Source organism: Hoplias malabaricus, chromosome Y (assembly GCF_029633855.1).
Source record: "Hoplias malabaricus isolate fHopMal1 chromosome Y, fHopMal1.hap1, whole genome shotgun sequence".
In the NCBI taxonomy this organism is placed as follows: Eukaryota; Metazoa; Chordata; class Actinopteri; order Characiformes; family Erythrinidae; genus Hoplias; species Hoplias malabaricus.
Genome location: NC_089820.1, coordinates 23,647,086 through 23,894,244, shown reverse-complemented (window position 1 = coordinate 23,894,244; position 247,159 = coordinate 23,647,086). Strand labels below are relative to the sequence as shown.

The window sequence follows — 247,159 nt, the reverse complement described above, 5'->3', positions numbered from 1 at the left end:
AGCAATGCTGGAAGGTGTCCGTGAGGATTTGATGGCATTAAGAGGGATAATATTGCAAATATTTTACATTTCATTCGACACACACTCAAACATTCACTTAAACCTATGAACACTTTTAAGTCGCCAATCCACCTACCGACATGTGTTTTTGGAGCGTGGGAGGAAACCGTCACCCGGAGGAAACCCACGCAGACACGGGGAGAACACACCACACTCCTCACAGACAGTCACCCGGAGGAAACCCACGCAGACACGGGGAGAACACACCACACTCCTCACAGACAGTCACCCGGAGGAAACCCACGCAGACACTGGGAGAACACACCACACTCCTCACAGACAGTCACCCGGAGGAAACCCACGCAGACACAGGGAGAACACACCACACTCCTCACTGGAATCGAACCCACAACCTCCAGGACCCTGGAGCTATGTGACTGCAACACTAACCTGCTGTGCCACTGTGTAAATATCGCCCTGCAAATATTAAAAAAAAATACAGTGGTCTCTTGATTGTAATATAAATAAATCCACTATAACCTGAAGAAAGTAGGAGCTATATATTTTGTCTGTCAAGTAACACATGCTAATCATAGCTGAAAAAACCCCTCGCCTGGTAAAGGAACCTTACACGTTTATTATAAAGGCCTCATGACTGGTTCTTACTTTAGTGGTTTCTGTAAGGGGTCAGTGACACTTACTGAATATGTGACTATTCTCAAGTCACTGAAATTCCATTCAGATGGGTTCTTGCTAATAATACTACTTTCAGTCATGAGAAAATCATTGTCAGATGGTCATGGAGCGTGCCTCGAGTCAGTAGGTTCCGCTAAAATTCACACTGCTTTGTTACTCATTGCTTCATATGAGTCACTCCTTCATTAGAACTAGAAGATGCTGATGTCTCCTTCTTTTATTTTAAACTGGTTGATGGTTCTGTTTTGCTACAGGAACTGCTTCTACTCTTCTGTGATGAGGATGTGATTGCATCCAGCCACATAACAGCTGTGTAGTGAGGTCACGTAGAATGGTATTCTCTTGCTCGCAAACACCACGGCAGCTCAGAGAACACAGTTCGGCTTCATCACGTCCCCATCCTGGGAGGCGTTATACGCTTTCTCTATCTAAGCTTTGGGTTTGGACCTGGAGACCATAGGCCTACATGCAGCTATGTGCTGACAATGATTTTCTACAGACTGTTGGACATCTGTATCCGCAATGGATGCACCTTAAAGGGACGTATTCTCCCCCTTTTCTATAAAAAGGTTTTTAATTAAACTTGTGACATGCTTTGATCAAAATACCACAAGGAGAATCACAGCAGCAGCTTCCTATGTGTCTAAACAGCCCTGTTCAGAACGGCCAGTTTCAGCGCCTGTTCCTTTAAATGATAATGAGCCGCCCGCTGTTCCCCCTGACTCCGAGTGCACAGCAGTGAGGAGCGAGAAGCAGAAGGCTGTTTTGCTGTGTTTAAACTTGTCTTTGCGCTCTCACAAAAAACCCAGTGTTCAGTTGTGACTGGAGAGAATCAGAACAACTCATTTTATCCAATGTTAAATGACTTAGATCACAAAACTAAACAGGGAGCCCTTGTTTCTGTTTGTGGGTGCGTTCCAGATCCATATATTAATGTGCATATGCATTTACACAGCGAGTTTTTCATAAAATGTCCCCTTTAAAGTCACTCAGTTCACAAACCGTAAGGGGACATGTGCTGTTTATCCATCCACAGCTGATAGCATTAGCATGATTTGGCTAAAACATCTCTTTAGCTTTGTGGAATGGGCACGAGGTTTAAAAGGGTATGTTAAATATTAAAAATACAGTACAGCTATGTATATATTTTTATGTTTATTAATTTTCCTTCTTTTCTAGCTGGAATGGAAGGAGTAAAGGTTCATGGAGCAGTGTTTTTGCTTTTTTGTTTTTTACTGCACAAATGAAAATAGAACCCTTTAATGTTGAAAGCTAACCTTAGGGCAGTTGCTAAGCTTCTAAAACTTACCCAGTTGTCACTGAGCAAACGAAATGTCACCTGAGGTTGAGAGAGAGAGAGACCGTGAGAGAGAGAGAGAGAGAAAGAGAGAGAGTGCTGGTGCACTGTTTTTGTTCAGTCTGTTAGCTCTCAGATGTTAGCACCACGTTCCCCACCACACATGCAAAACTGAAAACACCACACAGTCCCAAATTTGGTAAACGTTCAACTGGGTTGGCATTCAGGGCATTTCACGACAACATGAGATCATCTGGAATGCCTTTCCATTTATGCATTTATCCTTGTCAACATTAGCCTCTAGTTAGCACGAACACAATGTTTCTCTAGTGTGAGTTTGAGATAAAAAAACTAGATGCTAACAGTGAACCAGGCTTTCTCACAGAATATAAACACAGGTGGTTAGCAATTAATTACATTAACTCAAGTACATGAATCAAAATGACCTCATTTCAAAATTCATTGTGTATTTTTAGAGCTCCACTGACCACACAGGAGCATGTTGTAGTTCTACAACTTCAATATGTAGTCCATCTGTTGCTCTGCATACTTTGTTTGCCCCCTATTACCCTGTTCTTCAATAGTCAGGACCCACCCAACCCCCAGCCCCCTCTCCCCCCACACACCCACACAACACAGGAACACAACAGAGCAGGGATGACTGCAATTTTTAAAAACCTATTTCATAAATATAGTTGGTTATATTTTGTTTGGTAAAAATGATTTATAGCTTCTTCAAGGTTTATTTTTCTACTTTTTCCATGTTGTTTTTTTGAATAAAACCTATTTATATTATTGTATTATTAATTATTAGCCCAGATAAAAATACTTTATTTTACGCAGATTTAGGCCACTCTACCCACCTCCAGTGATGAGTCAACACAGACGCATCTCTGTGGAAAACCTTGCCCTTAACACATTATTATTTTGACTTGTGAGTTTAGAGATGTGGTTATGATGATAATGTGGTGAGTTAGCAACAGCTGAGAACACATGCTCCCGCCTGCTACTGGAGGACTGGGTCTGTTTAACACATTATGAGTCAGTCCCAGAATATCTGTTGTTTTCCTTCAGAATATTCCGGCACATGGTATGACACTGGAATCTAATTAAGCATCCGTTGCCCAGGAGAGTGATTCCCCTGTCGCACAGCTCCAGCTCGGAATCAGATCATATCTAAGCTGATTACGGAGCCATGAGCCCCGCATGTGATTCTCTTCAGTGAATCATAATCTCCAGAGGATCCACTCAGCCACCTGAGCCAGGAGTGCTAACATGTTGAGCTGAAATCCACAAACAACCTTCTCTCTCTAAGGATGAAGAGCTGTGTTCATCAACTAGGGCAGTGGTAAAAGTCATGTCTCATGACTTTTTCATTTTCTGTAACCAACCCATACTGATCAGAATCGCGGTCAGTCTTGGGTCTATACAGAATCATTTAGCACAAGGTACTAATACACCCTGGACGACACAATGGTGCAGCAGGTAGTGTCGCAGTCACACAGCTCCAGGGACCTGGAGGTTGTGAGTTCGAGCCCAGCTACGGGTGACTGTCTGTGAGGAGTGTGGTGTGTTCTCCCTGTGTCTGCGTGGGTTTCCTCCGGGTGACTGTCTGTGAGGCGTGTGGTGTGTTCTCCCTCTGTCTGTAGGGGTATCCTCCGGGTGACTGTCTATGAGGAGTGTGTTGTGTTCTCCCTGTGTCTGCATGGGTTTCCTCCCACAGTCCAAAAACACACATTGGTAGGTGGATTGGCGACTCAAAAGTGTCTGTAGGTGTGAGTGAATGTGTGAATGTGTGTCACCCTGTGAAGGTCTGGCGTCCCCTCCAGGGTGTGTTCCTGCCTTAGGCCCAGTGATTCCGGGTAGGCTCATACCTGTGGACAATTGCACTGTCACTCACACACCTAAATATTTTTGTAAGATACATAAGGTGAGGTTCAATCCAGGACCCTGAGACTCCGGAGCCGTGTGGCAGCCAAATTACCTGCAGTGCCACTGTGCTAAAAAATATTCTACAAAGTATTTAAGACCATTCAAAGTAATTGCATTTGCCTTTTGGTCTTGGCTCATTTTTTCACATGAGAGTGTACGACCAGATCGCGCAAACCACGGCACATTAAACCAGCTATGAAGTTAGAAGCTGTCCACTATTAGCAAGCTCATTCTCATTGCAACACAATTTCCTGCTCTCTTCAAAAACCAGCACCAACATTTACGTGCAGCACGCACTCAGATCCAAGTCCCTTGAAAGCTATGATTAATTCCCCAAATTCAATCGAGATGTGTTCAAATAGCACACGTAGCACCTTGTAGCTTCTCCAATGACAGTAATTAAGCACAAGAGGGGACTTATCATAGCAATTACACCCTGAAAGGATATTCATTTCCTTTAGTCTTCGTGTTCCCTGCAGTACGAGTTCAACCAAATGAAGAGAGGAACATCCAGATGGTTAAACAATACAGATTTCATGGGGTAAGCTGTCTACTTCCTTAAGAGGAAGCAGTGTGCATGCAGTGCAGTCTTTAAAATCAACCTGAAATTAGCTCATATTCTGATCATATTAATTGCATCATATCTAGCCTGGAATACCAAGGCTCACCAATGGAAATGCTGTTAGGTCGCGGTTTAGGCTTAATCTAGGTCTGGAAGAAGGCCCATAATATTTAAAAGACCCTGTATCGATATTTATATGTGATTCTATGCACATATTAACATCATACACACATTTTATATTTGTGAGAGTCATAGCTGTCCAATAAGAGTTCAGGTACACTGGAAAAACACCGGTAAAAATGTTGAATTAACATGGGTTAATGTCGATATACAAAGATTACAGAAAAACAACTGTGGTAATTGGATTCAGTGCAGTACATGCGTTATTTATTGAGAAATATGATATATTCAAATATATGGAATATTACATGCGGCAAACCGACCTGTGACCGAACATGTTTTCTTTTTATTCATAATTAGAGAGCGTAGCATCAGTAATTTGGCAATGCCTGATTATTACAGTGACTCCAGAGACAGTGACACAAAATATCAGTAGCTCAACATATTTCAGTCATGTACCTTTCAAGTAATAGTTAGTGATTTCTTTCCAAAACGCAGTGCCTGTGACAAAGACATATTATTCAAACACACAAACATTATTAAAAGTAACATCATTTTCAGTGTGTACTGTACCATCTACCAGTGAAAAACAATGACATACAAATCATTACCATTAACACAGACACACCATTATTCACCTTAAATAAATGTTCTTTTTGTGCCATAAGAAAGTAATAGTGACTTTAGATGTATAACGCTATAAATAAATATCTTGAGGTTAAATATGTGCACAGAAGAGTACCGTAACGAGGTCTGTGTTTTCAGTGTATCACCCAATAGTATGCTGTGTTCGTTAGGAAACGTCCAGAAGTGAGTGCACTCAAGAGGGATGGGGAGATACCTGAGGTAGAGACACAAGCAGGGAAAGGGATATACGAGAGTGCAGCTACACTGAAAGGCAACACATCCATTTTAATTAGGGGCTTTCACAGAAACCCCCTTTAGAGTCACAGACTAAAGCCAAGCTGTTAAAATAGACCTAAGAACAACTATGTACACACTGCATTAACTTGTTTCACGTCCTCTCTGTTTACATTTTTCACTGAAATACATGGTGAATCTGATTAGAATTTGGCTCGACTTGGATGCTCCATCAGCCCAGAGCCCAAGAAGGCACTTAGTTTCTGCGTAACTCTTGCCTTGTGTATCCTATATTTCTTTATTCTCTTTATTCTCTCAGCAGAGCTGTCTGTTGCTGTATTTTCAATGATCAGACTGTAATCCGATCACGGTGTAACCTTGGGGTTGCTGACACCTGGCTTTTCATGTGGTGGAGTGAAATCATGATCTGATCACCAAAACACAAGTTAATGCTACGTGTAAAGTGGTTCTAAAGGTACCAGCAAGCTCAAGTCTGCACGTTCGTCTGTACGAGACATTTTCCAAAGCAACTGTCTTAGTTACACGAAGGGTCAACACTTAATAAAACAAACAAACAAACAAACAAAAAAATAGAATTGGAGTGAAATATCACAAACCTGAAACCAACGAAACACTGTACAAGGACATTTCAAATACTGAAAAGTGATAAAGGGTCCCCACATTGACTGTCTCATTCTAAATGAGGAATAACCTCAACCAAGTGTCTGACCCAGGCAGAACATGACCCTGCTTGCTTTCTGTAACGACTTCCTCTTTAAAATACAGTAGCCCCAGTACTTTATAGTAAATGGAGTTTAAAATCATTGCAACCGCTTCTAACAGTGAGCACAGTCATGAATCTGAGACTTGAGCCTCTTTTGCCCTGCAGTGCTGGAAGCCTCTGAGACAGCAGCTGTGTAATGGCATTTCCACCTGGACATGGTTGGATGTATTATAACCACAGTCAGCACAGTAGATCAGTTTGAGTTTTTGGATAATGATGTACATAAGCCCTGATGTTTTTGCAAATACTTCACAAATGATAATGCAGGTTTAAATCAGGCTTATGCAGGTGTCATGTAGCCTTAGGAATAATGATTTATTGTAGCATTAGCGTTTTGTTTCATTTGTGCCTCTTTTGCATTGCCCCACCTGGTGTCCATCCAAATCTGTCCCAATCTAGTCATTGATTAAACTCGTTAAAACTTCTCTTAGGTGTTATTTCCAAGAAACAAATCCGCTAATGTCTTAGAAGTGATTTAGATACAACTCCACACCTTCACCATCATTCAGTATGTACGAATCTGTGATTATGCATTTAGGCCCTGCCTCTATCTCCACCCACCCCTTCTACCATTGCCCTACAGCTTAAGCGGCACACCCTGCATACTGACAGGAGTTGTTCTTTAAGTTTGTGACATCAGAAACTTTGGCTATCTGAATCCCGTTGTGTGAGGCTGTCACTGGAGAGCTGCAGTTTCAAAGTGGAAATGTTCAACCATGGATTTCATTGAAGGGGGTCTTTAAGGATGAGAAAATAATCATGTTTATATGAGAAAATGGGACACTGTGGCTGCAATTTTCATCAGATTTTAGTTTGTTTTTAAAGGTAGCTTCTAGTTCTCCATTAGCGGCATAGATGACAGAAGAAACTGTGACTTATCTCAAGACTTTGGTGCGCAAGTTCACCAATTATTAACAGTTTTCCTCAGCTTTACTGTGGAAAAGGAAAGAGGCTCTGAAAAAGACACTGGACCTTGTCACACCCAATACTGATTGTGCTGTAAGGTTGGGTTAGTGGTCCTGCAGAACTGAGAGGCTTCAGGCTCCAGGTCCCCAAAGGAGCAGAGAGCCACCGATTGCCCATAGGCAGAGTTTCCACTGTTTGTCTGGTTTCTCATTAGTGCAGGACTGCCAGGGTTGCTTGGGCTGAGAGGGGTGACGGTCACTAAAGGAACTGTTGTGTTCCGATCCGAGTGCCACTGATAGGAACTGCTGTCAGGACAAGTTTGGGGAACAGAGGCACTTTTCAAAGGTTTCTGCTTCTTCTGCCGATTTCGCCTCAAGAGAAGCACCAGCACCACCACAATGATGAGAAGTACAAGAGCAAGCAGGGGAAGAATAATGAGCATGGGGTTGGAGGAGCTGTTCTGGGGTGCAGACTCAACCTTCAAAGGTGTGTTCCTCACCGGAGTGATCTCTTGTCCTTGAGCTGGTTTAGAGAGAGTAGTGCCAGGTTCGTCATTACGGTCCGAGTTGCCCCAGCGATTTCTGCTTTTGAACTTTGTCACTGTCTTGGTCACCCTTAGTGTCGACTGAACTGAGGGAGACATGGAAAGCAGGGCAGAACTCATTACTGTCGTGTGGCTGTGTGAAGCTGTACCAGTTGTGTACGCTGGGGTAACTGTTGTTGTCATGAGAGCAGGATCATATTCAACAATGCTGAAGGCGAACTCGCCATAAGCAGGTTGGAGTCTGCCAGCTTTTAAGATAAACCTGAATGAGTCGTTCAACTCCTGAACTCCAGTTAGGTTTGCCTTGACCTCTATGGCCAGTTTTCCTTGTTGTAGTTCACTAAAGGTAAATGTTCGTACAGGTTCTTCTTTTCCCCACTTGCTTGACCCTACATGGAAAATCTTGCCGTACTTCGGAGCTGACAGGATTTCAAACAGTGGGTCACTGCCGCTTATCAAAGTGAGTTCAGAAGCATTTAAAAAACTGGCCTTGAGCTTAACATGCATTCCATTTGGGATCCCTACATTTTCTGCACATCTTACTAAAGGCTTGACTGTGATATTAACTACTTGATCAGTCAGGTTCGTCTCAGATGTGAAGATAGTAAACTCAAAGCTGTCATGAGACGACGCAAGGTCGATCATATGGTAACTCAGTCTGTGTGCTTGTAGATCCTCCTGAATAAAAGCTAAAACCTCTTCATTGTCCAACAGAAGAAGTCTACCATACCTCGGAGGTACAGTTACCTTATAGTGAATTGTCGTATTTCTTCCATTGGTCACTGCAGCCAAGTGTGCTGGGGTAAGGTCCACTGACGTTCTCCCTTGTTCCAGCTCCACCACAGTATGATTGATGAGAGAAATGGCATTTTGCATCACTTCCAAGTTAAAAAGTTTGTAAACTGGTCTGTGATGACCATCTGTGACACTGAAGTAGAAGACCCCAGACACAGGGCTGCCATCTTGGATGAAGAATACCTCACCATTGTTGATCTGGGCCTGAGAAAAGGCATCCACTGACATGTTCAAGCTTTCTGCAAGAGCCAGGAAGCCATTGGTAGGTTTACTGATCACAGAGTAGAGGATTTCCTCTGGAGGGTTGTCTAAGTCTGTCACATTCAAGTTGCTGGGTTCAAGAGCTACAGAATCCCCTTGAACCACTCTGAGACTTGGAGCCTTGGTTTTCAGAACAGGCGGCTGATCATTTACTGGAGTGACAGTGATATTGAATGCCTCCTCTACCACTTCACTGTCATCTGCAGGACGCTGTGCAGGCTTGCTCTTCAGGTTTAGGAACACGTCAAACGAGAAGTGGTCATGGGTCGTCTCAGAGTCGTCATGTTGATAGGTGATTCCGTATTTGTTCAGGATGAATTGAGAGAAGTAGGGCTTCTCCTTTGTGAGATTCCGCTCACCAACAATAATGATGCCGTATTGAGGTAAGGATTTGACCTGGTACCAGACTTCATAAGAATTGCGACGGGACTCTGGCTCCTTGGTGAGAAGATTTGATCCATCCAGCATCATCTTGTCAATGACAACTTTGTCTCCTTCCACAACCACAGCACCTGATGAAACAGGAAACAACACAACACTAAAGCGAAACTGCAAATTAGACAACAGTGTTCTGAATACCTACATTATGCCAATATAGAGCTGGACTATAATTCAATATCAGAATAGACCACAATAGAAAATTTTTCAATAATGGTGGTATGATTTTTTATTTTCCACATTTTTGATATACATTATTTATACTTTCACGAATGGACTTCACTACATGAAGCTGCTGTCAGTTCAGTGTTTCCTCTATGACTTTTTTAAGCAGCAGCAGCAGGCTCACACTCTCTCCCTCCCTATTTATTGAGAAGGTGGTGGCTGTATATCTAAAATGTACAGTATTATAGGGGGACGTTTTATAGTATCGGCAAAAAATCAATTTGTGGGGGTTCTTGTCAGTTATTCTGTATCTTTTATATTTGATTTTACTGATTTGGGAATAGGCGGCACTGTGGCACAGCAGGTTAGTGTCGCAGTTGCACAGCTCCAGGGACCTAGAGGTTGTGGGTTCGATTCCCGCTCCGGGTGACTGTCTGTGAGGAGTGTGGTGTGTTCTCCCTGTGTCTGCATGGGTTGCCTCCGGGTGACTGTCTGTGTGGTGTGTATAAGAATAAAGAAAAATCTTGTGATATAAATTTTGTCCGTATTGTCCAGCTCTGTCTTCAGGAAGAACCACAAGACTGTATATCATCAGTTGATTTAATTAATGTTCACAAACAGAAGGTTATTTACCTGTGTTTTTAAGAAGAAGAGAGCTTCGTTCAGGTCCAGCGTTTTCGTAGGAGATGTCAATATCTAATACCTGAGACTCAAGGCTGGCAGGAGGTGAAGACACCTTGAATGTGAACTTGTCCAACACTGCCCATGACACTGAATCCATGTGCTGCTCATATGCCACTTCACCGCCATTTACCTGGAATCAAAGCATTGGTTGCACACTATCATTTAGCATAATCGTCATTTATATTGTATATTTACCAAACGTGGTCCTTATTTTGGAGAAAGGGACGCAATATCAACTATAAAGTTTCTTTCGCTGATTGTATTACAGCCGTCTGATGAACTACCACGAGGATAGCAAACACAACATTGCAAGCAATTTGTAAAAGGATCATCCGCCCATCCCCCCACAAGCTAATCCCAGAATGTACAGCACAGCCTTTCAGCAAAAGAGGCACCCACAGAATGGAGGCTAATTCATAATTTATTGCATTGCACTCTTCCATGCAAATAGAGCATGTGGTTTTACAGCACTCACCATGTCTTGTGTGAAGGAGGAAATCTCTGTTATGGACTTGTCTGCCTGCACATTCCCCAGTTTTCCAAATTTCGGAGGATTAACAACAGTATAATGAATGGTGCGGTTAGCGTCTCCTTTATCATCATTTGTCACTGCTTTGAGGACCTCATTTGAAATGAAGGATAAAGAGCCTGGATTGGAAACAAGAGTAAACATCACCCTGGATGAACTACAGCAGTTAAATATGCAGTCAAAACAACAGCAAGCGTCTGGCACGGGCTATAAACACAACCGCCTTATTGTGTGCTCTGTCACTTTGATGTCTGAATGCTTCGGCTCTCTGTGGCAGCACCTTATATACTCTTATGTTCATCTGAGGCTGGAAAAGTCAAAGGTTTGTGTTAACTGAGGCTTTACTCCATACTTGGCATTCGATGCTTGTGAAATACAAATTGTTTTAGAAAAAAAGAACCAACCAAACTGGAGTAGAGCACAAGATCCTGTGCCAGGGGTCTGTTTAACACACCCAGGCACAGTCTAGAACCTGGAGAAGTACTCTGCCTTCGAGGTCACCATTTATCATTTCAGTAAATCAATAAACACATTAATACAAACAAACATTAATGTGGTAAATGCACCAAGATTTTTATTTTCCAAAAATGCAGTTAATATCTCGTGGGCTTATTTGAGGAAGGAAGTCTAGGTCATGATTTCTCTTCAGTTCCTTGAACCAATGACGTATTGCTTATCCACACATGCTACTGGATGGTAACTATAAATAACAGTAAGCTTCCTCAAGAAGAGGTTTTCAAATGCATTAAAAACATAGTTATACTGAAGATTACAAGATTTTTTGTTAAAGGACTGTCACTAAAACAAGGACAACTCATTTGTGAATGAAAGGGAAAGCTAACATTTGGTAGGCACCGAGAATTAGTTCAGTACTTCCTGGGCCATTACTGTAATCACTCTTTCACACTGTCATTCATTCAGGTATTCATCTGGTGTAACTGCTGATCCTCATCACTGTCCCTGTGGGTCTGGTGCCCACTCTGAACCACTAGGTGTAAAGCAGACACACACCCTGGACAGCACATTATCATAATCCTGATATATTTTATTCTGTTCCATCAAGGCCACAGAGTTCACATCTGTTATTACAGAAATACTTTAATATAGTGTTCAGTCTAGTAGTCTGGTTCCTTAAGATCACTAGACTAAACACAAAGGAAAAGTGTAATTCTAAAGACATTTATATAGCAAATAAAAAAAATAAAAAACCGGCAATGCGCCAGGCTTTTATTCGGCTGCTTGTTTGATTTGTCCGTATAGGCACTGACCCATATAACAAAGGTGATTGTGGGTAAAGAGATTGCCCATGAGAGTGCTTTCTGTCCAAGGGCACAGTGTAGGAGAGGGGCACGTGTGTCTGAGCAAACTGCCGTTCAAGCAAGGAGTCGTTAAATGACGCTAGACGTGCTATAAAACTGGTTTCATCTGTTGAAGCAGCCTAACAGAACCTAACACTACACGTTGCCTGAAAACCCTAGTTGATTACACCAGCAAGGCTGATGTTAACGTATCCAAACAACACTTAAAAGCAGGCATAACAGCTGTTCTGAATATTGCCCCAGACAAAGGAGTGTGTGGGTGGCTGTTTTTAGCACAGGGTATTAAATCTGGCATATGACTAAGAATTTCTAAATAAAGAAATCACTAGTCTTTTTAGCACAGTTTGTTTGCAAACATGTTACACTCAGAGACAGCCTTTAAATGGGCCTCGGTACATGGACTACAGGCTTTAAAATGACTAAACAGTGTGTTAAATCACCCAGACACCATGAATCAACCACTGCAGGGTGTCAAGGGTGCATAAAATACAGCACAAAGCTGTTTATTATTGTTGGATGCAGTGTGATAGTTTTTGAGTACACATGTACACACAGAATACAATAAGCTTCGCTAAGGAAACGCTTATTATTTGTCTGTTTCTTCTGCATTCAAATAAAGCACTACTCTACTATAAAAAGAGTTCAGAACTGTAGGAATAAATCAGTTCAGCCGTCAACTTTGATACCGAATGTAAGATGACCAAACAAACCACTGCTCTTGTGTAAGCTCATGCCTTACTCCCGACAAATTAGAGTAGATTATACGCTAATTACACAGGATCACAAGAAGTTTTCCAGACGGTTACCTGGAAACACCCTGAGAGGGCCACTCCTTTCCAGACGGAGAACCAGGGCTCGTGCTGTGACACTGAAAATCTGCCGTGGAGCAAAGTTCACGCCATCATTCACCTGGAAATTAAAGCCTCCAGCCATGGCACCTGGGCAACACAACAAAGAATGCAGAGCACACTGTAGCATGGGAAACAGCTTGCCTTGCACTAAGAAATCTGACATTTGTATTCACAAAGCTAGAGGCATTATATTTACTCTTTCAGTTATGTGTCTTTCAGAAAGAAATATGATCAGGGCTTAAAGGAGCAATCAGACGTTTTTATTCACACATAATAAATTAGCCATTATACTGACGCCAAGTGTTCTGGATGTATCAGAGATTGTGTGGTCAATGTTGTGTACTCTATTGAGCATTAACTGCACTCAGGGACTACAAAACAAGATGATTCTTTATGCCATGTGTGGTGACAAAATATACAATAAATCATAAAATGTAATAAATCTTTACCTTCATAAATAGAGTCAGATGCTTGTTGGTGGTAACATTTATTGCTTGTTGAGTTACTGTAGTGTAAGTGTTGCATAAACTGTTCTAACTTTGTTTGCTGTCGACTCCTGGAAAAGCCAAGGGACTGTTTGTTTTTAAGGGAGTGTTTCTAAAGAGCTAACTGCAGCTGGAGATTTCTATCTCAACAGTGAACCTTTATCAGGTTTCAAATCATTTGACATCATCATGCAGTGAATGTACAACATGTGTAACATATTTTACCTGTGATTCCTTCTGTAGCAACACACGTGTCACGTTACATTTTTTAGCTGAAGATCTTGAGATACAGTTAAAAAAAGTGAAACCAATTAACAACTTTTTTGCTCATAGAGGCATAAGTTGCTTCACAGTGGCACAGAAATCAGTCGATTTCTTACTGAAGAAAAAGGTCTTGATATTGTATTGATGATCGGACTGACAGAATAAGCCCAAAAAAGGCTTAAAATATATGCTTTATCTTTCCATCAACTTTTATTTAAAGATGTTTTTACCTTCTCTTATAAAGTACATTTTTAGATATTTATTCATTAATTCATTCATTCTTTGTAACCTTCATCCACTTCAGGATCAGGGTGGGTCAGGAGCCTACCTGGAATCATTGGGCGCAAGGCAGGAATACACCCTGGAGGGGGCGCCAGTCCTTCACAGGGCAACACACACAAACACATTCACTCACACACTTTTGAGTCGCCAATCCACCTACCAGCATGTGTTTTTGGACCATGGGAAGAAACACAGGGAGAACACACCACGCTCCTCACAGACAGTCACCCGGAGGAAACCCACGCAGACACAGGGAGAACACACCACACTCTGAACACACAGTCACCCGGAGGAAACCCACGCAGACACAGGGAGAACACACCACACACCTCACAGACAGTCACCCAGAGGAAACCCACACAGACACAGGGAGAACACACCACACTCCTCACAGACAGTCACCCAGAGGAAACCCACACAGACACAGGGAGAACACACCACACTCCTCACAGACAGTCACCCAGAGGAAACCCACGCAGACACAGAGAGAACACACCACACTCCTCACAGACAGTCACCAGGAGGAAACCCACGCAGACACAGGGAGAACACACCACACTCCGAACACACAGTCACCCGGAGGAAACTCACGCAGACACAGGGATAACACACCACACTCCGAACACACAGTCACCCGGAGGAAACCCACGCAGACACAGGGAGAACACACCACACTCCTCACAGACAGTCACCCGGAGGAAACCCACACAGACACAGAGAGAACACACCACACTCCTCACAGACAGTCACCCGGAGGAAACCCACGCGGACACAGGGAGAACACACCACACTCCTCACAGACAGTCACCCGGAGGAAACCCACGCAGACACAGGGAGAACCCACCACACTCCGAACACACAGTCACCCGGAGGAAACCCACGCAGACACAGGGAGAACACACCACACTCCTCACAGACAGTCACCCAGAGGAAACCCACACAGACACAGAGAGAACACACCACACTCCTCACAGACAGTCACCCGGAGGAAACCCACGCAGACACAGGGAGAACACACCACACTCCTCACAGACAGTCACCCGGAGCGGGAATCGAACCCACAACCTCCGGGTCCCTGGAGCTGTGTGATTGCGACACTAATTTAGATTAGATTATATCAAACCTAGGATGAAATGTGAACTCCCATCACATAACTTCTTTACCCTTTGTGTTTATGTTCTTAGTCATATATTATTTATGTTGTAAATACCCAGCTAGAGACTGGAGAGAGGAATGTTTGAATCACAGATGAGGACAGATCATCCCGTTTCTCAGTGTGAGAAGGTAAAATAAATGCTGCTTCTCCTTACCACTGTGTACGAATATGAGCTGACCCTGGTCGATGTGAGCCTGAGTGAAGTTCATGATGGGTCGAGTGGGGGCAGTTTTCAGAGCCAGGTGACCGTTACTGGGCTGCGTGATGATGTAGTTGAGCTGATCTGGGGCAGTGTCATCATCCTCAGCATTCATGTCTTCAGGAGTAATTTCAGTGATGGAGGCAACCCAAACCTACACAAACAAACAGAGGAGCAGCGGTTATACAGAGCTATGGATCCTGAGCTGTTCTACAGAGCTATGGATCCTGAGCAGTTATACAGAGCTATGGATCCTGAGCAGTTATACAGAGCTATGGATCCCGAGCTGTTCTACAGAGCCATGGATTCAGAGCGGTTATACAGAGCCATGGATCCTGAGCTGTTATACAGAGCTATGGATCCTGAGCTGTTATACAGAGCTATGGATCCCGAGCTGTTCTACAGAGCGATGGATCCAGAGCGGTTATACAGAGCCATGGATCCTGAGCGGTTATACAGAGCTATGGATGCTGAGCAGTTCTACAGAGCTATGGATCCCGAGCTGTTCTACAGAGCCATGGATCCAGAGCTGTTATACAGAGCCATGGATCCAGAGCGATTATACAGAGTCATGGATCCAGAGCGGTTATACAGAGCTATGGATCCTGAGCTGTTCTACAGAGCTATGGATCCTGAGCTGTTCTACAGAGTCATGGAACCCGAGCTGTTCTTCAGAGCCATGGATCCAGAGCGGTTATACAGAGCCATGGATCCAGAGCGGTTATGCAGAGCCCTGGATCCTGAGCGGTTATACAGAGCCATGGATCCTGAGCTGTTATACAGAGCTATGGATCCTGAGCTGTTCTACAGAGTCATGGATCCCAAGCTGTTCTACAGAGCCATGGATCCAGAGCGGTTATACAGAGCCATGGATCCTGAGCAGTTATACAGAGCCATGGGTCCAGAGCGGTTATACAGAGCCATGGATCCAGAGCGGTTATACAGAGCCATGGACCCTGACCGGTTATACAGAGCCATGGGTCCAGAGCAGTTATACAGAGCCAAGGGTCCAGAGCAGTTATACACAGCCATGGATCCTGAGCGGTTATACAGAGCCATGGACCCTGACCGGTTATACAGAGCCATGGATGTGGAGCGGTTAAACAGAGCCATGGATCCGGAGCTGTTATACAGAGCTATGGATCCTGAGCTGTTATACAGAGCTATGGATCCTGAGCTGTTATACAGAGCCATGGATCCTGAGCTGTTCTACAGAGCTATGGATCCTGAGCTGTTATACAGAGCCATGGATCCAGAGCGGATATACAGAACCATGGATCCTGAGCTGTTATACAGAGCTATGGATCCTGAGCTGTTATACAGAGCCATGGATCCTGAGCTGTTCTACAGAGCCATGGATCCTGAGCAGTTATACAGAGCCATGGATCCAGAGCTGTTATACAGAACCATGGATCCTGAGCGGTTATACAGAGCCATGGATCCAGAGCTGTTATACAGAACCATGGATCCTGAGCGGTTATACAGAGCTATGGATCCTGAGCAGATATACAGAGCCATGGATCCAGAGCAGATATACAGAACCATGGATCCTGAGCGGTTATACAGAGCTATGGATCCTGAGCTGTTATACAGAGCTATGGATCCTGAGCTGTTCTACAGAGCTATGGATCCTGAGCTGTTCTACAGAGCTATGGATCCTGAGCTGTTATACAGAACCACGGATCCTGAGCAGTTATACAGAGCCATGGATCCAGAGCTGTTATACAGAACCATGGATCCTGAGCGGTTATACAGAGCTATGGATCCTGAGCAGTTTCAGTTTCATTGTCTAACCCCTGTATGTGAATAAGTTACTAAGTGTGTATGTGATTGAGTGTGTGAATATGGAGCGCTACTTCCAACACCTTTTATATCTTCCACTGTCTTTTAATAGGTCTTAAAAGTTCATTGTGAGAGGAGGGCAAAACCTCACTGAAGTGTGAACAAAAAGCACGAATGATGACACCATGTTCCAGTCTGACTCATTCTCTGTAGTTTCATGTCTCTTTTTCAGGACTAAAATTAACATGCACTGTATTATGGACATTCCTGGAAACATTAGCTAATTTCATTGGAGAACTGTTCACCCTGGAAAATGGTGCTTTATGAAGTATCATAAAGTTGGTAATGAAAACCCTCAGAAACACACCCCGAGATGTCAGCTGTGGTTAAGGGGTAGTGAACAAAAAAAAGCAATGCTTCGTTGTTGCAAGACCACACTGCATAACAAGGGGCTTGACACATTGTGCTTGTAGACTGCAGGATTCTCATTAATGAGGACTTGAGTAATGTGAGGTACTGATGTTGGACGATTCGTTCTGAATCAATAACCCCACTCCAACTCTTCCTAAATGTACCGGGATGAACTCCATCACTCCAGAGAAGGTTGATGGGCTTTCTATCCCTCTTAGCCCTGGACACAGTGACCTTAAATTAACATACTGCAGCTCCAGAACTTCCCCAAATGATTTCACGTTATGCTTTTCTGTGGGGATCCGACAAGCTGTGTGAGCACAACAGACAAGCTTTGGAAAAAACACACAGAGAATACAGTCCCACTCCCACACTGCACTTTAGACTGTTGTACTGACTTGATACACACTGTTCTGATTTAAAATATTCTGTTATTAAAAATACAAAGTGCATTCTGGACTTTTCTAAAGGTGCTGTACACCAGGAATAAAGTGGAGAGCAATGGTCAGAAATGCTCTTGATCTGTGGCTAAAATCGAATAAGATAATGACCTGATCTCCATGTTTAATGACACGATTATTTAATGTTGCACTCTGAAAACAGTGGTCATGATGCATCCACTACCCATCAGTGCAGATGACTACAGTCCTTTGCTTTCAGGAAGCCACAACATCCTGTTCATTTGCGGTTCACAAAACAAACCCCTCTCGCATCAGTTTTCTGTTCTGTGTCATGGTCGACTTGAGTATGAAGATGAGTGAAACCGCTGTGACTCATAAAGCAGCTTCAGTCCACCCCTCCATCTCAACTTCAGTACATAGTTTGGCTGGTGTCATTTAACCACAGACTCATTGATACACTTTTTCCAAAAGTTTATGGACACCTGTTATGACTAGTGTAAAGGGCTGAATGATTTTTTTGGGCCAACACCAACACTGCTATTATGATTAAGTTCATTATTTTAAATTAATGCCCAGGCACCCAAAATGACAATGAAGATCTGGTTTTAATTTTGAGCGCTGAATGTAGAGCGCCTGAGGCTGTGGTTGTCATGGACACGTCAGTGTTTGTCTTTGGTTGGTCTCACGCTGTTACACATAAACCAATTTTTTTTTTTTATTAAAATAGCAAACTTTGACTTTATAACTACAGGCGCTGAAACAGGTCATTCTGAACAGGGCTTTAGAGAGGGAGAAAACTCTGCTGAGGTGTTTGATTCTTGTGGTGTTTTCACCAAAGCAGGTCACAGATGTGTCTTTACGTGTCGTGTGTATTAGCTGCTGAGTTACTGGAGGTTCTCCATTGAGTTTTAAACATTAAAAACGATTAAAAACACTCTCCAGTGAAAATTCAATGTTTAAAGTAATGTCTGTGTGGTACTGATGTATGTGTCCTTAAGGAGAAATATATTAATCAATATAAATATATTAAATAATATTAAACAATTCAAATTCAGATTCGGAATATTTCATTTTTTAACGGACAAAAGTTTCTTTGATCCGATTGCTGTACAATGGTCAAATAATGGAGAATCAATGAAGGCACAATATATATATATATATCCCATCACGATTTCAACTTATTGTGTGTCAGTATAATAAATGAAATGTGATATTTTTGGGGGGAGGTTTTTGGAAGCTGCAGACAACAGTGAAAAGTTAAAAAACTCATAAATACATAAAATATACGTATAACATTGTATAATATCAACATATTTTGTCATTTAATGCCATTAATATATATGTAAATTAAAATAAAATTTAATTAAAGTGTGCAAAAGAAGGCAAAAACCAGTATATGACACAAAAAGGCTAGAACTGTAGCAATATCTATTAGCAATTCAAAAATGCATGAAATATTACGTACTGTTATATATAATATTACCTGTTCAGTGCATATTTCACATATTTTCCAAATTGTGGGGGGGCATACCGCTCTTTGCTCTCTTGTGATCTGTAAACCCTGCTTTAATCATGCCCTGAAAAGTCGTGTTATTTAAAAGTAGATGCACTGAGCCCCCTTGTGGATACTGCATAAAGCTGCAGCTGATTTCACTCACTCAATTTTACATGAGAATTTTTCAACAGTTCAGTCTGTGGTCTCTGCAGAATAAAACTCAGCCACTGAGTAATCCGCTGAGGTCAACATAACTCTTATTAACACAACTACACTAAACTCTTCCATCAGATCGTCCTATCGAAGGACTTGCCAGTGGAACCCCTTGAGGAATCCCAAGTATTTGGTACATGGAGCCGCATTACCCTTCTGTGTGCTCCTCAAATTAGGGCCATTTTCTGTAACTAGAAAGAGTTTTAAAGGCTACTGGAGTTAGTGACATGTTCCCACACAAAAACACTGACCTCCAGCAAGACAACAAAATACTTGTAATGTATCATGTGTAAAATAATAACATGTCCAGAAGATTGTAGACACCCCTTATAATTAGTGAATTCAGCTACTCATTTTGGACAAGGACATTCAACCTTGCACATGAAAACCATAATTAACTGGGATGTGCCAAGGGTCAAAATGCCTAATGCCTGATGACTAGAGACGTACGGTGCCTTACGAAAGTATTCGGGCCCTTGAACTTTTTAACCTTTTGCCACATTTAATGCTTCAAACAAAGATATACAACTAAAATTTGTGAAGAATCAAGAAGTGGGACACAATCATGAAGTGGAATGAAATTTATTGGATGTGTCAATTTTTAACAAATAAAAAAACTGAAAAGCGTGGAGTGCGATATTATTCGGCCCCTTGCGTTAATTTTTTGTAGCGCCACCTTTTGCTGCAATTACAGCTGCAAGTCGCTTGGGGAATGTCTCTATCAGTTTTGCACATCGAGAGACTGAAATTCTTGCTCATTCTTCCTTGCAAAACAGCTGGAGCTCAGTGAGGTTGGATGGAGAGCGTTTGTGAACAGCAGTCTTCAGATCTTTCCACAGATTCTTGATTGGATTCAGGTCTGGACTTTGACTTGGCCATTCCAACACCTGGATACATTTATTTGTGAACCATTCCATTGTAGATTTGGCTTTATGTTTTGGATCATTGTCTTGTTGGAAGATAAATCTCCGTCCCAGTCTCAGGTTTTCTTCCAGAATGGTCCTGTATTTGGCCCCATCCATCTTCCCATCAATTTTGACCATCTTCCCTGTCCCTGCTGACGAAAAGCAGGCCCAAACCATGATGCTGCCACCACCATGTTAGACAGTGGGGATGGTCTGTCCAGGGTGATGAGCCAAACACATCGTTTTGCGTTGTGGCCAAACAGTTCGATTTTGGTTTTATCTGACCAGAGCACCTTCTTCCACATGTTTGGTGTGTCTCCCCTGTGGCTTGTGGCAAACTTTAAACAAGACTTTTTATGGATATATTTGAGAAATGGCTTTCTTCTTGCCACTCTTCCATAAAGTCCAGATTTGTGCAGTGTACGACTGATTGTTGTCCTATGGACAGACTCTCCCACCTCAGCTGTAGATCTCTGCAGTTCATCCAGAGTGATCATGGGCCTCTTGGCTGCATCTCTGATCAGTCTTCTCCTTGTTCGAGGTGAAGGTTTAGAAGGACGGCCGGGTCTTGGTAGAGTTGCAGTGGTCTGATACTCCTTCCATTTCAGTATGATTGCTCGCACAGTGCTCCTTAGACTGTTTAAAGCTTGGGAAATCTTGTTGTACCCAAATCCGGCTTTAAACTTCTCCACACCAGTATCTCGGACCTGCCTGGTGTGTTCCTCGGTCTTCATGATGCTCTCTGCGCTTTGAACAGAACCCTAAGACTATCACAGAGCAGGTGCATTTATACGGAGACTTGATTACACACAGGTGGATTCTATTTATCATCATCAGTCATTTGGGACAACACTGGATCATTCAGAGATCTTCACTGAACTTCTGGAGTGAGTTTGCTGCACTGAAAGTAAAGGGGCTGAATAATATTGCACGCCCCATTTTTCAGTTTTTAATTTTTTAAAAAAGTTTGACACATCCAATAAATTTCATTTCACTTCACGATTGTGTCCCACTTGTTGTTGATTCTTCACAAAAAATTTAAATGTTATATCTTTATGTTTGAAGCCTGAAATGTGGCAAAAGTTTGAAAAGTTCAAGGGGCCGAAAACTTTCGCAAGGCACTGTAACAATCCCCCAGCACTGGGCTGTGGAGCAGTGAAACTGGAGCTCAAACCAATACCTTTGGGAAGAGTTGGAGTTCCATTTCCAGATCTTATCACCAAACATAAACACCTAACAAGAAATGTAAAAGCAGATGCCAACATATAGACCTATATGGCCAGTATAAAGAAATGAATAGATTTCACCCACCCTGAGGACCTTGTTTGCTGTAATGACGGGAGGTTCATCGTTGACTGGAGTGATTTGGATGTACACAGTCCTGGGTGTGCTGTGTTTTCTCAGGTCTGTGTCATTAGCTATAACAGTGAAGTGGTCCTCTAATGTCTCAGAGTTATCATGGACATAGTAGATAAACTCCTGTTCCACCTGCGGCAAAGAAATGAAATAAGTCATGAGTAAATTAGATACTGTGGTTAAACTGGTTGTTCACTTATTTATTTCATTCCTCTCTGGCTTCCAGCATCCATTTTTCTCCACTTCTTAAGATCAGAATGCTTAACCCGTTTGACAATACTTAACTTACAGTGACTTAACAGTGTAATGTACAACTACTGAGATGGTTACTCATTAAGAGCTCTGTATTCCTTGATGTTGAAACAGCTACACAGATTCCTGCACAGACGTTAGATGCAGCTAACATCCAGCACTTATATGATTTGGAAGGGGAAACCTTAAGAAAAGAATCACATGTTCGGTGCATGTTCACATTCATTTGAGAATTGGGAGCCTACCAACCCACGCACTGTGAAATAAGAACACCCAGTCAGGTTTCTGTGGGCGGGAAACGTGGGATAAATCGAGCTGTTATAAATCCAATTCTGTGGTTTCTTACGTGAAGGGAATACAATTTATAATGATCCCGCCCTCTTGCCAGAGTCTCTCCAATCACAGCCCTGGACACACGCTTATGTGAGAGCGCAAAGACGACGTTAAACTGAGCAAAACAGACACAGCCAGCGCCAAGAAATAAGAAGACTGAGTAAAAACAAGGATGGAGAAGGATAATGAAGCAAAAACAACTAAAAACGAGACCTCTGGGTCAGGGTGAACAGCGAGTGGCTTGTTTTTATTTAAAGGAACAGGCGACAAAACCGGCCTATCAGAACAGGGCTGTTTTCCAGAACCGTGTTCCCTTAAATTCTTCAGCTATTTTCAATTAACTAATGACAGATTAAAACTAAACCCTTCTCTTTTCTTGCCTTTACAAATCCATCACCTGTTTCCTGGTGAAGTAGGTGGTGGGTATCCCTGGGAAACGGGAATTCTCAATGCGGCCGTGCAGGGGTCCCTCGGAGACGTAGTACACGAAGTGAAGCCCTGAGAAATGCCGATTACTGACTCGGACGGTCTTCTCAGTGAGAGCCTTGGATGCTCCTTCTTTCAGAGTGATGTTAGTGACCTCCACGGGAATGAAGCGAGGGATGATATCCACAGATAAAGTGATACTGCTGACTTCTGCAACTCCATTGCTGGCCTCCAAAATAAAAGTGTCATTGACCTGGTCAGGGGTCACCTGCACATACTGGATGTGACCATCATTGATGTCTTGCTGTGTAAAGTTCATCAAAGGTCTCTCCTGAGTTCCCTGGTACCGATCATCCAAAACTCTACGCAGATATCCATTTGATGGAGCAGCTCTGAGACCGAGGATGATTTCTGACGGCAAATTATCATCATGAGTGACCTGGAAAATAAAGGCCACAAAACAAGGGACATTTGTATTTTAAAATCAGTCTCAGAGGCTAAAATTTGTAACATAATCATAAACCTAAACTATAATTTAGTTTAAGGAAAAATTCCACCAGTATTTCAAAATATCACCGTAAGTGAGTGTAAATCAAATTTTCAAAGAGTTTAAAATTAAATGGTTCACTGTAGAGAAACCTATTTCAAACAGTGTCTTCTAAGTTTAATGTTGATCATTATCAGGTAGTGTTTAATGCAACACAATCCAAAACAAGGATTCAAAGTGTCATTGACATGAAGCACTATAGCACCTCCTTGTGGAGCAAGCCTTATATGTGAGTGAGTATGTAAAGAATAGCAGTATTCCCACTATAGTATACCCGGAGGAAACCCACGCAGACACAGGGAGAACACACCACACTCCTCACAGACAGTCACCCGGAGGAAACCCATGCAGACGCAGGGAGAACACACCACACTCCTCACAGACAGTCACCTGGAGGAAACCCACACAGACACAGGGAGAACACACCACACTCCTCACAGACAGTCACCCAGCAGAAACCCACGCAGACACAGGGAGAACACACCACACTCCTCACAGACAGTCACCCGGAGGAAACCCACGCAGACACAGGGAGAACACACCACACTCCTCACAGACAGTCACCCGGAGGAAACCCACGCAGACACAGGGAGAACACACCACACTCCTCACAGATAGTCACCCGGAGCGGGACTTGAACCCACAACCTCCAGGTCCCTGGAGCTGTGTGACTGTGACACTAACCTGCTGCGCCACTGTGTCGCCTCCGCCATGTTATTATCGTTAGTAATTAGTATTAATATCATTAGTGAGTAAATAAAAATGAATGTGAATGAATGTATGTGAGTGACTGAGTGAGTAAGTGAGTATAAATGTAAGTGACAGTGCCTGTCTGAATGAGTAGTAAATTACAAGCCTAATTCCATCAAAATGCTTTGCATCTAAAAATGTTTTTTTATTCTAGACTTGTTTTTCCTTCCAATACCCTTCACAAATACACTCTCCTTTGAAAATGTCAGACAATATCTCATGCCTCAAGCGGTGCATTCATAACTATGTTTTTAATGACTGCTATTTAATTCTTCAGAGCTCTGGGAGCTACAACCGTGAGCAATTCTGACCCAATCATTTACTCTTTCCACATCAAAAAACTCTGGATGACTGTTTACCTCCTCACAATATAATTATGCAGGAATGTTGGGAAGAACTACAGTGCACTTCCCCTCTGGCTCACTGAAGGGTAGAATGATAAAACATTGATGCAAAATTATTGTTATGCAATAATCTTTCACCTCAAATTTACTGCGCTCAATCTTCACAGGTCTGCCCTCCTCTACCAGCAGTGGTTTGTTGTGAAGAACGACAGGTGGCCTTTGATGGCTTTCCAAGTACACTTTCACGTTAATTCTGGCCTCTAGACGCAGGCCTTTCGCTTTCACCTCCACAGAGAAAAAGTCAGCCAAATTCCTGCTGTTGTCATGTCGATAACAGAGCAAAGAATTCCTCAGCTCGTGTAGCGTGAACGACTCCACTTTCTTGTCTTTTAAAAACAATCCGCCGTGTTTTGGCACCTCTTGTATTTTGAATGTTATTTCTCTGTCTTCTCTGATGTCCAGGTTTGTGACCACGCTGAAGTTGGTGCTGCTGAACGTCTTGGATTGCCCTTTCTGGACCAAAAGACCTGTGTTGTTCGCAACCCTCAGGTATGGGTCATGAGCAACGATTTCCAACAGAGACGAGACGTAGTGCTTCCCGTCTGAAACAAACAGCACAAAGCGCCCTGAGCTCACGCCGCGGTGGATGAACAACACTCGTTTCTGCTCCAGATCCTCCTGGCTGAACTGGTACAGCTTGTGAGAAGTGTGGTTCACCAGCACCAGATCTCCCAAAGGGATGCCACGGCGAGTGTACACAAGCTGCCCATCGCTGAAGTCGGAGTCGGCATCGTGATAGCACAGGTCATCCAGGGTCAGCAGCCTCTGTCCGTCTCTGACCACATGGAAAACCTGGTCCACGATACGAACAGGCTTTTCGTCATTCACTAACTGTATGGAGATGTCGAACATGCCTTCTTTGAATCCAACCTCATCTTCACTCACCGAGATCTTTGCCACGGGACTTGACGAAGCTATGAATGTGAACTGATCATGAGTCGTTTCACTGTCATCATGAACGTACATGAGGCGCTCTTCTAAAATATCCTGATTGGTGAAAGAGACTAGCCGGTCGTAGCTCTTGGTGGAGTTCGAGAGGTTGATGCGGGTCAGTTTGCCATGTTTCGGGCCCTTGGTGATGGTGTAGTACATTTCCTTTGTGCTCAGAGTCTCAGCAAACAAATCCTTTTTGGTGATGAGTTTGCTCTCTCCTTCCAGGATTGAGAGACCATTGTTTCTTACATAAATGCTGTTGATGTCTGCCTTGATGTTTATGTGAAATACATGAGTGCCTGAGTGAGCATGCTTGCTGAACACTTGAAAATTAAATATGTCTTTTGTGTCCTCGTATGGTCTGTCCACCAACTGATACTCCACCTTCATGTCTGTGATATCCCTCTGACTAAAAGTGGAATTGACCTCTAACATCTCATTATTCAGCAACAACATCCCCTTCTGGGTGGTAGAGAGAAGCCTGAAAAAAAGCTCATCCTCATGTAGCATCACCCCTTGTGCAGTTGCAAACAGATGCTGGGAATCAACTGCCACTCTCCTGATTTTGTCCATCTCAATGATTTCATTCCTCTCCACTGTGTAATTTACCCACTTGACACTTATGGCAAAAACCAGCTCCTCTGTGGCTTTAGCAGCAACCGTGACTTTACATTTGAAGTGGTCTGAAACGCTGGCAGACTGAACATCTCTAAAGGTGCTGAGATACCTCAGGCGGTCCTTCTCTAAAACTCTCTGAGAGAACGAGTTAGTGAACTTCCACTCTCCACTTGAATGAAGTCTCTGAAGTTCACCGAATTTTGGTGGCTCGGTGACATCGTAACGAATGTCCACCACCTGTCTCACCGCATTGGTCCGTACCGCTAAATGAGCGCTGCTTATCAGAGCCATTTCTCCTTGAGTGACCTCTAGCCCAGTGTTGTTCATGACACTGTATACCAATCCCACAGCCATAATTCTCAGAACCACTGTGTTGCTGACCTTCTCTCCATCGCTCACTCTCAACACGATCCTTGAGTTCCTCACTCCAGTGTGGACATAGTTTATCTTTCCATCTTCTAAAGCTGAGTGAGGGAAGGTAGTGATAGCCTGACCTGGGTTATCTTCAGTTTCCAAAAAACCAGCGTCTGCATTGAGATTCCCCAGCACTGAGTAGACCAGGTCTGTAAAGTTGCTGTCTATGTCTACAGCCTTCAGTACATCCGTGGTTAGCTTTTTCTTAGAGTTCTCAAGCAGGACAAAGAGATTTCCTTCAGGTAGGCTTAACTCGGGGGCATCGTTGGTTGGTGTCACTGTCACATTGAATCTGTAGAGCCTATGTCCTTTCAGGTAGCTTGGTGTCTCCTTTCTGCTGCTGGAGAAGACAGAGAACATAAAGTAGTCCCGTGGGTCTTCAGAACCTCCATGGATATAGATCACTCGGCCATGCCAGAGATCCAGCATACTAAAAGTATTCTCTTCTTGCTCCTGGTCCACATCGAACCTAAGCTGACCATGCACTGGCTGCTCTTCGATTCTAAACATGATTTGAGACTGGCGAATGCCAAGTTTCTTAAAGTCCAAGTTCACTTTAATGTGTTTTGAATCCAGGGATGCACGTCCACCCTCGGGCACCACAAGGTTTCTGAGCTGAAGGAAGTTCTGTCCATATTTTTTGACGAGACCCTTTGCGAGAGTGGACATATCTAAAGGTGGTAATTGAGTGACAGAGACAGCAAGGGTCTGAGGTACAGTGGCTGGACTCAGAGTGGTCATAATCTCAGGTTCTTTCTCAGGCTCACAGCCAACCGAGATGTCTTTGGTGACTACAGCACTGGGGAGCCCTGCTGAAGCACCACTGACCTTGATGTCTCTGAAGCAGCCCTTGAAGGACCCACCTTTAATGCGCTTTCCGGCAACAGAAGAGAGACCCACTTTTCTCGCTTCAGAGCGAGTGCTATCATCGACTCCCCCGAGGAACAGAAAGCCTTTCAGGTGCAGGGCCTTTGATCTTGAGCTGATACTAGATTTCACAGTCTCTCCATCTACAGTGAGCTGTAAGCTTTTGGAAGTGAAGTAAAGTCTGACACTGTGCCACTTCTGGTCATTGACGAAAGTTAGAGAGCGTAGTTCTGTTTTCATTCCATCTCTCCCTACCATTGCAACTAGCAACCCTTCACGAATCTCCATGGCAGCAAAGTCGCCCTGTCGAGCTGAATTGTACATAATGATACCCTCTTGAGCTGAGGTATGTAGGGAGCACTCAAGAGACCACTCCTGCTGTGCAGCCCATGGAGGAAGTGAGATGTATGCCCTGGAGCTGAAAAAACTGACTGCATCTTGTTCAGTAGCAAAGAACTGAGGACTGCATCCGAGGGAGACCTCATAAACATTCTTCAAACCAGAGTAGGGCCTAAGTGATGAGAGGAGGTTGTGTTCATTAAACAGCACTTCATCGAGGCAGCCGCGGAAGCCAGTGAGATCACTAGGGAGATAGACCTTATCCAAGCCCCCTGTCCCACCAACATATAGGCCGTCTGTGATACTGAGCTCCTGATGTGAGTGTGGTAGAGTCTGGCTGGTCTGGAAACTCTTGTCCACAGTTAAGCTGACATTATTGCGGTCATGGACAAGGTCTACTGTGTGCCAAGCCAAATCATTCAGTTGGTTTCCTCTGTCTGAGTGCAGAACCCGCTCTCCAGAGCCAAGTTCCAGTCTGGCCTACGGATGAAAAAGAAGAAATCAGTGTTTGAAAAAACACATGTAGAAACAATAGAAAGATTATATTATGCTTCTTTCAAATGTGCTTTAAAACCAAGAGCACAAAGTCAGTTACATGTAAAATACTGTGCAGAATTCACATAAATTAATGACATATCACTATTTATATTCATAATAAGTGTGTGTTTGTGTTAGTGCTGTCAAAATGAATGCGTTAACACATGTGGAAATTTAATACAGGGTTTTGTAACGCTAATTAATCGTTTTACCAAATTTGGACACAAAGTCACTCTCTTTTATGGAGCCTAGTGACATATTAGTTGTTTTAACTAGTGATGTAAGCACAGCGTCACAGCTGTTGAGTTCAGAAAGGAAGGTTATGTTCTATTTATGCTGAAACAAATATTAATTATCATAACTCTCTCTCTCTCTCTCTCTCTCTCTCTCTCTCTCTCTCTCTCTCCTCTCTTTGTATGATGTAGCATCAATTGGCTCCATGAAAGCTTCTGTGTCTGAGGCTAAAGTTCTCCCTGACACTTTTACTCAGCAAATCACCAAAAATCACCAAAACCACACTGAGATATTAAAATAAATTAAAAAAAGAAGGGTTTCCTCTGGCCAGTATGTCATGGATATCACACTACACATTTATCTCCCTCCCAATAATACATGTACAGTGGAACCTCTGCTTACGAACTTGATCCGTTCCGTGACCCGGTTCGTAAGTAGAAAAGTTTGTTTTTCTCGAGTCAATTTTCCTCATTTAAAATAATGGAAAAGCAATTAATGCGTTCCAGCCCCCGCCCCGAAAGTCACCCTTTTTGCACTGATATATGTTTACAACACTCTCAAATTAGTAAAAAAAATACATGTAGCGTAACTAAAAATAAAAGAGAAATAAGAGAAATACAGTGGTAACAGTAATAAATGACTGGCTGGAGGAGTAACACAGGCACTGGCTGTATGACGGGAGGTGGGGGGTGGGTGGAATAACGGAGAGTAGGTGGTGAATGTGGGGAGACGAATCGTAGATACGGCTTAACTTAGCACGAATTTCGATGTCTGCTATTTACACTAATGCTACATTGCTAAAGCTACAATTTGCTAATCTTAAACGTTCACTCAAGTCTGGGCATGCTGGGAGACTCGCCGATTGGGGTCAGTGGCCATTTCCAGCCGCCGGCTCCACGGAGGCTCAGGTTCGTTGGTGGAGGCAAAAAATATTCAAATGCCCGGTTCGTATCTTGGAAAATTTGTTAGTAGAGGTTCCACTGTACTAGCTTTTTTAACTTTTTTTTGTGATTAATTTTTTTAAATCAAAGACAATTGATTTAATAAAAACACTAATAATATAAATACAATAACATTGTGTTTATCTTACATTGATTATTTTATTTTACATTTAAATATCCATTATTAAAAGCTTCAGTCTCAAGAATGAATAAGGTATTTAATCGCTATTAGCCTCAGAAAATTGTGCAATTTGTTTTTATTTAATGATCGACAGCCTCGTTTTTACATCTAGAAGTGATAGATGATTAGATATCTGATGATAGGTGTACTGTACTCCAGAAGAGCAGAAAAGGGATATATCACAGTTCTGGGATCATAGTCAAAAGGAATGAGATATGCTTTTGTTCAATATACCACATGGATCAAGCCCCACGGCACTATTCTTACACTTACACTTACACTTTCTAAAGAGCCCTGTTCACCGCCTGCTCCTTTAAATGATAAGGAATGATTTTACCGGTTTAGCTCTGTTCTCTTCCCTATAGATCACATTTTTGCTGGTTTTGCCCTGTTCTCTTATTTTTCTTGTCTCGCCCTGTTTAACCTCGTCTTCGCTCCCTCAGATAAACGCAGGTCCAGTGCTCTGAGGTGAATATGTACATGACACATAATGCTTATTGGTATCGACCCAAAATCTAATGAACCGTTTCTCTATATGTGGTGCAGAGAAATGAACGACGAGTGCAAATACAAGTTAAGATGTTCCATTAATGCATTAGGCATTCTGACATAGCAAAGAACACCATTTCCCGGTAGATTTTAATAAGTGTGTCAGGCTGAGACAGACTTGTCAAGGCTTGTTGAATAGCTGTGAGCTTTTGTAAAGAGGAAGCAAAGCCAAACTGAGATGCCTTCAGAGACAAGGGCATCCGAGCCGAGCAGTGGTTAGCCGTAAATTCTGTGCATCCTGAGATGATCCGACAAAAGTGCTTAGCTTCTGAATCTGCCAAATACATACAAAGCTAAGACCAGTGGCCTTTTTGTCCATTCTGCCCTTGGACAATGTCCAGAGAAGAGCTTTTCACTTGACTGACACTTAAATAAACACAAGTAAAATCCTTTCTGTGGTACAAAAGCTCCTCTGCATCTGTAGTTCTCCTGCTGATTTCTTCTGACACTGCTACAGTAGGCAGCCTTTATTAGGGCCTCAGAAGCAAGTCTTCCAGCACTAAATGTATCTCCTTCTCTAGCGATGCCATCATAGCTCACATTCTTCAGCGTCTGAAATAGTGTGAGCACAGGGCTTCTAATATAAACCGTATAATGTAGCATAAGACTCAAGAGCAGAGATTTGGGCTAAAGATATGAAGCAGAAAACCCACATAAAAAAGGTTGTGTTGCTCAGCTGTTATTTTTATTACTCAGCCACTGTGTTAATTTCCCCAAGCTAATATCATCTAGGGGTGTAAGTATTGGACCCCACAGTACTGGAATATAAAGCAGTGGAACTGTGTTCTCAGGAGTGGTACGGCACCATCCAATATCAGTACCTGACCTCAGATCTCTATATTTACATTTAGGGCATATTCTCAGACCCAGGCATCCCACAATAACTTTGCAGGTGAATATTTTTCACCTGGAATTCATGTATGGAAATTAGGCCATTTGCTCAAGGGCATCTCAGTTGTGGGTTGAGGGAGGAGGACAGCAATGTTCCTTCACTCCCACAGTTCGTCGTGAGAATCAAGCCAGCAACCTTCCAGTCCCAATCCCAGTTCTCTAAACGTTAAGCAACAGCTGTGTACACTGTAAAAAATGTCTGCAAATTTTACGGTGAAAAACTGTAAAACTACGACAGTAAATGACTGTAAACGGCCAAAACACTAATTTTTACATCTCTTTACTGTAAAAAAAATACATTATTTCACTGTTAAATGTACAAATCATTAGGGGCGGTACAAGTGTTCAAGGACTGGCAGGGGCTGAGAATAGTTAGCAAGCTCCCAGCATGCCTTGCTGCTTCATATTTTCTGTGATTTTCAGAGTTTCTTTGTTTTTCTCTGTCTTTTTAATTTTTTGTTGCATTGGGATGATTATCATGTGTATTTGTGTGTGTGTGTTTGTGTGTGTGTGTGTTGTGAAGAGATGTGTGTTGGTCAGGAAAGTCCACCATAAGCCTGTGTTCCGAGTGCTGTAGTGTGGCGCCCAGATACGACACATTTCTTTCCTCCTTATATATAGGATGCTGTTTGGCTATATTTAAATATGGCTATACCTCCGTCTCCATTTTCTTGTTTGTCACACTATTTACATGTTAATTTTATGGCAAACCGATGTTTCTTTGTTTTTTATGTAAATACTATGGGGTATTTTACGATTTATATCTGTTTTTTAACAGAAAAGTACTGTAAACAAAACAGTTATTGAACGTAAAATGTATGATTGCCAAAAATAATGCTATAATGTCATATACATTTTGATCATATATTTTACAGTGAAAATTTGGCAACCACAGTTGTTGTTTTACCGTAAATTTTATTGTTTTTCTTTTACAGTGAGCAACTTGTCCCTTGGGGTGACGCAGCGGGTTAGTGTCACAGTCACACAGCTTCAGGGACCTGGAGTTTGTGGGATTGATTCCCGCTCCGGGTGACTGTCTGTGAGGAGTGTGGTGTGTTCTCCCTGTGTCTGCGTGGGTTTCCTCCGGGTGACTGTCTGTGAGGAGTGTGGTGTGTTCTCTTTGTGTTTGCGTGGGTTTCCTCCGGGTGCTCCGGTTTCCTCCCACAGTCCAAAAACACACGTTGGTAGGTGGATTGGCGACTCAGAAGTGTCCGTAGGTGTGAGTGTGTGAGTGAATGTGTGTGTCTGTGTGTTGCCCTGTGAAGGACTGGCGCTCCCTCCAGGGTGTATTCCCGCCTTGCGGCCAATGATTCCAGGTAGGCTCTGGACCCACCGCGACCCTGAACTGGATAAGGGTTACAGATAATGAATGAAAGAATGAACTTGTCCCTTAGAGTGATTCTGAAGGTCTGCACTAAATCTACCACCAATGCCTGATCCATCTATTTCTTCAGATTCTCTGAGTTGTACATCCACCTGACTTGACTGTAATGAGCTGCATGAAGTGACTCACATCCCCCAGCAGCTGGAGAGTTGTAATGCGTGTCTGGAACAGCATCAGTGGTGCAGTGTGTGAGTTCCGAGGTGTTCTTGACTTGCCTGCAGTCGTCCGGAGGTCAGCTCCAGCAGCATGTAAGCATTCTGTCCCGCGGCCAGGAAGAGTACGCCGTTCTGGCTGGAGGAGCGGAAACGAACATGCAGCGTGTTATAACTCAGCGACTCCACTGCCTTTAACTGCACGAACCCATCACCGTAGAAGGAGGCTGAAGCAGAGGAGAATATTAAGGGCTTGTTAATAGGGTCATGTTGATGATTCAAAGATAAAAAATAACATTAAACCTTTATACAAATTTTCAGCTTAGGAATTAGCTATTAGCCTTAAAATTAAATAAATAAACTGAAGCTAAATGCTACAGGCCTGATGGCACCATGGAGGAACACAGTATACACTGGGGCATGCGCTGGCATGCTTCCCTCTGACAAAACCCCGTTCCCAGCATGTAACACTGACCTGGACACATGCTCTCGACCCTGTTTTTCATAAAGAGAGACCCTGGTGACAGCTGTTTCTTCTCTGACCCTATGCCAGGCCCTGTAATCACCCCATAATGTGTCTGCACTCTCATTTACCCTTCTGCAAATGTTCCTCAACACTGCTTAAACACTCCAGGGCCTTCTTAATTATTGACTTGTTCACTTGGACCATTTCATTTAGCATGGATGGATGGATGGATGGATAGTCATCCAGAATTTAAAGGCGTTCTACAGTAGTGTACGTCCACCAACCCAGCCCATTTGTGTGATTTCACAAAAACCTATACATTTACTTATATTTACGTGGTCCAACGTACAGCAGTTAAGCGCTACTCGTTCAAGCTGAAGGTTTATGATGCATAACACAGAGGGGATTTGTGACTCTTTGTTGTTCATAAACCCACCCATATGTAATAAAGGAGATCTTAAGAAAAATAAAAGAAAGAATTACAAGAAAAAAATAGCATATAAGTCTTTATGAGCTAGGTCAATGCATAACATTGTTTATAAAATGGTAATACCATGTTTTTATAATGGTATAATTGGCCCACAAAGCTGAATATGTCGGCACTCTTCAAAGAAATACATGTATCTCCATATTTTTGGAATTTAATTCTACAACTTTATTTGACACCGCAGCTGTCCTCCGTATTATGTGTAAATTTCATGATGAATGGACCAATAGATATGCTCCAAAATTGCTTGAAATTAAATGTTTTTGCATTGACTTCCACTGAAAGTTAAGTAAATGGTTTTTTTCTTCTGTAAAGTTACTGTTTTGAGATACATTTTGTCTTTAAACGCTGAAATCCAATAAGTTGTAACTTAAAAATAACCGAACTCTGTAACCAATCACTTTGATTTTATCTTCTTTAACTGTTTAAACCAGTTTAGGTTCATTATGGTTTCGGAACCTAGACAAAATCTTTGGGTGCAAGGCAGGAACACACCCTGGACATAGCACCAGTCCGTCATGGGGTCCCCCACACACTCACACATTTACACCTGCCGAGTCACTCACACCTGTGAACAATTTCACACACTCACTCAGTCACACACACACTCACCCAGTCACTCACACACACATCTGTGAACAATTTCACACACTCACCCAGTCACTCACACACACATCTGTGAACAATTTCACACACTCACCCAGTCACTCACACACTCACCCAGTCACTCACACACTCACATCTGTGAACAATTTCACACACTCACCCAGTCACTCACACACTCATCTGTGAACAATTTCACACACTCACCCAGTCACTCACACACTCATCTGTGAACAATTTCACACACTCACCCAGTCACTCACACTCACATTTGTGAACAATTTCACACACTCACCCAGTCACTCACACACTCACATCTGTGAACAATTTCACACACTCACCCAGTCACTCTCACACTCACCCAGTCACTCACACACTCACATCTGTGAACAATTTCACACACTCACCCAGTCACTCACACATTCACCCTGTCACTCACACACTCACCCAGTCACTCACAAACTCACACCTCTGAACAATTTCACACACTCACCCAGTCACTCACACCTGTGAAAAATTTCACACACTCACCCAGTCACTTACACTATCACACACTCACCCAGTCACTCGCACACTCACCTGGCCACTCACTCTGTCACACACTCACTCACATCTGGGGAACATGTTTCTGTGAGAGGAAACTGTAGCATCTGGAGGAAACTCAAACAGACACAGAGAGAACACTCAAACAGAACACGCCTTTGTTTATTAAGGACTGTGTGCGCATCTTCACTTATCACAGATTTTGATGATGAAGTTCATTTCACCAGGGCACTTCTATCTGAACTTATTAGAGGAGCTTATTTTAAACAATGAACTGTTATGAAAGGACATCAGCTCCCAACATTCACAGCACACTATAATAACAAACATCATCATCATCATCATCATGATCTTTGCCCCTTAATCCATTTCAGTGTCGCGGTGGCAACAAGGCGAGCAAAGAAGCCCATGCGTCTCTGTCACCCCGCAACATCCACCAGCTCCTCCTGGGTGTTCCCCGGGCGTTCCCAGGCCGGCCAGGAGATATAACCCCTCCAGCGTGTCCTGGCTCTACCCCGGGGCCTCCTTCCAGTTGGACGTGCCTGGTATACCTCCAGTGGGAGGCATCCTCTTCAGATGCCCGAACCACCTCAACTGACTTCTCTCAAAGCGAAGGAGCAGCGACTCTACTCTGAGCTCCTCGCCTGATCACAGAGAGTACGCCCAGCAACACGTCGGAGAGAGCTTATTTTGGCCGCTTGTATCCGCGATCTCGTTCTTTCCGTCATTACCCAGAGCTTATGACCGTAGGTGAGAGTGGGGACGTCAGCTCTCTTTTCACCACAACGTTCCGGTACAGTGACTGCATCACTGCAGACGCTGCACCTGACTTACGGTCAATCTCACCATCCCTCTTCCCATCACTCATGAGTAAGAACACGATATACTTGAACTCCTTCACTTGGGGTAGGTTCTCACCCCGTACCTGATGGGAGCATGCCATCTGTTTCCAGGAGATAACCATGGCCTCAGACTTGGAGGTGCTGATTCGCATACCGACTGCCTCACACTCGGCTGTAAACTGCTCAAGTGAACGCTGGAGGCCTCCGTGCGAAGAAGCCATAAGAACAACATCGTCTGCAAACAGAAGAGATGCCACCTCCTGAGCCCCTCAACGGAAGCCTTCCTGTCTCAGGCTATGCCTCGCCACCCTGTCCATGAACATCAGGAACAGGAGTGGAGATAAAGTGGAGAATATCAGGAACAGGAGTGGAGATAAGGCACAGCCCTGACGGAGTCCAATGCCGGAGTCCGGAGCGACCCTGGCACCCCATACTCCCGCAGCACCTCCCACAGAATCTCTCGAGGAACACTGTCATTTGCCTTCTCCAAATCCACAAAGCATGGAGTGGAGTTGCAAATTCACACACTCCCTCAATCATCTGTGAAAAAGTAAAGAGTTGGTCCATGGTTCCACGGCCAGGACGAAATCCGCATTGTTCCTCCAAAACCCTAGGTTCAACTATCGGACGGATTCTCCTTTCCAGCACTTTGGTATAGACTTTCACCAGGAGGCTGAGAAGATGCCACAATAATCAGTACACTTTCTCCGGTCCCCTTTTTTAAAAATAGGAACCACCACCCCTGTGTGCCAATCCAAAGGCACCGTTGCACTTGTTTACAGTGTTGACTTTCCAGTGCATTACTGCTTAAATATGCACTGTAAAGTAATACTTTGTCTGTGTCATGTAGCTGTAGTGGAGAGCACTGAGCCAAAGAAGTTATTTCTATGAAAAACAAGAGGCTGAGAGACAGGAGGACGAACACAGGGCTCGTCATGTCATCGAGATTAGAGACCCTGTCTGACTCTGTGGTGACTGTGTGAGCGCATAGCTCTGTCCAGCTGTAGGAAAAATATCTGAAATATGTGAATAAGGCATGTGCCAATTTGCAAAGATTAATAACGTGATAACTACCATAAATAACAGATCACAATACTTTCACAATGTTTATTAACAGAAATCATTATATATTTAATGTTATCATTTAACAACAATTTTGTTTTATTTGTCTCATTGTGGGTATAAAATAGTTATTGACAGTTAATAAACCATACGAATCCATAAGAATCTTGTTATATTCACTTACATTTAAAGTTTAAACATTGTGTTCCTTCTCCTATAAATATTATATAAACATATTTGGAGCTACAAGGCATTTTGGCAGCAGTAATATAATTTGAAATGATATAAATCTTCTTTTTTTGTGAGTTCAGTGATGACACATTGCTGTTATCAGACAGTTTGGCTATAAATATAATATATGATTTATTTTATACAGATAACCTTTTAACATTTACTTATTGGTGTAAACATTTCCAGGCAAAATTCCTGACACATAATATACAGTAATATATCCTTTATTAAATCTATATATAGAAAAAGGTGGACATATATAATATGAAGATATTATATCCATTATAGCGTTTTGTTGCTATTGGTTATTTTATATTTTAAGTAATCAGCCTTAGCCTTATTTAAAAAAAAATGAATAGCATTTAGGACTAAAGCATTCAGATATTCATTAAAATAACAAAGAGTTTTAGGGCACAGTAATAATGCTATATTTATCTGATATAAAAACAGGCATAACATAATAAAAGTATTTCCACATAGACATCATACAATATCTCATAATACATATCAATATATTATGTCTGTTGTTGTTGCTCATTTTATTTTTACGACAGGTGTCTTTTAACAGTTAATTACAGCTGATTTACATTGTTTTTCTTCTTTTTTTTATTTTCTAACCCACTGTGGAGCAGCACTGTATAAAAGGTGCTGTACAAAGAGCTCCACTTACTACATAAAATGATAAAGCTATATTATATTTGTGTAATATATTATTCATTATAGGTTTTATCAGTAGAGTATTATTTATTTAACTCCTGAAACATGTATTAAAAGCAGTGAAGGTTATATTTGTTGCTGTACAGTATTCCTGTGGACTGAGGTACACAAACTGAAATTCCCATGCAGTTAGGTAATGTGTGTCATATATTCTCAGTATTAATGCTAATCCTAAATAGCAGGGTAGCCACTCAAATACACACTTTCAGGACAATTCTGATAGCTAAAACAAACGAAGAGAGCAGAGATGTGAGCAGAGCACACCTTTGCAGCAGCTCTTCTCTTTGTGTGAGGTTGTTGGAGGTTAGAGGAAAGTTTGAAGAAGCTGTAACTCACCCCCGTGTGTCAGTGCGAATAAAAGCGCACTCAGCCCGAGGAGAAAAGCAAGCTTCATATTTAAACGCCGTTAGACGTTGTTTTCCGAGCGGTATTCCTCGCGGCTGAGGGCCATTTTTAGCTGTGAGCTGTTTTTACCACAACCCCGACCTCTCCACTTTAAACTCCATTAAAACAAACGGAGTCTCGCTCCCCTTCACTGTAGCTCTCCGCTATAGCCCCGCCCACCCGGGCTCGGTCAGCCCAGAGCACAACGGCGCATGCGCACTCTAGCTGCAGCTAGATAGATAGATAGATAGATAGGGAGAACACACCACACTCCTCACAGACAGTCACCCGGAGGAAACCCCTGCAGACACAGGGAGAACACACCACACTCCTCACAGACAGTCACCCGGAGGAAACCCACGCAGACACAGGGAGAACACACCACACTCCTCACAGACAGTCACCCGGAGGAAACCCACGCAGACACAAGGAGAACATACCACACTCCTCACAGACAGTCACCCGGAGGAAACCCACGCAGACACAGGGAGAACACACCACACTCCTCACAGACAGTCACCCGGAGGAAACCCACGCAGACACAGGGAGAACACACCACACTCCTCACAGACAGTCACCCGGAGGAAACCCACGCAGACACAAGGAGAACATACCACACTCCTCACAGACAGTCACCCGGAGGAAACCCACGCAGACACAGGGAGAACACACCACACTCCTCACAGACAGTCACCCGGAGGAAACCCACGCAGACACAAGGAGAACATACCACACTCCTCACAGACAGTCACCCGGAGGAAACCCACGCAGACACAGGGAGAACACACCACACTCCTCACAGACAGTCACCCGGAGGAAACCCCTGCAGACACAGGGAGAACACACCACACTCCTCACAGACAGTCACCCGGAGGAAACCCACGCAGACACAGGGAGAACACACCACACTCCTCACAGACAGTCACCCGGAGGAAACCCCTGCAGACACAGGGAGAACACACCACACTCCTCACAGACAGTCACCCGGAGGAAACCCACGCGGACACAGGGAGAACACACCACACTCCTCACAGACAGTCACCCGGAGGAAACCCACGCGGACACAGGGAGAACACACCACACTCCTCACAGACAGTCACCCGGAGGAAACCCACGCGGACACAGGCAGAACACACCACACTCCTCACAGACAGTCACCCGGAGGAAACCCACGCGGACACAGGGAGAACACACCACACTCCTCACAGACAGTCACCCGGAGGAAACCCACGCGGACACAGGCAGAACACACCACACTCCTCACAGACAGTCACCCGGAGGAAACCCACGCGGACACAGAGAGAACACACCACACTCCTCACAGACAGTCACCTGGAGCGGGACTCGGACCCACAACCTCCAGGTCCCTGGAGCTGTGTTGGTCCAAAACAAGAAGGTAAAAATCAATAAACACAGCACATCTCTCCAAATCATGTTCCCAACACAATGTAAAATAAATAAAAAAAACTAAGTACGTTTACAAGTGAAGTCAACCTGTTCATTTTAGCACATCTATTTAAAAGTAATAAGATTTTCTTCTGAGAATATTTTGCAAAATATAAATGTGTGTATAATTACTTTGGTACACTGATGTGGTGGTGCTGTGTTAGTGTGCGTTGTATGCAGGGTCACCATATAGGGGACACTTAGAGTGATTCTAAGGGCCTGTGACCGACAGCTGGTCAAATGTCTTATCTTTTTATTTGGGCATAAAATCCTTATTGGTTCCTATGTTTGGATCAGTCACAACAGTGCTGCTGTCATTATAAACGTCTTAGAGTCACTGCTGGACTGAGAATAATCCAAAAACCAAATATATCCACTGCCCAATATCTGTTCTGTGGTGGTCCTGTGTAGGTCCTGACCATTAAAGAACAGAGGGCGGAGCAACAGAGGAACTACAGTCAGAAACAGTACAACTACAAAAAAACTAAAAAAAAAGTGGACAGTGAATGTAACGAGGGCGTGGTCATTATCTTATGGCTGATCAGTGCAAACAGGTAAACGTCTAAGAAATTTCAATTTTCGCCTGTTGAAGTTTGACTGACGACCACCGGGCCAATGTAAACGCTCAATGTAGATCTTGTCCCGCCTACGTGCTGACTTAAACCAATTAGCTTAAAGAAACGGAGTCTACGTCACCAACGACAATACACTGCCATTGCGGATATGTTCTCTCTGAGTACGGTGAAGCCTTCATTCCCACAGAGAAAATAGGTTTAAACAGAAATACAACTGCCTTTAATTTGCTGCTAATGTTCCATTTTCTTTTTTATAAACGTTAGTCGCTGAAATGTTAAAGTTATACACTTTGACGTGGGCTTTCTGTAGTGGTTTCTGACCTTTTTCGTACGTGTGGTGGTAAGTTGTAAAAATAACGTAATTCAAATTAAACGGTAAGCCTCTGACCGTAATTAAATATTCTTCGTATGTTTATGATAGATATTCACTATTCTATAAGCAGTTATCATCAGATTTATTTAAGTATATGGACTTAAGTGCTGGACTGGAGAGATATGGGAAACAATCTTTAATTCCTCTATAAAATAGCTCATTTAAATGTCTAAGAATAGTTTCTTCTCGATGATTCAGAAACACGAGATAGCTAAACACTAGCAGAAATTATAATTGTAATCCAGAACTCATTATTTAACATCTGGACTTGACCCCATGCTCTTGCAGCTGAATGCCATCAAATATACAAAGAAATATTTCAGTATCTAGTGTAAAGTCTTCCCAGAAGAGCAGAAGCTGTTATTGGCCTTGTTGCAGAAACAAAGACAAACTATCTATGTATCTGTATACACTTGACTTTAGGAGGAATGTCGGACAAGCAGGTGTCCACAAATACTCAGACACTAAAGAAACATTTCTGAATTTTACCCACTTTACTCCAAGTAATTATAACCTTTCTCTGTGATGTTAATTCAGGTGGATGTCATTCCTATTTATTTTAATATTAAAAAAAACTTTTAAAAAATGTATTTTATGTTTCTGTGTATGTATCAGCATTGGCAGACGTGTGTAGGAACATTGTGAATATCGGTGAATCCGTTCACCTTTTACCCTGCTTACGTAGAATCATACACTTACATCCATCCATCCATTATCTGTAACCCTTATCCAGTTCAGGGTCACTGTGGGAGGAAACCGGAGAACACACCACACTCCTCACAGACAGTCACTCGGAGGAAACCCACGCAGACACAGGGAGAACACACCACACTCCTCATAGACAGTCACCTGGAGGAAACCCATGCAGACACGGGGAGAACACACCCCACTCCTCACAGACAGTCACCCGGAGGAAACCCACGCAGACACAGGGATAACACACCACACTTCTCACAGACATTCATCTGGAGGAAACCTATGCAGACACAGGGAGAACACACCACACTCCTCACAGACAATCACCCGGAGGAAACCCACACAGACACAGGGAGAACACACCACACTCCTCTCAGACAGTCACCCGGAGCGGGACTCGAACCCACTCGCCCCATACACTTACAATGTTTCATTATAAGCTAAAGAGATTAAACCATCAGAAGTGATATTCACATGTTTATTATTCTGCCATAGTTATGTCTGCCCTGATGTCTTGTATTTGCTCTTTTCTGCCATCTCATGTAGGTAAACCTTCGACGACCACAAGAAGCACTTTACATATAAAAATGTAAGTTAATAACTTATGTTATGGACAGATGTAGGGGTCCTAGTGCCTTTGAGCATAAGGTTTTTAAGGTGGCTACTGCATGAAAAGAAGGATGGGTATACAGAAAGTAAATTCCATGTCCAGAGCCTAATTTTTCTGGACACAGACATTGAAGTGTGTGTATACAGCTTGTAATATCTCTTTTATAAAACATTAGAGCTATGTCCTTGACCTAACACCATCATCAGATCTCACTGAAATGTACACACATCAGTGGAGTATTGATACATATTTTTGTTTTCAGGATTGGGGTCAAGTACCGTGTGGCCCTTCCAGTGGCTGCTGGTGTGCTGTTTGTGGGCCTTCCATACAGCATCTCCTTGGTCGTCCAGTGTTTGTATGGCTTGCCCAATAAGCCAGGCTACAAAAAGTATTTAGAGGCCATCAAACCCAGGTAAACGGTTCAACAATATGAACAAGCTTCTCTTCATTGTTGGGATTATATTGTTACTTACTACAGTTACTTATAACATACCCTGCATTAGACCTGCAGTAGATTTGACTAGATTCTTCGTGTGAGTCTTTGTTTCCCTACACATCACATTTCTGTAATATCAACATTGGAATAATTATTAGCATACCATCCCTTTATGGACAGATCTCCTAAATGGTCAATTTGAATGGGTGGTAATGGGACAAGATTTTTTGCCAAGTACATTTTGGCCCATTTCTATTGGTCAGTTTATTATGAAATTTTAATACAGTGCAAATGGCAGCTTGTGTTTTCAATTTTGATCAAGAAATACAAAACAAATTAAAACAGAGAAAGATTAGTCTTGTAATAATGGGGGTGTGTAGGAGTGGTCAATGAGTAAGGGATGGAGGTATATGCACGAGGCTTTATTACAATAACTTAAAGGAAACTAGACAGAGGGACACTAAACACAAGGGCTAAACTATAAGCAGGGCTAAACACTAAACATTAAACAAAGCTAAACACTAAACACAACTAAACATTAAACAAAGGTAAACACTAAACACAGCTAAACACTAAACAAAGCTAAACACTAAACACTAACCATTAAACAAAGCTAAACACTAAACATTAAAAAAGCTAAACAGTAAACAAATCTAAACACTAAACATTAAACAAAGCTAAACTCTAAACATTAAACAAAGCTAAACACTAAACATTAAACAAAGCTAAACACTAAACAAAGCTAACACTAAACATTAAAAAAGCTAAGCACTAAACATTAAAAAAGCTAAACACTAAACATTAAACAAAGCTAAACACTAAACAAAGCTAAACACTAAACATTAAACAAAGCTAAACACTAAACAAAGCTAAACACTTAACATTAAACAAAGCTAAACACTAAGCACAGCTAAACACTAAACATTAAACAAAGCTAAACACTGAACAAAGCTAAACACTAAACATTAAACAAAGCTAAACACTAAACACTAACCATTAAACAAAGCTTAACACTAAACAAAGCTAAACACTAACCATTAAACAAAGCTAAACACTAACCATTAAACAAAGCTAAACACTAAACAAAGCTAAACACTAACCATTGAACAAAGCTAAACATTAAACAAAGCTAAACACTAACCATTAAAAAAAGCTAAACACTAAACAAAGCTAAACACTAACCATTAAACAAAACTAAACACTAAACAAAACTAAACACTAACCATTAAACAAAGCTAAACAGTAAACAAATCTAAACACTAAACATTAAACAAAGCTAAACTCTAAACATTAAACAAAGTTAAACACTAAACATTAAATAAAGCTAAACACTAAACAATGCTAACACTAAACATTAAACAAAGCTAAACACTAAACATTAAACAAAGCTAAACACTAAACAAAGCTAACACTAAACATTAAACAAAGCTAAACACTAAACAAAGCTAAACACTAAACATTAAACAAAGCTAAACACTAAACAAAGCTAAACACTTAACATTAAACAAAGCTAAACACTAAGCACAGCTAAACACTAAACATTAAACAAAGCTAAACACTGAACAAAGCTAAACACTAAACATTAAACAAAGCTAAACACTAAACAAAGCTAAACACTAACCATTAAACAAAGCTTAACACTAAACAAAGCTAAACACTAACCATTAAACAAAGCCAAACACTAAACAAAGCTAAACACTAACCATTAAAAAAAGCTAAACACTAAACTAAGCTAAACACTAACCATTAAACAAAGCTAAACATTAAACAAAGCTAAACACTAAATATTAAAAAAGCTAAACAGTAAACAAATCTAAACACTAAACATTAAACAAAGCTAAACACTAAACATTAAACAAAGCTAAACACTAAACATTAAACAAAGCTAAACACTAAACAAAGCTAAGACTAAACATTAAACAAAGCTAAACACTAAACAAAGCTAAACACTAAACATTAAACAAAGCTAAACACTAAACAAAGCTAAACACTAAACAAAGCTAAACACTAAACATTAAACAAAGCTAAACACAAACAAATCTGTTCCTTAGGAGAATATATAGTTTGACAAGAGCTCTGCTGGAAAAGCTGAAGTATCTGCAGTACAGCAAGCTGTATTTCCAGTGGAAGTCATGGTACAAGAATGCTGACAATAATAAGCATTGCGTGAAGGTGAGTCTTTTTCTTCCCGGTAAGCCCCTGTATGAGAGGCTTTCGTCTTCTGTCATCATCAGTAATGAATGTGTTATAGACATATAACCTGAGACATGAGAGCACTGATATGGACGGCTTGTTTTATTAAAGCTGACAGGACCTCATACGGTATGATTTAATCTTTCAGTGTCAGCAGAAAATACATCCTGTATCCTGACGTTTGATTATTTCGAGTTTAATTTGTAATGCTCACATGATGTTTTTACACAGATTAAATGAGACGCTGTCTCTTTCAGTATTTTTGTTTCTGACCGTTTTCTTGCATACAGGGCATCACCTTTGGTCGCAGAGGCAACAAACTTGACTTGTACCATTCACCAAGCATGGACCCATCAGATACTGAGCTAATTCCAGTGGTAGTGTTTGTATATGGGGGAGCGTGGGGCTCAGGAGAGAGGTCCACATACTGTCTCCTTGCTCTGCAAATGGCCAAAGAGCTTGGTGCATCTGTAATTTGCCCTGATTATTCAATATATCCAAAGGTAAGCTGCGTGTTTTCAATCCTCATTGATTTGTCATTGCTTGTACTTTCTGAAATTACAGCCATAGACTGATGTGACTCATACCGAAGCATTTACTATAAACTGTGCTTCTACGTAGGGTAATGTTTTAAATATGGTTCAAGACATAAGTGACAGTCTGATATGGGTGAGAGAGAATGGACATTCCTTCAATCTTGACAAAGTGAGTAGCTGATTTCTGTCAAGTTATTACTGTTACTTCTTATATACAAAATGATTCTTATTAGTTTCAATTACGAGAGCGATTAATGTCTGCTATGAATGTTAAAACATTTATACACGCTTATGAGTATTTGGGTTTCCTTTATTTTTAGCCTTTTATGTGTGTAATGAAGACACGGGATTATGCAGTCGCCATAAAATATTGAAGTTATCTCATATATTAATTTCTTAAAGGGGGCGGCACGGTCACAGTCACACAGCTCCAGGGGCCTGGAGGTTGCGGGTTCGATTCCCGCTCCGGGTGAATGTCTGTGAGGAGTGTGGTGTGTTCTTTCTGTGTCTGCATGGGTTTCCTCCGGGTGACTGTCTGTGAGGAGTGTGGTGTGTTCTCCCTGTGTCTGTGTGGGTTTCCTCCGGTTGACTGTCTGTGAGGAGTGTGGTGTGTTCTCCCTGTGTCTGCGTGGGTTTCCTCCGGGTGACTGTCTGTGAGGAGTTTGGTGTGTTCTCCTTGTGTCTGTGTGGGTTTCCTCCGGGTGCTCCGGTTTCCTCCCGCAATCCAAAAACACACGTTGGTAGGTGGATTGGCGACTCAAAAGTGTCCATAGGTGTGAGTGTGTGAGTGAATATGTGTCTGTGTTGCCCTGTGAAGGACTGGCGCCCCTTCCAGGGTGTATTCCTGCCTTGCGCCCAATGATTCCATGTAGGCTCTGGACCCACCGCAACCCTGAACTGGATAAGGGTTACAGATAATGAATGAATGAAGGAATTTCTTAAAGGGGAAATGTGAAGAAACGACTTGATCAGTTGATGTGTATATTAATTAGGGGCTCTGTAAACTGTGAATTAAAATCACATGGTCCATTTCTGTGGCATGCCTGAGTGAGAAGACATCGGATAAACTGCGGTGTTCAATTTTTTTATTGCCCTGTGAAGGACTGGCGCCCCCTCCAGTGTGTGCTCCCGCCTTGTGCCTAATGATTCCAGGTAGGCTCTGGACCCACCGCGACCCTGAACTGGATAAGGGTTACAGATAATGAATGAATGAATGTTGAATTTTTTGCTGTGTATAACGTGGAGTGCTTGCACTTTAAAATTGTCCTGTCCCCTCAATTCCAGTCTCAGCACTGGACCAGCATTTATGTGAGAGCACAAAAATGAGGTTAAATACGAGCACTGAGTAAAAACTGACACATGAGAACAGAGAAGAAAAAGAGCCAAGTGAAAAACCAGAGCTTCTGCTCCTGATGACTCACTGCTGTGCACTGGGGGCGGGGTAAATGGACGCTCATTATCATTTAAAGGAACAGTTGCTGGAAGAAGTCATTTTGAACAGGGCTGATTAGATGGGGAGAACGCTGCCATGTGGTTTGGTCCTTGTGGTATTTTCACCAAAGCAGGTCATAGATGTTTTATTAAGACACAGACCTGTGGTAACTTGTGAGCAAGAGGTATAATATGTATCTTCTAAAAGTAGCTTATTTAGCTTTGTCTATATTTTTCTTTATGTTTCTGTGTGTAGGACAACATTGTGTTAATAGGCCATTCAGCAGGAGCTCATCTGTGTGCCCTGACCATGTTGTTTCTGGTGGAATGCGCATGGGAGTTGTCCATTGATCAATTCCAGCAGAGAGAAATTACAAACTCAATTAAAGGGATGATAGGTAACTCCATTTTTATTTTACCGTTCTTGCTAGAGAGCTGAGAGTGACTCTTATTTCAGTGTTGCTTTTGTTGCCTGTGAATAAGGAAGCCATTTTATTATTGTCTTTCTCCACTGCAGGTTTGAGTGGCGTGTACGATGTCATGGACCATTATCAACATGAGCAAATGCGAGGGGTGGAATACGTCTCTGCGATGCACAAAGCCATGGAAGGCGAGGAGAACTTTGAGTATTACTCCCCTACACTTCTACTTCAGAAACTGAACAAGAACCAGTTAAAAAGGTATGAGCTTTGAGCTAGAAGTGAGAATGTCTTGTGGTTCTCATGATTAAGAATTAAGTGATGAAGAATATTTTTGTGGACATATGGATATTGTCCATACTTCAAAAACGTTAATACTTTAGTCTAGGTCACATTTCCTTAGGCTACATGAGCCCTACATAAGCCTCTTTATAGGGTTATTCCAGCAAATGGCAATTTTTATAAGGCTTTCTAGGGTGAAACTACTAAAGCAGATTTTATGAGAACTGATACTTAGTAGAATAAGCCTTTATAGATGTTTATATAGATTTATTTAATTTGCCTTAAAAGATGTATGTAGATTTGTTGTTTTTGCTCCTCGGCTCCCCCTGTAGTTGCAGAGTGCAATTTACTTTTACAGCACTGACTTGAAACCAGTGGGGGAGGGGAGGGGAGGGTGGGTTCCTATCTTCCTCCAAAACTTACAGAATTGCAATGACATAGGCTCTATTCTCCCTACTACAGGTCAGTGAAGCATCACAATGATTGTGAAGCTGTAACTTTAAAGGCTAAGCACCAGCTCTATGAAAGTGTCAAACAAATAAATACAGTGGAGTTTGAGTTCCTAACTTGTGTTTATTGATAGTCAGAAAACATGTTATTTCTTACTAATTCAAGGAATAAGGTTTAAAAGAGCGTTGGTCCCCCCCCCCAACGGTGTTGGGAAACTCTAATAGGCATCTTGCCTGTGACGTAGATGGTGGACAACAACTCTAGAAGTTGCACTTAATTTAATGCAAAATGAGGAAAAGGTGTGTTGTTTTTGGCTGCAATCATTCAATGTACAGTGGGACATCTGTGCACAAATGGCCCAAAGATCCCAAAATATCCAGAAAATGGACTAAATTTGTCCACTTTAAACGGGCACTTTGGAAAGGACCATCCGCTCACTCCGTTATCTGTAGCTGATTTCACTGGCGCTTTTCCAACAATATGGGCATGTAAGGACACCAACGAAAGGTGTTCAAGAGCCTCTGTAACATGGAGGTAAACAGGGTAAGGACACTCACTTCGCCTGTTTTAGTTGGTGTTATTTAACGTTAGCTTGACTTGCTAAACTCGGTGGCTCAGATTATACTCGGCTACGTAGCTGCATTATGGAGGTTTATAGTGTCGGATGAATTCGAGTTCGACTTCGATCACATTTACAAGAATAACGGTACCTCTAAATTTGAGTTTAGCTTATTGCTAGGCTATTGTCATGAATAATGTTGGTTATTTAGCTAGCTAGATACTGTCATAACAGTCAGTCATAACGGTGTTTTACCGCGGCGTTGTTCAGCTGTTGTCCACCAGTGACGTCACGGTCGCGTTCAAGAATTTCCGTAGCGAGCTCGGGTTTTTCCGTCAATTTAATAAAATTGTCAGTTTTAAAGCAAATTAAGCTGCTATTTTCATTTTAATTCATACTTATATCTGTCAGTAACTAAAATAATGTGAAATATTCATGGAGGTCCATTAAGTGGTGCTTAGCCTTTAAGGTAAAAATACCACCTAGTTTAGTTTAAACAGATCAAACAGAGCATCACACGTGAGGAGACAGAACAGACGTGTCACTTTATTATTCCCCTTAGAGCAATTGCTTCTCTACATTTAACCTATTAGTGGTAGTGAATACAAAAACATATACTACTGAGTAATTCTTCACATACACTAGGGGCAGCAAACACACACACACAACTAGAGCAGTGGGCTGTCAACAACCTAGGCACCTGAGAAGTGGTTTTGTGGGTTTGGTCGTGGATTAACTTGTTTCCTGTCGGTCCTGGGAATTAAACAGTCAACTTTTCGACCTCAAGCTCACTTCTCTAACCTTATGGCCACAGCTGCCACAAACCAAGCAAACAACAAATTAGAAGATAAGTATTAAAACAAAAGGAAATTAGATTAGAGAGTCAGAAGGTGCAGGACTTTTGTAATGAATGCAGTATTTATTATGGAGCCAGTGAAGATTTAGAGAGCAGGTGTAATGTGTTTGTGTGAGCAAGCTGTGAGTGAGGAGATGAGCCGCTGACCTTTGAACCATTTGAGGTTTGTGCAGTAAAGAGGAACTGATGCCTGCTAGGAGAGAGTTGTATTAGTCAAGATGGCGTTTCAGAGAGCAACGGTCAAACTGAAAGAAAGATGGTTATAAAAAAGGGACTTGAGAATTACATTTTAATGTAAACTATGGCACACAATGGTGATGCCCAAAATTACCTTTTCTTTACAGGAGAACTCCTTCTTTACTTGTAATGAAGTAAGACAGTTTCTGTCTTTATTATATTCATGTCTCTCGTCCAGAGGGACTTCAAGTCCTTTCATGTTACAGAGCTAGAGTAATGCAGTGTTAGGTGTCTTGCCCAAAGACAGTTATTGGTGTAGAGTGGGGTGGTTACCCACTACACTACACTACACCAACACTTGAGGTTTTCTTTTGGTTCATTCTTCAAGGAAGTTTCTCCAAGTTTCTTCAAGAGTTCAGTTGATTCAGTGACTGTCTGTGAAGAGTGTGGTGTGTTCTCCCTGTGTCTGCGTGGGTTTCCTCCTGGTGACTGTCTGTGAGGAGTGTGGTGCGTTCTCCCTGTGTCTGTGTGGGTTTCCTCCGGGTGACTGTCTGTGAGGAGTGTGGTATGTTCTCCCTGTGTCTGCGTGGGTTTCCTCCGGGTGACTGTCTGTGAGGAGTGTGGTATGTTCTCCCTGTGTCGGCGTGGGTTTCCTCCGGGTGACTGTCTGTGAGAAGTATGGTGTGTTCTCCCTGTGTCTGTGTGGGTTTCATTCTTCAAGGAAGTTTCTCCAAGTTTCTTCAAGAGTTCAGTTGATAGAGAAAAATCTTGAAGTACATTTAATTGAAAACAAAACGGAGTTGCATTATAAATATATTATTAAATATGTACACTTTTACAAATTAATAATTTGTAATGTCTAAGGACTTCTGATTAGATTTTGGAGTTTCAGAATGAATGATTCATGACTAAGAATGTGGGTAGCACTTTAATGATTGGTTGGTTTTTTAAAAAAAAGGTTTTGCTGAAAAAAATATGTGCTGAAAATAAAAGCTTCCCTTTTTTTCAGATTCACACAAGTACCTTGGTGTCTGCTGGAACGCATTGACTCATTGTTTATAATTAAACATGTCTCTGACTCTACAGCGGTGCTAGCCTGGGGTTTAAAGTACTAACCACAATGCCACCACCTGCCGCCAATGTGAATTATAGTAATAACTGCAATGACTTCATCCCCTGGTATTATCAGTGAGGTGGTTTGAGCAGAAGTGTGACGATGGCACCAAATACGTCAACATGAATGATACAACTTTTGCTTAAAGACATTTCCAGAGCACATAATAACTCAATTTAATGTATTTTCCCACAGATGCAATGCTCTAAAGGTGCCATATTTAAAGTAGCACTAGGTAAGATTTTATCTAAAGTAACAGCTTCAAAATCATAGCGATGCTTCGCTGAGCTGTAATAGGGAAAATAGAGCCTCTGTCATTGCTACTCCAGACTCAACACTGCAGAAACTGCAGTGTAATTTTTGGCAGTTGACAGTATTCCACCCATCCACCACCACTAGTTTTGATTTCAAGACAGTTCTTTTAAAGCAAATTTATCAAATCTTATGTAGTGCTGCTTTAGTGTTTTCTGTAAACATCTTTGGTTCTTGAAAAGTGCTGTACAAATGCCATGTATTCTTCTTCTTAGTATTATTATTATTTTTGATTATTTTAGAGGGCGACACTGTGGTGCAGCAGGTAGTGTCGCAGTCACACAGCTCCAGGGTCCCTGGGTTGTGGGTTTTAGCCCCTATCCAGGTGTGAGGAGTGTGGTGTGTTCTCCCTGTGTCTGCGTGGGTTTCCTCCCGGTGAATGTCTGTGAGGAGTGTGGTGTGTTCTGCCTGTGTCCGCGTGGGTTTCCTCCGGGTGACTGTCTGTGAGGAGTGTGGTGTGTTCTCCCTGTGTCTGCGTGGGTTTCCTCCGGGTGACTGTCTGTGAGGAGTGTCGTGTGTTCTCTCTGTGTCTGCGTGGGTTTCCTCCGAGTGACTGTGTGTGAGGAGTGTGGTGTGTTCTCCTTGTGTCTGTGTGGGTTTCCTCCGGGTGACTGTCTGTGAGGGGTGTGGTGTGTTCTCCCTGTGTCTGCGTGGGTTTCCTCCGGGTGACTTTCTGTGAGGAGTGTGGTGTGTTTTCCCTGTGTCCGCGTGGGTTTCCTCTGGGTGCTCCGGTTTCCTCCCACGCTCTAAAAACACATATTGGTAGGTGGATTGGTGACTCAAAAGTGTCCGTAGGTGTGTGTGTGAGTGTGTGTGTTGCCCTGTGAAGGACTGGCGCCCCCTCCAGATTGTGTTCCTTCCCTGCAACCAATGATTCCAGGTAGACTCTGGACCCACCGCGACCCTGAACTGGATAAGGGTTACCGACAATGAAAGAATGAATAAATTATATTTTAGACAGTTTTGAGACAACTGCATCCATATGGACCCTCTTGTCCCATGGCTGTAGCCCTCATTGACATCTTTGCCTTGTGTCAATTCCTGCAGAGTCCCTCCAGTTGGATTACTCCACGGCACCAGTGACATCATCGTTCCAGTGGAGTCATCACTGAAATTCTCAGAGGCTCTCACGTCTCACTCTATCACAGTTTCCCTGTATCTCCTGCCCAAAGTGAACCACACAGAGATAGTGACTGACCTAATGGCACCTGGGAGGCACTTCTTTCACACAGTGTCTGGCTGCATCAAACAAGAGTACAATAAATTCATTAGACCATGTTAATGTTAGTCTTGGAATCTCACAGCTGTTATTACCTGCAATACGTGTATTTTTCTGTTGGGACCTTCATCACAGTTGTTCAGAATTCTTTTTTCAAATAAATAAAATAAAATGCACAAATTTGTTTCAAGGTTTTGATGTCTGATTTTTAATAACAATATTTATGTATTCATTTATTAGTTTATTTTATGTATTTATTGAATATCAGTGAAAATGGACTCAATTACATAGATTTGGGGTCATATTAGGGTATAGCCATTTTTGTGGTCCCAAAATAACGTCTCTTATTATTATAACTAATTTGTGAGGGGTTTACTCAGTGGGCGTGACGCTATGTAAATTGTTAAACTAAGGGAACTGTTAAATTGACGGGACACCTTATCATAAGGGAATTAACAGGTTATTTTAAGTTCCAGAGGCTTTATTATCATTCCAGCTATACACACATGCACAGTGAACAGAGAATGTTGCCCCAGGAACATGGTGCAACACAGAACACGGGTGCAGACACAACAATGAGGACAGACAGTGCAATACTTTCAAGGACAAACAATAAATACAGGGCTGACACACATAGAAACGACATTGCAGTGACAGCACTGAGTAATGTTAAATTATGTAAACACATAACCTGCTTTGACATAGAAATCACATGAAAAAATGTAGTCAAAGTTAGTAGCCAGCGCAGTGATTGTATGTTATTGCTTAATACAGTAGCAGCAGGTAACGTTAGGAGAAAAGAAGTGAAACAAATACAGTGTCTCTAAATAAAGGGAGGGATCAGATGTGTTGACCTAAGCCTGAAGACTGGTTTGGATTAAGGGAACACTAGGTAAAATTAGCTCATTTTGTTTTGGCCTTCTGCGTTCGCAGTGTGGAAGGAAGGGAGGCAGGGTGGTAGTGGTCGCCTACCCTCCTCTAAAAGATACATAGTGTAGTTTCTGCAAGTGCTGAGACCGGTGTGGCAACAACAGAGTCCCTATTCTCCCTATTACAAGCTAAAAATACTAGCTAGTGTTTCTTTCACAGTATGGTGAGGGGTGTACAGGCAGAGCTGTAGTGCTGTAGCCGTCCAGCAGGCGTCGCTGTTTCCCGTGTGTTTTCCTGAGCTGAGCAGCAGGGCTCGGTGGGCGCCCAAGAGCCTGAGCGGCGCTGGAAGAGAGAGAGGGGATCTCTGTGTTTGTTGTGTTCGGGATGGCAGGGATTAAACATGGCTTCTAGCTCCCTTCTGCGGAGACGTGAAACACTGCGGCTAGTCCTGAGTCGGTCATGGACGGAAAGGGGACAAGGAAAGCGCCGTTAACGCCGCGTATTTAGAGCCAGTGTTTACGCCCGGGATTTAACCGACATTTATCCTATCGCTGCTGTGGTGAGTTAACGTTAACGTTGTCCATTGATATTGAGAGGGACCAAGTAGGAGGCAGCTCGGTTGGCTTTTTCGCATTTTTCCGAGACTGTAAACGTCTCAGTGCGTGCTTTATAGATTTGGTGCGGTCTACAGAGCATTGGCTTTGGCTTTTGTCAAGGGAGTGCTTCAGGAAAGGGGAGGAAAAGGCTGGTGGAGGTGGAAAAAACTCGGCGTTGTGGTTTGGTTTAGGTTAGCTTCGATAGCATCTCTGTCCCTGCGCAAATGGACGAAAAACAGCTCCACAGAAGCAGGCATTTTGCTGGTTTTTGATCTATAACAACACACTTGGGATTCAGGTAAATCTACCTTGAACTAGGAGTGCTTGTTGTATTTATTTACCAACTGTCTGTAGCAGAAACACAGCCATTTACACGGCAGCTAGCCTCAGTAGCCTGCTAATAGAATTGTGATAGTAGTAGTAGTAGTAGCCACTGTCTAATGTAATTGTACGTTGGAAATTGTCATCTGCTAGTAGTTACTCTGCCTACCTAAAATTAAGATATATATATATATATATATATATATATATATATAAATTAAATTAGAAGCCTTGCCTGTTAAATGCCTACCTTTCTTTACAGTTAACCTGCTCAGTTTGAAGGAATAACCTTATAGACCCTGTGTGTCCAGCTCCAGTCTGGGCCCAGTGTTGGTTTATACAGCTTCATATTTTCCTGTTATTATAGAAAGAAAATAACAGAGTCAGAATCTGAGTATTTCACAGACATAGGAAGTTTGTCACACCAAAAAGAGTGAAATCAACTGAGTAGATCACAATGTGTAGGAACCAGGAGTGTGTTTTTATGAGCATAATCTGAGGTAACTTACTATTACTATCTGTTATTTACAGTTGTGTAAAAGAGCACTATTGGACGTAAGAGTTGGCCTGCAGTATGAGAACTCAGAGAGGTATTATACATTTATTAGATGGTATTAGACTAGTAGAAGTCTCATCTCCTGGCCCTGGCTGGAGGTTTTTATACACCTCTATGTCCCCTTCTTATTAAAGAATGTAAATATTAAACTTACACTACATTGCAAGTGTTCTAAACCATCAGCATCGATTTCAGGACTGAAGGATATGACTCAGTATCTTGGAAAGGTGCATTTTCATCTCAGCTCGTCTCACATCCACTGGACGCCCAAAACGTTCGTAGGCATCCGTTAAAACCAGCGGATTAAGCTCTATTTTAACAGGCACCCATTTAAAATATGAAACACAATGGGATACTCTGGATCATCCAGCTGCGTGCGTACGACCCTGAGTTCACCTTGTTCAGTGTCAAGTGTTGACTAGAGGGGTATGGATCCCTCCAGAAAGAGCTGGGAGCTATGGAGGCTTGGAACTGCATTTTCTGGAGAGTTATGGGGGATGAACGTCCCGTCTAACTCTTAATATTTGAAGAAATATTCACAAACCTCTGGCCCTGTAGTTTGTTATGGCTCCTAAGTGCTACATTTTTTTAATGTGATTTAAAATGGAGAGCAGTAGGCTTAACAAGTAAGTTTATTTGGTAAATGTCTTCTTCAGCCAGGCCACAGGCCGATAGCTGCGTCTAAACAAAATATAGTCTAGCTACAGTCTGTAAAATTAGCCATCTAGCACAGCCAGACACTGACCACCTTAGTGTCTTATGTGCTAAGTCACTGCAGCAATATCCCTTCATTCCACAGTCATAACATTGGATGTGTTCCAGGACAAGGATACCATGCTGCTCAAGAACAGGCTGTGGCCCAAAATACTTACCACCACCCTGGAGATGTACTCTTGGGCTTCACTGTTTCAGACTAGCATTGGTTACGACTTTATATTGGGCTTATTGCCACCCCTGCACCCCCTTTTTAGGGGGTTGGGGTTATCCTCAAGTTTCAGTTTCTACTCTACACATCAGTACTGATTTGCTGTGACCCCTTATAGAGCAGTGAACCTCAGACCTTGTCATTTCACAGAAATAGAGGCATACAAATGCATTCGGCACTAGCCCTGTGGTAGAAGGGACTAGATTAGTGAGTTTTAAATGCAGATCTAGCTTTGTCACGGTGTTTGGTCTTGGTCCTGTCATCTCTTGGACAAGTTTGAAAGCAGCCAGTACTTTTGAGGTCTTTCCATGGAACATAAACAACACCAACTTAATAAGTGTTTAATATTTGATGCCTACTTGGGAATCTACAAGTCTGTTATTTAAGAACCAGGCCTGTCATTTTATCACTGTATGATGCTCTTAACAGATTATATTATGGTCTGTTCCTCTGTTTATTTTCAGTAGAGGCATTAAAGAATGCAAAAAAAACGTCCGTAGGTTGTATATATTTGTGTTGACTGCCAGGCTTGATCTTGTGAATGGATTTCTGAAAGTGCTGCAGTCCTCCGAGATTTACTCTTGTTTTTTTATGATGTGCATCTTACACTGACATGTTATACATTAAAAAACATGATTTCATTATTCCAAAGTCTTTGCTGTTGCAGCAAAAAAAGTCTGGCCTTTGAGCACCAATGATTTGCCATTGGAGCTTAAAATGACTGTGTGCTAACAATGAAACTAAGCTGAAGAGAGACAGTTCCCTTTCTGTTTTTCAGTGGTTTTCAGTGGCTGCTCTTTCAGATGTTTCCCAGTTCATATGTTTAGACAATCTTTAGGGGATCATCTACTTTTCTTCTGACACAGAGCGACTGGGTAGAGTAGATTGTACTTTTAACTCTCTGGGTTCTTTACGTGATCATGCCGATTACATATCTGGTGATCTGGGTTAACCTGGTTGTGGAGTAACGTTTGTGGTGTATCTGTCCTTCCAGTTCTGGAAAGGAAATTCACTTCTCATTTCTGTATCCTGCTGGCTGGTTTCCATACCATGTCATGAAACAGAATGGCCTTCAGTAAATAGCAGGTCCTGGTGGTTTTCTGAGAGTTTGTTTTGTTTATAGTGGTTTTCCTAGGAATGGCGGTTATATATTGTGCCTCTAATGTACTTCTCCGATTCACGTGGGCTCAGGGTAGAACAAATCCAGGTCATGACAACAACTGACTGACTTCACAAACATAGTTACAGGTTGTCAGACTTTGGCCTCTTTCCTACTGCAAGCCCAAACGATTACCATGTCCATGTTGCGCTGTTCTGCGCTGGTCAGAGCTTGTGAGCCCAGTTACAGTTTCTGTTTCCAGGTACCTTAGACAACTGTAGTGGAACCAGTCAGAGAAACCTTACGCTAACATAAGACAACCCACCAGGATGGTTCACGGGCTCAGAAACTCAGCTAAGCATGGTAAGTGTTCCACAGGGAACCGTGTCCATGTGTAAACACTACTGGAGCAGTTACTCTTTGCTCAAAATGTTTGGCCCTGCAGTGGAGAAGAAGCTGTAGCTGTCCAGATGTCTCATCCCAGTTTGATTAATAAACATTATTGTTTATGAAGACAGGCTTGGGCGCCTCTTGTGAAAAGAAGTTAGTACAACATCCGCATAGATTTAATTTATTGTGGCCTGTTCATGTTCTCAACTTACTTGAACCGTTAGGCCTTAATCCAAGGCAGGTGTAGTCAATTCCAGAGCACAGTAAATGATGTGAGCCCTCAAACATCTCTGTGCCTTTTGCTTGCACTAAGCCGGAGGTTTATCTAAGCAGCTGATTGAGGATCTGAAACTAAACAGAATTGACTTTGAAAAACACTAAACAACTCCTGCTCATAGGTTTTGCAGTTTAAAGTGTTGTAAAGCAATGACATATCTGAAACTAAAAACAACTGGCTCATAAATAGACAATGATCGTTATCAAAACACATCATGTTTGTAATTTTTGCCATTTAAAGACTAAGCACCACTTAATGGACCTCCATGAGTATTTCACATTATTGTAGTTACTGACAGATATAAGTATGAATTAAAATGAAAATAACTGCTTAATTTGCTTTAAAACTGACAATTTTATTAAATTGACGGAAAAACCCAAGCTCGCTACGGAAATTCTTGAACGCGACCGTGACGTCACTGGTGGACAACAGCTAAACAACGCCGCGGTAAAACACCGTTATGACTGACTGTTATGACAGTCTCTAGCTAAATAACCAACATTATTCATGACAATAGCCTAGCAATAAGCTAAACTCAAATTTAGAGGTACCGTTATTCTTGTAAATGTGATCGAAGTCGAACTCGAATTCATCCGACACTATAAACCTCCGTAATGCAGCTACGTAGCCGAGTATAATCTGAGCCACTGAGTTTAGCAAGTCAAGCTAACATTAACTAACACCAACTAAAACAGGCGAAGTACACGTCCTTACCCTGTTTACCTCCATGTTACAGAGGCTCTTGAACACCTTTCGTTGGTGTCCTTACATGCCCATGTTGTTGGAAAAGCGCCAGTGAAATGAGCTACAGATAACGGAGTGAGCGGATGGTCCTTTCCAAAGTGCCCGTTTAAAGTGGACAAATTTAGTCCATTTTCTGGATATTTTGGGATCTTTGGGCCATTTGTGCACAGATGTCCCACTGTACATTGAATGATTGCAGCCACAAACAACACACCTTTTCGTCATTTTGCATTAAATTAAGTGCAAAAATTAAGTGTGGGGGGGGGGGGGGGGGGACGGTCTTTTAAACCTTATTCCTTGAATTAGTAAGAAATAACATGTTTTCTGACGATCAATAAACAAGTTCCACTGTATTTATTTGTTTGACACTTTCATAGAGCTGCTGCTTAACCTTTAAAGAGTTGTAAAACAATCAAAGCTCTCAAAACCCCTAATCTGTGGGACCCACTCTATGGAGAATAAACGGTATGTTTCAGGGACAACCAGGAATGACATTTATCTTCAATTATTCTTCATATAATGTGAATTGAAATTTAAAGAATGAAGTACATATAATAAATAGTGATTTTTATGAATCTTATTTAATAATTTGTTTGTAAAATAAATTCTTCTTTATAGACCGACCTTATTTAATATAACCAGATAATCTCTTGTCTTGAATCAGACTGTGGTTGTTTAGAGGGCTCATTTGCACCCTGGATCCTTCTGTAATGGCAGTATTGCAATGGAGTACACTGATAGTGGATTAACAAGTAAGGATCAAAATGTAATCACCTTTTAAATGTCGCCAGCTGATTTTCCTGGAGGCTCTCGCCCCCCTCTCACACATTCTCTCTCCCCCATGGTTGAACTCGGATGGTACGTCCTGGCGTGACACAAGCCACCCCTCCCATGATCGGTCCTCATGGTACAGCTGGTGTCAGGGGGGGATCAGCTGTGCCAGTCCCAGCAGGCTGCTCCTCTCATTGGCACTCAGCTCTTATTGGCTGTGCCAGTAAAAGCCTCGGCTCTCCACTCATTCGCATCATGACTCGTAAGTGCTGAGCTCCTTCCCTTCCCCGGAGTTGTATCCCACAGACTAAGGGACCGTTATTTTCCTCTTTGCCTCTGGATTGCCGTTGCGTCGACAACACAGAGGGATGCTCGCTGAGCACCGGGAGAGCAGTAGGTATGGAAAACACATTTGAGCGGCTTGTCTCCATGGCGACATGGCGATTTGTTTACACCTCCGTAGCTTTTTCTTGGCTTGATTCTTGAAATAGCTTTTGTGGCAGACATCACTTAGATGAGCGCTGTGTTGGAGCACAAAGAAGGTTCAGATTTTAGCCCGATTTAACGTTTTTAAGAAAGTGGATGCGTGTTTGAAGTGGGGCCGGACGAATGACGATGAATCACTTCATAATGATAGAGATGTTCCTTAATTGCAGCTAGAAATACTACTTGAAAAAGATGTAGAACGATGCTGTGATCTTTGTTTACATAGCTTTAATAGACTCCCCATTTAAACTGGCTTGCTCTTTATCCTATTACAAGAGCAGTTTCTTGTTCAAGCTCTTTATGCATCTTTGATTATGGTCTGGAAATGATTTATTCCCTTCTTTAACATTGTGTAACTATTCGGTTTATGGCTTGCATCTGTGTCAGAGTCAGATTAGAGTGGCTTCAGTGGTGAGAGGGTTTTTATTTTTAGTTATTATTTTATTTCTGAGGTAGAAGGGAAATTGTGTAAGCCTCTAGATGGAGATAGTAGGTGCCTCCATCACGGCATGCATGATGTTTCATAGCTGCCATGTTGTAATCCTTCAGACCTTATGTGTTATGAACATTGGGATATTATTTATATGTGTGCGTGGGTTTTTCTGTGGGCAATAAGGCAATATTTATCTTCATCGTCATATTTTGTACATTAAATGCTAAGCATTTTGCGGAGGTTGTGTGTACTTTTACCTTTGAACAAAAGCATTAAAAGCTGTGTTTATTTGGATTGAATGAAATGGAGGGTGTGAAATGTTGAATAAAAGTAATTCAGCATTCAGTATTTTCTAAATGTGGCACTGCTGCCTCTTTTACATCAGTTTGAACTCATTAAAAATCATCAGAAATCCCAAATCATGTTCTGATTTCTGGATCATGGAAATGCCGTGATGTATTTATGCTATATAGCCCACCTATATTTTGGAACCATTTTGCTTGAATATTAGCAGTGATGCTATTTCAGGTAACCAGATCCTCAGTTTAAGTTATAGGCGTTCACACGCTTCCTCCTCTTTGACTCTCTTTGGGTAGCATTTGGCCTCCAGCCATTTTGGGAACGATGAGCCTTCGTTCTCTAGAGCTGTCAAACATTACCATTACAGAGAGGTGATGTTTCTACGATTACATCACACAGGACTCATGAGGCCTTTCTGCGTCTCAAAGGAGGACGTTCCTTTCCTTTCTCTTTTTTCCCCCCCCCTCCTTCATAAAGCACTTACAGCCCACTCTGCGTTCTCAGACAGTCATTGGAGCTGGCAGTGCTCTAAGAGAATACCAAGGAAGACTGAAGGGTGAAAAGCTTAGCTACAATTTACTGGAGTTAACATTCAGCAGCCTCGCGCTTTTCCAAGGGCTCACACTGAATGTGACCAATTGAAACCTCAGCATTGAGAAATCATAAACGAGTTCCTCTCTTTATGGCCTCTCTTTTTAATCACAACCACACCGCTGCGTTGGAAATGAAGTGGTTGTCTTATGAGTTCTCTGGTGAAGAATGCTTTTGAGAAAATGCGTCATCCTTTTCTGTTACAGACAGATATTCTTTTCTTGTTTTTCAGACGGTCTATCAGTAAGGTCATTGTGTGTATTGTGTACTTTGTTCATTACTTTAAGAAAAGTAAAAATCTTTAACATAGGGTTCCATAGGAATATTTGCAATGGAAAATGTCAGTTGTTCAGTACTTGTATACATTAATGTGTAGATCAGGAGCCCACCAACTTAAACACTGTGAAAACAGACCACTCAGTCAGGGCATTGTATGCTTCTGCATTGAACCTACACAATAAGAAAAGCATTGATCCCATGTAGCCATGAACCCTACGCTGTAGCCTGACTCCTCAGATAAGACTCAGGCTGCAACGACCGTGATTGGTCCGCCATTAGATGAACAAGGATCAGGTTGAACTGAGGAACATCAGAAATGTGAACTCTTCTTTTCTTTTCCAAACTACAGAGACTGCAGACAGCAGGAAATTCATATTGATAGAATTCCTCAGACATTAGTTTGGACGTCACAGAACGGGGGAACAGGGACCCATGCGGAAAACGGTGTCAGCGTTGTATTTGTTTCTTTCCAGGCACTGCATATAAACGCTCTGTTGCAAATAGCACCCTAGTCCTTAAATAGTGCACTTCACAGATTATAAAACTAATACTAAAACACCACTATATATTTTTTTTTACTTCATAACGTTGAGGAACTTATTGGTGATTTGTCCCTAATGTGTAACTGCAGAGTGACGCAGACACCAGTGCACAAGTATAAACGATTGTAAACGCACAGGCTACAGCATAGGTTTGAGGACACACAGCAACAAATATCGGCCTTAAATCAGAAAAAAGGATTGAATGCCTCCTTGTGTGAGTCTCTCCAATCACACCCCTGGACCCACACTTATATGAGAGCACAAAGACAGGGTTAAACACAGTAGAACAAACTAGAAGATGTCCTTTTTAAACTTTTCATAGCTCTCAATCAATCAATCAAATTTTATTTATATAGCGCTTTTCACAACAAAAAGTCGTCACAAAGCAGCTTTACAGAGATCCGGGTCCAAGCCTCCTATGAGCAAGCCAGGGGCAACAGTGGCAAGGAAAAACTCCCTCAGCACACGAGGAAGAAACCTTGGAAGGAACCAAGACTCATACGGGGAACCCATCCTCCTCGGGTCGACACCGGAGACACAATAGAGAACAGAAGTAAAAGTGAAGGGGTTATAGTAATATAAATGTAGTATATTAGTGATGATGGAGAAGTAGAAATGAAAATGGTGAGGATGATGATATTAGTGATGTATGAGTCTTAGCAAGGCCAGGATCTTGTACAGGACACGGGCTGGATCAGGGCAAAACCTGGAGAGCAGCAGGACATCTCAAAGCATGAGAGAGAGACAGGAGAAAGAAAGCCAGACAAAGGGAACAAATAAAGATACAAAAGGTTAGTAGGGTCATGGTAAAGAACGGGGAAATTTGTCCTGCGAAAAAAGCTTCCACTGGTCAGGCAAGAGAACCCAGCGACAGACAGCGTTGTTGGCAGGTACTACAAAGCTAACTAAGAATGCTGTAGCTATGGTGATATGACAGGATTAATACAGAACAGTGATAATATGAAAACCAGCCCGAACACCAATATAGAAGGAGTAACCTGAAGGTGAGTGATTAACCAAAAGCTTGTTTGAAAAGGTAGGTTTTTAATCTAGATTTAAAGATTGAGAGTGTGTCTGAGCCCCGAACAGTAACCGGAAGGCTATTCCAGAGTTGAGGAGCTTTGTGAGAAAAGGCTCTTCCTCCTGCTGTGTTTTTCTTAATGCGAGGAACAAAGAGTAGATGGGCATCCTGTGAACGAAGTGTACGTGACGGGCGATAAGGTATGAGAAGTTCAGTAAGATACTGCGGGCCTAAACTGTTTAGAGATTTATAAGCTAAGAGGAGTATTTTATAGTCAATGCGAAATTTTACAGGTAGCCAGTGTAGGGACGAGAGAACTGGGGTGATATGTTCAAATTTTCTAGCTCTAGTGAGCACCCTGGCTGCTGCATTTTGAACTAACTGAAGCTTGTGTAACGCTTTGCACGAGCTCCCTGCCAGGAGCGCATTGCAGTAGTCTAGACGTGAAGTTATAAAAGCATGCACTAGTTTCTCTGCATCTTTTAATGATAAAATATGCCGAATTTTGGCAATATTGCGTAGGTGGAAGAAGGCGGTTTTGACTGTATTGGATATGTGGGTATCAAATGTGAGAGTCGAATCAAAGGCTACACCTAAGTTTTTAATGATGGCATTGTGTTTTACTGTTGAATTATCAAGATTAATAGCAGCATTTCTGAGTGAATGTATCTGAGTATCTGTACCTAGTAACAAGACCTCAGTTTTATCAGAATTTAACATGAGAAAGTTTTGCATCATCCAGTCTTTAATTTCAGTTAGACATTCTGTTATTTTACGTAGACAAGCAACATCATTGGGTTTGGCTGATATATACAGTTGTGTGTCATCAGCATAACAGTGGAATTGAATCCCATGCTTACGGATTAGTCTACCCAGTGGCAGCATGTAGAGTGTGAACAATACAGGGCCAAGCACTGATCCTTGTGGGACACCATATTTAACTAAAGTATGATTAGAGGATTTATTATTCAGATAAACAAATTGGTAACGATCGGATAAATAAGATCTGAACCAAGAGAGGGCAGATCCTTTTATTCCTACCAGATTTTCCAGCCTATCAAGAAGCATCACATGATCTATGGTATCAAATGCTGCACTAAGGTCAAGCAGCACCAGAATAGAGATATAGCCCTTATCATGTGAAAGGAGTAAGTCATTAGTTACTCTTGTTAGAGCCGTTTCTGTGCTGTGATTTGGTCTAAATCCAGATTGAAAAATGTTATGAATGTCATTGTTTTGTAGGTAAGAGCACAACTGCTGTGACACGACTTTTTCTAGAATCTAAGCAATAAAAGGGAGGTTTGATATTGGCCTGTAGTTTGCGAGTACAAGAGGGTCAAGATTGGGTTTTTTAATAATTGGTTTGATTACCGCTAGTTTCAGAGGTTTTGGTACATATCCAATGTTGAGGGATGAGTTTATTATTGTGAGCAATGGTCTAATGACTTTAGGTAAAATTTGTTTAAATAATTGTGTTGGTACAGGATCCAGTAAGCATGTAGTTGATTTAGATGAGCTAATTAAACTAAGCAAGTCATTTTCATCGACAGAATTCAAGTAGTCTAAGTGCACCTCAGAGCTGGCAGGGGGTTCATCTACGAGAGCCGATGTGACTTTGGACTGATTTTGGATTTTGAGGCGAATGCAAGCAATTTTATCATTAAAAAACCTCATAAAGTCATTGCTACAGAAATCAGAGGGAACAATGGGGTTGATTTCCTTTTTGTTTCCAATTAGATTTGATACAGTGCTAAAAAGGAATCTAGGGTTGTCTTTGTTGTTTTCTATAAGGGAAGAGATGTACTGTGATTTGGCTTTAGATAAGGCATGTTTGTAGTCGGTGAGGCTGTGCTGCCATGCAATTCGGAAACATTCTAGTTTTGTGTGTCTCCATTTACGTTCATGGTTACGAGCAGCCAGTTTTAATGCACGCGTGCTGTCACTGTACCATGGAGCAAGCCTTTTCTCTCTAAATTGTTTGGTCTTGACTGGTGCAACACTATCTAGGTTTGTACACAATAAGTGGTGTAGGTTGTTTGTAATGAGCTCCAGGTCATTTGGGTGAGTTGGAAAAGAAATGGTGGTAAGGTCTGGAAGGTTGTTGATAAAATCACTAACTGTTGAGGATGTTATAGTGCGCTTTCTAATATAGCGTGGTTGTGGACAAATATCAAAGTTTAACGCAATTTCATATGTGATTAGATGGTGATCAGAGATGGTCTCATGTAGCGAGAGATTGGATAGATTCTTTATCTCAATGCCCCGTGTTAACACTAGGTCCAATGTGTGTTTGCATTGATGAGTGGGCCCAGTAACATTCTAAGTGAACCCTAGCGCATCCAAAATTGATTCAAATGCAATTTTAAGTGGATCATGGTCCTTCTCAAAGTGAATATTGAAATCACCAACAATTAAGGCCTTTTCTGATACGATAACTACACTTGAGAGGAAATCAGCAAATTCACAAAGAAATTCTGTATAAGGGCCAGGAGGACGATAGAATGTGATGAGCATAAACGAGTGCTGCCTTTTTGATGCAGTGACTTTAAGAGTAAGTACTTCAAAGGATTTAGTATCATAACTAGATTTTTGTGTTGTGTCAATGGTAGGGTCATAAATTGTGGCTACACCACCACCACGACCAGATGTTCGTGGGCAACTGTAATAGCTGAAGCCAGGGGGAGTGGACTCATTTAGGGCAATGTATTCATTGGCTTTAGCCCATGTTTCGCAGAGACATAATGCATAGAGTTTGTTATCAGTAATAATATCACAGACAGTGAGTGCTTTGGATGTTAGAGATCGTATATTTAAAAGCCCTAATTTAATGCTGGAAGTGCTGAAATATTGCGTTCGCTGCAGTGCCTTGGTGTTAATTCTAATTAGGTTGTTAAAACTGATTTTTGGGCGTTTGTGATAACAAGCTTTGCGGGGAACCGACACAGTCTCAATGCTGAAAAATTTATTAGCGTTAATCAGAGTGGGTGACATGGACATGCTACTCATCATACTAGCAGTAGAGAGATGGTCAGGAGGAACATTAGGAATTTTAATATTACTTACCTGCTCGCTATCCATTCCACCTACCTGACTGATGTGACTGGGAATGACCAGTCAGTTCCGGCGCAGAACCACCTCAATGTTCTCAGAGAGAACTGCGGATCCTAGACGGCTCGGATGAAGCCCATCCCAACGATACAGGGCCGGACGCTCACGAAAGCACTCCCAGTTGTCGACGTAGTCCACGCCGACAGTGCCGCACCAATCCAGGAGCCAGGAGTGGAGCCCGAAGAGCCTGCTAAATGCCTCGCATCCTCGACGGTAGGTGGGCAGGGGGCCAGAGACGATGATCCTAGCATCCGTCTTCTTCCGAGCGGTATCCAGAAGCGAACGGTAGTGCTCCTTCAGGACCTCGCTGCGGCGGGCGGAGATGTCGTTCGTTCCCACGTGGAGAACGACGGTGCCGAAGTCCTCGCGCTGCCGAAGCGCCGACGGAAGACGCCTGGCAACGTCCAGGACACGTGCGCCTGGGAGACAAGACACGGTTGCATTACTCTTTATCCCCGGCACTTTTAAATGTCTAACTATTGAATCACCCATAATAAGAACACCGTCCTGTTTAGTCTTCGGCGCTGGAGCAGGTGAAGGCCAGGAGCTGAGCACCTCAAACCGGTTGGCAGAAGTGAAGACTGGCTGCGGTGGAGGGGGGGACGGCCTCGGCTTCCCACGCCCACGCTGGCGCTCCCATCCCGGTGCAGGCGTGTAGATGGGTACCCCCGCAAACCGCCGCGGCAGAGGAGCCGGAGAGGCGACGGCCACGTAGGAGGCGTCGCGGGCTGCCTCGAGTCTCGTCTTCTCCCGCTGGAGCTCCGTCTGCTTCTCCAAGAGACGCTGAATCCGGCGACCGAGCTGCTCGAGCTCCGCGCCGAGCTCAGAAAGGGCTCGTTCCTCGGCAGGCGCCATGAAGAGAGAAAAATAAACAATGAGAAATAATATGTACGAAAAAAATGAAGTTAAGAAGCACGGTGGGTTAGGAATGATGAAGACAGCACACTAGGATAAGCAATGCCAAAGAATATGCAATAGAGATTGTAAATAAACGTCTAGAGGACTAAAACAGCGACAAACAGCAAACAATTTCAAATCAAGCACGCGAGTAGTCAGCCGGAAGTGACGTACCTGTGACCAAGCTCTGGTTCCTATCAATATCACTGTGAACGGTTCTGGCTTAGTCAGGTTTTTTTTTTATTTCAAACCACCCTGAGTACATTTGTTTACTTCTTAAACTGTTAATTGTATACAAATTTAGTAACATCTGTGAAATTACCATTTATGACTTCAGCACAGAGCTATGTCACTTCAGTTGAAGAATATTTCTGTTTGATATTTAGCAGAAATGGGCTAAAGTTTGGGTCAGTATGTATTTGTTTCTTTGGAACAGCAGTCTGTAGGAGATCTAAAAGCTTTCCAGTTATCTTGGCTGACACGTAATAACAGTTGGAACAAAACCCCAAGCCTTAAGAGCCTGGATAAGAGAAGGGTATTTTAAGGCAGCTGGATCTAGCCATTGTTGGTTTTGCTGATGTCATGTCTTCAGCCGTTAAGTGTTGCTTACTCTCGCAGTGTCTCCGACTGCTATGGTTTGGAAATCACTTTCAGCCTCCAGATGTTCGAACTGAGGGCATGGCTTGCAGCACTTTTTCTTTTACAGCTCTGGTCCACCAGGCGCAGCCAATGTATGTCAGATGTGTGCCCTACTTTAGCCATGTATGCTAGCTGCCTTTCCAGATGATGTAAAAACCCAGTGTCGTAAGTGCTTTATTGTTCCTCCCAAAAGAGAGTTGTGTTGCTCTTGCTGTGGTTTAGGTTTGATTGATGACCTCATTGTTTGGAACAGAGTAGCTCGCTTGTCTCACTCGCACAGAGGAGGAAAGTGATATTTGTGTACAGGGATCAGCTGATGTGGCCGGAGAAGCTTGGTGGACACGGCACAATATCAATAAGTAACTGTTTTCTCCACCTTGTTAATCTTTGCACAGAAGCGTAGCTTCAAGTTTGGCCCAGACTAAACAAGAAGTTCTGAAATGTTTCTCTTAGGCTTTCAGCGTAATAATGAGTCGGCCAGGAAATAGCATACAATCTATTGGCTTTCTACTTCTTCTTGATTCTTTCTACCAAAGAACAGCTTGCTTAAAGCCATGGTCCAGGCATTTTCTTGCTTGTTTCATTATAAATGTGCCCTGAAGTGGTGCAGAGGGAATGAAACAGGGTTTTGTCTTTTGAAAGGTTTTTAAAATGATATTTCCTGCACTTCTCTTCTGTTGGATTGTAGTTACATGGGACTAAGTTTGGCTTCAGTGATGTCATATCTGCCAAAGTCAGAATTAGACATATTTAACGTGACCTCAGTGATAAAAGTCATGCTCATGGACTGAATTAAAATCACGACAGAAAGAGTGAGATTCTCTAAACGCCCTGCAGCCCCGCAAACTTACTACTAGCGTTCTCATCCCCAGAAACAGTATGCAAGCTCTCCCTCTTCCCACGGCCAAATGGTTTCTTTTGCTAGCAGCTGAACTTGTTCTTCAGGTCTTTGGTATAATATCACAGTGTACAGTGTGTGTGTTCTACATGTCATAGACTACAGTTTTAGGGCATCTAAATCCAGCCGGTCTTTAGCCACAGGGGTGTTTTCGTCTGCTACTGACACCACATTGTTTACACAGCCACGGTGATGTACTTGTCAATCATTCTGTGATTTGACATGATTTGTTCTGAGTAGCAGCAGTTAAATAATATGAAACTGCATTACAATCCATGAGTTGCAGTTTTTTTTTATGTTGTGAACTCCATGTTAGGGACGCATTTTCTGGGTTCATGGTTTCAGAGCGTAGCACTAACTATTTTAAACAGATGGTAAAGATATATATTTATCTCATACCTAACTACTCTCTCTGAGCTGAGTCTTACAACACTCAGAAACACAGACACCTGTCGCCTCTTTGCGTCTAGGGGTATAAAGTATCCTAGTGTAGCATGATAAAGAGATTCAAAGCCACATTAGATTTTTTTAAATCATAGGATTGAATGGAATACACAATATTACAACAACATGCAACTGACTCTTGTATTCCACCGAAACGACAGTTTCTGTCCACGTCAGCATATGCAAAAATGAATGTTAATCTTCAAGATATGCTACAGAATAAGCATTTATCCCAGTTATGCTATATAAACATGGAACAATCACTGGATTAGAAACACCTACCATGTCCCTTATTGTCAATTTTATCAGCTCCACTGACCGTCCCAGACCACTTTGTAGTTCTAATATTGCACTCAGCCCTTTCTCTTCAATGCTCAGAACCACCACAGAGCAGGAATGATTTGGTGGATCATTTTCAGCTCTGACATGGCACTGACGTATGGCAGAGGTCTTAGCCTGTGTTGCACTGGTATGAGTGGAGCAGACACAGCAGTGCTGCTCGAGTGTATAAACACTGTCCACTGTCCATTCTGTTAGACACTGTGTGTGTGTGTGTGTGTGTGTGTGTGGGGAGGGGGGGGGTGGTGGTGTCCTGACTTTTGAAGAGCAGGGTGTAATGAGGATAAGAATGTGTGCAGGGCAACAAGTGGACTACAGGCTGTAATCGTAGGAGTATGGTCAGTGGAGCTGATAAAATGTCTGTAGATTCAAAGTAGGTGTTCCCAATCCAGTGATGATTTCGTGTATAAAAAGTAACTGGGGTAAATGCTTATTCTGTGGCAGATCTTTAAGATGAACATTCATTCATTCATTGTCTGTAACCCTTATCCAGTTCAGGGTCGCGGTGGGTCCAGAGCCTACCTGGAATCATTGGGCGCAAGGCGGGAATACAACCTGGAGGGGGCGCCAGTCCTTCACAGGGCAACACAGACACACACACACACACACACACATTCACTCACACACTACGGACACTTTTGAATCGCCAATCCACCTGCAACGTGTGTTTTTGGACTGTGGGAGGAAACCGGAACACCCGGAGGAAACCCAAGCAAGACACAGGGAGAACACACCACACTCTTCACAGACAGTCACCCGGAGGAAACCCACGCAGACACAGGGAGAACACACCACACTCCTCACATACAGTCACCCGTAGGAAACCCACGCAGACGTAGGGAGAACACACCACACTCCTCACAGACATTCACCCGGAGGAAACCTACGCAGACACTGGGAGAACACACCACACTCCTCACAGACAGTCACCCGGAGGAAACCCACGCAGACACAGGGAGAACACACCACACTCCTCACAGACAGTTACCCGGAGGAAACCCACGCAGACACAGGGAGAACACACCAAACTCCTCACAGACAGTCACCAGGAGGAAACCCACGCAGACACAGGGAGAACACACCACACTCCTCACAGACAGTCACCCGGAGGAAACCCACGCAGACACAGGGAGAACACACCACACTCCTCACAGACAGTCACCCGGAGGAAACCCACGCAGACACAGGGAGAACACACCACACTCCTCACAGACAGTCACCCGGAGGAAACCCACGCAGACACAGGGAGAACACACCACACTCCTCACAGACAGTCACCCGGAGCGGGAATCCAACCCACAACCTCCAGGCCCTAAGATGAACATATTTTTACATTCTGAAGTGGACAGAAACTTTCAGTTGCATGTTGTTGTAATATTACTGGCCATGTTTTTTTCAGGCACTCGTGTCATTTTTTGTTTTGTATAAATAAGACCTTGATGCAGCTCACAGTGAAGGAACGTGTTATAGATGTGTTCATGTTTTTTTGCTGTGCTCTTTGTCCTCAGTCATATTTTCAGGGTTGTGTCCTCTCCTTGACATTGTTGTTTAAGACTACTGTTTATCATTTTATTGGCTTACAATAAAAATGTAAAATGTCACTTTTAAAGCAGATTGTGGAAGTCTGACAAAGTCAAGTCATGGTGTGGGTATATCTTCATTCCCTCACTTCCGCAAAGGCCCAGTCTGGCAGGAAGGTCTTTTCAACAAGGTCGGCTCCAGAAGTTTACGACAGCAGGAAAAAAGACTCCCTTCGTTATACGTGCATCAGTCTTCAGTGGATGTTTTGCGGTAGTGAATGCCTTAGATCTCTTGTTGTTTTTTTGCCAGTCTCATTACTCATTCATGTCATGTCCGTGTGGCGAACAGTTCACACTTTTCCCAAGTCTCAAGGAAACCTCAAGCGCTGAAGTCACAGGGAAACCAGTTCAGGAGGCCCATGGGAAGGGATCTGGCCATCAGTTGTTTAACAGCATACTTTTTCCAGCACATTTTGTACACATGCTGTTAAGTAATTATGGACACATTCAATACCCATAATCCCTTAAATTATGAAGTCATCTATTAGAATAATTTTAACATTCTTACAGTGATTACAGCTCAAAACTTGAGAAAAGAGTAGTGGAGTGATAGCATTACTGGGTGTGGTACTGCCATGTGTGATACATCATGGATTAATCTTTAATAGACTTAATTTTTGCATAGCTTTTGGCTTTTGAAGTTTAAGGGGGCAGCCGAGGCCTTAAGGTTCGAGAAGTGAGCTTAAGGCCGGAGGGTCGCTGCTTCAGTTCCTGGGGAAAGAAATAAATCTATGGCTGAGGTACCCTTGAGAAAGGCACCTTACACCCAAACTGCTCCCCAGCCGCCGAGGTGGATGGCAGCCCACTGCTCCAGTTGTGTGCGTGTGTGTGTTTTCACTACCATGGATGGGTAAAATGCAGAGAAGAATTTCCCTGAGGGAATAAATAAATAAAGACATTTCTTCTTCTACCAGCATGTAGACGAGTAAAAGGACATGTTACTATACCAATGGAAATCACTATTATGTGAAGAAAACCACCAGGGCGTACAGGCCCAGCTGACTGTTTGTTTTCTGCTGATATGAAGAAGAAGCATGTGCTCTGAGGAGGACTTCCTTTAGGGAAGAACACATTCTGAGCTGAGTGTCAGGTTCTCTAACCCTTTTGAGAATGGGCTTGAGAAATCAGACCTGACAATAATATCCCTCATTATAGCTCTCAGCCCCAGCCAAATTCATATCAGTTAGCTTTATATTTAATGAGAAAAATTAAAAATTTAGAGATGTAGGGACTTTGTTCTTTACAGTGTATGTGATTTATCCAGCAGAAACATTCTGGAATTTATTATGCATTAGAAATCAGGTGATTTAGATTCAGTGGTATCGAGACGGACGATCATTGGGTAGATGAGTCCGAAAACTAGTGCACACTTTGGAGTTTGCTCCAGTTCAGTTATTAGTTATAAATCTAATGCTTGGATTGGTGAAGGATAGTCAATGATTTTGTGATTTTTAGAAACAGAATCTTGAACAACTCCAGTGATAAGTGAAGGTGGCCATGTCACAAGGTTGGCAGAGAGCGAGAGAGAGAGTCACCAGGGAGACGTTTTGTAGACCACATTTTATAAATATTTCAATGATTCTAAATTGTACTAGGAGCATGGAAAATTGTTTTCTAGCAAACGTTTTCTTTCTAGTCACTTTAATGTCTTTCTTCTATAAACTTTCCCTGGTTTGGGTCTCTGTGAGGTGGTGTGTTTTCCGTGTCTGCGTGCGTTTCCTCCGGGTGACTGTCTGTGAGGAGTGTGGTGTGTTCTCCCTGTGTCTGCGTGGGTTTCCTCCGGGTGACTGTCTGTGAGGAGTGTGGTGTGTTCTCCCTGTGTTGGGTTTTTGAAAGTGTTCTGGGATTTGGTACAATGTTTTGTGAGTCTGAAGAAAGTGTGCTACAGATTGAATACTCTACAATTCAGTAATTGTTCTTTTCTCTAGAAGACAATAAGTGCCTTGAGCCCTGTTCGGAGAGGATTAGTGACACGTGTGGAGCTGGGGTAATGTCATTGTACCACAAGATGTCGGTAACGTTTATGATTGATTCGCAGTGGAAACTTGGTGAAAATAACAGAGATAGAAGTGGATCATATACAGTAGTGCTATTGGTGTTTTTAGACTGTCATTAGGGTTTAAAGAACACACATCCCACCAAAAATATGCAGCCCTCAACGACCTAATTTCTAGTTGTTCATAACAGATGATGGCAATAAACTTATGTGACTTATAATCTATCAGACTTCCTTTAACTACAATTATAAACTGTTTAATTGTAGTAGGTTAATGAGTTGGATACACATTCATAACCTGCATATTTGCTGTTATTGCACAAAAATTTCACTCCTCTGACATATGCACATGTGTAATGCTTTAGGCCGTCTTGTGGACTTGAGTGTGGTGTGTCATTCAGCACCTGAGGTTAGCTACGTATTTGAGTGACTAATCTGATTTATGCCATATTACATCACTAAATCCATCCTCCACAGGTAAAACTAATCCCAGCTGAATAGGGCTTTGGATTTGAACATACACAGGTGTCAGTTTCTCCATATGGAACATTCCATGAACCCACTCTAGCTCGACTTTGAATATTGTTTTATTTTACCTCAGCAAAATGGTGCTTGTCGCAGTCCCACAGCTCCAGGGGCCTGGAGGTTGTGGGTTGGATTCCCGCTCCGGGTGACTGTCTGTGAGGAGTGTGGTGTGTTCTCCCTGTGTCTGCGTGGGTTTCCTCCGGGTGACTGTCTGTGAGAAGTGTGGTGTGTTCTCTCTGTGTCTGCGTGGGTTTCCTCCGGGTGACTGTCTGTGAGGAGTGTGGTGTGTTCTCTCTGTGTCTGCGTGGGTTTCCACCGGGTGACTGTCTGTGAGGAGTGTGGTGTGTTCTCTCTGTGTCTGCGTGGGTTTCCACCGGGTGACTGTCTGTGAGGAGTGTGGTGTGTGGTGTGTGTCTGCGTGGGTTTCCTCTGGGTGACTGTCTGTGAGGAGTGTGGTGTGTTCTCCCTGTGTCCGCGTGGGTTTCCTCCGGGTGACTGTTTGTGAGGAGTGTGGTGTGTTCTCCCTGTTTCTGCGTGGGTTTATTTTTTTTCTCCTGGGTGTATTCCTGCCTTATGCCCAATCATTCCAGGTAGGCTCTGGACCCACTGCGACCCTGAACCCTTGATAAGGGTTACAGATAATGAATGAATGAATGAATGAAAATTGTGCTTTTGGGTTGAATTGTAATTTGACATAAATAAATATGAATACTATAAGGTGTAAAAGAACTATATCTAAAGTCAAGCTATGTTGGGTTTGCTGATTTTACCATACAGTACTCCCTATTAAGGGAAAGTTGCTGTGTTACTCCACCTTTGCTACAGCCTCTTTCAGATGACCCTAAACGATGCCTTGGATTAAGTTCTGGATGTTTTTGTGTCTCTGTGTCTGCAAAGAAGTGTTCTTGGCCAAAGGTTGACCAGGGCAAAAATAAACGGGCAGAATTTTATCGTGGACCGGCCGGCTGTAACTAGATGCTGGCATATCACTGCTCATCACAAAGCAGACTTTCATATTCGACAATCAATTTTCTAGAGCATCGGATAGGTTTTTTTTGTCCTCCGAGCTCCTCCTAAAAAGATTGAATTAATTCTGATCATATGACAGCGTCATCACAGTAGATTAAACTGATTGAATGGTTTTTGCATCCTTCAGTATAACTTGTATACATTGGTACAAAGGGTCATTCTTCAGGTTCACCACAAAACAGCCACAGGATGTAGATAATGTGCAGATACAAGTGCATAACACACAATAACGTCCCCAGACAGTCAATACACAGGAGGAAAATATGCAGATGAACAATATAGAAATAGAAATTAATACAACATGAGCGGCACGGTGGCGCAGCAGGTAGTGTCACAGTCACACAGCTCCAGCGACCTGGAGGTTGTGGGTTTGGTTCCCGCTTCGGGTGACTGTCTGTGAGGAGTGTGGTGTGTTCTCCCTGTGTCTGTGTGGGTTTCCTCTGGGTGACTGTCTGTGAGGAGTGTTGTGTGTTCTCTCTGTGTCTGCGTGGGTTTCCTCCGGGTGACTGTCTGTGAGGGGTGTGGTGTGTTCTCCCTGTGTCTGCGTGGGTTTCCTCCGGGTGACTGTCTGTGAGGAGTTGATGTGTTCTCTCTGTGTCTGCGTGGGTTTCCTCCGGATGACTGTCTGTGAGGAGTGTGGTGTGTTCTCTCTGTGTCTGCGTGGGTTTCCTCCGGGTGACTGTTTGTGAGGAGTGTGGTGTGTTCTCCCTGTGTCTGCGTGGGTTTCCTCTGGGTGACTGTCTGTGAGGAGTGTGGTGTGTTCTCCCTGTGTCTGCGTGGGTTTCCTCTGGGTGACTGTGAGGAGTGTGGTGTGTTCTCCCTGTGTCTGCGTGGGTTTCCTCCGGGTGACTGTCTGTGAGGAGTGTGGTGTGTTCTCCCTGTGTCTGCGTGGGTTTCCTCCGGGTGACTGTCTGTGAGGAGTGTGGTGTGTTCTTCATGTGTCTGTGTGGGTTTCCTCCCACAGTCCAAAAACACACGTTGGTAGGTGAATTGGTGACTCAAAAGTGTCCGTAGGTCACTCCCTCCAGGGTGTATTCCTCCCTTGCGCCCAATGATTCCAGGTAGGCTCTGGACCCTCCGTGACCCTGAACTGGATAAGGGTTACAGATAATGAATGAATGTGTGGTGATATGCGATACTTTGTATATTTTCTACATCCTACTAAAAACAGAGGTCAAGATGATATATCCTCAGCCACTGTGATACTTATTGTGGATGAGTTTTCAAGCGTTGATGTGCTGTTTGTCATATTGTCCACCACTACTTCTTCCTCTTCCTCCGTTCACCTCTGCCTGTTTTCCCCTCCTCTCTCAGGGCTGGCTTCGGCCTGAAGAAGCCGCTGAAGATGAATATGGTGAAGCGAATCATGGGGCGCCCTCGGCAGGAGGAGTGCAGTCCACAGGACAACGCCCTTGGACTCATGCACCTGCGCCGACTCTTCTCTGAGCTCTGCCACCCACCGCGCCACATGACGCAGAAAGAGCAGGAGGAGAAGCTGTACATGATGCTGCCTGTCTTCAACCGGGTGAGCACAAAGCCCTTTGTTCCCACTTTCACGCTGCTGAGTCAGTTTGGACGAGGGTGCTTTGTGGTGGTGATTGTAAGGGTTGTCAAATGGAGCAAGCATTGTGTCAGTGAGTGTAAATAAATACTTAGTCTGCTGGTGAACATTAACTACAGTGCCACATACAGTGCCACACATGCACAGTGCAGCTGTCTGCCTCATTAACATTGTGGTTGGCTGCTCCTGTTTTCTGTACCCCCTTGTAATACTGTGCCAGCTTGTGTCTCTGTATTAGTGATTGTAAGTGTCTTGAGGATATAGAAAAAATACTTATTAAATATAATTTATTATTATTATTTTAATAGCGATGAGTATATTATCTAATACGCATCAGTCAAATTAATTTTAACATTAGATTAAGGACACGCCAATGTATTTATTAACCGTATATAATTAAATTGGACATTAACTCTTTCACTGCACTCAAAATTCCACTTGGTGTAAGTTCATTCGTAATAACAGTCATGAAAAATGGTGCTGTGATTTGGTTGACCGGAGATGTTATAGACAAATGAAGTCTGTGTTGAGATTATCTGACCTCCTTTTGGTGTTTGACTTGTGATATGTGGAAACTCGTAACAGAACATTGGGTATTTTCATGTCAAATGACAAAAACAAGGAAGTTAAAGTGATTAGTCAGACAACAGAAGTGACTGGGATTGGTCAGAGCTTACAAAGCCTTTATAGGGACCATGTGAGACTGGTTAACATTCTGACACAGCGGAAATATCTGGAATTTATTTGAAGGTGTATGACCTCATGCTGTATCACAGAGGCCAGTAGGCTGTGACAACTGCCAACAACTTGTGCATTACTAAATGAAGAATATCGCTTAAAGTAGACATATTCTACCACTTTTCACAAGTGATCACAATTCTGGGGTCTAAAGAAACAAAAAAACCCACGAGGATCAAACCCCACAGGCGTCTAAACAGAACAGCCCATTTCAGCGCCTGTTCCTTTAAATGATAATGAGCCGTTCACTGTTCACCCCGACCCTGAGTGCACAGCAGTGAAGAGCAGAAGCTCTGGTTTTTAACTGTTTTCACTCTGTTTTATTTCTTCTCTGTTCTCGTTTTCTCCTTGTTTTTTTCCCCATCCAAATAGTGTTTTTTACCTCTGTTTGGACTCATAAACACGGGTCCAGTGCTGTGGGAGATTCAGACGAGGGGGCCGGAAAATTCTTAGTTCATTATAAATCAGTTAATCAGTCGTTACGAAATCAAGAGTCTCTTAGCATGGTCAAGTATGCTCTGATATTAATCAGCGAGCGTGGAGTATGGCAGCAAGGCTGTTAATGTCTTTTATAACTTGTGATAAATGCATGAGAGAGAACCAGCCTCTTTTGCAGTATGAGGTTTTGAAGAGTACTTGTAATCAGTAATCACAGAAGCAGTTTTAATAGCTGTGTTTTAAAAATGCTGTATTTCAGCTGATATTATTGGCGTTCTCTCATTTTTACATGTGCTCTACCTACAAAATAATTCCAAATGGTAGTTTAAGTGACAAACATAAACACTTTAATCCTCTTGTGTGTGTGTTGTGTTTTTTTTGTGGCTTTAATAGAGGCAAATTCATGGTAGTTGTCGCTAAGCAGCTCTGAAGGACTCATCTGTGCTCTTGCTGTGACTAACACGCGGCCCAACTGTGAGCTTACAAACAAGACAATTTAATGGCTGATTGAATTTTTTAAAGACTTTTCGGGAGCATGCATAATGTTTGTTTTGGATAGACAAGCAGATCAACTGAGTTAGGCTGCGTGTGTGTCTGTGTGTATTAGGGCTCCTCAATATACCATTATATGTTATATTGATTTTTGACAGACTGAAAATCTCAGAGGGCTAAATTGTGAAATGAGATCTCTAACCAGTCCCAATGTTAATTGTGTTATGAGAATCTTGATCACAGCCCTGGACGAGTGTTTCTGTGGGTGTTTTCCTAAGAGTTCAAGGCATTTACAGGGGGTCCTTGACTTACGACGTTGATCCGTTCCTACGTCGCGTCGTAAACCGATTTTTGGTGTAAGTCGGAACATACGTACACACTGTACGTAAATAACATACTGTAAGCACTTATCCTGTCCTAACACCTATCCTCCTCGGTCCCGAGCCGCGTAACCGTGTATTCTTCCGCCGCGCCACGCACACCAAACACGAAGTTCACGTTACGACGTTTACGACGCAAAACCACTTAAGTCGAAACAAGGCTTTATACAGTAAATGGGAGATGTGTCGTAACCACGAAACATTGTAACTCGGGACTGACGTAACCCGAGGACCTCCTGTATATAATTACACAGAAGTAAATTATTTTGAACCTTACTTCAACAAATTGCATGTTGTTTATTTAAATTGACTGTCTGTGTTTTTTTACTACTTTTAAGTCACAACCTTTCAGTCCTGAAAGCATTTGTTTTACTTTATTGAATAGTCGTCCGTTTTTAGTTTTTTGTTTGCCAGTGTGTAGCCAAACGCTTTTGTGACTGAGTTGATAACCCTTGGTCCAGAAAGCTGGCACTTCGTTTCTGCTAGTGGTAGCTGTGAATCTTATTGTTTTTGTTGTATTTTTTTTCGATCAGTTTTACAGTGAAATGATACCTAAAATTTGCAAGTTGAGGTTTGCTCAATTTTTTGGGGATATCTCCCAACATTTTGGCCGTCACCTCCCATTGTCGGTGACATTGTTTACATTTCTGTTTGTGTAACAAATGATTCCTTAGGCTTAAATGAAATGATAAACCAAATTAAAAACAGCAATTTTTGATAAATGAAGCAGGTATGTCAGCTATTCTGTCAAATGCCAGGTCTGATGCTGTGACTGTAATATGTAGCAATATATTCATAAGGACTATACAAATGTCTTTTTTTAACAGGTCTTTGGCAACGCTCCCCCGAGCACAATGAATGAGAAGTTCTCAGATCTACTGCAGTTCACCACTCAAGTGTCCAGACTGATGGTGACAGAAATCAGAAGGAGAGCATCCAATAAATCTACAGGTAACATCTAATGCTTCTTTGTTATGCTGCATATTGTCATTTCTTACTGTAGACTGAGACACTTTTTAAATTTCCAATGTTGTCACATTACACAAGTTCAATATGAGCACATGTATGCACTATTATGTCTATGTCTGTACACTATTGTGTATGTGTCTATGAATTATTGACAAACGTTTGATACGAGCGACGCCCAGGTGCTTGGAGAATAGATTCATTGCAAGTGTGTATAGACCACAGAATCAGAAATACAGTGGAACCTCTACCTACGAACTTGATCCGTTCCGTGACCCGGTTCGTAAGTAGAAAAGTTCATTTCTCGAGTCAATTTTCCCCATTTAAAATAATGGAAAAGCAATTAATGCATTCCAGCCCCCGCCCCGAATGTCACCCTTTTTGCACTGATATATGTTTACAACACTCTCAAATTAGAAATTTAGAGAAATTTAGAATTAATAAATACAGTGGTAACAGTGATAAAAAAGAAATAATAAAGTTGTAAGTGGTTACACATTGCTACCTTGAAGACGTAACGACTGGCTGGAGGAGTAACACAGGCACTGGCTGTATGACGGGAGGTGGGGGGTGGGTGGAATAACGGAGAGTAGGTGGTGAATGTGGGGAGACGAAGCGTAGATACGGCTTAACTTAGCACGAATTTCGATGTCTGCTATTTACACTAATGCTAAATTGCTAAAGCTACAATTTGCTAATCTTAAAAGCTCACTCAAGTCTGGGCGCTGGGAGACTCACCGATTGGGGTCAGTGGCCATTTCCAGCCGCCGGCTCGACGGAGGCTTGGGTTCGTTTCTAGAGTCATGGTTTGTTGGTGGAGGCAAAAAATATTCAAATACCTGGTTCGTATCTTGGAAAGTTCGTTAGTAGAGGTTCCACTGTATTCTATCACCCCCTTAATGTCTACAATCTGGCACACGTTTTAAAGCATCTAATTAACATGTGAGAGCTATCAGGATCATTTTAGGACAAACTCTTCCACACAATTAATTACAGACACTAGAAATCTCTCCAATGTTTAGCTGATGGGTTGATATCTTTTTTTCGTTTCACTTTACATTTTTCAATGCCATGCTCTTGCCTCAGTGATCTGACTGGATCTAATCCGGATTACCTTTTTCACTCTGTTTCTGCTTTGCACCCTCAAAGGAACTTCTGAGACTCAGACACACACACACACACACACTCGATTGGCTCAATGTTTTCATCTCTAAAGTGTTTCCATATTCCAAAGTTTTCTGATCATATTTTGGCGTAAGAAAGTCGATGTAGTGATCAAATCACCCACACAACGTATGCTGCCCAGTTCCTCAAAGACTGGCCTCGATCTTCAGGCAGCTGGTGACAGTTTAGTGAAGATTCCCATCTGTTTAAGGTCCTAAACACCTTTGTATTTAATGTTTCAATAACTGAAGTCATTTTTATTTACTGTACCCTCTTCAATGGCAATGTAGGGGACCAAGCATGTAATAAGCAGGCTTTTGTTTTTAAGTGTTTTTTCTTCAAGCTACAAATAAATGACAGATATTTTTACGTGGTACTTGGCCGGATAATGTTCCTCGGCTAGAGTCATTGACGGATGGAAGAGTGAAGGCTTTTGCATGTCATTGTCTCTAATTGACTCACTATCCTCCCACAGATGAGTCCAGTCACACACAGAGCACTGTGTGAAAATGAATTCGATACACATGACCAAACTGCTCCACACACTGATAACTGGTGTGTGTTGTGTGTTTCTCTCTACAGAGGCAGCCAGCAGAGCCATTGTGCAGTTTTTGGAGGTGAATCAGAGCGAGGAGGCGAGTCGAGGCTGGATGCTTCTGACAACCATCAACCTGCTGGCCTCTTCCGGACAGGTCGGTGCCCCTCTAGTCTGAGAAATCTGGTTAAAATATGTCACAGTAATTAATATTTCAGCATAGTAAATGCAGTATGAACGTATGAACATCCTGGTTTTATTCAGGGAGATCTGTCTCAAGATAATTATTCCATGGTTATGGCCAGTGTCTTCTCCACTCTCTGTTGCTCTGTTACATTGAGACGTACAGAGCAATGCTGTAGCAATGTAATATGAACTTAGTTTGTTGGTAGTGCTTTCTTAGCATTTCATATCGGCACGTTTGCTCTCTTTGATGTGCCAAAATGTGCTGAAATGAGAAAACAACACAGTATTCTTCCTCTCTAGAGTCCTTGTGGTAACAGTGATGAGGCGTCCACTGTTTATTGCTTGCTTCTGTATGTCGTTATTTTATGCAAGAGCCAGAGTTTATTTCTTTTTATCATTTATTCATTCACCCTTTATCCATTTCATCCTGTTAAGGGATGTGGCGGGTCCAGGGCCTACCCTGAATCATTGGGTGCAAGCTGGAACACTCCCTGGACAGGGCCCCGGTTCACCACAGGACATCACACAATCACTCAGTCACTTACACTCATGTAGTCACTTTTTATTATTTTTGTCCTGTGCGCTATGGGTAGTAGGTTATTAGGCTCGTTCAGTAAGTACTTCCTCTCCCCATTTCCAAGTCTGTAAGAGCAGGATGGCTTTTATTTTCTGCAGAGAGATGCTCTTCATATTTTCCTATCGCACTCTCTTCCATTCTGCTTTACACACACTGTTGCTTCCACTTTCTTTTCATTTCCTTCATGACACCTTGTATTAGAAGATAACAAGGTGACCCTCACCTCTCTGTCTGCTGACCACTGGTCAGGTGCAGTTTCCCTCATGCCTGACGATGTCATGTGGAAGCGAGAAGCACCATTTACGTAACCTTGACCTCAGAGCTCTGTAGCATTAGCATTCAGATGGACTTCACACAGAGAGCTATTCCCAGCCTTGACCGTCTGCCACCACAAAGCTTTCCCCCGCTGAAGGAAACCCAACTGAGATTTCTACTTTCTCACAGAGATCTGTATTTTCCTTGCTTCTCAGATAGAAAGAGGCAAAGGCATATAATAATATTGATACACAGAAAGATATGTTATATTTTAATGTGTTTTAATGTGTATTTTTTTTAGAATGTGGATTACATTTCCCCATTGAAAAAAAGATAATTTTTCAAAACACAGTGGAACCTCTACCTACGAACTTGATCCGTTCCGTGACCCGGTTCGTAAGTGGAAAAGTTCGTTTCTCGAGTCAATTTTCCACATTTTAAATAATGGAAAAGTAATTAATGCTTAACTTAGCACGAATTTTGATGTCTGCTATTTACATTAATTGCTAAAGCTACAATGTGCTAATCTTAAAAGCTCACTCAAGTCTGGGGCGCGCTGGGAGACTCGCCTATTGGGGTCAGTGGCCATTTCCAGCCGCCGGCTCGGGTTCGTTTCTAGAGTCATGGTTCGTTGGTGGAGGCAAAAAATATTCAATTGCCTGGTTCGTATCTTGGAAAGTTCGTTAGTATAGGCGTTTGTTAGTAGAGGTTCCACTGTATTTTTATTGTGTAATATTGCAGGTCACAAATTAATGTTACACTTATATAGCGCATTTCTAGAAACCCAAGGACACTGTACAATCAACACTCAATATTCAATACACACACACACATATATGCGAGAGGCGACAACCAATCACACATAGCGTACTCTCGACCAGGAACGACCATCCACCTGGAGGACTGCTTCGGGCACTAGGGTTTCACCCAGGATAGAGCGACAATCCATATCTGGGCACACACACATACACTCACACACCAGGACATAGATAGATAGATAGATAGAGAGATGGATACTTTATTGATCCCCAGGGGAAATTAAAGGTCTCAGTCGCTTACAGACATCACATACAACAAGCACTAACAGCGATGGACTAATATATATATTTAAAAAATTCCACTGTACATAAGAGACAGTAGAAGATAGAACATGATACTAAAATACTTTTTAACCTAAAACAAATATCAAAATCGACAGAGTACTTCAATATACTGTGTAGGCTGAGTCATATATCAAAATATAAAAAAATCTAATACCAAATAGGACAGTTATTAGAGAAGTCAGTTCACCTTCCAATAATGGAAATAGGATAAAGGAATGTTTTACCACCTATAGTTGCAGTTGTCATTGTGTGTCTGTCTTTGTTGGGTTTAATTGTCACTTTGTCTCCAGAGGCACCGCTAATACACCATGTTCTATGTGGCAGACCTACTCACTCACAGCCCGTCCATCATCCAGCCTGTGTGTGTGTGTGTGTGTGTGTGTGTGTGTGTGTGTGTGTGTGAGAGAGAGAGAGAGAGAGAGAGTGTGAATATGAATGCCTGAGTGAATCATCCACCCAAATGAGTGGGATACAATCTGTGTCTCAGATTCTTCAAAAACTGTAAACATTTTTTTTTGGTTCTCTCATTTTTTTACCTTTTAAATCTCTTGCTGTTGTTAGCTCACTCACAGGAGGCCTGATCTACCTGCAATTAGTGTCAGAGCTGTGAGTAATGCAGATGTTAATACACGCTCCTCGCCTGCTGCTGCTTTTTTTGTTTCATATTACACCCACCTGAGTCCAGGGATGATGTCATCGCATTTGTCCAAATAAGGCAGCGCTAGTCCACGACATATTTCCCAGTGAAGACACTCTGCTGCACAGTAGTACAGCGCTTCATGATCATATCTATTAAAAATGTTTTGATAATATATGACAACTTCCTCTTGTTTGATTTGTGATGGCTTTATTTATTTCTCACAGCAGTGCTAACAGTGTCCAAAAGTTTGTAGACATTGCTTATAATTACAGAAAGCAGGTACTTTAAGGACAAAGGTTCATCTAAAATTATGTAATTAACCTGAAAATGCTGGAGCAGCTGCAAATGATTTTACGGTCACCATGTGTGGCCTTGAGAGCTTTAAGCTGTGATGCAGTGGAACTGCTTTCCCTGGTGTGTTTTTATCCAGTACTACACATTCAACATCAGCACCTCACTAAGGATTTCATAGCTGAATGCAGGCAGATCCTCACAGCAATGTTCCAACATTAAGTCTAAAGCGTTCCCAGAAGAGAAAAAGCTGTTATTGCAGCAGCAGTGGACAGAGCACTCTTAATCCCTTATAAAATATAACATGCGCAGAAGTTATTCATAGTCGTGTCCGCTCAGGTCCAGACAAATATTTCCGGCTCCAGTATGAGCAGACTAAGCCTGGGTGGAAGTCGGACTACTCCAGAACAGCGTGTCACGGTCAGAGGCCTTATAGACTCCACTGAACTGAAAAGATCAAAATAGGAACCCAGATTTTGTTCTTTACTTTTAAGCCCTCTTCCATGTCTTTGCTGTCGACTGATGTAAAGCATGGGAGATAAGGTGCACTGGCAACGAGGCTTTGAATGCAAAATCCAGAACTTTCCTCAAGGCAACGATTAATTAACATTGTCTCCAAGATTTTGTGTTGATTATAAATGATTATAAATGCCGTACAGTTCAACAAGAAATGCTAGTAATGCTTTCATTGGACCGTTTTTCATTAAAACATAACCTTTTTGTGTATAGATCTTTTAGATTCAGTTTTGCAGGGTGTTTGAGAAAAAAACTCTCTAATATCTCTCTCTATCCATCCCTACCAATCCTGCAGAAAACAGTGGACTGCATGACAACCATGTCCGTGCCCTCCACGCTGGTGAAATGCCTCTACTTGTTCTTTGACCTTCCTCACATGCCCGAGGTTCCCGCAGCCACACAGACTGAAGTGCCCTTGGCAGACCGTCGTGCCCTGCTACAGAAGGTCTTCGTTCAAGTGAGTTTGTTCTCATGTTTTAGAGCCTCGTAAGATGGAGGCTAATTGATGGGTCGTTGAAGGAACAAGTTCGTTTAGCCATGTCAGAGGAGTTATGATAAATTGGTTAATGCTAATGATTGTGATTGGCTAGATAAGTGCACAGACATTTACCTTCTGAAATAATTAGCTTTTTGCTTCTGATATACAGGACAAATGTACATCTTAAAAATAAGCCAGGGGCAGGACAGGACATGAACCACATTCACCACATTACTCTCCACATTAATTTTTTAAAGCAAATGAGTAATTTTACCAATTTTGACCAACTTCCTCCCTCTAATTCACCTGTTTTGCATTGTTCACAGAGCCTAGGAATGTATTATCATTTTTCTTAGGCGATGTAAATTCAGCCATGATACTGCTGAAGTCAGAATTTAGGCTATGAATTAAATCTCAGAACGGTCAGTTTCTCTCTCTCTCTCTCTCTCCCCTTGTTATTATCCATCCATCCATTATCTGTAAGCGCTTATCCAATTCAGAGTCGCGGTGGATCCATAGCCTACCAGGAATCATTGGGCGCAAGGCGGGAACACACCCTGGAGGGGGCACCAGTCCTTCACAGGGCAACACACACACTCTCACATTCACACCTACGGTCACTTTTAAGTCGCCAATCAATCTACCAACGTGTGTTTTTGGACTGTGGGAGGAAACCAGAGCACCCGGAGGAAACCCACTCAGACACAGGGAGAACACACCACACTCCTCACAGACAGTCACCCGGAGGAAACCCACGCGGACACAGAGAGAACACACCACACTCCTCACAGACAGTCACCCGGAGGAAACCCACGCGGACACAGAGAGAACACACCACACTCCTCACAGACAGTCACCCGGAGGAAACCCACGCGGACACAGGGAGAACACACCACACTCCTCACAGACAGTCACCCGGAGGAAACCCACGCAGACACAGGGAGAACACACCACACTCCTCACAGACAGTCACCCGGAGGAAACCCACGCAGACACAGGGAGAACACACCACACTCCTCACAGACAGTCACCCGGAGGAAACCCACGCAGACACAGGGAGAACACACCACACTCCTCACAGACAGTCACCCCGGAGGAAACCCGCGCAGACACAGAGAGAACACACCACACTCCTCACAGACAGTCACCCGGAGTGTCGGAATCGAACCCACAACCTCCAGGTCCCTGGAGCTGTGTGACTGTGATACTTACCTGCTGCACCACCTGCCCTCCTTGTAATTAATTCAACTATATTTTTTAATCAATTGACACCACTACGACAAATGGGAGGTCTGTCACGCTACGATTAAAATGACTATAGAGATAATTCACTTGAATAATTGTAGCCAATGATCATATCTAATTCAGTTGTTGACTGATTTCGATGAATACTGTGTATTAAAAGGGGCATATTATGAAAAAAGTATTTGTTCAGTGCATGTGCACATTACTTTGGGGTCCTGGAACAATTACCAACCCACATACTGTGAAACAGGACCACTCTGTCAGATTTTTGTGATCTGCCAAATTCAGACAAACATGGGATTAAAACGGGTGTCTAGTGTGGAGCTCAAGTTTATTGGCTACCTAGGTTAACCTGTTAGATCGGCGGTCCCCAACCTTTTCTGCGCCACGGACCGGTTTAATCTAAGACAATATTTTCACGGACCAGCCTTCATATGCTCAGGCCTATATTTGCTCGATAATCGTTAATGACGTAATCTAATAATAAATCATCCGCAGTGGTCTTACGTCAAATGCAAACATCAACAGACAATAAACCACCCCTTTTTCATAAATTAATAATCAACAACATCTCTGTAAATGAAAATCCTTTCTAATAAGAACTAATTATAATAAAAAACTAAACTCGGTTCAAGTGACAATACTGGGTCATTTCTATATAAAAGGGTGAACACGTCAATCAAATAATAATAATTTTGATTAGTGAGAGCTCTGAGCTTGTTTTTCTGCAACGAGCCGGTCCCATCTCGGGGTAACAGGAGACAGTGACACCCGAGGTGTGTTTCGTACGTCCAGTCTGTTCCGTAGTTTTGTTTTGGTTGCGTTCACTGCAGAAAATTCTGATTCACAAAGATAGGTGGTTGGAAATGGAGGCAGGGCTTTCAATGCTTTTTGGTTAACAGTTAGATTATATTACCTAGGCAACAGGTTTAATAAAACCTAGTCCTCAGTCGTGTTCTGTTTGAACTCTCTCTAAAGATGGCAGTGATTGTACTGCTGACACCCATCGTCCCTTTTCTTCTCAGATCCTGGTGAAGTTGTGCAGTTTTGTATCTCCAGCTGAAGAGTTGGCGCAGAAGGATGACCTGCAGCTGCTCTTCAGTGCCATCACATCCTGGTGTCCTCCGCACAATCTCCCCTGGAGGAAGAGTGCCGGCGAAGTCCTGATGACCATCTCCAGACACGGCCTCAGTGTCAACGTCGTCAAATACATTCACGGTAATCTTATGCTGGAAACGGATATTGCACTGGGGTTAGGAGGCAAAAGTAGCTAACAAGCAGTGGAATTTCATAATCCATAAATTAGCACTAGGGAAAACGTATTCTTAAATCATCACAAGGCTGCTTCAAACCATAGGAAGTTCTGAACTAATCTCAAATACAGTCATCCACAGCCGTTCTAGGTCTCCTCTGTGTATGCAGAACGGATGGTATTAGCTTTAATCCGTCAGTCATGTAGTGTCGTGTCTGACTGTCTGACAGTAGAATGTGCTTATTAGATTTTATTTAATGTATTCTGGATGCAGTCATATCACTCATACTACCGATGTCATGAATTTTACATGTGTGGAAGGGTGCAATTATTTAAAGGGGAAAAAAAAGACAAACACAACTGAAGACGAACAAAATAACAATGAAGGACTTGGACTTGTTTTTGAAATCCCTAATTTCTGTGCATATTCACTTAAGAACAGCCCAAAAACAACCTGAAAAGCATTAGAAAGCATTTTGTCTTTGGAAGCACTGCTGAATTTTCATGGCTGGCCGAGCTGTATTTATTTATCCCCTCTAATTACTTCCTTTGCTGTGTAGTTTCCAGTGAAGCTTACGCATGGATGCACAATGCTGACGCTGTTCCTTTTCTTGTGTCTTCTGAACCTTAGTAGCGTTTTCACCACAGAATTTCTCTATTTTTTTATGTTTTTATTTTTATTTTCTCTTTTCTTTCATTTTTGATGACAACTCTGGGTCATTAATTAATTCCTGCTGTTGTCAGTGTGTGCAGTCAGGTGTCATCTTGTTAAACATTTTTTCCTTTTTTACCATTTCTTACAGAGAAAGAATGTCTGGCAACGTGTATCCAGAACATGCAGCAGTCAGATGATCTGTCTCCTCTGGAGATTGTGGAAATGTTCGCTGGGCTTTCCTGCTTTCTTAAAGATTCCAGCGACGTGTCTCAGACGTTGTTGGATGATTTCCGCATGTGCCAGGGCTACACTTTCCTGACAGATCTCATGCTCAGGTACATCATTCAGTGTATGCTTCTAGGTATATCTTATAAACCGTGGACAAGCATATATTTGGTAAGTGCGGTATGATAAACCATTAAAGCCTTAATTGAAACTTTGGTTTTGGTGTGAACTTGAATTTAGCCGGGCAAACATGTCATAACACACCAGACCAATACACTGGCTTGATTTTGTCAGTGATACTGGCCTTAAGTCAATATATGTAGGTCCCATCAGATTTGCAAAAACAGTTTAGGCTCTAATACATCTCCTTAGTGTTGAGTTCTTCTCTTGTGTGCTTCCAGATTGGAGCAGGCCAAAGAGGATGAATCCAAAGATGCTCTAAAGGACCTTGTAAACCTGGTCACCTCCTTGACTACATACGGTGTGAGCGAGCTGAAACCAGCTGGTCTTACAACTGGGGCACCTTTCCTGCTGCCTGGCTTTGTGGTCCCACAACCTTCTGGAAAAGGTCAGTTCCCCAGGAAGTGGAATATATTAAACTGTTGGCCTCCATCGAGTCAAGTCTCACCACAGCAGGGATGACGGAAGCTTTGGGCCAGTGTTGAAGAAAAGGGCAATAGATTTAGAGACTTTTTGAGGCACTTGTCTTGTTTGGCTTGAAGCATTTGAAGTTAATATTAGTGGCACATTTAAAATATTCTTGCATTTTAGTATCATTCTGTTCTCTTTTGTGAGCGGACATCTCATAGATTCTTAAGTTACAAAGTCAGGGCACTAGCATCACCACATTTGACAAGTATTTCCTCTTAAGCATTGTGTACAACTGGCTCCAAGTTAATAAGCAAGTCCTAATTCAGTTGTTTATTATAACTATGGTAGCCCCCAGTGGCAGAGAAACACCCATCGTCCATTTAAATGATATATTTCATGCTGTAGGGAGGAATGAATCACATTATCCCTATGTTTGGGGTAACAGCGATCATTGCCTGGTGCGGGGGTCTCATAATCAAATGTTCAGCCGGTTGTAACTATAAGAAGATTCTTCAAAAAACCCAAAACACATGCTTTTTTCAAAACAACCACACCTTAGTTCATTTGTTCTCAAAGTGGCCACTTTGCACTTCTGCTTTTTTGTTTAAAAAGACAGGGATAAGGGACAAAAAACAGAAGCTAGGTGCTGAACATCACAGCGCAGGGATGAGCCACTCATTAAAAGCAGAACCTCGATATTCCACCAGGAATGCCACCAAAAGAAACTGCTCTTTAAGAGCTTGGGCAGAGAAATGAACCTTGTTCTGATCAATAGCTGTCCGTCCATACAACCACGTAAGATTAGCAGTATTTTCTGCTAATTCACTCTGCTTATTTCTCTCATTAATCCGTTCATCGGGTGTTCAGGATCCCGCCCTCACAGTGTAGATAAAACTTTTAATCACACTTGAGGAAATGGAAGGTTTACAGGTTGCGAGAGGGAATTTAAACATTAAGGCTCACCGGCTGCAAATGGCATTAATTGGGAGTGAATGAGGCGAGCATCAGACACCTACTGTGTAATTTGGTTAAGCTGTTTGTTTGGCCTGTCGTATGCCTCGCCGTGATGGGTTAAGTAGTGTAATTAGGACACAATAGCCTAGATAGCATTGTTTATGCACATCAAGACGTGTGGGGTTTTTTTTATATTGGAACAAGATGTCTAATTTGTTTCAGCAGTGTTATTTTCACTTGGAATATCTTAGTCTCAGTGCATGTGCACATTCATTTGGGGGTCTGGAGCCCAGCAACCCAGTTTTGAATTGTGCTGAGGTTGTGCTTGCAATTGCATAAAGTGCACAACCCTGTAAAACCAGCAAAAATAAGCGGGGAGGAGGAAAACAACCAATCATGTCGCAGTGCTCTTTACTGCTTTAATATCGTGATTATTACCAATGATTTGGCACTTCTTATTACCGGTTATTTCTGTTCTTAACTATTCGCATAAGCAGCCGTTTCTAGTAAAAATATATAGAAGCGATACACTTTGTTTGAGTGCTTAGGTTGAGCAGGTATCAACAAAATAACTGATTCAGAGGTTTGTTCGTAGCTTTATTTTGGTGTTTTATAAAAACCTTTTCATTTGTCCCCCAGGTCATACTGTTAGAAACATCCAAGCATTTGCTGTGCTCCAAAATGCCTTTCTGAAGGCAAAGAGTGGCCGGCTTGCTCGCATGGTGCTGGAAGCCATCTCTAACATCTATGCCGCCGACTACGCCAACTATTTTATTTTGGAGGCACAGCACACACTCTCGCAGTTCGCTGAGCGAGTTCCACGGCTGCCAGAGGTCCAGGCCAAGTACTTTGAACTGCTGGAGTTTGTGGTCTTTGGTCTTAATTACGTACCCTGCAAGGAGCTCTTCAGCGTTAGCGTGTTGCTAAAGTCGAGTACCTCCTACAGCTGCAGCATCACGGCCACGCGAACCCTGCTGAAGCTCAGCCGCCACCACCTGGTGTTCAGCGACGTTTTCCGAGAAGTCGGGCTACTGGAGGTGCTCGTTAACCTGCTCCACAAATATGCCTCGCTGTTGAAAGACCCCACCCAAGCCCATGGAGAACAGGGTGAGGATTAAATTTGATGCGCACCGTATCTGGTAACCGAAATAAATATCAAAATAATGCTTATATGAACAGCAACGATTAAAATTCAGTTAGTGTTGTCTCTTACGCATGATGCTGCTTTCATATGTTAATAGTTGTTATTAATGTTAAGAGTGAATACACATCATACACAGATCAGCTATATCCATTATTGTCTGTAGGGGATTTGGCCTTTGAAGAGCAGGGTGAAATGGGGATCAAAATAATGCAGAGAACCAGGTGGACTATAGACTGTGATTGTAGAACTACACAGTGCTCCTGTGTGGTCAGTGGAGCTCAGAGAATGCACAGTGGCCTTAAGGTTACGGCTGATCCGTGTATGAGCAAGGTGTCCATGTTCTTTTGTGTTCTTGGAATGCTAGCTTTGAATTTTTTATTTATTTATTTATTATTTTTTTAAATTCTATCAGGTGATTCCAAAAACAATGTGGCAGAAGAGCAGAAGCAGTTGGCTTGGCTTGTCATGGAGACTCTCACGGTTCTTCTTCAGGGCTCCAACACCAATGCAGGTCTGTGGGTCTGTCTGCGTCTGTGTGTGGGTCTCTGTGTGGCTCTGTGTGTGATGTAACTATAACTTGTAACTCACTCACTTTGTGATGTATTGTACTGTTGCCATACACAATCCTTACTACATGAGAGCAGGGGTATTCCATGCAGAGAAGTAAACAACCCCATTATCTGAGACAAACTGTGATACCACATCTGTTATACAGAATCTGGAGACTGCTAAGGTCTGCTGAGGTCACCATGCTAACTCAGATTGGCCTCATAAAATAAATATTCTGCTGCTGACAAGCTGCACAAAAATGCCACTGCCTGGTTGCATTGGGGTTACGTAAATAGCTATGCTCCACTGCTGCTGACAAGCTGTCCAAACCCAACATGTCTCCCCCTCCCATTCCCTCTCTCTCTGTTGTTCCTTGGTGGTGAGTGAAAAAGGAAGTGGAGTGTTGAGTTGGGAATTCAGGAGACACTCAGTCTTGCTGTCACTTCCACTGAGCTGAGTGTGTGTCTGAATATGGAATCACAGGGGATATGTTTTGATGTCTCTGCATCTTTTTTTTTTTTCCTTCTCAACTTATTTATTCCTTATTTCATCTACCACGGTTTCCTTCATACCATCACTTTCTCTCTCTCTCTCACTTCCTCACTTCCCTTCATTCCTTACTTCCTCCCCACTTTTCCTTTCTTTGTTATTACCTTCATCCCCCCCCCCCCCCCCCTTCTGATTTTATTGGTCTCTTGGTATCTCTTTCCGCCCTTGAAACATCTCTTGTAAACCGTACTGTCCTGGAGCTTCTGAGTTGGGTCTCTATTAAAAATCAGCCGTTTATACATGGCCAAAAGGAAAATACATTTTTGCCCCACAGAAATGTTAAATTAGGGCTGGGCAATAATTTGATACCAATATATATCACATATATTGATTTTTATAAACATTTTAAATATTTCTATACATTATTTACAGCATCTGTCATTACAGGGCACTGCCTTTAGTTCATTGCACTCACTTTTAAAGTTTTTTATATTATATTATATTTTTTATATATTTATATATATAAATATTTATATTTATATATAAATATTTATATTTATATATATATATTTATATATATATATATAAAATATATTATATTTTTAATATATTTATATTTAAAGCACTCACTTTTTAAAGTTTAATATATTAATATTGACAATGTCTAGAAGTTGTTGTTTGATGGTGATGTCATGTTACTTTCTGTTGTTTTCTGTGGCTTTGTTATTGTTCATATTGATATCGGAATTATATTGTATTAACTGAAAATAAGAAATATATTGTGATAGTATCATTTTTGCCCGTATCGTCCAGCTCTATGTTAAATGTAGGGAAGAGATAGAAACTGAGCACTCTTTAAGGGAATGCAGTCTGACCAGGGGTATTAAACATGTCTTTTGCTGACAGACCCTAAGCTGAACTCTCCTGTCCCACACTCTCAGGTTTGTTTCGGGAGTTCGGCGGTGCTCGCTGTGTGCACAACATTGTCAAGTACCGACAGTGTCGAGAGCACGCCCTGATGATCATCCAGCAGCTGGTGCTGTCTCCCTCTGGAGACGACGACATGGGAACACTGCTGGGACTCATGCACTCAGCTCCTTCCACAGAGCTGCAGCTCAAAACTGATATACTGCGGGTGAGGGATGAAAACACACACACACACACGCCCGCACACATATACTTAAATCATTAACTGAGCATGAAAGCAAATTAATTGTATGCTTTACATTGTCATTCATGTCAAATTAAATATTAGAATTTTTATGGCAATAAAATATTTAATAATTTGCTTCTCACCCTTGTTGCGTTTAAAGAAGACATTTTGTGCTTTAGCTTTATTCAAATTTGTTTGTGGATCTAGGGCCTACCAGCCCACAACTTGTGAGGCAAGACTACTTTGAGATTTTAACCTTGCCTAAATCTGAAAACATGAGATACAACCAGCCGCTATGATTTAGTGCTGCGTCCTCGTTGGAGCACTTTAGAAATGTCCCGCCCGCTGTCTGAGTCTCTCTAATCACAGCTCTGGACTCACATTCACATAATCGAGCAAAACGAGTACAGAGAAATAAAAGCACTGATTTTAAAATGAAGAAGAAAGAGAACCAAGCAAAAATGGCTAAAAACCAGAACTTTTGCCCTAGGAATGCAGCCTTGGTGGTTGATCATTGTGGTATTTTGACCAAAGCATGTCTCATGATTTGTTTTGACCCCAAAAGGTAAAATATGTCCTCTTTTTAAGTCAAAATGATTATTTTATGAAGTTTGTTGACCAAATGTAATGAACCCACTAAAGAATTTTGAGTGTTTTCGTATAAATTCTGTGGGAGTGTGAAAATTGTTTATCATAAGTTTGATCACCAGAGCTTAAATAAATGACAAACACAGAAAACAACATATACAGTGAAATCTTGACTTACGAGTGAATCAACTTGCGAATTTTCCAAGATACGAGCCGTCGCTTGGTTGATCTCTTGCTTTATAATGCGAGCCGAGAAATGAGTTACAAGCGAGCTTACGCCACCCGCCATTACGCGTCCCAGCGAGTGTTCAGTTCACTTACCTATCTGGCCCCATGGGCGTCTTTAGACCTGTTTTACGGAGGCTGTAGCCCCTCCTAAATGTTATGTAACTCCCCCCCCCCCAATTCTTTCATTTTCAACAACAGTTCTCTGTCTAAAGTTAGCCGTTGTCTATCTGTCTTTTATTGCTTTCTTGACAGAAAACACGCACGTAGTGTTGCCAACCGTCCTGTAAACTCAGTCATTGTCCCATATTTGGACACTAAAAGATTTTGAACTGATACGGGACGCGTTATGTTATGTTTTCTTGAGGTCACAGTTATGTTTGAGACAGAAACACGCAACTCGCTCTCAGCTAAAGCGAGGGGCAGATTCTGCACAGCTCCTGAACGTCATCTTTATTTAGCCAATCAGCAGCCATAGAGATATCTGTCCATTATTTAGTGCAGCAGCCAATGAAGTCACAGTCCCTCCTACAGCGGTTTGTTTTGCTGCGGTGCTGAGAGCAGCAGGTCAGAAACAGAGAACTACAGCTCTGCTTTAGATAAAACTAATGTTATCATAGCTCCTTGTGGCTTTGCTTAATCTGCACCTCGTCAAAGAAATTTGCTGCCCAGACCCCCCCAGTTTAAAGCTTAGCCTCCCTTATCGTTAATCTCTAATGACGGCCATGTCTTGCTGTGCAAGCATCTTAGTCGTATCACTGTTTTTTGTAGCATTGTAGCATTAAATGTGTAGCGAGTAAATTAAGCGATAGAGCATGAAAATAACTCCCGCAACCTCCTCCGCCAATCTCCTCCACCTTCGCCAGCATCTTCGTCTGATCTTCAAGGTAAATACACTTAATAGAACCAGTTTATTTCTTTACATTCTCTTTTATTATGTATTATCCTTTTTCTTGTATACATTTTTTGTTGTTTACAAATTATGTTTTCTTATTTGAAAACACGTAACAAAAGAATTGGAACAGATTAATAGCATTTCAATTCATTTTAATTGGATATACGAGCAAATTGAGTTCGGTCACAGAACGAATTAAACTCGTAAGTCAAGGTGTACTGTGTATTCATCTTCACTTACTCATTCACGGTTAGGAAATGCACCACAAGAGGGTGCTACTTATCACATTCTCACGCACACATGGTTACTCCACAATGGTGTTCTGTTCACATTAATGACATTGTGTGTCTTTGTTTTTAACTTTCGTGAGTACAGGAGGGCCTCGGGTTACGTCAGTCCCGAGTTACGATGTTTCGTGGTTACGACACGTCTCCCATTTACTGTATAAAGCCTTGTTTTGACTTAAGTGGTTTTGCATCGTAAACGTCGTAACGTGAACTTTGTGTGCGTGGCGCGGCGGAAGAATACACGGTTACGCGGCTCGGGACAGAGGAGGATAGGTATTAGGATAGGATCAGTGCTTACAGTATGTTATTTACATACAGTATGTATGTATGTTCCGACTTACACCGAAAATCAGTTTACGACGCGACGTAGGAACGGATCAACTTCGTAAGTCAAGGACCCCCTGTAGTCATATGTTTGGAACATTTGGAACATATGGAACATTTTCTCTTTGTTAACCCTCACTAAGGACAGAGTTTATTTATTTACTTATTTCTATGTTAAAGTTGTATTTTGTCTTTTAAACACCCACACTCGCACAGAGGGTTTGAATCATTATCTGCCTTCAGTGGAAACCCTTGTAATGAGGAACAGGTCTTTTGATCCAGAGCTCAGCTCTGCTGAGTTTAATCAGGCCTTTTTCAATTAGGACATGAAGAAAGGATCCAGTTCCAGTAAACTCATTATATCTAGTGGGTTAAAGCTGCTCAGCAGATTATTTGAAGCTCAGATCTAAAGAGGGCCTGGACCTGTGCTGGTTTTCACATTGTTTTCTTTTAACAAATATCATGCAGGTTTCATTCCTGATGTTTACACTCAATTATATTGAAAAGGAATATATCCTCTTTCCCATATCTAGCTGTTTACACTATAGTATAGTAAAAGAAGTAATATTTTTATTGTGAAATATACAATTTTGCAAGAATATTATGACCGCCTTATAACGTCAGCTCCTCTGACCATACAGGAGCCCTTTGTAGTTCTACAATTACAGACTGAAGTCCACCTACTGCTCTGCATACAATTCTGTTCTCTTTCACACTGCTCACAGAACAGGAATGATTTGGCTGGTGAATCATTCTCAGTGCTGCAATGACACTGTAAAATGGTGGTGGTGTCAGTGTGTGTTGAACTATGAATGGATCAGACACAGTAGTGCTGCCTGGAATTTTAGGGAATAATTGAGAATAATTCACCAACCAAAAACATCCAGCCAACAGCCTCCTTTGGGCAGTGTCTAGTATCCGACTAAAGAAAAATCAACAAAAAATGTGCAGCAACAGTTGAGCTACTATCGCTGAAATTATATCTACAAGGTGGACACTGAGTGGACACAGTGTTTAAAAGCCCCAGCAACACTGCCATGACGGCTCTAAAGCCCAGTGGATGGGTGCTTATAGGTGATACTTCAGATTGGGCATGGTGACTTTGGGCTCATGTGCAGCCTAGAATGTTGCTCACTGATATTTTTATTTATTGATTTTTTTTTTTAAATAGGCACTTCTTGCTGTCCTTCGTGAGAGCCATCGCACTCGTACGGTCTTCCGTAAAGTGGGCGGCTTTGTGTATGTGACATCGCTGCTGGTGGCTATGGAGCGCTCTCTAGGCTCTCATCCAGCTGGCGGCTGGGAGAAGGTCAATCAGAACCAGGTCTTCGAGCTCCTGCACACTGTCTTCTGCACGTTGACAGCCGCCATGCGCTACGAACCGGCTAATTCGCACTTCTTCCGCAATGAGATCCAGTATGAGAAGCTGGCGGATGCCGTCCGGCTGCTGGGCTGCTTCAGCGATGCCAAGAAACTGGTGCTGGCCACAGCTTTCCCGTCAAATGCCCAGCCCTTCCAGAGGCTGCTGGAGGATGAGGTGGTTCCGGCAGAAAATGTCAGCCCTGCTCTAAAACACTGCAGCAAACTCTTCATCTACCTGTACAAGATGGCCACTGACTCCTTTGACAGGTCAGGAATTGCCTGGATTTTTATTTATTTATTTATTTATTTTTTCTTTTTTTTTTTTTTTTTTCACTTTAACATTTATGCCGTGAAAACAATTTAATAAAAATTCTCCTCCATGAATTTTAACCTTACAGTTAAAGTAGGTCCAACTTTGCATCCAAATTTGGCTAAGAATTATGTAAACTGGTAGCGTCGCAGTCACACAGCTCCAGGGACCTATGTGTGTTCTCCCTGTGTCTGTGTGGGTTTCCTCCGGGTGACTGTCTGTGAGGAGTGTGGTGTGTTCTCCCTGTGTCTGCGTGGGTTTCCTCCGGGTGACTGTGAGGAGTGTGGTGTGTTCTCTCTGTGTCTGTGTGGGTTTCCTCCGGGTGACTGTCTGTGAGGAGTGTAGTGTGTTCTCCCTGTGTCTGCGTGGGTTTCCTCCGGGTGACTGTCTGTGAGGAGTGTGGTGTGTTCTCCCTGTGTCTGCGTGGGTTTCCTCCGGGTGACTGTGAGGAGTGTGGTGTGTTCTCTCTGTGTCTGTGTGGGTTTCCTCCGGGTGACTGTCTGTGAGGAGTGTAGTGTGTTCTCCCTGTGTCTGCGTGGGTTTCCTCCGGGTGACTGTCTGTGAGGAGTGTGGTGTGTTCTGCCTGTGTCTGCGTGGGTTTCCTCCTGGTGACTGTCTGTGAGGAGTGTGGTGTGTTCTCTCTGTGTCTGCGTGGGTTTCCTCCGGGTGACTGTCTGTGAGGAGTGTGGTGTGTTCTCCCTGTGTTTGCGTGGGTTTCCTCCTGGTGACTGTCTGTGAGGAGTGTGGTGTGTTCTCCCTGTGTTTGCGTGGGTTTCCTCCTGGTGACTGTCTGTGAGGAGTGTGGTGTGTTCTCCCTGTGTCTGTGTGGGTTTCCTACCACGGTCCAAAAACACAGGTTGGTAGGTGGATTGACAATGAGTGAAATAATGAAATATATAAACTGCATTCCTCAATCTTCACGTACATTCATCCTGAGTTTTTAAAGAAATTTTAAATTGACTCGTGGTTTTACGATAATAAATTAAAATAAGCAATAATTTTACGCATGTAGTATTTAACCCATAATACAGCTACATGAACTCAGGTGCAGAATTAATAAAATTTTTTCACCTACTATGAATAGTTTTGTATTTCAGCCACATTTTTATGTTGATATTGCTTTGTGAATGTTGTTTATTATTTTAATCTATTCATGGAATGATTGTTATGGATTTAAATCACTTTCTCCCTTAGTAGGCACCATTCAGTACTCAGATTGTAAAATAATGTGAGGACTCCGGTTCTGTGTTAGTGCTCTGGGTTCTGGCCACGTCCTGAACACGTGTTTGTATTTGCGTGTATCTGTTTCAGACTTGCATGTGCTGTAGCTGCTCTTCTCTCATTATTAATAAGCCAAAATAAGCTGTGCTGTGAGCTCTCTTTTCAGCTTGGACTAACTGCCTCCCTCTTTTATTCCTCTTTCTCTGTCTCTCCTCTACCTCTTCCTCTGCCTCCCCTGAAATCCATGGCATCACCTGGCTGCACATGCGGGGTGTGTGTGTGTGTGTGTGTGTGTGGATCTTCACCCGGCTGTGGGTGGGATTTTGGCTTTGTGTGCTGTCTTTGAATGTGTGTGTGTGTAGTCGTGCGGAGCAGGTGCCCCCCTGCCTGACTCACGAGACCTCGCTCCCCTCTCCTTGGGGCACGCCAGCACTCGCCAGGAAGAGGTACTGCGCTCTGCAGTTTTCTGTTCTCTCTTGCTTTGCCCCTTCCACCAAATCTACGCCTGTCTTTTTCTCCCTCTTTGTCTCCCTTTATCACTGGCTCCATCTCATTTAGGGTTGTGCCTGATGAAAGGTTTTTTTTTTTCTTTTCCCCCATCAAACAGATGGCTTTATTTCAGGCTCAAAGGCAACTAATTATCATCCAACCCTTAGAAAATATTGGGTTAATCAACATCTGAAAATGAAGTGTGATTAGATTTAAATCTCGGTTTAAAAAGAGAGCCATTTTTCAAATGGCGAGACAACTTTTGTTGAAACGTACATGTGTTTAAACCTTTTAAATTGGAACCTTTAACTTAATAAAGCAGAGCTCCTAAACCGACAGTGTGGCACTGCGCTCAATGTTAGTCTCAAACCTGAAGCTTATTTTCTAAAATCACTCAATCAAAACTGCAATCCTGAGGGAAAACTGTGATTAGACGTTCTCCCCAGATCATTTAATCTGTTTGGTCTTCTGCAGTTTGCAACAGTTTTCATTTTTATCAGGATTGAAGGTGCTTGATGCCCTCATCAACACAGTTGTACTTCCACTGAGTCTTACTTGACCAAGAGTGCTACGCTTGATTCGTCAGTTTACAGATTTGGAGGGGATAGTGCATCTCATTCCTGCATTTTGACGCCTCTTAACCTCTCCGTTTAGTGCTTGTTCCCTTGAACAGAAGAATGCAATGCTGTGTTCATGACCAAGTGGGAACTGGGACATTTCTGACCTCCCAGTGGAGAACAATCCCTTTGAACATGTCCCTCCTACTCAGAAAGTCAGATTCCCAAGACTTCTTCAAGTGGCTAATGTGCAGTGTCGGTTCAACAGGGAGGTCCCTACACAAGAGATAATAGCATGTTAATTATTTTTAAACAGACATTTGAGTGTTTGTGTTTTAGGTTTAGTTTTATTTTTGATTTTTTATAAGGGTTACGATTTATTTTTATAAAATTACGAATTTTGCCATTTCCTTAAACAAAATAAATTTTAAATTACAATAAACTACATCCACTTTGAACATATAAAACGCAAATCAAACAGATCGTAAAGTGCTTTTATTTGCTCTCTGCAGCCAAACAAGTGCAGCTCAGCTAACTGAGAGCAGCCCCTTTCCCCAACATTAAACATCTGAATTTGCATAGGTGGTGTGTAGGAGGTTCGGATTTGGGAAATTCAAAGCTCCCAGTTGCCATGAACGCAGCATGAGTTATCTGCTTCTTTCCTTGATCATCTTCTCTCGCTCTATCCTCCTCTCATTCTCTGCACCCACCTCAGCTGCCTTGTCAAGCTGTTCTGCTGGCCCCGTAAGCTTGCATTTGCAAAAAACATCCTTTCAAGCAGTTCTGCTGACAGCATTTTAAGCCCCTGCTTTCTCCCCCTCTTATCTCCTTGGGGAGTTTTGATCAGTAATTAATGGTTCCTCAAGGCCAGCCTTTAATTGACCTGAGGCAAATCTCTAGTAGGGTGAGAATGTAGGCATAGAATGAGTGTAGAGCACCCCTGCTTACTGCTGTTTCCAATAATCACCTATTTTTAAAAATTCATTTCATGGAACTGACCTGTAACTCATTCACATTTTCACTTACTCAACCACGTTTATCAGAATGCTCCAAAAGGGGTGCTTTCCAGTGCTTCTCAGTGTTCCTGTTTCATGTGAAAGAAGGGTGCTGTGCCTCTGTGTAATGACGAGATAAATTCATATTCCTACAAAGTTAGATTGATGTCCAGAAATATGAAATTCACTGAATGAATTAGACAGGACAGGAGTAGTGATGACTTTGTAAGCTGACCTTCATTCTCTTGCACAACAGACACGGCTACCACAGTTCCTCCAACTCGGCCCCAGTCAAAGCCATCGCAGACTTAAAGCTGTACCTGGGAAACCCGTCTCAGCACTCCTCCGACCCTGTCGTCATTCACCCAGGGGCTGTCCTGGCCATGCTGGACCTGCTGGCCTCGGTCTGCTCTGACACGCAACCTGAGGTATGAACTTCTCAATGGTCTGCAGTTAACATCATGAATCAGTATTTTGAAGCACTTGACTTAAACCTGGTTGGCTTCTAATTTGATGAAGTTTGGAGATCCTCTTCTAGTTCTATTGAGTACTTAAAAACTTTAACAACGTAGTACATTTAAAGGCGACATATTTTACCCCTTTTCTAGAATTTACACCATCCATTTCCTGACAGATTCCGCACTTAAACAAGTTCAGGAAACCTTCCAATTGCGTTCCCTTCAAGCACTGCATAAGTTCCTTGCGAGACCCACCCACCTCCCCCAAAATGTTGGTCTCTGTTTAAAAGCTTTGTGGGGAACAAAGCTGCATGATTTCACACGTCAGGTTTACTGCCAAAATGAATCACACTGTAAATTCCAGGCTAAATTTATCACTGAGCTGTACTGGCAGGTTCACACCTACAGCTTGAGCCACATTTATCACTGAAGGGCATCGCTGAAGCTGTGACTGTGATAGAAGACCCATAAGGAAAATGTTAAGTGAAAAGCTTTAAAGGTGATGCTCGGGATTTTAATCAATAAACACTTTTTTTAAATATATATAAAATCCTGAGGATTTTTCGTCATCAGTTGCTAGTTCCCCAGTCTGTTTGCGTGTTGGAAACCGCTCTAATTCTCCTCAAAATGGCATTTATTCATTTTTCAGTGGATACATGTTGTCAGGAGAAATTCATTACATATGATTTCAAGTTTTTAATATACCCATCCTTACACGGAGCCAGAAGACGTGGGTATGAATATATCCGTTAATGTTTGAGAACTCATATGTGAAAAATATGTATCTCCAAAAAAGCTACTTTACAAGAGAGAGTAAAACCCTTCTTAACTTTCAATGGAAGTCAATGTAAAGGATTATATTCAAAGTGTGCTCCAGTTTTGGAGTGTTTGTATTAGTCCATTCATTGTGAAGGACGGCTGCTGTGTTTAAATTATGTTGTAAACTAAAAAACTGACAAAAATAAAGATTTAAAGTTTTTCATTGGATATCAGCAATGTGTATGTGTACATTTTACCCATTCTCTCTTTCTACCTCAATCTAGGGCTGTCCCGAAAATACCATTTTTAGGGCTTCGGTCGCATAATTCGCTAAATATTTGAATATTCTGTGTGCGAGTGTGTGTGTGTGTTGCGCTAACTCGCTCCCTGATTCTGTGTGGCTAAGGGCACAGAGTACATGAGTTAAAGGCTAAGCACCGCTTAATGGACCTCCATGACTATTTCACATTATTGTAGTTACTGACAGATAGAAGTATGAATTAAAATGAAAATAGCAGCTTAATTTGCTTTAAAACTGACAATTTTATTAAATTGACGGAAAAACCCGAGCTCGCTATGGAAATTCTTGAACGCGACCGTGACGTCACTGGTGGACAACAGCTGAACAACGCCGCGGTAAAACACCGTTATGACTGACTGTTATGACAGTATCTAGCTAAATAACCAACACTATTCATGACAATAGCCTAGCAATAAGCTAAACTCAAATGTAGAGGTACCGTTATTCTTGTAAATGTGATCGAAGTCGAACTCGAATTCATCCGACACTATAAACCTCCGTAATGCAGCTACGTAGCCGAGTATAATCTGAGCCACCGAGTTTAGCAAGTCAAGCTAACGTTAACTAACACCAACTAAAACAGGCGAAGTGAGTGTCCTTACCCTGTTTACCTCCATGTTACAGAGGCTCTTGAACACCTTTCGTTGGTGTCCTTACATGCCCATGTTGTTGGAAAAGCGCCAGTGAAATGAGCTACAGATAACGGAGTGAGCGGATGGTCCTTTCCAAAATGCCCGTTTAAAGTTGACAAATTTAGTCCATTTTCTGGATATTTTGGGATCTTTGGGCCATTTGTGCACAGATACACTGATACACTGTGCACAGATCCCACTGTACATTGAATGATTGCAGCCAAAAACAACACACCTTTTCGTCATTTTGCATTAAATTATGTGCAGCTTCTAGAGTTGTTGTCCACCATCTACGTCACAGGCAAGACGCCTATTAGAGTTTCCCAACACCGTGGGTGGAGGGGGGGTGGGGGACCAACGGTCTTTTAAACCTTATTCCTTGAATTAGTAAGAAATAACATGTTTTCTGACTATCAATAAACACAAGTTAGGAACTCAAATTCCACTGTATTTATTTGTTTGACACTTTCATAGAGCGGTGTTTAGCCTTTAACCAGAGCTTTGTGGAGGTGATCTGGTCTAATTTGAGGTATAAGACTAACAAAATTAACTGTAGCTTCAAAACACATCGTTGTAAATCGGTTGTTGTAGTGTGTTTTAGGCTTCATTTGGGACTTTAAGGCTGAAGACAGGTTGAGTGACACTTTTCGAGACATACCCTGGGATTTATTATTATTATTATTATATATATAATATATATATTATTATATATATAATATAAAAAAATATATATATATATATATATATATATATATATATATATATATATATATATATATATATATATATATATATATATATATATATATATATAGGTTTTACATTTCACCAAATGGAGGGCACTATTTGTTTAGTACCTGTCACTGCACCCAGGCGTTGGAATCCACACAGACCACAGGAACACTGTCCCCTCTTGACCCTATCAACACCACTTTCAGCAACCATCCAAGATTTACTTGGAGGTCTTCCATCCGAGTACTGGCCCATACCTGCTTAGCTTCAGTGGATTTGCATGTTCAGGTGCCTTGGAGTATTCAGGACTAAAATCTTAAATAAACAATGAAGCTCTCATTTCTGTCCACAGCATGCTCTGGACCTGCAGCTGGCGGTGGGAAACATCCTTCAGGTTCTGGTGCACTCTGAGAGGAACCAGCAGATCCTGTGTGAGGCAGGACTTCACGCTCGCCTCCTGCAGCGCTGCAGCTGTGCCATGGCAGACGAGGACCACCCACTTCACCCGCCGCTGCAGAGGATGTTCGAGAGGCTTGCCTCACAGGCTCTGCAGCCCATGGTGCTCCGGTCAGTCTCAACTCTTTTGCAGCATCTCACAGCAATGGCATGTTTCTACATTTCAAAGATCTTAGTTCAACCAACATGATGCAGTTCAGTTTTGCGGAGCCCAACAAAATTCAGGGTAAATATATGGTTGCTTTATCACAATGTTGCCGTACTTGGCCCCCATACTCCTGTCAACTTGAAGGTGGGGGTTTTGGAGCTGTAATAGAGCGGTGGGATGCAGTGGCTATTTTCATATTCATAAACCTGTGAGTGATGAATGAAGACAACGGGAAAACACTTTTGTTTTATTGTGTTTCTTCAAAATTACTTCTGAATAAGTCATATGTCATTTTGATGAATAGAGGTGGGATGTTAGGGTTTTAATTAATGACCAGAAGTGGGTTTTAAAGGAATGGTTTAGTGAACAATAATCAAATCTATCAATTAAGAAGCTGCTGGTCACTATTGATTTTTTTTTTACTTTACAAGGGAGGAAAATTCACCTCTAATGTAGCTTAATTAATTTTTAATTAATTTACAAATGATTTAAGCTGATGTGCACCGTGCAACACTCACTGTGTCCTAGTGAAAATGTGGTTTCTGTTAATTGTGTTTTGATGTGAGTGCTTTAGCCCATTGTTGTTGACCAACTGGAATTTTTGTGGGTTATTGTGCAGTTTTTTCATCTTCATGCTCTCTTTGAGCTTTTTTTGTTTTCTTTTTCCAGCTGAGACCAGATGAAATTGATCTTTTCAACACTGTTTCTGCCGTGGCTCCCAGAGGATTAGATTTTGTACCTCATTCGATTTTGCTTGTAAATAAAATACTCCCACCATGTGCTAGATTGCCTGATTAACCAAACGAACCCCCAGTAATAAAATCTGAGTGCTCTTCTACTTCTTTGCAGAGAAAATGATCATATTTGACAGGTCTTGATATTATTCAAAGTTCTCTGTGGGTATTCTGTAAGAACTACGCTGGCAGATTAGCGTTTTCAATTTTCCACGTGGCTGGTCAGTTGTGATGGAGGATGCAGATTCACGCCAGTAGCGAATGACAGTAACTCTACATATCCGTGGTGTCACACTTGCTGGAGATCACACATTATTAGTGCTATATTTTGGCTTTTAGTGTTCCCTCGTTGTAAAAGTAATTGGTCCAAAACTAGGTTTATTCCCTGACAACAAAAACAACACATGATACAGTGAAGTTATATTCTTTACAGTGTCAGATTGACACAGTTAAACTGATATTATTTAAAAGATTTAGCTTAAAGTGCACACTGAGTATAAAAAAAAAGTAAACAAAAATAAAATAATAATAATTGATTAAAAATTTAGTTTGATGTGTTCTCCCTGTGTCTGTGTGGGTTTCCTCCTGTGAAGAGTGTCTCAAAAGTGACCGTAGGTGTGAGTGTGCGAGTGAGTGTGTGACTGTGTGTTGCCCTGTGAAGGCGCCAGTCCATCTTGGGCAATGGATAATCTTTATTGTCTATCACCAGGCCATGAACTAATCCACATTTCGTTTAAAGTATGTTAAATTAAATTTTTCTTTTTTTTTTCTTTCAATTTATGATATTTCTGCTATTTTGCTGGAAGCTTGTATTGTTCACACAACTGCAGTTTTCATTTGGCACAAGACTGCGATATGATGCTGATAGATGACCCAAGCACAATGTGGTCATTAAGAAGCCGCAAGAACCTGAAAGATTAAACAGATTACCACAGTTGCCATTTTATCAGCAGCAATAAGATAAGGAGGTGGAGATTTAGTTTCTTTCCTCCTTTAGTATCTTCTCTCCCTCAGCAACCTTAATATTATAATCAGATTACATTTGTTTAGTGTAAAAGGAGTTTAAGGAGCTATATATTCCAAAAGTGGATTAATAATTACTATAGCTTTGTCTGCAGGGTGCCTACAGCATGTTTGACATATTCCAGCAAAGCAACAAATCACAGGCAAATGATGGATTTGTGGAGTTATTCTCCTTGAGCCGTAAAATTCACTCGTGTTGAAGAGTAAAACAGTTTAATGGTAATGCTATCTGTTGTCTTATTTTGACCTGACGATAAACTGTGTTTTATTCCACAGGGAGTTTCTGCGATTGGGGAATCCTCTGAACTGCGGTGCTTGGGATAAGAAGCTCCTGAAACAGTATCGGGTTCACAAGCCTAGCTCCCTCAGTTATGAGGCTGAAGCCAGAAGTAAGTAGAAGCAATGATTTCTTTCTTTTGTACCTTTTTAACTGGTCGTAAACTGATCATAACTTACGTCAGTGAGGTTCCCTGCATTTGAGAAGAGAACAGCGCTTGCTGTGGTTTCATGGGGTCAGTCTTTAAAAAGTCAGTGCTCACGTATATCATCAAACAAAGCATATTTTCTTTCTCTTTCTCCTGCCTTACTGGCAGTAACTATAGCTGGTGGTTAAATTGCTTTTCTGAAGATGAGCTCTCTGCCACCACTGTTGCTGAGGGAATAACCTTTAGGATCTCAACTCTCTGAAGGAACCCTTTAGCAACTTTCAATGGCAAAGGTTTTACCATTGCACACTAGGGTGGCTCGACTTAATTGGAGCAATCCGGCCAGCTTTAAACACACGACCTCATCGCAAGAAGTCAAACTCATCTTCCCTCAGCACATTACCTGATGGGAAAACGTCAGCTGATCTTGATTAAACAGAAAGACGCTTTCTTATGAGAAACTTCAGAAGTCGATCATGACAGTGGCGAACCAAAACAGGATATGCAAACGAGTTTCATTCGAGAGGAGTCTTTGTTCTGCTTTCTGAGCATTTGATTTTCAGGCTTTAACACATGGCTGGGGTGGTGATTTGTATGTTCCACTTTTTTTCCACTGACTTTTTAACCTAGGTTATTTTTTTTTTTGCCAAAACACATAGAGGTTTTGTACAATGTGGCTGTTCTGATACAGTCATACAGGCCTGTATGCCCTATTGGCATTCCTTTCTTTTTCTTGATATTGGGAGCTTCATCTTTCATTATCCAACACTGCTATATATATATGCAGCCTATTTTCCGAGTTGTATTGCTTTAACAAAACCAGAGACCTGTATATATTGTTGCACATTCTTTTTGCACATTTTTCCCTATATATCTCTCTATTACACGCTAATGTTTACTGTACTATACGGTTTTCTATTACTTATTTTTATACTTATAATACACCATATACAGGAGTTGGAGAATGAAAGTGAAACACCTGGTTTTAGACCACAATAGTTTATTAGTACGGTGTAGGGCCTCCTTTTGCGGCCAATACAGTGTCAGTTCGTCTTGGGAATGACATATACAAGTCCTGCACAGTGGTCAGAGGGATTTGAAGCCATTCTTCTTGCAGGATAGTGGCCAGGTCTCTACGTGATGCTGGTGGAGGAAAACGTTTCCTGACTCGCTCCTCCAAAACACCCCACAGTGTCTCAATAATATTTAGATCTGGTGACTGTGCAGGCCATGGGAGATGTTCAACTTCACTTTCATGTTCATCAAACCAATTTTTCACCAGTCTTGCTGTGTGTATTGGTGCATTGTCGTCCTGATACACGGCACCGCCTTCAGGACACAATGTTTGAACCATTGGATGCACATGGTCTTACTGGTGCAATGTGTAATTAACGAAGATTGGTCACCAGGCTGCTCCAGTTTAGCCATGAAATCTCCCACACTACAATGACAGGTGTTTCAGTTTCATTGTCTAACCCCTGTATATAATAAACTTATATATTACACTTGGTTTTCTAGAAACGCGCGATGTTAAATAAACACATTTATTAGATATTTGTCTCTATATTCCTACACGGTTCTACACACTTTCTCCCAAACTAACAGTCTGTTTTTGTCATTGCAGACAGCATGACCACGTCGATGGAGGGCTTTGGGCCGGACAGTGTATTTGCAGTGAATGAAGACAACAGTCAGTACAGGATCAGCCGCAGCCTGGTGCGCTCACCTGAGGGCAGCACCGTGCCCCTCACACGGGTCAAGTGCTTGGTCTCAATGACCACGCCACATGATATCCGCCTTCATGGGTCTGCAGTCACGCCTGCGTTTGTGGAGTTCGACACTTCACTTGAGGGTTTTGGGTACGTAAGTGGTGGGGTTTTTGGGAATATTTTGATAAAAATCAAATTGTTAATTAAGTTCTTGTTGTATAGCTGTTAGTTGTGTTATGTAGCAACCCACCTGAGGCCAGAGTTTGTTTTATAGACAGTGGTATGCCATTCAAACTTGTTTATATTTGAGGAAATTCCTACCCTCCAAAAGTTACATAGTGCAGTTTCTGCAGTGCTGAGCTGAGAGTAGCAACAAAAGTAGCACTATTTAATGTCAGAGAAACATTACGGTGATTTTGAAAGCTTTATATTAAAGGTGGGGCGGCACGGTGGCGCAGCAGGTTAGTGTCACAGTCACACAGCTCCAGGGACCTGGAGGTTGTGGGTTCGATTCCCGCTCCGGGTGACTGTCTGTGAGGAGTTGGTGTGTTCTCTCTGTGTCTGCGTGGGTTTCCTCCGGGTGACTGTCTGTGAGGAGTGTGGTGTGTTCTCCCTGTGTCTGCGTGGGTTTCCTCCGGGTGACTGTCTGTGAGGAGTGTGGTGTGTTCTCCCCGTGTCTGCGTGGGTTTCCTCTGGGTGACTGTCTGTGAGGAGTGTGGTGTGTTCTATCTGTGTCTGCGTGGGTTTCCTCTGGGTGACTGTCTGTGAGGAGTGTTGTGTGTTCTATCTGTGTCTGCGTGGGTTTCCTCCGGGTGAATGTCTGTGAGGAGTGTGGTGTGTTCTTCCTGTGTCTGTGTGGGTTTCCTCCGGGTGACTGTCTGTGAGGAGTGTGGTGTGTTCTCCCTGTGTCTGCGTGGGTTTCCTCCGGGTGACTGTCTGTGAGGAGTTGGTGTGTTCTCTCTGTGTCCGCGTGGGTTTCCTCCGGGTGACTGTCTGTGAGGAGTTGGTGTGTTCTCTCTCTGTCTGCGTGGGTTTCCTCCGGGTGACTGTCTGTGAGGAGTTGGTGTGTTCTCTCTCTGTCCGCGTGGGTTTCCTCCGGGTGACTGTCTGTGAGGAGTTGGTGTGTTCTCTCTCTGTCCGCGTGGGTTTCCTCCCACAGTCCAAAAACACATGTTGGTAGGTTGATTGGTGACTCAAAAGTATCCGTAGGTGTGAGTGTGTGTGTCTGCGTTGCCCCCTCCAGGGTGTATTCCCGCCTTGCGCCCAATGATTCCAGGTAGGCTCTGGACCCACCGCGACCCTGAACTGGATAAGGGTTACAGATAATGAATGAATGAATGAATGAATATATTAAAGTTAAAATTATAGTCTGTATCCTACCAACACACCCACTATGAAACAAGATGACCCAGTTAGTTTTCTGAGGGCTGCCTAGGTCACAAAACATGGTATAATACAAGTCATTCTGATTTTGCTCTACTTCTGCCCTCGAGTAGAGATTTAGGATTGTCTCGCCCCCTCATCTGAGTCCCTCCTGGACCTGCTTTTATGTGAGAGCACAAAGATGAGGTTAAATGGACCAAAAGTAAGACAAGCACAGATAAATGAGAGTTCTGAGCAAAATAAAACAGCAGAAACCGAGAAGAAAGAGTGCAGTGCTGTTCCGTTTGCTGCTGTAGAAGAGAATATATGTCAGTGTTGTCTCTGCACTGAGCTTTGTATAAATTCAGTGACAGGTAATATTCAAACTTATCTTTCAACTTGATAAAGCTGAAGACCATGCTGTGAACAGTGCCTTCAAAATTTCAAGCTTGTTTTGCTGTTCGTTCTGAATGAGAAAGATTACGAGGAAGGCACCATTTCTCTGAAGGGTCTTGCCCCAGATTTAGGTTAACAAAAGTCAGACAGATATTTGAAATGCCTCTTAAATCTCTCAACCTGTCAGAGTTGAAAGCAGAGCACATTCCCGCCTGGTTTTATTTAAGATAATTCAGTCAGAATGCTGTGAACAGGCTCAAGATAACTCCTGTCTTTTATATTTGATAGTTTTCATGAATTATGTAGAGGCAAGGAATACAGCAGGACTCATTATTGTTCTGTGGTGTTAATGCTGATTTTGAAGGTTAGCTTCAACGACCCACATATTTCCAGAGCTGCAAGGCTTCTGATTTTTAGCATCGAACATCAAAAGCAGTTTGGTCAGTGAGACCTTGGTTCAGTTCGCTCTTGGCTGCAGCCCCACCATTTGTCGGATCTGGGTTAAATGTTGCTAAGCCATTTGTGTTTGTTGCAGAGCAACAATGAGTAATATATACTTCATCCTGAAGTAAAGCTAGCCTCGTTTAACCAGGACTTTAGATTAGCACTACAGTTGCACTCGTTTTGAAAATGATTTACCAGTTCAGTTGCACTAAAAATACAGATGACATCAAAACAAACACAACGCTATGCAATAAATGCAGTTTTTATATCAATGGGAAATTTGATTATCACACAGCTGTTAACACACAAAGACAGAACGGCATTCTCTCTCCATCTTTTGTCTCAACACAAGCTCTGAGTTGCTGTTGTTTAGCTGAAAATTAAAGGTGCAGCATTGACTGCACTGTCCCACATTTACTCTAACACACACACAGCCCCCATCTGGATGTATGAAATATTCATATTAACTCTTTCCATGTTGAGCCGGGCGGAGCGGATTAATGGAGTCGCAGCTGGGCTGAAGCTTCTGAGGGCTGGTGGACAGCTCTTTGGGAGAGGGTGGGGGTGGCTGGATTGGGGTCCATTAACACATTTGTACCCCAGACATACCCTGACCTGACACACATACTCTCACTCCCCCCCCCCCCCAACCAACACACACACACACAGGCTGGTGGTAGAGCAGTGTCTGGTTGTTTTTGTTAGAGGATATGAGGAAACATCTGGTGATTTAACTCGACAGAATCTTCTGTTTCGCTTTGTAGACAATGCTGGCGTCAGTAAATGGAAATCAAAGCAACAGATTTTACATCAGTACTGGAAAACAAATGGCTTTGTACACTGACACAGTTATGAATAATACAAATGTAAATACAGGGGGTCCTCAACTTACGCCTATCCTCCTCGGTCCCGAGCCGCGTCACTGTGTATTCTTCCGCCGCGCAGCGCACACCAAACACGAAGTTCACGTTTCGATGTTTACAACGCACAACCAATTAAGTTGAAACAAGACTTTATTCAGTAAATGGGAGATGTCGTAACCACGAAACATCGTAACCCGAGGACCTCCTGTATCACATATATATTGGGTTTTAAACTACTGATCACCTTGGGGAAGGAGATCTAAGTAGTAGCTCGCATGTTATTTGGCTACAATGCTCTTCAAATAAGTTACATATAAGACATACAGAGGTAAAATAGTAGTAGCAGAAAAGTAATGAAACCAGCTTGGTTTTGCATTATTTTTCCACTTTTTAAATTAAACTTGTAGACATTAATGGGGTGTTGTTACATGTATTTTTCACAATATCTCAGTCTGCCCCATTAGTAGAGGGCATAGGTGCTTACGCGTTGTTTTGAATCAATGGGTGTTCTGTTCTTTTCTAATTACAGGGGGATTAATGGTGGGAATCAGCCCTGTACAGTTGATGGACAGAAAGATTAGGTCGAAAAAGGCTTGAGGGTTATTTCAATGTATTTTTTACACGGTGCATATTTGTGTTGATGTATAAGGTATAAAGTGGAGCACAAAGTCACTAGAGCTGTTAATCTGTTATTTATCTTCTATATCTATATTATGCTATATCTATATTACTCTTTTTTCCTTCGATTACCCCCCCTCCCCCCCCCCCCCCCCCCCTGGTCTGCGTCCTTTTTTATATTTATTTTTTTCTTTCTTTGTGTTGATGTATAAGGTATAAAGTGGAGCACAAAGTCACTAGAGCTGTTTGAAATATGTGAAGAATTTACAGGAACAAAATGCACAAAATGGATATAAAGAGTGTGCCAAGTGAGCTCACTGATCTCTCTCTCCCTTTCTCTCTCTCTCTCTCTCTCTCTCTCTCTCTCTCTCTCTCACTCTCTCTCTCTCTCACACACACCATCCAGCTGCTTGTTTTTGCCAAGTCTGGCCCCTCACAATGCACCGTCTAACAATGCCAACACATCTGGAGTGAGTGACGGAGCTGTTGTCAGTGGAATGGGAAATGGTCAGTATTTCAGTGTTCTCTCGTTCTCCCTCTCTTTCTCTCTCTCTCTCTCTCTCTCTCTCTCTGGCTCTCACACAATCCTTGACTCAGCAAAAAGTAGCCCACTTTCCCATCTCTTTTCTGTCCATAGGCAGGTGCTGATAAAGGCAAAGTTCATTGCTGAGACCTGGGCTGAGCAAGTTGTGGGGAAAAAAAAATGTTAATAATCTGTATTTTGACAATGATTTAAATTGCAATTTTTATCTATAAAGTGAGGTCTAAGACAAGAAGACGGCTAAATAAAAATGCCTTGAATTAAATAAATAAAGCAATGTTGAGAGCAAAAAAGTATGCATCTTCAGGTCTTAAGCAGCTTCTGCTACAGCAGCCCTGAGAGGCAGTGCTATGTAGTATTAATGAGATGATGCAGGCCTGCCTTCTCTCTCGCGCTCTCTCTCTCGCGCTCTCTCTCTCTCTCTCTCTCCATTTCACTCTCTTTCTCTCTCCATTTCACTCTCTCTTTCTCTCTCCATTTCACTCTTTCTCTCTCCATTTCACTCTCTTTAGCGCTCTCTCTTTCTCTCTCTCCCTCCCTTTTGCTCTCTCTCTCTCCTTCACTCATTCTTCTTCACTCTCTCTTTAGCGCTCTTTCTCTCTCTCCTTCACTCATTCTCTCTGTCTCTCCCTCCCTTTTGCTCTCTTTCTTTTTCTCTCTCTCTCTCTCTCTCTATTTCTCTCTCTTTCGCTCTCTCTCTCTCTCTCTCACACACACACGCAATACATTGTTTTATATTCTGTGTTTCTCCTTTGTTGTCAGTGTCTTCTTTCACTTAGTTTTTTGGTTTTCCTCCCACTTTTGTTGTGTCTATTTCTTTGTTTATCTTCCCTTGCTCTGCCCCCCCCCCACACCACATTCCACCTCCCCCTCCCTGCTTTCCTCCTCTGCTGAATGTAAATGTAAGTGGAGTTTTCAGTATTTATAGATAGACTCCTGCAACACGTCCTCTGACCCATTTTTGTTGAGGATGACATCATGCTTTCCTCTGACAGAGAGATTTTCATTCAGATCTCTGCTGTGCTTCTGCAGGAGACATGGACAATATGTTAATATCATTCTGACGTCAACAGCTGTGACCAGCGAACCTTATTCTGGCTTTGAGAGACTGACGGGCAGCTTCACCAGTTAGAAACTCTAATTTGTGCAGTGGTGAAATGTATCCATTTTGTCTCCCATGTTAATGTCTGTTGGATTAATCTTGAATAATTAATGCAACCACTGACTAGACCCTAACGGTGTAATTATGTCAAAGTAGCCAGATTTTGACTACTGTGACAGATGAGCCTTGTGTAAATCCTTTGCCTGTACTGTTTTAATAGTTTGGTCTGCTGTTACTCCCCCTGCAGGTGAGCGTTTGTTTCCTCCTCCCTCTGGTCTAAGTTACTCCTCCTGGTTCTGTGTGGAGCGCTTCAGTTCCCCTCCCCATAACCACCCGGTCCGGCTGCTGACCGTGGTCCGGAGAGCCACAGCGTCCGAGCAGCACTACGTCTGCCTGGCCATCGTCCTCTCCGCCAAAGATCGCTCCCTCGTGGTGTCCACTAAAGAGGAGCTGCTGCAGAGCTATGGTAAAGACCCTCGCACAGCACTTTCACTTCCTTTCCAGCCTCTGCTGTTTCACAACTACTGAGGGCAGGTTCTGGCTATAATAACTGTTTATGACACAGATGGGGCAGGATTTATTTATCTTGGTAACATGCAGTTATTATTCTTTTTGTATTTTGTAAACTTTTCTGATGTTGTGTGGTGTTGACAAAGTTAAAGGTTTTGGACCAGGTTTGGGTTAATTTTCTAGCAAGTGAATAAATGATTTTACATATTCTCTCTCTCTGTCTCTCTCTCTCTGTCTCTCTGTCTCTCTGTCTCTCTGTCTCTCTCTCTCTCTCTCTGTCTCTCTGTCTCTCTCTCTCTCTCTCTCTCTGTCTCTCTCTCTCTGTCTCTCTCTCACTCTATCTCTGTCTCACTCACACTCTATCTCTGTCTCACTCACACTCTCGCTCTGTCTCTCTCTCTATCTATCTCTCTCTCTTTTTCTCTGTCTCTCTCTCTCTCTATCTCACTCTATCTCTCTCTCTCTCTCTCTCTGTCTCTGTCTCTCTTTCTCTCTCTGTTTCTCTCTCTCACTCTATCTCTGTCTCACTCACACTCTCTCTCTCTCTCTCTCTCTCTCTCTCTCTGTCTCTTTTTCTCTCTGTCTCTCTGTTTCTCTCTCTCACTCTATCTCTGTCTCACTCACACTCTCTCTCTCTCTCTGTCTCTTTTTCTCTCTGTCTCTCTCTATCTCCCTATCTCTCTCTCTCTTTCTCACTCCCTCTCTCTCTTTTTCACTCTCCCTCACTCTCTATCTTTCTCTAACTCTCTCTCACTCTCTATCTCTGTCTCACTCACACTCTCTCTCTTTATCTCACTCTCTCTCTCCCTCTGTCTCTCTTTTTCTCTCTGTCTCTCTCTCTCTATCTCACTCTATCTCACTATCTCTCTCTCTCTCTCTCTGTTTCTCTCTCTCACTCTATCTCTGTCTCACTCACTCTCTCTCTCTCTCTCTCTGTCTCTTTTTCTCTCTGTCTCTCTCTGTTTCTCTCTCTCACTCTATCTCTGTCTCTCTCTCACTCTATCTCTGTCTCACTCACACTCTCTCTCTCTCTCTCTCTCTTTATCTCACTCTCTCTCTCTTTTTCTCTGTGTCTCTCTCTCTATCTCACTCTATGTCACTATCTCTCTCTCTTTCTCACTCCCTCTCTCTCTCTTTCTCCCTCACTCTCTATCTCTCTCTAACTCTCTCTCACTCTCTATCTCTGTCTCACTCACACTCTCTCTCTCTCTGTCTCTCTTTTTCTCTCTGTCTCTCTCTCTCTCTGTCTCACTCTATCTCACTATCTCTCTCTCTGTCTCTCTTTCTCTCTCTGTCTCTCTCTCTCTCACTCTATCTCTGTCTCACTCACTGTCTCTCTCTCTATCTCACTCTATCTCACTATCTCTTTCTCTCTCTGTCTCTCTCTCTCACTCACACTCTCTCTCTCTCTTTATCTCACTCTCTCTCTGTCTCACTTTTTCTCTCTGTCTCTCTCTCTCTCTATCTCACTCCCTCTCTCTCTTTCTCACTCTCCCTCACTCTCTATCTCTCTCTAACTCTCTCTCACTCTTTATTTCACTCTCTCTCTCTCTCTCTCTCTGTCTCTTTTTCTCTGTGTCTCTCTGTCTCTCTTTCTCTGTCTCTCTCACTCTATCTCTGTCTCACTCACTCTCTCTCTGTCTTTATCTCACTCTCTCTCCCTGTCTCTCTTTTTCTCACTCCCTCTCTCTCTCTTTCTCACTGTCTCCCTCACTCTCTCTTTTTCTCTCTCCCTCACTCTCTATCTCTCTCTAACTCTTTCTCACTCTCTATCTCTATCTCACTCTCTCTCACACACACACACTCACTCTCACTCTCTTTCTCTCTCTCTCTTTATCTCTCTCTCACACACACACACTCTCACTCTCTCTCTCTTTCTCTCTCTCACACACAGACTCACTCTCTCTCTCTTTCTCACTCTCTCACTCTCTCTTTCTCACTCTCCCTCACTCTATCTCTATCTCACTCTCTCACTCTCTCTTTCTCTCACTCTCTTGCTCTCTCTCTCTCACACACACACACTCACTCTCACTCTCTTTCTCTCTTTGTCAAATGACATTGGTTTAGGTTACAAATTTGTTAGGATCTCAGGTTTCTCCACCAACTTAATAAATAATTAGATCTCAGATTTTTAGCCACTTTTCTCACTTTACAAAGTACCTTTTGTGTCTGTAGTTGGTGTGTGATGTCATTTCCTGTCTGACTCCCCCCACAGCGGATGACTTCAGTGAGGAATCCTCCTTCTACGAGATCCTTCCCTGCTGCGCCCGTTTCCGCTGCGCTGACCTTATCACCGAGGGACAGTGGCACCACCTGGTGTTGGTCATGAGCAAAGGAATGTTGAAGAACAGCATGGCCACGCTGTACATCGACGGCCAGCTGGTCAGCACTGTCAAGGTGAGGCAGGGCCTCGATCTGGAAATCTGTCCCTGAGGAAATTACTGAAAGAAGGAAGCACAGTATTTTAAAGGGAAATGCCCATCTGAGTGCGCTGTGTAAGCTGTGTCTCTATACTTAACTATCCATGACAGTGAAAACACACACACACACACACACACAGAGCGTCTCAGCCACCCAGGAAGCCGTTGGATTTAGGTGCCTTGTTCAGGGGCAACTCAGGCGTGGATGTTGAGGGAGGAGACAGTGCTGTTTTTCACTCCCCGCCCCCCAGATATTTAAATTAGTTAATAATATAACACCAATGTAATAACCCTTCTCTGGTAGGAATGGTGTAAACATAGTTGTGTAAGAGAAGATTTTGGGGTCGTGTTAAGGCTCTAGCCCTGCTTCTTTATCAGAGAGTTTTTCCTTTTAAAAAAAGACATAAAACTGAACTTGAAATTGACTGGGCTGGGATCAGAAATTCAATCTGTTCTATTGGACTGAGCTTTGTAAAGAGGTCACCTGGCAGCACCAAGGCTGGGAAGCACAGGGCTGATGTCACCCTCTCTAGAAACATCAGACAGATCTGTCAGACAATCCAGCCATCAAACAACACACCATCTGGACCCACACACCTACACAAACACTCACACACAGCTTTCATCAGGGACTTTTTTGTGGTCTACCTTTGATTCCACCACAGCTTCCGTCTGATGCGCGATAAAGTGATAACTGAGGCCACAACTAACAAAAATAACAAAACCACACGCACAATGCAAGCTCCTTCCTTCCTCCTCACCCACATACAGTGTCCCTCACGTCCTCTCTACATTGTCTTCTCTCTCTCTTTTCCTCTTCAGCTCCATTATGTGCACAGTGCTCCTGGTGGTTCAGGAGCTGCTAATCCTCCTGTCGTCAGTACGGTGTACAGTTATATCGGGACTCCTCCAGCCCAAAGGCAGCTCTCCTCATTGGTTTGGCGTCTAGGACCCACACACTTCCTGGAGGAAGTGCTACCTGCCGCCAGCGTCGCTGCCATCTTCGAACTGGGGCCCAACTATGTGGGCAGCTTCCAGGCCGTCTACCTGCCATGTGAGTCAGAGTGACCGTGGTGCAGTGAAAGGCTTTTCATGGGAAAATACACGGCCTGTTGAAGGTTCTGGGACACGTTGCCTTGCTCTGACAATGTCCCTTTCCTATTAATAATCACATGAGATAGCAAAATAAATAAGTTAAAATACAATGACTGTGTAGATGCATTTGATATCCAGTTAATTTGTAAAGACCCCTCATAATTGAAGCATACAGCTACTTTAAGGTGCACTTGATGCTGACACCGATTTTGGATTGAGCACACACGGCTTGTGAAATCTGAAATCAAGAAATAGTGCAGTAAAGTGGATTTCCAAGGTCACGATTGGACAGTAGTGAAATTGACTGACCATCCACAAGTTTAGAACTTGCAGAGAGTCCTTTCTGAATACCTTGCTTTTCACACTTCACAGTTGCAGCCAGCCACTGAAATTTAGCCCGAGAGAGTGTTGTCATAGCAACATTAGGCAAACCTTTCAACCTCCAAAGTGCCGTTAATTATGTTCCCAGCAGTTCCTTGTGTGGAATAATACAGTTCCCAGGCCTACGGTTTGATCCTGTGGATAATGTGCTATATCTGTTATATACACAGATCCATGGCTATTTTCTCGCCTTAAAAGGTAACACTTTATTGATCCAACGTTGTAGTAGCATACATGTTCTATATTAACAATTTTATTAGGTAAAAATAAGGTTTATGCTCACAACCATGGCCTTACAGCCTCCTGTGTGTACAAATGATAATAATAACTGACATTTTTTGAAAATAGCTGTTGTAGCTATATACTAAGTGTGTACCAGTACATAGTCGCATCATGGTTCAGTGCGCACATTCCCACAGAGAATACACAGTACGCTGCAAGTTTTAAGTATGTACGAATACTGATGAAGGTAATGTGTAATTAAAGGCTAAGCACCACTTAATGGACCTCCATAAATATTCCACATTATTGTAGTTACTGACATATATAAGTATGAATTAAAATGAAAATAGCAGCTTAATTTGCTTTAAAACTGACAATTTTATTAAACTGACGGAAAAACCCAAGCTCGCTACGAAAATTCTTGAACGCAACCGTGACGTCACTGGTGGACAACAGCTGAACATCGCCGCGGTAAAACACCGTTATGACTGACTGTTATGACAGTATCTCGCTAGCTAAATAACCAACATTATTCATGACAATAGCCTAGCAATAAGCTAAACTCAAATTTAGAGGTACCGTTATTCTTGTAAATGTGATCGAAGTCGAACTCGAATTCATCCGACACTATAAACCTCCGTAATGCAGCTACGTAGCCGAGTATAATCTGAGCCACCGAGTTTAGCAAGTCAAGTTAACGTTAACTGACACCAACTAAAACAGGCGAAGTGAGTGTCCTTACCCTGTTTACCTCCATGTTACAGAGGCTCTTGAACACCTTTCGTTGGTGTCCTTACATGCCCATATTGTTGGAAAAGCGCCAGTGAAAGATAACGGAGTGAGCGGATGGTCCTTTCCAAAGTGCCCGTTTAAAGTTGACAAATTTAGTCCATTTTCTGGATATTTTGGGATCTTTGGGCCATTTGTGCACAGATGTCCCACTGTACATTGAATGATTGCAGCCAAAAACAACACACCTTTTCCTCATTTTGCATTAAATTAGGTGCATCTTCTAGAGTTGTTGTCCACCATCTACGTCACAGGCAAGACGCCTATTAGTCTTTTAAACCTTATTCCTTGAATTAGTAAGAAATAACATGTTTTCTGACTATCAATAAACACAAGTTAGGAACTCAAATTCCACTGTATTTATTTGTTTGACACTTTCATAGAGCTGGTGCTTAGCCTTTAAAGATTACAACCGTGAGGCCAACACATAAACCTGTTCGCTGCCATTTCAATGTGATCCTGTTAGCAATGCGCGCTACAGTCATAACAATCACACACATGAGAAGTTGCGCTAGTGCAGAGTAGTTGCTGGTGCTGGAAATCTTGATCGTGCAGCTGTGTTTTGAAGTGTAAAGTCTGTGTAAAACTCAGCACAAGCTCAGACTTTCTCTGTCTGATTGATTATTACTCAGTAACGACAGTGATGAATGCTGAAAGTAATCCAACCAGCTGGTAATCTGAATACCCCAGTTTCTCTCAACCATTTAACAACAATATTTAATGGGAGTGGAGAGGGAAACCCAGTCATGTAGCTGAACAGAAAGTAGACCCTAGTAATATCAGTTTTCAGCAGGCTTGTACACACATACGACAGTAGCTTAAGTAGAATACAAGAAACAAGGAACTGGAATTGAATCAGGATTAGGATTGCTGATAGATAATCCATTGAGCCATGGAAGTCTTTTGGTTCTGACCTGGACATCAGTACTTGATGTGCTTGTACTGCTTATGCTTTGTGTTTATCGAATATCTGCTTGTGCTTCTCAGGTAAAGACTCAAAGACTGAGGCTGTGCCTCCTTGTCCTGTAGCATTGGTTCCAGAGGAAAAAGTTTCCTTCAGCCTCTACGCCCTCTCTGTTTCTGCACTCACAGTAGCCAAGATCAGGAAAGTCTACAACAAACTGGACAGCAAGGCCATCGCCAAACAGGTGAAAAAGGTTTCCTGTTTGCAGGGATTATTAATAATTATTTATTTTTGGGTGATTAAACGATTTGAGGATTAAAACACCTCTCTGGTGTTGCACAAAGCCTGCAGAATATTACATTTTAAGACTTGCGTTGAGGTGTATTCTTCTTTTAGAGCAGCTAAATCTGATTAGCAGTGGGAGTGGGACTGACTGAGAGCTCAGTCAAAACGGGGTGAATGAGATTTTCTTTAGAGAATGTAAAATAATTATATAGTGGTCATTCTTAAGCAAGCCAGTGTTAATTCTGGACTCTGACACACTCGTTTCATTTGAAAGTGCTTATTGTTTGTCAATGGATAAATGAGCAAATGAAGACAAAATGAGCAAAATGAGTCTGTCATTCTGATATCTCCAGGTTTGCTAGTGTATTCAGCACCTTTAGCAGTACTACAGTTGCCAGGTAACCAGCAAGAGGTGGTGCGATCCTACGATTGTTGTGATTTTGTACATTTCAACGTCAAATGATTCAACGTTGAAATAACGTAATGACTGCCGTCTAATCAACGTTCTCTTAAGGTTGAAAATGAAAGTTGAAAAGACATCCAAACACAGACATTGAAAAGACGACTATTAGACGTATTTTGGACGTCCATTGACATTATTAATTGGTCCCGAAATAAATTACTTGTATGAAACGCGTTTTGGACGTCCACTGACGTTATCGATTGGTCACCACTTAACTAACTTATTAAGATGGATTTTGGACGTCATTGACGTTTAAAATATGTTCTTGACGGACAGACTACTTTTATAGACCTATTTTGAACGTCCAGGGACGTTTCTTGTTTACTGGGTTTGCAGGGATGGTGGCACCAGCACATTGATACCATTTATTACGTTTCATAATTATTCAATAGTACTACTTCTTTCAGTTATTTTTTAAATTGATTTTTAAGGGAAGGTCAGCAAAGTTTGTTTAATTATTTAATTATTACATTTTAGCAGAACGTGTACAATTTTTCCAAGTGTACATCTTTGTAACATCTGTATTTTACTTTTATTTAGTGCGTTAACATTTAGTTGTGAATTGGATCTTTTAAAAAGACTGCGTGAGGTTTTTTGTTTCCAATAAGTTGTATATTCAGTGCATTTTAAGTCTTGTTTACTATGTGTGTAAAGTCTTTGAGTAAACCAACAACAACAAAAAAAAATGCAGTGATGTGTAATTGTGTAATTTAAAGTGAGACTGTCCATGTGTTCATTTGTGGATTAACTAGAACTGAGTTTTGAAACCCTGTGTGTAGTTGGCGGTTTCGTCACACGAGAATGCCACTCCAGTCAAACTCGTCCACAATGCTGCCGGACATCTCAACGGTCCGGCCAGGACCATCGGAGCTGCTGTAATCGGCTATCTGGGTAAGAGTTCAGCTGCACATATGTTTACACATATGTAAATAAAAAGTTAGAGGGAAAAATCACAATTAAATTGGCAAATGGTTTTCACAGAATTGGGCCACGAAAATTACCTGAAAACAACATTTTAAAGATTATTGTTCAAATTTTAGCCTGTCATATATTTAAATAATACAGGGGGTCCTCGACTTACGACGTTGATCCATTCCTACGTCGCGTCGTAAACCGATTTTCGGTGTAAGTCGGAACATACGTACATACTGTACGTAAATAACATACTGTAAGCACTTATCCTATCCTAACACCTATCCTCCTCGGTCCCGAGCCGCGTAACCGTGTATTCTTCCGCCGCGCACACCAAACATGAAGTTCACGTTACGACGTTTACGACGCTAAACCACTTAAGTCGAATCAAGGCTTTATACAGTAAATGGGAGATGTGTCGTAACCACGAAACATCGTAACTCGGGACTGACGTATCCCGAGGCCCTCCTGTATAAATATACGAATATCATTTCATGTTTATTTATATTTGGAACTACACAGGTAATGAACCATATTTTAGAAAAGCATTTCTCAGTGCTGATGTTCAGAATGTTTTGCAATCAACATTTGAACCGTGATTGCTTTTACAACTGCACAATGACACATGCGTTGTTTGGATATTATTCCATCTGGATGTTTGAAGATACAAAGACTGAGTGAAGCATTCATATTTATGTATATGTTTATAATGTTGGGTGCCACAATTATATATTTTTTCTCTCTTTTACATATAAAGTGCTCATTGCAGCTGCTTAAATGAAGTTTGAAATGCCGTGGGCGTTCTGTTATATTTGTTGATGTAAATGTCATTCTTTCTGTCATTTTGTGCATGTTTCATCATGCTGTATCACTGTTAACAGGTTCAGGTTAACGCTACACAATGGTATCTCTGAGTATTCATAAAATTCATATATTCATAGCCTCCATCTCTGTCTCCACCCAGGCGTGAGAGCCTTCGTGCCCAAGCCAGTGGCCACTAACCTGCAGTACATTGGAGGAGCAGCTGCAATTCTGGGCCTGGTGGCCATGGCCTCGGATGTGGAGGGACTTTATGCTGCCGTGAAGGCACTGGTGTGTGTGGTCAAAAGCAACCCACTGGCCAGCAAAGAGATGGAGCGCATCAAAGGCTATCAGGTGAACTGCAGGGATGTAGCTATGTATAAAACTGTTTTAACAGTTGGTGGGTTTCAAATGTGGCCTGAATGCAGCTATGTGGTGTTTGAAATAGAAAATAGAACCGTACTGTATCATTTTTCAGTTTTTACCATGAACTTTAGATGGTTTAAGAACAAACTGGGATAATATCAAATTATGAAACATTAAAACCTTAAACGTATTGGTGAAAAACTTTACTTCTATATTGCTTACAGCTGTTAGCCATGCTGCTGAAGAAGAAACGCTCGCTACTGAACAGCCACATCCTGCACCTTACCTTCTCCCTGGTCGGCACTGTGGATAGTGGCCACGAAACCTCCATCATCCCTAACTCCACTGCCTTCCAGGACCTGCTCTGTGACTTTGAGGTGCCACTGTATTTCTTTTCTGGAGACTGAATGGATCACTTTGTAAATTAGACTTTTGAAGTGGTAGCTGTTTGTCTTAACATTTTTACACATATTTTATTGCACTGTTGCTTTTAAGACTTTGATCAGAGAAATTCTCTGATGTTTGATGACAGGTTTGGCTGCACGCACCTTATGAACTGCACCTGTCTCTCTTCGAGCATTTCATTGAGCTTTTGACTGAATCCAGGTGAGATTTTCTGTCCTGCTTTGTCTTTGTATTGAATTCTCGTGTTATTTAAAAAAAAAAAAAAAAGGCGTGTGACAGTTGTAGAAAGTCATATTCACAGAGATAAATGTTCTCTTATGATTCCAGCGAAGCTGCTAAGAATGCTAAGCTGTTACGGGAGTTCCAGCTGATTCCCAAACTGCTGCTGACCCTTAGGGACCAGTCTCTGTCTCAGCCAACCATCGCTGCCATCAGTAACGTACTCAGCTTGCTACTGCAGGGCTTCCCCAACACCTACGACCTGCTCAGGTACACCATTTCGGTCCAGTCAACTAGCAAGCATCATATGTTTGTTTATTTGGTTATGAGAAGCCTTAGTATGTGTTATGAACAGTATTCAATCTTATTAAGTGTATTAATAACAGTATTTATCATAGCTTGTATTTATCTAGAAGTGTTTTGTTCCTTTCCTTTTAGGTTCGGCCAGTTTCTTTCATCCACTTTACCCACATTTGCTGTCTGTGAGAAGTTTGTGATTATGGAGGTTAACAATGAGGAGAAGATTGATGGAGGTGAGGCTGTTGTAGTTTCATAATGTAAATCAGAGATGACATGCAGTTATGTCAGTGTCGTTCCACTTCCCACGTGGGTTTGTGTAGCTTCCAATGTTTGACTGGATTGCTTTCTTTTCAGGAAATGATGACGATTTTGGGGGGTTGCTCTCCTCCAACGTTATCCTTTTGCGCAATCGGCTGCTGGACATTTTGCTCAAGCTGCTCTTCAGCTCCAAAGAGAAATGCACCGTTAATGCTCAGTAAGTGACTACTTTTACCTGAAAAACTTCATGTACCATTTGGCACATTTCCAAGGTCAACACCTAGAGTTTTAGGGCATGAAATATATGATATACCAACTGTATTTACTGTAATATTAACTCTATGGAACGTATTGAATACCTTGTGCTGTATGATTCTCTTTATTTCTCTCTCTCTTTCATTCTTTTTTCTTCTTTTAAGTGTTCAGTGTTATTTTGACTGTGTAACCTTTCCCCATCTCGGCTGCCCTCTGTAGGGCATGTGAGGAGCTGGTGCGAACGCTTGGCTTTGATTGGCTGCTGATGTTTATGGAAGAGCATATTCATTCCAGCACAGTAACAGCAGCTCTCTGGATCTTGGTGGTGCTGCTGAGTAACCAGTCCATCCTGAGTCGCTTTAAAGAGGGTCTCTCTGGTGGGGGCTGGCTTGACCACACAGACTCTGTGCTCACCAACAAGATTGGCACAGTGCTGGGTGAGTGAGGGAGGAGGGAGGTGCCATGGGGATACTGTAGTGACAAAAATGTGTCGTGTGAGTTTGTGTGCAGAGTTATCCCTCATCCATTTCCTCAGAAGGTGTATAAAAGCAGTTCTTGCCAAGGTGACAGGACTAAATGTGAACATGCTTTTATCGTCATTGTAACGCCACCACAACAAACATGTTCCTCTGTGTTCAAGCCATCGATGGCAGTGAACACACAAACACGTACATTAATACTGTATATTAAGAGCAGTGAGCACACGCAGCGGGCAGCTATCCCAGCACCCGAGGAGCAGTGGAGGGTTAGGTGTCTTTCTCAAGGGAATTTCAGCTCTCAGTGTTGAGGGAGGAGACAATGCTGTTTTTCCATTACCCCTTCAGTCCCCAGTTTTCCTGCAGGTTGAAGGAATTGAACCAATAAACCTTTGATCCTAATTCTCTTCATTTTTAGTCTATTGTAAAATCTGCAAATGGAATGGGAATGTGCCATTTGCCTGGTGCCAATTTACACCATAGGTTTGCACTTTTTAGTTAACATGTGTGTGCAGAGATCTTTTTTTAACTATGTCTTTTGCTGTATCAGGGTTCAACGTGGGTCGAAGTGCGGGTGGCAGGTCCACCTTGCGTGAGATAAACAGGGATGCCTGCCATTTCCCAGGATTCCCTGTTCTGCAGACTCTGCTGCCCAAACACACAAATGTTCCCGAGCTGTACTTCCTTCTGATGGCTTTGTTCCTGCAACAACCAGTCACTGAGCTGCCTGAGAGCCTGCAGGTACATGTCAGTATGCATCCCTTTTTCCCTACTAATCGTACTAACTGTGCGTCCCTGTCACCGTGTCTATCGTGTCACCTTTCTCTCTGTACAGCTCTCACTAACCACTTTCCTCCGATTAATTTCTCTGATGCTGATACATAGCAGTATATTGCTGCATTGCAGTATGTTGTATAAATATAGAGATGAATCTGAACATTACGGGAGATTTCAAAGCCCACACACTGTGTACCTCCTGTTCTTATTACTCAAACTATTCATAATCCGAAACTTTTATATACACTTCATTTCATTTACTTGTGTGTTTGTGAAATGGATGCTTATATAAATTAACAATGTAGATCACAATTTATCAAACACACAAACACACACTTATTTCTATTTTTGTCTTTGTTTGTTTGAGTATTATATGTGTATCATATCAGTTTTAAAGTTTTTCCAAAGATGCTGCATGCCTCATTAATAAGTACTTAAGATTAACTGTTAAATTACAGGTAAATCTTGAAATCACTTGCTTTTCTTGTAGGTACAGTACTTCTTTTAATGCCTGTGGATGTGGTGTTGAATATGTTTGCCTCTAACCTTAACCTAAGCCCTAACACTTTACTGTAAAGCTTCACAAAGCGACATGTCTTCTCTTTCCGCACAGTTTGACCTGGATTCCATCTGGTCGTTTATATTTGGGGTTCCTGCTTCCAGTGCCACTGTAGTGGGCTCCATCCACAATGTGTGCACCGAGGCAGCTTTCCTCTTGCTGGCCATGCTCCGCAGCATGCTCAACCTGGTGAGACCCTCAGTCACCGCGTGGGCGAGGACAGACCTATATCAACAGTCATACAACTCTAATGTTTTTCCCTTGTGTGTTTAACTTACATTTAGAGTATAATATAAAAATATAAATGTATTTGATGGAAATTATACTTTTTTTCATGTAAACAATCAAAATTGTAAGATGTATTTTTTCTTTAATACAAAACAGAAATATGGATTGTATCAAAAGCTAAAGACATGCACTTTTAACAGAACTTATATTCTTCTTTCACCAAGCTGTGCTTCTATGTTGCCTTAATTCCCGTGCCTCTTCCCCGTAGCCCTGGCAGTCAGAGGAGGAAGGCTCCTGGCTAAGGGAGTACCCTGTGACTCTGATGCAGTTTTTCCGTTACCTCTACCATAATGTCCCTGACCTTGGTCCCATGTGGCACAGCCCTGATTTTCTGTGTGCCCTTGCTGCCGCTGTCTTTCCTTTCAACATAAGACCTTATTCTGAAATGGTAAGTATTGTGTTTTGTTTGTGGAATTCGTGTTACAGTATCACATTAGTCTCTGAATTTTACAATTTAACAGTATAATGGAAAAGTATGTAGAGTAGAGGTGAAATAGCCCCTGAGTTGGAAACTTTTAGAAGGTGTTAAAAAATTTTGAACGTAGATTGTTTCTCAGCTACAAACAAAACCAATTATTAGCTCCAGATTTCTCAGAGGTGGGGTTCATTGTTACAGTGGAACTCGTTGTTTCAGACCCTTTCCAAACTAAATATTTGTTAATTGGCATAAATGTTATTAAATGTGTAGCAAATTAGTAGTAGAGGAAATACAGTAAAATGCACGTTTCAATTACGTAACATATTTTTAAAAATGTAAAAATAATGTGGGAATAAAACCTTGCAAAGCTGCTGACTCTTTTGAATTCACATTATATGCAGTGATTAAAACATTTGCTAGAGCTCAGTGTAAATATCTGAAATAACTATTAAAAACTGCAGTGGGAAATAGAGAAGGTGATTAAAAGCTTATTTTACTACTGTTTATCAACGTAGAACTTCCATAGTATATTTTAGCCCAAATGAATATGTCCCACTCTTCTCAGATAGATTAAATATAATGTATTGTAAAGGTTTAATCTTGAGCCAGTACAATATTCCTTTAGCCACAACACCCTAACGGTAGATTAGTCCATTAGTGCGCCAGACACTTATTATGTTGCTGAACTTGGTTCTAGTCCCAGGATATGGTAAGTTTTAAATCTGTCCAGAGGTGTATTACACAACATGCTTGATATAAACGTTCTAAACCGTTTCCTCAGGTCAGCGATTTGGATGACGAAGCTGGTTCCCCCACTGAAGAATTTAAAGCTTTCGTGGCGGACACAGGCATGAACCGCAGCCAGTCGGAGTACTGCAACGTGGGCTCCAAAACCTACCTGACCAATCACCCCGCCAAGAAATATGTCTTTGATTTCATGAGAGTGCTGATCATGGACAATCTGTGCCTGACTCCAGCAAGCAAACAGACCCCAGTCATAGATCTATTGCTGGAGGTAAGATGGCTCTCATGGAAATACACCAATCAGCCATAAGATCGTGACCACCTCCTTGTTTCTACACCCACTGTCCGTTCTCTCAGCTCCACTGACCACACAGGAGCACTTTGTATGTTCTACAGTTACACACTGTAGTCTATCTGTTGCTCAGCATACTTTGTAGGATTCCTTTCATCCTGTTCTTTAAAGGTCAGGACCACCACAGAGCAGGTATGGTATTGGTGATCTATCTATCTATCGTTACACTTATGCCTTTCTAGATACCCAAGGACGCTTTACAATCCACACCGCTCAGAACACTCAATCCACACACACTGGTGAGAAGCGGCAGCGTCCACCTGGAGGACTGCATCGGGCACTAGGACTTCACCCAGGACAGAGTGCCAATTTATATCTGGGTGCACACACATTCACTCACTCACACATACACACTCATTCACTCACACAGCAGGACAGTTATTAGACAGAAGCCAATTCACCTACCCTCTATATTTTTGGACTGTGGGAGGAAACCGGAGACCCCGGAGGAAACATGGGGAGAACATGGAAACTCCACCCAGATGGGACTTGAACCCAAGATCCCAGCGCTGGGAGGCGAACATGCTAACCACTAAGCCACTCACTCAAGTATCCACTCACTGTTCACTCTGTGAGACAGATCTACTTTGTTGGACCACCTTGAAGATATAATGAGACAGTAGCTCATTTTTGGTCGGTCGACTATTCTCAGTTCAGCAGTGACACTGTCTGATCCTCTCATACCACCCATTAACACCACCACCACCACCTCAACGTCACTGCAACACTGAGAATAATACACCACCCAAATCATACCTACTCTGTGGGGGTCCTGACCATTGAAAAAAACAAAACATGCAGAGCAACTTACAAATTGCAGTCTGTAATTGTATTAAAACAAACTGCTTCTGTATGGGAGCTGAGAGAACAGATAATGAGTGTAGAAACAATGAGGTGGCCATAATGTTATGGCTGATCGGTGCATAGTCATTTTGTTCCTAATGAATTTCATGTAATGTAAATCTCATGTCATGGATTTGGGGGGTTGCTGTATTTTCATAAAAATGGATTATGACACAAAAAATATGAGAAGAATAGAATGGAAGAGTGGCATGGCCTTATAAAATTATAGTTACACAGTGAAATTTAAGCTCTTTAAATAGATGAAGCATCATAAAGCATGGTTAGTGGCAATCAGAATGTGTATTTTATATTTACGAAGCCTATGTAGTGACCGCCTGTGTAGCGAAAGTGCTGAAATTGTGTTTTTCGCAGGCCTCCCCTGAGCGTTCCACCAGAACTCAGCAGAAGGAGTTTCAGTCCTATATCCTGGACAGTGTGATGGAACATCTCCTCGCCGCAGATGTTCTGCTCGGTCAGTTCTTCACAAAGACTTTCAGAATGTGCTTAGCTACCTAGGGCCATCGCAGTAAAATTTGATGTTGTTGGATTTGTTTGTTCAAAGCTACCTCTGATGCAGCACCTATAGCCTTCTGTGCTTCTGTGGTGAGAGTTCATGGTTAAAACTTTGTGTGATGATATGCATGACAGTCTGACGTTTCCTGAGAATATGAATCCAGCTTATTGTCTTTAAACCTTGCCTGGTTTAATGCTTATTGTATGTTTATTGATATCTTCCTCTGCTAATACACTGACACCCAACGTCCAACAGGAGAAGATGGATCCATGCCCATCACAGCTGGGGGGAACTACCAGGTCCTGGTCAACAACGTGTTTTATTTCACACAGCGAGTTGTAGACAAGCTGTGGCAGGGTATGTTCAACAAGGAGTCCAAACTCGTGGTGGAGTTTATAGTGCAGCTGATCAGCCAGGTGAGAAAAACTTGATTTCAGAAGATCCACTGCAGAGTTACTGTGTGAAAATTGCAGCTAAAATCCAGTCTGTGCTATTTCAGCGCTTTAGTGTTGCCCTAGTAGACATCCTCAGTTCACAGTAGTGCATTAGTAATAAATTGATGAGCTGCTCCTGTGAATTCAGGGGATATCTTTTGAAGTCGCTAGAGTAGACCATCGCACGAATATCCTCTTTTTAGTATCTGAAGAAATGCGCGAGTTTCCTCTCCTTTTGAAGCCGATATCCGCAGATGCTAATGAAAGCAGTTTTACAGTGTGATGTCGAGAGACACAGAAGGCATCTGTTATCCGAAGGAGTAGGAGTGAACCTCCCGTAACCAAGTGTACTTTGCACTAATGAGCAGATGAGCACGGCCTTTGAGAACACTGATTGAATTAGTCACCTTCACATGAAACGCCTGCCAAAAGCAACTCGTTTGATTTGTTCCTTGCAGTTTAATTGACTAAGGCATGCACTAAAAATACAAAAGAAATCTTTGTTAACGTGGCTTGGTTGAGGGAGATTTATTTGTGTGGTGAATGAACAAAACAAACTTACAAGGATCCTTAAAGGCTAAGCACCAGCTCTATGAAAGTGTCAAATACAGTGTTTGAGTTCCTAACTTGTGTTTATTGATAGTCAGAAAACATGTTATTTCTTACTAATTGAAGGAATAAGATTTAAAAGACCGTTGGTCCCCCCACCCACGGTGTTGGGAAACTCTAATAGGCGTCTTGCCTGTGACGTAGACGGTGGACAACAACTCTAGAAGTTGCACTTAATTTAATACAAAATGAGGAAAAGGTGTGTTGTTTTTGGCTGCAATCATTCAATGTACAGTGGGACATCTGTGCAGAAATGGCCCAAAGATCCCAAAATATCCAGAAAATGGACTAAATTTGTCAACTTTAAACGGGCACTTTGGAAAGGACCATCCGCTCACTCCGTTATCTGTAGCTCACTTCACTGGCGCTTTTCCAACAATATGGGCATGTAAGGACACCAACGAAAGGTGTTCAAGAGCCTCTGTAACATGGAGGTAAACAGGGTAAGGACACTCACTTCGCCTGTTTTAGTTGGTGTTAGTTAACGTTAGCTTGACTTGCTAAACTCGGTGGCTCAGATCATACTCGGCTACGTAGCTGCATTACGGAGGTTTATAGTGTCGGATGAATTCGAGTTCGACTTCGATCACATTTACAAGAATAACGGTACCTCTAAATTTGAGTTTAGCTTATTGCTAGGCTAATGTCATGAATAATGTTGGTTATTTAGCTAGCTAGATACTGTCATAACAGTCAGTCATAACGGTGTTTTACCGCGCCGTTGTTCAGCTGTTGTCCACCAGTGACGTCACGGTCGCGTTCAAGAATTTCCGCAGCGAGCTCGGGTTTTTCCGTCAATTTAATAAAATTGTCAGTTTTAAAGCAAATTAAGCTGCTATTTTCATTTTAATTCATACTTCTATCTGTCAGTAACTACAATAATGTGAAATAGTCATGGAGGTCCATTAAGTGGTGCTTAGCCTTTAAAGTGTAATATGAGTTCAGTTCATATGTGTTTTCAGTGCTTTACAACTATAAAAGACAGAAGCTAAATGAGGTAAAACCAGGACTAGAGTTTGCCACACTTTATACAAGATGGAAGAACAATTACAATGAAACTAAACGATCAAGTTTTTTTTTTTTTTTCATAAATGCAATTCTGATTAAATTAACTCTTGCACAGTAAGTTTTGTGTGAAAGTTTCAGTTCTCTACGATTATTATTATTTACATCCTCAGTAAGTGTGGCGTTTATATAAAATGATATATAATTAGAATAAATGCAAAAACATAAACACTGTAAAAGTATCTCTTTCTAAACAGTAGCAGTGGTTGTGAGCTTGTGATGAACAAAGTTTCTTTCCAGGTGTTTTCCTCCATTTTATGGATTTGTTTAATCAGCAGCACACTTTATTTAACACAATGTATTTAGAAATCAGAACAAGGTATTGGATGATAACCTCAAATAATACTGGACTGTCAGGAGGAGAGATTTGAAAAGGGTTTTTGTTTGTTTGTGTTTGGGAGGGTTTGTTTTTTAAAGCAAATAAACCCTTTTTGCTCAGGTAATTAGCTTTATTCTCAGGTCCCTATACCATTTGCACAGTAGTGTGGCAATTAAAATGACAAAAACATATATTGAGCAAAAGGTTTCATAGCAGTGCATCACTAGAAAATAATGGTGCCATTATTTAGCAGCCAAACCATTTCATGAGATTTGCGTTAGTCTCTAACGCTCTGCCCTCTTTTTCTTGCACAACTATATCCCAGCAGTAGCGTTCTCAAAGGGCTTACCACCAGCAGTGAGTAAATCTCCATCTCCTTGTTTTTCATTTGTGTGTTTTTTCAGTCAAAGCGCCGCTCTCAGGGTTTTTCTCTGGACTCTATCTACCACTGTCTGAACCGCACCATCCTCTACCAGCTCTCACGACCTCACAAGACCGTCGCTCAGCAGGTGGCTCTGCTGGACTCTCTCCGGGTTTTGACAGTAAACCGTAACCTGGTGCTGGGCCCTGGAAATCACGACCAAGACTTTGTGGCCTGTCTTGCCCACTGCTTCATCAACCTGCACTCAGGGAGGTGAGATAGCTGTCTCTTGATTGGTTGCAGAATAAACAGCAGGGCTGAGGAGGGAAGGTGATATTGTGTATGTCTTTTTGAGCCTAGAGACAGCTGAGGGAGACTTAAGATGTAGTAAGAAAAAATAGTGCCTTTGGTTTCTGAGCATGTTATGTAATATTTATTGTATGATAAATGAAGTATTCATGACATTCACATCATAGTAAATTTGATTATTGTACAGGGCTTTAAAATAATAAAATAATGATAATTAATAGTTAAATAATTAGTGGGTTTGATTCTCGCTCCCGGTGACTGACTGTGAGGAGTTGGTGTGTTCTCCCTGTGTCCGCGTGGGTTTCCTCTGGGTGACTGTCTGTGAGGAGTTGGTGTGTTCTCCCTGTGTCTGCGTGGGTCTCCTCCGGGTGACTGTCTGTGAGGAGTGTGGTGTGTTCTCCCTGTGTCTGCGTGGGTTTCCTCCGGGTGACTGGTTGTGAGGAGTGTGGTGTGTTCTCCCTGTGTCTGCGTGGGTTTCCTCCGGGTGACTGTCTGTGAGGAGTGTGGTGTGTTCTCCCTGTGTCTGCGTGGGTTTCCTCCAGGTGCTCTTGTTTCCTCCTACAGTCCAAAATCACACGTTTGTAGGTGGATTGGAGACTAAAGTGTCCGTAGGTGTGAGTATGTGAGTGAATGTGCGAGTGTGTTGCCCTGTAATGGACTGGCGCCCCCTCCAGGGTGTATTCCCGCCTTCTGCCCAATGATTCCAGGTAGGCTCTGCACCCACTGCGACCCTGAACTGGATAAGTGTTACAGATAATGAATGAATGAGTTAAATAATTAATCATTTAAAATAATGTTAGTTAATATTAGTTATATTATAATATCAGTTATGCATTACAATATTAAAAATGTGTCCAGCAGATTTTGTTTCTTACTGAAATCAAAGCCAATTCAGATGACCATTGGTAGAGTTTAAAATGTATGTAATCAGGGTATCACAGTTAAATATACTCTAGACAATTTCACCAGCATTCCTGTCTTTGTAATTGTAGCCCACCTATTTAGCCCACAGAAGGTGTGCGTCCCGATTTCCAGCCAAAGCACAAGTGCGTTAGTCAAAGCGACCTCCAGTGGCCAAGCCGGCAAGTCACAACAACGACAGTCCCTCCGAGAGAGTCCCTCCAGGCTGCAGTGCAGTTTTTCACACAGGTTTTCTCAAGCTCTGAATGCACCGATATTGATGCAGTTGCTTAAATAACAATGTGTGCAGTCGATTTGTGCAAGTTAGAAAATAAAAATAAAATCTCATAGTGCACTTTTAACAACTAACACTCTTATCACACCAGCGATCAAATCTTATCAGAGCTTTTGAATAACATTTATATTTCTTATACATCTTTCATATTGGTGAAGCCTGACATGCTACTATGGTGACGAGCTATGATTGATTGATTGTTGCTTTGTTTGACATCGAGTTTGAGTTGGTAAAAATAAAGATGGGCTGAAAGAGCTTATATTTAAACATTATTAATGAGCTTTCTTGTGTTCGTTTACGCCTGCACTGTGGTGGCCGTATTCTCTAAGTTCAGAATGTGCTTATCTTTGCTGGTGTGTGCGTTTTGCCTCATCTCATTTCTCTCCTCGCTCTCTTTCTCTCTCTCGCTCTCTCTCTCTCTCGCTCTCTTTCTCTCTCTCGCTCTCCTTCTTTCTCTCTCTCTCTCTCTCTCTCTCTTTCTCTCTCTCTCTGTCTCTCTATTTCTCTCTCCTTCTTTCTTTCTCTCTCTCTCTATTTCTCTCTCTCTCTCTCTCTCTCTCACTTTCTCTCTTTTTTTTCTCTATTTCTCTCTCTATTTCTGTCTCTGTCTCTCTGTCTTTATTTTTCTCTCTATTTCTCTCTCTCTCTCTCTCTCTCTCTCTCTCTCTCTCTCTCTCTCTCTGTGTGTGTGTGTGTGACTCATGTTGGCACAGAAGAGCCTGACGCGGAGGCTTGCATTGTCAGGACTCTGTAACCAGGCTGACTCAGAGCCCTGCCTTCAGATAGACTGGGAAATGAGCTCTTAGTGGAACCATAACTCTCCCTCTAATACAATCCTGATCACACTGAAAAATCACATTAGTGTGTCTTAGAGCCTGGTTGGGCTTTGATTAGTGACACACAGAAAAATCCATGAATGTGATTAGATTCATAGTGACCTCTTATTGATTATTTGTTAACTCTTATCCTGCTGTACCAAATGCTTATTACATTCAAGCTTCATTGTTACGGATGAATGTGTAGGTGTAGCTACGATTATTTTTATGTAATAAAGGCTGTTAGGTGGCATGAACCTGAAAGTAGACTTTCAGAGACCCTCTTTGTCCAGGATTGTTTATGCGCTGTGTTGTGTTACATCTTTAAAGAATTTCTTGGTGAAAAAACAAATGATGTAATACTACCCTTACATAAAACAGCCTGTCAGCCAAACCTGTCATGTCTGAAGTTCGCCACCTTGGTTTAGAAGGGATTTGTGGCTGAAATACATTTCTGTTCCAAAGTGAAAGGCCAGTCTTAATTTACTTCAGTAATTACATAATCCACTTATAATCCATAATGGTAACAAAATGCCAGATTTTCACAATGGAAATTATTAGAAGATATGGGGGCTTTCTAGTTCCTTGTAAAACATGCTAGAGCCACAAAGCTTTCACCTTCAGATTAACAGTACAAGCTGTCACCTGTGGTAGACAAGAGACAATCTAGTTGCTTCAGAAACGAAAAAACTCAAGTGTAGTCATTCGGGACTTCTGATAATTTGGCCATCAGGTTATATTTTATTCAAATTGGACCAAAAGGTGACTAATTTCTAGTTAATTTGTCGTAATTCTCCAGTGGTAACGACTGGTAGTCTGATTTAACTAAAGCTTTGGGAAAGGAACATCCATCTTTGACTAGGGATGCGCCGATCCTATATTCAGTATCTGTATCAGTCCGATTCTGGATTAAATTGCTGGATCGGATATCGGAAAGGAACAAAACATGCAATTGGGTCCATTAAATATATATAAAAAAAATGTTTTTTGGGTGAAATTTGCAACATGCCATAAGCCAATGCAGCACTTTCTCATAGGACCGGCAGGCGTCATGTGATAGAGCGATTGTTGTGAGAGGCCTGTAAACACGTCAGCAGTGTGGAGTTACTTCACAGTCAATGAAGAAAACAGCAAGACCGCCGAGTGTAATTTGTGTAGTGCTACTGTCTCACGAGGTGGTAGCAGTGTTGGGAACTTTAACACCATGAACATGATGAAACACTTACAGAAACACCACGGAAAGGAGTACACAGAATTTATCAAGGCCTCGAATGTTAAGAAGAAAACTGTTTCGCATCAACAAACGCTGCTGGAAAACATTTTTTTCAAAAAATCGGATTAGTATCGGTATCGGCAAATATCGGTATCTGTATCGGACCTAAAAAGTGGTATTGTGCCATCCCTATCCTTGACCATAATAATATATATATATATATATTTTTTAGCAATATATAAAAGACAAATTGTATTATTAGCCCAAGAAATATTTACAGCATTTAAAAGACACACTGGAGACATTAGGAACTGTCTGTTAGTTAAATCCCTTCCCTGTAATTGTCACAAGACCAGACAGCATGTATAACCATGCCTACTTTTACAGATCACTTATGAATTCTTTATTTTTTGATGCTGAAATATGGATTATGTAATCGCTGTTTGACTAGAAATGTATATAAATGAATGGTGGTCTCTCACTTGCACAACACAGTAACTGCAAATAGTTATACCCCTATAATATACATTATAAACAACAACATAGCACTGTTCAGTCTAAATGCCAAAATCAAACACTTCAGATTGTGGTAAACTGTGCGTATTCAGGTTTTTCCTTTGTCTGTTATATTAGTATTTTGGCAGATACGTGTTTTTAATTGGACAGTGACGATATGCTATCTATCTATATATGCTTTATATAAAACTGGACAAACCTATAGAACATTCTTCAGAGTTTTTGCACTTGAACTGTAGTTCATAAAGTGTCAGAAATTCCCCAAGGGCTGCATCACATTCATGTGCAGGTGTATGACAGGGCTCTTTCCCTGTTTCAGCAGCGTGGAGGGGTTTGGGCTGGAGGCTGAAGCCCGGATGACCACCTGGCACGTGATGATTCCATCAGAGAACGAGTCCGACGCTCCCCACAGCCAGGACGTCAGCGAGGGTCCGTCTCTATTCCTCTTATCACTCCTAGACTTAAAGTATTAAGGCTTTTGGTTATGGGAAAGTGTACTGTGTTGAAGACTACTCCATTTGACTGATCTTGTATGAAACCGGTTCAGGTCGTCAGTTGCTGCTGAAGGCGGTAAACCGTGTGTGGACGGAGCTGATGCACAGTAAGAGGCAAATGCTGGAGGACATTTTCAAAGTCTCTTTGCCCGTCAATGACCGAGGGCACGTGGACATCAGCACTGCGAAACCTGCACTGGAGGAGCCGGCTGCCAAGAGCTGGCAGAACCATCTAGGTGAGCTAACAAGCTAACAGCAGGAGAAGTTGTCAACGAAGCATAATGACTATTTGTGTCCAGATATTTGCTCACAGCTGAATCTAAAAATCTGTGTTTTATTGTCTCTCCGGTGTAGCTCATGAGAAGAAGTGTATCAGCAGGGGTGAGACCGTGGCTCCAGTGACTCAGTCCAAACTCTCTCGTGTAAGCAGTGGCTTTGGCCTTTCCAAACTCACCGGTGCTCGCCGCAACAAGAAAGAGAGCGGCATGAACAAAAACAACCTCTCTGCACAGGTGCAGAAAATTACACTCCTCTCTTATTCTTTCAGTGACTGGACATCTTGCCTTCTCATTTTTCACGCATACCTCTTATTTAATAAGCTACATCATCATTCTCAGAAGGATGATGTTATTATGCTAGCCTTAGTTCTGTGGGAGCAGTTTTAAGTTAATGGGAGTTATTCCTATTTGTTTTGTAGTGTAAAATTCAGTCTAATATGGGGTTACTACCTTCTCTAGGAAACCTTCCAGTGGATGTTTACTCATATTGCCGTGGTTCGGGACCTGGTGGCCATGCAGTACAAAGAATATCAAGAGGTTAGTAGCATGGGACGACGGCACTAAAGCTCACACACTCTCAAATCCACATACACACCTCAGTTCTGTGTGTTTCACTTTAAAAATCGAGTTGTCGTTGATAGCAATGACTTGGGCTGACCCCTGAAATTAGAGTGAAACTGTATCGATTTGGTGGACACAGATTCAGGTCCAATTTCCTCTTCCAAAGCAGATGGAGTAAAAATGACAGGCTTTAGCTGCAGTTTATATTCCATCAAAGCTATATCCTTGAAAAACCTTATAAACATTCAGTTGACATCAGGCTTTCAAACTTCAAACAGTGGTCAGTTCAGTGGTGCCCTTTTTTGCACAACACTATTTCACCATTCTGTGGTTTGTAATTTTAGTGAATACCCTGATTTCACCATTTTTAAGAGCCTAGTCAGCAGCACATTACAATATCAACTATAGGCATGTGATAAACTATAACTATAATTTGTTACAATTTCAGCTCCTAATATTGTATTTACAGCAGATGTATTTTAATAAGAGATCTACAATCATTGCCTCTAAACGTGTGGAACGTATACACCACAAGCAGCTGGGTTTAAACCTGACGTGAATATATTGGTGGCATTATGGATAATGTTTACATACAAATATTGTTGTTTTTAGGGCTGAATTGTTAGTTATTATGAGCCCAATTTAATAAGTTGTGGGTGTCTTTGAATATAATATGATGGATAATAGTTATTTCCAACCGTTCTGACATGATATTCTTCTTCATTCTAGAGGCAGCAGAATGCACTGAAGTATGTTACTGATGAATGGGCTGGGATTGAGTACGAGTTACTGCGAGAGAGGGGTCTTTGGGGTCCTCCTATTGGCTCCCACCTGGATAAGTTCCAGTTGGACATGACCGAGGGACCCTGTCGAATGAGGAAGAAGATGGTCCGCAATGATATGTTTTATATCCACTATCCTTATGTGCCTGACTTCGAGCCCAACAACAGCTCTCAGGTGGTGAGTCATTTTTATATTCATTCGTTCGTTCATTTCAGCTTTCAGCGTTTTTAAATGTCTTCCCAAGGATCGCTACTACATCACTGTTGAGACCACAGTCCCAGCCCTTTAGTCCCATGTCAAGTGTTAGCTAAACCATCATTCATGCTTGAAGACTTGACCTAAAGTCTGTGACAGATTTCAGTGCGAACAGGCTGTTAATCTGCAGTGAATGGCCTCATTTGCTCAAATTATTAAGGCTTTCTACATGTCAGTGAAGCAGAAACTCCAGTGGGGAAGAGTTTTAAAATACCTTCTTTTTATTCCTCATTTACCTTACACCCTCTCCCTCCTGTCAGTATCTTCCACCAGTGCCCCTTCTTGGGGCAACAAGCCACGTCCCAATCCAGGTATAAGATGGCTTTGCTTTACTTACACAAGCACTTGCCTGATGCTGAAGAATGGCTATGGACTTGTGCTAACTCACAGCCAAAAAAAGTTACTCAAGTTTATCCGGGTGCTGTTCCACTGCCTGTTGTTACTACATGGTCTGTAATCCAGTGTTCTCTCTCAGTGGTCTGATAAGTTGCACGGCATATTAAACAGTTGCCATGGAGTGTTTACTTGCAACATTTCATTCCGAAGCCTGATACACTGTTCTGAACAACTCTCTTACTGCTTATTAACTGCTCAACTGCAAGCTCTTCTGAGTGTTTCTGTTGTTATTCTAATTGTTTCCAAACAGTGGTCAGTGTTGAGCATTTTAATACTGAGTGATTTAATAAAACAAATAGCGATAACTGTCATTTTTAACTTGTAGGCACCACCCTACTGCCTTCCTCCTAGATTATATATTTACCTGACTTGTGAGGTTTTTTCTGTCTTACTCTTCTACTTAGAAGCCTTTGCGTTATCGGCGAGCCATCAGTTACGACAGTAAGGAGTACTACATGCGTCTACTGTCTGGAAATCCGGGTATGTACCAACACTCCATTCAGCAAAGTACAGAGGGAGAGACCACCCAACAGGAGCCTGAGCACGGGGAGGACACAATCGCAAGGGTCAAAGGTGAGGATCAGTGTCTTTTAAAATGTTTTGCAGATATTCTTTACTGAAAGTGAATAATGTGTCATTGAAACCCAGTTATGTTCTTCAATGTGCCGTAAATATTCATTCAAACAACTATTTTAACGCACTTCAAATGTTGTGATTGGCACCCCCCTTTGGGCTAAAGATATTTTTGAGGAGATTAGCTGTACGATTATCCACTTGCATGAGAAATGGATAAGTAAAAGAAAGGAAGTGTGAAGGAGGGAAAATACTTTTTATAACTGTACTTACACATTTTTAAAGATGAAGAAAAAACGAGACTCAACCACGCAAGGAATGATAGAGTGGCAAATTGGTTGCCATTAAATAAACATAGTACTATAAGCTTTCATCTTTGAGAGGTTTGAGCTCAACTCACTCTTCAGATCTGAAAAATCCAAAGGTGTTTTTTCCCCATTCTTTCACTGTGAGAAGACTCTGGGTTTGAAAGGTCTGGATTAACTGTGTATTTGCTTGTGCAGGTCTTGTGAAAGCGCCTCTGAAGCGCTCACGTTCCACAGCTGACGGAGGCGATGAGGACAATCAGGAGCAGTTACAGGAGCTGCTTGAATCTGGAGCCATGGATGAGGAGCAGAAAACCGACAACACGACCCTTCTCCGCCTGCTGGAGGAGGGAGAGAAGGTCTGTCCTGCGTCTGAACATAAGCCCTAAACTGTCAGCCTCAGTCACAAGCCTGTAATCGCCTGAAAAACACACCACCTTAATAGTTTGTTTGGATCCACAGATATGAAATCCACGTCTGTCTGTAATAGTGTGACACAGCAGTTTTGTGACACACTCATTTTGGTTTTTAATTGGTTGCAAGCATCAAATTCAAAATGTGTGTGTGTGTGTGTATATATATATTAAACCACTTCTTGCATTGTGTGCATCTAGATTCAGCACATGTACCGGTGTGCCCGTGTGCAAGGGCTGGACACCAGTGAGGGGCTGCTTCTTTTTGGAAAAGAACACTTTTACGTGATCGACGGCTTCACCATGACAGTCACCAGAGAAATCAGGGACATCGAGACACTTCCCGCCAAGTGAGAATTTAACCTTATACTGCTTTGTTTATTATTAGCATAGCCTCACATTAATAATAACTTTAGTGTCGTTCTGAACTAGAGCTACAAGGGTAAGTCCCAAAGGAACCGAATCATAAGTCGAACTGTAGCATATCTGCTAAAAATCGTCGTCGAATGTAGTGCTGACTAATATTTCTGACTGCCCTAGCATGCATGAGCCAATTATCCCCAGAGGAGCTCGACAAAGCCAGAGTCAGCTGAAGAGGACTTGCAGTATCTTCGCGTATGAGGACATCAAAGAGGTGCACAAGCGCCGCTACCTGCTGCAGGTGAGGAGTTTTAGCTGCGGTTTTTAGTCCCATTCACGCTACTAAGCTAACAGTTAGCTGATGCCTAATTGAATTCTTTAATAGAAATCTCCAGGCAGTTTCAGTGTTTAATCATGGCGTTAAACATTTTCTCTTTCCTCTTGATTTCCATGTTGTAGCCAATGGCAGTGGAGGTGTTTTCAGGCGATGGGCGGAACTATCTCTTGGCTTTCCAGAAGGGAGTTAGGAACAAAGTCTATCAGAGGTAAAAATGTGTGAAGGAACTGTTGCTGTTGACTTCCTACGACTGGCCTGTTCGATCTGGCAGATCTTGATGTACCTTGACTGTTCTATTTGAAGGTTCCTGGCAGTTGTTCCCTCGCTCGCAGATAGCTCAGAATCAGTCTCAGGACAGCGGCCTAACACCAGCGTAGAGCAAGGGTACATCCCCCACATTCCACACCGATAAATAATTCAACGCCATGACTTTGCATGACTCACTGAATTGCTTCAATTATTCTCTTCTTCTCTAGGTCTGGCCTTCTCAGCACTTTGGTTGGAGAGAAGTCTGTAACACAACGATGGGAGGTAAAAGGGATATAAATCAATATATAGTTTAGCAGCGATGTGTCTGAATTTTCAAATACTTCCATTGATGGGAAAAGTGAGAAACATGTTTTCTGTGATTTCAAATGCTGTTTGTTTTGGAGCATCATTATTAGTAGGACACTAACTGGAAACTCACAAAACTAAAGACATAATTCTACGTCTAAATTATACATCTGACATATCTTGGTTCATGAACTGCGTTTAGAGTAAGGGTATTTTTTTCTGAATTTGATTTCACTTTTACTTGTTTGAACTACAGTAAACTAAGCATTGTTTGAAGCTGTTTTCTCAACTGAACATTCCTGTGTATTCAGAGAGGGGAGATTAGCAACTTCCAGTATTTAATGCACCTGAACACGCTGGCCGGCAGGTCTTACAACGACTTAATGCAGTACCCCGTCTTCCCCTGGATCCTTGCAGACTACGACTCTGAGGTATTGTTCGGTCCACAGAGGTGTCTACTGAGACAAAGCAATAACAAACATATGAAAGTTAGTCTGCACATGTTGATTACGTGTTAAGTAGAAAATACCTGTGGGTAGAATGTAATCGTCTTTGATGAATCCTCAGGAGCTGGATCTAAACAATCCAAAGACATTCCGTAACCTGTCCAAGCCCATGGGCGCTCAGACCGATGACCGACTGATCCAATACAAAAAGAGATTTAAAGACTGGGAGGATCCCAATGGTAGGTGCATATCTGACGTACGCGGTTATGTGGAATGTACACCAAACGTAAATGAAGCTATCGTCTGTTGTGTTTCTGGCAGGACTTTATCTTACTGTCCCTCACTGTCCCTCACTGTCTCTTACTGTGCCTCACTGTCCCTCACTGTCTCTTAGTGGCCCTCACTGTCCCTCACTGTCTCTTACTGTGCCTCACTGTCCCTCACTGTCTCTTTGTGTCCCTCACTGTCCCTCACTGTCTCTTACTGTGCCTCACTGTCCCTCACTGTCCCTCACTGTCTCTTAGTGGCCCTCACTGTCCCTCACTGTCTCTTACTGTCTATTAGTGTCCCTCACTGTCTCTTACTGTCCCTCACTGTCTTAGTGTCTCTCCTTGTCCCTCACTGTCTCTTAGTGGCCCTCACTGTCCCTCACTGTCTCTTACTGTCTATTAGTGTCCCTCCATGTCCCTCACTGTCTCTTACTGTCCCTCACTGTCTCTTGGTGTCTCTCCATGTCCCTCACTGTCTCTTTGTGTCCCTCACTGTCCCTCACTGTCTCTTAGTGGCCCTCCATGTCCCTCACTTTATCTTCTGTTTCAGCTTTACCAATTTTTCTTGATTAATTACAGCTTCACGACAGTTTGTTGTGGTTTTAACAGTTCTGCGACTACTAAATAGGTCAATAATACGTTTTTCACAGTACTGTGAATAGTGCACTGATTAAAATGGAGACATGACTGTGTTGAAAGAGGGGGAAAAAAATCAGAAATACTTTTGGTGCAAATGGCTGTCTCTCAGTAATTCTTTTGTACGCTGTATAATTTTTTAAGGTGAAACCCCAGCATATCACTATGGAACACACTACTCCTCCGCTATGATTGTGGCCTCCTACTTAGTGAGAATGGAGCCCTTTACTCAGATCTTCCTCAGGCTACAGGTGAGTGGTGCTGTGCATTAAGCCCAGAGAGCATTAGTGACATCAGTTGCTCATTTTGGATGATTAATACAAAACACACTCCCAAGTCGTCTCAGAGACTTCTAATGGAGCTCCTTCACTGTAGAGAACGCAGTTATACTGCTCCACAACTGGAGGACTTTAGGAGCCAATGCTTGGCTTTGGTCTTGGGGACCTTGTGGTCATGCAACTGCTTCACAAAATCCTTTTTTTTGGCAGTGCTTTTATGTGCACATTCAGAAAGGTGCCTGCATATGTTTGGACACTATTTCCCTCTTATAATAAGTGAATATTAATTGTGTGTTGGATTTAGTCAGAGGACAGATGGGAAGGGACATCAGAGGACGTCAGAGTTTAGGCAGTAGTGCATAGTTTAGCCGTTTATATATTTAAACTGACTATTGCAGTTCTATTACTATTCATCATTACCCAGTGTAGTCTGTAAAAACTTTCCATAAACTGCCCTCGTTATCCAAACTCAAGTTCTTCTCCACAGTGCTTCATGAACAAGTTCGAGACCACCTGCCTGTGCCATAATGGTGCGTTCCTTTCGCTCAGGAAATATTTGCATTTGCACTGGGAGAAAAACAGCGTTTCTATTTCCTAATGTAAACAACCATAAGTCAGGATGCCTTCAGGCTCTCTGACAGATTTTTGCAGAGAGGGAAGCCTGCATGTGGGCCTTATCAACAGCGACTTGTCTCTGGTAGAGGATGAAGCATTGAGTTTGTTTGTGAAGGCTGTCATCTGCCTGACCGCAGGGGGGCCACTTTGATCTAGCCGACCGGATGTTCCACAGCGTGCGAGAAGCCTGGCTCTCGGCCTCCAAGCACAACATGGCCGATGTCAAGGAGCTCATCCCAGAGTTCTTCTACCTCCCGGAGTTCCTGCTCAACTCCAACAACTTCGACTTAGGTGAGGAAAGCCTTAGTCATTTATCAAAGTTCCTCCTCCGACAAGAGTTTGTATAAACCAGGAATTTAGGATTTCTTCCTGTGGCAGTGCTTCTTAAATGGCCTCAAAAAGAATGAATGGCAGGAAGAAGGAGGTCTTACTGTCAAAGTTCCTCTTTCAACACAAAAGTTAATGTAAACCTGTTGATAATTGCAGGAAGTAAACAGAACGGTACTAAGCTCGGAGACGTGATCCTGCCTCCCTGGGCCAAAGGAGATCCAAGAGAGTTCATCAGGGTCCACAGACAGGTGAGAACCTTCGCAGTGCTTACACACAGTGACTTTAAACATATGCACCATTTGCACCATGCTCAAAGTTTGCATTTTAAATCAAAACTGATAAAACTGACGCTCCACTGACGGAATAGAGCCTCTGTCATTGATACCCCTGGCTCAGCACTGCAGAAACTGCACTATGTAACATTTGGTGGAGTGCAGGAAAACACCTCCCCCTTCCCATGGATTTCAGGACAGTGCTGTAAAAGTATTTTAAACGATAGTTCAACTAAAATGAGCCGATACTGATTTAAATGCCATGTTTTATTTTCCTATAGAGGAAGTGTTAATTCCACAGATTGCTTTACAACACATATCTCCCAGATCTCCCCTTCCCCCCTCTAACAGACTCTGAGCAGCAGATAAAGGCAAAGCTGTGTTTGAAAATGTCTTTCCACTGTGTATTGTCAGGCGCTGGAATGTGACTATGTCAGTGCCCACCTACACGAATGGATCGACCTCATCTTCGGCTTCAAACAGCAAGGCCCTCCGGCCGTAGAGGCTGTCAATGTGTTCCACCACCTTTTCTACGAGGGTCAGGTGGACATTTACAACATCAACGATCCTTTGAAAGAAACGGCCACCATTGGCTTCATCAACAACTTTGGCCAGATCCCCAAACAGGTGCTCGATTATATGGATTTGCTCACAGTAGAAGTCCTGCTTGATCGTGTGTTTTATGAATGTACAGTAAATTGGTTGGTAATCATTTCTGAGATAATAACACAGACGTCTGCAATATGCAGCTTGGCTTTCTGACAAATTACAGGGTGCTTTGAGCATCCTGAACAACCACAGTTGTATATTATCTTTACATTATTTGTCAACACTTTATCGACAGATGTTTTATGGAAATAGTGTTGTCTTGCATTGTTATGCCTTCATTAATTTCTGCATGTGTTTATTACATTGCAGCTGTTTAAGAAGCCCCACCCTCCAAAGCGGGTGCGCAGTAAGTTGAATGGAGAGATCCCCAGCATGCCAGCCTCCATTAGCTCCAATACGGATAAAATCTTCTTCCACCATTTGGACAACCTGCGCCCATCTCTCGCTCCTGTTAAAGGTATTTTGGGATGGACTTGGACAGAGATAAAACTTCTTAAACGTCTTCTAAATGTCAGTACTTTTGACAGGGTATTTGTTCAGCGTGTTTTAATGTTACGTCAAACCCCACACAGCTGCCTAAGCTTTTCTAAACTGTCTTTTCCCCCAACTTGTCTGTCCATTGAGTAGGGTTCAGTTGGTGTTATTTCTTTACGCCGTTTTATTCAAGGCTTTGAAATGTGACTGAATTGCTCTGACTGAGAGCAATAGAATTCGATCCTGGTAGAAGCAGCAGCATTTCAATGAGCTGTCATTGTGTGTGTGTGTGTGTCTGTGTGTCTTTGCAGAGCTGAAGGAGCCAGTGGGTCAGATAGTGTGCACTGATAAGGGCATTTTAGCCGTGGAGCAGAACAAAGTGCTAGTGCCTCCTGCCTGGAATAAGACCTTTGCCTGGGGCTATGCAGACCTCAGCTGCAGACTGGCTAACTACGAATCTGACAAGGTCAGGATACAGACTGCTGTGTGTGGAGAACTATCAAATAAAAGTGATTTTACCACAGTTAAAGGGGTGTTATTGACACCTAGCTGAAAACCCCTTAAAGCAGAATTTCATCTCATTTTTCATCTCATATTTTGCCTAATAACATATAGTTCAGATGCAAACAAGTTATTCAAAATGGTGTGGTATGAAACATATCCTAGGTTCAGTCTCAGACATGTTCATAGTGTTGGTGCTGGAGACCAAATGTCTGATGTGTTAAACACCTATTAAATCAACACTAGGGTGACCAGACGTCCTCTTTTACCCGGACGTCCTCTTTTTTAGACTTAAAAAAATGTCCGGGCGGAATTTCACAAACGTCCAGGATGTTGTTTTTCTAGAGCTTACGTAGAACTTCGAGAAGCGTTGCGTTCACAAACTAGTCCCGCCCTCCCCTACTCCGATTGGTTCGCTTGAGTGAGAAGGGGGCGTGGTGAAGTAGCCTAATATCTTCTGATTGGACGGTCTGAGTGTAGAGCTACCGTTATTGGTCGATAACCTTCTCTGTAAACATTTAATTGGTCAGTCTGCACGTCAGTAGTCCTTGTTTACGTCAGGCAAAGCTCATGTACCTACCCTCATCTTGAGCAGCTACACCGAAACGTAAATGTAAGTTCTCGAATGAATTAAAAAAGAAATTCCCATGTTTTTCTGTAGGAAATAAAGGTGTAAAGGACCTAAAAGCACATATAGGTTCAGCTAAGAATACAACGGCAGCGAGGGGCGAGAGCTCATTCCCCCCCACACCCCCGGAGACGTGTCCTGTTTGTCACCATCTCAGATCTGGTCACCCTACCATCAACACACAAGGATGATATTGTTACATGTTTACGCACAAATTGTACCCTAAGAAAATACATTTTTTAAACTTCGCTTGCAATAGTAAGTGTTTAACCTGTTTATTTTAATACACTTTGCTTTATATAATAACGTATGGCCCTGATATGATCAAATGTAGATATGTAAATGTTAGCAGCACTTTCCTTCCCCAAACAACAGGCCTTGGTTTGAGTAGTGTCCACGTTCTAGAGACTATTATACACCAGAGCTAACAGCCCTCTGGTGGCCATATGTAGTTCAGCATTTTATTTTTATTTTTGGAGTCATGTTATGAATAGTTCATGCAGTTGTTGATTTAGTAGTGTTTGTGTTCTTTGTTGTATAACAGGAACTTTCTCTTTCTGCAGGCTGTTATCGTGTATGAATGTTTGTCCGAATGGGGTCAGATCCTGTGTGCTATCTGTCCTAACCCCAAACTGGTCATTACTGGAGGCACCAGCACAGCTATCTGTGTGTGGGAAACAAGTACTTCTAAAGAGAAGGCCAAGACCCTCACACTTAAACAGGTAAAAAATAATAAGCAGTCACTGATTATATTCAAATTACGTGAAGCACCATTGGAATTTATGATAATTATTTAGTTATAGCTTCCAAATTAATGTTGGTCTTTCATATATCGACCCAGGAGCCAATACATACACTATGTGGCCAAAGTTAGTGGCTCATCCAACCATTCAAGAGTCTGTCGCTCCTAAGCTAAAGTTACATTGTGGTGATATTTGGCGTGTAGCTGACAGCATCAGAACAAAGCGGCGCTTGCACTGTTGAACGTGTCCACAGTGCGTGCAGTTTTCAGAGGGGGGAACATAAATAAATAGAGTATACACTCTGTTTTAAATAATTTCTCAGTCAATATTTTACTCCTTCCCTGTGAAATGTTTTTTCTCTGACCTGCTTATAGGCTTTACTCGGCCACACTGACGCAGTGACATGTTTGACGGCGTCCTCCGCTTACCACATCGTTGTCAGTGGCTCTCGGGACCGTACGTGCATCATCTGGGACCTGAACAAACTATCATTTGTCACACAGCTGAGAGGCCACCGAGCTCCCGTCTCAGCGCTCTGCATCAATGAGCTTACTGTAAGTCTGACGCTCCCTTCACTCTGTAGACACTGATTACTGTTGCAGTGGAATAAGAAGAAATGGGAATCAAATTCATTTAAGCAAGTGAAACTAATGTGAGTGATTTTCTAGGAAAAAGCAAAGGTTTTGTATGTTCTGTATTCATTGCTTTGATAAATTGAGATGTTTCAGGTGAGTTTTCAAAGTTTCCACTGAAAAAAGATGGTTTACAGAAACACAAAGTTTTAAAAGGCTAAGCACCACTTAATGGACCTCCATGACTATTTCACATTATTGTAGTTACTGACATATATAAGTATGAATTAAAATGAAAATAGCAGCTTAATTTGCTTTAAAACTGACATTATTAAATTGACGGAAAAACCCGAGCTCGCTACGGAAATTCTTGAACGCGACCGTGACGTCACTGGTGGACAACAGCTGAACAACGCCGAAGTAAAACAACGTTATGACTGACTGTTATGACAGTATCTCGCTAGCTAAATAACCAACACTATTCATGACAATAGCCTAGCAATAAGCTAAACTCAAATTTAGAGGTACCGTTATTCTTGTAAATGTGATCGAAGTCGAACTCGAATTCATCCGACACTATAAACCTCCGTAATGCAGCTACGTAGCCGAGTATAATCTGAGCCACCGAGTTTAGCAAGTCAAGCTAACGTTAAATAACACCAACTAAAACAGGCGAAGTGAGTGTCCTTACCCTCTTCACCTCCATGTTACAGAGGCTCTTGAACACCTTTCGTTGGTGTCCTTACATGCCCATATTGTTGGAAAAGCGCTAGTGAAATGAGCTACAGATAACGGAGTGAGCGGATGGTCCTTTCCAAAGTGCCCGTTTGAAGTGGACAAATTTAGTCCATTTTCTGGATATTTTGGGATCTTTGGGACATTTGTGCACAGATGTCCCACTGTACATTGAATGATTGCAGCCAAAAACAACACACCTTTTCCTCATTTTGCATTAAATTAAGTGCAACTTCTAGAGTTGTTGTCCACCATCTACGTCACAGGCAAGACGCCTATTAGAGTTTCCCAACACTGTTGGGAGGCGGGGGGAAGAACCAACGGTCTTTTAAACCTTATTCCTTGAATTAGTAAGAAATAACATGTTTTCTGACTATCAATAAACACAAGTTAGGAACTCAAACTCCACTGTATTTATTTGTTTCACACTTTCATATCGCTGGTGCTTAGCCAGCGTGCTTAGCCAACATTTTATTTTAATTAATTCACCTCTGAAGATGGATTTAAAAATGCGTTGAAAGATGCCTTGCTTTCTTTATTACACAGGGAGACATAGTGTCCAGTGCTGGCACACACATACATGTTTGGAGCATTAACGGGAACCCCATCGCCAGTGCCAACACGTTCACTGGCCGCAGTCAGCAGATCTTGTGCTGTTGCGTGTCTGAGATGAACGAGTGGGACACGCAGAATGTTATTGTGACGGGACACTCGGACGGCGTTGTCAGGGTAACCAGCCATCCCTTATTTCGGTTTATTTAATGTTCTGCTTTTAACTTTTATTAATTGTGAAGCAGCTGGTAAATCAATCACACAGTCACTTTCCTCCATTCACTTGCTCAAATGCACATTCTCACACTAACTCACTCACTCACTCACTTGTGTTCAGCAACATGTTCCATAATAAACACTGCGAGACTGATATTGCATGTCATTGTTAAAATGGGATGTTTGGGTTGTTTGTAAGGGTGTAGAATAGACATAAAGCCAACTTGGCAGCTTCATTGAAAGAGTTTTTCTTGTAGTTTTGGAGAATGGAGTTCCTACAAGTTCCCGAAACCCCAGCACCAGAACCACTGGAGCCTCCAGATATACCAGACTGCTGCGGAGAGGAAAAAATGGGTAAAACACCCCCAATATGTCAATAATTACCAAGTGATTGCTGTGATTATAAAATGGCTCACGATTCCTTCTTTGATTACAATCCCTTCCCCTTTTTTATTGAATAAATCTTGCAGATGGCCGTGAAGCTCCAGATGAGGACAGCAGTGAATCAGAGGGTGAGGAGACGAGTCTGAGTCAAGAGCCCAAACCCCGTAGTTCCGGTAGCCAGCCCGGCAGCGCCATCCACAGGCCAAAACCCCGCCCCGGAGCCTCGTGGTCAGTGGACAGCAGCTCGGACGACTCTCGCCGCTGGTCAGACACGCTCAGCATCGACGAGAAGGACGGCTTTGTGTTTGTGAATTACTCAGAAGGACAGGGAAGACCAGGAACAGCCCCGCATGGCAACCCACACCCACCACACTCGGCACCTCCTCACGGAGCCGTCCCTCAGCCTCTGCAGCCCAGCTCCATGGAGGCTCGACCTTACAGCCGGCTCCGAGCAGGTACTACAGGGTTTTTAAGTATGTTACGTTGCTCTTTGGCTCTGTCATATTTGGTTTTAAGATCAGTCCAAGCACAGGGCAGAGGTGAATTTTAATCAATAATTCATCATGTAAAATTCTTTAATTTACACTCTTCCTTGATAAAATTTCTGTATGATTAGCGTTTTTCATTCTAGGCTTGTTCATTCAGGGACTGCTACACAAGGGGGTGCTGTTGTGCTTCACATGACCAAGGCTTTGCATTCCTTGCATGTTTTGCCTCTTCCCTCAGTGACTTATATATATATATATATATATATATATATATAATACGGCAACAAGCTAACTAAGTTTAATTTAGTACCTTTTCCCCCATGGAGGTTAGAACGTTGCCAGAGGCTCACCTCTGAGCTGTGTGTGAGTGGCTGGCAGTTCTGGGAGTGTGTGTGTGAGAGCGGTTGGCAGTTCTGAGCACTGAGTTGGTGTTGCTCTCTGTCCCTGAGCAGGTTACAGATGGGAGAGACAGCTGGTGTTCCGGAGCAAACTCACCATGCACACCGCCTTCGACCGCAAAGACAACGCTCAGCCAGCAGAAATCACAGCACTCGCCATCTCAAAGTAAGTGTGTGTGTGTGTGTGTTCTCGCTTATGTATTGGAATGGAGACCTGAGGGAGTGGGAGATATTCCAATTATCATTAGGAATATCTCAGTCCATTTTTTTTGCCTTAAATCCCATGTGAATTGTTTTGAGTCGGCTGTATATAATACAATTATGACTTTAACCTGGTGTGGCTGCTGTGACCACACACACAGAGATAAACTATTTGTTAATGATTTTTAATTGGTTTATCATTTCTTTAGGATTATTAACAGCTGTGTTTGGACACATTTATGTATCTTCTTCCCTTGTCTTTAAATATACGTTATATACGTCTTTTAACAAATAAACCCCAGAATTTCTGTGTGTTGTTGTATAGAGTGAGAAGTTCTCCACTATAACCAGATTTTTTTAAATTTTACAGTAAAATACTGGCAGCAGAGTTCCCAGGCATTTACTGTATTTTTACAGGAACACTACTGTATTTCAAATTTACAGCATATTACTGTAATTGAATAATACAATCATTTACTGTAAATACTGTGATTTAGAGTAAAATATTGGCAGCAGAGTTCCCAGGCATTTACCGTATTTTTACAGGAACACTACTGTATTTCAAATTTACAGCATATTACTGTAATTGAATAATACAATAATTTACTGTAAATACTGCGATTTACAGTAAAATACTGGCAGCAGAGTTCCCAGCCATTTACCGTATTTTTACAGGAACTCTACTGTATTTCAAATTTACAGCATATTACTGTAATTGAGTAATACAATAATTTACTATAAATGCACTGGACTGTGGCTCTTGCAGAGAGAACTGAGCACCCGTGGTAGATCTTTTTACCCTGTAAATCTATGCAGTGATAGAGTTTGGATTAGAATCATAATCAGTGGAGCTCAGATCTGTCTGGATTTTTTTGTCTTTATGCATTAACACCACACACAAAGCTCAATAAGAAGTTCAGCTATGAATTATGACCGTTTGAGATGGCCATCTGTGGTGAAGGAAGCAGTGTTACCCACTCACTTCAACCACACAACCTCTTCTCTTCTGCCATCTCTTCTCTGTTTAGGGACCACAGTAAGATTCTGGTGGGTGACGGACGTGGCCGTGTGTTCAGCTGGTCGGTCAGTGAGCAGCCCGGGCGCTCCGCTGCTGACCACTGGGTGAAGGATGAGCAGGTGGACAGCTGTTCCGGGTGCGCCGTGAGATTCTCGCTCACAGAGAGGCGCCATCACTGCAGGAACTGTGGACAGCTCTTCTGCCAGAAGTAAGAACTTGGGAGACGCTGCTAATTCTCTCTCTCTCTCTCTCTCTCTCTCTCTCTCTCTCTCTCTCTCTTCTTCTCTTGAGGCTGATCTAGTTAAAATGTTACAGACAATTGTTTGAATTGGAAAACATTGGAAACTCCTGCATTGCGTCAGCGCTGTGATGTAACCCCTCCCTCTGGTCTCGTAGGTGCAGTCGCTTCCAGTCAGAGATCAAGCGCCTGAAGATCTCCTCTCCCGTCCGAGTGTGTCAGAACTGTTACTACAACCTGCAGCACGAGCGGGCCTCAGAGGAAGGTTCCAGAAACTAGACCTCGGTTCACTCCCTCACTCTCTCTCTCACCCTCACCACATTCCCCCACCTTTCACTACCACCCCATGCAAGAGACCCCTGTTCATAAAGCACTGACGTAAAACTAAAATGTCCGTTGTTTCGTGGATGGAGGTGGAGCGTATACCGGCGAGTAACGGGAGATGAGTTACGTCTGTTTGACTTTTCACTTTAGCTTTCTTTCATGTTCCACGCGGTCATGTCGACGTGAGCATTTTCCATGAACTTTTAGATTTTAGGAACGCGGAAACCCTCCTTCATGAAATGTGTTTATAGTGTAAATAATTACAATGGCCTTTTTAACTAGCGCAGGAAGAAGAGAAGTCATAATTAAGAGATAAAGAAAACAAGACATTGCCTGTAACATAGCATTATAACGTACCACTCCTGACTTAACGAAAGAAAGAAAGAAAGAAAGAAAGAAAGAAACAAACAAACAAACAAACAAACAAACAAACAAACAAAAAAAGTGGTTGTGTGTAGTCAATGTCACTAGTCACAGCATCCCAGCGGGTATAATATCGGGGACTATGAATGTTAATAATAAATGTTTGTGGGTCAAAATTATTACAGTGTCTAGTTATGCAAATATTTAACTATTTTGTTTACAGTGTATTAATATTGACGTGTTGCCCACAGTATCAGATCCCCTCTATTTGCCAGTAGCTGATATATCTTTTGGTTTTAAGTTTTGTTGCCAAACTGCCTTGGTGTAAAATTTATAATTGTATTTATAAACAATAGAAATCTTTATTATGCATTTACCGTATTTAACATTCGCCACTTATATTTCGACCTAATCTCATTTCACATCATATCAGGGTTTTTAAAGGAACCAGAGGTTAGATTTTGTTGAGCGTTTCAGACGTTGAGAACGGTCCTGAAATATTGTTACGTGTCCAATGAGCTGACAGCTTTCTGACTGAGTGAATAATGCGTGTAGTAGCTGTGGTGATCTGTAAATTCAGGCTAACAAGGGACTTAATTTGTCTGTTCACTACTAGCTTTAAAAATTTCTCACTAACACTAACCACTGTTTTTCTTTTAGAAACTTTCTGAGAGGCCGTTGTGTGGTCTTCTGTTTAAACTCGAGTAGAGAATAATCAGACGTGTGTAGAATGTGTGAATTGTACACTTCCTGATGCAGTCATGTTTCTGGGGGTCTTTCCTGTCTATTTAAAGTTAACAGTCTGCCACTTGTGTTCCAGGTAGTCACCACCTTCAGAGTTCTATGACCGGCCAGATGTATTTTTGTTAGTGGAGGGAAGGGGAACCGCGTTTGAACTAATGCTGCCTTCCAGTCCTTTTGGAAATATCATATTTATGAGATGAGTGTACGTAAAAGCCACCACATCGTAATTATTAGTCGGATAGCTATAACGTCCATGTTTGGGACGTGTCAAACAAGGAATGTTGTTTTTTTTAATTACACAATAGCCACAAATGAATACTGCAGCCTAAAAAGGTTTTTAAGGGCATATACACTCTCATACATGTTAAGGAAAATTATATAAGCTTATGCAATATTATGATTCTAACTGGATAAAAACACTCATCTGATTTTATCGCATTACCTTACAATACTCTTACCTTCTCCTTATTTACAGAAGACAAGTGAGCAACACTGCGTCCTACTTGTTTCTGCCAAAAATCACTTCAACACAACCTCAAACCTTGAGAGTAGCAGATTCAGAGAACTTGATAACAGCATAAACACCGCAGGAAGAGTTAGATTTCCAGGTGGTGAGTTTGTGGCCAGTGCTGTATAGAAATGCACAACCAAGTCTATAACGCAGGATCCGGTGTTTGATTCGGCGAGAAAGGGATTTTATGTTTTAAGAATGTAGTTGAACAACTGGAATCACTGAAAGGAGAAGTATGACCTTTTATTTTATTCTTTTATCCCTGTTGTCTTCTGTCAGTGGTACTGTGGGCAACACTGCATTGAAAGTGCTGCTTTGATCATTAGGAAGAACCATTCTTTCCTTTTTTATTTTTTAAACTAACATTAAACACATAAATCACTTTAATGGATGAAATGCTACACACGCAGTAGTCTATTATTCACCGTCTTCATACATTTCACCATGGATTGCCATACAGCCTGATATGCACCCGTTCTGATTATGGTTGTTATTATTATTATAGACTTATGTACTGTAAATTAGCGTGCAATCATAACATCAAAGCTGTCGGGGTTCACAAAGGCCAGGGGGTCAGCCCCACATTCTTTTCGCACCTTCACGTGTACAAACAGGAAAAAAGATCATGGTTTTATCCGAGGCGTTTATATGTTGCGGGCTATCGTTTTAAACGGGGTGCGTTCCTTTACAGCGAGACGAACTGTACAAAGTATTTATGCAATTATAATGTTTCCTTTTTTATGATTGATTATTGTACTTTTTTCAGCAAGTTGGGTTACTTGTCGCATGTCTAACACTGCTGACTTTCTGTGTCAGTGCATTGTACATGTTTTGACATTTATTATTGTTTCTTTTTTCTTTTTCTTTTTCTTTTTTTTGCTCCTCATTTCTATGGCATTATTGACTGAGTTCTGCCCAGAGAGTTGTGTACAGAGTTGCCACGTATGCAGATGGTGTGCCCAGAAACCTCCGGGTCGACTTTTTGTACTCCTACGTATGAAAATTCAAGGACTGATCAAGAAAAAAACAAACAAAAGGATTCAAAAAACAAACAAACAAAAGGATTCTCTTTTTTTTGGTGGTCTTGTGTTAGACTGCATTGCTACAGTATCTGGTGTGCAATCTGTGATAGCTGAATGTTCATTGTGCATTTGTGTTTAAGTACAACAACATGCCCTCCTCCTCCTCCTTGTAGAGTAACCCCTGAAATGTACTGTTACTATAATGCAATAGATTCTGGTACTCATATTTTTAATTTAATTTCAATTAAATCCTTGCTGTTTACCACCAGCATCGTCCACTTTTCCACTGTGTTTCTATGAAATATAATTGTCTTTACTTATTTTTCAATGCTGTATACAGTGTATTACGCCTCCTCTTTACAGACACTGTGCTTCGTAAAGCCTGAGCATGCTGATACAACGGTGTGGTGGACTGTGGATACTGTAGGAAGGCTGCATTTACAACATTGTTTTACCATTTACATTATGGTAGGTGGTACACCATTTATGTATTTACATACATGGTGGCGCAGCAGGTAGTGTCGCAGTCACACAGCTCCAGGGACCTGGAGGTTGTGGGTTCGAGTCCCGCTCCGGGTGACTGTCTGTGAGGAGTGTGGTGTGTTCTCCCTGTGTCTGCGTGGGTTTCCTCTGGGTGACTGTCTGTGAGGAGTGTGGTGTGTTCTCCCTGTGTCTGTGTGGGTTTCCTCTGGGTGACTGTCTGTGAGGAGTGTGGTGTGTTCTCCCTGTCTGCGTGGGTTTCCTCCGGGTGCTCTGGTTTCCTCCCACAGTTCAAAAACACACATTGGTAGGTGGATTGGCGACTCAAAAGTGTCCGTAGGTGTGTGTGCGAGTGAATGTCTATCACCCTGTGAAGGACTGGCGCCCCCTCCTGGGTGTATTCCTGCCTTGTGCCCAATAATTCCAGGTAGGCTCTGGATCCACCGCGACCCTGAACTGGATAAGGGTTACAGATAATGAATGAATGAATTTTTAATTTAATTAATTAAAGATTTTTGTTTAATAAATATAACATGGCACATTTTTTTAAATAATAAAATTAACAGAAAGAATAAGCATTCAACTAGAAAGAATAAAAATTAATGATCTGACATGATTATGCCAGACCACTCGGAGACAGGAGTGGTGGATTTTCAAAAATGTTCTCTCCACTCTGCAGCAACAATAGTTCCTTTCTCTGAATTTTCCGGTCAGTTTCTAATTTGACCTGGTTCACAGTAGATCTGTACTTTCAGGAGAAGTGCAAATTCCTCAAACTCATGCTTGATGGTGTATTCTGCAGGTGCATTTTGTTCCAGATACAGTGAGAACACAACAAAATGACTGTGTGTGATCCCAAACCCAGGACCTCAGGGCTCTGGAGCTGTGGGGCACTGACGCTACCTGTGCCACTGTACCACCCATGAACACACTGCTGTTGAAAAATAAACAAAACCTTTAGCAGGAAAATTATACAGAATAGATATGCTTTATTTTCATATTTACGTGATACATACTGTATTTATGTAGCCTGTGTATTTATAAATGCTGATATACATTTATCTGTTTCTTTTTTAAACTTTATTAACATATTTACACTTAATACTTATTTTAATGTAGGATTACTTATGAATTTTAATGTAAGCTGTTTAATGATAACTCTCATCAGTCTAGTGTATAGCTTTGGGAAAATATTCTCGTCGTTTGTAATCAATCGGAGTCGACTCTGTGAATCAACGAGGAGTTTTAATAGAATAAAAAAAAAGCGAATCGACTCTGAATCATAGGGAGTCGACTCTGAATCAGAGAGAGGTTGGGACTGTGTGACTGTCCAACGAACACAGCGCAGTCCAGCACTCGGCAAACAGACGTTACACCTGCGGACAGGAAACAAATGCGCGCACTTTATCCCCGGGACTGGCGCCGAGAGCGTTCAAACACGATTCCAGGAGGCTCCCGTAAAACCGGCTGTCCGCTGAGTGTCCGTTAGACGGGGTGGACACTCGCTTTAAACGCCGTGTTTTTACTCCTCTCTATGCCTGTGTGAGCGGAGCGTACGGGAGAATATGACGGAGCTGAGGAGACGAGGCGCTGGGGCAGGAGGCGGGGAACCGGAGAGCGCGGACAACATCAGCGACAAGGCAAGGCTAACCTTAATTCAGCCTGAATTACCGGGGCTGAAGTTGAATTATATCTTCCACCTTAAATAGCGCCTGCACTAAGCGACAGCTAAGACTTCATTACCTTTGAAAAGGCTGTTAATATTTACATTGTAAAAGGATATTAAGAGACTGGAGCTGCGTTCTGGGGAATTTTCCGTCCCACCTTAAATGGTGCAGCGGTTCCGCTGTATAACGATAAGTTACAGTTAAGGTGGAATGGAATATTACAACAAAGCCAAACCCAGCTTTATCAGCTTAGATTTAAAATGAATATGTACGCACGTATTTGTTACTATTTCAGTTTAAGACGCGTTGTCAGAATATGATAGTACAACATTTAAGGTGGAACGGAAAACTGAAACAAGCTGGCGAATAAGGATCCGGCTTAAGCTGTGTACGTTAAGTCAAACTGGATTTGGTCTCCAGTGGCCTAATAGCTAAGACTGCTTAAGTAGACTAGGCTTAAAACGATAAACAACAACAACAAACACACTAAATTAATGAAGAACTATAGTGATAGGTAAAAACTGGTAAGATGGAGTTACCCTGGAGCTTTAACTCACTATTCACTGAGCAGAGACAGTAGAAACCTGTGTTAGACTCAGTCTGTAATTTTATATCGACTTCACTTGGGGTGGCTCACCACACTCAATGCCAAGAGGGGTATTAAAAAGCCCTCACCCCCAACCGAAGGTTTTTTTTTACCCTGTTAAAGGCTAAAGACCAGCTCTATGAAAGTGTCAAACAAATAAATACAGTGGAATTTGAGTTCCTAACTTGTGTTTATTGATAGTCAGAAAACATGTTATTTCTTACTAATTCGAGGAATAAGGTTTAAAAGACCGTTGCCCCCCCCCCCCCCCGTACGTAGCTGCATTACGGAGGTTTATAGTGTCGGATGAATTCGAGTTCGACTTCGATCACATTTACAAGAATAACGGTACCTCTAAATCTGAGTTTAGCTTATTGCTAGGCTATTGTCATGAATAGTGTTGGTTATTTAGCTAGATACTGTCATAACAGTCGGTCATAACGGTGTTTTACCGCGGCGTTGTTCAGCTGTTGTCCACCAGTGACGTCACGGTTGCGTTAAAGAATTTCCGTAGCGAGCTCGGGTTTTTCCGTCAATTTAATAAAATTGTCAGTTTTGTCAACTTAATCAGCAAATTAAGCTGCTATTTTCATTTTAATTCATACTTATATATGTCAGTAACTACAATAATGTGGAATATTATTAATAAGTGGTGCTTAGCCTTTAATGTGTCAGTGTGGTGTTTTGTATGTGCTAGACATATCTTGAGCAATGTAAGTGGGCTTTGAAGACTTTTGTACCAAAGACATTCTCAAACAGTTGGATTCAGACAATCAAAGTTTCTGACCTCACAAGGCTAAGGAACCAATCCCGTCAGGACTTTTATGTCGCAAGCTAATGGTGGAGATGTGGTTGGACAAAGCACTAACTGCATATTCATGTATCTTCAGGCAAGGAATAACATCTAAACCACTCTTAAAACTATAAGGGTTATTTTATATCTCAGAAAAAAAGCTTCTACACATGTCTTTCTGAACAGGGATGAGTTTTTAGGGGTTTAATCAAAGCCCCCACCATTGGACTGTGGAGCACTGGAACTGTGTTTTCTAGCGAGTTGATGGAATCAGTAATCAATGCATATTTCAACAATGAACCATTTCGCATCACTCCACTGCTGAAAGAAAGTTTAAAGGCTCTTCTTCTTTGGGGTCCATCAGTTAAATCATTGTGAGCAAAGCAGACAAAGTTCGATGGACAACTAAACAGAATGATATTAATCATAGACACAGAGCTAATAACTGTCTAACAATACCTTATCTAAGTATGAGCAGCCTCCAACAGAGTTTTACTTCACTACATGACATTGAGTTATTTTATATTTGAAAGTGTCACAGCAGGTAGGTGTCGCAGTCGCACAGCTCCAAGGACCTGGAGGTTGTGGGTTCGTGTCCTGCTCCGGGTGACTGTCTGTGAGGAGTGTGGTGTGTTCTCCCTGTGTCTGCGTGGGTTTCCTCCTGGTGACTGTCTGTGAGGAGTGTGGTGTGTTCTCTCTGTGTCTGCGTGGGTTTCCTCCGGGTGACTGTCTGTGAGGAGTGTGGTGTGTTCTCTCTGTGTCTGCGTGGGTTTCCTCCGGGTGACTGTCTGTGAGGAGTTTGGTGTGCTCTCTTTGGTGTTGTTATTCCGAGCAGTGAATGTAGAGCACCATTCAGTCTTTTAGTTTTAGCTGGGGTCAGGTTCACATCAGTGGTTGGCTGATTGGTCTAAATCTGTTTTAGAAGCTGAATGTCTCCATTAATATCTGTGTAATAGCCTACGTCTCTGTAGGTCATTATTTTATTATACATCAGGAATTAAGCAGGATGTCATTACACTTTCTAGGATGAAACTGCCTAAAGCAGTGTTTATAACAACCTTTATAAAGGTTAATATAGGTTTCTTCAAGTTGTCATAAATGCCTTATGTAGGTTTACAATGTCCTTCAGTAAAATGCCACCAAAATCTGTATTAATTGTTGCAGTATTAAATTGTATTATCGTAGATATTTTAGGGTCAAGAACAGTCCTTAGATGGTTACTGACCTTAAAATAGCAGCAAAGCGTGTCCTAAAACAAGCCAGTGACTTTGAATACTGGGCTTCACACAGACAGTATTTCTCAAGATCTGTATCGCTGGGTGAGACACTGCTCTGTTGCTGAGGTCATCCCGAGATTTGGTCATAAATAGGCTAGCTCAAACACGTCGTTATAAATAAGTAACCGCAAACAACTGTGGGAGAGTCGTTGCGTTTCTCTGGGACAGTTTAGATACATTTGAATAAAATGCTTGTTTCAGTAAAGTCATTTATTTGCATGAAGGCCTAAAGGCTTTTATAAAGTCTAGTATAACTAGCCCACACAGAAAGCACAGCCAAACACTTTAACAGTGATGTTCTGGGTAGTCACATGTCTGAGCATATGTCTGTGGGTTACAGACAGGGTCTATTGAAAGAGATCTACATTGACCAGATACGCTTTTAGAGCTGTTTTTCCATGACACTAACCGCAGAGTAGAGAGTGCTTTATCCTGTTTACATCTACTTACATCCTAATAGTTTGTGTTTTGTTATTGGCTAATATTGAAGGTGATGTTTTTTTAGCAGCTAGGATTAAATATAAAGGCATGTTTACTCCAAAACATTGAATATCTAGCAGTTTTACTGTTTAAATAAATTTGTTTTTATATCCAGTACAGTTCACAAGTGAACACTATTCTGGGTCTTAATTAAACACCTCTGACCTGCTTTGGGTGGCACGGTGGCACAGCAGGTAGGTGTCGCAGTCACACAGCTGGACCTGAAGGTTGTGGGTTCGATTCCCGCTCCGAGTGAGGAGTGTGGTGCGTTCTCCCCGTGTCTGCGTGGGTTTCCTCCGGGTGACTGTCTGTGAGGAGTGTGGTGCGTTCTCCCCGTGTCTGCGTGGGTTTCCTCCGGGTGACTGTCTGTGAGGAGTGTGGTGTGTTCTCTTTGTGTCTGCGTGGGTTTCCTCCGGGTGACTGTCTGTGAGGAGTGTGGTGTGTTCTCCCTGTGTCTGCGTGGGTTTCCTCTGGGTGACTGTCTGTGAGGAGTGTGGTGTGTTCTCTTTGTGTCTGCGTGGGTTTCCTCCGGGTGACTGTCTGTGAGGAGTGTGGTGTGTTCTCTTTGTGTCCGCGTGGGTTTCCTCCGGGTGACTGTCTGTGAGGAGTGTGGTGTGTTCTCTCTGTGTCCGTGTGGGTTTCCTCCGGGTGACTGTCTGTGAGGAGTGTGGTGTGTTCTCCCTGTGTCTGCGTGGGTTTTCTCCGGGTGACTGTCTGTGAGGAGTGTGGTGCGTTCTCTCTGTGTCCGCGTGGGTTTCCTCCGGGTGACTGTCTGTGAGGAGTGTGGTGTGTTCTCCCTGTGTCTGCGTGGGTTTCCTCCGGGTGACTGTCTGTGAGGAGTGTGGTGTGTTCTCTTTGTGTCTGCGTGGGTTTCCTCCGGGTGACTGTCTGTGAGGAGTGTGGTGTGTTCTCTTTGTGTCCGCGTGGGTTTCCTCCGGGTGACTGTCTGTGAGGAGTGTGGTGTGTTCTCTCTGTGTCCGTGTGGGTTTCCTCCGGGTTACTGTCTGTGAGGAGTGTGGTGTGTTCTCCCTGTGTCTGTGTGGGTTTCCTCCGGGTGACTGTCTGTGAGGAGTGTGGTGTGTTCTCTTTGTGTCCGCGTGGGTTTCCTCTGGGTGACTGTCTGTGAGGAGTGTGGTGTGTTCTCCCTGTGTCTGCGTGGGTTTCCTCCGGGTGACTGTCTGTGAGGAGTGTGGTGCGTTCTCTCTGTCCGTGTGGTAGGTGGATTGGCGACTCAAATGTGTCCGTAGGTGTGAGTGTGTGAGTGAATGTGTGTGTGTGTGTGTGTCTGTGTCACTCTGTCAAGGACTGAACCCCCCCAGGGTGTGTTCCTGCCTTGCGCCCAATGATTCCAGGTAGGCTCTGGACCCACCTGAACTGGGTAAGGGTTACAGAAAATAAATGAATGCATAAATGAATGACCTGCTTTGGTCAAAATACCACAAGACAAACACCACAAGAGAGCTCAACCCCTCAGAACGACCATTTTTTGAGCCTTTTCCTTTAAATGATAATGAGCCACTCGCTGTTCACCCTGTCCCGAGTGCATGCTCTGGTTTTCGCTCAGTTCTCTTTTCATTTGTTTTTGTTTTCACTGTTTTTTCTCAGTATTCTTCTGTCTCTGTACTTGTGTTTGTTTTAAAATGTTTAACATCTTTAGCACTCACTTATCCTATTATTATTATTTTTGCCTTTTATATCTAAACATATCATCTTCAGCCTCGTCTTCCGTTAGCAGTATCCCACTCAGTCTTTTTTCCTCGTCTCTGTAGACGGAGCTGGGGGATGCCATTCACATGTCTCTTCTGTGTTGGTAAAATCGAACTGAGCTCAGTCTTTTCAGTCCATTTTGCTGTAGTGGGATACTTTTTCCTTTAGCTCTTATTCGCACAACCTGAAACAGCAGGCTGTCTCTGCTGAGCCTCTGAAGCAGTGGAGCATTAGTGAACGGCTCTCTGCTCAGTTTACCGCCTCAGCTGCTTGTCTCGGCTCAGAGTGGCATGATGACCTCCTCATAGTGACCACGCACAGACACTAGGCAAGCCTATTGTTGGATATCTCTATCAGACACTGAAAGGGCTTTCTGTTCCATATTACAGCAGTCACACCTTCCTTTTATTGGCTTTGTCAAATTATAAAGCATAACTGGTGCTTGTGTTTCTGGCTGAAAAAGTGTTATACAAATATCATGTTTTGATTTAGTAGTCTTCTGTTTTGTTTTTGTTACAGTGTAGAGCAGAGGTAATTAATTAAACGGAATTAGTCTTGTAGTTATAAAAACATTTTATTTAGTTAACAACTGAATGTCAAATCATGTTACATTTCGATTACATTTCAATATATTTTAACAAGACATAAATATTAGAAAAAAGAAATTCCTGCTCCGGGTGACTGTCTGTGAGGAGTGTGGTGTGTTCTCCCTGTGTCTGCGTGGATTTCCTCCGAGTGACTGTCTGTGAGGAGTGTGGTGTGTTCTCCCTGTGTCTGCGTGGGTTTCCTCCGGATGACTGTCTGTGAGGAGTGTGGTGTGTTCTCCCTGTGTCTGTGTGGGTTTCCTCCGGATGACTGTCTGTGAGGAGTGTGGTGTGTTCTCCCTGTGTCCGCGTGGGTTTCTTCCGTGTGACTGTCTGTGAGGACTGTGGTGTGTTCTCCCCGTGTCTGTGTGGGTTTCCTCTGGGTGACTGTCTGTGAGGAGTGTGGTGTGTTCTCCCTGTGTCCACGTGGGTTTCCTCCAGGTGCTCCGATTTCCTCCCACAGTCCAAAAAACACACGTTGGTAGGTTGATTGGCGACTCAAAAGTGTCCATAGGTGTGAGTGTGTGTGTTGCCCTGTGAAGGACTGGCGCCCCTCTCCAGGGTGTGTTCCTGCCTTGCGCCCAACGATTCCAGGTAGGCTCTGGACCCACCGCAACCCTGAATTGGATAAAGCGGCTACAAATAATGGATAGATGGAAATACGCTAAATAAAATGCCCTTTATTCATTTCAAGTAGAATTTACAGGTAACACAACAAGTAAAAAGCGTATTTAAGTAAAGTCCCTAAAGACTTGTAGTTGCAGTTGACTTTACTGTTTTTTCACAACCAGCAATCTGATTGGTTCTTATTGCTGGAGGGTGGGACTTCTTTCGTAAACAGAATCCACGTTCAGCGTTATGGGAATTTCAGCCCGTAATCGTTTCCTTATTTTTAAAGTTATTGGTTTAAACTCACACAACACTGTCCTCTGGGCTAGTTTTACAGGCCCCAGGACAGTGGTGTCTGGAGCGACCACAGGCCGCCTATTTGTGACCCCTGATATAGAGTGAACAGCATTTTCCAAACCAAAAGAAAAAGTAAAATTCAGAAGAATGTTTGACATTTAAATGTTGAAATCTCCTTTGATGACTATGGACCAGACTTACTTTCATTCAAAAGACATAGCATACATTTATAGGTGCGGTTCATTTCTTCTGGCCCCAACAACATTTAGACATTATGCCTAGTGAATTGTAGCTTTACTGGTTGGACATTACACACTGGTGGATTTAATGTCTTGTATATTTCGTGTTAGCAAAGTAACTAGCCATGAGATAATGTATATTATCATGGTTTCTCCACAGTGTTTAGTTGAGTTAAATACACACATACAGGTCCATAACGAGAGATGATTCACATTACTGTGTCACTGTCAGCTCAAACCGCAGCCTTCCCAATTTGTTCTCGGCAAACTCTACCAGCATAACTGTCAGTTGAGGTTGTGCTTTAGTCCAAGCAAACCTGCCAAGTGTGAACACACACCCTTAGCCTGTACCTTTGAATGTGTTTACACCTAAAGTGGACAAGATGATACAAACTACTGCCTACTATTTATTTAAAACAAGTGCCGTGAAAGTGTGTAGCTTTTATTATTGTTTATTATTAAGCAAAATATAATTGTGATTATCATTTTAACAATTATGATAGAGCCTTACGGTGTATTACAGAACAAACCCTCTCTAGTTTTTGCTGTTTGTGTCTAACAGGGCGTGGGTTAGAGTCAGTCTCGGACTCACCCCTCATTGATTATCCTGCTTTTGCAGTTTTCTTTAGAAAGCAGGTTGTGCAAGCTTGTGACGTTTGGAATTCAACTGGAAAAACAGACTGCTGTCTAACAGTTTTAATACTGTGGTGTATTACAGTAATATAAGTCATTATGGGTTAGAATCTTGGGCAAAGATAATCCCTGCTCCTGGACTATGTTAATCTCCTTTAAAAAAGGTGTACACATCAGGCCTCGGGTTTAATACCTGTCCCGGAATCAGTCTTGATGTACTACAGTGCTTTAATACTGCGAAACAGTACATACAGTGTGTTATACTATTAAATACAATGTGTTTTCCTGTGTGATGGATTCTGCTGCATTAACTTCTGCCCTTGCCAGCAGCGAGCCAGTCTGTTTTTGTATTTGCTGCATGCAGGAATTCTTAATCAGCCTCTGAATGTTTTCTGCCACCTCTGCAGGGTGTTTAAAGGGACACTGAAAACTGGGCCAAGCTGTCGCTCACATCGGGGGAAAGCTCCACAAGAGGATTGAATTGACCTGTGTTGTAATTCCGAGTCTAAATCTTCACTTAAAACGTGTTGTTCTGGCAGGTTCTGCCTGTACTGACTCAGGGGCAGAAAGAGAATAGGCTGGTTGCTGAGGCACTGCCTGCATCTCCCTACGTTACGTTTGTTTGCTCAGGGTGAGATCTCTGGGGTCAGGCTTGGCCAGGGTTGTTCCCCTGCTGCCCTGGGGATTAGCGTAGTCGCATTTCTGGAGCAGCTGATCTGAGAGCTAGCCTGCTTATTGGCCTTGTTCGCAGGCTGGCAGACGACAAGGCCGGTGGAGACTTGTGCGCGCTGAGCAGAGCTGGAAGGAAAAGCCTGAGCGGTAAACTCCTGTTTCAGCATGACGCATCGTTCTTGGAGATGTTGAGTCTTAATCCTGGGAATTTAGACAGATATTTATAGAGCATTTTATTAACTTAAAGGCCCTTTTTAAGGCAGACTGCTGGAGTTTGAAATCCTTGTAATAATAGTTTGTTGTTATTTGATGCCTCTCTGTTGGAAATAATAAAGAATCGCTAAAAGAAGTCTATTTTTCTCTTCTTAAAAGTGCCTCTGTGTACAGCTTCACAGAAGCCCTGCTAAACATTGTTTCTCTGGACAGACGACATGCCAACTATTGTTAATGCCAACAAAAGCAGCTTTATATCCTTAAAACAAGTGAGTGTCTAGGGCCTGGGTGCAGTATGCATTAGCAAATGTTTCTTTTTTTGCAGAGAAATATTCGACTGTAGGGCTGTTTAATTGCTCTTTAATCGAATACTATATTATTAAACCTTTTTTTAAATATCATTTTAGCTCTTCCATATTTCCACCACAGGTTTTCACCTTCTACAATCGATTCTGAAAGAGTGGGAGAATGATATGCTGATTCAGTTCTTTCAAAGTCATCCATTACATCGTTTTTTAAATTATAGACGTCCTGCAGACTCTGTATGAACGCTGCAGTGAGTTAAACCTATGGATTTAAAGTACACAAAAGACTCCAAGACTACACAAAACGTCCAAGACACTCTACATTTCCACTGAAGCCGTCTGCAGGGTATTAGAGTCCCTTCATTAAAAAGTTAGCGGAAAGGGCTTCCCTTACAAGCATTAATATGAAGTTTCAGACTTGAGTGACCCCTCTTCTCAACTGAGCTCACTCCCAATTACCTCTTCAAGGTTCGTTATTAGAGCCATGGATAAAAGGGTTTGACCCTTTTTCTAATTTTAGACCCTTTTCCTCTTGTTCTCCAGTGCCCATATTTAGCACATTTGGTATTTAGCTTGGCTTTCAGTGAGGGGTTCATGAAAAGGGCAGTCATAATGCTAGGAAACAGGATGAGACTTTTCAGGCATAAAGAAGTGACCAGCCAGACCAGGGCTTGGGTAATTTGTTCTCACTTGGTTTCATTCTGGACTGTTTGCTGTTTTTTGTCTGAACATGGCAACCATCCTGGTTTCAACATAATACATTACCCCTGTTTCACGGCTAGGGTAGTGATGAAATGCAGATGTGAGCCTGGAAGGCTGGTTTCAGCTCTGTTCCTTTAAATGACGATCAGGCAGGCAGCAGCGTCAAGCGAGGCACAGAGACTCTTCTTTATCAGTTGTAGCTCTGTTCTCTTCCTTTTACACTGTAATTTTATGCTGTTTTTGCTTGGTTCTATCATTTCTCCACTCTCGTTTTGTGTGTTTTACATGTTTAAACGCAGTCTTTGTGCTCTCACTCTGTGTGCTGTGATTGGAGAGACTCAGTGGGGGAGGCGGGACAACTCTATATCTCTGTTTGATGTCAGGAATGAAGCAAAATCAGAATGGCATGTTGTTGTTTTTTTTCCCCCCGTGTTTTCTGATATAGGCAGCCCACACAATCTGACTGGGTGATCTTGTTTCACAGTGTGTGGGCTGGTAGTTGCTCCAGATATAAAATAACATGCACATGCTTTGAATGATTATTTTTAACAATATGTCACTCTATTTTCAACATGTATTAAATACATTGTGCTGTTGTACTTTTATAGTGAAGTGGGGAGTGAAGGAATCACAAGCCCTTGTGCAAGGCACCTAACCCTCTGCTCCCCGGGCATCGATGGGCATTGCCCAACACTCATTGTGTGTTCACTGCCTGTATTGCACTAGTGTGTGTGTGTTTCAGAGGCCCAATTTAATTGCAGTACTGAAAATAAAACATACATTTCAAAATTTTAAACAAGGATGATAAATACATCGGTAAAGCAGTAGTACCAGTTAATTATTTTTTTTGTTAATTAATTAATTCATTTATTCATTGTCTGTAAGCACTTATCAAGGCGGGAATACACTATGGAGGGGGGGGGGGGCAGTCCTTCACAGGGCGACACACACACTCACACATTCACACCTACGGACACTTTTGAGTCGCCAATCCACCTACCAACGTGTGTTTTTGGACTGTGAGAGGAAACCGGAGCACCCGGAGGAAACCCACGCGGACACAGGGAGAACACACCACACTCCTCACAGACAGTCACCCGGAGGAAACCCACGCAGACACAGAGAGAACACACCACACTCCTCACAGACAGTCACCCGGAAGAAACCCACGCGGACACAGGGAGAACACACCACACTCCTCACAGACAGTCACCTGGAGGAAACCCACGCAGACACAGGGAGAACACACCACACTCCTCACAGACAGTCACCCGGAGGAAACCCACGCAGACACAGAGAGAACACACCACACTCCTCACAGACAGTCACCTGGAGGAAACCCAAGCAGACACAGGGAGAACACACCACACTCCTCACAGACAGTCACCTGGAGGAAACCCACGCAGACACAGGGAGAACACACCACACTCCTCACAGACAGTCACCCGGAGGAAGCCCACGGGAAGTACCTGCAGTGCCATCATGTTTAAAAACATCATCTGAAAACTACAAAAAATAACATTTGCTGAAAATTGATTTAAAATGTAGATTAATGGCGTAAAGGGTTGACACTCTAGCAGTGACTGGTTTCAGTGTATTATGTGCTGTTGTTTCAGTTCAGCGGCAGAATATTTTACAGGCTCTTGATAACACGATACACTGATGCATGACACACAGAGGTGAGGGATGACATAATTTGTCATGACAGTGATAACATCACCATGTTTAATTTCAGCTCACTGAATGTGTAACAGTGTGCTGGTCTCTGTGTTCATTTGGCCTGCGGTTCCTTATTTGGGTTTGTCAGTTCAGTGTGCTGTTTTACAAAAGTGACGCTCTCATGAGACATTACTTTTTACTTATCAGGGTGGAACCTGCCTTGTTTGCTGTTGCTGCCAGGCCTCAGTTTTATGATAGGCCATGAGTCCCTGTATTGAGTAAGGTGAGGTAAGTTCTCATAAGCACAGCTTCTTTAAAAGACTTAATGTGCTTTCTGGCTTGTTGCTGTGATTTTTAATTTATTTTTTGGGAGGTTTAAAGGGCCATCTTGTGGCTATGTAGATTGGACAGGCCACGGAGGTAGAATGTCTGCCCAAAGCCTAAATCCAGATTACAGATTAATGTTAATGTTAATTGCAGTTATGTCCTTTATTTTGTAGGACGTGATCCACAACGTACAGCTTCACAGAGAGGGAAACCAAACTGGTTGCAAGTTAGCATTGCAGCAGTGCTGTATATCCTGTGGAGTGTTCCTATATTAATGATGACAGTAAACTGTCAACCATGGTCTCACAAGTCTGTGTTGAAAACGCTTGAGCTGTGTTTATAAATACAAGTTATTTTGACATATAATCTCATGGATTTCTGGTATTTTAGGGTGCGTCAGGTGTGAATGCACAACTTGTATAATCTCCATTGCAGTGTATGACATGAAATAAGACTCTCTAGAACAGCTGCACATGAGCACCAGGCCACAGGCATCTGCTAAAGGAGTAGAAAGTCCCCTAGCATTGGAGTGTGGATGTAGGGACGGGCAGTAGTCCCCATTTTTTAATAACATGGTATAAGTGGTGTGTGTTGGCTTGAAATTTCTGATAAAAAAAATAATAAAACCCTTCTAACCTATTCACAAGGTCAAATGCCATTAAAAACGAGAGGAAAAAGCTCCCGGCAACATTAGAAAAAATATCCCAGCTTTAACACTGGAGCATATTTACAGCACCAGCCTCGTCACTGAACTGTGAGGGTCACAATACAACAACAAAATAATCATTCATTGATCGTGATCGTGGTAAAATGTACAATTAATCGTGATATTGATATGTACTCATATCGCCCAGCACTAAATTATCCTATTATTTATCCAACGATTATCCTATCGTTGCTACCAGTCCCTTGGCTCTCCTCTTCTCTATAGTGCTCGACTACACAATCTTCTCTACTTTGGCTCATTGCTGCAGTGCTACTCGCTAAGTAGAGAGTGAAACAAGAGTAGTGACCACTCTTCTTTCCAGCTCAGATCCGGGCCTGAACTTTGCCCTACTGTACTGAGCCTGCTTATGTGTTGCACCTTCAAATGGGAGTGATTTTTTTTTGTCTGGCCTGAATTTCCCTACAGTTTGCATGGCTTGTGTGCTCTAAGATCCTGTCATCAGAGTCCAGCTCTATCGCTTTGGCTGCGACTCATTGACAGGTAAATCCATCCGCCGCTGTGATTTCCATACAGGCTGCATTGTCGCAGTAGAAGGCTGGTATTGCTTGAGCTTAATGGCTGTGATTAGCTGCGGCGCTAGTGGACTTTGTTGTCACGTATCATCAGGTCTTTTTGGTTTTGAACATCAGTGTGGAGTTTAAAAGTTTGAAATATCTTTTTTTTTCAACAGCACTAATTATCATTCTGTGAGTTAAGACGGGTTTTATAAAGCAGCCGTTTGTAATTGGCGGACCCCCTGCCGGGCCAGCCTAGAAGAGGGATTTGCTCGTACTGATACCTAATGTTGAAATGCACTTTGCGATTAGGAACTGTTAATTCAACTGAATTTCACAGAGAGAACTTAAGGTAGCGCCACTATATTGTCTGTTGTTAGTTCAGCCATATTTCACATTCCAGCTCAAGAATGCTTTTCCCTGGCCGTAAAAATGCGTGTTCAAGTAGGTAGAGAGTTAAGAGCTGAATTGGGACATGCTTCAGCGCTGTAGGTCCACCATCCACCGCTGTGCAGCCCAGTGTTTTACTGGGGCCTCGAACAGAAATGCGTTGAGCGTTGCTGAGGTAATATTTATCTTAGTCTTTTCTTTCTTTTTCATGATCGTATACACACTGTCAGCTAACAAGATAAACTATTTTTATAGTTTGTTATTATTGTAAACAAAGACATTGATATGAAGCACCAAAGCTTCTCCAGACCTTTCAATGACAAGATGATGTATTTTGGTATTTCCTGTTCCTGAAATCCAGAAAAACCTCTGTGACAGTAGCTAAATGGCTAACAGCGGTCCGGCTGAACTAGGCTTGCCTAGTTTCTCTTTTCTCTTCTTCTAATTAGTTTTCTTCATTATACATGTAAGTTGAAAAACACTGGTGACCCATTTGATATATAATGAGATATATAAGGCTTGGTCTGGATTACTTTCAATCACAATTATTTGCTCATTTGCAAATTCCCCTGCTATTTCAAATCAATTCAATTCACGTCAAAAGTTTTGTATCGTGCTTTTTACAACCTGTTGGTGTTACAAAGCAGCTTTATAAGAAATTGAGATTAAAACAATAACAGCTTTACAAGAAATAGAGGTTTAAACAATAGCAGCTTTAGAGAAATCGAGATTAAAGTGTAATTTAAATGAATAACCTCTGGTGAGCAAGCCAAAAGTGACAAGTTGGCAAGAAAATACTCCTTCAAAGCTGGAGGAAGGAACCAAGGGTGACCCATCCTTCTTCAGCATTGTGAAGTCTAATATTATAATGTATTGTGCAACCTAATTACTCATCTGGTTGTATGTGGGTATGTACTATTGTTGCTGTGCGGTGACACAGTGACCCCGGCTAAGTCCAGTGTTTATACTGCGATTTGGCCGCTTGCCTGTACAGTTAAAAACAAATATCACTGACCTGCATGTGTTTTCTGCTACTTTTTCTTTTGTGTGTGTGTGTTGTATAGGAAGCAGATGGAGATGACAGGCTGGGGCTGCCCAGTGAAGGGGAAGGAGACTTGGAGGGCGACTCTAAAGCAGACACTCCAGACGCACCGCCGTCCACTGACAACACTCCACAGTGTCTCAACAAAGCCCTGGAGGGGCTGTCATCCAGGTGACCCTCCCGTTCTGTGCAAGGACACTCTTTCTACACAGCCCCTACTTCTAATAAGTGAATCTGAATCTGCTTTAAGGTGCACTCATTCTGATATGCAGTTGTGCACACGTAGCTTGTATGATCTCCATTGTATGTCTATGACATGAAATGGGACTCTCTTTAGCTGCATATGAGCCTTACCTGCATTCACACTAGTAGGTGACACTCCGCTTACGTAACCCAAAGTTTGTCACTTGTGGGTTTGTTGGAGGTCTCTCGTATTACCGCGTGTGGGCATCTACAAGGTCAAGTTTCCAACAAGTTGCATATTGTCGCTGTCCAAAGAGAAACGTTTATGTCCATTTTGGTCAATCTTCAATCATTTGAAGACAGTAGCTGTCTGTAACATTGTGTGAAAATTTTATGATGAATGGACCAATAGAAATGCTCTTCTAATTTCTTGTAATAAAATCTTTTAACATAGAATTCTATTAAAAGTTTATTTAAAAAGGATTTGCCTTTTCCTATAAAGTTGTTATTTTGGAGATGCATGTTTTTCTTTGGACAGTGATGATGTGTGATGCTACCAGAAATATATATAAAAATACATATAAATATAAAGATATAAGAATATCCACTACATTCTTCCACACTTTCTTTTTCTTCACATTGTCCTGTATATGTGCACAGATGTATTGTATAAAATGGGAAGAGCAGAAACTCTCTTTCTTTACCACCACGCTGCTGCAAATGGAAAAGAGATGCCGGTAGCGCAAAATGTTTACAGGGGCCTTGGGTTGCAGTGTGTATGATTGGTTCCAAGAAATTGTTGAAGCCAATTGTTTAAAATGTCACGTCACAGCATCATAATCCATTTGCATAAATTTGAGAATATCAGAATTTGTCGCTTGTCGACATGTTGCTAGTCTGTAAATCACTTTATGCAGAATGCTTAGTGCTATCTAGAGTTATGTAAGAAAGATTTAAGAGCACAATCCAGCCCTTTTGGGATAAGCTGGAGTGGCATTTGTAACACAGAACTAATCATCCAAAATCAGGACCTCACATCAAGCTGAATTATACATCTAGACTAAATTTCTTTCCAGAAATTTAGAAGCTGTTACTTCAACAAACAACTTATTAATACACTTTATTTCAGGGAAATATCTGATAAACTAATGTTTACAAAAATTTGGCCACGTGGGGTAGGGCTGGGCATTTAATCGAAAATTAATCGAAATCAACATTCAGAAATTCTACTCAACATAATCTTGTCTATACAGATTATATTGATTATATTTATTCTGTTATGTCCCCACTGTGTGTTCATATATTGCCCCTTTAAAACCAGGCTACCAAACTATGTGATTCTGCCCCTATCTGCCACATGGAAGCAACATAAACGCTGAGACAGACCGAGCGACTCGAGCAGCATGTACCAAAGAAAAATACAGCGTCTGTGTTTTGATTATAATAAAGACGCCACTGAACAAAAAGAAGTCAAATGTAAATGCTGAGAAAAAACAGTGTCAGCGACCAAAGCACAATCACACACCAAATATAAACAGTGCTCAGAAAACGAGAGAGGAACAAGCTCCCGGCAACATTCGAAAAAATAAATGGAAGTGGAGCATATTTTTCAGTCAAAAATGCAAAACATAATCATTCATTAATCTTAATTGTGGTAAAATATACCATTAAACGTGATATTGATTTGCGCTCATATCGCCCAGCATGTGGTATTTGTCATTGGTAACTGATCTATAGCACAACTAAGATGTTTGTAGCTGTTAAGATAAGAAACGCACAAAGGAGTTCACTGCAGCAGGAATGAAATGGGATTCTTCTCAGGCTGGTTTCACCGGTTCAGACGGCTGATAACTCTGAAAGCTGAAACTAGTGGGCTCAGTGTGTCACAGAAGACCTTCTAAATGGCTTTGACACCTAGCATTCACTGTTTCAGGCCTCTTCAGCCTGAGGACAACAGCTCTAATGTGCACTTATTGACCAAAAGTATGAAAAGTATGTTCACACCACTTTAAGTGAATTCAGCTAAAGTGCTAAGCTAAATACGTTCATTTATTGAGGACCCAAGTCCTGTCTCCACTGAAAGCACGAAATTAAATGCAGTGCTCAGCAGAGGCTGCACGAGAGCCTGTGTCTTTACATGCTCAATGCCAACTGTGAGCTAGAGAGGTATAAAACCCCTGGGCTGTGCAGAGGTGAAGCTGTGTTTTCTGCCGTGATAGAGCTTCATTCAATACGTCTGGAATGAACATGAGTGGCGTTTGTGATCTAAAACTAATCATCCAACATTAGAACCACACACTTATGTTCATGTGAATCTGAAAGCTATCAAATCCTCATAGCTGTGTTTCAAGCTTTCGGACAAGAGTAGAGGCTGTTACGATTGCAAAATCGAGAACTCATACACTTCATTTTAGAAGAATGAACAGATACCCACAAACCTTTGGTCATATATGATGATAACCACTCATAAACTGTAATGTTGACACTTTTAATATGCAGATGAAGGTGGAACAAGGAAGCAGTAGGGCATCAGAACCCGAGTGGGATTAATGTGACTCTTCTGTTGGGGGTGGAGCTAATCCTGCTTGACTTTGCTGTTTTGCTTTTGGGGATTTACTCTAGTCTCTCTCTCTCTCTCTCTCTCTCTCTCTCTCTCTCTCTCTCTCTCTCTCTCTTTCTCACACACACACACACACACAAACAATGTGAGGTCATAGAGTTATATATAAACCCCATTTCCAGAAAGGTTGTTACAGTGTGTTGCAGGCATTAAATTATATATTTATTTAAAAAATGCAATCAACTTGTCCATTGAGAACCGTGCATACCTTTTTTTGTGGTTTTTTTTTCAGTTAGATAAAGAGAATGAGCAGATCACAGATGAATTTTTTTGCATTTTACTGTTTCCCAGCTTTTCTGAAAATGGGGTTTGTCCCCTAGAGACCATCGTTTATTTTGCGGTAGAGAATGAGAATGGCAGCTGTTACTGTTACTTAGGCGTAGGCAATGAATCAAAATCAACATTTAGAACTTCAAATTGACAATCTTGCCTGTATCGATTATAGCAATTTTTCTTTTAATTATAATAATTCTGTTTTTGTTAATTCTGTTAATACATCCCCCACCATATGTTCATTCACTGTCCTTTTAAAACTAATCTGCCGTGTATGTAGTCACATGATTCTGCCCCATCCAGTCTGCCACATGGAGGAACTAAACACTGAGGCTGACTGAACAACTGAAGAAAAATGCTGTGTGTGTTGTTTGGACGTGATTTCACTTTTGTGAAGATGACACTGAAGATAAAGATTTCAAGAGAAACAGTGAAAGCAAAACATTTTCATAGACCAAAGTGAATCCACCAGTCACATCAAAAATGAATAATGCACGGCTCAAAAAAAGAGAAGCACAAGCTCCCAGCAACATTACCAAAAACAACCCAGCTTTAATACCTGAGAGTATTAAAGGAGTATTCCTTATTTCCTCCGGGTGCTCCAGTTTCCCCCCACAGTCCAAAAACACACGTTGGTAGGTGGATCGGTGAATCAAAAGTGTCCGTAGGTGTGTGTGAGTTAATGTGTGAGTGTGTGTGTTGCCCTGTGAAGGACTGGCGCCCCCTCTAGGGTGTATTCCCACCTTGCGCCCAGTGATTCCAGGTAGGCTCTGGACCCACCGCAACCCTGAACTGGATAAGGGCTACAGATAATGAATGAATGAATGAATGAATGGTCAAATGTATAATTAATTGTGATATTGACATTTGGTTGTATTTCTACTACTATTTCATGACAAATAGACAAACAGAAGAAGGCCAAGATCTTGTCCAGATTAAATCAAATCTGAAAATATGATTCACTGGATTTATTATTCTTCACCTTTGTTATTAGTCGGCTGCCCTCACGGAGATGCAAAGTTTTGTGAGGACTGTAAAAAAAAAAAAAAGAAAGGGACCTCTATATTTATCACAAAGCAAAGTCAGGCCCATGTTGTTGGTTCTAAAAGCCTGTTATTATCTCTTTAGATCCTGCAGTGTACAAAAACAAAAACAAACACAAACACGCGCTCACAGGAAAACTGCAGAGGCACTAGGTCACACGCCTGAATGGAGGCGTCTGGCCCTCATCACATTTCTGATGACTCTGCACTTTGTCTCTCTGTCTCCTTCTCTCTCGCTTGTGCTCTCTCTTTCTTGCTCTTTCTGTCTAACTCCCTCCCTAGCTTTCTCTTATTCTCTTTCTCTCTCACTTTGTCTTCATTGACAGCTTCCCTCCTTTGCTTCCTGTATGAGTTGTGGCACCTGTCCCCTGTCCCGTTCTGAGAGGGCGAATACTTTATGGCACTGTCCAGTAACTCATATCTTTTATGGCACTCCCTTTGTTCCCTTTATGAAGACTCTCACTACACTGTGAATGAATGGAAGGGGGTTGCAGGATGATGGTGTGACTCTGCACCACACACACCCACACACACACATAACCACATTCCAGGGAATCAACAGAGCGGTATATTGTATTGACCTTTCTGCTAGTTCCAAACTGATTTGTGAGCTGAATCACAGACTTTTAATAGAGTAGTTTGTTGTTTACCTAAAATTGCTTTAGTTTCACTGAACTTGTAATGGGGTTGAGTTACGGTGAATCTTTAAATCTCCACTTAGACCTTTTAAATCAAGCCTGAGACACTGTTTTTCATGTTCCGTTCTCTTTAGGCTGTTTCAATGGTTTGGAGCATTTTACCATCATAGTGTAACAAATCAGCTTTACAGAAACACAGTGCAGTCCCCTAATGGGAGAGTCAAGGGCAACAGTGACAGGAAAAACTCCCAAGAGCTTTGGCTGTACCTAAGATGCTAAAAGGTTGTCACAGTTCTTGTGGAATAGTGATTGTGATGGATAAGAGCATGCAGTGGGTTAAATGTTCAGTAGAGGGTCAGGTATACAACATGTCAGGAGTTCCTGGGTAATAATTAGAAACAGGAAGTGATTGTAAAATCATTGAAGAGAATAATTAAAAACGTTGTAGCTTCGAATTCTTAGTTGGGCACAGGGATTCCTAATGCTGTTCTAGGAATACAGTTTATGGCAAATCAAACGGTATACACAACATTGATCCTCACTGCCCGTTTTTTGAGATCTTTGGCCTTCACCTAACTAAAGCTAACTTGTCATTATGTAAACTACTACAGTGTTTAAAAATCACGGGAAACAAAAGCCTCAGCCTTATCCACTTTTCTCATTTTTAATACTGGGGCCATCAGTATAATTTACATGAAGTGTCTACTTTATTAGAGTTTGTCAGAGTCGCAAACCGAAACCAAGGGAAGATGAGAATATGATGGAGTTGTACAGATATTTGGGCTTTTTTTAACATTTCTTTCATGCAACAACTCAGTTCTTCAGGTCTGCACTTGCTAATTGGTGAGATGTGATTTATTTACATAGTCCTTGGAGCTCCACAGAACTATAGAAAGTGTCTTGGCAGATGCTCCTTAGAAGAAAACTGAGATGTTCTTTAAAGGAAGCTAGTGTACACTATACGTGATAATGGGGGAAGATATCTTTAGGACTAGGTCTGGAAACATCCGTGAAAATTAAACTCTTACTGATCTGTTTATTTTTTCCTTACAGATGGAAGAACTGGTGGATACGAGGGATTTTATCTCTTACAATGATCATAGGCTTCTTCCTTATCATCTATTTGGGACCCATTATGCTTATAATTGTTGTAAGTGCACCTCAGTTGCTTTACCTCAGGTTGTAGGAGAATAAGATAACACAGAGGCATTTAACAGACTCCCAAAACAGACACCCCGAAAGCAACACGCTTGTCCTCCAGTAACCCTGGCTTTGCAGGGTCATATATCGTGTTGGACAAGGTATTTTTAAAGTGGACTTTTATTGGGACATGGACAGTTGTGTGTCACACTGAGGAAGCTCTTGGATAACTTGTAAGCACAAGGGATTCAAATATTCATTTTCTTCAATATATCTCCAAATGCAATCCCTAAATTTGGGGCAATTTTGCGCTAAAGGGTTTACAAGACTGAACCCCACACTGTGTTTGTGTATTTTCACTGCCCCAACCCCTAATGTTTGTTTGTTTGTGTTAACTGCCATAGTTGGGTTAAATTCTGAGTTGTGAGGACATCATGTCTTTGTTTAATTACGTAACGTTTAAGGAGAACACAAATAATATTAGCATTTTACAGTGTGCACCAATAAAGTTGGAGAATTTGATCAATTTTTCCTCGTTAAACTTACACTTAATGTAAAGGACAGCCGGTGCTTTAATACAGATGGAGATATACTGATAGAATACAGTGACTATACAGAAACTAGTAAGTACTCGCACATGAATAAATGTATTTCAAGCATTTATTGTGTTTTTTGTAGGTTATGAGCATTCAAATCAGATGTTTTCAAGAAATCATAACCATTGGCTACAGAGTTTACCATTCCTATGACCTGCCCTGGTTCAGAACTCTCAGCTGGTAAGTGGGAACTTTTAATACCACATTTCACTCTCAATTTCTTTCGCTTTCCCTGTCTGTGCAACACACGTCCTTGTTTCTTCCCACCACAACTCACCTCTGTTCATAGATAAACTAGTCATTAAATGGACTTGAGCAAAGTGCACATCCAGGTTGGAGCTTTGCATAAAGTTCACACAAGTGAGCACTTTATCCAAACAATAACCCGACAGAGTGTCTCTGAAAGAGGCTGAAATATAATGTGTGGTTATTCACTGTTACAAACACAAATAGTTTTTTTTTTTTTTTTTTTTTTTTGATTGCCTCCTGTTAAACATGTTTTTTTCTTTACCTTTCAGGTACTTCCTGATTTGTGTGAACTATTTCTTTTATGGTGAAACAGTAGCTGACTATTTTGGTGCACTTGTCCAAAGGGAGGAGCCCCTGCAGTTCCTTGTGCGCTATCATCGCTTCATTTCTTTTGCATTGTACTTGGCAGGTGAGTTTGAAAAACAAGACAAGAGCTCCCCATCAGTGAGAGAGAAATGCTGTTTGTTAACATTGCGAGAATTTCATGACTCTGATGGAAGATATGTTTTAAGGAAGATACTGATAAAGCTTTGGACTGCTGTTACTTAATATTTACAATAAAGAAATGAAAGTGTGAATATATAATTAATTCAAGCATGACACATTGAATATTTAAACACCTGTAAGAGATAACTAAACACAATGTAATTCAAACATGACGTTACCTTCAGTTCTCTGACCGTCACCTTTGAAAGACTAGTACTTGTTATGCTCATATGTTTTGACCAAAATCATATTTGTACCTAACACTAGATTGGTTAAATGTCTCATTTCTCATTTTCTAAGCATTTCTATTGTGTGTTTAAACATATTCCCTTGTGTTTCTTAAAACTGACCGCATGTTATTTGCTTTTCACAGGTTTCTGCATGTTTGTTCTGAGCTTAGTGAAGAAACATTACCGCCTGCAGTTTTACATGGTGTGTACCTGGCATACAGTGTGCAAGCACTAACTCAACAAAGCTCTTCCCATTCACAGACCTATGCACAAAATGACAGTAGGAAAGGTCATTTTAGAATCAATATTGTATGGTTTATATCTGTAAATATACTCTGTGCATGAAGAATAGTGTGTGTACTGGTAGTATGGTTTGTGTGTGACAAGTAAGTCTTTCACTGAAGTTGAAGCTGTTTTTAAAAACTACGTATCTATGTCTGTTTTGGAGCAGTTAAATGACAAGTCAGTTCATGCATCTCACCTCTCTTACCTGCATGTATTACGTTATTTGTACCATGAATTGGCTTGTGAGTGTTTATGCAAAGCAGTATAATACCCTGGATGACCTAAATTATGTGGACACCTGGTAATTCATTATTTCTCTTAAATCAAGTGTATTTATAGGGAGTTTATGTCTCTTTGCAGATGAAACAGACTTCTACTCTATTAGTAAGGTTTTAATTGAGAGATTTGAAAGTATCTGAGAGGATTGGATAGTATTAACAGATAATATTAGTGACGCCATGTTTATAATTGGAAATGATATTATATCTCATCCCAACTACACTAAATATAATATAAAATTAATCTCCATCACTCCAGAGAACTCAGTACTACAGTACTACATCCCAGTGCTTTATTCCAGTCTTTCTCAACTGTGCTGCAACTGGTGTGCTGTCTGTCTTCATCAGGGGGTGCCATCAAACATATTCTGATGATGTTAAAATATTCTGACATGCTACAAAATGTCGTTAAAATGCAGTCACAACATCAGAACAGTGACCGCAGCTGGGCCTGAATAATTTCACCTCCACAGTTTTTACAACTAGAAAGTGCGTGTCCAGTTTATTGACGGTGGGGTTGGGTTTACTTTCATTTTGTCTGTTGAGAGTGACACACTTTACACACTCCACAAAACTAAGCTACAACAGTGTCGTGTATGTCTCGCTCTCCCCTCACCTCATTTGAGACTCCAGTAAAGTTGGTTTCATATTTGCGTATTCGGATTTCTCAGAGTGAATTAACTGTGGCTGACTGAGTGGGCCGTGGTCCGGTTTGGACCTGTTGGAGATGTGGCCATGACCTGAGAATATTTTCTCTATTTATTAATATTTAGAGCATCTCTCAGCATCTAAAAATTCTCAATAAGATTTAGTCATTATTTCCCAGCTGAGTATTTTGGTGGGTTTACGTTGTGACTCAGAAGATGCAGCCATAAACACGTTTTACCATTGGGTACATGGCTTGGTGATCTAGCTGGGCTGGTTCAGAGTATCCCATTCAATGAGTAAATGCCTTTTTCTGTGGAGATTTTAGCATTGAGTCCCTGCATAATTGGACACACGATTCAGCAATGGGTTCACTGTCATTAAAACAGGTGTCAACAAACTGTAGGATGGGTAGTGTACAGTTAATGATACATGTCAAAGCATAGACTAGACCGGTGTGAACTCTGGACAGTGTAGTTAGAGGCCCAGAGTTAAGCAGCTATGCACTGTCATTAACTGCCCGCTTTATGCTGAAAACTACTGCACAGTTTGCTGACTTTAACTGGGATAGCTTGCTCCCTGCATAGTCAAATGTATTGAAATTACATATGTGTATTTTGTTATGTAGCACATTGCAGCAGCTTAATATATCAGTGTATTGTCGCAGTGAAAATAAACACTGTTCTCCCATCCTTTTTAAAATTGATAGCTTTTCACATTGACTTAAACTTTCATGGAATCCTCAAAAGATCCAAAATAATAACATATTCTGTTCATTTTTTGACCTGAGAGCGACTATATATATTGTCCCGATGATCTTAATTAACTTGCACTAATTACATAGTGTCTAGACTCAGGTTGTGAAGATTGCTTGTTAGTTCTTCCACTGAACTACAGTGCAGCTCTAAAAATCCACAGTTTTCTCGCACCTTCACAGAGTTACTTCCCTTCCAACTTCACAGCCTCATAGTGGTACATACTTTAACATATCACTAGGTGTTTTGGAAATGAGGGTAACAATATTTGATAAATTAACTGAGCCGTGCTGTAACTCTGTTCATTGCATCATCTCCTCCTTCTCCTCAGTGGCCAAATGTCATCCTCACAGATGTTTCCATTGATGGTGTGTTTGTCTGTTTGCTTGTGTGTGTGTGTTTGTGTGCTTGTGTGTGTGTGTGTGTGTGTTTGCCATTCCAGTTTGCTTGGACCCATGTGACCCTGTTGATTGTGGTAACTCAGTCTCACCTGGTCATTCAGAACCTGTTTGAAGGAATGATCTGGTAAGCAGGAATCACGCTCAAACTTGACAGACCTGTCTCTTCTGCTTCTTCTTCACTGACTCAATATCCACGTCACATTCTCCCTCACCTCAGTGCACGTCTCGGTTTGCTAACATTCCTCAAAAATATTGTCTGCTGCTCAGTGGGAGCTTGGACAGTCAGTTTCTTTTTTTTCCTCTTCATTTTCTTTTCTTTTTTTTTTTTTTTTTTAATCATTTGATGATGTTCCTAGGCCTTTACTCTCAAGTGAACTTTTTACAACAAATGGAGTGATAGATATGGTCCGGAATTACTTCAAATAAAAACAATGTGCAAGATGCCCCACACCATTTATTTAGTTTCCAGTCGTAATGCAATATTAAGTGCAATTAAATGTTAGTTTCCTGGTTGAAGGGAAATTAGGGGTTTTACCCCAAACACAGAGCAGTAGTTCTGCTGGAAAGGTCTGTCTCCGTGATAAATACTTTGTGTCTTAAACTACAGTGAAACACCATGGCGCAATTATCACTTAAGGCCATATAGTTAATTTCGCCTCCTGGCGACCATGTGGATAGGGCTTCTCACGTTGTCTAGTGAAAGTGAGGCTTGATTTGGTCCAGGATCAATTTGTTTGTCTTTTTTGCTGCAGTCAAGTTCAAGTTTCAGCTAAGCACCAGTCAGTGTTGATGGCAAGGGATGGATTCAGAGATAGATGAGTAAAATCTGATGTCATCAGCTGATAGGAGATGCAGTAAGTCTGTGTATGTACCAAACTGTAGCTGTTCAATGAATGAGATGTTCCTTTTCAGTAAGGACTTCTGAGCAGCTACACATCCTTTCAGACCCACAGTATTGAGTTGTCTTTTCACAGTGGAAAGCCACAAACACTTGCTTATGGATCTAAAACAAGATTTTATTAATAAGTACAGTGGGACCTTGAGTTACGAATTTAATTTGTTCCAGAACCGAGTTCTTAATTGGAACTGCTCGTAACTGGAACGAATTTTCCCTGTTTAAAATAATGGAAATTGGATTAATCGCCCTCTTACAAGTCCTCAAATTGTCCTAAATTATGAAAAAATGCATGTTTTTCAATATGAAAAACTCACACAAAACTTTAAATTGCACAACAAAATTAATAGATGAAAGAACATATACAGAATAGATTTAGAAACGTATAAAATACGGTACAGTAATCTTACCTTGGAGACTGATGAGCGTAGGGATACTGGCACGGAACGAAGCCTTTCGTGCCTTTCGCTGTTCTAGCACTTTTGATTGCGTCTTTTTGTTTCAGTATCGTACATATCGTCGATGCACTTCGGTCATACAGCTTGCTCAGTTCATGCACACGCAAGGCCTCGCTTATGTTTTTCTATAATTTCTTGTTTTAACTCAGTTGATATACTCTGCTTCTTCTTGACATGGATGTCCTTTGCTTTTGTGGTCTTCTTGGAGGCCATGGTGCACAATAAAGTTCACAAAAACCACTAAAAACACTTTTAAAATGTTACAACGAACGAGATACGACTTGATACTGTACGGTCACTGTGCGGAATCTGTGAGCGAACACCACGCCAACTATCAGTCGGATCCCAAATATCAGCTCTTCGTAACTCGGGAAAACATTCGTAACTGGATCAGAAATTTTGCTACACGTAACTCGATTTGTACGTATTCGGAACACTTCGTTACTCGAGGTTCCACTGTATTTCTTAATTTATCCCAACTGGAAATTAAGTAAATGAATAAACAAATGAGGATTGACTATTGGACAGCACTGGATATTAATGCACAACAAACCTGAAAGGATATAAACTGTCAATTTACTTGTCTCCAAGCTCCCATTTTCAGCCTCAGTATATTCTTTATCGCTTTATTTTTGTCCTTTTTTATTTATTTCTCCTTAAAAATGTGTAACTGATCTGAACCTAAGTTTAAAGTATGCTGTCTCCTGCAGGTTTATCGTTCCCATATCGATCGTGATCTGCAACGACATAATGGCTTACCTGTTCGGCTTCTTTTTTGGTAGAACACCTCTGATCAAGGTAAACTCTCCTGAGCAGATAAAATGTTGTTCATATGTGTTTTTTCAGACTGTTGCTGTTGACTTAATTAATGATTTTTTAACATTTAAATTTGTGAATCATTTATAAAAAGCAACTGAAATTGATGAAATCATGAAATATCACAAATGACATATGATCAACAAAACATAGTGAATACAAAAACACAGTTAAAAACAGGAAAATGTGCTGAAATAAAACATATATAAATGGGTTTGATCATTGGGATCTGTTTGTCTTTATAGGCAAAATATTCAAGTTTTTTAAATATTGTCTTGCAAATTATAATCAAACTCACCTCTTCCCTCTCAGCTCTCTCCGAAGAAGACCTGGGAAGGCTTCATTGGAGGCTTCTTCTCCACAGTGTTCTTCGCTTTCATTGTAAGCGCAGAGTCAGGCTCAAAAGTACAATTTTAACAAGATGATGCTCCATATATGTGTTAACAGAATGTTTTGAAATTGTTTTCCAGTTTGCCTACCTGCTGTCCCAGTATCAATACTGTGTGTGTCCTGTGGAGTACAATAGCGACACTAATCGCTTTGCTGTGGAGTGTGAGCCCTCAGACCTGTTTGTGATACAAGAGTACACCCTACCTGTAATGGCACAGAATATTCTGAGATGGGTGAGGAAGTGCATAAACATCCATGACCTGTAGAAACAGTACTGGGTTCAATGATGGTCCGGCATATTCATTACCTTTAAGAGCGATGTATGTATTAGGTGTACAAATTGGTTTTGCAGTTACTGTTGGGTAGTATTAATAATGACAAATGACATTTAAAAAAAAAAAATATATATATATATATATATATATATATATATATATATATATTTAATAATTTGAAAATGGTGAGTTAGAAGAATTTATTGGTCGCTGCATTCGTTATGATTTCCATCAAAGAAAAAATGCTGGGAAGGCATGTGGTGGATTTGTTCTGTTCTTGGGGATAATACTGTAACCAAAAATTACATCTGAGATTTGGTTTAGTTGATGTTAGCGAATGTGAGCGTAGCATATTAATATTTATTTTCAGGATTTTTAAAATGTATAATGACAATTGACATATTTAATGCCAAGCTATGGTTACCATAAAATGACAAAAGAGCAGGAGAATGTTTGTTTTTCAGTGACAAGAATTATATGCTACACGTTTCACAGCTCTTCCAATTGGCTGTCTGGTATATACAGTAGGGATGGGCGGTGTCCACATTTTTCATACGTCATACTGCCTCAACATATTATCTCGGTATTATCTCGCTGCCGTTGTATGCTGAGCTGAACCTGTGTGTGCTTTTAGGTCTTTTACACCTTTATTTGCTACACAACACATGAGAATTTCTTAATTCATCCGAGAACTTACATTTACGTTTCGTCATAGCTGCTCGAGATGAGGGTGTGTACATAAGCTTTGCCTGACGTAAACAAGGACTAATGACGTGCAGACTGACCAATTAAATGTTTACAGAGAAGGTTATCGACCAATAACGGTAGCTCTACAGTCAGACCGTCCAATCAGAAGATTTTAGGCTACTTCACCATGCCCCCTTGTCACTCAACTGAACCAATCGGAGTAGGGGAGGGCGGGACTAGTTTGTGAACGAGACGCTTCTCGAAGTTCTATGTAAGCTCTAGAAAAACAAAATCCCAGACATTTGTGAAATTCCGGGTAAAAGAGGATGTCTGGTCACCCTAGGTATACGGTATTACCGCGGAAAGGCGATGCTCTGTCAGGCTGCGCTGAGCCTTATATCTGTGAGCAAAGTCGAGTAAATTTTGCTAAACACAGCCCGACAGTGCTCACAGACACACGTGTTGATGATAAAAAGCATGTTTCTGAGAGAGAAAATTTCATCAACCGGTGCTGAAGGAACAAAAAAATTTCAAAAATAAGCGAAATAATACGGTGTACACTGTTTAGAAGCACAGCTGGCACTAAAACCATCTTCTTGTAGTTAAACACACCACAGCAGATTTTTCAGTGAACTGAGGCTCAAAACACACATAGTTAGAGGATAAAGCCAAATACCTGTGAGCAGCACAAAGTCGAGTGAAGGGTTTTCTGAGAGTTTTGTCTGTTTACACCTTTCTTCCTCTCTCTTTTAACCCAAACTCAGTGCTAAACTTAGAACCGCAGTGGGCTACTGGGCCTGTGTTTTTCCCCCCACCTGTTTTCACACCGTGACATCAGCAGTCATTGAGCACCTCCCACAGCGCCCCCTCCCTGTGGCTCTCTTAAATGCATATGCCCATTTTAGCCGACATTTAATGACACAAAACAGAAATTAGGCACACCAAACATCATATATATCACCCTCATTTTGAGATACAATCCACATTTTTAAATACCGCTGTATGCAGTTTTATCGTTATAATGCTCAACCCTAAAATGCATTCATCTTTGTAAGGAGGGGTACTTACAATATCCATTTGTTAAGATGTGGAGGGACTCTTTCTGTGTCTGATCATGGTCTGCCTTGACATTCTCAGTCACATTGGGAACAGTTGCTCTTCTGTTTTTTCTTTATCAGTTGCTCAAATGCATGAGCATCATGTGAATTTAAACCCACAAATTCTAAACCTGATCTAATCACACAATTTTACTGATGTTGTTCCCATTGATTTAAATGCAGCTGTCACAACATTCTTTCCCTGCTTCAGTAATGAACATTTTCCAAGGCACGTAATCAGCAGTGTTCTGTAAATTCATCTGCGATATTCTCTTGAAGGAACAGATTTAAATATGCTATAAAAACATATGTTCATTTTCTATTTAATCTGCTTTAGCAGATGTTCTTGTTTACCTAGGCACTGTTTCTTTTTTGCCGTATACAACCCCCATATTAACATCAACTCCATGCCTCAATAGGATTAGGTATAATTTCACAGGCATTAAACTATTTTTAATATGTTTTAAAGGGCAGTTCCAGTCTCTTTGCTAAATTTCTGCATAGTTCATTTAGATGTAAACAAAGTCATTCAGATATGTAACAACTTCTTTACAAGGGGGGAGATAGAAACCAGGGGTCTCGAATCTTCATTGCTCATTCATTCATTCATTATCTGTAAGCCCTTATCCAGTTCAGGGTCGAACACACACTCAATCCTACGGACATTTTTGAGTCGCCAATCCACCTACCAACGTGTGTTTTTAGACCGTGGGAGGAAACCGGAGGACCCGGAGGAAACCCACGCAGACACAGGGAGAACACACCACACTCCTCACAGACAGTCACCCAGAGGAAACCCACGCAGACACAGGGAGAACACACCACACTCCTCACAGACAGTCACCCGGAGGAAACCCACACAGACACAGGGAGAACACACCACACTCCTCACAGACAATCACCCGGAGGAAACCCACGCAGACACAGAGAGAACACACCACACTCCTCACAGACAGTCACCCGGAGGAAACCCACGCAGACACAGAGAGAACACACCACACTCCTCACAGACAATCACCCGGAGGAAACCCACGCAGACACAGAGAGAACACACCACACTCCTCACAGACAGTCACCCGGAGGAAACCCGCGCAGACACAGAGAGAACACACCACACTCCTCACAGACAGTCACCCGGAGGAAACCCACGCAGACACAGGGAGAACACACCACACTCCTCAAAGACAGTCACCCGGAGGAAACCCACGCAGACACAGAGAGAACACACCACACTCCTCACAGACAGTCACCCGGAGGAAACCCACGCAGACACAGAGAGAACACACCACACTCCTCACAGACAGTCACCCGGAGGAAACCCGCGCAGACACAGAGAGAACACACCACACTCCTCACAGACAGTCACCCGGAGGAAACCCACGAGGACACAGGGAGAACACACACCAACTCCTCACACTCAGTCACCCGGAGGAAACCCACGCAGACACAGAGAGAACACACCACACTCCTCACACTCAGTCACCCGGAGGAAACCCACGCAGACACAGAGAGAACACACCACACTCCTCACAGACAGTCACCCGGAGGAAACCCACGAGGACACAGGGAGAACACACCACACTCCTCACAGACAGTCACCCAGAGGAAACCCACGCAGACACAGGGAGAACACACCACACTCCTCACAGACAGTCACCCAGAGGAAATCCACGCAGACACAGAGAGAACACACCACACTCCTCACAGACAGTCACCCGGAGGAAACCCACGCAGACACAGGGAGAACACACCACACTCCTCACAGACAGTCACCCGGAGGAAACCCACGCAGACACAGAGAGAACACACCACACTCCTCACAGACAGTCACCCGGAGGAAACCCGCGCAGACACAGAGAGAACACACACAGTCACCCGGAGGAAACCCGCGCAGACACAGAGAGAACACACCACACTCCTCACAGACAGTCATCCGGAGGAAACCCACGAGGACACAGGGAGAACACACACCAACTCCTCACAGTCAGTCACCCGGAGGAAACCCACGCAGACACAGATAGAACACACCACACTCCTCAAAGACAGTCACCCGGAGGAAACCCACGCAGACACAGAGAGAACACACCACACTCCTCAAAGACAGTCACCCGGAGGAAACCCACGCAGACACAGAGAGAACACACCACACTCCTCACAGACAGTCACCCGGAGGAAACCCGCGCAGACACAGAGAGAACACGCCACACTCCTCACAGACAGTCACCCGGAGGAAACCCACGAGGACACAGGGAGAACACACACCAACTCCTCACACTCAGTCACCCGGAGGAAACCCACGCAGACACAGAGAGAACACACCACACTCCTCACAGACAGTCACCCGGAGGAAACCCACGAGGACACAGGGAGAACACACACCAACTCCTCACACTCAGTCACCCGGAGGAAACCCACGCAGACACAGAAAGAACACACCACACTCCTCACAGACAGTCACCCGGAGGAAACCCACGCAGACACAGAGAGAACACACCACACTCCTCACAGACAGTCACCCGGAGGAAACCCACGCAGACACAGAGAGAACACACCACACTCCTCACAGACAGTCACCCGGAGGAAACCCACGCAGACACAGAGAGAACACACCACACTCCTCAAAGACAGTCACCCGGAGGAAACCCACGCAGACACAGAGAGAACACACCACACTCCTCACAGACAGTCACCCGGAGGAAACCCACGCAGACACAGAGAGAACACACCACACTCCTCACAGACAGTCACCCGGAGGAAACCCGCGCAGACACAGAGAGAACACGCCACACTCCTCACAGACAGTCACCCGGAGGAAACCCACGAGGACACAGGGAGAACACACACCAACTCCTCACACTCAGTCACCCGGAGGAAACCCACGCAGACACAGAGAGAACACACCACACTCCTCACAGACAGTCACCCGGAGGAAACCCACGAGGACACAGGGAGAACACACACCAACTCCTCACACTCAGTCACCCGGAGGAAACCCACGCAGACACAGAAAGAACACACCACACTCCTCACAGACAGTCACCCGGAGGAAACCCACGCAGACACAGAGAGAACACACCACACTCCTCACAGACAGTCACCCGGAGGAAACCCACGCAGACACAGAGAGAACACACCACACTCCTCACAGACAGTCACCCGGAGGAAACCCGCGCAGACACAGAGAGAACACACCACAGTCCTCACAGACAGTCACCCGGAGGAAACCCACGAGGACACAAGGAGAACATACACCAACTCCTCACAGTCAGTCACCCGGAGGAAACCCACGCAGACACAGAGAGAACACACCACACTCCTCAAAGACAGTCACCCGGAGGAAACCCACGCAGACACAGGGAGAACACACACCACACTCCTCACAGACAGTCACCCGGAGGAAACCCGTGCAGACACAGAGAGAACACACCACACTCCTCACAGACAGTCACCCGGAGGAAACCCACGAGGACACAGGGAGAACACACACCAACTCCTCACAGTCAGTCACCCGGAGGAAACCCACGCAGACACAGATAGAACACACCACACTCCTCACAGACAGTCACCCGGAGGAAACCCACGCAGACACAGAGAGAACACACCACACTCCTCACAGACAGTCACCCGGAGGAAACCCACGCAGACACAGAGAGAACACACCACACTCCTCACAGACAGTCACTCGGAGGAAACCCACGCAGACACAGAGAGAACACACCACACTCCTCACAGACAGTCACCCGGAGGAAACCCACGAGGACACAGGGAGAACACACACCAACTCCTCACAGTCAGTCACCCGGAGGAAACCCACGCAGACACAGAGAGAACACACCACACTCCTCAAAGACAGTCATCCGGAGGAAACCCACGCAGACACAGAGAGAACACACCACACTCCTCACAGACAGTCACCCGGAGGAAACCCACGCAGACACAGAGAGAACACACCACACTCCTCACAGACAGTCACCCGGAGGAAACCCACGCAGACACAGAGAGAACACACCACACTCCTCACAGACAGTCACCCGGAGGAAACCCGCGCAGACACAGAGAGAACACACCACACTCCTCACAGACAGTCACCCAGAGGAAACCCATGCAGACACAGAGAGAACACACACAGTCACCCGGAGGAAACCCGCGCAGACACAGAGAGAACACACCACACTCCTCACAGACAGCCACCCGGAGGAAACCCACGCAGACACAGAGAGAACACACCACACTCCTCAAAGACAGTCACCCGGAGGAAACCCACGCAGACACAGAGAGAACACACCACACTCCTCAAAGACAGTCACCCGGAGGAAACCCACGCAGACACAGAGAGAACACACCACACTCCTCAAAGACAGTCACCCGGAGGAAACCCACGCAGACACAGAGAGAACACACCACACTCCTCACAGACAGTCACCCGGAGGAAACCCGTGCAGACACAGAGAGAACACACCACACTCCTCACAGACAGTCACCTGGAGGAAACCCACGAGGACACAGGGAGAACACACACCACACTCCTCACAGACAGTCACCCGGAGGAAACCCACACAGACACAGAGAGAACACACCACACTCCTCACAGACAGTCACCCGGAGCGGGAAACAAACCCACAACCTCCAGGTCCCTGGAGCTGTGTGACTGTGACTCTAACCTGCTGAGCTACCGTGCCGCCCTATTGCTCATATAGTCATAGATAATTTACATAACTCTTTTCTTATTTCGTCTTATTTCTTATCTTTTTTCTTATGTTTTGTAATCTTCATCCAAAAGAGAGTGATTCATATTAATTGCCTGATATATATATTTTTAGTATATTGTGCAGTTCACTTCTCTGAAAGCATCAGAATTTGTTTCTACTCTGATTTATTCAGTAATATTTCCCTAATTTGTCACCCATCTCTGACAGTCTACTAAATTGGTGCTTGGGTCCGACACGGCCGAGTAGAGTCGTGTAGGTTCCATGCAGTGGAAAAGCGCCCTAAGTAGTAATAATCTAATGACGAGACTGCCAGAGTGCTACTGAATTGGATTTTGTTCGATCCATTTAAATGGTCCTAACGTGAACCATTCACAAATTAAGAGGCCTGAGATTTGTGCCTACACTGAGCTACACTAAACAACACAGGGCAGTAGTATTCCAACATTAATCTTGAAAATGACTTGCTTATCTGATGGAGCTTGACTTGTTTAATAATTTTCCACAGAGTAAAGACCACAGATTTAACCAGCATCATGAACTCAACTCCTTTCCTCGTCTGCTCTTTATCCACAGAAAACGGTGAACCTGTACCCATTCCAGATTCACAGTATTGCTCTCTCCACATTCGCTTCACTCATTGGTCCATTCGGAGGCTTCTTTGCCAGTGGATTCAAAAGAGCATTCAAAATCAAAGTAAGTCTAACAATCTCTCACTCATTCCAGTTAAAACGGTGATGCTCCTGTGTGAATCCTCTGTTTCTGCCTGTCAGTGACTCTCACAGAGTATCTGAATCCACAGGATTTTGCAGACACCATACCAGGCCATGGGGGCATCATGGATCGCTTTGACTGTCAGTACCTGATGGCAACGTTTGTTCATGTTTACATTGCAAGCTTTATCAGGTAAGCGTATGTAGCTGCTACATTATAGTTATTCTGTGTCTAGCAGCTCCTGCTTGCGCTCTTGCCATGAAGATAAACTACTCCATTAGTAAATGAAGTGTAGCTGTAGTTGGAGTTAGTGGTGTAGTGTAGTGGGTAACACCACTGACTGCAATATGGCAGACCAGGGCACACCAGCCTACACCAATAAGAGTCCTTGGGCAAAATTTTCTGAGGCTTGTTCAGAATTGTCAGTCTCTTTTGATAAGAGTGTCTGCTGTATGCTGTAAATGTATCTGATGTAGACATACTATTCAGACTGGGTTGGTGTTACATGGCGATGCACCGTATTGTGATTAATATTAGCATTGCATTATTCTGATTTTTTCAGTTTTCATATTTCATTCATTCATTTCATCCATTATCTGTAACCCTTATCCAGTTCAGGGTCACGGTGGGTCCAGAGCCTACCTGGAATCTTTGGGCGCAAGGCGGGAATACACCCTGGAGGGGGCGCCAGTCCTTCACAGGGCAACACACACACACTCACACATTCACACCTACGGACACTTTTGAGTCACCAATCCACCTACCAACGTGTGTTTTTGGACTGTGGGAGGAAACCCACGCAGACACAGGCAGAACACACCGCACTCCTCACAGACAGTCACACGGAGGAAACCCACACAGACACAGGGAGAACACACCACACTCCTCACAGACAGTCACCCGGAGCGGGAATCGAACCCACAACCTCCCCTGGAGCTGTGGGACTGCGACACTAACCTGCTGTGCCACGGTGCCGCCCAGTTTTCATACTGATATACAAATTTAAGTACTGCTCAATACTCAATACCTGTCAAATACTTGTGATAACTATATTTTCTTGACGATAAATTATACCTCTAATTCCATGTGAGGGAAGCGTACATCTTGAAACACTCACAATGGTTGTGCATCTTAAACAGTAAATTCCAGAACTTTTCCTGTTGTTTTTCATGAGTTTGCAGTGCATCTGAAAAGGTCAACAGTTTTATATGGTCTCTTTTTATTTGTTCCACTGTAATGTTAGGAACTCGGCATGCTCTTTAGCATGGTACTTCTGGAGGTGCTTGAATACATTTGTTGTATCGTGTTTTGCAGTGCTACCATTACCCCATGCAACATTAGTTTTGCAGATATTGCTCATTCCTGTTGAACTTGTTGGTGTAGGAAACATTAAACTCTTTGGTTTGCTCCATGTTGTTGTTATTGTTGGTTGGTCAAGTCTATCAGCAGTGCTGCACACGTACTGCAGGCATAGGGCGTGGCAAGCAAATTAATGTGAATTGACTTGTCCCATTGATCAGCCATTATCCGATATGCGTTCCAGATGATTTTGTTAATATCGGGACCAATATCCCATGCCAATATCAGATTGGTGCATCGCTAATTATCACCAGAGTACTGCAAGTCATTTCTCAGGTGACGGTGGATGTTGTCAATGTTACCTCCCTCACAGCACTGTACACTTGTTCAGACTTGCCCAGCTGTATGAAGGGTCTAATCCTAGGGACCTTTTGGTATCTATTTTGCTTACCTTAGGGGAAAAAGAACACTGATGCAAAACATGTCCTGTTATCTCCGAGCGGTGCTGACTGTTCCAAAGTGTAAAAGTGATCCCGCTCTGTTATTGACTGTCATTTCCCTTACTTTCCTTTTTTGTCCCCTAGGGGCCCGAACCCCAGCAAAGTGTTACAGCAGCTGCTGGTGCTGCAGCCAGAGCAACAGCTCAGCATTTTCAACACCCTGCGCAACCACCTGAGAGAGAAGGGCATGCTGCCCCCTGCTGGGCTGGAGCAATGAGGGGCTGGTCAACGTAACAGAACTGCAGTTACAGTAAACAGTAATGTTTAATAATTTCGTTTAAGTATTCACACAAGGCTGTGGATGCACAATCATCTTCCGTGGCATGATCTCCAGTAATGCTGGAGATTTCCTTACAACAAAACACACACACACAGACACACACACACACACACACACAGACTTAACGCTTCCTCACTGCACGAGCAGCTCACTGAACTACTTTTAAAAAAAGAGGTACAAAAATAAAAGTGGCAGCACCAGACCTGAACACAAGGGCAATGTCTTCCAACAGATTGAAGAAAAATGGAAGCACATGGTAAGTGAATGTAGGGGGCTCAGAAGTCTGATACCATAGTTTTTATGCAGAGTGAGAGCATTGCACTGATTCTTGTGTAATTTATTGAAGTGATTATATTTTTTAATCGACTCAGAAATAGTCCACTTTGTGGAGGCAATAATTTTAGAGTGTGACGTTGAGTTTTGAGACGCTAATAGCCATGGTTAGCATGACAGTGCTTCTTTAGGGATGACTATGATATTGCAGCAAAAAAATAAAAAAATAATAATGCAGAGGCATGTTTCTCAATCAAACAATTACTTCTACTGCTACTAGATGCATTTTATCTTTTCCTGCTTTTTCCCGTTCTAGAACTAAAGACCTGTGTACATATCTCTTATGTATTAATGTAAATAGAAATAGATTATACTAAAATATTTAAAGTATAATATATAGAGAGAATATACTTGTGTGACTCATTAAATCCTATACATCCTTGCGGTATAAGGACATATATGCAAACAAATTAGATGTTAATTCTTTTCCCTGAAACTTAGCATGATCACAGCTCTGAGGACAGTTTCGGGGAACGAACAAGACTTGAACTGATGGCTACTTTTGGGGTGAAACAGCGTTTTTTACAGAGGATGTTTTGAAGTGACAAATCTGTGAATGGAATACTGTTGCTGTGCTTCCACGACCCCCCTCCACCCGTCTTAGTTGCACTGTAGGTTAATGATGTGAAGGCCATTATTTGTTTTAAAAAGTGTCCTCTTCAGGTTTTATTATTTAACACAGATGTCATGTTGTAGACTTTGTGTTTAGGATATTTTAGGTTTGATGAAGATCATATAAAGTCCTGAGTCCTGAGTGAAGTAGATGCCATGTGTGTGTTGAAAGGACTGATTTAAACATGCTATAAAACTGTGGGTTTGGATTTTGGATATTAGCTGAAGTCCTTCCAGATTGTTTACCAAAGCACTGTTTCTTTTTGCTATATACAACCCCCACATTAACATGAGTTTAACGCATTTATAGGAATAGAAATATGACATGTTTGTATTCCACTGACTTTACTAAATCTCTGTATAAATCATTGACATGTGAATAAAGTCATGCAGTGGTTTGATATGAAGCCCACCGTTAGAGAAACCTGCTGACTCACTTCTTTACAGTGGGCAAGACAGGAACAAGGCGTCTCATTGTTAATACAGTGATTTATTCCTTTCCAGAACAACCAGTGAATCATTGTGTGGTTTCTCAGGTTTCTATCATAGTTTACCTCCCTGCATTTATCTCTGTCCTGAATGTATTATTTGAAATTTTAAACCAAACGCTTTTCAAAACTATAATGGCCCTCTGATCGATGTTCGGTTGCTTTTAAATGAATGGAATTGCTTCCTGAAGTAGTCCACTGAATAATCCACTCATAAGGAATCATCGTGTACATTTAGAAAAAAACGTTCATTATCATGTTGGCACTTTTTAGCTCTTAGGGAAATGATTTTCTCTTTGGTGGACTTCCCCTGCCCAGTGGAGTTTGGGACCAGATGTTTGTACTGTATACTTCAGTGGAAATGTGTCAATATGTGCATCCCCCATCTCTGCTTATTCATTCCTTTCTGCGGTCGTTTACAGGAGTCCCTCTGTCATGTTTGCTCTTTCTTAGGCTTTGTTTAAATTGTGGCTCGGCTCTGGTCCGGAACAGTCTATAGCCACGTATGAATGTCGCATGTCTAATAGGCCTAACCCTGACAGACCAAAAAAGAAAACACCAGTTCTGTCTGTAGCTGAGGAGCAGGCGGATGCGCTCGTTTAGAAGCTTCCGGACCTGTGAAGTTTTCAGCTTGAGTTTTTGCACGGTTTACATTCTGTTATCAAAGTAATATTATGTGCACACATCTACCATTCAGTAGTTTAATAACAAATGCAAATGGGGTTTCAGTATATTTACTTATCACTGTCTGATGTTATGCATTGTTTGAAGAAGAAACAAATTGGGATCTCATTGTTTTTCATTTTTCTTTTAATAATTATTTATGACTTTGATTTTAAATCTGTTTTAAATGGGTAATATTTAAAATTTTTATTATAAACACGAGCAAAAATGGTTAGAGGGCAATTTGAAGAAATCAAAGAAAATGTATGGAGTTAATAAAATCTTATATTTTTTTCTTTACGTCGTCTTGTGTTCTTTAGCACTGACACAGAATAAAATACACAACACTGTAAACGTAGCCCAGCAAGCAGCCGTTTAAAACTTTATTATTCAAAGTGATGTGTTGCAGTTTATTTAGACATGTTAAACTGACAGTGATATTATTTTCAGACAGGAAAGGAAGGCATGCTGAAGTAACATACGTAACATAAGAGTGGTGAGAGAAGTCAGGAGCATAAACAACTTTAATTGTTGAACACAACAGCGACTCCTTGTGGTAGGTACAGTAACAGTACAGTACAACAGTCAACACACATTCATCTGCAGAGCCAAACTGAAATGTAAATGCATTTATTAAATATTAATCAGCAATAAATATTTGTATTTTGGCAGTATGTGCATTTCCATATAAACTATAAAGGGGACGTATTGGATAAACAGCAGTTCTAATTTTGCTCTGATTCTGACGTCAAGTTCCTCGTCTGACTCCCTCCAGTCACAGTGCTGGACCCCCGTTTATGAGAGAGCTCAAAGACGAGCCTAAACAGCAAAACAGAGGTCTTATTTCACACTTGCTGTCTGAGTAAAACAGAAAACAAGAACCGAGAAGAAAGAGAAGGGAGGGAAAAAGGCTAAAAACCAGAGTTTCTGCTCCTCACTGCTGTGCGCTCAGGTTCGGGGTGAACAGCGAGTGGCTCATTATCGTTTAAATTTACAGGTGCTGAAACTGATCAGTGCAGTTTAGACGGGGGGAGGACGCTGCTGTGGGGTTTGATCCTTGTGGTATTCTGACCAAAGGAAGTCACAGATGTTTACTTGTGGAAACATAGAATATATAACCTTTAAATATAGCTTAGGGACTGAACAGTTTGTTATAAATACGTTAGCGTACAAGACAACACACGAAGGAAATGCAGATTAGTGCATTCATTACAACATTAATAAGAAAAACATAAATACTGTTAATAACAAAACATCTGAAACACACTACCATCATATGTTCATCTTCCTGATGAAATAACCACAAATTAAAATGTCAGTAGATGAAAGGGACGGCTCTGCAGATGGATGACTTTGGATATAACCCTCGACCGTCTGATTATTATTAATTTTTTCAGTAAGGAAGGCACCGGCTTCATTATTCCACACTCAGAACACCCTGCTTCCCTGAACTAAAGAAAAACGTGCACGACTGTGACTTACATTAACTTCTAACAAACACAAATCAAACCTGAATTCAGGATCTTATACAAAGTGCAATGAGGTCTTCATTGAATCATCTAAGGTGCTTTTTTATTTTATTTTATTTTTAGTTGCTCCATCATCTCAACTGGAGTGTAAATATCTGTTCTCTAATAAAGGCGAGTGTCTTGAGAAACCGGTGCAGGTTTTAGTATTGATGTGCTCTTTCGTTTTAGAGTTGTTTTTTTTAAGACAATATTCCCAACACTCATGTGTAGTTCTAGAAACATTGAGAGGAGGGAAAAACAATATAAACGTTCCTCAGACTGAAGGACTTTGGTTTTGCCCTGGTTCTCTCTCTGATTGGCTGAGATTTTAAACACATCTTAGGCACATAACTACTGTAGAAAGCAGAGGGTCATTTGCTACTATCAGTGTTATCATACACTTCTCAGACAAGCTAGAGTTTCATTAAACTCACAGAACGATCTCAGTATAGTAGAGGACGGAAAAGCTCCAACACAGTATCTGTGGGATTGATATGTAACCCATACGAAAAGTCAGGAATGATTTTAGGGTTAGGGACAGGTGCTTTTAGCAGTCTTAGGTTTACATATGCCTTCGTTCCTATGACGTGTAACACAGCATTGCTTTCCTGCAGTTTCCAACACCAGGGCCTGTATTCACAACCCTATTAAATGTTAACACTGAGTTGTGTAAGAAAGTAAATACGCTTGATAAGCTTTGACCAACAAAAACCAAAGAAACCCTTGCTCAAGCTGCTCTGAGATATCAATAGAATAGAGTAGGTGCTATTTTACAGAGGAGGCTAAACATCCATCCATCACTGTCTAGTGCTCGCTCTGTTTTTTTTTAATGGTGACTTGCACTACTGTAATGAAAAACTATTTTTATTCAATTCAGATGTTTCCTCACCGCTTGCTGCTCTCCAGTCTGTCTGCGTGCTCCAAATTGGTCTAATGTAATACGAAGTGACTGTGTCTGTGAACGAGTAAAATAAATAAATAAATAAATAAAACTGTCTCGGTCCAGTATTCATTCATTCACTCTCTCTTTTTTAGACAATGGAGACTGTCTCTAAATGAACAAAAAACCTGTCTCGGTCAAAAAGCAAAAGAACCTTGAGCAAAAAGAACAAACTGTCTCCGTCCAGTATTCATTCATTCATTCACTCGCTCTCCCTTTTTTTTGGACAATGGAGACTGTAAATGAGCAAAAAAAAACCTCAGTCCAATATTCATTCATTCATTCATCCATTCATTCATTTTCTCTTTTTTTTAGACAGTGGAGACTGTGTCTTTAAAGGAGCATTACTGCTCCATAGGTGTTTAATATTGACTTATTTTTGTTGTTTCTGATCACTTAAGGTGGAGATGTCTCCAAATTCAGGAGACGGCTAACTGCATTACAGACAGTGCTACAGAAATAAACAACTTGAGTTACAAACGAGTTTCTGTGGTCATTCAAACAGTGACTAAAACTTACAGTTAAACTTCAGCCAACGTACAAACAACTGTTGTTTTTTTTTTACCCTGTTAAACTTTTAGAGATGCTTAGTTTCTGAAATTCTACAGTTATGGACAGCCAATCCACTAATCAACGTGTTTTTGGGCTGTGGGTGAATCACATGCAGACATGAGGATTGAGCCCAGGACTGAGATCCTGCAGCTGCGTCGTACGCTAAATCAGATCTTCACAAAACTGACATCCTTTATTTAGTTGATGTTATTTTAAATTGTGGAGCAAGAGATGCTTCTTTGATTTTATATTTATGTCAAAGAAGTATATTAGCGGAAGGTAAATATGTTCTTTGTAAATTCATGGGAGCTCAATTCCTCCTGAAACTCTCCATAACATGCAGCTTGTTATGATTTTGCTAAATGCTCTATGATTTTAAAGCCGTATGTGAAGTGATTAGCAGTCCTCACTGTTAACAGTCCTAACAAAACTATTCAGGTCCAAGTCAACATTACTACATGCCTTCAGCACAGAACCACCTTAAATGTGTACTATGATTCTTTGTGAATACAGGCCCTGAACGTGCTGGACTTACCCAGTTAACCGGACTCCTCCTAGGTGACTATGTCATTAAAGGGCAGATGCAAGTCGTCCTCCTCTGCTGGCACATTCGCGACCTCTGGCTTCGGCCAGAAGAGACATCTCAGCACAGCAAGGGTGACCCTGACCAGGAGCCGGAGCAGGAGAAAGGCGAAGGGGACGGCGATCTGCATCAGGTGAAAGAAGGGGGTGCTGAAGCGGCTGAGGATGCAAGTGAAGAAGAAGGTTCCCAGAGCCACGCAGGGGTAGAGGGACAGTTTGGCGAACATGAAGGCATGCTCCCGGCCTCCGTAACGCACGTACGGGTGCAGCGTCTCTCGCTCTGAGAACAGAGCGGTCACCCACATGGCCAGCTGAAAGAGGGCGGCGAAGAAAATGATGACGCAGCTGATCTGGATGGCCTCCAGCTCGTTCCGAGAGCCCCGGGGGAACTCATGGGTCAGCTGGTAGGCCAGAGGTAGTCCCCCAACGAAGGCCAGAGAGAAGGTGTTGAAGAGGCCCATCAGCCGCGTGGCCCGGGTCACGTGCAGGAACAGAGAGTGGTGGACGAACCACAGCAGCCCCACAGTGGCAAAGGAGCCGAAGTAGGCCAGGTACTCAGGGCCGTACTCCTTAAGAGCTGCCACTAGACTTCCGTCAAACTCCTTCTGCACCCGGGAAGGGTCTGGCACATTGTCCTCACTGAAGACAACAGAGTGGTGGACATTTAAATTGACACAAGTATTAACACCAATATCGTTAGAAAAACAGGTCCAATAATGAACTCTGTTGAGCTGCACTGCTGTGTCTGGTCCACACTAACACACCACCCCCATGGCAGTGGCACTGCAACACTGAATAAAATTCACTGTGGTGGTCCTGACCATTGAAGAACAGTGTAAATGTGGGCTAACAAGTATGCAGAGCAATAGCTGGACTACCGTCTGTAATTGAAGAACTACAAAGTGCTCCTGTATGGTCAGTGGAGCTGATAAAATGGACATGGAGTGTAAAATATTAGTGTAAGTACTACGAGCACCCGTGTATAACTGGATATCACTCCCAGTATCTCCAGTCAACACTAAACATAACAATGCAACATAGATACACACCATATGTCTAAGATGAGAAGAGTGGCCACGATGGCATAAACCCCGTCAGTGAAAGACTCCACTCGCTCTTTACTCAGCGGTTCATTCGGGAGATACGTGTAAAACAGCATGGAGTCTGGAGTGTCGTCTACAGGACCTGAGGGGAACCAGACAAATGCTAAATTCACAAAAACGGCAAAAATTCAAAACATATATTTCCCAACACTTTTGACAGCAGGTGTCTATAAGAGGGGTTTCTAAACGCTTCACCACCGCAGACCACACAACATCCCCTGACATATTTGATGGACCGAGTGAGGCGGCAGGGGGCGGTGTTGTTACATTTTGCTTATGTCCGTACAGTCTATTTGGTGGAAATACAGGGTGGGCCATTTATATGGATACACCTTAATAAAATGGGAATGGTTGGTGTTATTAACTTTCTTTTTGTGGCATATTAGTATAAGGGAGGGGGGAAACTTTTCAAGATGGGAAACTTTTTCTAGACCATGTTGGCTATTTTGAAGTCGGCCATTTTGGATCCAACTTTTGTTTTTTCAAATGGGAAGAGGGTCATGTCACATATCAAACTTATTGGGAATTTCACAAGAAAAACAATGGTGTGCTTGGTTTTTACGTAACTTTATTCTTTATTCATATAACTTTACGTAACTTTATTCATTCCCATTTTATTAAGGTGTATCCATGTAAATGCCCCACCCTGTACATGTATCAATGCTTTAAAGTGAGTCCTGGAGCTGTTACCTGGACACAAGATGGTCGCAGTGTGGCGTTATGTTTGAGTGACAAGCGCAGTGTGTTGTTACCTTTCATTTTATTGCAAAGCCTAGTTTTGTTGGCTGTCAGAACTGTCTCTTATGATTATAATGTCAAAAGTCGAGTGCATATTTTTTTTTTACATGTGAGAGTGCTGTTAATGAAGCTCTTGTACCTTGTACCCTACTTCTCTGAGCCTGTGCAGTGCAAATTTGAGCAAGCACGTATTTATTTTGCACGAGAGCACTCATTGTGTGCTCTATGAGCAGTGCTTGCAAATTTTTTATTTAAAATGACACCTTAATCCTTTAAAAACCCAGGCTCACAAATATTTGGAGATAGAAAAGTCAGCGGTGTCTGGAGGGCCATTGTGGCAAGCTCAGGGTCTTCACTGTTATCCAGAAAGACAGCATGTGATGCAGTAGACTCAGAGAGTCATATTCACTTGGAATTTCTTTAAGGCTTTACGTTTTATCAATAAATTAGGGTTGGGCAATTAATCAAAAATTCATCGAAATCGACATTCAGAACTTCTGATTGACATAATCTGGTCTATATCGGTTATTTTTATTCTGTTATGTCCCCACTGTGTGTTTGTGTACTGCCCCTTTAAAACCACGCTACCAGTAGTCATGTGGTTCTGCCCCCTATCTGCCACATGGAAGCAACATAAATACTGAGGCCAACTAAGCGAATTGAGAAACAAGAGAGGAACAAGCTCCCAGCGATATGAGAAAAAAATATCCCAGCTTATTACAGTACAAGCCTCCTCACTGAACTATCAGGGTCAAAAATACAAAAACATTAAAATTAATCGTAATCGTGATATTGATCGTCATATCACCCAACACTAATATAGTCCGTTCCAGGGGCCTGGAGGTTGTGGGTTTGAGTCCCGCTCCAGGTGACTGTCTGTGAGGAGTGTGGTGTGTTCTCCCTGTGTCTGCGTGGGTTTCCTCTGGGTGACTGTCTGTGAGGAGTGTGGTGTGCTCTCTCTGTGTCTGCGTGGATTTCCTCCGGGTGACTGTCTGTGAGGAGTGTGGTGTGTTCTCCCTGTGTCTGCGTGGGTCTCCTCCGGGTGACTGTCTGTGAGGAGTGTGGTGTGTTCTCCCTGTTTCTGGGTGGGTTTCCTCCGGGTGACTGTCTGTGAGGAGTGTGGTGTGTTCTCCCTGTGTCCTCGTGGGTTTCCTCCAGGTGACTGTCTGTGAGGAGTGTGGTGTGTTCTCTCTGTGTCTGTGTGGGTTTCCTCCGGGTGACTGTCTGTGAGGAGTGTGGTGTGTTCTCCCTGTGTCCGCGTGGGTTTCCTCCAGGTGACTGTCTGTGAGGAGTGTGGTGTGTTCTCCCTGTGTCCGCGTGGGTTTCCTCCAGGTGACTGTCTGTGAGGAGTGTGGTGTGTTCTCCCTGTGTCTGCGTGGGTTTCCTCCGAGTGACTGTCTGTGAGGAGTGTGGTGTGTTCTCCCTGTGTCTGCGTGGGTTTCCTCCGAGTGACTGTCTGTGAGGAGTGTGGTGTGTTCTCCCTGTGTCCGCGTGGGTTTCCTACGGGTGACTGTCTGTGAGGAGTGTGGTGTGTTCTCCCTGTGTCTGCGTGGGTTTCCTCCGGGTGACTGTCTTTGAGGAGTGTGGTGTGTTCTCTCTGTGTCTGTGTGGGTTTCCTCCGGGTGACTTTCTGTGAGGAGTGTGGTGTGTTCTCCCTGTGTCTGCGTGGGTTTCCTCCGGGTGACTTTCTGTGAGGAGTGTGGTGTGTTCTCCCTGTGTCCGCGTGGGTTTCCTCCAGGTGACTCTCTGTGAGGAGTGTGGTGTGTTCTCCCTGTGTCCGCGTGGGTTTCCTCCAGGTGACTCTCTGTGAGGAGTGTGGTGTGTTCTCCCTGTGTCTGCGTGGGTTTCCTCCGGGTGATTGTCTGTGAGGAGTGTGGTGTTTTCTCCCTGTGTCTGCGTGGGTTTCCTCCGGGTGACTGTCTGTGAGGAGTGTGGTGTGTTCTCCCTGTGTCTGCGTGGGTTTCCTCCGGGTGCTCCGGTTTCCTCCCACAGTTGAAAAACACACGTTGGTAGGTGGATTGGCGACTCAAAAGTGTCCGTAGGTGTGAATGAATGTGTGTGTTGCCCTGTGAAGGACTGGCGCCCCCTCCAGGCTGTATTCCCGCCTTGCACCCAATGATTCCAAGTAGGCTCTGGACCCACCGTGACCCTGAACTGGATAAGCGCTTACAAATAATGAATGAATGAATGAATGAAGTTCAGGTGTGATGTGCCTTTGTGTCCTGTTACCATACACGTGGCCCAGAGGCTTGGAACCTCTGCTCTATGTTACTCACCACCAATGGCTTTATTCCGAATCCACTTCAAACACTGAGAGATGTAGGGCATGAATATGACAATGGCCAACAGCACATACGACTGCAAGACAAACAGAGCAGATTTTGTTTTTTATAGGCACAGGAGTTACTGTATTATTCTCTAATCTCAGTGTTTTGGGGTGTGGCAATGAACAAGCACACACACACACACACACACACACACACACACACACACACACAGTGTGTCACACAGCTTCCTCAGAATACAGGGAACAGTTGAGGGTTAAGTGCCTTGCTCAAACACAACAATATAATACAATACTTGTTGCTGGAATGAGCCCAGATTAGTTATTTGTGGCACACAGTGATGTCATTAGATCAACAACCGTACGACCATCTAACACTGACCAGTTGGAAAAAGATGAATGAGATAACGCCAGCGAAGAAGCACATCAGAGGAACCCTCATTATAACCTCGAGGATGTGGCGTCGGTAGTAAGCCTGATTCTCTGACATCTGAATGTGTTCGTTCAGGAGGAACGGCCGGCTGAATCCGTACACCACGATGACCGCCTGAGGACACACAGGACAGGATCAGCAACAAGTGGGAATGATTCATCCAGAGATGGAGTGTAAAACACATTGTGTCTTCCCCATACCTGAATGAGGCCTATCACAATGACACAGGCACAGAAGAGAAGAATTCCAAGAATGTTATTTGGGAATGTTGCCATCAGAGAGAACTGCAGGAAACAAACACAATTCCATTAACCATTTCATAGCCTTTTTGTCCTTTAAACGTGTCACTACCATGTTCTGCCTTTCCCCTGGGGTCCCTGTGTTTATTCTGTCCATGTGCTTTTCATGGCCATGTCTTCTCCGCCTCCTTGCATAAACCCTGAGTCCCTGTCTTTGCCCTGTTGGTCACTGATAAGGTTGTGGTGTGTCTGTAAGTCTTTAAGACTGTGTCGTGTAAAGCCTTTTACATACTTCCTTACTCCTCACCAACTCTGTCAATATGTGAGGAGTGTGGTGTGTTCTCCCTGTGTCTGCATGGGTTTCCTCCAGGTGCTCCGATTTCGTCCCACGGTCCAGAAACACAGGTTGGTAGGTGGATAGGCGACTCAAGTGTAAGTGAATATGTGTGTGTGTGTGTGTCTGTGTTGCCCTGTGAAGGACTGGCGCCCCCTCCAGGGTGTATTCCCGCCTTGCGCCCAATGATTCCAGGTAGGCTCTGGACCCACCGCGACCCTGAACTGGATAAGCGCTTACAGATAATGAATGAATGAATGAATGAATGAATATCTGTGTTCGCAAGTGTACAGTTAAAGTAGCTGAAGTAACTTGTTAACCTTCATCTTGTGTTGACCGACCCGTTTTTGGTTTTAATGCATACAAGTGCTCCACAAATTTGTTTATTGCATCAAGATTTTTTGACCTTGTCAGGAACTTTTTCAAAATAATAATAAAATATTTTTTAGTAAATTATAAGATGCTCTTGTTAAAATGATGGCTTTTCTGTTGTTAGGGTCAATTTTAACCCTGATATAATTTTAAATCAGAAACAAAAACAAGTGCCAAATCTGGACTCATAAACACACTGTACACCAACAGCCTACAGCTGGCTCCTCCTACAACCACTCAAGCTTCAGTTAGGGGCTTCTGTCTTTGTCTGTTTCACAAAACAAGGAAAGACAGACATGTAAGGCCCAGTCAGTGTAGAGTTGGTGTTTTGTATCGTGTACATCTCCAGTTTACAGTCCTTTCCAATTAAAACCAGTCCTTTCATGGATAAGGAAGAATAGCAAGGTCAACAAGAGGGAAGAAACAAACTGGTGGATAATTAATTGTATTTAGGCTGATCTTATGGCTGATTTAAGACCGACCCTTTAACATAAGAGATAGCAACAGAAAGCTAATACAGGAGGATGGTTAAAAGTTTGCCTACAAATCTTTGGACATACAGTGTATATGTTTGAGTACTTTTAACATTCAGTGTATTTCCTCAAACGAGTGTCACTCACTGTGTAAGGCAGAAATGTTATCAGCATCATGCAAGCCTGAAACAAAAGGAAGAATGATCAGAAGTGAGTCCTGCAAAATACATCCATCAAAAAACAATAACACCAACATGAACTTTATTTTACACTCACGGTTCTTCACACTGTGCTTTCACTGAGAAAAACTCACCAAATTAAGAAGTGCGAGAGTGTCATCGATGCGCTCAATGACCTGAAACAACCTGAATTCAGAAACGTGGAGAAAGAAAGGTATTAGACAGTCTGATTATAACATATCTCTGTGAAGTCTGGTAACAGGGAGTAGCAAAAACCCACCTTATGTGGGCTGCCCAAGCCACAGTGACGATTAAAAATGTCATCAAGTACACAGCGATCTTAGTGCTCAGGAGAATCTGAATACTCTCCTTCAGCTCCTGTGCATAAACCAAGAACAAGACAATCATGTAAACGGAGTTACTGAAGTCTGAGAGGTCTATGTCGTGCACTACAAAGGGCACATGGAGCCATTTGAGTCTGAGCCCATATAATGAATCCAGCCAAACAATTGATTAAGTTGAATATGTGGAAGCATTTAACAAAGCAGCACTGCTCCCAAAGCAGAACCAGAAAAAAAAAATTCCTAAAGACCTGATAAATCTTACCTCATTGTTTTCGAATTTCGTATGGGCAACAGGTAATATCTGTGAACAGAAGTATATTCATGAGCATATGAGGTTCATTACGGTAACTCTATGACATTAAAATTTTTACAGGAGGGTTAGGGAGAGGCAATGAAAAGGGAAACATTGAGTTATATTATTGAAAGAAAACATATTGAAAAATATTGAGAGCACTATATGGGAATGTACAGTGTCATTTACTGCCTCACACACAGAGTAATGCCCTTGTCATATTCGTTTTTACACTTTTCTACACCCACACACAGTGCTTTATAGTTTTTGGAACATTGGGGACTCGCCCTCACCACACAGTTCAACACAAAGCAGGACACACACCCTGGGCAAAGCAGCAGTCAAACACAGGACATCACACACTCACACCTGTGGACCATACCACACATTCACTCACTCACTTAGACCTGTGGACAATATCATACATTCACTCACACCTGTGGACAGTATCACACCTGTGGACAATATCACACATTCACTCAATCACTCACACCTGTGGACAATATCACACAGTCACCCAGTCACTCACTCACTCACACCTGTGGACAATATCACACATTCACTCACTCACACCTGTGGACCATACCACACATTCACTCACTCACGCCTGTAGACAATATCACACAGTCACCCAGTCACTCACTCACTCGCACCTGTGGACAATATCACACATTCACTCAATCACTCACACCTGTGGACAATATCACACGGTCACTCACACACTTACACCTGTGGACAATATCACACAGTCACCCAGTCACTCACTCACTCACACCTGTGGACAATATCACACACTCACACCTGTGGACAATATCACACATTCACTCACTCACTCACACCTGTGGACAATATTACACACTCACACCTGTGGACAATACCACACATTCACTCACTCACACCTGTGGACCATACCACACATTCACTCACTCACACCTGTGGACAATATCACACATTCACTCACTCACTCACACCTGTGGACAATATCACACATTCACTCACTCACTCACACCTGTGGACAATATCACACATTCACTCAATCACTCACACCTGTGGACAATATCACACATTCACACCTGTGGACAATACCACACATTCACTCACTCACACCTGTGGACAATATCACACATTCACTCACTCACACCTGTGGACAATATCACACATTCACTCACTCACACCTGTGGACAATATCACACACTCACACCTGTGGACAATACCACACATTCACTCACTCACACCTGTGGACAATATCACACATTCACTCAATCACTCACACCTGTGGACAATACCACACATTCACACCTGTGGACAATACCACACATTCACTCACTCACACCTGTGGACAATACCACACATTCACACCTGTGGACAATAACACACATTCACTAACTCACACCTGTGGACAATATCACACATTCACTCCCTCACACCTGTGGACAATATCACACATTCACTCAATCACTCACACCTGTGGACAATATCACACAGTCACCCAGTCACTCACTCACTCACACCTGTGGACAATATCACACATTCACTCAATCATTCACACCTGTGGACAATATCACACATTCACTCACTCACACCTGTGGACAATACCACACATTCACTCACTCACACCTGTGGACAATATCACACATTCAAACCTGTGGACAATACCACACATTCACACCTGTGGACAATACCACACATTCACTCACTCACACCTGTGGACAATATCACACATTCACTCACTCACTTACATCTGTGGACAATATCACACAGTCACCCAGTCACTCACTCACTCACACCTGTGGACAATATCACACACTCACACCTGTGGACAATATCACACATTCACTAAATCACTTACACCTGTGGACAATATCACACAGTCACCCAGTCACTCACTCACTCACACTTGTGGACAATATCACACAGTCACCCAGTCACTCACTCACTCACACCTTTGGACAATATCACACACTCCCACCTGTGGACAATATCACACATTCACTCACTCACTCACACCTGTGGACAATATCACACATTCACTCAATCACTTACACCTGTGGACAATATCACACACTCACATCTGTGGACAATACCACACATTCACTCACTCACACCTGTGGACAATATCACACATTCACCCAGTCACTCACTCACACCTGTGGACAATATCACACACACATCTGTGGACAATACCACACATTCACTCACTCACACCTGTGGACAATGTCACACATTCACTCAATCACTCACACCTGTGGACAATATCACACACTCACACCTGTGGACAATACCACACATTCACACCTGTGGACAATACCACACATTCACTCACTCACACCTGTGGACAATATCACACACTCACACCTGTGGACAATACCACACATTCACACCTGTGGACAATACCACACATTCACTAACTCACACCTGTGGACAATATCACACATTCACTCCCTCACACCTGTGGACAATATCACACATTCACTCAATCACTCACACATGTGGACAATATCACACATTCACTCACTCACACCTGTGGACAATATCACACATTCACTCACTCACACCTGTGGACCATACCACACATTCACTCACTCACACCTGTGGACAATATCACACAGTCATCCAGTCACTCACTCACTCACTCACACCTGTGGACAATACCACTCATTCAAACCTGTGGACAATACTACACATTCACTCACTCACACCTGTGGACAATATCACACACTCACACCTGTGGACAATACCACACATTCACACCTGTGGACAATACCACACATTCACTCACTCACACCTGTGGACAATATCACACATTCACTCACTCACTCACACCTGTGGACAATATCACACATTCACTCAATCACTCACACCTGTGGACATAATCACACACTCACATCTGTGGACAATACCACACATTCACTCACTCACACCTGTGGACAATATCACACATTCACTCACTCACACCTGTGGACAATATCACACAATCACTCACTCACACCTGTGGACAATACCACACATTCACTCACTCACACCTGTGGACAATATCACACATTCACTCACTCACACCTGTGGACAATATCACACATTCACTCACTCACACCTATGGACGATATCACACATTCACTCACTCACACCTGTGGACAATATCACACATTCACTCACTCACACCTGTGGACAATATCACACATTCACTAACTCACACCTGTGGACAATATCACACATTCACTCACTCACTTACACCTGTGGACAATATCACACAGTCACCCAGTCACTCACTCACTCACACCTTTGGACAATATCACACACTCACACCTGTGGACAATATCACACATTCACTCACTCACTCACACCTGTGGACAATATTACACACTCACACCTGTGGACAATACCACACATTCACACCTGTGGACAATACCACACATTCACTCACCCACACCTGTGGACAATATCACACATTCACTCACTCACACCTGTGGACATTATCACACAGTCACCCAGTCATTCACTCACTCACACCTGTGGACAATATCACACATTCACTCACTCACTCACTCACACCTGTGGTCAATATCACACACTCACACCTGTGGACAATATCACACATTCACTCACTCACACCTGTGGACATTATCACACAGTCACCCAGTCACTCACTCACTAACACCTGTGGACAATATCACACACTCACACCTGTGGACAATACCACACATTCACACCTGTGGACAATACCACACATTCACTCACTTACACCTGTGGACAATACCACACATTCACACCTGTGGACAATACCACACATTCACACCTGTGGACAATACCACACATTCACACCTGTGGACAATACCACACATTCACTCAATCACTCACACCTGTGGACAATATCACACATTCACTCAATCACTCACACCTGTGGACAATATCACACATTCACTCAATCACTCACACCTGTGGACAATATCACACATTCACTCCCTCACACCTGTGGACCATACCACACATTCACTCACTCACACCTGTGGACAATATCACACATTCACTCACTCACTTACACCTGTGGACAATATCACACAGTCACCCAGTCACTCACACACACCTGTGGACAATACCACACATTCACTAACTCACACCTGTGGACAATATCACACATTCACTCACTCACTTACACCTGTGGACAATATCACACAGTCACCCAGTCACTCAATCACTTACACCTGTGGACAATATCACACAGTCACCCAGTCACTCACTCACACCTGTGGACAATATCACACACACATCTGTGGACAATACCACACATTCACTCACTCACACCTCTGGACAATATCACACATTCACCCAGTCACTCACTCACACCTGTGGACAATATCACACACACATCTGTGGACAATACCACACATTCACTCACTCACACCTGTGGACAATGTCACACATTCACTCAATCACTCACACCTGTGGACAATATCACACACTCACACCTGTGGACAATACCACACATTCACACCTGTGGACAATACCACACATTCACTCACTCACACCTGTGGACAATATCACACACTCACACCTGTGGACAATACCACACATTCACACCTGTGGACAATACCACACATTCACTAACTCACACCTGTGGACAATATCACACATTCACTCCCTCACACCTGTGGACAATATCACACATTCACTCAATCACTCACACATGTGGACAATATCACACATTCACTCACTCACACCTGTGGACAATATTACACACTCACACCTGTGGACAATACCACACATTCACACCTGTGGACAATACCACACATTCACTCACCCACACCTGTGGACAATATCACACATTCACTCACTCACACCTGTGGACATTATCACACAGTCACCCAGTCATTCACTCACTCACACCTGTGGACAATATCACACATTCACTCACTCACTCACTCACACCTGTGGTCAATATCACACACTCACACCTGTGGACAATACCACACATTCACTCACTCACACCTGTGGACAGTATCACACATTCACTCACTCACTTACACCTGTGGACAATACCACACATTCACTAACTCACACCTGTGGACAATATCACACATTCACTCACTCACTTACACCTGTGGACAATATCACACAGTCACCCAGTCACTCACTCACTCACACCTTTGGACAATATCACACACTCACACCTGTGGACAATATCACACATTCACTCACTCACTCACACCTGTGGACAATATTACACACTCACACCTGTGGACAATACCACACATTCACACCTGTGGACAATACCACACATTCACTCACCCACACCTGTGGACAATATCACACATTCACTCACTCACACCTGTGGACAATATCACACACTCACTCCCTCACACCTGTGGACAATATCACACACTCACACCTGTGGACAATACCACACATTCACACCTGTGGACAATTCCACACATTCACACCTGTGGACAATTCCACACATTCACACCTGTGGACAATACCACACATTCACACCTGTGGACAATACCACACATTCACTCAATCACTCACACCTGTGGACAATACCACACATTCACTCAATCACTCACACCTGTGGACAATATCACACATTCACTCCCTCACACTTGTGGACAATATCACACATTCACTCAATAACTCACACCTGTGGACAATATCACACATTCACTCACTCACACCTGTGGACATTATCACACAGTCACCCAGTCACTCACTCACTAACACCTGTGGACAATATCACACACTCACACCTGTGGACAATACCACACATTCACACCTGTGGACAATACCACACATTCACTCACTTACACCTGTGGACAATACCACACATTCACACCTGTGGACAATACCACACATTCACACCTGTGGACAATACCACACATTCACACCTGTGGACAATACCACACATTCACTCAATCACTCACACCTGTGGACAATATCACTCATTCACTCAATCACTCACACCTGTGGACAATATCACACATTCACTCAATCACTCACACCTGTGGACAATATCACACATTCACTCCCTCACACCTGTGGACCATACCACACATTCACTCACTCACACCTGTGGACAATATCACACATTCACTCACTCACTTACACCTGTGGACAATATCACACAGTCACCCAGTCACTCACACACACCTGTGGACAATACCACACATTCACTAACTCACACCTGTGGACAATATCACACATTCACTCACTCACTTACACCTGTGGACAATATCACACAGTCACCCAGTCACTCACTCACTCACACCTGTGGACAATATCACACACTCACATCTGTGGACAATACCACACATTCACTCACTCACACCTGTGGACAATATCACACATTCACTCACTCACTTACACCTGTGGACAATATCACACAGTCACCCAGTCACTCACACACACCTGTGGACAATACCACACATTCACTAACTCACACCTGTGGACAATACCACACATTCACTCACTCACACCTGTGGACAATATCACACATTTACTCACTCACTCACACCTATGGACGATATCACACATTCACTCACTCACACCTGTGGACAATATCACACATTCACTCACTCACACATGTGGACCATGCCACACATTCACTCACTCACATCTGTGGACAATATCACACCGTCACCCAGTCACTCACTCACTCACACCTGTGGACAATATCACACATTCACTCAATCACTCACACCTGTGGACAATATCACACATTCACTCACTCACACATGTGGACTATGCCACACATTCACTCACTCACACCTGTGGACAATACCACACATTCACTCAATAACTCACACATGTGGACCATGTCACACATTCACTCACTCACACCTGTGGACATTATCACACAGTCACCCAGTCACTCACTCACTAACACCTGTGGACAATATCACACACTCACACCTGTGGACAATATCACACATTCACTCACTCACACCTGTGGACCATACCACACATTCACTCACTCACACCTGTGGACATTATCACACAGTCACCCAGTCATTCACTCACTCACACCTGTGGACAATATCACACAGTCACCCAGTCACTCACTCACTCACACCTGTGGTCAATATCACACACTCACACCTGTGGACAATACCACACATTCACTCACTCACACCTGTGGACAATATCACATATTCACTCACTCACTTACACCTGTGGACAATATCACACAGTCACCCAGTCACTCACACACACCTGTGGACAATACCACACATTCACTAACTCACACCTGTGGACAATATCACACATTCACTCACTCACTTACACCTGTGGACAATATCACACAGTCACCCAGTCACTCACTCACTCACACCTTTGGACAATATCACACACTCACACCTGTGGACAATATCACACATTCACTCACTCACACCTGTGGACAATATCACACACTCACACCTGTGGACAATACCACACATTCACACCTGTGGACAATACCACACATTCACTCACTCACACCTGTGGACAATATCACACACTCACTCCCTCACACCTGTGGACAATATCACACACTCACACCTGTGGACAATACCACACATTCACACCTGTGGACAATTCCACACATTCACACCTGTGGACAATACCACACATTCACACCTGTGGACAATACCACACATTCACACCTGTGGACAATACCACACATTCACACCTGTGGACAATACCACACATTCACACCTGTGGACAATACCACACATTCACTCAATCACTCACACCTGTGGACAATATCACACATTCACTCAATCACTCACACCTGTGGACAATATCACACATTCACTCAATCACTCACACCTGTGGACAATATCACACATTCACTCCCTCACACCTGTGGACCATACCACACATTCACTCACACCTGTGGACAATATCACACATTCACTCACTCACTTACACCTGTGGACAATATCACACAGTCACCCAGTCACTCACACACACCTGTGGACAATACCACACATTCACTAACTCACACCTGTGGACAATATCACACATTCACTCACTCACTTACACCTGTGGACAATATCACACAGTCACCCAGTCACTCACTCACTCACACCTGTGGACAATATCACACACTCACATCTGTGGACAATACCACACATTCACTCACTCACACCTGTGGACAATATCACACATTCACTCACTCACTTACACCTGTGGACAATATCACACAGTCACCCAGTCACTCACACACACCTGTGGACAATACCACACATTCACTATCTCACACCTGTGGACAATACCACACATTCACTCACTCACACCTGTGGACAATATCACACATTTACTCACTCACTCACACCTATGGACGATATCACACATTCACTCACTCACACCTGTGGACAATATCACACATTCACTCACTCACACATGTGGACCATGCCACACATTCACTCACTCACATCTGTGGACAATATCACACCGTCACCCAGTCACTCACTCACTCACACCTGTGGACAATATCACACATTCACTCAATCACTCACACCTGTGGACAATATCACACATTCACTCACTCACACATGTGGACCATGCCACACATTCACTCACTCACACCTGTGGACAATACCACACATTCACTCAATAACTCACACATGTGGACCATGTCACACATTCACTCACTCACACCTGTGGACATTATCACACAGTCACCCAGTCACTCACTCACTAACACCTGTGGACAATATCACACACTCACACCTGTGGACAATATCACACATTCACTCACTCACACCTGTGGACCATACCACACATTCACTCACTCACACCTGTGGACATTATCACACAGTCACCCAGTCATTCACTCACTCACACCTGTGGACAATATCACACAGTCACCCAGTCACTCACTCACACCTGTGGTCAATATCACACACTCACACCTGTGGACAATACCACACATTCACTCACTCACACCTGTGGACAATATCACATATTCACTCACTCACTTACACCTGTGGACAATATCACACAGTCACCCAGTCACTCACTCACTCACACCTTTGGACAATATCACACACTCACACCTGTGGACAATATCACACATTCACTCACTCACACCTGTGGACAATATCACACACTCACACCTGTGGACAATACCACACATTCACACCTGTGGACAATACCACACATTCACTCACTCACACCTGTGGACCATAACACACATTTACTCACTCACACCTGTGGACAATATCACACATTCACTCAATCACTCACACCTGTGGACAATATCACACAGTCACTCACACACTTATACCTGTGGACAATATCACACACTCACACCTGTGGACAATACCACACATTCACACCTGTGGACAATACCACACACTCTCTCACTCACACCTGTGGACAATATCACACACTCACACCTGTGGACAATACCACACATTCACTCACTCACACCTGTGGACAATATCACACATTCACTCACTCACTTACACCTGTGGACAATATCACACACTCACTCACTCACTCACACCTGTTGACAATATCACACACTCACCCTGTCACCCACTCACTCACACCTGTGGACAATGTCACACAGTCAACCACTCACTCACACCAGTGGACAATGTCACACACTCATCCACTCACTCACTCACTCACACCTGTTGACAATATCACACACTCACCCTGTCACCCACTCACTCACACCTGTGGACAATATCACACAGTCACCCAGTCACTCACTCACTCACACCTGTGGACAATATCACACACTCACACCTGTGGACAATACCACACATTCACTTACTCACACCTGTGGACCATACCACACATTTACTCACTCACACCTGTGGACAATATCACACATTCACTCAATCACTCACACCTGTGGACAATATCACACAGTCACTCACACACTTACACCTGTGGACAATATCACACAGTCACCCAGTCACTCACTCAATCATACCTGTGGACAATACCACACATTCACACCTGTGGACAATACCACACACTCACTCACTCACACCTGTGGACAATATCACACACTCACACCTGTGGACAATACCACACATTCACTCACTCACACCTGTGGACAATATCACACATTCACTCACTCACTTACACCTGTGGACAATATCACACACTCACACCTGTGGACAATACCACACATTCACTCACTCACTCACACCTGTGGACAATATCACACAGTCACCCAGTCACTCACACACACCTGTGGACAATACCACACATTCACTAACTCACACCTGTGGACAATATCACACATTAACTTACACCTGTGGACAATATCACACATTCACTCACTCACTTACACCTGTGGACAATACCACACATTCACTAACTCACACCTGTGGACAATATCACACATTCACTCACTCACTTACACCTGTGGACAATATCACACAGTCACCCAGTCACTCACTCACTCACACCTTTGGACAATATCACACACTCACACCTGTGGACAATATCACACATTCACTCACTCACTCACACCTGTGGACAATATTACACACTCACACCTGTGGACAATACCACACATTCACACCTGTGGACAATACCACACATTCACTCACCCACACCTGTGGACAATATCACACATTCACTCACTCACACCTGTGGACAATATCACACACTCACTCCCTCACACCTGTGGACAATATCACACACTCACACCTGTGGACAATACCACACATTCACACCTGTGGACAATTCCACACATTCACACCTGTGGACAATTCCACACATTCACACCTGTGGACAATACCACACATTCACACCTGTGGACAATACCACACATTCACTCAATCACTCACACCTGTGGACAATACCACACATTCACTCAATCACTCACACCTGTGGACAATATCACACATTCACTCCCTCACACTTGTGGACAATATCACACATTCACTCAATAACTCACACCTGTGGACAATATCACACATTCACTCACTCACACCTGTGGACATTATCACACAGTCACCCAGTCACTCACTCACTAACACCTGTGGACAATATCACACACTCACACCTGTGGACAATACCACACATTCACACCTGTGGACAATACCACACATTCACTCACTTACACCTGTGGACAATACCACACATTCACACCTGTGGACAATACCACACATTCACACCTGTGGACAATACCACACATTCACACCTGTGGACAATACCACACATTCACTCAATCACTCACACCTGTGGACAATATCACTCATTCACTCAATCACTCACACCTGTGGACAATATCACACATTCACTCAATCACTCACACCTGTGGACAATATCACACATTCACTCCCTCACACCTGTGGACCATACCACACATTCACTCACTCACACCTGTGGACAATATCACACATTCACTCACTCACTTACACCTGTGGACAATATCACACAGTCACCCAGTCACTCACACACACCTGTGGACAATACCACACATTCACTAACTCACACCTGTGGACAATATCACACATTCACTCACTCACTTACACCTGTGGACAATATCACACAGTCACCCAGTCACTCACTCACTCACACCTGTGGACAATATCACACACTCACATCTGTGGACAATACCACACATTCACTCACTCACACCTGTGGACAATATCACACATTCACTCACTCACTTACACCTGTGGACAATATCACACAGTCACCCAGTCACTCACACACACCTGTGGACAATACCACACATTCACTAACTCACACCTGTGGACAATACCACACATTCACTCACTCACACCTGTGGACAATATCACACATTTACTCACTCACTCACACCTATGGACGATATCACACATTCACTCACTCACACCTGTGGACAATATCACACATTCACTCACTCACACATGTGGACCATGCCACACATTCACTCACTCACATCTGTGGACAATATCACACCGTCACCCAGTCACTCACTCACTCACACCTGTGGACAATATCACACATTCACTCAATCACTCACACCTGTGGACAATATCACACATTCACTCACTCACACATGTGGACTATGCCACACATTCACTCACTCACACCTGTGGACAATACCACACATTCACTCAATAACTCACACATGTGGACCATGTCACACATTCACTCACTCACACCTGTGGACATTATCACACAGTCACCCAGTCACTCACTCACTAACACCTGTGGACAATATCACACACTCACACCTGTGGACAATATCACACATTCACTCACTCACACCTGTGGACCATACCACACATTCACTCACTCACACCTGTGGACATTATCACACAGTCACCCAGTCATTCACTCACTCACACCTGTGGACAATATCACACAGTCACCCAGTCACTCACTCACTCACACCTGTGGTCAATATCACACACTCACACCTGTGGACAATACCACACATTCACTCACTCACACCTGTGGACAATATCACATATTCACTCACTCACTTACACCTGTGGACAATATCACACAGTCACCCAGTCACTCACACACACCTGTGGACAATACCACACATTCACTAACTCACACCTGTGGACAATATCACACATTCACTCACTCACTTACACCTGTGGACAATATCACACAGTCACCCAGTCACTCACTCACTCACACCTTTGGACAATATCACACACTCACACCTGTGGACAATATCACACATTCACTCACTCACACCTGTGGACAATATCACACACTCACACCTGTGGACAATACCACACATTCACACCTGTGGACAATACCACACATTCACTCACTCACACCTGTGGACAATATCACACACTCACTCCCTCACACCTGTGGACAATATCACACACTCACACCTGTGGACAATACCACACATTCACACCTGTGGACAATTCCACACATTCACACCTGTGGACAATACCACACATTCACACCTGTGGACAATACCACACATTCACACCTGTGGACAATACCACACATTCACACCTGTGGACAATACCACACATTCACTCAATCACTCACACCTGTGGACAATATCACACATTCACTCAATCACTCACACCTGTGGACAATATCACACATTCACTCAATCACTCACACCTGTGGACAATATCACACATTCACTCCCTCACACCTGTGGACCATACCACACATTCACTCACACCTGTGGACAATATCACACATTCACTCACTCACTTACACCTGTGGACAATATCACACAGTCACCCAGTCACTCACACACACCTGTGGACAATACCACACATTCACTAACTCACACCTGTGGACAATATCACACATTCACTCACTCACTTACACCTGTGGACAATATCACACAGTCACCCAGTCACTCACTCACTCACACCTGTGGACAATATCACACACTCACATCTGTGGACAATACCACACATTCACTCACTCACACCTGTGGACAATATCACACATTCACTCACTCACTTACACCTGTGGACAATATCACACAGTCACCCAGTCACTCACACACACCTGTGGACAATACCACACATTCACTATCTCACACCTGTGGACAATACCACACATTCACTCACTCACACCTGTGGACAATATCACACATTTACTCACTCACTCACACCTATGGACGATATCACACATTCACTCACTCACACCTGTGGACAATATCACACATTCACTCACTCACACATGTGGACCATGCCACACATTCACTCACTCACATCTGTGGACAATATCACACCGTCACCCAGTCACTCACTCACTCACACCTGTGGACAATATCACACATTCACTCAATCACTCACACCTGTGGACAATATCACACATTCACTCACTCACACATGTGGACCATGCCACACATTCACTCACTCACACCTGTGGACAATACCACACATTCACTCAATAACTCACACATGTGGACCATGTCACACATTCACTCACTCACACCTGTGGACATTATCACACAGTCACCCAGTCACTCACTCACTAACACCTGTGGACAATATCACACACTCACACCTGTGGACAATATCACACATTCACTCACTCACACCTGTGGACCATACCACACATTCACTCACTCACACCTGTGGACATTATCACACAGTCACCCAGTCATTCACTCACTCACACCTGTGGACAATATCACACAGTCACCCAGTCACTCACTCACACCTGTGGTCAATATCACACACTCACACCTGTGGACAATACCACACATTCACTCACTCACACCTGTGGACAATATCACATATTCACTCACTCACTTACACCTGTGGACAATATCACACAGTCACCCAGTCACTCACTCACTCACACCTTTGGACAATATCACACACTCACACCTGTGGACAATATCACACATTCACTCACTCACACCTGTGGACAATATCACACACTCACACCTGTGGACAATACCACACATTCACACCTGTGGACAATACCACACATTCACTCACTCACACCTGTGGACCATAACACACATTTACTCACTCACACCTGTGGACAATATCACACATTCACTCAATCACTCACACCTGTGGACAATATCACACAGTCACTCACACACTTATACCTGTGGACAATATCACACACTCACACCTGTGGACAATACCACACATTCACACCTGTGGACAATACCACACACTCTCTCACTCACACCTGTGGACAATATCACACACTCACACCTGTGGACAATACCACACATTCACTCACTCACACCTGTGGACAATATCACACATTCACTCACTCACTTACACCTGTGGACAATATCACACACTCACTCACTCACTCACACCTGTTGACAATATCACACACTCACCCTGTCACCCACTCACTCACACCTGTGGACAATGTCACACAGTCAACCACTCACTCACACCAGTGGACAATGTCACACACTCATCCACTCACTCACTCACTCACACCTGTTGACAATATCACACACTCACCCTGTCACCCACTCACTCACACCTGTGGACAATATCACACAGTCACCCAGTCACTCACTCACTCACACCTGTGGACAATATCACACACTCACACCTGTGGACAATACCACACATTCACTTACTCACACCTGTGGACCATACCACACATTTACTCACTCACACCTGTGGACAATATCACACATTCACTCAATCACTCACACCTGTGGACAATATCACACAGTCACTCACACACTTACACCTGTGGACAATATCACACAGTCACCCAGTCACTCACTCAATCATACCTGTGGACAATACCACACATTCACACCTGTGGACAATACCACACACTCACTCACTCACACCTGTGGACAATATCACACACTCACACCTGTGGACAATACCACACATTCACTCACTCACACCTGTGGACAATATCACACATTCACTCACTCACTTACACCTGTGGACAATATCACACACTCACACCTGTGGACAATACCACACATTCACTCACTCACTCACACCTGTGGACAATATCACACAGTCACCCAGTCACTCACACACACCTGTGGACAATACCACACATTCACTAACTCACACCTGTGGACAATATCACACATTAACTTACACCTGTGGACAATATCACACATTCACTCACTCACTTACACCTGTGGACAATACCACACATTCACTAACTCACACCTGTGGACAATATCACACATTCACTCACTCACTTACACCTGTGGACAATATCACACAGTCACCCAGTCACTCACTCACTCACACCTTTGGACAATATCACACACTCACACCTGTGGACAATATCACACATTCACTCACTCACTCACACCTGTGGACAATATTACACACTCACACCTGTGGACAATACCACACATTCACACCTGTGGACAATACCACACATTCACTCACCCACACCTGTGGACAATATCACACATTCACTCACTCACACCTGTGGACAATATCACACACTCACTCCCTCACACCTGTGGACAATATCACACACTCACACCTGTGGACAATACCACACATTCACACCTGTGGACAATTCCACACATTCACACCTGTGGACAATTCCACACATTCACACCTGTGGACAATACCACACATTCACACCTGTGGACAATACCACACATTCACTCAATCACTCACACCTGTGGACAATACCACACATTCACTCAATCACTCACACCTGTGGACAATATCACACATTCACTCCCTCACACTTGTGGACAATATCACACATTCACTCAATAACTCACACCTGTGGACAATATCACACATTCACTCACTCACACCTGTGGACATTATCACACAGTCACCCAGTCACTCACTCACTAACACCTGTGGACAATATCACACACTCACACCTGTGGACAATACCACACATTCACACCTGTGGACAATACCACACATTCACTCACTTACACCTGTGGACAATACCACACATTCACACCTGTGGACAATACCACACATTCACACCTGTGGACAATACCACACATTCACACCTGTGGACAATACCACACATTCACTCAATCACTCACACCTGTGGACAATATCACTCATTCACTCAATCACTCACACCTGTGGACAATATCACACATTCACTCAATCACTCACACCTGTGGACAATATCACACATTCACTCCCTCACACCTGTGGACCATACCACACATTCACTCACTCACACCTGTGGACAATATCACACATTCACTCACTCACTTACACCTGTGGACAATATCACACAGTCACCCAGTCACTCACACACACCTGTGGACAATACCACACATTCACTAACTCACACCTGTGGACAATATCACACATTCACTCACTCACTTACACCTGTGGACAATATCACACAGTCACCCAGTCACTCACTCACTCATACCTGTGGACAATATCACACACTCACATCTGTGGACAATACCACACATTCACTCACTCACACCTGTGGACAATATCACACATTCACTCACTCACTTACACCTGTGGACAATATCACACAGTCACCCAGTCACTCACACACACCTGTGGACAATACCACACATTCACTAACTCACACCTGTGGACAATACCACACATTCACTCACTCACACCTGTGGACAATATCACACATTTACTCACTCACTCACACCTATGGACGATATCACACATTCACTCACTCACACCTGTGGACAATATCACACATTCACTCACTCACACATGTGGACCATGCCACACATTCACTCACTCACATCTGTGGACAATATCACACCGTCACCCAGTCACTCACTCACTCACACCTGTGGACAATATCACACATTCACTCAATCACTCACACCTGTGGACAATATCACACATTCACTCACTCACACATGTGGACTATGCCACACATTCACTCACTCACACCTGTGGACAATACCACACATTCACTCAATAACTCACACATGTGGACCATGTCACACATTCACTCACTCACACCTGTGGACATTATCACACAGTCACCCAGTCACTCACTCACTAACACCTGTGGACAATATCACACACTCACACCTGTGGACAATATCACACATTCACTCACTCACACCTGTGGACCATACCACACATTCACTCACTCACACCTGTGGACATTATCACACAGTCACCCAGTCATTCACTCACTCACACCTGTGGACAATATCACACAGTCACCCAGTCACTCACTCACTCACACCTGTGGTCAATATCACACACTCACACCTGTGGACAATACCACACATTCACTCACTCACACCTGTGGACAATATCACATATTCACTCACTCACTTACACCTGTGGACAATATCACACAGTCACCCAGTCACTCACACACACCTGTGGACAATACCACACATTCACTAACTCACACCTGTGGACAATATCACACATTCACTCACTCACTTACACCTGTGGACAATATCACACAGTCACCCAGTCACTCACTCACTCACACCTTTGGACAATATCACACACTCACACCTGTGGACAATATCACACATTCACTCACTCACACCTGTGGACAATATCACACACTCACACCTGTGGACAATACCACACATTCACACCTGTGGACAATACCACACATTCACTCACTCACACCTGTGGACAATATCACACACTCACTCCCTCACACCTGTGGACAATATCACACACTCACACCTGTGGACAATACCACACATTCACACCTGTGGACAATTCCACACATTCACACCTGTGGACAATACCACACATTCACACCTGTGGACAATACCACACATTCACACCTGTGGACAATACCACACATTCACACCTGTGGACAATACCACACATTCACTCAATCACTCACACCTGTGGACAATATCACACATTCACTCAATCACTCACACCTGTGGACAATATCACACATTCACTCAATCACTCACACCTGTGGACAATATCACACATTCACTCCCTCACACCTGTGGACCATACCACACATTCACTCACACCTGTGGACAATATCACACATTCACTCACTCACTTACACCTGTGGACAATATCACACAGTCACCCAGTCACTCACACACACCTGTGGACAATACCACACATTCACTAACTCACACCTGTGGACAATATCACACATTCACTCACTCACTTACACCTGTGGACAATATCACACAGTCACCCAGTCACTCACTCACTCACACCTGTGGACAATATCACACACTCACATCTGTGGACAATACCACACATTCACTCACTCACACCTGTGGACAATATCACACATTCACTCACTCACTTACACCTGTGGACAATATCACACAGTCACCCAGTCACTCACACACACCTGTGGACAATACCACACATTCACTATCTCACACCTGTGGACAATACCACACATTCACTCACTCACACCTGTGGACAATATCACACATTTACTCACTCACTCACACCTATGGACGATATCACACATTCACTCACTCACACCTGTGGACAATATCACACATTCACTCACTCACACATGTGGACCATGCCACACATTCACTCACTCACATCTGTGGACAATATCACACCGTCACCCAGTCACTCACTCACTCACACCTGTGGACAATATCACACATTCACTCAATCACTCACACCTGTGGACAATATCACACATTCACTCACTCACACATGTGGACCATGCCACACATTCACTCACTCACACCTGTGGACAATACCACACATTCACTCAATAACTCACACATGTGGACCATGTCACACATTCACTCACTCACACCTGTGGACATTATCACACAGTCACCCAGTCACTCACTCACTAACACCTGTGGACAATATCACACACTCACACCTGTGGACAATATCACACATTCACTCACTCACACCTGTGGACCATACCACACATTCACTCACTCACACCTGTGGACATTATCACACAGTCACCCAGTCATTCACTCACTCACACCTGTGGACAATATCACACAGTCACCCAGTCACTCACTCACACCTGTGGTCAATATCACACACTCACACCTGTGGACAATACCACACATTCACTCACTCACACCTGTGGACAATATCACATATTCACTCACTCACTTACACCTGTGGACAATATCACACAGTCACCCAGTCACTCACTCACTCACACCTTTGGACAATATCACACACTCACACCTGTGGACAATATCACACATTCACTCACTCACACCTGTGGACAATATCACACACTCACACCTGTGGACAATACCACACATTCACACCTGTGGACAATACCACACATTCACTCACTCACACCTGTGGACCATAACACACATTTACTCACTCACACCTGTGGACAATATCACACATTCACTCAATCACTCACACCTGTGGACAATATCACACAGTCACTCACACACTTATACCTGTGGACAATATCACACACTCACACCTGTGGACAATACCACACATTCACACCTGTGGACAATACCACACACTCTCTCACTCACACCTGTGGACAATATCACACACTCACACCTGTGGACAATACCACACATTCACTCACTCACACCTGTGGACAATATCACACATTCACTCACTCACTTACACCTGTGGACAATATCACACACTCACTCACTCACTCACACCTGTTGACAATATCACACACTCACCCTGTCACCCACTCACTCACACCTGTGGACAATGTCACACAGTCAACCACTCACTCACACCAGTGGACAATGTCACACACTCATCCACTCACTCACTCACTCACACCTGTTGACAATATCACACACTCACCCTGTCACCCACTCACTCACACCTGTGGACAATATCACACAGTCACCCAGTCACTCACTCACTCACACCTGTGGACAATATCACACACTCACACCTGTGGACAATACCACACATTCACTTACTCACACCTGTGGACCATACCACACATTTACTCACTCACACCTGTGGACAATATCACACATTCACTCAATCACTCACACCTGTGGACAATATCACACAGTCACTCACACACTTACACCTGTGGACAATATCACACAGTCACCCAGTCACTCACTCAATCATACCTGTGGACAATACCACACATTCACACCTGTGGACAATACCACACACTCACTCACTCACACCTGTGGACAATATCACACACTCACACCTGTGGACAATACCACACATTCACTCACTCACACCTGTGGACAATATCACACATTCACTCACTCACTTACACCTGTGGACAATATCACACACTCACACCTGTGGACAATACCACACATTCACTCACTCACTCACACCTGTGGACAATATCACACAGTCACCCAGTCACTCACACACACCTGTGGACAATACCACACATTCACTAACTCACACCTGTGGACAATATCACACATTAACTTACACCTGTGGACAATATCACACATTCACTCACTCACTTACACCTGTGGACAATATCACACAGTCACACACTCACTCACACACACCTGTGGACAATATCACACACTCACTCACTCACTCACTCACACCTGTTGACAATATCACACACTCACCCTGTCACCCACTCACTCACACCTGTGGACAATATCACACACTCACCCTGTCAACCACACACTCACACCTGTGGACAATATCACAATGCCCATTGACCATAGGAGGAAATAGCACCAGGAAGAAACCTACACATACACAGGGAGAATACACCAAACTCCTCACAGACAGTGACCTGAGACGAGGAAACGTGTCAGCAGCCATACCTACTGTGTCCTTTAGATTAAATGTATATACTGGTACACACAGATACTGAGATTTTAAAACATGCAAAAGTTAAGTGGATTTCTTTCTCAAATCCCTCCCCAGTTATCAGCCCTGCTGTGAACATTCAATCTGGGCTTCTCGAAGGCAGCTGCAATACACTAGGAGCTGTACACACTTGGAGGAGCTCCCTAACCGCCTAATACTGTCATGTCATCTATCAGACGCTCAAACCAGACAGCACTGTTTGCAAGTTTAAAAAAAAAACTCAATAGCGAGGGCCCACTCTAACTGAGCCCAGGGCATCGGAGCTGTAAGGTGGCCCTGGTTTGTGCTGGTGGTCTCACCATGACTGTGGCGATGATGGAGATGAGCGCGTCGCTGTAGGCGAGGAGCCGGTGGGAGGGCTGGGTGCTTCTCTGTGCGTCGCGATCCGAGGAGAGACTCTCCTCAAACGGAGAGCTGCTGTCGCTTCTCCGGGTCTTCCTCTTCTCCATCTCTTCATCGTCGTGGTGCTCGATGATCTCGTCGTGTTCCCCCATGGCAGCAGTAGACTTCTCACACAGACACAGATACACAGAATTAAGCTCTAACTGACAGCAACGGACACACACACCTGCATTTTGCCGGACCTCTGACCCATTACTTTAGCCCCTGGCAGATTCAGAAGAAACTATTTGATCTGAGCGGTGTCCAAACAGAAATTGGACATGGGGAAATACGAATCTCAGCCTGCAGGAAGTGACACAATGTTTTGACACGTGACGTTCATGCGCGCTGCCTCGCAGTGTGGCGCCAAGTGGACACCAGAGGGCGCTGTGACTCCATAATTCACAAAAACGCACACAAACAGAGAGATACAAGGAGATGGTCATAATGTTATGGATGATTGCTGTAACCCTCATCCTCACATATGCCCTAACTTTAACCATAATGATTACTAACTTAACACCCTAATCTGACACTAACCTGTCACGTATATTCATTCACATTAACATGTAATGATCAAGGTTATGGGGACACATCTCTGTCCCTATGAGCAAGACAAGCTCTCACAATGTGAACAGATTTGTTCCCCAGCTCATTATATTTATTTAGACCTCCAGGGAGTTCTAGTTCTGTGAGGAGTGTGGTGTGTTCTCCCTGTGTCCGCGCGGGTTTCCTCCAAGTGATTGTCTATGAGGAGTGTGGTGTGTTCTCCCTGTGTCTGTGTGGGTTTCCTCCGGGTGACTGTCTGTGAGGAGTGTGGTGTGTTCTCCCTGTGTCTGCGTGGGTTTCCTCCGGGTGACTGTCTGTGAGCAGTGTGGTGTTTTCTCTCTGTGTCTGCGTGGGTTTCCTCCGGGTGACTGTCTGTGAGGAGTGTGGTGTGTTCTCCCTGTGTCTGCGTGGGTTTCCTCCGGGTGACTGTCTGTGAGCAGTGTGGTGTGTTCTCCCTGTGTCTGCATGGATTTCCTCCGAGTGACTGTCTGTGAGGAGTGTGGTGTGTTCTCCCTGTGTCTGCATGGATTTCCTCCGAGTGACTGTCTATGAGGAGTGTGATGTGTTCTCCCTGTGTCTGCGTGGGTTTCCTCCAGGTGACTGTCTGTGAGGAGTGTGGTGTTTTCTCTCTGTGTCTGCGTGGGTTTCCTCCGGGTGACTGTCTGTGAGGAATGTGTTGTGTTCTCTCTGTGTCTGCGTGGGTTTCTTCCGAGTGACTGTCTGTGAGGAGTGTGGTGTGTTCTCCCTGTGTCTGCGTGGATTTCCTCCGAGTGACTGTCTGTGAGGAGTGTGGTGTGTTCTCCCTGTGTCTGCGTGGGTTTCCTCCGGATGACTGTCTGTGAGGAGTGCGGTGTGTTCTCCCTGTGTCTGCGTGGGTTTCCTCCGAGTGACTGTCTGTGAGGAGTGTGGTGTGTTCTCCCTGTGTCTGCGTGGGTTTCCTCCGAGTGACTGTCTGTGAGGAGTGTGGTGTGTTCTCCCTGTGTCTGCGTGGGTTTCCTCCGAGTGACTGTCTGTGAGGAGTGTGGTGTGTTCTCCCTGTGTCTGCGTGGGTTTCCTCCGAGTGACTGTCTGTGAGGAGTGTGGTGTGTTCTCCCTGTGTCTGCGTGGGTTTCCTCCGAGTGACTGTCTGTGAGGAGTGTGGTGTGTTCTCCCTGTGTCTGCGTGGGTTTCCTCCGAGTGACTGTCTGTGAGGAGTGTGGTGTGTTCTCCCTGTGTCTGCGTGGGTTTCCTCCGAGTGACTGTCTGTGAGGAGTGTGGTGTGTTCTCCCTGTGTCTGCGTAGGTTTCCTCCGAGTGACTGTCTATGAGGAGTGTGGTGTGTTCTCCCTGTGTCTGCGTGGGTTTCCTCCGGGTGACTGTCTGTGAGGAGTGTGGTGTGCTCTCCCTGTGTCTGCATGGGTTTCCTCCGGGTGCTCCGGTTTTCTCCCATGGTCCAAAAACACATGTTGGTAGGTGGATTGGCGACTTGAGAGAGTCCGTAGGTGTGAATGTGTGTATGTGTTGGCTCCGGACCCACCGTGACCCTGAACTGAACCCTGTTATAGACAATGACTTAATAAATGAATTCATTTTTTGGCAATTATATTTTAATTATAAAATATATATATATACAAACAAATATATTATACAAACTATATTCTGTATACTATTTGTGGCTGTCATTGGCTGTCAAATATCTCATGAGGGGGAGGTAGTGAAAACTATTTTGGCACCAAGCACTTGATAATATTATTTTAAAATAATTAGATAATACTATTTTGATAATAACTTGAATCTTGATAATAATATTTTAAGAGATGTGCTTTGTGGATAACTCAGGAGATGTATTTGATGTAAAAATAATATACACTCACTTGCATGGCGGTATCATCATCGTGTTTGACGTTAGCTCATCAGAGTCATGCTTCTAACCACAGATTCCCACTGTTTTCACACAGCACTCAGCAAAACCGTGTTACTCAGTCTGGTGAGAACATTGATCCTCCGCAACATTAGCAAGCGGCAGGGCTCCATTTCATGGTGTCTAACCTCTGTAATTTATAACAGCAGTGTGGTGGATATCAGACACTACACCCATGTTGCTCTGGACCTGTACCCGCCATTTCTGAAGGAGGAGGTGAAGCTGGATGTGAGAGGGATGATAAAGTGAGGATTATAGAAAGGGTCTGTGTGTGTGTGTGTGTGTGTGTGTGTGATTGATATATATATATATATATATATATATATATATATATATATATTTGTCAGAATCACAATCACATAGTCAAGAAATTACATAGTCAATACATAGTCCCTTACAGTATTAAATACACAAAAGTGTGTCCCCCCCTTGAAGGACTTGCGCCCCCTCCAGGGTGTATTCCCGTCTTGCGCCCAATGATTCCAGGTAGGCTCTGGACCCACCGCCACCCTAAATTGGATGAGCGCTTACAGATAATGAATAAATGAATACATTAATATTAAGTTTTACATATCTAAATTCAAAGGCATAGGTTAGGTATGAATTCCAAAAGTAGTGTGAAATGTGACTGGGGAAAGAAGACTTCGGTGGGTGCCGTGTGACTGAGCAATTAGACACAGTTCCGGTAGAAAATGAAGTACTTGGGTCACAGTGAGTTTATACGACGAGGTGAGTTTTGAACTCACATGTGGGTTGTGACATTTATGTTACAGAGAATGTTTGCACATGTTGTTACCTAGATAAACATTATCTTACACTTGGGGGATAAAAAAAGTAGTGCTTAGAGACACTGGAAGAAGCGATGATTGGTTGGCCATGGGTGGGACAAAAGCTGGGTTAGATAAGATGCAGATTTGGGGTTGGTATATGTTGTGTATTATCTGTTGTACTATTTACATCAAAGCTGTCTCATATTTCATCATGTTTATTTAAATGCATAAAGGCATAGCAAGTGTCAGTGTCTGAACTGTGTGGAGCGTAACCGATCTGGCCTTGAGCACAGAGTCCTCTTCTGACTGCTCAGACTTTGCTGACCTTTATTTACTGGTTGCTGATAGTGCATTTTCCTCTGGTCCTGGGTGTTTTATTGATGACTGTGTGTGTGTGTGGGTGTGTGAAATGTGATTCACGATGGAGGTCAGCTGAGTTGTGAGGGTGGTCATGTCTAGTCTTCTGTAAACAGTCTGAGAAACAGAGCTGAGCATTGCACAGCAGTTACACCTGCCTGGGTTCTGTTACACTATGTGTCCAAAAGTTTATAGACACCATTCAGTTTTGTCAACTGTTTGAAATGGCACACTCTGGAGCAGCAGTGAGTGACCCTACCCCAGCACTAAGCGTCAGTTAGAGGGGTATAAACCCCCTCCGCACTGGGCTGCAGAGCAGTGTGTTCTCAGGAAAGATAGAGCTCCATCCAGTACATTTGGGGTGAGTTAGAGTAGTGTTTAATTCAGTTCTAGTCATCTAAAATCTGCATGTGAACATGTGTTTGCTCTTCTGGGTTTTCTGTAGCATAATTAAGTTGGCAGTTAGGGCAGTAAGACTCTCCTTAGGTGTGAGGGTGTGTATTTAGCCAATGGAATGCATCACGTTGCAGCGCTGGTCCCAAAGCCCGGATAAATAGGAAGGGTTGCATCAGGAAGGGCATCCAGCGTAAAAACTGTGCCAGATCCATGATGCAGGTTGCGGTTGATCTGCTGTGGTGTCACCTGATGGGAGGGAGCATCCGAAAGAAGAAGAATTATATTGGAAGTTAAGCTTATTCTGATGAGCAGTCAAAATGACTATTAATGAACTTATCTTGACCTAAGGATTGTTCATCGGCCACACCCAGAACTGGATGTGAGAGAGGGGAGGTGAACTCTCAGAAGGTTGGGGAGGAGTTTTGATGGCACACACACACACACACACACACACACACACACTCAGCAGGAGAAAGCAGTCATGGAAGAGTGGGAGGTGACAGAGAGGTTGGATAGGTAGATGAGCTGTGAAATGTGAAGGAGAAGGAATTTCTGGTGTTGTCCTTCACCCCAAACATAAGGTAGTTTATAACTCTGTTTGCTGACCGGTGGCACGGTGGCACAGCAGGTTAGTGTCGCAGTCACACAGCTCCAGGGGCCTGGAGGTTGTGGGTTTGATTCCCGCTCCGGGTGACTGTCTGTGAGGAGTGTGGTGTGTTCTCCCCGTGTCTGCGTGGGTTTCCTCCTGGTGACTGTCTGTGAGGAGTGTGTTGTGTTCTCCCCGTGTCTGCGTGGGTTACCTCCGGGTGACTGTCTGTGAGGAGTGTGGTGTGTTCTTCCTGTGTCTGCGTGGGTTTCCTCCGGGTGACTGTCTGTGAGGAGTGTGGTGTGTTCTCTCTGTGTCTCCGTGGGTTTCCTCCGGATGACTGTCTGTGAGGAGTGTAGTGTGTTCTCCCTGTGTCTACGTGGGTTTCCTCCGGGTGCTCTGGTTTCCTCCCACGGTTCAAAAACACACATTGGTAGGTGGATTGGCGACTCAAAGTGTCCGTAGGTGTGAGTGTGTGTGTGTGTGTCTGTGTTGCCCTGTGAAGGACTGGCGCCCCCTCAAGGGTGTATTCCCGCCTTGCGCCCAATGATTCCAGGTAGGCTCTGGTCCCACCGCGACCCTGAACTGGATAAGGGTTACAGACAATGAATGTATGAATGAATGTTTGCAGACCATTAGAGTAGTCATACTATAGTTTGTTCCTAACAACACATTAAACTGTGTTAACGGCTCACATCCAATGGCTACGCTGTTAAATATTAAAGAGAGTGTGGCCACAAAAAAAAAAATGAGAGACTGATTTGACTACTGTAGGAAAACATAAAAAAGCCTCTCCACAATTAAGAAAATGAGAGAGGGTTTTGTAAATTGTGGGAACAAAAATATATACATTTCAGAATATGTATGTCTTCTGCTGGCTATGCAGAACTCTACGCTCTACTGCTCTGTAAATCTGGCCATGAAGTGCTCTGGGTTCTGCTCCACCACGTTGTGTAACATCAATTATTCATTCCCATTGGAGGGGGGATAATCCAACAAAAGAAGCGGAAAAAGAAAACAAGGGTATTGTGGTGACTTTGAGCCATCGCAGCAGGAGTTTAAAACATTATAGTACTTTCAGACTCTTCCAGGACTTGGTAAGTGCCCCATTTGTAAACCCCACAAAGTTCACATTATTTCACTGAGGCTCACCAGGATGCAGCAGAATAGAATAATACTTGTTTTACAAAGGACCAAGGAGTTTTTCATAGAGAAATGTTCTTCATGCGGTTTCAGGCCTCATCATTTTCTACAGAAACCTCCTAAAAGTAGTGGGGAAGAATTATATATTTCATTGACTTAATGCAAAAACACATGCACTAATTAAGACATACATTCATTCATTATCTGTAACCCTTATTCAGTTCAGGGTCGCGGTGGGTCCAGAGCCTACCTGGAATCATTGGGCGCAAGGTGGGAATACACCCTGGAGGGGGCGCCAGTCCTTCACAGGGCAACACACACACTCACACATTCACTCACACACTCACACCTACGGACACTTTTGAGTCGTCAATCCACCTACCAACGTGTGTTTTTGGATTGTGGGAGGAAACCGGAGCACCCGGAGGAAACCCACGCAGACACAGGGAGAACACACCAACTCCTCACAGACAGTCACCCGGAGGAAACCCACGCAGACACAGGGAGAACACACCACACTCCTCACAGACAGTCACCCGGAGGAAACCCACGCAGACACAGGGAGAACACACCACACTCCTCTCAGACAGTCACCCGGAGTGGGATCGAACCCACAACCACAAGGCTCCTTGAGCTGTGCAACACTACTTGCTGCTCCACTGTGCCGCCCCCAAATTAGAACATGCTTAATGTAAAATATATGTAAATGAGGCCTGGGATTCTGCCATTTGATTTCACACAACGAAGCTGATATATCAACTGCACTTAAATCTCAGATTGTTTCCACGTTGTACAAACATTGCGTATGAATCAGAAGATAAAATGTTTGTAAGTTATTCCATGAGCTCAAATCTGTGCTCGGTTTGATGTAATTTCATTAAAAGCCAGTGTTTGAGCTAAATCTAGGCTTTAATCCAAAAGTAGCCTAAGGTGAAGGTCATGGAAATGTGTTATTTCTGTTTTTTTGGTGATTCCGGTAAAAGTAACAGTACCTTGAATAACTTATGGAACTCCCACATAATTTCCCATGGTTTTTACTCTAATTTTTCCCAGGTTTTAGTCATCACAAACCAGTTAGTTGTGATCTCCCCAGTCACATGATTCCTGAAGACACCACATCCTTCCTTTAAAACCTGTGAAACCAGCCTCTGCATAGCAAAATGCTAGTGAAGCTCAACATGCTCAGAGGAGAATAATAACCAAGCTCTAAAATTGACCAGCATTGTGCTGAGTGATGGAGGACATGCAGGGTCATCATACACACCCACAGAGAGCAAGATCCGCTGGACTCTCAGCTTCAGGAGGCTGAGGTATCGCTGGGGATTGAGCTTATGATCAGTTAATGATAGGGTCAACACAACATTCATTCCTTCATTCATTTTCTACAAATGCCTTATCATCCTCAGAGTTGTGGTGCGTCCAGAGCTTACTCAGAAGCACTGGGTGCAAGGCAAGAACACACACTGAACAAGGAGCGAGGAGCAAGAACCAGGCATCACACATCTGTTGGTTGTAGAACATCTTAAAGTAGGTGATGAAATTGGAGATTTTATTATACACTAACAATCTAAAGAGCAGACCGAATTGATGTGAGGTCACAGCCCAGATGCTTGCCCCAAATGTGGCACAGTTCCCCTATGGCCCACATTTGGTCTTGAAAGATGGTGTCTTCTCAGAGACCCCAGCGTTTAGGTCACATCTGACCATAACCCAAGCCCATGCCACCAACTTGCCGTAACAGATTTGACCCAAATGCGAGCTCTACCCCAGAGTAAATGTGTTATCTGTGTAGAGCTGTGTTTCGGATTGCATCTGCACACCAAGCATATTCCCTTTTACAGTCGGCGGATCACTCTTGGAAAGTTGCAGGAATGAGCAGCAAGCACCCGGCTCTATCTTGTGCTAGAAATCATGGTTCTTTGGTGTATCAGATCTCCCCCCTCTGCTCCAGCACTGATGGGGCAGAAGTAGGTCAGCCCCACATTGACTTTCCCTCCTCCTAATCTGTAATTTGTAGAGTGGCTCTTAATTGCTCTTTAATCTTTACAAGCCGTGAGTGGCAGAGGGAAAGGGAGGAGGAGGAGGGTGGAGGAAGGTCGAGATGGTCGTGAAGGAACATGAGCAGCATTAGCATCACAAGCAGATCTCTCTGAGTTAAAGTGAAAAGCACAGATGGATTAGTCGTTCCAGCAGAGTGCACTATGTCTGCCACAAGCAGACCCTCCACTTTTGTCTAAAACATGAAGACCACTCAGATTCATTTATGGAATTTCCCGCCTTGAAGGTGTTAACAGTCTTTCCACGTTGTACTTTTCTAATTATATATATATATTTTGCTTGGAACTGGGAACTATAAAGATTCATGTGTTTATGGATCCTCTTGTGGGTGATGGGTGTTTCATTTTTCATCTTTTTCTGGAAAGTGTGCTGAAAATACACCAGGAAATTCCCCCTCTCTTTCTCTCTTTCTCTTTCTCTTTCTCTCTCTCTCTCTCTCTCTCTCTCTTACTCTCTTCTCATTTCCCTCTCTCTTCTCTCTCACTCTCTCTCTCTCACTCTTCTCTCTCTCTCTCTTTCTCTCTCTCTACACTCTCTCACTCGCTCTCTTTCTCTCTCTTCTCATTTCTCTCTCTCTCACTCTTCTCCCTCTCTCCTACTCTCTTTTCTCTCTCTTTCTCTCTCTCTCGCTCTCTACACTCTCTCTCTTTCTCTCTCTCTCTCTCACTCTTCTCTCTCTTCTCATTTCCCTCTCTTCTCTCTCTCTCTTTCTCTTCTCATTTCTCTCTCTCTCTCTACACTCTCTCTTTCTCTCTCTTCTCATTTCTCTCTCTCTCTCTCTCTCTCTCTCTCTCTCGCTCTTCTCTTTCTCTTACTCTTTTCTCTCTCTCTCTCTCGCTCCCTACACTCTCTCTCTCTCTCTCTCTCGTGACCTGCCTTTAGGCTGTTTCAGGCTGTCTGTATGTCTCTGTTCCTCTGAGAATTCACGGCTCTGTTGATGTTATGATTGATCCTTGTGAAGCTCTCTCTCTCTCTGTCTTTCTCTATCCCGCCCCTCACTTTAGGACTGTGAGTCTATGGAAAGGCGAGGAGTCTATGCGAGGAGTGTGGTGTGTTCACCCTGTGTCTGCGTGGTTTCCTCCGGGTGACTGTCTGTGAGGGGTGTGGTGTGTTCTCCCTGTGTCTGCGTGGGTTTCCTCTGGGTGACTGTCTGTGAGGAGTGTGGTGTGTTCTCCCTGTGTCTGCATGGGTCTGCCTGCACTTTCGGTGATATTTTGTCTGCACCACTATTTGTGTCAGAGAGAGCTATACGTAGAATTATGCATTGAATAAATGAATGAATCGGGGAGGGTCAACTTCAATGGGTAGATGGATTGGCAACTTAAAAATGTCCTTAGGTGCAGGTGTGTAAGTGAATGTGTGAGTGTGTGTCGCCCTGTAAGGGACTGGCGCCCCCTCCAGGGTGTGTTCCTGCCTTGCGCTCAGTGATTCCAGGACTCCAGATAGTTATGGAATTCATAATCTTATCATATATCATTTTATTGTAGCCCAGTAAAAGAACAATATTTACATAGGAAAGAATTATAGAATTCCAACCATGGTCCAGAACCGTAGAAATGATACAGCCCCAGAATTAATTTATATTTAGTTTCAATTGAACGTTAGACTTATAAAGCACCTTTCTAGAAACCCAAGGACACTTTACAAACAACACTCCACCTGGAGGACTGCATTGGGCACTAGGGTTTCACCCAGGATAGAGCGCCATTCCATATCTGGATACACACACATTTACATACATACTCATTCACCAGGAAACCCACACAGACACAGGGAGAACACGTAAAGTCCACTCAGATGGGACTTGAACCCAAGATCCCAGCGCTGAGAGGCGAACGGGTTCCAAGCCATCGTGCCACTATATCCTCACAAGATCACAATATCGTCCACCACCATGGAGATCGGGTTCTGCTTTTATTCAGCACAAACCTTATATGATTTCATTCATTCATTCATTATCTGTAACCCTTATCCAGTTCCTGCTGTGCCACCGTGCCGCCCTATATGATTTCATCCAGAGAAAATCCAAACTGAAAGATGTTACCTTATCCAGTTCAGGGTCGCGGTGAGTCCAGAGCCTACCTGGAATCATCGGGCGCAAGGCGGGAATACACCATGGAGGGGGCGCCAGTCCTTCACAGGGCAACACACACACTCACACATTCACTCACACACTCACATCTACAGAGTCGCCAATACACCTACCAACGTGTGTTTTTGGACCGTGGGAGGAAACCGCAGCACCCGGAGGAAACCCACGCAGACACAGGGAGAACACACCACACTCCTCACAGACAGTCACCCGGAGGAAACCCACGCAGACACAGGGAGAACACACCACACTCCTCACAGACAGTCACCCGGAGGAAACCCACGCAGACACAGGGAGAACACACCACACTCCTCACAGACAGTCACCCGGAGGAAACCCACGCAGACACTGGGAGAACACACCACACTCCTCACAGACAGTCACCCGGAGGAAACCCACGCAGACACAGGGAGAACACACCACACTCCTCACAGACAGTCACCAGGAGGAAACCCACGCAGACACAGGGAGAACACACCACACTCCTCACAGACAGTCACCAGGAGGAAACCCACGCAGACACAGGGAGAACACACCACACTCCTCACAGACAGTCACCCGGAGGAAACCCACGCTGACACAGAGAGAACACACCACACTCCTAACAGACAGTCTTGGAGCAGGAATCGAACCCACTACCTCCAGGTCCCTGGGGCTGTGTGATTGCGACACTACCTGCTGTGCCACCGTGCCGCCCTATATGATTTCATCCAGAGAAAATCCAAACTGAAAGATGTTACCTGAAACATAGTACTGCTTTCAGTTTTTTTGTCCTGTCAATCCTGTCATCTCAATAATCCGTCCTCTCCACTCTAACGATGATAATTCACCCCCAAACTGCAGTTGTTCTTGCTCCCACCTTCAAGATACATTGTCAGAAGGGGTTTTCCTAGTTTTCGTACCAGAAAAGGAAAAGCCTTGCTTTAGAAAGCAGCCAATGCCAAAAGGGATCTAGACACGTTTAACACAGATGTAGCAGTGGATATATTTTATGTTTTGGCCAAATTGTCTCTATGTTTTCATAATGTTTTCCCCTTGCAGCCTTCTCCTGTTCTCTCTCCACCAGCTATGACTGAACATCCCCTGCTCGCGTGGCCGTGATATTATTCATTAATGACGTTGAAGGTGGTGTTGTGGATGAGGGGGTTCCCGAGCCACTGAATTATTGAAATGAATTGAGATGCAGTGCAGATGTGAGTTGTGGCGTGTGCACATGTTTATTTTAGCACGAGGTTTGGAGTTCAGGTTCTTTTGGCTTCATTAATATTGAAGATGTTTTTCCACTTTCTGGCACATCCTCTCCTCCTCTCTCTTTTCCTTTCTACTCCACCCGTATCTACCATCTGTATATTTACACACCCCCATCTCAGCAGCACCTATGTAGGATACAGGAGTTTACAGTGATTTTACCACATCTGGTGGTGTATGAAGAAGTGAGGCCCCCATCCAACCCCAACCCCCTTTTGGGAAATGTTTAGATGTGTACACACAGTTTGCACATCTGTGTATAAACTGTGCACAATACTGCACTGGGCTGAGGAGGAGTTGGAGATTTTGATTCAGATCTAATCATCCAAGCCCAATACCTGACCTCAATCACTGAAGCTCAACACTTAAGAACATTAATCGCTCAGTTGTTATGTTAGCAAATAGACACCGACACTAGCTAGCATTGCTCTGATTGGTGAGGGATCAGGATGTGTTGTCTTGGACACCTAGCCTTATTTCCTGAGCCAGCGCTTAGACCGTTGCACCACTCCAGAATCTAATACATTCATTTGTACGTTGTATATGAAGTAGCAATGGTTTTAAACATGGCTCGACCAATAAGAACTCAGATCCTGAACTGTTGCATAAAAGTGGTGAAATTTGCTTTTGGCAGCTACAAATCCAGAGCTAAATTATAAGTGTGAATGAATCAGCATCTGCTTTGGCACCCGCTTCACCTCAATTACTGCACTTCAGCATCCACCACAAAGAGACATGCTGCATCCTCTCCAGCCACCTGCCCCTCGACCGGCCAGAAACACACTCGACCATAGGAAAACACTGTTCCCACTCAATACAGAGAGAGAGAGACACCCATCTGCACTGGTGGAGAGAGAGAGAGAGAGAGATGTGGGTAAGAGGAATAATGGGGGAATGGGAGAGTGACACAGAAAGACTGTTTAAGAGAAAGACATAGAGAGTAAGACATGGAGAGAGAGAGAGAGAGAGAAAGTGTGTGTGTGTGTGAGAGAGAGAGAGGAGGACTGTCAGTGTGAGTTAGGGCTCATTTACTAATGGTCTGGCCCTGGCTCTGTGAGCTGCTGAAGGATAAATCAGAGAGCTCTGCAGTGGCTCGTTTCTCAGGGCCTCACTGCTTTATGACTCTGATTGAATGCCACTTTGGCACGTTGCACAGCTGCCCTGGTAGTCAGTCTGTGAGGAAGAGAACACGGAGCCAGGCCCTGTGCTGTTAGTTCTGCAAAAATTTAACTTGCACAGCTTTTTCCCACAAAAAATGTAGTTAATAAAGATGTATTTAGTTTAAGATATCTCAGGTTTTACAGGGTTTCATTCTTTTGCTTGTTATGATGGCACAAAAGGCTCCCTTTTCAACCCCCCATCTCCGTAAGTGACGTGGGTATTTACAGGCTTGGCTCTGACACAGCCTTCATTAAGCTTTTTCTCCATTGTGATGCTGTTAATTGCATGCACTGCCCCTAATATTTAGTATACGCATGGCAGCCATGACGTGTATGTGAATGTGTAATTAACAGGAAGTTTAACTCTAGCCGTAATGAAACAACTGTGACCTGCTTTGGTCAAAGTACCACAAGGATCAAACTACACAGCAGCATTCCCCCCATCTAAACAGCCCTGATTGGTTTTAGCAACCATTCCTTTAAGTGATAATGAGTCACTGTTTACCCTGACCCAAGCACACAGCAGTGATGAGCGAGGAGCAGAAACGTTGTTTTTTTTAGCCATTTTCACTCGGTTGTCTTTCTATTCTGTTCCCTTTTTTTTCTCAGTGCATTTATTTCTTCACTCTCATTGTGTCTGTTTTTCACGAACTTAACCTTGCATTCTCACATAAACACGGGCCAGCGCTGTGATTGGAGAGACTCAGACGAGGGGGCGGGACAATACTAAAGTCTCCACTTTGTGTAGGAATCAGAGCAAAATCGTAATGGCAAATTTTGTCCTATGTTTTAAGGTTTAAACAGTCAACCGTGGCCTTCTTTCACAGGTTTTGGGCTTCAGATACATACATTAATATATAGTATATCACCACACACTTGAAGGAGAACACTACTGGATGCTGTAAGTATATAGCTGTTAATTATTGTGAAGGAGGGAGGGCCATACAAAAGAACACTGCTTAGCTTAAACAGTAGTAGCAGTTAGCCTGTCTGACAGAAACGATTATCTGTTTCTATATAACACTGTCCCATACAGCATTGGAAATCACAATTTCCAAAAAATCAGGTGTATTTTTAAGCTATTTAACAATTTGGTGTGGCTACTGTGTACTTATTTTGCGCTTGCTACTAGCTAACGCTAGCCTCTTAGTGATGCTAAGCTAATTAATCAAACTTCCAACAAACACCACACACCAAATGTGTTTCAGCTACATTTAGAGTTAGAGGGAAAACTAGTTTATTATATTTTTGGAAGAACCATTGCTCCTAGCCTCTCAGTGGGAAGTAAAAGAGAGAAAGGGGGAGTGTGAGCGCAAGAGGGATGCCTGGGTTTATGTCGCTAATCTCACCCTTGACTTGTTTTTATCAGTATGTGCACATGAACGTTTGCAACCTCATGCATCAAAACAAAAATAATAAAAAAAATAACCCAAAGCTTGTGTTGTTTTATTTTCCCTCATTTTATCCCCCTTCTTCTCTTCTCCCCTTGAGAGATTTCTCAGTAGGGGGACGCTCTGCCTTGCCACGAGGCCCTGGTTCCCAGCATCCCACCACTGAGGAGCCATATGGAACATCTTCAGGGCACGACATGGAGATTGGTCTCAAAGTGTCTTTACTGAAATGATGGTGCCATCCATCCGGAATATTCCAACTGTTTCTTCTCCTGCCTCCACCATTTGGTAATCCATGGATTCACTGCTGCCTTTCAGCCTGTGATAAAGCTTAATATGTTGAGTGTTTTGGCTGTGTGTGTGTGTGTCTGTGTGTGTGTGTAATTAGAGGGTGGCAGCCGGTAGAGCAGCAGGCCACCTGCACATGAAAAGCTGTGGCACACCTGTCTCCACAGGGCTGTCTCCTGACAGATCCCCAGTGAGCCCCCCACTGTAGCACAAGGCCGTCTCTCCATGCAGGTAGACAGTTAGACAGATAAAGTTTATTCTCATTTTCTGCCTTTCCTCTTTGTCTTCATGTTTTATCTCTATCCTTATATCTATTCCACCCATGAACTAAGACACCCCCCATATCACACAATAACACCACGCTGGTGGATGAAGGCTTCATGCACATGTTTCCTTTGTGACCTTCTTTTCAAACTGCCACTAACATGACAACATTAAAGCTCAATATGGAGGAGTACCCTGATGACCCAGTTCTGTTGGGTTAGCTGGCTGATTCTGGACTGGCTAGCATCACACTTGGAGTGATGGAGATGAAGGACATCCTACACACCCAGAGCTGAATATTTTGTCAATAAACTGTGATCTACTGTAGATTCCATCCTCGAATCATGAAATTTCTGTTTATTTGTTCATTTTAACACATGACTGTACACTATAATTTGCCAGAAGTACAGTACTACTGCGCTTACTCAGAAACTCAACTTTGTTTGGTTTGAGGTGTGTGATATTGGTCTTCAGCCTGGACATCTCCTCCCTCAATATCCACAGCTAAATGTCCTTGAGCCTAAATGGATGTGGTCACTCCCATGGATGGTTTAAATGAAGAGAATCAGTTTCCCCAAGAAGATTAATCAAGTTCTTAAAGGCTAAGCACCGCTTAATGGACCTCCATGAATATTTCACATTATTGTAGTTACTGACATATATAAGTATGAATTAAAATGAAAATAACTGCTTAATTTGCTTTAGAACTGACAATTTTATTAAACTGACGGAAAAACCCGAGCTCGCTACGGAAATTCTTGAACGCAGCCGTGACGTCACTGGTGGACAACAGCTGAACAACGCCGCGGTAAAACACCGTTATGACTGACTGTTATGACAGTCTCTAGCTAGCTAAATAACCAACACTATTCATGACAATAGCCTAGCAATAAGCTAAACTCAAATTTAGAGGTACCGTTATTCTTGTAAATGTGATCGAAGTCGAACTCAAATTCATCCGACACTATAAACCTCCGTAATGCAGCTACGTAGCCGAGTATAATCTGAGCCACCGAGTTTAGCAAGTCAAGCTAACGTTAACTAACACCAACTAAAACAGGCGAAGTGAGTGTCCTTACCCTGTTTACCTCCATGTTACAGAGGCTCTTGAACACCTTTCGTTGGTGTCCTTACATGCCCATATTGTTGGAAAAGCGCCAGTGAAATGAGCTACAGATAATGGAGTGAGCGGATGGTCCTTTCCAAAGTTTAAAGTGGACAAATTTAGTCCATCTTCTGGATATTTTGGGATCTTTGGGCCATTTGTGCACAGATGTCCCACTGTACATTGAATGATTGCAGGTAAAAACAACACACCTTTTCCTCATTTTGCATTAAATTAAGTGCAACTTCTAGAGGTTTTGTCCACCGTCTATGTCACAGGTAAGACGCCTATTAGAGTTTCCCAAAACCGTTGGGGGGGGTGGACCAACGGTCTTTTAAACCTTATTCCTTGAATTAGTAAGAAATAACATGTTTTCTGACTATCAATAAACACAAGTTAGGAACTCAAACTCCACTGTATTTATTTGTTTGACACTTTCATATCGCTGGTGCTTAGCCTTTAATCATTTCGTCTTCTTGTTGTTCAGCAACACTGAAGGAATGAATGAATTAAGTGATGGAATAACTTCAGTGTATTGTGGCTGAGACAGAAACAATGCAGAAACAATGCTTTATCTGTGTGTTGTGTTCTTTAAAACCAGAAAAGAGGTGAGCTTCAGGTAGCCCAAACAGTACATATGTGGTATTAATGAAAGCTAGCTGGCTAACAAGCTATATTTCCAATGCAGCAGTCATTTTTATAGTGTTTCTGCAGTCACAACCCAGAGTTAGCCTCAGTCCAGCAACTAACTTGAAAACGCACAGTGTTAGTTTGAGAGGCACAATGTTAGCCCCTGAGAAAGATGGAGCAGGCACCACTTTTCTGTTGCAGTAGAACAGACGAGACACGGTGAGCTCCTAAGTGCCATTTGTTTAATGGCTAAACAAAATGGTTACATGTACAAAGCCACATAATTTATACATTACTGTGTAAAACGTTTATAAATCTCAGCAACATTGTAGGACACCTGGAGCCACTGAAAATACGGTTTATTTCTCCGCTACGGTATGTTCCTGAGAGTTCAGGGCACTGAGAACACATTGCTTTTGGCAACTGCAGTTTTGTTCAGTGCTTCTGTACCTCAGTGAGTCTTGAAATGTCCTTTCTGCTGAAAATGCAACTGTTATGCTGCATCCTTCACCGAACTGGCCTTGAGCGAACAGAGCACTGTGGATTGTTTTGTTAGTTGCCTTTGTGTGAGCTTCATTAGCCATATTGCTGCGCTAGAAAAGTCTGAGTTTACTTTGAATGATCTGAAAGAGAAGCTATTGATGATATTTCAATGACTTCAGTATCAGTTGTCTGCTGGCGGTATTTGCTGAACAAAGACACAATACGGCATCTGAGCCTGGGATTGAACAGGCCGTATCTCTGAAATGCAAAATACACGCTGCTTCAATTTGCTGCATGACATGTGCCACGTAGCATCGTCTCAGTTTAATACCACATGTAATCCAAGACTGTCTTACCTTGGAGATTTCTCTCTGTCAGCTGCTTGGCAACCGAAGAAACTGGCACTGGGTGTATATCACACAAAGCACACTGAGCTGCAGCTACCAATTTCAGCACAGTAGCAAAAATGGTTGTGGTGCACTTAAAGAACCAATTTGGACAATGGCATGGCAATCTAGGACCCATTCAGATGAAGATGTTTCTCAGAAGCTATATATTGGATATATCTGTTTTTTCTCTCCAGTGCTTGGTTGTGTAACATTGATGTTGGACATTTACCCACATACACTACAGTTATTGCATCCACATTTACAGCGTGTACCGTATACAGTCAATTATTTCTGTTTCACAACGCCGTTAAACGTCTACCGAGCCTCGTCCGAAATAGCATCAGAGCAAATTCCACATTGGTGTGTGCTATTTATTAGAAAGCTGAGAATGAAAGTGTAATCCTTAAAGCTATAACCCAAGAGACAGATTATGCCATCAGCCCATCGCTGCCCTCGTGGAGAAAGGCGTGCCACTGTGTGATGGGATCCTGAAAGGTCATTGTACACACTTGACACTGCAGATAAGGTGCTTGCGTGAATGGGGAATTGCATTCCAAAGCGATCCCCTGACATCAAATAAGATCACACCCAGTATGCCCTTCCCTGAATCACAGTATTGTTGCAGTATGAAAGAATTTTTATAAGAAATCTGAAATAAGGCTCCAAACATACATTACATGGCCCATATTTTTTATTAAATTTAACTTAAATTAAATGTGGGAATTAAACAAATAGGGAGGGAGGAAGAGAGAGAGAGAGAGAGAGAGAGAGAGAGAGAAGAGAGGAGGGAGTGAGAGAGAGAGAAAGAAGAGAGAGGAGGGAGTGAGAGAGAGAGAAGAGAGGGAGAGAGCGAGAGAGAGGAGAGAGAGAGAGAAAGTGAAGAGAGAGGAGGGAGAGAGAGAGAGGGAGGGAGAGAGAGGGGGGGAGAGAGAGAGAGAGAAAGAAGAGAGAGGAGGGAGTGAGAGAGAGAGAAGAGAGAGAAGATAAAGGAGGCAATGAGAGAGAGAGAGAAAGAAGAGAGAGGAGGGAGTGAGAGAGAGAGAAGAGAGAGAAGATAAAGGAGGCAATGAGAGAGAGAGAGAAAGAGAAGAGAGAGGAGGGAGTGAGAAAGAGAGGGAGAGGGAAAAAGAGGAGAGAGGAGGGAGTGAGAGAGAGAGAAGAGAAAGGAGTCAATGAGAGAGAGAGAAAGAGAAGAGAGAGGAGGGAGTGAGAGAGAGAGAAGGTAGGGGGGGAGAGAGAAAGAGGGGTGAGAGTGAGAGAAGAGGAGGGAGGGAGGGAGAGGAGAGAGAGAGAAAGAGAAGAGAGGAGGGAGTGAGAGAGAGAGAGAAGAGAGGGAGAGAGAGAGAGAGGAGGGAGGGAGAGGAGAGAGAGAGGAGGGAGGGAGAGAGAGAGAGAGGAGGGAGGGAGAGGAGAGAGAGAAGGGAGAGAGAGAGAGAGACTTAACCTCAGGACTTAAACAAGCAATATTTGTGTACCCTTTAAAATAGTCAAATTTACTCCTTATAACTTCATTGTGAAACAGTGGATGTATTTAAACATGTACTTTAACAGACAAACAGAACAACCGCACCAGTATTCAACTGACATAGACGTGGCAAATTCAGGTCCAGAAAGCACAAAACCTTCCCAGAATGTTGTTTAAACTGTTCTGACTCTTCTGAGGCCAGTTTGAGATGATTAGACAAGCCAGGCGGTTGGAATGAAATCCTGTAGAGGATTTTAACTTTTACTTTTTACCTTTGCCAGCTCTGAATCAAACTTAAAACGAGTTCCCTGGTTTCCTCTCTATACACACACAGTCCCCTGGGTGTGGCACATCAATCTTGGAGAACAAAAAGCGATTAAGACCAAACCAAGCAAAAAAATGCAGCCTCAGTTTCTGGATTATGGACTACGTCTTAAGTTTCTTACACTTTTATCACGTTCAGCTCATTCAGGTGTCAGCAGAAGTGTAAGATTAATGAAGAAAGGTCTGTGAACACTGGGGAATGTTAAATATTTTCATTTGATTTGGGGATAAGAGAATAGTTTAAACATGAAAGACGGCAGGGGAATTTTATGCCTGTGAGTGGTTGCTAGTACCCCTTGCCCAGGCACTCTAAATATATTATGCATGCTCACACACCCAAAGAAGCCCCTTAAAAAGGCCCTGAGCACATAGACTCACATTTGGTTTTAACCACCAGCAAATCTGTGACGTTCACTCAAGACCTTAATGCAACATGGAAATAATAGGACGTTACAGTGGCGTGACATCCAGCCTCTCTTCTGTTTGGAGAAAAACATGCTCCAGGTAATAGTTTACAACAATGTAAATAGTCACATCCCTGCAGTAGTCAATCCAGCTGGACTCACTTGAAAATAGTCAGGTGAGTCCAGGGCTGGTGATTTTATCTGGTGCTTGAAATAGCTGTAAAAATTGGACTGTTACCTACTAACAATTAACAATTTATAAACCCTTACTGGATCCTTGAGGGATATCATTATTACTGGTGACATAGCGGGAAGTGATTTGTTTCAGAAATATTTTTGCATTGTCTCACCTCAAGTCACTTTATGATGTACCAAATTCAACACAGATTCATTATCAATTCATTATTAATTATGCATTATTTTTATGCCATTGATTCATTTTCCTTATTCTACCCTTTGATCTACAATGTGGACTTCTGCGTCTTACTCGGATTTGCAGCTCCACCTCAAAGACAAAGTCTGCAATTTTAATATAATACATTCATTCATTCATTCATTGTCTGTAAGCGCTTATCTAGTTCAGGGTCGCGGTGGGTCCAGAGCCTACCTGGAATCATTGGGCACAAGGCGGGAATACACCCTAGAGGTGGCGCTAATTATTCACAGGGCAACACACACACACCCGCAGGAAACCCACACAGACACAGGAAGAACACACCACACTCCTCACGGACAGTCACCCGGAGGAAACCCACGCAGACACAGAGAGAACACACCACACTCCTCACAGACAGTCACCCGGAGGAAACCCACGCAGACACAGAGAGAACACACCACACTCCTCACAGTCACCCGGAGGAAACCCACGCAGACACAGAGAGAACACACCACACTCCTCACAGACAGTCACCCGGAGGAAACCCACACAGACACAGGGAGAACACACCACACTCCTCACAGACAGTCACCCGGAGGAAACCCACGCAGACACAGAGAGAACACACCACACTCCTCACAGACAGTCACCCGCAGGAAACCCACGCAGACACAGGGAGAACACACCACACTCCTCACAGACAGTCACCCGGAGGAAACCCACGCAGACACAGAGAGAACACACCACACTCCTCACAGACAGTCACCTGGAGGAAACCCACACAGACACAGGGAGAACACACCACACTCCTCACAGACAGTCACCCGGAGGAAACCCACACAGACACAGAGAGAACACACCACACTCCTCACAGACAGTCACCCGGAGGAAACCCACACAGACACAGGGAGAACACACCACACTCCTCACAGACAGTCACCCGGAGGAAACCCACGCAGACACAGAGAGAACACACCACACTCCTCACAGACAGTCACCCGCAGGAAACCCACGCAGACACAGGGAGAACACACCACACTCCTCACAGACAGTCACCCAGAGGAAACCCACACAGACGGAGGGAGAACACACCACACTCCTCACAGACAGTCACCCGGAGGAAACCCACGCAGACACAGAGAGAACACACCACACTCCTCACAGACAGTCACCCGGAGGAAACCCACACAGACACAGGGAGAACACACCACACTCCTCACAGACAGTCACCCGGAGGAAACCCACGCAGACACAGAGAGAACACACCACACTCCTCACAGACAGTCACCCGGAAGAAACCCACGCAGACACAGGGAGAACACACCACACCCCTCACAGACAGTCACCCGGAGGAAACCCACACAGACACAGGGAGAACACACCACACTCCTCACAGACAGTCACCCGGAGGAAACCCACACAGACACAGGGAGAACACACCACACTCCTCACAGACAGTCACCCGGAGGAAACCCACGCAGACACAGGGAGAACACACCACACTCCTCACAGACAGTCACCCGGAGGAAACCCACACAGACGGAGGGAGAACACACCACACTCCTCACAGACAGTCACCCGGAGGAAACCCACGCAGACACAGAGAGAACACACCACACTCCTCACAGACAGTCACCCGCAGGAAACCCACGCAGACACAGGGAGAACACACCACACTCCTCACAGACAGTCACCCAGAGGAAACCCACACAGACGGAGGGAGAACACACCACACTCCTCACAGACAGTCACCCGGAGGAAACCCACGCAGACACAGAGAGAACACACCACACTCCTCACAGACAGTCACCTGGAGGAAACCCACACAGACACAGGGAGAACACACCACACTCCTCACAGACAGTCACCCGGAGGAAACCCACACAGACACAGAGAGAACACACCACACTCCTCACAGACAGTCACCCGGAGGAAACCCACACAGACACAGGGAGAACACACCACACTCCTCACAGACAGTCACCCGGAGGAAACCCACGCAGACACAGAGAGAACACACCACACTCCTCACAGACAGTCACCCGCAGGAAACCCACGCAGACACAGGGAGAACACACCACACTCCTCACAGACAGTCACCAAGAGGAAACCCACACAGACGGAGGGAGAACACACCACACTCCTCACAGACAGTCACCCGGAGGAAACCCACGCAGACACAGAGAGAACACACCACACTCCTCACAGACAGTCACCCGGAGGAAACCCACACAGACACAGGGAGATCACACCACACTCCTCACAGACAGTCACCCGGAGGAAACCCACGCAGACACAGAGAGAACACACCACACTCCTCACAGACAGTCACCCGGAAGAAACCCACGCAGACACAGGGAGAACACACCACACCCCTCACAGACAGTCACCCGGAGGAAACCCACACAGACACAGGGAGAACACACCACACTCCTCACAGACAGTCACCCGGAGGAAACCCACACAGACACAGGGAGAACACACCACACTCCTCACAGACAGTCACCCGGAGGAAACCCACGCAGACACAGGGAGAACACACCACACTCCTCACAGACAGTCACCCGGAGGAAACCCACACAGACACAGAGAGAACACACCACACTCCTCACAGACAGTCACCCGGAGGAAACCCACACAGACACAGGGAGAACACACCACACTCCTCACAGACAGTCACCCGGAGGAAACCCACGCAGACACAGAGAGAACACACCACACTCCTCACAGACAGTCACCCGCAGGAAACCCACGCAGACACAGGGAGAACACACCACACTCCTCACAGACAGTCACCCGGAGGAAACCCACACAGACGGAGGGAGAACACACCACACTCCTCACAGACAGTCACCCGGAGGAAACCCACGCAGACACAGAGAGAACACACCACACTCCTCACAGACAGTCACCCGGAGGAAACCCACGCAGACACAGGGAGAACACACCACACTCCTCACAGACAGTCACCTAGAGGAAACCCACACAGACGGAGGGAGAACACACCACACTCCTCACAGACAGTCACCCGGAGGAAACCCACGCAGACACAGAGAGAACACACCACAC

General features: G+C 43.0%; 5 protein-coding genes across 14 annotated transcripts; 3 read left to right on the top strand and 2 right to left on the bottom strand.

Annotated features, from left to right (window-relative positions):
- Positions 1-4,894: 4,894 nt before the first annotated feature.
- Positions 4,895-37,870, bottom strand: LOC136678816 (chondroitin sulfate proteoglycan 4-like). The gene is made up of 10 exons (XM_066656960.1): positions 37,733-37,870; positions 32,509-32,672; positions 24,484-28,056; positions 22,676-23,143; positions 21,649-21,825; positions 15,086-15,284; positions 12,700-12,831; positions 10,521-10,693; positions 9,995-10,175; positions 4,895-9,270 (listed from the first exon to the last, which is right to left on the bottom strand). Exons 1-10 carry the CDS (start codon positions 37,788-37,790, stop codon positions 7,229-7,231), a joined length of 7,167 nt encoding a protein of 2,388 aa, XP_066513057.1. The 5' UTR covers positions 37,791-37,870; the 3' UTR covers positions 4,895-7,228.
- Positions 37,871-39,931: 2,061 nt separating this feature from the next.
- Positions 39,932-51,634, top strand: LOC136679458 (uncharacterized). 3 transcript variants are annotated; one of them, XM_066657981.1, is made up of 10 exons: positions 39,937-39,962; positions 40,066-40,141; positions 41,417-41,459; positions 41,743-41,892; positions 43,968-44,088; positions 44,400-44,612; positions 44,731-44,814; positions 46,333-46,474; positions 46,594-46,756; positions 51,293-51,634. In XM_066657981.1, coding segments are annotated over exons 3-10 (1,110 nt in total). In that variant the 5' UTR covers positions 39,937-39,962; positions 40,066-40,141; positions 41,417-41,457; the 3' UTR covers positions 51,528-51,634. The 3 variants fall into 3 exon arrangements, with proteins under 3 accessions (XP_066514076.1, XP_066514078.1, XP_066514079.1); XM_066657979.1 differs by having other exon boundaries at positions 39,932-40,141; XM_066657982.1 differs by lacking the exon at positions 40,066-40,141 and having other exon boundaries at positions 39,958-39,997.
- A 1,056-nt stretch (positions 51,635-52,690) lies between these two features.
- Positions 52,691-153,203, top strand: LOC136677749 (WD repeat and FYVE domain-containing protein 3-like). Of its 8 annotated transcripts, XR_010796421.1 has the most exons (66): positions 58,261-58,410; positions 74,435-74,645; positions 77,557-77,680; positions 79,442-79,551; positions 83,258-83,419; positions 85,711-85,903; positions 86,741-86,927; positions 87,219-87,385; positions 89,002-89,469; positions 89,919-90,017; positions 91,486-91,679; positions 95,188-95,645; positions 97,272-97,355; positions 99,207-99,378; positions 102,185-102,399; positions 104,470-104,582; positions 106,243-106,477; positions 110,417-110,517; positions 111,901-112,119; positions 114,379-114,560; positions 115,406-115,637; positions 118,058-118,218; positions 119,502-119,613; positions 120,599-120,789; positions 121,026-121,178; positions 121,334-121,407; positions 121,534-121,695; positions 121,864-121,958; positions 122,080-122,200; positions 122,458-122,675; positions 123,265-123,461; positions 124,105-124,239; positions 124,547-124,726; positions 125,538-125,771; positions 127,068-127,167; positions 127,465-127,625; positions 130,041-130,270; positions 134,365-134,474; positions 134,593-134,775; positions 134,894-135,051; positions 135,277-135,354; positions 136,108-136,338; positions 137,217-137,385; positions 137,889-138,049; positions 138,305-138,453; positions 138,644-138,764; positions 138,923-139,008; positions 139,104-139,184; positions 139,277-139,331; positions 139,667-139,786; positions 139,923-140,040; positions 140,851-140,957; positions 141,737-141,890; positions 142,086-142,177; positions 142,616-142,828; positions 143,120-143,267; positions 143,596-143,750; positions 144,977-145,135; positions 145,531-145,710; positions 147,010-147,192; positions 147,489-147,585; positions 147,702-148,070; positions 148,553-148,667; positions 149,731-149,928; positions 150,117-151,591; positions 151,865-153,203. XR_010796421.1 is itself a non-coding variant. In XM_066655355.1 (65 exons), the coding sequence occupies exons 2-65, from the start codon at positions 74,466-74,468 to the stop codon at positions 150,235-150,237; spliced, it is 10,530 nt and encodes a 3,509-aa protein (XP_066511452.1). In that variant the 5' UTR covers positions 52,691-52,893; positions 74,435-74,465; the 3' UTR covers positions 150,238-153,203. The 8 variants fall into 8 exon arrangements, 7 of the variants coding, with proteins under 7 accessions (XP_066511452.1, XP_066511451.1, XP_066511454.1 ...); XM_066655355.1 differs by lacking the exon at positions 58,261-58,410 and adding an exon at positions 52,691-52,893 and having other exon boundaries at positions 150,117-153,203; XM_066655354.1 differs by having other exon boundaries at positions 123,265-123,455; positions 150,117-153,203.
- A 1,521-nt stretch (positions 153,204-154,724) lies between these two features.
- On the top strand, positions 154,725-193,107 carry LOC136679199 (phosphatidate cytidylyltransferase 1-like). Its single transcript, XM_066657587.1, has 13 exons — positions 154,725-155,042; positions 168,828-168,976; positions 174,616-174,712; positions 175,381-175,478; positions 175,817-175,956; positions 176,407-176,465; positions 178,669-178,751; positions 180,691-180,778; positions 181,109-181,177; positions 181,267-181,419; positions 188,528-188,647; positions 188,754-188,857; positions 190,549-193,107. The coding sequence occupies exons 1-13, from the start codon at positions 154,968-154,970 to the stop codon at positions 190,679-190,681; spliced, it is 1,368 nt and encodes a 455-aa protein (XP_066513684.1). The 5' UTR covers positions 154,725-154,967; the 3' UTR covers positions 190,682-193,107.
- A 96-nt stretch (positions 193,108-193,203) lies between these two features.
- On the bottom strand, positions 193,204-203,222 carry LOC136679591 (endosomal/lysosomal proton channel TMEM175-like). The gene is made up of 9 exons (XM_066658214.1): positions 203,184-203,222; positions 202,858-202,955; positions 202,712-202,763; positions 202,546-202,581; positions 201,181-201,264; positions 200,930-201,094; positions 200,540-200,621; positions 197,472-197,607; positions 193,204-197,061 (listed from the first exon to the last, which is right to left on the bottom strand). Exons 2-9 carry the CDS (start codon positions 202,899-202,901, stop codon positions 196,395-196,397), a joined length of 1,266 nt encoding a protein of 421 aa, XP_066514311.1. The 5' UTR covers positions 202,902-202,955; positions 203,184-203,222; the 3' UTR covers positions 193,204-196,394.
- Positions 203,223-247,159: the final 43,937 nt, after the last annotated feature.

Excerpts from the sequence above, each read along its gene's own strand:
- LOC136678816 (XM_066656960.1), bottom strand. The coding sequence starts at position 37,790 with ATGAAGCTTGCTTTTCTCCTCGGGCTGAGTGCGCTTTTATTCGCACTG. Across the intron at positions 15,285-21,648 it reads CAGCAAACAAGGTCCTCAGG|GTTTGGGTTGCCTCCATCAC; the intron begins GTGGGTGAAATC and ends TTGTTTGTGTAG. Across the intron at positions 10,694-12,699 it reads CCCTCTCAGGGTGTTTCCAG|GCTCTTTATCCTTCATTTCA; the intron begins GTAACCGTCTGG and ends TTTCCAATCCAG.
- LOC136679458 (XM_066657979.1), top strand. Across the intron at positions 44,089-44,399 it reads ATAATAAGCATTGCGTGAAG|GGCATCACCTTTGGTCGCAG; the intron begins GTGAGTCTTTTT and ends TCTTGCATACAG. Across the intron at positions 44,613-44,730 it reads ATTATTCAATATATCCAAAG|GGTAATGTTTTAAATATGGT; the intron begins GTAAGCTGCGTG and ends GCTTCTACGTAG.
- LOC136677749 (XM_066655351.1), top strand. The coding sequence starts at position 58,382 with ATGCTCGCTGAGCACCGGGAGAGCAGTAG. Across the intron at positions 138,765-138,922 it reads AGCGCCGCTACCTGCTGCAG|CCAATGGCAGTGGAGGTGTT; the intron begins GTGAGGAGTTTT and ends TCCATGTTGTAG. Across the intron at positions 149,929-150,116 it reads GGACAGCTCTTCTGCCAGAA|GTGCAGTCGCTTCCAGTCAG; the intron begins GTAAGAACTTGG and ends CTGGTCTCGTAG.
- LOC136679199 (XM_066657587.1), top strand. The coding sequence starts at position 154,968 with ATGACGGAGCTGAGGAGACGAGGCGCTGGGGCAGGAGGCGGGGAACCG. Across the intron at positions 176,466-178,668 it reads ACCGCCTGCAGTTTTACATG|TTTGCTTGGACCCATGTGAC; the intron begins GTGTGTACCTGG and ends TTGCCATTCCAG. Across the intron at positions 180,779-181,108 it reads GTAGAACACCTCTGATCAAG|CTCTCTCCGAAGAAGACCTG; the intron begins GTAAACTCTCCT and ends CTTCCCTCTCAG.
- LOC136679591 (XM_066658214.1), bottom strand. The coding sequence starts at position 202,901 with ATGACATTTTTAATCGTCACTGTGGCTTGGGCAGCCCACATAAG. Across the intron at positions 201,095-201,180 it reads TTGTGATAGGCCTCATTCAG|GCGGTCATCGTGGTGTACGG; the intron begins GTATGGGGAAGA and ends GTGTGTCCTCAG. Across the intron at positions 200,622-200,929 it reads CATTCATCTTTTTCCAACTG|TCGTATGTGCTGTTGGCCAT; the intron begins GTCAGTGTTAGA and ends TTTGTCTTGCAG.